A 214,210-nucleotide genomic window follows, 5' to 3' on the forward strand; every position below is an offset into this window, starting at 1 on the left:
CAGCGTCACCTTCCCTGCAGCAGCCTGGGGCTTTGTGTAAGCGTGGTGACCGCTGGTTCCCCAGGCTTTGTGCCAGCACCCGCGATCCCGCCTTACCTCGGGCCGTGGCATGTCATTTCACGGCCCCAGGGCCTCTCCTGACAGTTATTTAGCTTTAACCTGTGGGCCTGCTGCCATCTCCTACGGGCTTCCCTTCAGCAGCTGGGTTACCAGAATTGGCCTGCAGACAGATGTGTTTTGGAAGGGACCACAAAGGTTTCGAAGAAGTGGGACAGCTGCGTGCAAAGCAGAGAAAAGAGCTTATTGGAAAAGCTGACATCTTTTCATCTTTCATCAGAATTTGTGTGACAATTAATTCTGAGTTTTGCCTCCTCTTGCTGTGGGACAGAGCACAAGGGATGTGTTCTGCTGCCAGCCATGCCCCTTGGGGACTGCAGACAAGTCACATCGCCTCCCGGTGCTCCCTTCCCGTCACTGGGCTGGGAGCGGTTCCTCTGGCTGCCACATGAAGCAAAACATAACTCAGCCTCTTTCTCTGTGCCAAAGAGGATCCATTTTTGTTATCGGCGTTTCCTAATCAATCTTTTCCTTCAGGTTGATCAATTCTATGTGCAGTTCTTTCTTTGCTCGGGTTTGCAGCAATTGCAATGTCGTGTGAGAAAAGCACAATGAGAAGTTCTGCCTCCAGTTTAATCCGTGTCTGTTCTGCCATTGTCTCCACTTGCTTCTGGTTTTCTCCTCTCTGCTGTTTTTCCCACGTGCTCTTCCTCAGCAACAGACAGAGGCCGACAGGTAACGTAACTTTTACATCTTGAAATGGCCACAAGAAGGAGGGAAACACAGCTAATGCCTGAAGCAGGTCTGCCTCCTGCACTGGCTCTGTTTTGGGGGTGCTCCGTACCGAGCCTCGCTCTGTGTCCAGCATCACCTCCCTTCCCCTGGGAAGCACCCTTCCTATGTCACGTTGTCTGCCTGTAACACTGCCTAAAGCACACGGGCACTTGTTAAAATCAGCTTAATTGCAACTGTTGTGTAGATGAAGGCTTGACTATATGGGCTTTATATTATCATCTTTCTGCTGCTGAACATGCTGCAAGGCAGGAAGCGTGCAAACGGTGTTCCAGCAACTCTGACATGGAGAAACCTCTTTGAAGCAGAAGTCCTTTTCTCTAGGTAATTTCTCAGTTTTTGGAGGAAACGTATCAAATTGTAGCAGAGTCTTGATTCCAAATTTCTGGATTTGCTGCAGTTGGTGCATTAAGCTCACTGGTGGCTTTGTCTTTTTCTCAAGCCCTGAATAATTTTAAACCATCCCTTGGACCAGACTTGCCAGCACAGATTGGTGCGGTACAGTCCACCTGTGGGCTGAGAAACTCCTCTGGCATGGGAGAGCCCAGTCCCTTGCTCAGCAATTGGTCCTACCTCCTGCCAGAGCTGGGATTTCCACAGGAGACTTCACATCCAAGAATTTAATTTAGTCTAAATCGCCCTGTGAGGTGTGATGATACTGCAGCCATAGGTATCTGCTGATGAAAATGGGCATTCGAACGTGACAGATGTAGCTAAGTGTAAAACCATACTGCAGGATTTTATTCTTGGGGTGACATTACAGAGTGCAGGCTGGTTCTTTCATGGCTCCTCTCAAGGCTTCAGTGCAGCGTGGCTAATCTTTTGTATTTTTAACTCGTAAATTTTGTTGTGTGAGATTTGTTGTGTGCATACACATTATAATGCTGTTGACAAGGACAACCAAATGATGTCAAAGTCCTTCTAATTATCCTGAGCTGAAGTGTCACCTCTGCTTTCTGCCTCTGTGGATGAAAGCAATATTCAAGGAGTCCCACTTAATACTGGAGCATTTTTCAAGGCAATCAGCTGCTCCAAGCTCTTTTCCCCCTAAGCAATCTAAATGCTAAATAGATCTTTAAAATAATTACCATAGCTAAGATGAGGAGCCATTTTCCCCTGCAAACACCTGATGCTCATTAGCAATATTTAACCTGTCACAGATCACCTCAGTTTGCTCCAAACTTTCTTGACAGGAGTTTGTCAGGTGTCTGCAAGTGCTGAGTCTCTGCTGAAGCGCTTTGGAAAGCCTCTTGAGCACAAACCCTTTGCCCTAGGAGAGAAGGGGACAGAATTTCTGAGAAACACTGCCTATCTTCCCCTGCCCAGCTTCGTTCTGGTGTCATTTACAACACCTAGTCTCAGTGAGTGGCGCCAGCCTAAAATGGGCCCCCAAACCAGAGATGAACATGGCACTGAGCTCGTGAGGGGCAGAAAAGCTGGCTTTATCACATCCACGCAGCCAGGACAGAGCAGGACCCAGCTGGGTCACAGGTGGCTGCTTACAACATCAGAGAGCCCTTGAGAGCTGGTTTGTAGCCAGCCCTTTGCCCAGGAACGCGTTCAGCACACTTGGAAATGTGAGCGCCATGGGCCTGCTGCAGGGCCTCGCCATGGCTTCCCTGCTGCAAGCGCGGCCTCCTGCTGGGGACATCCCCAGGAGCCTGCTCCCTGCCCCTCATGTGGGTTTTGGGAATGAATCAGTCCCACCCCCCTACCAAGGCAATGTATAAATAAAGAAGAGGCCCTCTGGGAAATTGGACTTGCTAAAGGTCTGCCTGCTGAAGCTGTTCTATACGCCTCACGTGGTAATAAAGCTTGTTTTGGACATGGGATGTGTATTTCTGGCCTAGTGGCTCAAGAGCTTTCAGTCTCTGGAGCAGGGCCTGGAGCCCAAGGTTGCTTCAGGAATTACTTAGCATTTTTGATCTGTACCAGTTTAATTTCAAGTTCACAGCCTTTTGGAGCCATGCCTGGAATCCAGGGCCTTTCCGCCATTCTAATGCCCCAGCTGCTGCTAGAAACCTGTAATTACTTTCCCTCTGGTGCAGGTCATCCTCAGATATTTCATGCAAAGTATTTCAAAAGAGCCTCAGAAGGCGGCATTCAGTGTTTTGCCCTCTAATGCCTCCCGCCAGCCCCAGAAGAGCCTATATAACTTGGCGAAACAAGGCAGTCTCTGGGGAGGAGAGGTCTCTTTCTCATGGCAAAAGAACTGAGCCTGCTTCACCACATCGACTGCGATCCCGCAGCACGTGGTGAGGTCGGAGGGGACCAGCTGTCAGCAGTGGCGATGCTTTAACATGCGCTGAAGCAGAGCCTGAGCTGTGAGAACTGAGATGTGTGCAGCGAAGGTGAATCCACCTTTGGACGACAGCTGCGTGGAGGCTTTGCGGGTTCCCCATGTGAGCTGTAAGCGTTCAGATGTCACCCACGTCCTTTGGATCTGGGCTTCTGAACACCACGCCTCATCCACACATCATCCCGCCTGCAACAGTCTGAAGCCATCCACCTTTGAGCCCCGTTTTTAGGATGGGATGCCATACCTTCCTCATATATCTTAATGCACACTTCTTGAAAATCTTGATCAAATGTCTCATTTGAATAATGTGTGCTTCATTACCACAGGGGCTCTTTAGCCTGTAATATACTACAAATAAGGCTGAAGGTGTTGAGTTAGTGAGACCCTTTCGTGGGTGTGCTGTGCATGGTAATGCTATCATCTGTGACTTCTTTGCAGCCAGAACCTCCAGACAACATTGTCCCGTTAATAAAATGGATTAGACACTCTCAAAGGTTTTTGAGATTGCTCAGAGGAGAAGCAAATGCTGCTGTAAAAATTTCCTCTGAATTAGGCAGTAATAAAACCCATCCCAGAGGGTGGTGAGCATGTGTGAGAAGGGTTATTTGGGGGTGCTCCCTCATAGCCCGGAGCCCACACCAGCTATCTGTTCAATCACATCTTAATTTAACCATAATCCCAGCAAGCTAAAGAAAGGGAAATAGCAGGAAAGGCTCGCTGCCTGCTGTAGCAATGAGTGACCAAGCAGATTCTGAAAGCTGGGAAGTCTCTAAAAGGTTTTAAGTGGATCAATATTCTCTGTGCTCTCATTTCTAATTGGGCTTTATTGCAGGGCTCTGATTCATGTAGTTCATTAAATGGCCTCAGATGGAGTTTCTACAACTGAGTTTATACTCCTAGGGCATAGAAGTAAAATAGCAGCAGCAAGCAATTGCCAAGGCCCCGAGAACTCATCTAGAGAAGTAATTGCCAGAGTGCTGAAGTATTAGGCCTCAATGAGACATGGATGTGGCTAAATCACTGTTATTAATTGCATTTTAGTTTACAAAAAAGTTATCTGCCATGTTAACAGTCACTTTAAAAACCACTCAGTGCCATGAAGTGGATAGTTCAACTTATTTGTAGTACCACCTGCATTCTGGGGGAAGTGTTTCCCAGGTCTTCATGAAGCCCCCGAGCAAACAGCTCTTAACCAGTAACTCCACCAGCCAGAGCTACGTCGTCTCCTGTTCTCTCAGTCTCAGGATAGCCTGCACAAACCACCAAGAAGTGGAAGCAAGGAGGAAGACACTACCTATGGAAACTCCTCATCTACCTTAGATCTGCATACACGCTTTAATCTTCCCTGTAAAACATCTGTGAAAAAGATTAGTTAAGTTAAAAAAAAAAAAAAGTGGTTTTGTGTCCACCTAGTCCCTTAGCCTATTTCTGTCAGTGACCAAAACCAAGTGTCTAGGGGAAAAAATAGGAAGAGGGCAATTGAATGGCGCTAGTCTGCCAAAACACTCTCAGGGCCCTTAATAACTTCTGCTTTATTGACAGCCTGAGCCAGGGAGAGCATCCTTGAATTTAACAACCACTAATGGATTTCTCTTTACTGGGCTCGCCTAAGTAAATAGGAAGAAGGGTGTATTTCAGTCCTCATGGGATCTTCTGCTTAAATTAGCAATAGTTATTCCTAGTTACGGTGAGTCAGTGTTTGGTGGAAACTAGGGCAGGAAATATCAGCTCGGTCAATAAACGTGTGAGTGAGGGAAATGGGGGAAACTGTGTGAAGCTGGCTTGGCTGTTGGGCTGGGACCTGGATTTTATTTTTACATTACTCCAGTAGCTGGAAGAGAGATTGGACAAATCACAAAGGTAGATTTTTTTCAGTCTGAATTATATGTCAAGTACCTTTGAGGTTGGACCTTCGTTCTCTCTGCAACTAGACTTAAGTAATGTCTGACTTCTAATGACAGCATGCCTAGAGGTAGTCATGAATTTTGTACTGAAACAGTTTAAATGGAGAACTAGGAGTTGTGGAGCTTAACGTGTTTTATTTGAGGTCTGTTGTGTGGGTGTGGGTGTGGGGGGGTCTTAAATAAAATTTCTGCTGGCTGCTGTTCCACCCCAGGAGAAATCCAGGGCACCAAATGAGTAGCCTAGGCTTCCTGGCCTTGGGGGGGAATGGGGTATGAGGAATAAGATAGACAGAAGCCACCATGCTGAGTAGAGAGCTGCCCAGGTTATGCAATGTGCTAACGAGATGATTGGTTCATTAATTAAAAGACAGAGGGAGGTGCATCTTTTCCTGGGGACTTGCAGATGGGAAATACTTCCTGGAGCTATGGCTGACCTGATTTGAGTGCTTTTCTCCCAAGGCACAGCAATGCAGTTTTAGGATTAACACAGTCCCTGTTCTACCCATTTCAGAGAGGCCTCAAGTCCTCTGGAACATCCCAGGTGAGTGTCCTAATTAAGGCTAATTACTTGGTTATTCTTGCATGGCTCTTTCTTGGTCTTTCTAGCTGAAGTTTCATTTTGTATAAATAACAAGTGCTTGGAGATCACAGGGCAAAGAGATAGAGGGTGTACTGAGTTATCAAGAACAATCAGAAGTGTTGCAGACATTAAAACAGCACATGTATTGTTTGGAGGCATTAAATGATTCATTCTTGGTTAAGATTAGGGAGGTGTCATTAACAGAGTATGAAAGATTGGTAAACTTCACTTAGAGTGGTAGGTGTCCGGAATGCTGACTGTGTTCAGCTGAAGATAAACGGGTAAAGAAGCAGAGAACCACCCATCACAAGCTGCTCGTTTAGTAACACTGAGATGGGGAACGATTACTTTTCATGGGAGATGAAGGGAGAAGTACTTGGAGAAAGAATATAAAATGTTGTTACTGGCACACCGTCAGTAGAAATTGATCATAAACTCACCTGGGCCAGAATCTAGAAGGTTCTGGAGCTGCAAAGATTTCTCATTCTAGAGTTGGAATGGGCTGCAGAAGGTGTTCTGGAGTAGCCTTATGAGCTGGCAGGGAAAGCTGCATTGATTTGGCCCTGGCTGAACTTCTGGAGATGGGATGGAATAGAAACAATTCTGGTTTGAGAAATGCACTCCTTCAAAGAGGATTGGATGCTCGACTCTGCTTGCTGCATGTTGCTGATGTCTTGCTGGTTCCGCTGCATTCCAGTGTTACAGTGGAATAGGTGTAGAAGATCAAAAAAAATCCCTCAGAAATCATGTTAATATATATATTTTTTCATTTTATTTTAAAATAAATTTATTTTCTGCTCAGATCCTGAAGGTAGCCATAGCGAAAAGCAAAACGTGGCACAAGGCTTGTTTCTAGTCCTAGCGGGGTTGACTTTCTTCTTCCCCAGCATGTACCTCACTGGGTACTGCGTTAGGATGCCTCCGCCTCCTAGTGAGGCTGGCAGGGAGCATTGAGCTTCTCCTATCAAAACATCACAAATTTTTTAGGCCTTTTATACAGAAATATTTACATTTGTTGACAGCTGGAAATGTGTGTGGGTGTGTGTTTGGGGTCGGGGTGTGTCTGGGTGGAAGGTCTGATGGCCCCCCAGGACTACACCCATCTAACAAGGCATTTTACTCAGTGTCACGTGTAAACCTTCATTCCTGCACAGAAAACATTGGAACAAGATCAAATCTGACCTGTCCATACCCTATCTTTTTCGCTGGGTAGCAGTTACATACAGTACCTGCTGTAGCCCAGTGAGTGTGTCATGCAGTTGTGTCATGCAAACCCCTTTAGGAGTACTTGGTATGCTGCCACTTGCAGCAATATCCTAGGAAGGCTGGGGAACACTGAGTTCAGATGCTTCTGTGAAATCAGTCACAATAGGGATTCAGAGCTCGCGTTTCCCACTTTTCAAGATATGGGATGTCGCAGTAATGAGTCCCATGGAATGACAGGTAACTTAGGATGGAAGAAAGCTCCAGAAGTCCTCTATTCACATCCCGCTTAGAGCAGGTCTAACCAGACCAGGTTGCCCAGGGCTGTGTCCTGTCGGGTCTTGAACATCTCCAAGGACAGCTGCTCCCCAGGCTCCCTGGGCATCAGGCGTGTGTTGGAGTGTGCGAAATCACGTCCCCCAGGTAACCAGCAAGGCAGTAGCTTAAACTCAGGAGCCTGTTTCCCACGCAGTCATAGAATTAGACACTAGGTTGAAGCACTGATGCATTAGAGATCTGGGCCATGCCAGTATCTCGTTTAGCCAGTAGCTATGCCCAGAAACACAGACCTTAAGCGCACAGGCTCGTTTTCCTCCAGGTCTCATTGACTTATGTGGCACAAGCAGAAGGCATGCAGCTGCTACGTGCAGTGACAGAAGCTGTGTGCGTGTCACCGAGTGCTGATGCAAAGACAATGGTGCAAAGTAACAGTTTATTTGGAAACACTAAGAAGTTTGATACTGCAGGGGTTGTAGGAGAAAATTGACTGTTTTGTGTACAAAAATATTAGCAAAAATCTTGCCAATGCTTCACAAGCAGTGGAACTGAGTGGGGATAAGTTTTGCTTGCATGTCACTTGCAAGCTAAGCACAGAGTGGAAAGAAAAGCTATACATTGGAACTGAGCCTGAAAGTCACGCAGATAAACTGTTCGTACAGATCCATAGCTCAGATTGCAGTAATGAGAAAACATCGCCAGGATCCAATGTTTCTTCGTGACGAATCCAATCAGGGCTTGCTTTAACTTAGATGGTTTTCAGAAGAAGACGAAACATTTATTCATGGGTCAGAACAGAGAACTGTCTTGTACTGTGCAAAATCAAACCTCTCCATTCAGTGCATTTCAGTGGCAATTCATTCCCCTGCTACTTCAGTGAATGGCACATTATATTCAGCCAGCACTAAGTAACATTATAACAGACAACACTCAGTGCAGGAAAAACTCAAGAGGACTGGCTAATATAGCAGAGCTTTAAAATAATTTTCTATTTTAAACAGATTTACAGTTTTGATATGTAACTTCTGCTAGCTTAGGATAATTGAGATAAATCTGAAGCAAATGGTTCCAAGCTTCAGGCACAAGCAGTCCAGATACTCAGTGACACTGACACTCTTGGGCTCAGTTACTAGCCGCAGCCACAACCTGCCTCATGCTGGAGAGCTGCTGAAGGAAGCTCCCTGACCCCTCAAGATACTTTCCTTCCCTCCCCCACAACAAACTTACATTAATGGTAAGAGATTTAATGCATTTAATACACTCCAGAGTCAACAGACAGACAATACGAGGTTCTAGCAGACAATTAAGTTTCACAGGGGTTGAAAAGCAAGAGCTTGAAATTACTTTATACTTGTAATCCAGTGACTGTTGACTTTCACTGTTTATTATCTTTATTGATGGACTGCTTAAGTGAATTTCTTCCAACAAAGCTCTCTTTAAATACAATCGCTAAATCAATACAATTTGCAATTCAGCGGGATTGGCAAATGTATCTGTTTATGTACTCTAAAGCAGAGTAGCTGGAGCATTCCCTTCCCTCTGAGAGTAACTCCTCTTAATAAGTTTCCATGTGTTTTCAATGCATCATGAACTAGCTCACTGCTTGGTGTAGGGTAAGGAGATCACAATCAACAACTCTGTAACTTTACCTCTTTTTAATGGAAGTGAAGAAACTGGTAGTTCTTCTAACCTAAAAAATACCAGGAACGGTCAAGTGCCCTCTTGTTGTAAACATTTTTTTCTCAAGCACGTATATTAGTTACTAACAAAGGTAACAAGGTGGTCTTTGCTTCTACTCTTTTCCCACTGTGACAAAGGTGTTAAGCAGAACAAACTGATGTAACGATGGGGATGCCACTTGCCTGCTGTGCTTATGGTGTGTTGTCACAGATGTCATGATTTCAGTCTAGCTTTTAAAAGAATGTGATGAGGAAAGAAACTGTAGATGAAGACAAGTATTTTAATCACTTATTTCACACTCAAAAAAGGAATAAAAACTCGATTTTGCTCCACAAGCCCCCTCTAAAAGTCTTCAGAATTCTGAAAGATGGCTGCAGTGGGATTCTTGTAAGAGAGTGATCCTGTTACTGTTGTTATGTGAAATGTGATCAAAATTTTAATCCAAGTGGGGTTACATCAGACCTAGGTCCTTAAACTGGCTGTGAAGTTTTGGTCTGTATCCCCAAACCACACAATATAATCGTGTCAGGCATCCTCTCCCTCCATCCCAGTCCATCACAAACTGTCAGGAACATGCAATGGCAGATAAACTGGTCCTTTATGTATACAGCCGTTCAGCTACCATTTTCTGAAACAGCATTTACTTGCTTGATCTTGCTGTCAAAGCCCCAAATGAGATTTTAAGTTACCAACTGCTCTGCTTATGGCTGCTGAGCGGCAGCCCCTGTTCTGCCTTTCTCCCACGACTCCCAGTGTCTCTCCTGTGCCAGCTGTAATAACTACAAGTGTAGAAACTACACAGTGTGGAGCAGCATCGTGCCCTTACAATAGCAACGAACTGTTAGATCAACTCCGTCATCTCCTGAAACTTCACCTTATTATTTGCTTGGTGAACAGCCATGCCATGAAATGGGTTGTACTGCTCTGGTTTTGCCTCACTTGGGATCAGTAGCAGGCAGTTCAGAGTCTGCATGACGACTCGGTTAGATGAGATATAGCATGCTTCATGGCTCCATAAGCCAGGCAGCTCAGTTGCTTCACACTCCCGGCAATGGATGAGGGCTCATCTATCTCACTGAAGCGAGGCTAGGCTTGCTTGATGGACTTTTTAAAAATAAAAAAATAAAAAAAAATCAAGTACTTAGAAATACTAGGTCTCTAAATTCCATTCTTTCTCCCTTTTTTAGAAGACTTTACCATTGCCCTGCAGAAACAGCCAGTATGATTTACCTTTATCATTTACTCCCACACTGTAGCTGCTATGATCAACACTGCCGCTTACGAATGTCCTTCATGTGGGAAGTATCAGGCTGCCACAGGGCAAAGCATGCACAGGATGACGGATGACGGACTCTTTTCAGACATACCTTCTGTAATCACGTGACCTATTCACTGATTACTAGCAAAACACTGCTAACAAACCTTAATTGTAAAGCAGCTGAACTCAGGCAAATAAATGTTTGATATTGGTTAGTGGAACCGCTGTCATATGCCTTTAGGGACGGGTGCAAGTGGAGAAGGTCCTAAGAACACTGCTATCGCCCCTTAATGGAAAGGAGCTAGTGAAGAGACACCGTAAGACTCCTGGTGTCCCTGGATCCAGGAACAGTCTTTCACTCTAGGCCCAACCCTCCTGTAGCTGTGGCTTTGACCATAGGGACCACTCCAATACTTCAAGCTTGGCTAAGGGAGCGTTAGAGCACCGTCAGTGGTGCATCTTCTGGGTACAGAGTCGTACAGTCTGGCGTTTCTTTCACCTGTTTCAGACACATGCTGTAAGGTTCGGGCAGAGTTAGATGATAAAAATGTGAGCTTGAAGGGGCGCAAAACTAATGAAATACCACTGATTTTTTTCCTGCCAAGCAGCAAATTGAAAAGTAATTTTTCACTTGGCCTCCTACAGCAGACTACATTACTAGAGTGCCAACAGAATGTCTACTGGCATGTTATGTTTCCAAATGCTCACAACCCTCTTCTTTACTATATTTCTGAAAGCAAGTTAGATGGATTTCAGATTAGTTTCACGTTCTCCTTTCTCATCTGTTACACATCAGGCAGATGCTGCAGCATCTTTTTTTTTCCTTCAAGTGTTTTTGCACTCAGTTGCCCAGTTAAGCAATTGTTCTGTTGTCTCATGAATAGTTAAACAAGTAAAAGGCAAACCCAAGGTAATGTGGAGAATGGCAACTCAGGAACTAACTAGGGAATTTTAACCAGTAGCTTATTTCAGGAGGAAAGAAAAAGCAGCACCCCCCCCCCCCCCCCCCCCCCCCCCCCCAAAAAAAAACACAAACAAAAACAGCAGACAGCTGTAGTTAGGTACCAAAGGGAAACGAGATGTTTAAGTGCCTTCTCCTAAAGTGGTCTACAGGCCCTACCTTTTGTATCAGCAGAAGGCTGAGTCTGGCTCCACAGGTATAAAAGGAACTTATACTTACATTTTCCAGTTCCTTGTACTTTTCACAATCAGGAAAGTGCCCACATGCCTTTTTTTTTCTTAAAGTAAAAACAAGCTCACAAAATGAGAAAAACACTTAATCATTGTTTTTTAGTGTGCAGAAAGCGAGAAGGGATTTTTATTTGACTTCACTTAAAAGACTGCAGAATTGCATCCTGCTTAGCACCTTAAAGGAATATGCACTGGATTGGTTCACTGTGAGAATAGTGGAGTTTTAATGAAGAAATATTTACCAGTAATAAAACCCAAATATTTTGGGAAAGAACATGCTATTTCAGTACTTGCTAAACAGGAGGATAAACTATACAAGATGCTTGAATAACATTGCTTATATTAATTTGAGTGTCGCTATACGGGGCAACAGTTAGTGGGTTATTTTTGTTTTAAGTTGCATTGGGATAGAAAAGCAAGCTTCTACACAGAAATATTTCCAGATTTAAGTAACCATGTGTTGATACGCTTCAGACCTGTCCTGCTTTGAAAAATCTGTTTTAAAGGAAGCATGTTTTGAAGTTAGCAGATTGAATCGATACCTTATCGCTACAATCAAAGAACTAGTAGCTTTAACCTCCAATTTGTACTCATGTTGGAAAATGTTCTAACATTCCCCGTGGGTATGTCTAAGAATTTTTTCTCCCCAGTAATTTGACTCAAAGTCTTCAGCAGCACTTACTTATCGCTTAAGTGAAGCTATTTTCATTAAAGCTTTACTATACACAGTCCATTTGAACTCATTCTTTTAAGCCAATGCATTTGCTGTAAAGTCTATCAAACTATTAATGTGTTTCAGGGAGTTAAGCACACTGGAGACAGCTACATTCTTCCATTAACCCTAGAACTGCTCCTGGCTGGGCATACCTGGAGAGCCTGATCCCAATCTGTACCCACAGTGGAGGGACTCTAGGCTAACACAAAGGCACAAAGTACCAGTTTAGCCTTGCTCTTCTACCTGCTATTTATTTGGTCTAATATATCCTCCAGCACTATTTTTTTCAGTACAGCCAGATTACAAACACAGCAGCATCTGTATTAGGCAGGGGGGAGGGTATCGTTCTACAGAGCATGCAAGCAGATAGGTCCTTATCCCTTGTAAAGAGGGAATACAGTTTGGGCAAGATCCACGTCAGAATAATTCACTTTGCCCGTTCCTTTCTCAGGGGAAGCTTGGAAGTAGAATTATTCATGGGGTCTGTGATGCGATACATCAGCCTGCTCTTAGCCATCATCTGTCCTAGCAAGCAGACGCTTACCTGAATATAAATGCCTTCTAAGAAAGATCAAGTTTAGAGTGCAAGAACAAAGGGGTTGCAATGCTTCCCCAAGATCCCCAGGAAAGACAGCCAAGTATAGGCCAGAGAAATTAATTTGTAAGGCCAGACTTTGAGCCATCCTGTAATACAGCAAATGACCACGATGTTCAGTCCACACATGCTTTCAAACCCCATTCTTCAGCAAATGGACAAGGAAGATTTAGTTCACGGTATAGCAGGAAAAAACACAAAATTCAGCACTCGAATTTAACTAAAGGGTAGTTTTTTTATTCCCCATTAAGACCGTCTCAAGGACAAAACTAAATGTTGGAAACCCCACAGAAGGGCACATACAGTGGATGTGGTGAAGTACAATGTGAACAGCCCCAGGGGTTCAAATAAGGTAGGACCATTAGCTAACCAGCAGGAAAAAAAAAAATAACTCTGCTGAAGATGTTGCAGTTTCTTCCCCATTTACACTGAAAAAAAAAAAGGTCAATCCAACAAAATCCTTGCATCTCTAACAATACATTCAGTCCCGACTAAAGAGTTTAACAAGATGGCAACAGGATGACTATAATACAAAACTTTCACTACTACACTCTGTACACACCTGTTGTCCAAGCCCTCCCCCAGCCCCACGTAACGATGGTGAACCCATTATTTGCTTGCTTGCTGGGCCTGCCTGCGGAGGAGGACGTAGATCTTCTCCTTTATCCAGTCTTTATTGTACGGCTGGTATGTCTGAGTGTCAGCACGGTAACTAGAAAAAAAGAAAAGAACTCATGTAATATTGGTCTGTTCCACGGAACACTTACTACAAAGATTTCACAGACAATTAAGTGTCCTCAAGTGTACGAGGCAGAAAGTTGTATACAGAACATCAGTAATATCAGAAGTGAATGGGAATTGCCATTTATCAAAGATTTGTTCTGTTTCCTAAAAAAAAAAAACCTCACAAGTTACCCAGCAAGATCAGTAAGAACCTGAAACGACTAGATTCTCCAAAGACTATTAAGAGACTGCATTTTGCATTTAAATTCATGAATGTAATTACTTATGGGAGAAAGAAAACAGAGCACCTTAATATTCTGGAGCTTAGAATTAAGAAGAATAGTTCCACCAGGAAACTATACTTAATTTGTCTTAATGAGCCAAACACTCAGTTTAACTTCAAGCAAGTGTTCATGTAATTTTTCAAGTGTTCCACTTCTGCCTGAATTTTTTTTTTTAATAAAATGAATAAAAGCACAATTTTCCAGGAATAAAGGCAGGCTAATAGATGGATGACAAATGATTCTTGCCAGCTGGCAGCAAGGGCAAGCTTGCATCTAATAAACAAGGACACTTCATAATAAGCAAACTGAAAACAAGAGCCTACAGGTTAATTTTCTTTACTACTCAGTGACAGGTGATAAGAGTAGACCACTAGCAAGATTTCTTGCCAGGGCTAAAGAACTTGGTTACTCAAGACACTGTTGAACTGAAGCAGAATTAGACTGAAAAATAAAAGCAAAGCATATAAAGTTAACTGTGAAGATTCATGCCCTCCTTCCCCCTTTAGTCCTTAAAGGTGATTTTTTTTTTTTTTTTGGATAAAGATGGTATTTTCAGTGAATGTCCCAGCCAGTCCCTCAATTTCACTACAGGTATTTCTCATCAGGTAAGAACAGTAAGGCGGTCACTGGTAAGCAGTAAAGTATAAATCCAGATGTTTAACTCAATTCAGAATAATTTGCAGTTCTTACTTTAAAAAACAGAACAAAAAAAATACTGAACATACTGTTTTTAAGAAAACCTTATTTTAAACCCAGCATGAGTAATTCAAGGCCAAAGAGAGTTTTAGTGTGTATCAATATATTAACGATTTCATTACAGTATAAGAAATGTTAGTTTTGGGAATTGTTTGATTTATTCCCCTCCCTCCCACCCTATCCATTCATAACGCTACACTGCAAGACCAGATAGCAAGTTCTTCACAAATCTCCACAAGCACAAGGCATGTCTGGTATGTTATGTGCTGTGTGTGCCATCTGGTGGAAAACGCTAAGCTGAAGTAGCATGACACTAAATTTACAAGCCTTATTAAGAAATATGAAAGACTGTACAAGAAATCAGTCACTGCTTCTTAAAGCAAATAGTCTTCAGTCTGTTAAATATGCTAAAACAAAGCATGTCTTTCAAACCACATCAGCCTAGTACGATGGCAGCAGGAGATCTAACATGGCAGAACAAGGTAACCACAGAAATTGTCATAGTAATTTATTTATTCTACTGAAATCTTTGGTGAATGCCATTTGTAGCAAGTCACTATCAGTAATGTAATCTGTTTCCGTATGTACATCTAGATGCAAAGGAAAGCAATACAATTTTTTTTTTCTTTTTTTTTTTAAACTGTATTAATTGGCAAGGATTGCTTACTGTGCAGCTGCACAGAACTTGCATTGGGATTTAAGACAGAGCAGTACAGCTGCAGGAATGTCCACACTAGATACTCAGTGGCTTAAAAAGAGATCCTAGAATTTCGAGCTGAGCAAACTGAAGTGGTTTTGGTTATTTGAATGTGCTATTTGTATCCATATTCCTACAGAATTTCTGTGAAATTCAATGCCACTGTCATCTCAAACTATTGCTCTGAAATGTATGGCGCAGAAATTAGCCAGGATCTACCTGATTCAGTCACAATGTTAGCTACATTCTAAATACTGAAACTTAACACTTGATTTCAGTCCAGCCAGAATGGAAAGCACACAAGACCACCTTTGCTTGCCCACAACTTTAACACACAGACGAGAATCAGAGATTATGTATTCACAAGGGCACTCAAACCACTAGCCAGGGGGATCAACAGGATTAATAGGTTCCTCGATCACTTAACTAGGATTTACAGAAGCTTCCATCTTGCTGTATCTCAATCAAAGTAAACAGTTGCAAGTGACTTCTATAGACTACCACCAAAATGATATTAAAGACTGAATAGAGCTGAATACAATTCATTAATCATTCTGCCTCCTTAAGAATCTGACCAATTGCATAAAGGCAGATCCAGCCCCAATTTAAACAGACTAGCCAGTCTAAAACATGTAGGAGTTTATACAGAAGAGTTCTGTGAGTCACTGAAACATATTTGTACAACTGAACTTACACAAGACAGCTGAGGTCTGCCAAGTCATCAATGAAGTCAAACAACTGGCTGATATCATATGTAATGGATGGACTGTTGGGATTCATTCTCTTCAGATGCTCTTCATACATTTTACAGACTCCTACAGAGGGGAAAAAAAAGATTGATAATGCAATAATGTCAGCACTGGAGAAAAGCAAAAAAAAAATCTGTATTTGCTGCACTTTTTCTCAGGTATTGAACCAGATGCCAAGAAAGTTTAGATGTGAGTACCACGAAAACAGACATGAACTTACTCAGATTTTGTTGCTGAAATGCTTTTTGTTTTAGCTATTTGCATTGAACACAATACTATAAAACTAGGTAAGATGCATGACGAGCATCATCATCTAAAGGAAAACCATTTAGTTCTGTCATAGATTTAATGTTCTATGCAGTAAGCTCCAAGTGAAGCCTGGAACTCTGTCTAGTAACTTTTAAACAGCAATTGCAACATATATTTCTACTGTACAAGCACCTGAGAAAGACTAAGTACTGTTAAATACAGCTGGTCAAGTCTCAGAAGAGATCATTCTTCACGAAAGAGTCAAACATAGTGACTGAGATAAGAGTGCCAGAGCAAGTCTGTACATTTACATAAGTTATACTTAATCTATCCCATAAATAATTCGGATACATTTGAAAAGAATGTAATATTAAAGTGAGCATGGGGGTTTCACATTATCTCTCCTATGCTTTTGTTTGTCTTGCAAAGCTTTCTGGAATTAGATTTTAATGCTAAGAGAACTTTTACATTTAAATTATACAGCTGTAGTATTTCAATCTTTTCTCCAACTCGCTGTCTCTCTCAAAGTCACACAGAACTTTTTTTTTTCTGGCACAGAAGCCACCAGGTTGCAAACTACATTTCAATTACAAGCATGCTTTTATTTTATATATTATTTCCTGTAGCAATCTCTCCTTTACATGGTTAGCACCAAGATTTGTGAGAATTGGAATCTGATCGTGCAGTGAAATATGTTCAGACCGGTCTGTTGCATGGCCCCATGCCTACTTTCATGAACGGAACATGGTTCAATCTAGTTAAGCCAAAAGGAGACATTTACTGTCACAAGGAAGTTTTACAAAGAAAGGATAACTAAATAGTTCGCTAAAACATTAGTAAGTTAAAAACATGACACTTTTGCTTTTTTTTCCCCGAATTATCCTGGGAAAACGTCAACAGCAGCTTATTCTCTTACCAAGAAAGTATGAGAATGTCAAAACCAGGATTTTAACAATAGTTTTAGACTACAATGACTGCACCCACCTTCCATGCACTCATTCACCGATTCATAATCAGCATATGTTCTGCCTTCTGGCCTCTTGGTAGGCTGAACAAGTAGAATTGTGTGAGACTGAAAAACAAAACAAGAAAACAACATTTTTTTCAAAATCTTTTTTTTTTTTAAATTCGAAGTTATTTATCTGAATGAAAAATAAGCTGTAATTTTATTTTTGGCCACCAGATCGTTACACAAACTGGGAAGCATACCACAGCTGTTCCCAGTGTTACTTTGTGATGCTTCTACACATCTTTGGCACGTAAAGGTTAATTATGAGGACTAAGACAGCACAGTCTTCTCAAAACTAACCAGGCTAAATAACGCAAAAATTTAGTACAGTATTAAACACTGAACTACCAATCAAGGTCACGGACATTTTCCAAATAATACTTCTCATATAAGCTGTGTTATATTTTTGCTTCCAATCAGTCCTATCAATTCTCACAAACTTTTACAAATGTGTAATGTAAAATCATCAGTAAAGCAGCTATTGTGTTGAAGAAATCAAACACGAAAATTGTAGTTTCTGCTTAAACAGAAAAGCAAGGCGATGCAGTCAACGTATAGAAGCTATCCCATTGTGCATTTACTTATTGTATTCCAGAGGCAAGCTGTTAGTATGAATTAAGTACCCCAGCTAGAAAGCAAAGATGGAGTCCAAATTAGCATCCCTGTCAGTCTCACCTTAAAGATTCAAACACAAAGAGCTATTTTGAGTTATTCAGCTTCAAGGTAACAAAAATTCTTTAACAAATCTGCACTTGGTATTCAAGATTATTTCCTGCAAATCAGATGTGCTGATTATTTTTTTAACACTTCAGCAAGCCTACTGAAAGGGTAATTATGGCACAGATAACTGTTCCAAATGTCAGCCTGTAAACTTGCTCTTCTGCAGGGAAGGCTTTGATGATTGTACGGTCTGTGGCTTGCATTATTTCTGTAATATTTTTCACTTGGATGCAGCAAGTAATTTAAACAAACAAGATTTTAAGTGTACACAGCCTGTGACCTAATTAACAGGTTACACATCATAGGAAGCTTGCAAGCACCCTAGAAAACAGCATTTCCCGTGCTGCTAATTTAACCCAGCACTTTCAGTGCTAATATATAAAGTGAGCACTCAACTTGTAAAACTCATGCAGGGAACTGCAGAGTAAGACACACTGGAAACAAATACCAAAATGCATTATCAGGCTTCATTTAGGTAGCTGCTGATAACCCACGCTTTGGACAGAACAGTTAAAAGGTACCACTTCAGTGCTCAAATGCGGTGATAGAAAAATGGCAAAGAATTTATAAGAAAATGGTCCAAATTTTTATACCACGATCGACCTGGAATACGGTTTCAGCTTTTTAAATTCATAACGTGGTAGAAGGAGATTTGGAGGAGCTCAGAAGGAAAGTTCCATAAAGAAGCAGTAGCAGTAAGACTTTTCCCCTCCCAGAAATGAAGGAGGAGAACGCAGAGCTTTGTGCTATAATGAAAATCATACAAAGGAGACCACATCTGCTAAGACTGCTTCCCTGCACACCGGAGGACGCTAGATGTGAACGGGACGCCCCCAGGGCCGCTGGTATCCAGCTGCTCCTAAGTGTGCTGCACTGTCCCAGGCACGCCTCGCCAGGGAGTCAAAGGGCTGCCAAATCCATTCACAACTACTTCCAGCAGTACCCTTTGTATTTGGTTGTGACCAGGCTCGCTTCCAGGACTTGGAACTCTGATCTCCCAGGAGCATCCGAGTAAGAAACCCTTCTTAAAAAATACGGGGTCTGTCGGCCAGTTCAGTGTGTTCTATAAAAGCTTGCGTGTTTTAGCAGCAGAACGCCCTGCAAACTGCAATTGTGGTCTTTGTACTTTCAAACTCAACTTTAACGTTAGAAGAAAAAAGTTGGGTTTATTTGGCAAAACCTAAGAAAGTATAGATAAAACTGTACTGCCTAGGAGATGAGCAACTTTATCATAGTTAAGTGAATTCTGTATCCAGTCTTTCAGTGTCCTGGTGGGGAAGAACTTTAAGCTTTCCAGCCTCAAAATACCCCTCCCGGTCTTTGACTGTTAAATCAACATATTTAGTCTGACACTATCCCAATACTCAGACTACAGGAAAAAAGTATCAGTGAGCCAGACATACAAGCCAATTCTTTCAGAACTTCAGGTTAGAATTTATTTGAGCTTCTGACTGGAAACCATTTTTCTCTTTGCAAACTTTTCAATATCCATATCAGCCTGGAAATTATTCATTCCCTTGTACAAAAAAAGGGCATAATTCAGCTTTTCTAAAAGCAACACCAATAGATCGTGAGCCTCTAACAATAATTACTACAATAACATCAAAAAACAAGTCCAAATTGTTGCTAGTATTTCTTTTGATCCTGTTACTGCCACTTAAATTTCTCCTTCTAACAAGTATTAATGTCTCAGCTTCTGCTAAAAGCTCTGAAGTAAAGCAAACAATAAAAGAATCAATTCCTTCGTGTTTATATTGTACAAATTAGCTTTTAAGATCTTTGTCCACCTTAGCTGGTCTACCAAAATTACTGCCATTGGGATCAATTGTACTGCAGTATCAATGTATTACATCTTAAGTGTTTCTTTAAGAACTTCCTGTTATTTTACCTTAGGACAAAAAAAAAAAACCTAAAAAAAACTAATTTAGCTTGATTTGGTAAAATTGCTCCTCCTCTCCCACCACAGATGTGACAAGTTCATAAACCTGAGAGGTTTTTTCAAACTTTTACCTGCCCCCCCCCGAATATGTGCCTAGGGACAAAGATCAGTGTAAATAAAAACTGTTTGGTTTTTCCATGAGTATAAATCTCAGTGTTAGAAAACCAAAACAGAGGAAGATACTGAAAATGTCATGCCATAGGAATAGGTAATGTGGAAGAGTGCAGTACGGGCCCTTTATTGTGTTGCATTGTTTCGTGTTCTTGTGTTTTCTTTTAGCGGGCAGTTGTACTGGCTGTTGTTAAATAAGACCCCAAACTGGTTTATATTACTCCAATTTTCAACTGCCAGAGCGCCCTTTAGAAAGCTCTCCAAGTACAAAATTGCAGACATAACCCCGTAAAAGCGGCTGAGGCAGCACTGGCACCCCAACGAGCAGGAGCCAGGCAGCATCTGCCCGAAGAGCATTTTGCCAATTGCGAAGCCTAGACGAAAACAAACTGTGGGGAAGGAAAAAAGAGAGAAGAAGGAGGTACGGGGAGAGCAGCAAGACGCCTGGCGAAGCGAGGCAGTGCACCGCACGCTTAGGGGCCTTCCAGCTCCTCAAGCTAGGCAGGAGGAGTTGATTTCGGCGACTTTTTCCCCTCCTTCGGGCAGCAGAAGCCCAACTCCTGACCGCAGCCAGGCCGAGGCGGGCCTCTCCCCCCAGCCCCGGGGCACCGAGGGGCTCCGGCGCACCCCCCTCACGGAGGCGACCCCCGGGCCCGCACCCCCGGACCAGGCCCGAGCCCCCGCTCGCGGCCTCCCCCCGCCACGTGCTGCCGGGCCGGGTCCCACCGCGGCCTTGCCGTCCCCCCCTGCCTCCCCCCGCCCTCCCCGGTGCCGGTGCGTCCAGGCCGAGTCCCCCCCCCGGAGCCCCCCGCGCCCCCCGCTCACCATCGCGGCTCCCGCTCCTCAGCTCCGCCGCCTCCGACCGCCAGGCGCCCGCCGATCCCCCACAACCCCCCGCGGCCGACCAGCGAGAGGAAGGGCTAGAGCGCGCACGCGCGCCCTCTGAAGCCGAAGCGCTGAGGGCGGCGGGTGGAAGCCGAGCGGGACGCGTTGGAGGAGCGGGGGGGGGGGGGGGGAGGGAAGCGGGCTGCGCCGCCATCTTTGATAAGGGAGCCGCGCTTTCCCGCCTCCGGGTGGCGGGCGGCCGCCATCTTGGAGCCGGGAAGGCCCGGAAGGGGAAGCGCCGCGGTGCCGCTCGGTGAGGGGGCGGCTGAGGGGGAGCCGCTGAGGGGGCAGCCATGGGCCGGGGCCGCGCCTGGGCCCTGGGCGTCCGCACGGGCTGAGGTGAGGTGAGGCGAGGTGAGGCGGGGCTGGGGCGGGCAGCTCGCCGCCGGACCTCGCCGCCAGGCGCCATGGATGACTTCCCTGCCATCTGCCTGCTGTCCCTCGCCATGCTGGTGGCCTGCTATGTGGCGGGCATCATCCCCCTGGCCGTCAACTTCTCCGAGGTGAGGGGGCAGCGCGAGGCGCGGTCCGCTTGTGCTCGTTAGCAACCCGCACGGAGGCCGGGTGCGGGAGCCGAAGCCCGTCGGAGCGCTCCGGCCCCAGGCGGAGCAGAGGCTGAGGCGCGTAGCGGGCAGGCGCGGCGGGAGCCGGGCTTGGTGCTCCTTGCGAGTTTCTGTCAGAAATGCCCGGAGTCCCGGCTTAACTTCTACTGCGCGCCTCAAAGGAGGGCGGCTGTGCGCAGTTCTGCTGCCTCCGGCTGTGTTTCGTGTTGTTCGGAGGTGGTGTTCTTGCCCGGTGTTTGTGTAGGTTATACCCGTTTGTATGGTTGGATCAGGCAGTCCCTGCCTGTTTTGGGACTCCCGGCAGCTGCCGGAATACAGGTCGGTGGGAATCCAGAAACGTGGCACTCGGCATCAACAGCAGTCACACACTTGCCAGCCTTCTGCGTAGGCAGTGCTTTACCAGCAGCACACACGTGTACAAACGAGTTTATCGTGGGCTCATCAACTCTCGGAAATCCTCGATTCGATTTTACACTTGCCGTAAACTTGCTGTTTTAAGGATCTGTCTGCTTTGCTGGTTTAACAACAGAACTGTGTCTGTGGAAATGATTTATGTGCGAACACCGGTCCTGGAAGTGTCTGATGAGAAGTTACAATCGCTTTATTTAAAACGGTTGCTTAGGCCCCCTGCTACACGGGCAATTTAAAACCGAAATGGCTGTTTGGGCTGTGCGTTATGTGGTTTGCAAAAAGCTTCACAGGTGGTAATAGAGAAAAATGCCTCCTCCCCCTGGGTACTTATCATGGTTAAGTAGAAAGCAAATTAATGCTGTACATAATAAATACAGATGATGGAGAACAATAAAATTATTTGTTAATTAATACATTTCTTCAGATGGGTTTAATTGTGGACCTGATTGTTTGTGTTTTGATTTCTTATTTGTTTCTATTCTTTTAATTACACTTGAATATTCTTGAAAGTCTGAAGCTCCAATAAAGCCTGGTATAGCTAAACATTAGTGGTAAAAAGGTACAGATGAACAGCTCTTTGCTTTATTTCTGCAGGCAGATGCACATTTTCAGTTTAATCCCGATTTACATGAAGTACTCTAGAAGACTGACCTTGGGCCAGAAACCACACTCTACCAGTACTTGAGGCTCTCTGAAGTTGTAGCCTAAATGCTCAAAACAAAAAAAAAAGTTGTTCAGGTAGTTTGAATCTTTTCCTTGGGTAATAAAGACTCACAGTGTTGACTGGAATGGGACTGTTTACTTTTTGCTAGGTCCAAGTAAGAGCTTCAATGACGTGAAGATTTAAACGAAGAAATAACTGAGCTGTGGAACAGCTCGGTGTTTTGAGGAATTTAGGTTTTTCCCTGTACATTTTTTAACAGCATTTACTCTGCTGCTGCTCTTAAGAAGAGACACACAAGTGGGTTTTGGAACCGAAATAGTTTGATTTCCTGGATGCCTGTCTGGATAAGCTGCAGTTATTAGGTAGCTGTATTCACCGTTTTGAAGTATTTCATATTGAAAAAGAAATGCAGACTTCTCTTGAAATAGTAACTTGTTAGTGTTTATTATTTTCATGCATTTTTAAAATTCACAGATGTCCAAATTCAAGCAGTACTCTGTATTTGAAGTAGTACTTGAGATGTTTTTTGGCAAACACACACACACAGCGTAAGAGAGAATATAGTGCTGCAGTGTAAAACCATTTTGTTTTCATTCTGAAACATCATATTTTGGCAAAGCTACTTTGGGAACAGTGGGTGTGGAAGATAATCTTTTCATCTAGATTGCCACTGTTTAATGATTTATCAACTGTAATTGTCATACATGCAACCGTACCATGCATGTTGATGGAAACTTTACATCTCTTGCGTATTAGTACTCATGTTTTCCCTGGTGATGCTGTAATTGTTTCCCTATGGTCCCACTTGGCTTGTTTTCAGAAAGCCCGTTGTGCTGTCGAGAGCCTCCTATTTCTTCTATGCCAATGTCACCTGTGCAGGCGAGATAAGCGGTGCCTGTCCTTGCGGCGTGTGAGAGGGCAGGTGGCACGACGTGTCTGTGCTACGAGTGGTTTCACAATGTTTGAGCACAGACCTTTGTCTCCAGGGCTCTGGTAGCTAACATTGCTATTTGGTGGCACGCAGTCCTCTTGTGCATGGAAGGTGATGGCTCTGCCACAAAACAGGTGATACCCAGTTGTTACGAGGATCCAGTTTTGCGTGGTTACTGTATGCACTGTGTTACAGGCTAGTTCAGGAGTGACCTCTGCAAGTTGTCATATTTTGAAGTCTAGCAGACGACGCCTATATAATTGCATTTTCAGCACGTGACTTTGACTGTAGCCTGTCAGTGTTGTGGTCACAGGGAAGCAAAAAGTATAATGAACTGTTCTTATATTGGTAAAATAGAATTTAGTCAAACAGTACTGCAGTTGAGAGAGGGGCAGCATCCCTGGCTTTTTGGTTTTGTTTGGTCCAAAATTAGAATATAACTAGGAAAACAGTCGTTACTTATGGTGTCAAATGTCTACCTACCCATTGTGGTATTTTTTAAGCATGTAGAAACTTTTCCTGGAGTATAAACTAAACTACTTTTGTTTACTGTACTTTAAAAACATTAAGTTTATGTAATTTTCGTTAAGATTTAATTACAAATTTGCAAAACCAACCAACTGGCGTGTATTTTAAAAGCTCTCTTTGCAGGGGGGACAAGGGATGGCTGTGGTTTGTAATTCTGTGTTATACTTGCTGCATAAAACTTCATTTGACGCCTTTTTGAATACATAGAACACATCATCAGATCTTTCAAATACACAAAAGTACACTTCTCTTTAACTATTTTTTATTCACAACTGTGTTTTTTTTTAAATAAACTCTCTTCTTCAGTGATACCCTATTAAATACAATGCCATTAAAATATGTCAGTTTTAGGACAGACTTTTGTGCAAGGGTTGTTTTAGAGACTGAAACGTAGTTCATCTCCTGTAACAATCTTATAACAGCTTAACTTGGTTTGTTGTGTCTCTCTAAACTTGTAGGTGAAGGTAGAGCTTTTTTGCTCTAAAATCTTCCTTTTATTTTTTCTGCGGTCCTAAAACTTTTCTTAGCCTTTTTCTGTTATATAAATATAGCTGACTTTGTGGTTTGTACTCTTATTTAACCAACGTATTTGCATTTGTAGAGGCGTTTATATTTTTGTCTCTCTCATTTTTCTTTCTTTTATCTGGCAATTTACTTTATTTATATATCTTCCTTTGTTACTTAGCCTGACTTTTTCAGGAACGGGTGATTTATCCTGTGTTGTGCTGTACCTAGGAGAGGCTTTAGGGAACTTGCAGGTTTAAGTAGGTTTCTAGTGGGAAGGGTATTTGATAGCAAACCCAGAGTAGAGATAAAACGTAGAATTGTGAACATGCTCCAATTCAGACATAGTCTCCGTGATCCTTGGTCTCTGCAGGCTTTGCAATTTGAGGTCTTGGGTGCAAATTAGCCCCCAAAAAACATTAGTGTCAATTATGACAATCCTTGCTGTTCTCAAGTATGCACCACTTCACTTCTCTGATGTTGCTAGTCTAATGGGTTGTCTCCAACTTTCATTTCCTATTTCAGTTGTTTGTATTGGACACTGAGTACATTCACATTTCAGCAAGTTAGAAATATAGGACTATGCAACCAGGTCTCCTGAGTATAAATCAGCAAGAGGTTTCGTGGGTCGTTCTCTCTCCTCCACTCCACTTCTTCCCCATCCCCCATTTAACCTCTGTTAATGAGGGAAAGTAAGGGAAGCATTTTCCTTCGTAAAGGTGATACTTGTTTTGTGCTTGCTTGCAGGAGAGATTAAAGTTGGTGACTGTTCTGGGCGCCGGGCTGCTGTGCGGAACTGCCTTGGCCGTCATTGTGCCTGAAGGAGTACATGCACTTTATGAAGACATTTTGGAGGGTAAGAACCAAAACTATGTAGATAGCCATGTTCAAGATAACCTAGGCCATGATTTATTATTTAGTGGGGCCTGTTTGTAGGGCTTTTAAGGTAAGATTGGCAGGGGCTTTCACAGTATGACACAAAGCCCGCGTACAAATACAGAACTGCCGTAGATAAGATACTGCACGTTTCTGGTGGTTTGGGAGAGGAGTGTGATCAGGCTGCGGATCAGGTGATTCTTGCCGAGCGATCCGGTCGCTTGCGGGTCCAGTGTAACAGACTGCTCATGGAGCCATAGCCCGTTATGCTGGGTCATGTGTAATGTTTCTTATTGTGGGGAGAGTTAAAGTTTAACTTTCACTGGAACCTCTGATGAGGTGTAGGGATGTCTTTGGGTGAGAATGGACTCATCGACTATTTGCTGTTGCATTTCGTAATGTAGATCACTTCTCGTTTCAGCAATTGCTGGAAGTGCTTTATGTGTACGTGTTATGCTATGTGTACTTGCCATGTAAGAGTTTTCTCTTTTGAAACTGAAGAACTTACAGAAGTATGGATAGGTTCTCACAAGTGTGGAGAAAGAACGCTGGATGGCAGCTGCTGTTCCTGCTCGCAGCAAGCTGGGGGGCTGTTCCAAGCCAGTTAAAATGGTCTGAAGCTGGAACCAAGATACCTTAAGGCACCTGACTGAAAATCGTGGTTACGTGGGGCTAATTTGCAGAGTAGGAGACATTTCTGTCTTGGGTGGTATAAGCACATCTTGTACCCAGAAGTCTTGGAAAATCCTCAGTTTGAGGTTATGACCTTATTTTGAATAGTTGGGGCCCGTTACCTTTGTCTGGAGTGCCCTTTGAATCTTGCTTTAGTTTGGCGTGACGTGCTGTCATGTTACCTTCTGACAACTTTCTGATTCTGAGCACGCTGGGAAGTATCATACAGACAGTGGTAAACAGCAACAACTTAACAGTCACAGGAGTAAGGCCTATGAAGTTGAAACTAGAAAAATCAGCAATTGTCTGATGTCCCATTGTTCCTAATCTGTAATCGACAGATAATTGTAATACTCTGGTTTCTGTGTGCTATTGCATTTTTCTTATTTCAACAACCTTTTACATTTCTTTTTAGGAGTATGCTTTCATCTATTGTGCTTTAGTTTCCACTAAATTTATGTTGTTTCACTTATTATCTTCTGTTTACTTCAAATCTATAAAATCATCCATTATCAAGAAGTAAAAGAACCTCTGATTATGCTTTTATACTGTACTGTAATTTGTGCACTCTAATGTAGGATGTCTCTAATGAGCTGTAGTTGTGGGTTTGCTCTGCATTCCACTTTAATTCAAAGTAGAATAAATTTTCTTCTAATGATATGGATAGCAGTAAATACAATTACTGTGAATATTTGCATGTTTTTCACTAAATGTGGTGTACTGTTCACGAATAATATCTACATCCAGATGTTTAGAGCTGTTAATCTATATTTTTTATATTATATTATCAGGGGAAATGTCAGAAGTATTTACCTAGTAAAAAAGATTTTTTTTTCCTGTGAATGACTTCAGGCTCAATTCCGAGCTCACAGTATTATTAGTGAAGTGATTCTGTCTGTAAGGAAATGTGTAAGTGACACTAAGAGAATGATCTCTTCCAGATAATTCTGCTTTCTGTAGTCTTCTTTGTAGTTTAATTTTGCCCAACACATTGCACTTGCTAATCAAATCCTAAGTCATTGTTTTCATTTCTTGCAGGTGCAAGAGAGAATGAGATTTTATTTATTTTTATATTGCAGAGAGGCAAAAATCACAGATGTTACGGCTTTAACTACAAAAATACTTGTGATACCTTTCTTAGAGAAGTAGGATATTCAAAGTTAAGCTTAAGATTCTTAGAACTTATCGGCTTTCAGTACAGCTCTTGCAACTGCACCCATTTACGTCACTAAGTCTAGAAAGGTGCTGAAGGGAACGCCGAGGCTTAAGGCTGTATATGGTTTACACACACATGTATGTACGTATATGGGCTGTGTTTGCCCAGTTCCAAGTGTAATTTAACTCTGGTTGCCTGTTATCAGAACAAGAGTTTGCCATTGTTACAAAAGTCACTTACCGCTCTGTATTTTCCCCCAGGCTGCAGAATAAATAACTGCTCATTTTTTGACCTTTTAGGCTGCAGTGAGAGCAAACAGCATGCCATGATTCAGATTAGTATTTGCTCCTAAACCTATTTATGCACGTATGTACGGAGTGAAACCAAGTATTACCAATACATAAAATTCCTTGGTGACTGTGGTCCTTTGCTTTAACTGGTGAAACTGCCTGACTGTGGTTGCTGTGAATTACCCACAACGTCTAGCATCTTGAAATAATCTGAAGCAATGTTATCTTTTTTATAGAGATGGCAACAATATTGTTTGGTCTAAATTGATTTATTGGTTGATCTTGTGCAGCAAAGTGAGGTGTGTGAAGTCTTTCAATCAGCCAGCCTATTCTAATGCTCTTTGTCTGTAGTAATGGCGTGGTGCCAACATCTTGTGCAGGAGGGTGGTACGACTGAGGCAAATCCAAGAACGTGTGAATACTCCAGCATAAAGACGAGTTGAATCAGTCACGTTTTTACTGTTGGTGTCTAAAACTTCAGAAGTTGCCAACCAAAAACCTCTCAAAAATGACAGTTTTGCTTTTGTCACTTACACCGCAGATGTTAGAAAAGGAGTAATGTGCTGTGCTCCATTTTGTTTGTTGCTGTTTTTTTTAAAAAGGGTGATTGATATTATACTATTTTTTTAGGTAGCAGCATATCTAGAGTAAACCTTAAAAATGCAGACAGATTTTGCATTGAAGTGTAGTGATTATTCTTGTCTAAATTTGTTACATCCTTACCTTGATTCAGGCACAACAAATTGGCTCTTCGGAAGTCAGAAAGCTTTCCAGAGCTGCACGATAATTCCTTCCAAGCCTGTGCCTGTTCTCATACTGAGAAAACATTGGTTGCTTTTAGACTAGTGAAACAATCTAGTTAATATTGTACTTTCTTAAGTACTGTATGCTAATCCTGTTAGTCCTTTTTACCCTTAAATGAGATTAAAATTAGACTAAAATCAGTAACATTGTTTACGGTGAAGACTTCAGAATTTCTGATGGAAACTGATGGAAATTTCTGATGCAAGCAAGAATTTCTGATGGAAACTTGCTTAATCAGTGCTATTTCTTATTCCTGATCTTTGCTTGTACCTTTCTAACAGTGTATTTCTTTATGTCTAGGCCTTCCTTCTGCCAACAGCAAATTTTTCACTTAAGATTCTTCTGATAAGATTCTTCACTTATTAGCTGGAAACTGGTTTAACTTTGTTAAACCAGACAAATGTCTGGGGCCTACAAGAAAGCAGGAGAGGGACTCTATCAGGGGTGTAGTGATAGGACAAGAAATAATGATTTTAAACTAAAAGAGGGTAGATACAGATTGGGTATTTGAAAGAGATTCTTTACTAGGAGGGCAGTGAGGCACTGGAATAGGCTGCTCAGAGAAGCTGTGGATGCCCCATCCCTGGCAGTGTTCAAGGCCAGGCTGGATGGGGCTTGGAGCAACGTGGGCTGGTGGGAGGTGTCCCTGCCCATGGCAGGGGGTTGGAATTAGGTGATCTTTAAGGTCCCTTTCAACCCAAAGCATTGTATGATTCTATGAAATGTGTGCTATCCTAGGAAACTGGGCTAAGAAAAAACTTTAAACAATGATTTCTGTGTGTTGTCTAAGAATGTATGAGGAATGTTTTGAGAAAAGGAAGAGAAAAGTGACCACGCCATGTTTCGTCCACTGTCTCGTAATCTGTTTGTTTGGCTGCCGCAGGGAAGCATCACCCAGTGAGTGAGATGCAGCACGTGGTGGAGTCTGAGAAGGTCGCAGAAATCCCGGTTGTACACGAGTATGGCCATGACCATTCCAGGTTGCACGCCTACATTGGTGTTTCTCTTGTCCTTGGCTTTGTCTTCATGCTTCTGGTTGACCAGATAGGCAGCTCTCATGTGCACTCTACAGATGGTAAGTAAAGAGAGTTAGTCTTGCTAATTAGTTCTAATTAGCAAGGTGTGACTTTTTTCAATGCTATCGGGATTTAATTTGACCAGTCACATCCAGAATTTCAGTAGGTGCTGTACAAACATAAAGCAGGATCTGTGTGAAATGTTTGTGCTGGAAACCTGTCCTGGAATCCAGCATAATTTGAGAGCTTGCTTCATTAATGTGAAATAACTGCAGGCACGTGTAGTGTGGCGGTGGAGGGTGACTTGACACTTGAGTTATTGTCTGGTTTACAGTATCGCCTATAGGGGGTTTCTTTGGCTTTCCCCAAAACGTCAGGTTAGTCTTACCATCATTATTTTTCCTACTTAATTGTCATACATGTAGGTAAAATTTGCAAAAACCAAAAAATTATCAGAAGTAAGACTGCAGAAAGAACTACGTTTAAGCTCTGGTCCTTACTGTAACTGCACGGCTGAGCTCCTGTATTAGTCTACAGCCTCACTTGAAAATGCTTCCTGCGAAGTCCAAAGATTTCTCAACTTGTTGCAAGATTCTCAAAATGCCCACAGTTGCCCTTGTTTCTTGCTGCAGCTTCACATCCAGACTCTAGCTTAAAATGCACCAAAGGTATTTTGTCATTGAGAAAGGCATTTATTGCCTCGGGCTGCTCATTTTTTCCCCACGTAGTCTCTTCTGTTAGTAGAATTTGCCCCTCCAAAATTAAGGAACACACACACCACAGCAAAGAAGGAGCTGGGGGGGAAATGTTTTGTTTGCATCCTTAGCAGTTCATGGTGCAGCTGCACAAATGCTTGTATGGGGTCAGTGTGATGGGACAGTTATGAGGCAAGTTCAGGGGCTGTGTGTCATTTCACGCCGTTTCAGAAGCATAAGTGGAGCCACAGACATGGTAGCTCACTTCCTTGGATTTTCAAGGAAAACCTTGCTAGTAAGGATGACAAAGGGACGTGGGTGAGCCACTGCCAGGAAAATCAGTGGCTTGTACAGATTATGACCCTTTTCCATGTCTCTATTTAGAACAAATAGGACAAAATTGGCTGTGGTCTGTGTTAAGAGATGCACAGTATGAAATCGGTTATTAAGGAAAGCTTTGTCTTGTTTTTACCCCTATCACAGGAGATGTAGTAATGTTTTTGTAGTGTTTCCTAAAGCTACTGAAGAAAAATATTTCTCATTTGAACCAGTGCCTGGTAGTTTTTCCTTTTCCATGTAACTAGATTTTACTTTCTCTAAACTAGAAAAATTCTGCAGGCCGGAAAGAGGTACGAACTTAAATGCGACCGTCCCTTTGAATTCTAGTTCTGATCAATCAATGCAGTTGAAGAACTTGAGAAAACGTGTTTTGTGACTGATCTCCTGTTCTGACATGAGTATACCAGCACTGTCATCCCGTGCAATTGCTCACATAGGTTCTCCTTGATTCAGAAGACCAATCTGTTGGAAGAGAGTACGTTAATTTATTTAGCCAGCTCACTTCCGTGATGTGAGACTGCAGGAAGGGGACAGGCAGGAGAAAAGGAACACTATTTTTCTCTTCTGGCAGCAGTGCAGACTTGTTAAAATAGCTGTGTAAGCATGCTTGCAGTATAATTAAATAACTCCTGTTGAACTATTCTGGAATAAAACAGTTGAATAATATGCTCCTATATTTGCATAGGACTTATCACTGTGATAAACAGTGCAGCTTCCTCGTATCACTTTCACTGCTGCTTGCAATAACAGTGGAAATATGGGCTGGTCTGTATAATTATTTAACATGAAAGCATCCTCAGAGTAGTTGTCAAACAGCTGCAGTCAAAACACTGGGTCAGGAAAACTACTGAAATCTTTGCAACTGCCCCCACAAGAAGTAGAATTTATTGCTTACTGGGAATTCCCAGAGAATCAGTTCAACAGGGACTGTCGCAGATCTTTCACCTGAAGGAAAACTGGGCTGGGGGGTGGGGAGGGGGAAGCATCCTGACCGTTGGTGTAACTCGAGTTCGGGATCTGAAAGCTAGATTTTCTTCCCCTTGGTAGCAAAGAACTTCAAGGTTTGGTTTCAGGAGCTTAAGAAAAACAGCCAGCACTGCCTGTATCAGTGATCCTGTAAGTTGCAAAGAATAGTCTATGATTCTGTTACTTGTTGATGGAACTTAGGGTGATTTGAAGGTGTTAAGTGTCAAACTATTTTATAATAAATTTAATGCAGAAATACAAGAGCTGTTAGTTTTGAGTATAGCTGCCTGAACCGCTTATCACAGGTAAGTGATGTGCAGTGGTACTTACAATTTTTCTTCCAGCGTAATTTGTGTATTTGTTCTCATTATGTTTGCCTGCCTTATGACCATTTCAGATCCAGAAGCTGCTAGATCGGGCAACTCCAAGATCACCACAACACTGGGATTAGTGGTCCATGCTGCAGGTAATGAGGGACCTCTTGTTAGAACTTGAGGGCTTCTGTTGCTCTGTGGCGTGTCCCTAGGTGCAATAGAAACACTTGCATTTTGGTTTTGAAGGTGGCTTTTTTATAAACAAAAAAAGAGGGGAAAGAACTAAGGCTTTTTACCAGAAGTGGCTAAGAAAACATACTCCAGTACTCAGAATGTTTCAGAGAATTTTGAGTGCTGTGTTTTCCCTTCTTTATTTTTCCAATCTAAAAATTGTGTGACGCTTTCTGCCTGTCCTTTGCTGGCTGCTGTAGCTGCAGAATTTCAATACATGCTTACACATTTGATACATAGTATGAAACACCTTTGGGTTTCTTGTCAGTAGAGATGTGTTTTTAAAAAATAAAAAATAATATCATGTGGAAAAAGGAAATTTTAGGGTGGAGCTTAAAGGTTTGACTGAAACATTTATGTTGACTTGCAGGGATTGAAAAAATGAAGCATGTATTGCAGTCAGCCCATGTTCCTGTTGTAATCCTTTATTATATATCCATAGTGTAAATATGGTGCCTTTAATCTCTTCTGCTGACAGCTACTGTGTAAATGTCTTAATTTTGATCAAAAGGTATTTCACTAAACAAAGTGTCTATATAGTACGGATTAATACGGTATCTATTTCCTATTTCATTTAGACAATAAAATTGTTAAATGGTACTAAAATTATTTAAGCAGTCGTTTAAAGAGTAGTAATTAAAGTTCTTTTAATGTTAAGAATCTAAAGCAGCTTTTTAAAATTTATACAGACAGCATTTCTACAACAGAAAACTAAAATTAGTAATCTTGTTACCTGATTATAATTTGTCAGACTTAGTCAGTGCTGTATACATTCTCATTATAATTTTTATGGTCTTGGGGAAAGTGATACAGCTCCTGTTGTGGGTTGTCTGAAATCCTCAAATTGTTTTACCTGAAGAAACAAAGGGGAATGAATTATGTGTTGGGCTGGTTTATTTAATAGTATTTTGAGTAACAGGACTTCTCGAATGTTTTGTGATCCCAGCCATTATGGGGGGGCAGCTGAAATTTATGTGGAGGAATAATCCAGGAACTTTTACTTCTCTTTCAGCCGATGGTGTTGCGTTGGGTGCAGCAGCTTCTACTTCTCAAACTAGTGTCCAGTTGATAGTGTTTGTTGCAATTATGTTGCACAAGGTAAGTCAACAACCGAAAATCTGTTCTTTATTCATTAAAAGACTGTTAAAGCATACAGACATTACTAAAGATCTTAAATTTCCTTGATGGTGTAATCTGGAAGTGTTATCCCATTGAAATGAACAGGTTAGCAGGGACCAAAAAGCACTGGTATGATGTATGACAGAATAGTAAATGATGGATGTAAGTCTGAATGAGGTGCAAATGAGAAGAAATTCAGACTTCTTACTGCCTAATTTATCTGCAGTCGTTGGGAGGAGTCTCCCAAATGCAGGGACAGAAGAACAGCTCATTAAGAAATATAGCAGCTTCACCTTACTTTTTATGAAACAAGGTGTTTTGGTGTTCTTTTAGCTAGTATTTTTGGTGGGGAGGGATGGGTTTTTCTTTTTCTTTTTTTTTTTAAGGAATCTTGTTGTTATAAAAGGTGTTTTCAAACAAGTTCTGCATGGTGGACTACAGGATTATATGTTAGTATTTTCAAGGACACAAACTTTTATGCTGTTACACAGCTTTTTTTTTACACTGTTCACATCTTTTTTACCTCTGTTCTCAAAAAAATAGGAAGGATATTCATGTTATGAAGGGTTTCACAGTGTGTGGGGTTAGTCTTTCAAAACTACATAGTATTGGAGGGCTAAAAAATAACTTCTGATTACTTGTGTTATTGTAGTAGCTTCAACATCAATCATGACACTTCTGTAGGAAAAACTTTGAAACGTTTTGTTAATGATAACAGGCAAGCAGTGAAGATGGAAAGATCTTTTTTCCTTAATGTTTATGCAAAGATTGGCTATGTAAGTGTGCTGATGCACATGACTTATGGCAGTGCATACGTATATTACAATAGTTAGTCATACGTTTATGCAGGCACGATTTTGTATTATTGTATGTCCCAAATGTTAGGAAATTCAGGTTTAGTACATCTTCTGTTCAATGTTCATGCAATAAACCATTCTTTATGTAATCCTCTTTAAAGGTGGTGATAACAGTGTCACATGTTGCTGTGAAGCTTATTTCACAGCTAATGCCAAACATAATTTTTCATTTTTTATTTGTAATGTTCAAATTAACTGACTTCTTAAATTTTGCAGTTGCACAATTTTAAAAGAAAATTTCTCTCCAAAAGATTATCAAGAAATATGTGATATTGAAAGAATATATCTTTTGTGGTCATTTTTTGGATTCTTTTCTTCTGATCCAGATTGATGCTCGTCTTTCTCACTTTTTCCCCTCATTTTCTTTCTTTAAGTTTTTTTTTTTTTTTAAAGGAGAGACTGCACATAAAACCAGCTCTAATACATTTTAGTTTGTCTTGAGTAGTACTGTCAGGGTGGAGTTGTATTGTCTTTATGTGAGTAAAAATACAGTAAACTCTATGAGCAGGACAGCTGCACCTTGTGAATAAGAAACTGGATGTTAGTGGCGGGGATAGAAAAGTATTTGCTTCACAGTGGGAATAGAAATATAACTGAATGATGAACAAACCAAAGGAGCTGTTCAGTCTCTGTTCATTTGCTCTCTCTCTTTGGGAATCTTTTCCCTTCCATGTTAAATTGTAGAATTTTTCTGCTTCAGCTTTATTTAAAAAAAAAAAAAAAAAGAATAATCTAAAAATGCATAATATCAGGATGGAAAAAAAAAGAAATTACAGAAGTTAATGGAAATTTAGGGTTTATAGCAACCGCTCAAGTCAGAATGAACACCTGAGCATTTATGACTACACAAATATCTTTACTTCTGGTACCTTTCCCAGCATTGCACTAATAGAATAGCATTGCGCATCTATAACTGCAGTCCTCGTTCTAGAATCAGCATGAGAACAGTCTCAACTCTTGTTTCTATCCCTTCTTTTTGCAAAGAAATAATTGACAATATGAGTAGAGCAATCCATATCTGTGAGTCTGCAGTTGGAGATCATTCCATTAATTTCTTCTTTAGAAACTTTTAAAATGTGTTGCTACCCCAAAAAAGATGGGTCATAAAACAGGGCTAGGACTGCAGTTTGCTGAGATGGACAGGATTTTCTTAATTCACAGTTTTCTTAATTCACATTTCTTCTTCTCTGGAGACCTTCAAATATTTTTCTGTGTCTCTATTGCAACACAAATAAATAAAATAGTTTGTAGGCTGATGAAAATACGAAATGTCATTTACTTGAATGATAGGCACAACATGGCTTCCCATTAGGTAGTGTTCTTAAGGCAGAGTATTGTATAGGATTCTGTTTATCTGGGTTAACTGAAACATATAAGTGCCTTCCCTGAATTTCTTTGAAATCTGTGCATTCCAGTGAAGTAAGTCATATTTCAACTTAATCTTTATCGCGTATTTCAGGTAATTTTAGAAGGAATTGTATTACCAGTAAATATTGTTTTTTGCAGGCACCAGCTGCCTTTGGCCTGGTTTCCTTCCTGATGCATGCTGGGCTGGAACGGAATCGAATTAGAAAACACTTGCTGGTCTTTGCGTTGGCAGCACCTGTTATGTCCATGGTGACATACCTGGGGCTAAGCAAGGTAGGTCTGAGATGTTTGTCCTGCCCAAAACATAGCTTAGCGGTGGAGTTAAGGGAAATGAATATCATACAAGGTTCATAATTCTTTCTGTCTCCCATCAGCTTTATAATGTCACTATCCCCATGTGAGGTGGAAGACATTAAGCAACATACTAAACTATTGTCACTGTGAGAGAACGAGAGTTGATAGAAGTCTTACTTTGTCTGGACCTTTATAGAATTGTTTTATTATTGATTGAAGAACTTCTGCTCATCTTCAATTTTTTCTCTTTGTGCTTTTTTCCTATTTCACAGAGTAGCAAAGAAGCCCTTTCAGAAGTCAATGCCACCGGAGTTGCTATGCTTTTTTCTGCTGGGACTTTTCTTTACGTTGCCACAGTTCACGTCCTCCCAGAAGTAGGAGGAATTGCTCATAGCCACAAACCTGAATCAACTGGAGGAAAAGGACTCAGCCGTCTGGAGGTGGCAGCCCTAGTCTTAGGATGCCTTATTCCTCTAGTTTTGTCCATTGGACACCATCACTAAAAGCGCGAATTTCACCGTTCTCCTCCTTGATCTGACATGAGCAGTAAATGTCGGCTGCTCCCTTTATCACTGTCTGTCTTATCCATCATCCATCCCACCTACTTTATGGAGTTCAGAGGGAACCTTGATTGCAAAATGAGGAATACTGGGAAAATTTTTAGTGTAGCAAAATGTACTTTGGCAGCCGGACATAAATTCTGTGTAACTTCTCTGAAGACATTTGCTATTTTAATTGTTACTTCTGGCCCTATTCTCAGGGAAGATGGAATTTGGAGTTTGAGAAAGGTGAGTGGGGAAGAACATAGCGACTCATCATGAAATTGCAATCACCAAAGTATCCTGCAGTTCAGCTTTCAAAGCTGAGAGCAAAAACAAAGGATGGCTGCCTTTTGAGAGGTTGAAGTCTTCTTACTAATGAAGAAGGGGGCTCTCCCCCATTGGTTCCGTGTTGTCTTGGCAATGTGAACGGTTCTTGTAATGTTTGTCATTAATTGTATTGCGAACGCGGGCTGCTCAGAATTCTGGACAACAGTGCTGTTGTGACAGAGGTGTCATTGATAGGAAGGAAATGCTATAGAGAAAGCGTAGGATTAGAGTAGGAAATCAGCTGGTTAAGAGTGCGCAAATGAATTTTGCAGTGTATTCCATTATTTAAGGGATAGAAGCAAGGAGAGTATCGTTTTGATTATTTATGCAATTGTTAATAAGTTTTAAACAGGCAGTATTTACTGGGAGATGGTCTTCCACCAAGTAAAGCATAGGCACCAAAAATGTTAGCGGGAATTAGGTATTTGTAACTGTGATTACACTACTGCTACTCCTGAGAGAGATCTGTGTTGTCCTTTGAAATCAACGTGTTCTGGGCTCTGAGGAGTAAAAATCTGATGGAAGCACCTGTTGAGGGACCAGAGAACTTTACTAGCTCATTTTCAAGAGTCTGAACCACTGAAATCAGTGGTGTGTGTGTTTCTCATTAAATAAAATGTATTAAGGCTAACATAACAAGATCTATAGATAAATATTTATGTTACAGGTAGAGTACAAAGTGTTTCTAAAGCAGTTCTAAACAAACAAAAGAACAAGCAAGCAAGAAAAACCTGGTGGGTTTCCAGTGGACCTGTTAGGCGTTTCGCCTTTCCTTTGGGAATCCTGCTTTCACCTTTTACTGATAGTCATTAGATTCGGTGAATCTACTTGAAGACTTATGGCCAACTGCTGACGCCTCTCACTGCAGATGGGTGATAAAAGATCCATCCCTTTCCAAGCCACAGCATTTTCTTGTCAGGCACCTTTTCTCTTATGCAAATTATATTACACTTTAATAACTGTAGTGCATTGAAAAGTCAGGAATGCTTGATGTGCACAGACTCAACATAAAATTCTTTCTTTAGGGGAAAATTTTTAATGCTGTACCCTTTTTGAGCTATACTTTTTCTGCAGTTTTTAAAGCTAACATTGCCAAATAAATTTTTGTTTTTTTTTAATGGATTTTCAAAGCCTGAAATATCTTTCCTGAAGTGCTTATTGTTTCAATTTGAATGAGCGTGTCTTTCTTCATGCCATTTATTGCTTATACTACGCAGGCCGTTGTGCCTTTTAACTTCTTTGCATTTTTGTCACCATCCTGTTTGTCTAATAGCCCAGTAATGGGCATGGCCTGGCTCTCGGCCTAGTGATGCTCCGTCTGTTGGCTTTGTAACAGTGCAGGCGTATCCCAGGAGCGTACCTAGTATTGATCCCCAGGAGTGCTCGTTCATTTGTGTATTTTACAATATAATAGGTGAACTTGAAAAGTTCATTGAAAGCATTGAAAAATGACTAGAAATGATCTTCTCCCACAAGATACTATTTTCAGATAGAACTTCAGGCCTAAACAAGCATCTTTGGCATTAGAGCTTCAAAAGTTAATCCTGTTTTGAACAGCCACTGCAAAATTAGTGATGCAGATGAGATCCTCTGCTGCACGTCCTTAATCTGTTTTTACAACATACATATGCAACTAGTAACTTACTAGTTGTTACCTGTTAAAAGGTTCAGTGAACAGGTTACTGACGCGTGCAAGTGATATATAGGGGTATTTACACCAGAGCTCCCGGTGTTCTTCCTGATTTCCCTTTAATTACCTTCTTCCTTCGTAATGTCACTATTTTACCTTGATTTAACCCTTCCTTTTGTTTCCAGAATCTGAAGAGTTTGTGAGATCTGTAAAAAAAAAAAAAAAAAAAAAAAAAAAAAAAAGGCAAGCAGGAAATAACTTAGAGCAGCAACAGATGCTTACATTTTGTAGAACAGCAGTTTTGAAAGTGGAGGCTATCTGCCTAAGTATGCAAGGTGAGTCCTTCTCCCACCAGACCTGAAACAGTTTTCATATTGAGGGGTGAGGTCTGATTCTTGAAAACTGATCCAAAGAGCAAACCTTAATAAGCCTGATGAATGTACATGAGTGCTGATTCATGATGGATGATGCTGGCATGCCGCAGGCTGTAGGGAAGCTGTTCTAACTTGCAGTGTTCTGGGAGAAACTTGAGTTTCTCAAATACTGGTCCAGCAGCCCGTATGTGGAAAACATTTGGACTGGAGTCCCAGTGGCAGAAAAGTACTATGCTCTTTTATTTTTTTATTTATCTAGAGCCACATTTTATCATCTGCCATTTGCACAGGAACCCTGACTCCGCTAGTTACACTTGTATCCTGACACTGTTCCTCTTCAGCCTTCCTTATTTTGTACACAACAGTTGCAGCAGTTTGGGGGTGCAGATAGTACCTTTTTATATGGATGAGTGTTTACTTCACTGCTGGTGTAACCTCTAGCATATTAATCATAACAGGTGCGACTGGTGAGAAGTCTTGTCATCTTTGGTTTTTCCCCATCCCTTAGGCCGTGTTTCTTTTGATGGGGCAGCTACCAGGAATGGTAATACTCAATCATTCATGAACTATAGAGGGCAAGTTAGAGCAGCAGGTGAGGGATATATAAAGTCAAAACATTGACAATTTGAAATTGGTGCAAAAAAAAAGCCTGATAACACGTAGCTTTCACTTTGGCACTCAATTATGTGATATAAGACTTCTGTGAAAGTTCTTCTTATCTGTTTGGAAGTAGTGTTTCCTTTTTGCTGCCTCTGTTATCTCTGTGTTGAACTGTTATTTTCAATTACGTAGCTGAAATTGCAATGACTAAGGAAGATTCTGGATATGTCATAGGGAGGATACAAAATCTTAAATGACCAAAACTTTTCAAATCATTAGGTCCACGTGGAGGATTATTTTCTAGAAGCAGAGTATTTTAATGAGGTAAATAAAATATCACGTTTTATCATATCCCTGTTCTTACCTATCTCCCATCTGTCACAATAAATCCAAGCACTGCGTGTAGTCAAGGCCATCTGGTGTAATTTTCTGCTCCTCAGGGGACCTTGCTGCAAGCAAATTCCTCTTTACTCTCCCTGTAATAGCCATCTCTGCCCGTGTTTCTGCTGTGAGGTAGGTGGCAGTAGGAATAGCAGGTAGCACTTTAACGAAGTGCCAGGCATTTCCCTTCTTTCTTCTGTAAATCCCTCTAGGAAACCTATAATCTTCTCATCACCTTTTTTTTTCCCAGTTAATGACTTCTTAATTGGCAGTAGGAATTGGACTAAAGCTGTGTTTCTCTTCGTCCCAGTGTGTTCAGGTACTTTCCCTACTGCTCTAATTCTTCTATTATTCCTCGTGTTTAAAAAAAAAAATAATCTTTTGTTTTCAGCACCTGGTGGCAGATGCAGAAGCTGCTCTGGCATTAACTTGTGTGAGGAAGGTAGATCTGCCACACCGAGACAGGAGGTTTCAATAATTGTTCCCTGTAATTTCAGATGGGCAGGTGTTAAACACAAAAACCCGCTGCTGACTTCTGGTTTCAGAGAGCCATCTCTAGGTGGATTGTGTAAAAGTATGGCATCCAGGAGACCCAGGAATACTGTTTATTCAGGAAAAGTTCAGAGCCTTCAAGGAGCTTTTGAGAGTAGCAGATGTGTCTGTGCAGTACCAGCTCTTGGCAGAGTAACAGAGAGATGCTGTGGAATAAAGGCTGCTGCTGCTGCTCCTGTCCTGTTCTGTGCTGCTTTATGTGGGACTTGGGAGGGAGAGGAGGAAGTGTGTTCTTTTGGGGTGGGAGGAGGAGGAGTGGTGTGGTGGGGAAGTTTGAGTTTCAGATTTCTGTTCACCTCAAATTTAAAAAACAACAAAACAAACAAAAAACCCTTTTATTTCTGATTTTCTTTTTATTAAATCTCTTAGCAGCCTTGGCTTTCCAGGGAAGAACATTGCGTGGTCATTGCTGTTTACCTGACTCCTTGTATGGAACTGTAATTTTAATGTCTCTTTTTTCAAACCATTTGTACACAAAATCATTCCATGAATGGCTGCCTTATAATTTCTCCACTTTAATTGTGAATGGTTAAAATAATGTTGCAGTTTTCAATTTGTTTTATTATATTAAATTTTTACTAGGTGCAGAGCTTCAGAGTTGGCTTTTCATTTATTGCATGGGGTTTTGTGACAGCTCGAATAAAGAGAAATGACAGTCTTAAATGGGATGCAAGCACTGCAGACAGTACATCTTATTTTTGTATGATTGTGCTTGCAGCTTCCCTTCATAATGTCTGAGCACTTGGAAACGTGAAGCATGAAACTGACTGCACGTTGGGAGGCAGTCTAGCGTGTTGATTTGGACATGGCAAGAATGATTTTAGAGGTATAAATACAGACGGGATTTGACAGCTCCGCTTAAGAGGGGCGTTTGACAACTTCTGTCTCCCACCGAGTGCTTAGGAGCTGGCGTTGCTCTGAAGCTCCGCCACCCTCTGGAAAATCTCGGATGCTTACAAGGCAGAGATGTCTGGAGGGTCGTGAAGAGATGGCTGGCTCAAGATTGCTGATGAGGACCTGCTAGGTCTAAAGAAAACTGAGAGCGCAGGTTGGAATGAAAGTCTCGCCAGCCCCCAAACCAAAATGCCAACACTCACCAGAAGAACGCAGCACGAGGTACTTTGTAACAGAGCAGCCTCCCTTATTGATGTGCCTGTGTGTGGTGTGGGTGACAAGTCAACTTTAAATACTTATGCAAAAATATGAGTTCCCCTACTTTGGAGGAAACCCTGGCCTCCTTTTGCTTTTTGTGTTATGGGGGAAAACGATTTATGAAATCTTGCCCTTGTTGTGTCTTTCCTCCCCTCTTGCTGTTCTCGGGCACCTTCTCACAGCTCAGCTTTCCACGTGTCTGCCACGGGATCCTGCTGCTTACCTGTTCACAGCTCTTCGTATTGTTGTCAGTCTTCACTGTTGTCACGTTTTTTCTTGAAGGCAGCCTACCTGCTTCCTGCCACATACAATGAACTGAAAGGCAGTGTTAAACCACAGCGATGTAAGCTTTCCCTTTAGTCCCAGTGGTTGTAGTCATTGTAACTGAGAGCAGATTTTGTTCTTGCTGTGAAGGAAAATTGTCTTCTTAGGCTCCTGAATTTCTCTGGAAGGGTTTTATTTGCTTCTGACATAATTTTGAGTTTCAAAGAATAGTTGTAATTTAAATTTTAAGTGTTTTTTTTTTTTTTAAGCGATGGGTAGGCAGGGGATGTGAGGAGAGCTTTGAAAATAGATTTTGTTAGCCTCTGAGCAAAAACATGCAGGATGTGTGTTTTTTTTTCCTGTTTTCTCGCTACTGGACGCTTTAGGACATATTTTTAGGGTTTGCAGGCTTTCTTAAAAGATTTGCAGAAATCCAGGCAGCTGTGTGTTGTGTGCTGTGACTTTTTGGAAGATGGGTGCTATGGCTACTGCCAGGATTTAGTGCAAGGCTGAGAAGCAGAGTTGGGATCTTTGAAGTAAGAAAGAAACAAATAGGGATTTGGCTGCAGGTCACGAGACAGTTCATAAGGAAACACCTGCACAGGCATTTCACAACTGTGTATAGGTCCAGGGAGGAGCAGTTTTGCAAGTAAGTGGTCTGAAAATGTCATTTGACCTCTGGTGATAAAACACCAGAAACCATCAGCTGGGGCAATTCAGGAAACATTAACTGCTTAGAGCAGTCCTAGGGAGTGAGGCAACCCCTTAAGGAGCTCATGGATAGGTAACGAAGGAATCGACTTCGCCTCCCTCACGTTGTGGCTGGCAGTGCCAGGTTGGTCAGCACGTGGTGGGAAGGCGCTAACTGGATGTCGTCGAGGGCGCTGAGCAGAGTGGTGAGGCTGGCAGGGCCCCTGGAGCCCACCCGGTCCAAGCCCTGCTCAGGCAGGGCCACCCAGAGCAGGGTGCCCAGGGCCACGTCCAAGGGACTCCAGCACCTCTCTGGGCAGCCTGTGCCAGCACCTCCTCTGCGTGTTGGTGCCTGTTGCCTCTTGTCCTGCCGCAAGGCTCCACTGAGAAGAGCCTGGCTCCACCTTCTTTACGTCCTCCCTTCAGGTATTTACATACATGGCTGAGATCCCCCTGAGCTCCCTCTTCTCCAGGCTGAACAGTCCCGGCCCTCTCCTCGCAAGGAGAGGTGCTCACTTCCTTCTCCTTCTTGGTGGTTCTTTGTTGGATGCTCTCAAGTATGCCCATCTCATACTGGGGATAGCTCTCTAGTGAGAGACTTTAAAAATAAGGGTAAGATGTCGGCTTGACTTGGTTTATTGATATTCTTGCTCTCCATGCCGTCCACCTGCCCTGTAAGCAGGGTTGGCTGTCAGGCATAGCCTTTCAGAGGAAGGGGAATGTTGCCGTTAGGGAATGAGGAAGGTATTCGTTCCCAAAGCAAAGGATCTTCAGGCATCCCTTCAAGCAATCGCCTCGGAGTTGATTTTAGAAGTAATTCAGTAGAAAAAAATGATTTTTTTCTTTCTCCTGTGGTTGCTATCTATAAGCTTATCTAAGGTCCTGTAACCTTAACAGCTGAAATGCTTTAGCTCTTTTACTCGAGCAACAAGCAGTCTTCTGAGTTGTTTTTTCTGATAGCTCATAGGAGTTGTGGTTAGGAAGGTGTCATCTCTTTATGCTGCCTTAATTACAGGAGAACATGATTAACGTGAAGTCAGTGAGAGAACTGAAACAAATGGCAGTGTTGCTGTTGTAGCTGGCACAGGCAGATGAGAAGCCAGCACTTAGTCAAATAGGCTCTTGTTTTTTTTCTGCAAATAAAGCTCAGTTTTAATGCTGAAACATTATGCAGTATATTAGCATACTTTTAATGTGTTTAATAAAAATGTTTTCTGGCTATCTGGAGACTTAACTGCAGCGGTCTGGTGTCCATCCTTGTGAAGCTGTGGGGAAGGAGGAGGTGTTTTAGGTGTGTTTATGTTACAAGAGTTACCCCTGAAAGCTTAAATATGGAGGAACCGTGGTGTTGCAGGCGTTCTGATGATGGCTGTACAGTGTTCCATCATTTAAGGAAAAAAAATGTTTTTTCATAAGCATTTTTATCAGACTCATTAGGGATGAGCACTGCAGCGAGATGAGCTGTCATCTATTGTTCCAGCTTAGAAATTAAACCATTCTTCTACTGATATGTGCAAACCTCATCCAAATGTCCCTCCAGGCAGCATTGCAGAGCGTTCACCCTTTTTACCATAGCAATTTTTCTCTTGTCTAAAATGTCTGGAGACTAACAAGCCATTGCAGTAGATCTTGGATTAAGAAAAATGCCTCAATCAGAAAACATGTAGAGCTAATGAAAAGTAAGCTGCATTATGGCTGACACCAAACCATATACAGCATCAAGAAAATCTGAAATCCAAGGGAAAATTATAAAGGGAAAAGTGCTTGTTCTGTATTTGTGTGCCCATCCTGTGCCTGCAGTAATTACTTATGATATATGGTTGTAGTTTGCATTGGAGTCTGTGGATGTTAATGGTCTTTTGGACCAGACAGTACAAAGCGGGTGGAAGTCAGCAGACTGCAATCAATTTCTAATTTTCTTGCAGTTGAAAAACACCTCGTAGGAAGTAGGCCTGCACCATTGTATCCAAGCTACCACGGGTGTGTGTGTGTGCTTGTGGTGGTCTGGATGTTGGTACCGGTGTTGCAGGTGAGGCGCTGTGAGAGAAACGAGGTTACGTGCTTCAGTCAGGGAGATCCTGCCAGGGCTGGGAACTGAGCCCAGGTGTACCGAGCCCTGCTTCAGTGCCCACATCACAAACACCGTGCTTGTTCTGTGCTCGAAATTAACAGGACCGAATAAGCAATTGCCCCTTTGAAGTGCTGTGCTGTGCCCAGAACAGCTGCTCCAAATACCTGTCTTACCTCTGGTCTGTCTGTGAGATCTCTGAGTGTCCGGGCACCACGGGCTGCAAGGGGCATGGGAGTCTTAAAATTCGTGTGTCTCAGTAGCCCGTGCTACTGCTGTGGCATGTGTATGAATGTTGTGTGCAGTCCCTAGCATGACTTGCATGTTTCCTATGCAGAAAGCTTCCTATAGAGCTCACCAAGGAATTGCTGCTGAGCTGTGTAACCTCCTGAGATATTTCCTCTGCAACTTCCTACCCCTGCTGCTGCAGGGTTTGGGGTTGGGTTCAATGCTCTTAAAGGAGCTTTTTTTTTTTTGACTGATGTTGAACCAGGTGTGGGTTGGAAGCTCTTTAACTGGTTCAGTGCTAAGCATTTGCTGTTTATGCAGGCCACGTGAACGTTTCAGGAAGACTCTGGGCTGTCTTCTAGAAGGAGCTTTGTCAGAGGCACCTTACGGCTCCGATGCGTTACTCCAAAGGCCCTGGGAGTGTCTGCTTAGCAGAAACATTTCATTTAATAAACACCAGAGTGAATGAGTCTTCTCCCAGAAGAGATCTTTCAGTAGGATTAAAACAAAAACAAGCAAACAAAACCCACCACCAACAAAGCAGTCTCCTTTTAGATGATGAGAGAAATGGCCATTGACTTTGGTGTCAGTCCCTGAGCAAACTACCCCCAAAAAAGCCAGGCTGTGCATGCTTGCCATTCGCAAAGCTGTTGGACGAGCTGCTTGCTATCAAACCCCTTCACTCTTCAATAAACAGTAAACTGGCATCTTACTTTCTGTCTTCCTGTAAGCCTCCTGAAGTGGTGCTTATATCCCCAGCTAATGATTTGATTAATAAGACTCAGGGGTCACTGAAAATGGATCTGGGAGGGTTTGAATGGCAGGAGCTCAAGGAGGGCTTTGTCTGGACCACGCTACTGAGGCCATGGGGCCACGTCAGATGGGGTTATAAATCTACAAAGGCTCTTTGCTTTAATGCCCATTTGCTTTGAGCTCTGCAGGACAGCTCCGAGTTCCCATCTGATGTTAAAAATTTAATCATGTGCAAAAGAAAATCTATCAGTGGATCACGTGAAAGAGATGGATTGGTGCTGGTCGCTTCTGCTGTGTTTAAAGCTGCCCCTGCACACAGCTGTGTATCTGGGGAGCTGGAGCATCATTTTGATAGGTAAATGTGGCATTTTACCTTCGCAGGATTGTTACATCGGAAATGAAACCTGAGCTGGATTTTTTTTTTTTAAATGTCTCCTCATTGCTCCAGATGCCTGCTAATACCTCCCATAACTGCGAATGGGCCTTTGGGTGAAAACAGCCACCAAAAGCTGTAAGAGGAAAACGAATCCAAACCGGAGAGCCAGAGCTGAACCCTTCTGACTGCAGCAGCTCTTGTCCAAATCTCAATTTCCTAGCCTCAACCCGAGGACTGGTGTGTTCTTTTCTGTGTAAAGTGCTGCTGTAAGGCTGCCCAGGACATAAAGGAATAACTTCTTACCTTCCAGAAATGCAGGCCTGCTCCCTGGCTGGGGTTATCCAGCGTGTGCTTCCTTAAACTGGAAGGGGGCACCGCTAGCCGGAGGGTGGCCTGTGGCGATGGAGCATTGCTTCCCTGCTAGCTCGCGCTGCTGTTTGCCTCTGAGTTGTTTAAGCAAAATTGTATTGGCTTGATGTGTAGGAAAGCTAGGGACAGCAGCAGGGAAATAATTTGCTTGTCAGTACAACCTGTCTCCCTGCAGGAAGGTTTTCTGAGCAAAGCTCCGGTGCTTTCTCCACAGGCCGTGCAGCTGTGTTTTCCCTAGGAGCCATCGAGAATATAACATCCATGGAAAATCTTTAAATTATTACTCTGCAACAAAAATGTTTTGGAGGAAGAGGGTAGGTCTAATCCCTACCCCTGGAAGGCACGGCCGCCTCAGGTAGCTGTGCTTGTAGCATCCAGCCGAGCGATGGCTCTTCACCTCTGCTCCTCTCATCCTGTGCCCGAGCACCTCAGGCCCCCCGCCTGTGGTGGGTGCGCTTCTGCTGCTTATTCACGGCCAATTCCAGCTCGCTGGCTTTATTGCAGGCATCGACCTCTGCTAATACGTTAAGAGGGGAAAGAGCTCTTGAAACTTGAGAGCAGTCAATTTTTCCCCTTAGCTCTCACTTAAACAAGTGAAGTGCTTCCAGTCTCCTGTCATGGGTTAGCTCTACCTGCGATCATCCCTCAGGTCCTCTTCTGCATCGCTTCAGGGCCGGGGAATCCGTGTGGTCACAGCAGTGCGGAAGGGACCTGTGGGCCTGGGGTCTTCCCTTACCTCCAGTGCAGACCGTGGCCACACTTTGATTTTTGCACTTGTTGTATGATTATCCTGCTAAAGCCCAGTATGCTTGGGTTTTCCTCCTCCGCCCTTATAAACGATGGGCTCCCAGGTTAAACCCAAACTGGTCGTATAAATGTCTGTGTGCTTTGGGGCTGTTATTTTTCACCAAGATCTTACAGCAAAAAATAATCTTCTTGTTCAGTTGTGCTTCCTTGAGGATTTTTGTCTCCTGGGACTTGGAGAGGACACTTCTGCAGGACCTGGCTCTCCCTGCTTGCCTTGTGGTGGACCCTTTTTGCCTACAAGGTTTTGTGAGACTGTTCTTTTGATGTCAAATTCCTGGCCGGTGGAAGTAAGTTTGGCTCCTGGCAGAAGTAATGCCGAAGAACCTGTAGGCTGGCCCTTAGGCCCTTACCTTCTGTTTGTGAGAGAAACGTCGCTTGCCTTACTTGCAACCTGTTGGGTTGCTTTCCTACTGTTTCCTTCAAGCAGGCCCCCAATGTAACTGGATTAGCGCATGCATACTGGAAATGCTGTGTGCCAGTTTTTACAAATTGCTTTGTCCCAGGTATCAGTGCTTACAGAATTCACCCGGCTGCTAATTCCTACCCTAGCATTGCTAGCTCCTGCCCGTTTCTAGCTCTTTTGGAGACTTGACGTAAGCAAGTTGCTTTTCCCCTCCCCTGGAGCTGCCTCCTGTGATAAAGTGTGCTGTGACTGCCCTGTGCCTCGCTTGGCCCGGAGGTCTAGGGGAGACGGTATCTGCGTTTCCAGCACTGTAAGCCACAGACATCCTTTCTCTCTTAATCTCTAAAATAAAAAGAAGGAAAGCCTGTTTTTCCTCGCTGCAGGTCACTGCTATAAATCATTGTGTCGGTGCTGGTGTCCAGGGGCAGAGACATCTTTATGCAGGGGCTCTGTGGCTTTTCCCGGTGCATTTATAAGTTAAGATGGTGTTGCTGGGCCCAGAATACTATTATTATTTTTTTATTCGTGCAATATAATTCCAGGGAAACTTTCCCCTCTCCTGAAGCTCTGGTTATGAGGAATGTTTTCTTTATAGTGCAGTGGGTGGGATGGTCACTACAGCGTTAATGCTGCTTGCCTGTGACACAGCGAGGTATTCCTGAGTTGGGGCTCAGGTGAGATGAGGCAGTAAATGCTGCTGCCCCCTGCTCTCCACCCTGTCCCTCAATGCCACTTTGAGCTGTTACGCCACCTGACACATCCTGTATGGCCCAAAAAGCCAGGGTAAGTAACAAAGCACTGGGGTTGCTGGCTCTCATCAGGCCATTGACGGCGATATTTATCAGGGACCTGCATCTGTAACTTCTCCCATACCAGCTGCAGCCCGTGCGCAGCAGGCAGGCTGTGTTTCCTCAGCTTCAGAGGCTTTACGTGTGCTCTCCAAGCTCCTGCTTTCTGTCACCAGGCAAAGGTAAGCAGGCCCCTGTTCGGTGCTGTGATGTGGCACAACCCTCGCTCCTAAACTGCAAGGCTGTGGGGTGCTGCTTCTGAACAACGGCACTGCTGGTGTGTTGGCAATTACAGCATCAGCGTCAGTACAAATGGGACGGTACAGGCCAAAATGGGAGTGGCGGTCTCACAGCATGTATACATCCGTATTGATTGTGTGATACCCCAAAATGGGGTCTTTAGGAACCAGGAGCAAAATCTCGTCGTGTGAGTGCTGACTGAGAGATGAGTGGAGGCTCACCCGAGCCCTGTGCCGTATTCCTCCATCTCTGCTGTGGCTGAGGAGCAGCTGGAACCCAGGAGGCAGGGCAGGGGCTGTGCCTGCCACATGCGGACCCCGAAACGCAGGGGGAGGCATCTTTCTGATCTCTGACCTCCCAGCAGGAGCAGCCCTTTAAGGACGAGGCAGGCAGGCAGCCTGGATGCTGCCCAGCTCAGACCCAGCAGCCACGTCAATGTCCCAGGGTGGGCTGTGCCAGCCTGGCACAGAAAAATCCTCCCCAGGGCAGAGAGAAGCTGATTGAGCTCGCTGGCTCCTGCTCTGCTCCCCTTTTGTGGAGGAAAAATAAGAAGCAGCTGCCTCCAAGCGTGAGATTTTGGGGTGTGCGTCAGAGTAAGGGATGCTTGACAGCAAAACGTCTCGCCCTGGTTCCTGCCTGGGGAGCTGCAATGTCAAGTGAAATAACCTTCCAGGCTGCCTTTGGTGCAGAGGTCCTTTGGCTTATGGTATTGCTCTCTGTCTGGTGAGCTGTCTGCCTCCTGTATGCCTGATCTCAGGCTTTCTTTGCTCCTTTTATTTTTTTTTTCTCCTCGGGCTGGGATGTGCTCTGCCTTTAATGCATCGGGAAGCCATACGCAATGAGGAAACTCTCATCATCTGTGCATCAGGGCGAATTACTGACTGAGTGCTGAGCAGTCACGGTATTGATTCAGACCGTAGCCCAGTCTCTCCGCCTGCCGCTCGGCGTGGCTGGGTGCATCCTTCTGGTTCGCCGCATATAATCGGCCTCCCGGAGCCGCCAAGCAGAGGGGGGAGAGTTGGAACCAAACCCATCTACAATGTTTGCTTCAAAATCCAGCTCTGTGTCCCCTTCTCCGTCCATGGACCAGGCAGATTCGGATGCTCTGGACATCAGCACCAAAGTGCAGCTGTACGGCGTGCTCTGGAAGAGACCCTTTGGGAGGCAGTCGGCCAAGTGGTCCAGGAGGTAAGCCACGGGTGTCGAGGGGTGCTGGGGTGAAATACAAAGCTGAGGGGTGCTGGGGTGAGTTGGCTGCGTGCTCAGACTCTTTTCAAGTGCAGCCAGCCAGGCAGGGACGAGGGGTGAAGCTTCGACAGAGCTTCCCTGCTGTCCTGTGTCTGCTTCAGAGACTCGGACCCCAGTGTGCTCTCCTCTGTCTGGCCACGGGGCATCCTGAAAGGGGTCTGAAAGGTTTGCTAGCACATTGCCAAGGGCAGAAGTATGACCTATCGTGCCGAAGTGATGGGTCAGCCTGAGGTGCAAAGCTGGCACAATTTCTGTACGTGAAGCACTGAGCCTCTCGGGAGAGCAGCTATCAAATGATGAGGCAGCGTTGGTCGTGGATGGGTACGCGCACAGGAGCACGGCACGGCTCGCTCTTGTTGCTTGCTGGGGGTACACGATCCTATGGATTAAGCCGTCCGGCATTCCTGGGAGGCAGACTCATGTCACTGCTGATAGGCGTCACTGGCAAGCCGCTCAGTTACAAGGCCAGCAGCAGAGAAACTTGTGTTTTCACCTTGCTGCTGTCAGAGATTTTGTGACCCAGGAGCTGTTGTAGTGAACTTTAGAAGGAGGATAATAGTACTGGCCCTCCTTTGGCAGTTTGGTAGTACTACCTCCTCTGGTAGATATCAGCACAGGAAACTGTGCCAGAAATGCAAAGTAATACTGTTTTCCTTTTTTCCCCCCATTTCCCTTGGGAAAAGGCAGAAATGAGTTGCTAACAAAAGGCAGCCCAGGAAGCCCAAGCTACCCCTGGGGCTGAAAGGCTGCACGGCCTTTTGCTGAAGTGTAGACACAAGGAATCAAAGCGTTACTTCGGTAGTGGTTTTGTGCTTGTGGCTGCCTGGGACTCATGCAGGTTTTATTCTGTGCTCTTTTTTCTGAAAGCGTGGCCTGTTTTCACCAAGGACAGAATTTGTGTCGGTGTTCCCTGCTCAGCTCACAAGCACTGCTATTTAAATGAATGGTGTCTGGAAGCTGACGTGACTGTGCTGCTGAGAAATGGACAAAATAGCATAGGGGGAAGGTAATTTGCTATGGAGGACGCATTCTTAAAAGATTTTCTTCCTAATCAAAATTTCTTACAGGCAAATGGCCCAGCTCTGCTCTCTCTGTCATTATTTATTTAGTGCTGTTCTATTCCTAGAAGTCATCCCCATCTTCAGTGAGTTGTAAATATTTTAGTGATGGTGAGTGGGAGGAGGCGGGGAGGCAGGCGTGGGGCAGCGTGGAAGGCTGGCTGCGAGCACGGCCACTGAGGGTCCCGGGGGAACAGGGACAGGAAGGTATTTGGTAAATGGGAGATGACTCCTGGGCATTTGTAGGGCTGGGAAGGAGCGGCTTCCAGAGCAAAAAGCCTGTGGGACTGGAGGATCAATGGGAGAGCTGGTCCAAGAATGGGCTGATCCTGGCAGCAGAGCATAAGGAGGCATCAGCACAGGGAGCACACAGGAGTGGTGTGATGGTGCCCTCCTGCCTCGGGGTCAGAGGGGCCGGAGAAGGCACAGGTTTGCCTGGGGGAGCCCCAGCACATCGGGCTCTTCTGCAGCCTGGCTTTTGCTCTATCGAGCCCAGTGGGGTGGCTCCCGGGCCCTGGCAGTCCGTGGATGTATGCAGCTGGGTGCGGGCTGCAGGGCGCTGGTCCTGCGCGAGGAACCCAGAGCTTCTGGCACAGCGTATCTGGGGCCGTGCCGTGCCACAAGCTCTAAGAGTTTGCTGAAATTCCTCTGAAAGCAGAGAGAGTTCTTGGCACAGAACAGGTTCGCTCTAAACTCAAAAATCTTGCGTGTCATTATCCATCAGCCATTATGGGGGGGATGAGGAGCAGTCTCATGAATTTCCCACCCCCCATGCCCAGCAAGGCACAGCTGCTTAAGTGCATTATTATGTGAAACGAAGAAGAGATGTTTCCCTTTCTGGTTAAATTAAGTGGAAAACAAACAAACAAAACCCTACTGCTAGATACAGTTGGGGATCTGATCTCTGAGGAATGCAGATTTTGTCCTGAAATATTGGATTTTATATATTTTGTCTCATTTTATCTATTTAGTATTTACAGGCCATGCCTTAGCTGTGGAATAATTTTGCACTAGACAGAGGTAGTAGTCCCTGTCCTGAGGAAAGCCTTTCCAAGCGAAGGGAGATAAAGCAGGAAGATCGATCACGTCAGGCCATCAGTCATGCAACTCACTCTGTGTGGCTTTTAAGAGCTGCACTATGTTTACTGGCTCGATCCCATTCATTTGGCTGTAGCAACAGTGCTGCAGGAGATGCTGAGAAGAAAAGCAGGTGTTTATAGGAAGGATGGAGACTGAATGGATTACAAATCAGTGGGAAAAAAATCCAGGAAGAGTGTCCAGAGCTTTGGTGACTTAGTGATTGAAATCCCCGATTTGGAGACTTCATTAGCAGCATCCTATCTCTCAGAGTAGAGCTCTCTGGCTTTGGAAAGCCATAGTCTCTTTCCTCCTCTTCCCACAAAGCTGCACTCGCTTTTCCTTCCAACCAACGGCACGCAGTTTAGGCTGTTCCCGGGTACACAAGTTGTACCGGCAGCAGCATCAGCGGAGTCTGGAATGAAAGCCCGAGGTGTGTCCCTGCGCTGGAGCTGGCGCTGGTGGAGCACCGCAGCTCTCGGGGCTGGAAGTGACACATCCTCCTCTACCACGAGTAGCCCCAGCCCCACACAGAAGTGTCAGTCTCTAAGCTGTCTGTCACCGTTCGGCTGTGACCCTTTAAGGGCATCGGCTGAGTGGCTGTCCACAGCAAGGAGGAACACAGGGAACTGAAAAGAGTAGAGAACAAAAGGCAAAGTGTGCTGATACCTCTGAGGAGATGTGCTGATACACATCGGAGGTGCCAGGCTGCTGCTGGAAGGAGGGACAAACAGCACTTGTGTCCTTTTCCCGTAGTTTTCTCGATCTGTCCCTAAGGAGGGGGAGCGGGCCTGGGATTTGCTGTGTGTGCTCCTGGGCTGGTGCCCAGAGACCCGGAGCCAGCATGCTGCAGTGTGGTAATGTAAGTACTTAGCTTGGGCCACTGTCGCTTCAAAAACTTTCTCAAAGATTAGCTAATTAATCTCGTTAGCCCTCTGCGATACAAAGACAGCCCTCTATCCCCAGAGATCAGTATCTCTGCCTGCCATATGTGTCCGGTAGGCCTAATCCTGGCAGATCGCATCTATGCCTTCGCACCAAGTCACTGCTTGTTGCTGTCCCTCCCCTATCCCGGTTTAATTACACTGCCATTTCGGTGGTTTCCCTCATCTTTCCACTCCCTCTTCTTTCCCTGTCACACCTGTGCCGAACTCAGACATGTGCCCAGCGTCCCCAGCCCCGCAGGCCCACTCCTTGGGTGTCTCTCCCATTCCCCCTTGGTCATCTTTGGCCTTCCTGCTCACCTGGGTGCTGCTGCAGCCATCTGCCTCTGCAGTCCTGCAACTTCCCTTCTCCCAGTTATTATTAATTATTAATTATTATTATTAATTATCCCTGCATCTTTGTACAGACAGTTTGTCCTGAAAGTCAAAGCTGAAGTGGTAGTCTCGAGTTTTTAGGTGTTGCCTTTCAGGTAAGGATAGAAAAGAGAATATAAACAAATGCAGCAGTCCACCAGCTAACTGGATTTCCAGCATTCTTCCTTACTTGTTTGGTTATTTTTTCCTGCTATTTATTGTATTTTTAAAACTCTTATTTTGTCTGTTTTCATTCCAAATCCCCATGGATTCTCTCTGCATCCGTGAGGTCAGGGATCTGAAAGTTCATTAATCCGCCAGAGGCACATCAATTCTGGGAGATCAGTGCTGTGCTTTGCTCTTGTTTTTGTTTTGGCTAGTTTTTCCACTGGAGCATAACCTGTAATACGGGGATTAACAGGAACACTGAGCATCCAGAAAAGTATGTAACAAAGTAGGCACTAGAGATACGGTGACGATGCACCACTCACATGAAGACTTTCCCAGAGAGTTAATGAGAAGAGGTGGGAGGGAAAGTGAAACAAGAAGGCACAAGGCTGCTGCTGGCAGAAATGGCATGGGCAGGAGGAACAAGCCCTGGCTGCTCTGTGGGGACCTTCCTGGTGCCTGCCTTGGACGGGGCTCCAGGGCTACCATCAGTGGGCAGACGGTGACTCCCATGGGGCCATCTCCGATCCTGATGCAGGAATCACAGCTGCTTTTTCTGTTAACGCAAATGTACCAGAAAATACCAATCCTTGTTTCACACAGAGGTGGAGCCTGGGTGAATCCACGCCATCAGGCATGTCTCCTAGTGCCGAATCTGCCAAATGGCCTGTATTTGCCTGTGTCTCAGAGCTGTGTGAGTGGCTTACCCCTCCTCTGGGATGCTCCTCCGTGTCCCTGCCTGCTGTCATGAGAGAACTGTTCTGTGGTGCTGGCTAGAGATCCCGTACTAGGGCGAGTGGTACTCGTTCCTCCTCAGGGACCTTGCTGGACTGGCTGCACGGGGCACAAGCACCGTTTTGGTCCTCTGCTAACTAACTAAGCTCAGCACAGAAGAGCGCTTTTTGCACTGAGTCACGATGTGCTGTCTAGAGAGGTTTTGCAAGGCTGTGGTCGGGAACAAGCGGTGAAGGTAGGCAGTCAACCGTGATGTTCCTGGAGCATCAGGCAAGAAGACAGTGTCCTGCTGAGGCAGCAAGCTGGCTGCTTCTTCCCACCTCCGATGTTCACACAAATGGATACAAATGAGTGGGCAAGGAGAAAGAAAAAAACTGAGGGCACCTGAATTCCTGCTGGTCTTTGTGCATTGTGAATGTTCCTGGGTGTAAATGTGCTCAATGTGTTCAATGACTGCCACTCTGAAACATCTTGAAGCAGGCCTGCAGCCAGAGTTTGCTGCAGGTCCTTCTACAGAACAGTGCAAAACATATTCTTTGTCATTTACTTGTCTGAAAGCTCCCTACTAAACCATTCTCTGTCCTTCCAGCTGCTTTTCAGCATGTTTGAGTGCTGCAGATATTTAGGCTGAATTTAAGTGAAGTCAGATCTCTCTTCCCTATGCCATTGCCTGCAGGGTAAATGCAACATCAATTTTCTAAGAGAAGAGGCACTCTCCTAGGGGCATTTTGAACATCCAAATAGACTAAAAGCAGAACTCCTTTAATTACAATTTTAGGACATGCTCCAGTAAATTAGAGGCTTGATTTACAGGTGCTGTGATGTTTTGTGGCTACCGTGCAGTGCTTGTCAGAACATACCTAAGGCTAATTGTGCATAATAAGGCACATCTTAATGTGATGCATATGAGAAGAAAATTCAATTTCTTTTCTATTTACAAAGGCCAGTGTTAGGAGACTTTGCCAACATCTCTGCTTAAAAATATCTCTAAAATTTATTTCTGCTTCTGAGTGCTCTCATGACGAATACATGGCCTTGAGAGTCGCTTGAGGATGCTCCCCTGTGGCTCTCCCTGCCATATGACTCAGTGTTACAGTGGGAACACTTCCCTCTTGGCTTACATTGGCAAGGGACAATGAGAGGACAAAGGGCAGCAGGGAGGTGATTGCAAAAGTAAGCTTTTAGTTGCTTTTAGCCCACGTGAGAGCCTTTTAAAGAATGGAGCAGCTCTCTTCCAATAGGTTGAAGCCACCATGTAGGCTAGACAGAATACACACAGGTCAAGACATCAAAACACTTTGGCTGGGATCCTGTCTTGGATGCAGACTGCTGTCCCATTCCCCTGCCAGTAAATGATGCCATAGTTTGTTTTCAACACCAGCGTGTGCAGTATGGAAGCACAAGGCACTTGAACGTAGCGCTTACTGCTTAAGCACTAGCACTTGCCTTTGGATGGAAGTTGAGGCACCCCGCGTGAAGGTTGAGTGGGACTGGTCAACTTCTCTGCTCAGAAAGCAGCTATAGGTGGGCATTTTCTTGTGCTGTGAACGAAGAGCTCTGTTCTAGCAGAATTTTGTTTCTTTTCTGTCTTACAGGTTCTTCATCATTAAGGAGAGTTTCCTGCTCTACTATGCTGAGAGTGAGAAGAAGAACTTTGAAAGCAATAAATACTTCAATATCCACCCCAAGGTGAGCAGTGCTAGCAAGGGAGAAAGGGTTACTCTGTTCCTAGCTTCTCTTTTTCATTAGACTATCAAGTTAAGAAGAGGTAAGGCACAAGCTTACAGATCTGGGGAAGCGTCCAAAAAAAAGTGAGAGTTGTGTCAGTCCGCGGCATTGACCTACTGACAAGGGTAATGGATGCACAACCTTTATGTGCTATCTTACCACTCTGCAGCGTCTGCCCCTGTCAAGAGATCACATTCTCCTTGACAAAACACCTTCCCACCTCCGTGCTTTAGCCAGCAACCTCCCCTCCAAGCTGAATGCATGTTTATGTCCTTTCAGATACCACTTGGAGGTCTCCTGGTGGTGGTGGTGGGAGTCCCTCTGCTTTTCAGGAGCTGTGTATATCACCCCCCCCCAGGATGTCCAAGGCAGGGCATAGGCACAAGAGTGACCAAGGGTGGTGGTTCAGCTGATTAATTGTTAAGGGTGATACTTGACTTTGACTGATTGGAGTGCTCTGGTTCATCCCCAGGGTGTCATACCCCTGGGGGGCTGCATCGTGGAACCCAAAGAAGAGCCCAGCATGCCTTATGCCATAAGGATCTCTCATGAAGACTTCCATGTAAGTAGATTTCTTTTCCTTCTCAAGAAAAACAAAACCCAAAAGCACTTATTGCTCGTGAGCAGAGCTGGATTTCCCACTCTACCAATGTCTGTGTACCCTCTCTGGGCAAACTATTCTGGGAGAGAGAGGGTGGCTTAGCATACAAAGTCCCCTCAAGGCTTTGCTACTGCCCCTGCTTTGACAGCCAACAAGGAAATTTCCTCCTTTTGACAGTGGGTTTAGTATACTAGCAAACCAGTAGATGGAAATCTGGGAGCCCAAGAGCTCATTTCCCCTTATTCCCTCCCTATCCCTTCATTCTTTCTACGAGCTCTTGCTGTATGCATCTCCTTCCAAGCAAGAATGTGTGGTAGGCCTGGGCCGTATTCGCTCCGGCGTGATGCCTCCTGCAGAGGTGAGCCTCCTCCTGCCATAGCTGTGTGCAGCTCGTGCCCTGAGCGTAAGGCATCAGCCTCTCTAATCTGGGTTTCTTTCCCCTCCCCTTCCCTCTTCCAGGGTAACATTGTTCTAGCAGCCGAGTCAGAGTTTGAGCAGGCTCAGTGGCTGGAGATGCTGCAGGAGTCTGGAAAAGTGTAAGCTGCTTTCTGTTCCTTCTTCTCTTTGATCTGCTCTGTAGATGTATAAAGGATAAAGAGGAAAAAGCCTGACTAGAAGGACTGTGGGGAGGCAGAGAAGCTCCCCAAGACCAGTGAGACCCTCACTTGACTCCTGGGTCCACCCTTTCCTAAAATACAAACTCTGTAAAACTGACAGAAAGCTTCCTGTGTTGGTGTGCAGTGCAGTGACCCTTGGCTAACAAATCTGGGCTGTCATCTGGGACCTGCTGTCCCTTTCCCTGGTCTCAGAGATGTGGGACCTGGGGCTTAGCAGAAGCTCTGAGTCTCAGCAGGTGCGGGAAGAGGTAGCACTTAAAAAGGGATGTGAATTTCCCTGGGCAGGTAGGAACTTGCAGAGCTAGAAACTTGTAGGGCAGAGCCTACCATTCAGATAGGCAGTAATTTGGGGGCCAAATTCGTCTCCCAAGTGCATGTGGGAGGGAAGGGGTGTATATGGGGCTCTCACAAGCAACCCCTGCCCGGCTGCTTGTTTCAGAGCCACCCTCCTCTGCAGGCCTTGCCCCAATATTCCAGCACTGGAGTTTAAAACAGGCATCGGGGTGGTGGCTTCCCCTCTATGCTTCTGCAACCTGCAGTGGAGAAAGATGCAGCCCCTGTGTTGCTTGGTTAGTGCCAATGATGGCCTTTGTGTGACAAAAAGAAGTGATTGCACAATCTATGTTGGTGTGTATATGTTTCCATAAAAGCACCAAGGTGGGAATACAAAAGCCCTCCGTGCCTGCGGTGGCAGTCCCTGCACAGCCTACCAGGAGACTTGGTGGGCAATGGGAAAGAAATCACCAGCTCTTTTGTGTGGAGAAAGGCACGAGCTGGGATGCGGCCTGCTGAGGATAAGATCAAGAGCTTGCTCTGAGCAATGTGCCAACTGTTGCCATACCACATGAGAGCACGTGATGTGCTGCTGAAGCCATTTTGCATTGTGATTGGCATAAAAAAAAAAAAAAGACCTGGCATTTGAGAAAGGAGGAAAAAATTGGATTGTCCTGTTTCTCCCTCATTTTCTGGAAGACATTTGTGGCTACTTCAGGGTAAGAGCCAACTCAAACTCAGGTACCTCTACTGCTGACTTGATGTGTGTGAAATCCCTCATGATGCCATTTCTTACTTGCTTCCTATTGTCTCCTAAGCAAAGGTCCATTCCCTATTTCTGTTCATCTAAGCCAGACAAACTACACTCATGACCCTCTTGCCACCTACTGGGGCAGCTCTGCCTTCATATAGTCCGTCTCCCTGTGGGGCCATGCCTTGTGTCCCTGTCTCCTCATCCCCATATACAGATGACGATCCAGCCAGGGGTGTTAGGTAAAGGGAGCATGGTCCACGTATCCTTTGGCCCACGAAGTACTAAGTGCCTCCAGAAATTGGTTGTAGATGCTCCCAGGAAAGGTAAAATGCAGGCACAACTGCAGAGGTGTCCCCACCTCAAAAGGACTTGGAGTATGGACACCCACCTGCAAAAGGAGCATCAGCCTTTCTGATGCTGTGCTTTCCAGCACTTCAAGCAATGTGGCTTTTTCTAACAAAAGCTCACGTGGTAAGAAGAACAAAATAACAAAGCACTAGTTTGCTCCCCCCTCAGCCATAGTGAGCACCTGCACCTCCCTACAGGTGCGGTTGCACTCAGGCACTGGTTCCAGCAGATAAAAGGAATAAAAGCCTAAATACTACACAGTGCTATGGATATATCTGGCAAGTTACACAGCAGTGGGTGTTGCTACCTTTGAGCTACAGACAGGGAAACTTGTCAGGCTGGGGAGGAAGCACTGAAAAGTGAATCTAATGAATAGACCCCTTAAAAGCTGCAGCCATTTTAAAACCCTCCATGTAATTATATGATAAACTCTACCTCCCCTGCTTGAGTTGTTTGCTGTTGGGTTCTCTGGGATCACATTCTTCCTCCATCAGAGCACATTAGTGGAAAAACACACATTCACACCCACATATTCTCACTCAGGTTGAAGATGTCTACCTGTGGGCAGAACATCACCTTTTTAATTAGCATTCTAATTTCCTCTCCACTTTGGAAATATCCTGGATGCTCGTTAGCTGAACAGAAACCCAGCCGCCTGCAAAGAGCACAAGGCAGTGCCTGGGCTGTTAGAAGTGTGAGTTGCCTGGTCCCTGGGGTAACGCGTGTTTAATGTATTTGTCTGGCTTTTGCAAGAGACAAAGTACAGGTTGCCTTGAAATTGTTTTGTAAGATGTTGCCAACTTACGGTTTCCAAAAAGCTACAGTCTCAAATGGCTCACAAAGAGGCCTGATGCAGGAAGGCTTACAGGTATTTAATATTCATAGGCTCCCTTACGACTTAACAAAGATGAGAAAACTTCTGGGCAGCAGTTGCTGTTCCTGTATGTGCACCTATATAAATAGATTGGAATTGATTTTACATATGCATTTCATGTATTTTATGTGTGTAGGTGCTGTTTGCTAATGGAACGTGGATAGAAGTGAATAGCAAACTGGTTCTGTTTTGATTTGTACGTCTGTGTCCTTGGTTACTTAGTCTCTGTATTGAAGCCTACTCTGTCCGTCAACTCAGTCACTAATGGGCATCTGCTCCACAGGCCTTTTAGGCAGCTTAGTTTCATAATGTTTTCAAGAGACCTTGAGATCCTCTGGCCAGTGGTGCTGCAATAACGCAAGGTACTCTTTGAATATGCCTGCTACCTTTAACTCTCTGTACTTGCCACTTTCTCATCTGGCTTTTTTTATCTCTGGTACCTCAATGCTTTTACAGGGAGAGGCACTTACCTCAATGTAGGGCCAGGCACCAAATTCTCGTGGCGTACAAATTGAGTGGAGGAGGGATTGATTGGTTCCAGGATGGATACCAGAAAGGCTGGAGATACAAGGCTTTGGGAAGGGGACAATAAGTAGTTAATGTTTGAAGTGGAAAAGTAGCTAAACCAGCAAAATATTGGAAAAGCAGAAGACAATGCCACTAGTCTATGAGAAGTTAGGATTCATTTAGTGTGTTCCAGGTACATCCTGTTGCAGCTGGAGGCTGTGCATGTGCTGGGTTGGTCTGGAGAGCGCTCAAGACTAGGCTTAGTATAGAAATCTCCAAAGCACTGGAGAAACAATTGAGTAGCTGTGTGGTATTGATGTACAGCTCCTGTAAACTTCCTTTTACTGAACATCAGGAAAATTTCTCCAAGTCACTTGCAGAGAAAAATCTAGAGAATCACGATCACCACTGAGAGATTGTGTTTAAATTCTTTGGTAGATTGCTAGGCTGAGCCCCTTTGCCTCTCTCTGTGGGACCCTTAACTCTCTTTTACTGTCTGCTTTGGCTGCTCTCTCTAGTACCTGGAAGAATGCCCAGCTAGGAGAAGCCATGATCGAGAGCCTGGAAGCCCAGGGACTGCAGCTGGCCAAGGAGAAACAGGAATATTTAGGTAGGAGACTCTAAATGCTGTAAAACCCAAAATAGCCATTTGGCTAGAAGAAACCTCTGGAGGTTACGTAGTCCAATTCCCTACTCAGAAACCAACCTCTGGATAGCAATACTTTGGGTGCTCTGACTGCCCTGGGAGGTGCGGCCGTCACTCCCCGCATTGCCTATGGCAAGAGCCAAAGGAGAGCAGACTCTTTAACCCAGATGGCTCCTAAGTTAGGTGGAGTATTCCTCAAGAGAGGTGCAATAGCCTTTCTGGCCTGGTGACTCCACACCTTGCACAGTGATTACAGAGATAATAGGAAGTGCTGAGAGGAGGACCTGGAGAGACAGGTGGAAAGTTAGAAAATTTTGTCAAAATGTTGTTTTGCAAACACCAGAGCAGAACAAAGAGCTTAAGGCTGAAGAGGACCACAGTATGATAAAAGACAAGGTGATGGAGGAACAGAGGAAAAAGCACTCTGTGGCAAACCAAAGACACGTGGAATGTAAAATACATATTTCACTGGGTTTTTTTGGTCCTTGACAAGATTATCCTCAGCTGGTGAATTTTCACAGCTGGTTACTTTCTTTTGACAGCAATTCTATATTTATTCCTATTTAACTGATGAGGTTTCTGCCTCATTAACCTCATTGTCAGTGATCTGTGTCCATCCTGTAGTTAAGTTTCGATGTCAGGCATTCCTACTGGCACCAGGTCAAGGATCTTTGGAGAACAGAAACACTGCCCTTCATTTCTGCTCTAGGGAATTCCCTGTGTCCCCATGGGGTTACCTTCCATCTCCCCTCCTCGCCCAGCTAGGATCCAGGTTTCGCAGGGGACTGATTTCTCCAGGCTGTGCAACTATAATCTATTTGCAGTTAGGTTTGTTTAAATATATTAAGATCATCCTTCTTCATAATCGCACACAAAGCTATCCTAGATATTTATGTCCATATGGTAAAACAAAACAAAGAAACGTAACAACAAAACCCAGCTATCAATCTTCATGACTAAACCCAATGTCAGTTCTAAAAACAAGCAAGCCTCTACTCAAGGCGTGTGTAATGGGCACACGATGAACAAGAGGCTTTAAGACGTCACTGTGGGGAATAGCTCCAAAGAGTTGTTATTTAACACCTCTTTTTAGTCTCAAGCCATCTAACATCCACGTAGATTCATTCATATGATTTAGGATCACCAGAATAAACCATCAGTGCTGTTTTCTGTTGACTTAACTCCCCTTACACTCATATCACAGAACAATTGATTATACTTTTGTCTCTGTTTAACATTGCACATACACATGGTCAGGACAACTTAAACCTCCCCAGAATAATTTTTTTTCCTATTGGTTCAAAGCCTATTGTAACTCTAACAGACCACAGTGCTTTTTACCTTACAACTTAATAATAAACCTAAATACCTTCCTTATCCAAGGTAAACCGAGTAGACAGACGTGTCTACTTCATGTTTCATCATGGGCCCTGTAGGCCTTTGACTTCAGGGCAAAGTTTTTCTCTTACTGAATTAAGTAAAGTAAGATCTAGTAAATCTAGTGAGGCTTAGTACAATGAGAGGTTTGTTTGTATGGGCAGCAGCTCCCCGTGCATTCAGCAGAGTTTATTTGGAGTATGCCTTGAAGGCCCCTCTAGACTTGAGGGAGGGTGGGAGACCTCTTCTCCTAGTTTAACCTAGAGGGGTTAAAGGAGAGGGTGATGTGCTGGGAGGGTAAGGGCAGGGCACTGAGACATATGAGGAGAACAGACTGCTGCCGTGCTGTGAGTGACCCCGTGTGCCCACTTAGCCCTTCTGTACCTCCTCTCCCTTATGTGTGAAGCAGAGCTGAGGATGTTTTCCTAGCTCAGCTAGAGGGTGGCGAAGGTTAGTTTGTTAATGCACTTGGGAGGAACCCTTAGAAGGAGTACACATTAATATGATTGCTTAGTTTAAGTTATTTGGCAGGAGGGAAATTACCAAGCATCCCATTAGTGTCATCTCAGCCTTTGGAGCCTCTCAAACAGATATGCATGGAGCAATAGAAAACGCTGCGCTTACAAGCTCCCGTCAGTGCTTCATGCTTATAAACATCCCCGGGATATAAATTGCTTTTCTCTGCGTTTGGCCTTTGTGTGTGTGTATGTTTGCAGATAAGCTGATGGAAGAAACAGAAGAGCTGTGTCTGCAGAGGGAGCAGAAAGAGGTGAGTGTTCATCACAAACCAATTCCCTTCTGCTTCCACGGGGCAGGGCTGGGAGGTCGGAAGCTGCTGGCTTGAGGGCACGCCAGAGTCCAGACAGGGAAGCAGCGGAGCCAAAAGTCTCCTGCCATTCCCTGGGCCCTGTGGGTGAAAAGAGAAATAAGGGCTGTGCCACGGGATGGGCCGTGGAGCGGTATCCCTGATCCCCCGTCCCAGGCTCTTTCCACACAGCATGCTTGCTGCACCCCTCACGGGCTGATGTCTCCAGGTGAATTGAATACTTGCTCTTTGGTGGGTTCAAGAAGGCTGTGGCAATCGACTTGTCTGTCTACAGAGTTAGAAAACAGACCTGACATTGTTCTGGTGTAGGGATGCCATCGTGAGAAAGAAGGAACAACAAAAAGCAGTCAGGTTTGTTCTTTGGACTCAACAGAGACGGTGACAATAACAAACATTGCTCTAGAGAAAGACCAGGGCACCACTCCTTTAGATGTGATTATTATACCTTAACTGGTCAAGCTTATTATTGTTTTTCAAGCTATTCCTAACCTTTTTGTTTAATATAATAAACACAGTTCATTCATGTATTTACACCAAATCTATAGTAGTTTTTATACCACCATCATAAAGTTATTGTGAAGTTGCTTTGTAAATGGATTTTCCTCTTATATGGCTCTTAAGGACATAGATCACTGTATTGCAGTCTTACAAACTGCCCCGTGTTCTCTTCTCCAATTAATCCAGAACGACTGTGGCCCCTCTTTGGCAAAAGACAGCAATGCTGACCTAGAATTCTCAGGCCTGTGTTTTTCCTGCCTACATTTCTGCAGAGCTAAGGGACACTTGGTGGCTTGGACACTTCTCCAGTGCTAAGCTACTTCTGCCTTTACAAGGAGACATCCCTGTCTGGTGAGGTAGCCTGCTGCACTACCTGCAGCCACAGGGAGGGAAATGTTCTTGTCCAAGGACTCTGGAACAAATCTCTGTCCTTACAAAGCCATTCGCTGTATCTTCATTGCCCACGAAGAGCAGATGGGGCCAGTTTAGCGTGAAGGACTTTGTTATGACAGAGGACTCTATAGCTCGCTGGACTGCGGTGGTCTGACCTGCTGTGAGCCTGAAGGCTTCAGAGCAATATGTTGGGAAAGCACTTTGAACCATGTGTCTGCACGTGGAGCAGGAGTCAAGTGCATGTCCTGGAGCAAGAGTCTTCTGAATTTATCTGGCACCAGTGTTGTTTTGCGACCTTCCTGGGCCTGCGGCAGGAGATCTGCCTAGCAGCTAGGGCAGGAGGTGGACCCTTGCTGTGCTTTGTCCCCATCTCCTCTTCTGCAGATGGAGAGAAGGCTGGGAAATGCCCCTGGTAGGTCTTGGTATGACTGCTTCTCCTAGACTAGAAGAAACTGTTTCACCATATGTGGCTAGCTTGAGGTAATCAGAAATCTTTAAGCAGTGCTTTATTAGTCCAAAGTGACAGGCTGACCAAACTGCAGAGCTGTAACTGTGCAGTCTGTGTTTTTCCTGTCCCAGTGGGAATGGAAAATGAGGTTGAGCTGGTACAAGTGCCGTGTTTGAGCTGGTACAAGTACCATGCTGACATATTCCTCTCTAGGCTTTGTGCCTGCATGTGTGGGTGCCTGGAAGGAAAGGCTATGTGTATGCTGAGCCCACCTTTCCCAGGAGGCTTTGGACCTTTTGTATACATGGAGCAGAGCTGATCTGTGCAGGCAGCATGTGTGGGATTTCCAGGTGCCCGATAATTTGTCGGGGTCTTCTGAATATCTGGAAATCTTCAACCAACCTCCAGTCCCTTCTAAATGCCCCTGGACAAAAGCGTGCTGAAATCAGACACCTGATGGCTCTGCATAGTGCACAGGAAAAATGACAGGCTTTGTTAACAGGGAAGCTGCTCCTGACTTTTAAGTGTGCTGGCTGAGTACACTCCTGTCTCCTCTTTTGGTGTAGGAACTGGAACGCCTGAACCAGGTTCTGGAAGCGGAGAAGCACCGGTTTGAAGAGGTGGTACGGGAGCTGCGGCTGGAGCAGGAGCAGATCAAGAGGTAAGGGAGCAAACTGGGCAGGGCAGGAAAAGGACACCGGCTCCCTCAGTAGCAGTGCTAGAGTGGCTGTGAATCAGAACAATGGGTAAAAGCCACCAATTTTGTCTGTGTACAAAGGAGGTAAATGCAATGTTGACCACAACAGGGATGGCTGAGATCTGTGTACTTGCACTTGCTATCAGTTGTGTGACCGATAGGTTACAGCTTAATTTCATTTGTTGCTCAGGCCTCCAGCAACCTCATTTCCAAGGAGCTGGGACGTGAGCAATCCTCAGGTTAGTTGGGGCAGTATGGCAACTGGCAGGTGCTGGAGGATTTCAGCACCTGATACAACTCATTGTATTCTCACCAGCCATGTGGGCTCCAGACATCTCAGTCCGGTTTTTCATGCTCAGCTGGATGACACAGGGTGGAGGTTGAAGTTGTCTCACTAAGAATAATTTTGTCTTTCTGAGACTTACACTATGCAAAGCAGCAGTAACAAATGTGTTTAGAAAAGGAAGGATCCAAGTGTTGAAAAGGCGCTTTTTGCAATTGCTCTCTTATTTTTTTTTTTTCCCACCCCCTCCCTAAATAGCATCTAAGAAAAGCTGGTAAGGTTTTCCAAACTATTTTTCTTTTCATAGATCTGCACCTGCTGACATGACTGCCCAGTCTGGGCTCTGCCAGTTGTACCCATGGTCCTGTCCTCACTAGAGAAGCACGCTAGTGGCTGGTTTTGGTTTAACCATCAGGAGGCACAGCCAGGTTCCTGGATGCCTATAGTGTGTTCAAGGTGTGATGCTTTCAGGTCAGGCACACTCCTGTCTGAAATTCCTGACCCATACTGCCCATACCAGCCACCAGTAGCAGGTCCTGCGTTAGAAGTCCACAGCCTGCACAGTCCAAGTGTGTGGGGCTAGTGTTCCCCTGCAATAGCTGTCACAATTTCTGCTTCTTTAGGGAGCTAGAGCTCACGGCCCGCTCCCTTAAAGGAGTGGAGGAAGAAAAGAAAGAGTTGCGAAGCCTGACAGAGTCCTTACAGAAAACCCTAGAGGTGAGTGACTGCTTCTGCCCTCTGAATGACAGCGTTATGGGAACAGTCCTCGAGAACTGACCGGGACTGACGGCAATGCTGTCCAGGGAATGAATCTAACATCTGTTAGTGTCAGAGTTAAGCCCTGTGCAGATGAACCGATTCATTCAGTAGATGATATGAGGGACAAAATCCTCTTCAGAAATGACTAGAAGTGACGAGGAGCCCAGCAGAGCCAAACCTTTCTCAGCAGTGCCAGATGAAGTGATGCAGGGCAATAACCATAATATGTAGCTTGGGAAGCTCGGATTGAACACGGGGAGAGATTTTTTACCAAACAGGCAATGGGAGAGGTTGAGGGATCTCCATCCTGGAAGTTTTTTGAGACTCATCTATACAAAGCCACAGCTGATCAAATCTTGCTGTGTTGACAGGCCTGCTCTGAACAGGAGGCTGGACTAGAGCCTCCCAGAGCCCTTCTGGCCAACAAGGCTATAACCTTCTGTGGGAGCTTCCTGATTTTTGAACAGCAGCTCCTTAAGCCCTGACTTAGAGCAGCAGTGAGGCATTCCTCATTCACAGACTGGAGCATGGTTCCCAGGTAATCATATATCGTACAGCAATTTAGGAAATGGAGTGCTGATATATAAAACCCTTTATTTACTTGGTATTGCTCTGGTGGACAGGTGAAAAGTGGCTTTTCTAAATTCACATAGTTTTTGTGAAGTTTCCACACAGCTAGCCTGCTGAAGCCTCGATGTCATCCTTAATGTTCTTGTTAGATCCTCAAAGTTGGTCCAAAATCTGATGCTCTTCCTGAAGTCTTCTCCTTGACCACAGTTATGGGTAGGAAAATAGATCTGGAAAGCTAGGGAAGGAGCATTTCTACTCCAGGTGCCTCCAGGTTCTCTCCCACTTGCATAGCAAAGGCTACAGTGAAAACAGATTTAAGGGAAAAAAACAGATTTTGTTACTCTGGTTTTAATCTGAATGAGGAATGTGAATGTAAGTGTGGAAGAACTCAGTAAGGTGCCAGGCAGGAAAAGGAGCAGAAATATTAGACTTGATTGATGCTCATAGTTTCTGTCCTTCTTCAAGGAGCTTTCCCTGGAAAAGCAGCAAATGCTGGAGATGATGGAAGAAAACGAAAGCCAGTTCCCACCTCCAACCAGCCCTAGCAAGGAGCAAAGCCCCAGCTGGGGACTGCACTGCAGCCTGCGGCAGATTGAAGAGAAGATGCAACAGCTTCTGGAGGAGAAACTCCTGGCAGAGAAGAGGTGAAGTGGGGTCGGGGGCTCTTGCAGCGGTGACAGGGAGGTGGAATAAGATGCCTTCCAGTAGGAAAGGTGTTGTGGGAAAAGAGGTAGTTTTTCTTCATGGCAGATAGGAGGCAATTAGAAAGAGTATGGCTAAATATTTCCAGGCTTAAAACTAGGATCACTTCAAAACTCTTCCCGTATTTACCCTGAGACCTGCAGACAGGTGAGAGCCTTTATAATTTCAACTTTTGGCTGCTGTACAGAGAAGAGGACGCTTCTGCCTTGGTCAGGATTTGTGATGCCAAATGACGTGGCTATCTGCTGACTTACTTTGTAGCTGCCAGCATAAAACAAGGCTGGAAGCCCTTCTGGTTCCCACGTCAGGAGTTCAGGTTGTGAGCACTTCAGAGAAGATGGGCAGAGTGAGGCAGGGCCGCTGAACTCCTTGCTGCTACTTGGGCCTGCACCTTTCACATCAGGCTTGTGAATCTGGTCAGTGTTCACACGCTTGTCCATTGTATTGTCCTTGTATTTGGTGCTCGTGGGGGGGGTTGAGGACGTCCCCTTCAAGAACTGACTACCTGGCTTTCTTCAGCCAGGCCTGTTATTGAAGCAAAAGTCAGACAATGCTCCTTTAGTGCCTCTTTGCTCAGGGTAGCCAGGTAGTTAAACGCGCCCCACCGTGGCATCGAGCCCCTCCCTTTCTGTGAGTCGTGCAGGGGTGGGGATGGTGATCTTCTTTTGCTGTGCCATGCACCAGGATGAAGGAGAACGAGGAGAGGTCCCGAGCTCTGGAGGAGGAGCGGGAGTTTTACTCTTCCCAGTCACAGGCGCTGCAGAACTCGCTCTCAGAGCTGACCGCAGAGAAGCAGCAGGCAGAGAGGGACCTCAAGGTACCACCCGTGTCTGTCACGTATCCGGGTCTCGCACTTGCTTTTCAGATCATCCCCCTTCTCATCTTTTCCCTGCACCTCCAAGATGCTCTTACCCTTTAGCATTCCTCTTGGCCAAACTAAAGCTAAGATGACCTAAGCTGTATGAGTTATTCTCGTTTGCTAAACTACTACCCATATGATCCTTTATTTCTAATTTTTATTGTATTTTCTTTCTGAAACTAAGACCTATCCACCCCATTTTGGGAATTGACTACCTTTATCACAAGTTTATCTCAGATGAAAAGGTGGCCTCCTGTTCTTGCTCAGCTTCAACTACTTGCATAGGTATGAATTCATGTGTTGAAATACCATCTCTGATTCCATATGGTTCATACAATGAGAGTGCAGATGTGAAAAGAAAATTCAGAGTAAGGGAGAATTCCTAAAATAATCTGGACTTCAAATTCAGATTGTCTGAAGACAAAAGGAACAAATTTTTTGTTGTCTTATGTTATTTCTATTGGTTTTACTTATTTTTATTTTTTTTTTTTTCATCTGCTTTGTGTCCCTTGCAAGCCTCGTGAGTTACAGGGGGAGATATACAAGCTGTTTTCAGGAGTACTTATTCTCTTCATCTTCCTCAGGCTGAGGTGAAGGTGCGCATGGACCTGGAGAAGAGACTGAGGGAAGCTGAGGAAGCGTTGCAGCGCTTGGAGCAAGGTTTAAATTCTCTGGATCGCAACAAGGAGAAAGAGGAGAAGATGAAAGCAGATGTCAGTCATTTGAGAAGTAAGTCAGTCATCCATCTTCTGTACTGATGAGCAAGCTCCCAGAGAGGAAATATTTCTACCCATCTTTTCAGACCTCAAAAAGAGGTTCCCAAATTAGCAAGGCTGCACCAGGTGCTCTCTCGGCTCTTTGTACCTCAACCACACCTCCCTTTGGAGGAGTCAAAATGCACTATGCAGACACTTGGTGCTTCACCCTCAAAGGAGTGCAAAATTATTCCAGCCTTCCCTGAGTGGTGGAAGAGAAACCTAGTGGTAGAGAGAGGAGTAAATGCTTTCCAAAAGGTCAAACAGGGAAGTTGTGGCAGAGCTGGAAAGACTGACTAGGTCTGAGTTTCTGGGAGTCCTCTGGTTCCCCCAATCTCTTTTCTCAGCCCTCCTTCCTGGAACATCAGCAGCGTAAGGAGCACCGTGGCTGCTGTAGCAATGTGCTGGTAGGTCACCAAGCAGGTGAGGTTTGGATCCTGAGTCAGAGCTGAATCACTGCATCAGCCCAGCGTTGCTGTGCTGAGACAACTGCAACCCACGGGTAAGGTGTAAGCCTTAGGTTCCCTGCGGCCTATCCCTGTCTGTTTGCTTTTTGTAAGATGGGGTGCTGGCCTAGAATCTGGCTTGAGCCAGGTTTGGGAATTGATATCAACAGCTTATTCTGGGAGAAGTCTTCCTTGTTTTCCATCCTCAAGTATAGTGCAGGGGGAAGCCATTCTAGAGATGCTGTATCTATACAGTTAAGGCTTCATTGAAGTGAAACGTGGATGTATTGGGCCAAGAGAGAAAAAATCAAAAAGTCTTGTGGCATTCTGAGCACTATATGTATATATAAAACATTATTCAGTAGTTTCTCCATCAGATTCCTAAACTGAGGCAAAGGACTTGATTTTGAACTTTGTGCTAGCAGCTAGGAGCCATGGCAAGAATACAGAGCTAAAATGGCTGTGTTGAGCTCAGCTTTCAATCAGAGCTGAGCTACTTGCACAGGGCAACAGAGAGTAACCTCTGGCACTGAATGTCTCCTGACACGTTTCTAATCTTAAGTTTGGAAGCTCTTTTCTTTAAAAGAGCAATGTTTTCTTTAGTACCAGTCCCAGCACAGATTGTTCAGTCCTTGCAGGTGATTGCTGCAGCTCTCTGCTGCCCTTTGACAGCAGAGCTGGGGAGCATTAGTATTTGAGGCCTTCGAACAGCAAGGGGACCAGCCATACAGGCAGGGATCTAGGAGGGCAGCCGGAGAACAATGGCAGAGAATGATTAGACCATGGTAAGGCCCTAGGAAATGAACCTGGGCAGGAAAAAAGAAATAAAACACGAAATGAACCTGGGCGGGAAAAGCAACTGCTAGGGACAGAAAAGCATTGTCTGAGTTTGGTGGACGTGGGGCTTTGCACAGAGCCTGTAATGTGTGCATGTGTTAGTATTTGCTATGCTATTAAGAAATCCCTGGCCATGCATGGCACACCTGGGTGTGCATGACAGTGTTTCTAATTCCTCTATTTCCCCAGCTAGGCTTGTCTGGCTTTAAAATTTCTTCAAGGAAAATGCAATCAGTGAGGCTTCAGAGCTCTCTGTTTTGACAGAGTTGAGAAGTTTTATCCTAATATCAAGGAGAGTAAACTGCCTTTCAGCAATTAAATCATTAACAGCTGTGGGAAGGATTAAGGGCGAATGGATGGTTGCCATTCTTTCTCTAATTTGAGTTATGACACTGGAGGTTTCTGTTCAGAACTTGGTGATGTTCTGGAGCTTCATAGATTTTTGTCTGTGAAGATCTGGGGAAGCGTTGATCATCATCACTCGGCTCAGCCTGTCAGCGAGCTCAGTCCCTCTTGACTGGTTCTTTGCTTGCAGTGCCTTTCACTGCTCACAGTGGTGTCCTCTCCTCAGAGTTCTTTGAAGAGTGCATCCGCAACGCCGAGCTGGAGGCCAAGATGCCTGTGATCATGAAGAACTCAGTGTACATCCACAAGGCTGCCACTCGCCGCATAAAGAGCTGCCGCCTTCACCGCCGGAGAACCAGCGCTTCGTGGAATGACTGTAGGTATCGGGCAACTTCTTCCTCCGTGTCCTGCAGGAGCAGATACGTGCAGAAAGATCTGCAAATGTGGTTCATATTACATACTCCTTAGCAGTAGCATGGAGCTACGGGCAGAGAGACTTGGAGCTTCTCTATCCAGGGAGCAGGAAGTGAGTCTGTGTACTAGCTCCCTGTCTCTTCGTGTATGTGAAAAGCTGCTGGGATGCTCCCAGGCTCCTGTAAAAACATATGCTCAAAGCTGACTTCATTTGTGATTAAGCATTCAGATGGAGTTAATTTGGAAGGGATGCCTGCACAATATCTAGTCCAGTCCAGTGCTCAAAGTGGCTGCCTTTGAGGTTAGGTCAGGTTCTACACAGAACCCTAAACCTGTAAAGAAGTAAAGTAAAGCACCCGTAAAGAAGAAAAATGTGTTTTTGTGTCCCTCAGCATTTTCCTCCTCTAAAAGCAGGAAGGTGAAGCTATTAGTGCAATGGTTAGCTCATACTTTGCCAGGCTCTCTCTGTCATGATGATCGCGTAGCTTGCGTGCTCTGTTGAAACTTGGGTTTGTGTCCCTGGCTGAGCGTGCTGACCTTTCTGTGCTGCTCTTGTTTCAGTGAAGCAGTCCCAGTCCTTCATCTTCTCGCATGCAGAAGCTGAAAACATTGAGGAGCTGAAGGAGGCAGCCAAAAGACTGAGCCGGCACCAGCACTTCCGTGAGACTCTCTACCAAATCATGAGGTCACAAAAAGATTCAGCTTCAGGGGATGAAAAGTGACTCTTGCTGGGAGGGGACTTCTGATCTCAACTTGCCATTCAGCTCTGCAAAAGCTAAGCCGTCAGGCACTAGGGTCAGAAGGGAGATATGTCCTTTGGTGAGGAAGGTGAGGGGAAGTTGTGTGTAGGCAATTCCTTCAGTTAGTGGCTTTGCTTTACTTTGGATGCTCCCCGTAGCCTGGCAGACCTTCCTTGCTGAACACTGCTGATCACATCTCTTTGCTTCAGCTGCTTACGTTAAGCCACATTTTGCCAAGATACCACGGCCAGTGTGACAGTGGCCACCGACCTTAGCTTAGGAAGTGCCTCTTCTTTTCTTTCCTGCCTAGTCTGCCTGCCCGACACGAGTGCTTCTGAGAAACCTGTTGTTAGCCCGTGGTCCAGCTGGAGCAGCCACCCGAGTCGGGCAGAGCTTGCCCCGTTTTGCCTGATCTCTGCTAGGAACTGGCTCGCTGAGCACCCCTGCTCATCAGCACTTCCATGGGGCATGCTTCATGGCACACTTCCTGAAGACTGCAGCAGCCCCAGCCTCCCAGGCACAGGCAGTAATATCAAGCACGGGGCAATCTCCTGATGCAGCAACATTTCAAGCAAGCGGTAGCAGCGCAAGGTGAAGGCAACCTGGGGATGCTGTGGATTTGGCTCCAAGAAGAATCACGTGCAAAGTAGATCTTATAGGTAACACGGCAGCATTGCTGCAAGCTGGAGGGAGGGTAATGCTGTGCTGGCTGTGGTTACAACATCCTGGGGCCACCTTTGCACTTCTTGCACTGGAACAGCTGGCTGTGTTGCTGCTGGGAGGAGGAGCACAGCTGTGTACGGAAGGTGCTATCCACAGGCAAGTTCAATGTGTAGGAGTCTTTGACTCAGCTCTGGTGGCTTCCTCATCACCTCTGGAAAACAAGCTTCGGGACAGGTGGATGAGGACTGTCCAGCAATGAAACCTGCTACCACTTTGCAACTTAAACGCTGTCAGCAGCAGGATGTCAGGGCAGTGCAGCTGTGGGGAAAGCCACCTCTGTGTGGGCTGCAGTGAATGGTCTGTACCCAGGGCTTTGTACTGCTCTCTACCAGTTCTCTTAGTTGCAGCCTGGGCTATCTTGGTTCAGCCTGGGCCTCCAGCAAGTCAAGGTTGGAATGGGAGAGGCCCTGCAGGCAGCTTGTTCAGAGGTGGGCTTCTGGTTGGCCTCTGTGCGTTCCCAAGTGCTCACCACGAGGTTATTACAGGGGAGGATTTGGCCTGCAGGTGGTTATCTTCTGTGTTACAGAAGAGGGATGGCTTTGCTGTGCAAACTTTACGGCCTCTCCCACTACTCCTTTTTGCAAGTAGTTGGCTAGTAATTATCTGTGCTATAGTATCAGCACTGCTTAGTGCTTACAGAGCCTGTGACAAGCACACTCAGTCACGCTTATCCCTGTGACGTAAATCAGGAAACAAAGTCATAAAAGATACAAAGGTGATGAATCTAGCAGTAGAGGGGCTTGGGAATCTTACGTGCAGGTTTACTGGGGTTCTCAGGGCTGTAACGCTCACCAGTTCCCCTGGGTATTACACGTGCCCTCTGTGCCAAGTGACACTGGGCCGGCTGCTAGCCTGCCCTGTGTGGGCTGTGACACAGGCCAATCCCAGGCTGTGCTTCTGGCCACCAAATTCATTCCCTACCAATCCAGAGCTCTTTTTCCCCTTTGCACAGCCCTAATATCATCTCTGGCTATTTTCCAGTTACAAGTTCTTTGTTGTGTGGTGCAGGAAGGTACAGGTAAAAGTACAGCCAAAGAATGCGTCTGCAACCCAGGCAGTTAGGAAAATCACCCAGTGGCTTGTGAATGCAACACCTTTGGTCTATTACCATCAAATGCCACAATATCAGAATTTACACAATTATTGTACTCAGGAGGTGGCCACATCGGGTCTTCCTTTACCCTGCATATTGACAGCAATAAATAAATAAAAGTTATGCGGATGCTAGAGTGAATTCCTACGTGTTCTTGACACACCATTACTGAAATGACGTTAAATTGCCTCTGCAGGAGTTGAGACAAATCGCCGTGACACACATTTACTGCCAGGGTACTTGCTGTGCTTCACTGCGTTGCTGTACATGCTGAACATCACCTCCAAAAGGACTGTACGTAAAATGCTTTCGTCCTTGCCACCCGCTTCCACCTTATTTACTATGCTGAGCCTCTGCACTTTAAAATGTGTATAGCATTAAAGGCAGGATGTATCAAACCTAAAGCAGCAATCTGTTTGCTTACCCAAAGCCGGCGGGCTGGGTGCCCATTAGCACCAAGCCGTGCCCTCAGCCCCCTGTGGCGATGTGCTTGCCACCTCGCTGCAGGCAGTGGCCCTGCAGAGGAGCCCGCCAGCCCCCACCCTGTGAGCTCCCTGGCAGTCATCCCCTCTGGGAACTTCTCTTCCCTCTGGTGACTTTCCCAGCTCACCCCTTCGGATACGCATTAAAAAAAATGGTTTAATGTGCAGACACCACCAAACATGAAGCCTGATGGTTCTCTTCTGTCATCTCACCTCCTTTTTTTTTTCCACAGCATGAAGGGCAGCTCCTGCTAAGGCCACAGTAAGGGTTAATTTTGTCCTCCACACAAGCTGCAGGACACCTCCAGGCTGTTTCTCTCTGGTGTAGAAGCGGTTCCCACTTCACAGGCAGGGGTTTGGCAGATCCCTTGGCTCTCACTCCCCCAGGCCTTTGCTATCGCACAGAAGTAAATGACAGAAAGGAAGGCAGCGCCAGCCCCACTGCTGCCTGCGTTTGCTGCTTCTAAAGCAGAGAAAGTGGACAAGAAATGGAAACTGCCCTTGGGGTCAGAAGTCAGTAACAAAGGATGAATGGTGTGCTATGCGTGACTGCACATGGCACACAGGGGACGAAGGCTGGTAGCAATTTCCAGCTCCAGAGCGTGGCTCTTACCTCAAGAGGGTGGGCAGGCTTTCCGCTCAGGACATTAGCGTGGCGTTAATGCAGCTCTTTGGAGATAAGATGATAGTTTTTCACAAAAAACAGTCTGTTTCAACTGCTTTCTCATGCAGTTGTTTCCTGTGGCTACTGGAGGGACAGAAGATGGCTGGAGCTGTGCCTGGGCTCTTGTCAGTCACAGGAGAGCAGCCATGTGGGTTCGAGGAGGCCTGTCCCTCACGGTGACAGTTCTCTGAGCAGCCACGGTGTCTTTCTGCCCGCTGGGATAACATCTCTTCTTCTATATTAAGTAACTCATTTACTTCTTACTGTAGGCTTAACTCTAAAGCCGGAACGAGGAAAGATCCAACTGAGGATTCAGCCAGGTCCGTGAGTCCTTTCTGCTCCTTTTTGCACCAGCACCAGTGTAGGACGTGCTGCGGTGCTGGGAATGACACCTCCTTCAGCGTTGTCAGGTCTGGCACTTCAGAGGAAGAAAAATGACAAAGGCCATTTTGTGAGGGTAGCAAAGGCACCTTTTGCTAACTTAGAGGTGTTGCAATAAATAGCACGGCAGGGTCATGTGTTCTTCTTTTGCTGTATTATGAAAAGTGCAGGCTTTGCATTGCTTAAAATAATAAGTAAACTCTGCTTACCCTTGAGTTCCTCTTGGTTGTGTCCTGCTTCAAACCTCTCCATGGAAAAGTACCTACAAGCAGAGGGATGGGTCATTTCCTAGGACTGCCGCTCCTGTCGGTTTCTCCACTGTTGGTGCTGTGGGCAGGGGAGCTCCCACTTCCTCCGTACATCAGCGCCTGCCTGCAGGAGATGCCAGCCCCTGGCATGAGGGATACAGGTTCTGGTTTGTGCTGGTTCTGTTCTGAGCTCCAAAGCAGAGCCACAAACAGGGCAATAGTGCATTCTGTAGTGTGATGGGGTTCACAAGTGCTCAAGGACCCTGCTGGTGAAGGTAAGTTGCACAGCTGGGTGCACTGATCTCGGCAGCACGGGAGGTGGTGAGAAAAGCTAAAAGCACGTGGCAAGAAGGTGGGAATGTTGCAGCTCCTGTAGCAAGCTAGAGGAGCAGGCTTACTGCAAAGACAGTCAGAGAGAAGAGATCGCACCTTGCCTGGGAATAGCAGCTGCTTTCATTTCTCTTTTCCTTTCCTCATTCTGCCAGAGGCACAGCTCCTGCTTGCTGCAGGCGAGAAGGTGAGGAGGCTTCACCAGGAACAGTGCTGAGACGTGGGAGTGCAGCTAAAGGGCCTAAAAACCAAAACACTCCTGATAGTGGGTTGGTGTGTTTAAGGAAAAACAAAAATGTGTGTGCTATGTCCTATATCTAAATATGCAAAATGCAACTGTCCTATTTCTTGGTGAGCGAAACCCACCTCCAGTCCCAACCAGCACCCAGCCCCAGCTGCTCGGAGAAAACGGGTCTGAAGCTACGGTCCCCTTTTCCTCTCCTTGCATTGTGGTGCTGAGCAAGACCTGGTGAGAAAGCACAGCTGAGCTCACACCAGCATGGCCCCACTGGGTGATGCCATGTCTGGCATAGGCTCTCCTCTTCCTGGCCCTCCCCCTGAGATGAGCTGGGTACTCCTGCATCAGACAAAGAGCAATGAAACCGGGACCTGGCTTCCTCCTCTCCCGTCTGATTAATTTCTTTTGTTGTAGTTTCTCTCTGCACATAAATACAGAGCGGGTAGGGTTTAATGTGGAACTTATTTTAGATTAAGAGAAACAATGTAGGCTCCCTGTGCAAGCGGGGTTGGTTTTGTTCTCTCTGTAGGGGGAATGTGGGCTCCAAAATGAGGACAGAAAATTCCCAGCCATTCAAAGGTACTGTAGATGGGCAAAATAAGTGCACTTATCTCATGCACCAAGCTTGGGCGAGGAGGAATTGCAGGATATGCTGCATTCAAAGTATGAAGCCAGCCTGCAGTGAGTGAAAAAATGATTTTGTTTGAAGATGATGTTCTAGCCCTTGTTTCAGCTGATGCTGAAGAAACCAGAAGAGAATGTGCCCACTAAGAATGTGCCCCTTCTTCTTTTAGCTGGTGGCTAAAAGTGGTTAGATTTGGTAGCTGCTTATTACATAGAAGGTTTAGCATGATCCAGATCCACACCGGAGTGGAGCAAAAATCTTATTCCCAGTTTTAAGGATAAGAAAGCAATAAGGGGTGAGGGGTCTGCAGCTAATCATGCTGAGCACCAATGTGGGCATGGGGGTGTAGGTATTGACACCGGTTTTCCAGCCTGGTCCCTCCAAGGCTGCAGCAGTGTGTATGAAGGAGGAGTCGCAGTGGATTTATTTTCCCAAGGAGCATGCTGCATGTTTGCAAAGAGAAAAGTTGCTGAGAAGTGAGGATGGATGGATGCTGCCTGTTTGCTCTTACGACTGCACCAAATAACTTCAGCCTGTGACTCCCCCGTACACTGCTGGGGGGAGTCCTTCCTGCAAGCAGGTGAGGACCCTGGAAGGTGTTGTTTGCTTGGGAAGGCCAGGTACTGAGGATCCTTTTTGATCAGCGACTTCAGAGCCTCTGATTGTTTTCCCTGCTCAACCACACACTCATCTCAGCAGGGAAAGGAGGGGCACCTCCTAGCTGGAGGGGAAATAAGTTTTGTCACTCAAGATAGTGTATATAAAGATGTAATAAACATAGGGTGGGTTCCCTCTTGCATTCACTGAATGATAGCGCTGGTGCTGGATCTGCCCTTCACCGACTGCTGTGCTTGCCCGAGCCCCAGAAGTTGCTCATCCTCTGCCTCTCCCTCCGTGCTCACCCAGTGCTCCCCAGCTCCCAGAGGGACTGCAAAGGACAGCTTCTCCCCACCTCCCCCAGCCTTCTCCCTCGACTTTACTTTTGTTCTCATTTGGCTAGCGGTGAATATCTGCCCGAGGTGGGGATCAGCATCACCCTGGCATGCCGTGCTGAGCGGCAGGGCTGTGGTGCCGCTGCTGGAGGCGGGGAAGCCCACCCTGCTGAGGCTTGTGAGTGCACGGGAGGTGAGGTGTGGCCTACAGGAAGCTGCAGCTGCTCATGCGTTTTTCATAGCGCTGGATTTCTGTCTAGAAAATGTTACTCATCCAAGTCATAAAGTCTTTCAGACTTGAGCATTTCATGCAGAAAATGCATAGAATTATCCAGAGAACACCCCGGGGTGTTAACCTCTGCTAACCGCTCCGCAGCCCACCTCACGGGTGGTTTGGGCACGTCCTGTAGGTGCGGAGGTGTGACGTGGGGGCCTATTGCCCACTGCCCAGCAGCACGGGCCCGTCTGGGGTCTGTGGGACAGGCTTGGTCCCGATGTGCCTCATGGGCACAGGAGAACAGGTTGAGATCCCTCGGACTGTCCTAAGCCTCCATGCTGGCTGTGGGTTTCCCTTCCAAGCTGATAGCCAGCACCCCTCTACTCACACACTTACCTGCACACGCCTGCGTATACGTAAAGGGATGCTGTGCATTAAATGCATGTCTCAGCATGTAGATAAGCCAGGTCAGACAGCTGTCCTGACAGAAATTTCATCAACGTTTTCCTATCCCAGGCACTGATAATGGCAGAGAGGCCCTGACTTCAGCTCCCCTCCCGGAGCCTGTGTGCACAGAAACGTGAGGTATACAGAAGTGGGATGTGGAGGAGCGAGTCTTCATCTTTAGCCAAGCTAAAGACAAATCAGATTTTATATTATGGAATCTTCTCTCTCCTTAATCTTCAGAGATTTATCAAAAAGCTAAAGGTTAGGACAGAATGCTACAGCATCTAATCTTTCCTCTCGTTTGCCACAGATGAGTACATTTCACCTACTCAGCACGTGGCCAGTTCTAGTGTTACTCTAATCTTTGGCTGGAAAGATGGGAATGGGATCTCTGCCACCTCTTGGGCATTTCCCCACCTATGTTAGTGGCGCAGGACAGACGTGCACCTAAGCAAGCACTGACCTGGAAGCCTCCATGGTTCAGCAGTGTGTGGGGAGCTGGAAGGGGCAGACCGCCCAGGGGAATCCCAGTGAGCCCAGCCTCGGCCCTGGGGTGATGGGAGGGAAAGTCTGCTTGTGGGGAGAAGGTGGCACCCAGTGAAATGGGATCACCGGTCCAAGTGGAGGAGAGTGCTTGATTTCCATGTGGTTAAAAGGGTCCTTTGCACGTGCGTTTAAACCCGTGCTCTAGAGCTGAGATGTCATCTTGTGACAGGGTTGTCCAGCTTTCGTTATGGCCGAGGTGACTTGGAGGCCTGGGCTGATGGCTGCAGGGACCACGGCTGTGGGAGGGATGCGGAGGAGGCAGGGGCTGCAGGGCAGGAACCTCTTAAATGCGAGTTCCCCCATCTCTGCTCTTGAGAGCTGCTTAGTGGGGAGAAGGACCTCTTTTCTTAATTATGGACAATATAGAAATATATGTAATGTCAGATTTCCCCACAGGCTCAGAGAAATGCAGGTGGGAAAAGGAGGGAGCTGAGGAGCGGCAGCCAAGTGGAAAATCTGAAACTTTTTTTATTAGTGCTCCATTTTCCACATGGAGCACTGTGGGTTTTTGTCTCCTTTGCCTGAGATGAGAGACTGGGAAAGGACCTTTGCTTGCAGCTAGCTCTCCCAGGGTGGGCAGCTTACTTATTCTGCCTGTCACTTGTTTAAATGTCTCTGTCCCTTTGCTGCAGCAGCTGGGCTGTAGCTGTTGGGGTGCATGTGAGAGAAAAGGGCACGGTGCGACCAGCTCAAAAAGCTCCAGCTTACTGACCTGCCTTTCCACCAGCCCAGATCCCCCCCGGGGCCAGGGGAACAGAGCAGCGGCGGAAGGGAGATGTGCACTAATGGTAGCTGTGGCTGAACCTCCCCGCAGGAGAAACTTGAGAGGAAGGTCTCTGAAGGGATTGCATTTCCCTCTGCTGTCCTTCACTAACGTTGTCTCCTGGGGCCTCAGGGGGAGGCTGGGATGGTGGACACCTGATAAACACCCTCAAGCTGTAGTCAGTGGCTTTCTCCTTTAAAGAGGGGTAAAGTGACCTACACATAACCTTGGCAGCAAGAGGACAGGGCTTGTTCTGGCCAGCTTAAGAGACTGTGGTGGCCAGAAAGCCATTTTTAACATGATTTATCCAGTGTTGCTTCAGTGGGGGTTTTCTGGCTTTCTGAGAAAATCCCGTTTGCTTTCCTAAGAAAATGAAATGCTGGCAGTTGCTCTGCCTCTCCTACCTCCCCACAGTTACGACCCTGTCAACTGGGCTGAATAGAGACAGAGAGAGCTCACCTTTCATGTTTCTGCACTAGAAGTAGTAAAAACATTTTTGTTTTTATTGACAGCTGAAGGAAGGTGGAATTTGCCAAGCAGACTCTGGGCAAATCTCGCACCCTGAGGTGGGAGCTGGTTCTCCCACATCCCACAGCAGTGCTGCAGGAAGCATCTCGTGGTAGGAGGAATGAGGGGAGAATCACCTCCGGCTGCAGGGTGGCCCCTGGCCTTCACAGGTGAGGTACCTGCACTTTGCATAGGGTGGGTGTTACGGGTAAAGCGTGAGCCCCTGCCCCATGTTATTTCTTAGCGAGAATCTGGTTTTGTAGCTGTGTGTGAGGAGCTCCACTTGCTCTTTCCTAGTGGCAGCAGACCTGGATTCCTTATGCTTCAATGTCTGAAGACTTTTGTCACCGACCCCTTCGGTTTCCCTGTCAGAGCCAAGTGGGCTGCCCTTGTGCACACTGAGCACTGCCACAATAGGCTGGCTTACGGGGAGCAGGACTTTCCGCCTTCTGCATATTTCTAGATGTATGCTTTTTCCCCCAGGTCACTTGTGTCACTTCTTTTCTGGCCCAGGCCTAGAGCCTGGTTAGTCCTTCACAGCCTATTAGAAGCTCCTCCAGAATAATGCTCTCCCTGTAGTACGCTAAATGCGCTCAGCCTTCAAACCCTTTTGCCCTCTGAGATTTGGTGTCGGGGGTGTTTTATGGGAGGGGAACAAGGCTGAATTTCAATTATGTTTGCAAGAGGCATCTGAGGGCAGTTGAGGAAAGCCACGCTGCACCTTGATGGCATCTTAGGGGCATTGCTCTCCCAGAAGCAGCAGTAAAGCTGTGGGCTGGCAGTGACAGTCCGGCCACTCGTGTTGCTCCAAACCCTGGCTGCATTATCTGTCAGGGAGATAATTCCCTGACCTCGTGGTCAGGGGATGAGCACTTTGCTTAGCGATTAAGCCACTGCGCTAGATAACACTCCCTGTTTAATCCCTTCGGTAGCTGCTCCTGGGGAGGGGGCTGCAAAAACGCAGCGCCCTGCTGCGGGGGGGCTCAGAAGCGGTGGTAACAGTGCAGGAGCCGTGGCTGTATGTGCCCGTCCCCCTGTGTTAATTCGATGGCAGATTGGAAAACAACCAGCATATCTAGGGCACTACTTTATCGAGTGATGGAGCCATCTGGTGCAAAAAAAACAGAGTTGTCTGAGGGCTTAGGCTTGTCAGAAATCAGGGAGTCCCTCTGTGTATTGATCCTGTCTGCTATCTGCTGTATATAAAAAGAAGGTTTATAATTATTTTTCCTCCGCTCTGTCCTGAATTACTCACTGGTTCTGCTGACTTGGCCTGAAGAGGGGTGAACAAAGCTGTTTCTCCTGAACCTATGCCCAGGACCAGCCTGCCCTTTGTACCCCTGGCACCCAGGCAGCGTCTTGGACTGTCCGGGCCACAGAAGCATCAGTGCATGGATTCATGACCAGGTCTCAGGGTTGTACAAGTCCTTGAGGGTTGAGACCCAAATCCCCAGTGATACTTGGGGTCCTGCCTGCAAGTGAAAGCAGAGGGAGAGCTTTGACCAGGCCTGACCTAAGAGGTTTGAGCCTCCCATCCAGCCGTCTGTCTCCCACGTCCTGCTGAGTGTCCCTCTCTTCCCATGCTGGCAGTGCATATTTGAGGATTATGAATCCCCTCTAGTCTGCCTCTTCCCTTTCAGAAGGACCCTGCCCTCCTTGAACCGGCCCCAGCCTCGGGTTTCCTTTGGCTGTGGTGTCGCCTCAGCTCAGGCGCAGAAACATGCTAGTTGTCACCATGTTGGGCAGCTGACCTTACCGGGGAGGGACCCAGCCCCACGGCCTGCTGCCTGAATCAAACTGGCTGCGCACAAACAGAGCTGTGCTTGGCCCTGGCCTTGGTGAGGGGCTCAGACACCTCTTTGCCTTCCTAACCAGAGCTGGGCTGGGGGCATGCTGGGGGCTTCTGCCAGTCTGATGTTAAATTTGGTCCTTAAGCTTAGCCCAGCCAGCTCTGTGGAGCTTGCTTTTCTTTTCCTTCCTTATGCCCACCATTCATTCAGGGCACTTTTTTTTTTTCTTTTCTTTTTTTGTCTTTCTGTACTGGTGTGAGAGCCATCATCACTGGAGATCTACAGAATAGCTTTCCTGCATTGCTCCACTCACTCAGCTTTCCAGGTACTCCCAGGTGTTGGAAAACACCTCTCCTCTCCTACCTGTGGTTCTAAGTGCCCTCCGCCTCTTTCCTTCCCCAAGGGTACCCAAAACATCATATAAGAGGACCTGTGTAGCCGTGCACATTTCTGTTGCATGAGACCTATAAACCGTGTACCTATGATTTGGAGGTTATTTAAATCCCCTGCTTTGCCAGTTATTTCTTCTCTCTCACGTTCAGCAGTTCTTTCCTTTCCTCTTGGGAGATGCTTTGTTCCTTTGCATTTGTGCCAACAACCTCCTCATGGAAAAGACTTATGCTAACATTATACTCTATAGATTTGATATACTGACCCCCTGGTCAGCCTTGCCTGCTTGCAGGATGCCTTCCTCTACCCGAACGTTGCAGTGTGTTGTCACGGGGAGGATTCAGCCAGCACTGCAAGGTCAGTGAGTACTGTACAGCCTGTGAGTTTATAGAGCGTGGGCATCGGGAAGGATGCAAAGGGCTCCTGCAGATTGCAGGAGACTGCAGAAATCCCCTGGTAACTGCATTACAGATTTTTTTTAATGCATTTGGGGAAACACAGGCTGTGACTGAATCAGGTAGCATCTGCATTATAGTACAGTGTCTCTGGAGAGAGGGCTCTGCGGGTTCCTTTCCACAGGAAATCTGTGGAGTAGCACAGCACATGCTGAGCAGAGACGTGTAGAGAGGCCAGTAGCTCTAGGTATGAACATCGCTGCCTTCAGGAACCTCCTACTGCCACAATTTTTTCTTTATGGAGCCATAAAGAGAATGCATTGGAATACTTCACGGAGCAAGGAGTGGTGAGCAGGTTCTTTGCAATGTTGTAGGAATCACCGAAAACTTCTGCCTTTCTTCTCTGGGCAGTCCCTTCTGCCTAGAAAACATTAGGACTTGCCACATCCAAGAGACGTGAGTTGGAGTGACAGCTACCATGCAAAGTGCTGTGGAGTGAATACAGAGCAAATGTAGGATGTCAGGTGCTCTAACTCGAACTGCATAAAGCACTGAAGGATCCCTCAGTGCACCCACCTGCCTTGTGTTTTCTGAAAGCAGGCAGGTCAGCTCTGATCTTCCGAAACAATCCTCCCTGGCTCTACTGCATCCTGCGCAGCAGGAGGTGAGACATCACAGAGCACTAGCAGAAAAAGTGATGCCGTAACTCAGAGCTGTTAAGAGACTTCTAAAATTCCTGTCATGACAGGCCCTGCAGGCCAGTATAAGCTAACCATGCGTGTTTCAGCAGAGCTCAGGATGGGTTTCAGTGCCCATCAGGAGAAGGTGGAGAACACTGGACCGGTTAGCCCGTGCTGGGCTCTGCAGTGCTGCGGTTAAGCTAGCGGAGCCTGAGCCGCTCCATTTGAAACTAGTTTGGTTATAGCCACATCCTCAGGGGTAGTAATTGCAGTGCTGTTGGGGGGACATATCTTATACAGGAGGACAACCTCACACCAACGCCCAAATCCCTCCCGGCCCCACATGCTTGGAGAGGTGGTTCCAGCTTCAGGGTTCATATTCGTACTGGTGTTAGTACCAAAGGCCAGGATTTTGGCTTTGTGTTTTAGGGCATGGTTTCTGGTGCTGCTAGTGTTCTCCCCATCCATGTTACACTGACTGGGAAAACAATGCAAGGGAAGAAAATTAGCAGCGGTGCTGCTATTTGAAAATCCCTTTGCATCCATTTGCCATTCCACAACATCCTAGTTCTTCTGTAGGTTTTCAGTCTACGCCAGCCAAAGGTCCAAAGCCTGGATTCAGACAGCGTCTGTAATTGGTGAGGGCTGCAGCAACCCACCGGTGAGAGCAAAGTGCTGCTCCTCTGCTGGGCTGGCTGTGCTTCGTGTCAGACCTGGGCTGAGTCCTGCCAGCACAGTCGTGTAGTGATCCCTCCTCAGTGAAAATGCTGCCCTTCTGCTCATGGAGCTCGTCTTGCGCTTCTTTAATCTCACCTTTTCCTTGAAGTCTGAGGAAACAGCTGGTACTGGGAGCAGGCAGGAGACAGGTACACGGATAGCAAAGTTGTGAACAGAGCAGACCCCCTCCTGGGGTTGAACACGTGTGCTGCCTGGCACTTAAAAAAGCTCTCATAATGCTCAGGGTTTTTCAGGTTGGAGAGGAAAATGTCTTTCCGCTTTACCTGCACATTTGTGTTTTAAGCTCCCTTCCTCGTTTATGTTCCCATCTTTCATAAATCATTAGATAACCGTTAAAAATAGCACAGCTTACTTGGGAGGTGATTAAAAATGAGAAGACTTTATCCCATCACCCTCCTAAAACCCCAAACATTCCCAACAGCATCGGACAGGGAGCCAAACCTCTTATTTATTCCCCACTGTTTAGCTTGCTGTCTGACAAGGTGCCTCTGTGCCAGCTGCCCTGAGCTGCTCAAGCAAATGCTGCTTTCTGCAAACACCCAGGAACGCAGCATGCAGATGAGTATCGACGGGCTCTCCTCTGTGCCTAAAAATACCAGCGGCTGTGTGACCCTACTGTCCCATTGCCTGGGTACAATTCAGGCAGGAGGAAATTTCCAGCGGGCTCTTGGAGGCATAGCTTATCCTAACACACTGTGATTGACATAAATAATAGAAAGGATAATGTATCCAGGCTGCATTTGTTCCTGGAGTAACTCTGTTGGCTCTAGCAAAGTAACTAGCGAGGTGAACTTGTGACCTTGGTGGGCTGGAGGAAATAGTGTTACTGCATGTTGTCATATATACAGAGGTGATTCCAGTCAGCTGGCATGGTGTAAGGATTCTCAGTCACACCATTCATGTTCAGGCCCCCTGTTTGAAAGCCTAAAGAGATATTTTACAGACCCTTCAACTGCTTCAAGGTTTGAGGACAGCGGCTAGAAGTGGAGGCTGGCATCTTAAGACCTCCATCCTCGGTGAAGCTCCAGCTGGAGAGCAGCAAATGGAGGAGCTGCCGCAGCAGAGGCTCGGGGACAGCCTCCCCTTGCAGCCAGGGAGGTTAATCAGAGCGCTGCTGGGGGAGCAGGGAGCATGCGAGAGCTCCAGCTGAGTGCCAGCATGGCCCGGGGCCAGGCACATCCGTTCTTTCTGCTTCAGTTTCCCTGTACTCAGACCAGGGGCGATAACTCGTTTACCTCACAGTCAGGTCCCGGGGTTGGACGCAGGGAGCTGCGTAAAGCATGTAAGTACAAAATTGCACTGGCAGTTTGATTTTGTAATAGAGGATATTTCTTACTGCCAGTGTGATTTTGTAATGTGGGAGATTTCTTGCTGAACGGCAGGGATGTAGGTGACGAATGCAAAGTCGCAAGAGAAGGATGTGGGTCCTTTTACACTAGAATCTTACTGTAACAAAGTTGTGTTTCACAGCAAAAGCCATGCTAAAATGAGCGAGCTAAGGACAAAGGAATCAGACCCAGAACTGATTTTTTTTTTTTATGTCCTAGCATTCACAGGAGTATGGGATATGGAGCATATCCCAGTATGGAGGCTCTGAATGCTAGCTTCCCACTGAATCCTGGCTGCTGTGCATAAATGGAAAAGGTGTTTCCGGGTATCTTGTATGGCAATTTCACTTCTTTTTCTTCCCCTTCACAGTATTTTCCCATCAGAGCACCATCCAGTAATATCTCACTGCAAAGAGGGGCAGAGCTGCCTTCTGCCTAGAAGCAGAAGCATTCTGATTTTCTCACCTGGTCCCAGCATTGGCTGTTTACAGCGTGCTACTTGCTTGCAGAGGGCCTGCAGGGCTGCACTCCCCTGGTAAGTTGTACTGGGGCTCCATCGGCTCACCTCAGAACAAGGCTGGACTGTGCTGCAAAGCAAACATCATGCAGCTCATTTCCAGAGGGACTGGGACTTCCCGTTCTTTGCCCGTGACAGCCTTCTTTCTCAACTACGACAGCTAAGACCAAACCTAACAAACTTAATTCCCTGGGACCTTGACCCAGCAAGGCATTAACAAGCTTACACTCGCATGCTTTGAATGAAGGCTGTGTGATCTGAGAGCAGGCAGACCCCTCCCCAAGCACCTACGCTCTCCTAGATGTGGTGTCTGCTCTCCTGGACAACTGCACAGTCCCAGGCTTGCAAAGCAGGACTGCGTGTAGAGAACCACAGCCATCGCCTGCAGCATGCTGCATCCAACTAGTTTTGTGGCTTGTCCCTGTACCTCCCTGCACCTGTTTTAAGAAGAAATAAAAATAAAAATTAAAAAAAAAATAAATAAAAACATCATACTAACTATTATATTTTAACCACCAAAGGAAGAAGAACCAGAGATGAAAGCAAATCCTTTCTTATGGCGTAATGGCTGGTGGTGATGAGAAGCTGTTCTCAGGTAGGATGTGGTCAGCCTGGCTCTCTCTGAGGTCAGTAAAGGAGCAGAAAATGTCACTTCTCTGAAGCAGTCACCTCTGATGACGGCTACTAGTGGTGGCTCTGGGGCCTTTCTTAGAAGAACCTCTGGAACACTAGTAGTTGATGGACTTTGTATTGCAAATTCTGTGCTCCCTACATCTCCCTGTCCAGGCTTGGATTAGTAAAGACATACACACTGAAAAAGACTCCTCTCAGACCAGTGCATATTGCATATTCAGCATCAGTTTGGTAAACAAAATTTCCCTGGTATCAAGAGAAATTTTAGCACAGAATGAGTCAAGAGCTTCCTAAGCACTGTAAGAGAACCACAGTAGGTAACCAAGGTGAGAAATCTCATCCTCACATCTCTCTTATTCATGCTGTGAAAGTGTTTATGATAAACTTGGTTAAAATACTTTGTGAAATATTAACTAGTGGGGATGCAGCTGCTCCTCCTAATAGCTTTTGAATGTGTGTGCCAAGTTCAGCATTGACAGAGAGATCATGGCTTAGTGATAAATGTTGTGTGAAGAGGCAGCATGCAGAAGAGACAGACTGTTGGGGCTCTCATGGGTATTGAAGGGCTCCAGCTTTAGTCTAGGTGCTGTTAAAAAGTAGATAATTCACATAAATGACATAGTCAACAAAGACTCAAAGTGTGCCAACACACTCAAAGTGTGTGAAAGCTTCATTTGGAGTTCACGCTACAGGAACTGCCCTTCCGTCAGTGGCTCTCCTCACGTGTGAGTTCTCTGATGTCTAATACAAGCAGCTTCAGTTTCGCTGAAGCCAGTCACTGGGCACCAGCCCAAGGAAACCAGGCTGCACAGTTCTGGGACCTCTGAAATTTCTTGCCTTATTCTGTGATGATTGAGAGTGTGACACTCTCTTCTTTCCCATTATTATGTGCCTGATCATCTCGTCTCATTGTGCAAAAGGTAAAACTCCCATCATTATATAACGAAAATGAATCTCAGGCCTTGATCCTGTAATTCTTTTTTGAACATTTAAATGATAATGAAGTCTTTCTCCCTAATGTTTCAATACCTCAACTTCAGAAACCCCTCAGACAAAGTGATTTCTAGCAGGTCACATCCTAGCAGGAGGAGTTCTAGTCTAGTCTACTGGTAATTGGTACAATGCTTTTCAAGTGGGGTGCATGCATCAGTGTTTGGCTTCAGATTTAAAAGTTTAGTAGCACTTGGACCTAGATTTTGGCTTGTCCCACTAGATCCATGGGAGCCAACATGAAATCTTGGAGCTAGGCTTTCCAGGTGCTCAGGTAGTGAAACCTGGGAATTTGATACTAGCTAGATCTAAGATGTGCCACTGGTCACAGAAATTTGCCAGTAATTGGCCTTTGTTGCTTTTCAGTGCAGATATTCCAAGGTCTAGCAGTCATTCTGCAGCAGGCATGCACATGGTCTAGAAGCAAATTCTTTATTCTAACCTCATGATTATAATAGATCAATGGCTTAAAATGTGTCTTCTAATCCCAGGAGAAGCCCAACCTAAGTTATCTTTCTGCAGAACCTGACCAAATGTCATCAGCTGCTCCTGTGCTCTGTATAAGCTGTGATCTATTTCTGAGCAGTCAGATAACATGTTTCTTGCTTTCATTTTTAGTTCTCTCTGGCTTGCAGCTCAATATCAAGCCTCATTTAAAAATGCCGTTCCTTTTGTATGCATACCAGGGCTTAATTTCAATTTCCACAGAAACCCGGCAGTAAAACTCCTCAAATAAACAAAGCATAAGCAGACCCAAGAAATACCTCTCATGCCTGCACCCAACTAGCTGACTTCATTTTCCATGTCACAAGTTTAAGTAACTATAAACTCTGTTGACTTTCACAGGTTTTGGACGGGGACCGCTACAGAAATAAAGAAGTCCATACACAGATTAATGTCTTTTGAAAAAAAAAATATTTTTTTCATTAGATTGCATATTCAAAACTTGAGCTGCACACTGCACAGTATAGAAACAGCAGTTAGCCAATCCAATTACCACCATGTAGGTGGGTTTTGATTAGTTTGGCTGTAGCCCCAAGGTGTCAAACTCATTTGGAAGCATAGACCCGAGGTGTAATTACAGTCAGTGGCCAAGGCGTCTCTCCTGGGCCGTAAAAACGTTCTCAGTCTGCACTGGAAATGCCACGTCAGAGGGCAGAATGCAGTGGACTTTCAGGGAAAAAATACTGTTCTACTGTTCCAGTTAGTGGCCGTGGCTGCTCATTTGCCCATCAAATTATGCATTTGATTTACGTTATGCATTCTTTACAGTTCCCAGCTCTTCCCCTTAGCTCTCTGCTGAATGGATCAAGCAGTGAACTTCAACCACAATGCAACGAAGCAGGGAGCACAGGCCTTTGCATCAGCGCTGGCAGGCTTTCTCTGCAGCCCCGAAGGCTACAAACTAGATGAAATCTTGGCTACACAGAAGTTAGTGCAAGTTTTATCCCAATTCCAGTGCTGCTGGGGAGAGAGAGAGAGATTTTATGCAGGATGTAGTTGGGCCACTGGGCATCTCTTTTCCAGGTCTTTGATGCTCCAAGGGCATAGGTGGAGCACTGCAGTAACAACAACACAAGCACACAACTATATTTTTATGAATAACCCCGTCTGGTGTTACCACAGGACAGCAGGATTGCTTCCACTGTTCAAACTGATTGTAGTTTTGAGGACGAGGGTGCAGTGACCAGCTCCTAGCTGGAAACAGTAACGCTGCTGTCCTTCCCAGAGTTGTGCATGTTTTTAAATTTTGCTGTTAATTGGTGCTTTTTGCCAACAGACATGCTTTACTTTAATAACAGCTCAAACAAACAAACAAATAAATAAAACAGTATCTTGTGCTTTGTTAGCATCTTTCATCCAGAGTCTTTAGAAGCGTTTTGCCAAGCCAAGTGTTACAATTTCCTGCGAGTCACAGCAATCCCAAGAGCCTGACTCCGCTTCCTTTTATATCAATAGGAGCAGGGCCAGCCCTCAAGGACTTGCCTGGTGTAACACAGTGAGCCGACGACTGACTGAGCAAACATAACTCAGGTGCCCTAATTCCTACTTTTCACGCCGCCTGCCCTCAACAGCACCAGTTGCTCTGTGATTCAAAGAGAGCAAGTTCCATCACAGTGAAAGAAATCCCTACTTGCTTCATTCCCATCGCTGCTTTTATAATGTCTCCATCTTTGCAGGGCACCGGGGTGTGCTTGGCTTACTGCTGTTGTTGCTGGTCATTTAACACCTTCTCAAAGCCTTCTGAGAGGTAAGCGATCTATGCATGCAGAACTGCATGCCTGTGTCATATGTCAACCTCCTTTGGGTCTTCTCATCCCCTGCGTTGTATGTCAGAGACATCTGCAAGTAAATGAGAACCTGGCTCTTCTTGCTGCTTCTCCCCCTTGCTCTGGGTTTGATACTATCACTACAACCACCCAGCACAGCGTCACAAATGGTGGAGCACAGTGCTGGCAGTGCCCAGAGCCAGAAAAAAAGCAGCAGAAAGTGCCTGGTTTGGATGTGTGTTTGTAACTGCAACCCAGCAGAGTAAACGTGGAAAACTGGAACAGAACACTGACTTGAATGCTATCCGTGGGGTGTAGGTAGGCTTTTCACATTTCCAGCGCATTAATGTCAGAAGGACTCATTTCCCTATAAGTGGGATTGAGTTACAGTTGTAAAAATGCCATGATCCTCATCTAAGAGGATCCATAATGTACACTACTTTGTGCATCGACTCTTTCTTGTGCCCTAAAATAAGCATATAACTGTTAGCACCAGTGGACAGATAAAAGCTGCCCTGCTCAGTAGACAATGATAAGAGCTGGGTGAACGTTTTAAGCCACTCATGCAACCTTTAGGTTGGAAGAGATCTCTGGAGCACACCTTGTCCAGCCTCCTGCTCAAAGCAGACCGAACTGGATAAGGTTGCTCAGGGTCTCGTTGAGTTTTGAGAATTTTGAGTTTTTTCTCCAATCATGGAGATTCCTCAACCCCTCTATGCAACCTGTCCATAGATTTCCATTTTAAAATGATCTGCAAGGCCAGCTTCCACAGATTCGTTAATTTTTATATCTTAATGAACAAACGGGTTGTGCCTATCAAGTTGTGGATTGCCTACAAACTTCCTCCCCGAAAGAGGAAATTCTACAGACCTTTATAAGAGACACTGGGAAGTGAGGGGTGAGGATACTGGGGAGGGGCCACAGCTGCACACAGCAAAAGTGAAACTGTGGTGTTTGTGAGCACCCTTAACAGTTTCTGCCCAGCTCTGATCATAATGTCTACTTACCAGGTGTTATGAAGTCTTGACCCATGCTTTCTTCCCCCCATGTCTGATATCAGCAGCAGGTGAGGCGCATCCAGGGACACGTGGACTTCTCCAATACAGCTGTCCGTGCCTTCATAGGTGTGCAGTAGCTTTGAAAATGCAATCCCGTACCTTAAATCAGCTGAACGTCACTTGAACCAGAATCAGCTGGGCTGGTTTTGGTTCTTTGTCAGTAGGCTCTAATGGTAGCCTGTAGTCTCTATTGTCTGTTTTTCCAACTAAAAATAGTGCAGCTGTTGTCAGCTCCAGTTAAGACAATCAATCAGTAACCCGCAGGTTTCACGCAAACTTCTTCTGCAGCCCTCTGGGAAAACGTGTGCTTGTGGAGTGGAGGATGCAAAAGCTCTTTTCCCCCTCTGTACAGATGACTGAGGTTGGTCCTTAAAACATGCCCAGAACAAAAACATGTTTTAAAAAGTATGTGAAATAGCTGCCACGATTTTGTGCGGTACCCTGCTCCTCCAAAATAACAAATTAGTTTTTTTTTTAAATGTTAATGCAGAGGAGCTTTCTGATGCATTATGATGGACAACTGGTAACACATCCCTACTCATCCACGAAAAGGTCTTTCACTTCTTATCCAGGCTGGCATGCAGTTCTGCTTCAAAGGCCATCTTGTCAAAGGTGCGCGTGTTAGTCTCTTCCCGTACCTTTTCCCGAACATGGAAGGATGCCCGAGCTACAGACCTGGCATTTTCTAAGACGGTCTTCCTCTCCTTGAAGATCTGCTCGCTCCTCTCCAGTTTCCTCTCTATAGAAAGGAGGATCTCCCTGCGCCGTAAGTCCTCGTACTGTTCTACCTTTTGCTTGTTCATCTTCTGCACCTTCTCCTTCTCCAGACGGCTCAAGACCACCTTGCGGGCTTTTTCCTGGACCACCTCTTCAGCCACCTGGGCAGCATGCTGGAGCTTCCTCTCTGTCTCTTTCGCCAGGGCCTGCAAGTGCTCCTTCTGCTCTCTTTCCTTCTTCTCTGCTGCCAGCTTGGCTCTCTGGATCTGCATGTCCTCCCGCCTGGCCTTCTCCCTCAGCTCCTGGTTCCTCTTCACCATTAGCTGCTCATAGTTCTCCTGAGCCTTGGTCAAACTCATCTCCAGGGAGGCCTTCAGCATTTCCTTCTCTTCTGCCTCTTGCTTGGCCAGTTCCTTGAGCAAGGCCTCGTGCTTCAGTTTCTCTGCCTGGCTGAGCTGTTTCCTTTCCTTCTGCAGCTGCGCTTCCTTCCTCAGCCTCTTCTGTGCGGCCGTGGACAGCTTCTCCTGCAGGAGCTGCTCCTCTCGCTCCCGGTGCTCCTTCTTGCCCTCCTCCTTTGCCTTCAGATTGTGCTCTTGATGGAGCTTCTTCTGCTTGTCCTCCTGGATGGCCTTCTCCAGCTTCTCCCTCCGCAGTCGCTCCTGTTTCTCTGCTTGCTCCCGCCACCTCTCCTCACACACCTGCCGCTGCTTCTGCTTCAGCAGGGCGGCCTCCTGCTGCTCCTGGCTCAGCTTTCCCCGCCGCTTCTCCACCTGGCTCTCCCACATCCGCTGGCCCTGCAGGAGGGCCTTCTGCTTCTCCTTCTCCTCCTGCTCCTTCCGCTGCTCTGCCAGGCGCCGCTGGCTGTCCCACTGCAGGTGGGCCGCCTGCCGCTGCTCCCGCAGGAGGCTGGCCTCCTGGTGCTTGGCGATCATCAGCGCCGCGATCTTCTTGTCCCTCTCGGGCACCTCCGAGAGACCCTTCCTCCTCTTCACCTCCTTCACGATCCTCTCCACCCTCTGGGCTGTCTGCGGCGAGTGGCTGAGGTCGCCCAGGCTGAAGCTGCGCCCCAGCAGGGAGCCATCGGCCACGCGGCCCCGTCCGCGCCCCCTGCCCCCTTGTCCCCTCAGGCTCTCCCCGCTGTAGGAGGACGAGGCCCCCGACTCTGAGGAGGTCTTGCCCCAGCTGCCCTCCCGGCGCTTCTGCAGCGAGTCCAGCGAGTGGCTCTTGGCCTTGGCGCCTCCTGACGCCCCGGCCTTCCCCCCGGGACGGGGTCCGGTGGCGGTGGTGGCGGTGGTGGTGGTGGCAGCAGCGGTGGCAGCCCGGGGGGCGAGGCGGGCGGCGGGCGAGGGCGGCAGGCTGCCGAGGGGCGCGAGGATGCGCCGCTTCTCCTCACGGATGATCCTCTCCCGTTCCTCCCGGCACTGCTGCAGCTTGCGGCGGCGCTCCCGCTCGTAGGCCTCGTAGAGGCCGGCGGCCACCCGCATGGAGCGCCCGGGGGCCTCCCGCAGCAGCTCCCCCAGCGCCCGCGGCAGCAGCTCCACCGGCCGCACGGCGCAGCGGGCGCAGGCCTCCAGCGAGCGCGGGCTGGTCAGCACGTACCGGCTGCCCTCCGCCGCCGCACAGTCGAAGTTGTACAGGTCCAGGTGCAGCAGCGGGGACTGCTCCCCGGGACGGGACGCCTCCCCGGGGGCCGCTGCTGCTGCCGCCCCGCCGGGCGCCGGGCACGGCTGCGGAGGGGGCTCCGCCGGTGGCTCCACCATGGCTGGGCCTGCGAGGGAGAAAGCGGTGGCGGGTGAGCCCGCGGCCCCCTTTGTCCCCCCGCCATGGCGCCAGGGATGGAGGGGATGGGGAAGGGCGCGAGGATGGGGACGGTGACCGGAGCGGGGATGCTGCGGTGTGCGGGGGTGTTTGGGAGCTCATGCAGGGGGGTGGCCGGAGTGCATGGGCTGGGGGTGCTGGGGGTCTCAGGTGCGTGCTATGACCGGGACCCCCGCACCCCACCCCACCCCACCCGGGCTCCCGTGGGGGCGCGTGGTGATGGACGGGGGCGGTGGAGGAGAGGGGCTGGGCTGCGGGCAGGGCACTTTGTTCGGGCCGGGGGGAGGCTGAGCTGCGGGCGGGGGTGCCGGGGGGTGCCCGGACGGCTGCTGGGGGGCTTCGGGGGGTCCCCGCGGCGCAGGACGGAGCCCCTCGGGCCGGGCGCGGCACTCACCGGGCGGGCAGCCCCGCGCTTTGTCTCGGCGGCGGCGGCGGGGATCAGGTGGCCGGCGGTGGCGGTGGCGGCGGCGGCGGCTCCTCCATGGCAGCCGCGGGGCGGCGGCGGGCCCGGTGGCCGCCCGCAGGCTGCCCGCCCCGCGCTGCCCGCCCCGCGCTGCCCGCCGCAGCCCCGCCGAGCCGCGCTCCCGCACGGGGGCGGGCACCGGGGGGACCCGCCCCGAAGCCCCCGCGCTGGGGCCGGCCGGGGGGGGGGGGGTCTCCTCGCGCCTCCCCCCCCCCCCACGCCCTGCAGGGGTTTGTCCTTCGGGCGCCCTCCGGCCGTCCCCTTGGGAGCGGCGCTCCCGGGGCTGTGCCCCCCGCGTTTGCTGCCGGTGTAAGCAAGGACGAGGGGGTGCCAGAAGGAGGAGGGGGGCAGCGCGGCGGGACAGATGGCAAACGGGGCCCCGGGGGACGAAGGTGCCCGCCTTGGGGCACTTAGGGGATCTGTGTCAGAGCTGGGGCGGGGAGCGCAGCGCTCAAATTTCGGCGCAAAGCAGTTTGCAGCCACGACCCCCTGCCCTGTGGTGCGAATGCAAGCCACCGCTAGCTGCGGGGATGTGCCAGGACCGAGACGGAGGGCACCAGAGCGGTGCCGGGGGCAGCACAGCACCCGCCTGGAGCAGGCTGCTTGTGGTTACTTCACAGATCCGCTCTTCCTACAGGCATCCGGGGCTCAGCAGAGGCAGAAATACCGCTCAGCACAGAGGGCATCATCGCTGGTTGTGGAGCTGCAGAGCATCTGTGCCACACAGTGGAGCAACTGGTTTTGTCAGGCAGAGGACAGCAGTAGCAAATGCACGTTAGCCACTGTGTTACCACTTCAGTGTTTTTCAGCAATCTGTCATTTAACTGCTAAGACACAACTTAATCTGCTTTGTTTCAATAAGGAAGGATGAGGCACTCACCAAGGGGCTTCCAGGATGGCCCAGGGCAAGGATAGAGAGCGACAGAAAGAACCAGGAAAGGGCTACGGAGTCCTCGTGAGAAAGCTGAGAGCTGCAGGCCAGTGGTGGTTTCATACTGTGTGGGCAAAGACTTTGAATCGAGCTCATCCCCAGTACCGATGGACGCACACAGTGATGATGCATCTGCAGTGAGTGGGCAAACTCCAGCAATGAACCATATTGACTTACCTAATTTCATTCATTCATCATCATAGTCTGTAGGGGACGGTTATAAAGCTTGGTGATTAGCTATGTGAAAAACCCTCAGGCCAGGCAACAGCTTTCTGCTGTCTGAAGAGCCCAGCGCACTGGCCGATGGCGCTAACCATTAATAGTAGCTGCAGCACGGTAGCTGTCGAGCCATGGTTGTGTTCCCCCTTTATGGAAAATATTGAGCTGGTAAGTGTGCATGCCAGGTAAGGTGAGGGTTTCTTGGGGCTTTTGGCAGGTTGCTGTTTCAGCCTGCAGCGGGGCTGCAGCTGGGCCTTGATCTTTCAGGTTTCCTTGTGGATCTTCAGGATTCCCCTAAGTGGTCTCCTAAACGCAATGGGAAGGGAAGTTATCAGGAGGTTTGAGAAGCAGGCAGATATGACTTTAGGAGACTTTAACACACACTGTCTAAACACAGAGTCATGTCCCCATCTCATCAGGATAAGGGAGACTTGGGATGGGGCAGGAGGAGACCTCTGGAAGCTGTAGAGGATCACTACATGACTAATGAGTCGTTTTCCCCTACACACTTATAAACCCTAATTCTCTTTTGTTTGGAAATGAGAGAAATCTATGCATGCAGGCTGAGCAGTACTGTAAGGTTAGCCTCCTGCTTTAATAAACAATTTCCTCCTTTGCATTGCTGTTAATGATAGCAAGAGATGCAGGGCAGTGGAAAATCGTGACTACAGATAGTGGAGGTGGAAATATTTATATCATGCTGACAAATTCTTCTGTATGCTCTTCATTGCACATGTATTAATCTTTTCCAGTCCAGCTTTAAAACTGCCTGTACCTGGGTTTTCCCCCAATCTCCTTGGGAGAGCTATTTCACAACCTACGAGAGCTCGTTGGTAAGCTGTTATTAGCTACTTTCTGCTTCCGTTTTTCTTCTTTTTTTTCATTTTATCTTCTCTTGTAAGTATTTTGCCTTTTTTTTTGGCTAAACACCTCTCTCCTGATTGGGTTTGTGCCTTACAAATGTTTGTAAACCGTTTCCATATCCCCTCAGAGCCAAGGAAAACATATCCTCGCTGTGAACCGATTCCCCGTGGTTGTGCAACCAGCTATCGCCTTTCTTCTGAGCTCCTGCCAGCGCGTCAGGCCCTCCTGGCCACTGCTGCCAGTGGGCTCCTGTGGAGCAGCTGTGTACGCAGCCCTGGTGCCGGTGCGTTGCCTTTCTCCTTCTCACATCTCCCCTTCTCTAATTTGCTAGCTCCCCTAAGGCTTGCTCAGCACATTTGGACTGTTCCCCCCTCTGCGATAGGGATATTAGCTGGTGATTTTTTTCCTCCTTGCTAACTAGCTTTTGTTTTCCACATTGACTACTGTCTCCATCTGGTTTGCAATTTCTGCTTTCTTTCTCGTGTTGTTTAAACCGTTGCTGGGAGGACCCTGACCTAGCTATTGTGCAGCCACTCCAGCTCTCACCCTACTCTCTCCCATTCAGACTCCTCTTGGTTTTGCACCAGATCACTCCTGCTTCTTCCTTTGGTGACAGCCTTGGGGAGCAGAGTGTAAGAAGTGTAGGGGCAGCTCTTGCACCACTCCCAGAGACAGCAGAGCGTCTGCAGCACAGTCTTCCTCTGTCAGCTGGAAGCTTTACTTACCAGTTCAAGACTTTCATGAGGCACTGAGGCTAAGGTCTTACCAATCCCCATCCCGATGACACATTTGATGCCTTCCCTCTAAACAGTCCCTTGCCACTTGCCTTCACCCTTTCCTTACAGTCCTACAGCCTGCCCACCCGAGTCATTTTGCAGCCCTGCTCTGAGCTAATGCTGAGCATAAAGTCCTGCGAGACTTGTTTGGTAGCCAGGGACTGAAAGTCAACGTGCCAAAATGTTTTTGTGACAACCTGACAACAGGCAAAGTCTTCCTCCGGGAGATTTCAGTCCCATCTCCTTTTATCCTTTCCCATGCTTGGCCTCTTGTTTTCTCACTCCCTGCTTCTGCTTTGCTTGCAGACGTGCCACAAGCTGGCTTTCCTCTCCTCCGCCGGCGGCAGGATGGGTGTTTGCTTTCCTCCTGTTCCACAAACTGCCTGCCCACACGACGCAGGCAAAGCCTCCCTCCTGCCCTGGGTGGCAGGCAATTTTCTGCAGCCCCCCCGCCAGACTGTTGCAAACCAACTGCCCCAAGCAGAGGAATCATCCCAACTGCTCGTAGCCCAGAGGCTCTGCTTCATGCTGTCATCTGTGGCTGGCCCTCAGCCATTTTACTTGTCCCTAGGGAAATGGAGACTCTGGCTGGACAGATGCACAGAACAGGGACATGGAAAAGAGATGGGGCATGGAAAAGAGAGGGGGTAGCTGGAGACAGCGACATATGGTGGGACACTGTGCGGAGCCACTGCCTGCAGCAAAATGTTTGGCAGCCACTGGGGACAGACTTGTATTGCAAATACAGTGTCTTTCCCTGTAATGTAAAGCTGGAGTCTAAGGCTAGCACGTAAGCTGTGCTGATGGTGAGTTGTTAATAGCGTTCATCTTGTTGGGTAATGCTACAATGTGCTGTTTGGTGTCATCTCTGCTCCAGAAAGCGTCTAACTGAGGATCTTACTGGTGCTTTTTGGGGACGCGCCGAGCAGCTGCCTACCTGGCTTTGTGCAGGTTTGGCACACCTGCAGTCATCTTTGTATTTGGGTACAACCTATGCAGCTACCTGGGCTGCGTGAAAAAATATGGTAGGCTGGCAGACAGAATTTTGAAAATGAAGGAAAAGTCTTTGTCACTGCATATTTCCATGGAAACAAGTATAGATGTGGGAGTAGGTTTTATTTGCTTTTGGGGATATTCCACTGCCAGGGGCTATTTTTGGAGAAATTAGAATACTGGCGTGTTTTGGACCAAACCAAATTGGAGATGATGATGCTGACCCTCGTGCATCCAGTTCTCCTGGTCAGGCTCAGCTTGCTATGGAGAGCTCACAGTCATGAGGGTGTTATGGTGTGCCTGCACACAGTGAATCACGGAGGATAGATTTTCCCCAAGGTCACAGAGCAGACTGAAGATGCGGCAAACAAATAGATGAATCACTCAGAAATGAGTGTGAGGATGTCTAAAGGACTGTGTTATGCGAGAGGTCAGAGTGCACCACTGGAGTCCCTACGGAAATTCTGTGGTTTGCTTTTTTCATTAGAGAAAAGGCAAACTTTTCTGCTGAGTTTTATTAATTTTAATGTTCACCAAAATCCAGTTTGGACAGACCTCACTGTACCATGTGCAGAAATATCCGTACTGTAGGCAGGGCTGTAGTGTGGCACTTAGTTTTGGGCAGGGAATGCCTTTGTGGTGGTGGTGTTCAGCACCTAGTGCAAGGGGTTTCTGATCCCTGATTGGGGTCCTACCACTATTGTAACCCCGTTACTGCTAAGATTAGTGGCAAGCATTGACTCCAAACTGTCTCTAATAAGCATGAGCTATTGAGTATAAAATCAACAGGAATAATGCACGTTAACTCCGGTTACATTTTCAAGCTGAAGCTGAAATGCAATTACATTCCATTCATTTAATTGAAAACTGTTGTTTTTGAGCAAATGATCAGTCTTCCACGCTGTTTCAGTTTCTAAGCTGTGCTATTTATTCTAGCACAGCCTGGAAATCACAACGTGAAACTATTGAAGAACAGTGAAATATGACATTGCTGGTGACATTCTTCAGGGGGAGCAAAATGCTAAGTGTAATCAAGGAGAATAAACTGTTAGATTAAGACTGGAGATTTTAAATTGTTTTACTTTTAATTAATCTCAGGTGTTTATTAGCCCAATAGTAAAAGATTCTTTCTCTCCTTCCTGTATGATATCTACCTTGACCATGGCACGGATTTTATCGATTAGGTATATTTCTCTCATATCTCCAGGGCAACTGCAAATATATTCCTTCCCTCCTTCCTCCCCTTACAGAAGCCACCACCAAAACATAATTTTCCATGGTATAGTATTTAATGTCCCGGTCTAAATATGAGCTAATCATGCATTCCTAGATTAGTCTTGCCTAACGGTGCATTGCCAAGGAGCTCGGAGGCAGCAGGAGGAGATTTGCCACTTGCTGCTGCTCTCATCCGGGAGTGAAGGGCAGCAGAGTCAGGAGTTGGGAGCTGGCCCCTTCCTCACTTGGTTAGGTGTATAGCCACGCATACAGAGTGTACCGGGGTCACACTCAGCCTGCGTGGATGTAAATTATGGCCTGAGGAGAAAGGCAAAGAAGTGTTAAGCCTGTGATGCCTGCCTGCAGAAGTCAGGAGAAAAGAAAGAAAAATATCACACTCACAGGGGCAGAGTGATCACACATAGGCAGTCATATCACACGCCCAGAGATGCAGTCGCCCAGGGCAAAGCTGCCCCTGCTGATAAAACACTGGTTAACGAGAACCGGAGCTACCAAGTCTTCCTTGACTACAGCCAAAATAGCACTGAGGGGTAAACTCCACCAGCAGTACTTCTGGTTAATTACAGACTAATGTCCTGCCACCCGAGTCCCACGTCACCAAAACCTCCTGGGGAAAGGAAACCATTCCACCTGAAAAGTGAGAGACTGCAATGGCATACAGTGCCAAATAGATTTTTCTTTACTATTGGACTGGTACCTGGGAATAAAGCCAGCTGGAAGACCTCTGGAAGGAAATCTTCTTAACCCTGACCATGCTTGCAATCAGTTTTTATGCCAGATTTAGTCTCAGGAAATATGAGAATCAGTGGACGGTTGTTTTAACATACAGCTCTGCAGCTTAAAAAGTGCTGAGTTTTTATCGAAAGAAAATGAAGGTTTACCGCTTCCTTGAGGTATATAGAGTCACTATATGTAGCCAAATGGTGCAAGGTCATGTGGAAAGGACAGATGAGAATCCAAGAAGTTAACAAATGTCCCATAACAAAAATCTACTCTGTAACAGAAAAATATTTACAACTATACTTCATTTTGAAGAAGAATAAATCAACAGATGCTGACTTTTTAATTATGGTTTTTTGATAAAAGGAGAACCTGTGAGTAAACTGGGTGCTTTTCACAGGAGAACCTGAATGCATAGTTCTCATTGTAAAGAAGGAAGGGTTTAGGGTGATGGGTAGTAGACAGGGACAGATTCAGTCCTTTGCTTTGTCACTTTGCCTAAATAAACGCTATGACTGAATATCTTTGGGGATCTGGGCCTCCCTCTTCCATCTTTAAGTAGGAATAATAGCACCTTCCCTAAGAGGTGCATAGCCAAAGTGATAGTGAAGTCGTCTGTTACATATATTAGATACATTTGGCAGTGGGATCTCAAATGGTTGGAAGGTAATTTAAATTAATCACAGGACTTTACACTGAAGGGGATCTTGTCCTTCACCTTCTTTGAAACAGGGTCCTACAGACAAGCAGAAGGGGTTCTAGCACACAGGCAATGATAGAACTACAAAAATTAGCCTCTCTTGCTGGAAATACCAGTGCTATTGAATGAATAGTAGAGGGGGTAGAAGGGATATATTCCAAGAAGAGTTTCATAGTATTGGTATTTCACCTACATGTGTATCTAGGCCAGATTCTGCAGTTTCTCTGCTTACACCAAGTTTCAGTGGACTCACTTTTTGTTACACCATTTTTTCCTCTAACTCACATGTTTTTTAGTGCATTGTGGGGATGGGATTCATGAGATGGTGCCAAATGAGCTGGTAAAGGCCCATGAACACCGTGTGTTATTCTGGCATTAGGAAATCCTGCAATCAAACTCCGATGTCGAGAAAAATTAAATGAAGTTTGAGATGGTGGAGGTAGGTAGGATGATCAGAGAACCAATAGGCTAGCCTTAGGAAAGTGTCCTGTTAGTGTCCTAACAGAGATCTTTGAAACAAGACCTCTAAAAACGAAATCTGAGGCAGGATGTGGTAGATCTTTAAAAATCCACAGGGGAACAGACAACTTGTTCATGCAGTGCCTTTAATGCATCCCGCATTTTGCCGTGCTAACCCAGAGGCATGTCACAGCCACCCTCAGAAATGCAGGCTCTGAAGAAGCTGCTGCCCTGAAAGCTGGCGTGGTTTGGTTGTTGACTTCAATGCGAACAAGACCTACAGGAAACTCCCTTTTCCTTGCTCTGAACATTTAGCCCTTAAGTGAAGTGGAATTAATACCATTGTGCTGAGTGGCTTGAATCTAGCACAACTGGAGCAGAAGTCAATTTGCTGTATTTGAAAGAAAATTAATTAAGGCCTCGTTTGTTTCCCTCAGAGAAAAAAGCTCTGGGTAGTTTCCAGGAGAGGATTTTCTTCCAGGCTCCTTCGGTTCAGGCCTCTCCGTACATGACAAGCGTTGCATGGCTCCAAGCCCCACGTCCCTAGGGGCTCTGGGGCTGCGAGCTGGGCCTTGCTGCAGCACCCTCCTGGATGTGAGCTTCTCTCTTTTGCATCCTTTCTGAACAGCTGGAGTGCCTGCCCTGAGTATTAAGAAACAAGCGGTGCCCTGCTGAACATGAAGAGCGTCTGCAGGCTCCATCATGGGATCCAGGCCGTGCTCCCCCTTCCCGGGGCTGGGCTGGGGCTGCCAGCGGGACCGTGACCGCTGGCCCGGGCATGAGTTCCTGCTTCAATCGCTGTGACCTTCCCGTGGTGTCGGCTGCCCACGGGCTTCATGTGCTCAGCTAGTGAAAGTGGAGCGCTTTGGGAAAAGTGCCCTCCTGTGCTCCACGTGGTGCAGCTGAGAGCCCTGGGCGCTCATCGGCCGCCTGGCTGCCTGGCACTGTGCCGCCTCGGCTGGTACTGAGCCGTGGTGTGAGGGGGCTGCCGGGGGACATGGGCCTTCCCCAAGGCCAGGGGCAGGTGCTTCCTGTTGAATTCCTCTGGAGCATCAGCTGCTGGCTGAAAAAATGCCTTTACCGTGGTCAGACACTGGAACAGGCATCTTGGTGAGCTGGCTGATGCCCCGTGCCCGTCAGTGGCCAAGAGGTGTTTGGACAATGCCCTCAGTAATGTGCTTTAACTTCGGGGTAGCCCTGAGGTGATCAAGCACCTGGACTCAATGATCTTTGAAGGTCCCTTCCAAGTGAACTTCTCTGTTCTATTCTCAGCGATCTTCCTTAGTGAAATTGGCATTGTCCTTCAATGCAGCCACTGTTTACATTGCTCGCCCTACAGCAGCGCCTGTGGATTTCCGAGCACTCTGCACCTGGCTGTAATGTAATGTAATTTTGAAGGTCCCTTCCAACCAAACTATTCTATTGTTATCCTATCCTATCCTATTTCTACTCTACTCTACTCTTGTAGTCCATTCTATTCCATTCCATTCTGTTCTAATTCTATTCTATTCTATTCTATTCTATTCTATTCTATTCTTTTCTACTTCTATTTCTATATCTATTTCTATTTCTATATCTATTTCTATTTCTATTTCTATTTCTATTTCTATTTCTATTTCTATTTCTATTTCTATTTCTATTCTACGTTCCACTCCACTCCGACGCTGGGAACGGCACAGCGACCTACACGGCTGGGTGTGCCAACGCAGCGAGGCAACTCCTGCTCTAAAAGACCTTCGTTTATGAAGAAAACACAAACACAAACACAAAAAAACTCCCCGGGGGGCTCCTTTAAGTCCTCCCCCCCCCCCCCCCCTCCCGCCGCGCGTCAGGCCCCGCCCCGCGCGCCGCCGGCCGGCGGCGCGCGGGGCGGGGCCTGGCGCGCGGCGGCGCGCGGCGGCGGCGGGGCGGGGCCTGGCGGCGGCGGCGTCGTGGTCGCGGGTCGGGTTCGGTCCGGTCCGGTCGGCGCGGCCGCCCTGCTCCAGCCCCAGCCCCAGCCCCAGCCCCGCGGCCTCCGCCGGGGCCCCGCCGCCCCTCGGCAGCGCCCCGGTGAGCGGGGCCGGGAGCGGGAGCCGTGGCCGTGCTTCCTTCCCTCCTTCCCTCCGAGGCGGGAGCTGCCTGCCGCCGGGGTAAGAGGTGGGGACGCGCGGCTCGGTTTAATCACGGAGGTTTGCCTCGGGGGGACCGGGCGCGGAGGGTCTCGCGGCGCCCTGCGGGCGGTTACGTAACCGCCGGGCTGTCACCGGTCGGGAGAGCGGCGGCGGGGGGGAAAAGTTTTTGCACGGGCGGCGGCCGCCTCGTTCGTTCGGCGTGCGCTCGGCGCCTGGGTCTCCCCCAGAGCCTGTGCCCTCCGCCGGTGCGCGCCTCCTCCTCCTCCCCTCCCGGGCTGCGCCGCAGGCGGCGGGCACCGGCTCCGTCCTGCGTCAGGGGAGGACGGTGCCTCCCCTTCGGCGGCCGCTTTTGCGCTTCTCTTTTGTTCCTCCCCGTTCCCTTTCCTCTCCCCCCCCCCCGACCCCGAGCAGAAGCCGAAGCGATCTGGCGGCAGACCCCGGAGGTGGCGGGGAGAGGGGGCTCTCCCCGGCGTGCGCCTCTGGGTAGGGCTCGCCCGGCTCCATCCGAGGCACGCTGAGCGCCGGGGCTGCAGGCACCGCCGCTTTTGGCCCCCCCACCTCCTCCCCAGGTGTCTTATCGGAAGCCTCTTTGCGTGTCCGGCCCCTCCGTGCCACGCTGCGTTTGCCCCCGTTGCTGCGCGGGGACGATGAATTCTTGCCGGCGTTGCGGTCGGGCGGCCGGTTGTGGCACTGGCAGTCCTGCAGGTCCCGCTCCGGGCTTTTTTATGACTTGCGTGCTGCTGCTGGTGAGGGTTTTGTGAGCAAAGCTTCGAGAAGAAAATAAACTTCCTTCGTGTTGGGAGACTCGTCTGCCCTATGCAGTCCGCTTGCCCGGTTACATAAACGAGCGTTTTACGGACCGGTAGAGAAGGGAGCGCTGCCTGGAAGGAGGAAGGTATGTTTCTTTAAGGGGGAGCTGGAATGAAGGAAATGTGCCTGGAAGACCTGTAACGTAATCCGGCTGCCTTTTTCTGGCTGGCTTTTAAAGCCGAAGGTGGCTGTCATCGCTTCATGGCATTGCACCTCCTCGTAGAGCAAAGTAGCACATGGCAGCGAAGCCACGACCTCATCCTGGAGCGGTCCCTGTAAAAACCCGGTTGCCCTCGTGCTGCTGCTTTCAAAGGTTTTAGCATATGCAGATGCTTCAAAGCCTGGGAAAGTAATGACCTGTAAGCTGAAATTTCCCAGCTGCCTTACGGGTAGCCGGGGCTTTGGTTCTGCCACCTTCTCGCTGCTGTCATGCAAATCGGCCACCTGTGGTCTTTGGGGAGGGCCCGGTGTCCTTGAGCTGCTCACCTCGCTGCCTCTGCCGAAACAGCTCCCAGGCAGCTACCAGCAGCGTGCATTTAGCGCGGCGCGTGAAGGTGGGCTGACATGGCTGCTGGGGCTCGCAGGAGCTGCTGGGGGAACCGGCAAGCAGTGGGTACCGAAGTCACTGGAGGTTTGTCCTGCCTGCAGTGTAGTGGTTTTGACGGGATTAGTTCCGTCCTCTGATCACGCCTGCTTCCAACTGCTTTATTCCTGCCCGGAAAATTGCTTTGGCTCTCAGTAAGAGCTATCTGTAGTGGTCTTAACCTCAGCTGCTTAGCTGTGCAGCTCCTTAGCTGCTTGGGTTTCTGTCTGCGGCTGTTCCCCTTGCATCACTTCTCCTTTTTATCACCGTATTTGCTCACACCACACCTACCGGCTGCCCCGCCACCCAGATGCGTCTCTTGTTCTGCTTTTGTGAGAAAACAGATGTAAGCTGCTGGCCCCCGTCAGCGCAGGGAGGTTTCACACAGCACCCGGAGTCTGTGTCGGGCCACCGCTGTCTTTTTTATTTTTCCTCCTTTCTTCCTTTGTATTTGTTCTCGCTAATCTGAGACCTTCCCAGAGCAGCCTGCAAGGATCTGCGTGAAAGGTCAGTTTCTCGCAAGTCTCCTTCCTCCAGCGTTTTCCAGCCTGCTTCCTGCTGATCTCTCTGCCTGCTACGGGGGCTCCCCGTGGCCGCTGAGCCCCGGTGGGCTGCAGCACCAGCTGATCCCAGCTCATCGGGCTTCTACAGGCTGCCCTCCTGAAAGATTTGGGGGCAGGGGGCAGCAGGGGTGGATTTCTGCTTTAGGAGCACGTCAGTAGAGACATGCGGGTGTTTCCTAGAGCAGGAAAGGGGAAGACTTAATGCATGTGTAGCAAAGATGTTTGCCCGTAGTGTGGTATCAGTCGCAGTGGATTTCTCTTGCCAGAAATACAGTAGTCTCTAATTACGTTTATCCAACCATCGTGACAAGTGTCAGGTCTCTCGAAATGCCATCGTACGCATTTAATCTGTTTTGAAGCTGTTATGGGTGCAAATGGAATTACTCCAGGTGCAGTGATTTAACCCCCAGTATAGGGGTGGTAGCTGGGGACAGGTAGGTGACTTCAGCGAAGCGCTCTCTGTCTTTCAGTCCTTCTGTGTAATTCACCAGGCTTTGCCTGACGGTATTTTCCTTGACTCTGCTAGCAGGCTTCCTTGCTGAGCAGAGTTGCAAAAGGTGATCGTAAGCTTAACCAGTGGAGACACTTGTTGTAAATTTCAGGAATTGAGCTTCTGTGTGTAGCAAGAAATATTTGCACCAGCGTTTGTGTGCTGTTTGCTTTGGTACCAGCAGTGGAAACTGGTGCTCTCGCAGGAAGTGTAGTGTTTTTTTCACTCTGTGCTGCAGGCTGCAAGCAGGCTGCTTTCAGACAGAGCCGAGTGATGCTAATAAAGAGAATTTTTCTTGTGGTAATGCCTGAAGCATTCTTTGGGAACGTGTAGCTTCCAGGCTGACCCGTGCATTTTTTTTTTCCTTTGAAGGCTCCCAAAGACCAGTGACAGCCTGGCCTGTTGTTTGCTTCCTCATACACTTGTTTCAAACCGATGGTATTTGCGATAATTCAAGACAGTTTAATAAGGAGGATCATGCTATAGAAGAGCTGCAGGATCAGAAGTTGGAGGTATAAAACTCCTACCTCTTGCCCTTGGCTTCCGCTGCCCCCTTCCCCCAGCTTCTGGCTTTCTCTGCTGAAGCTCTGAACAATGGGCAGGCTCTGAAAGTGGAGCACGCACTGAGAACCTTCTCCTCAGCAAAAAGGATCAATGTGTCTCGTGTCACTCTGGTGATTCCCCAAGGGAAACGGCGAGCCTGGCAGCCAGCCCACCCAGCCGTAAATTCCCTTCCCTGTTGCAGGCGAGCAGTAAGTGGAAGGGGATGTTCGTCCCCGCCGCAGCCGTAACCTGCTAGGCAAGGTGAAATCCAGCCTCTGGAGGTGGTAGGAGCAGGGTAAAGGGGAGCTGCCTTCTGGAAGCCTTTGGGGGAAACACTGCATCGTATTTATGCTGTGAACTAGAACGGCTTTTGGTCCAGTAATGTAAACTCACTTGCTCTGTGAGTGACTTTTGCTCGTAGATGCTTGAACTTGCTAGGCTGAAGCGTGCTCCATTTTAACCTCCTGCTCAGAAGTGAAGTGGGTTTAATACCATCTCTGTCCTTAGCTTACACTTCTTCAAAATGGTTCTGGATTTTTTTTAAAACTTTAAAACTGTTTACGTTTTCCCTCAACTCATTTTCCCGTTGGTTTGTAGTTAAACGTTTCTGTGGTTTGCTGCTGCTCCTGGTTGTCTCTTGCATTGGTTTAATGGGGCTTTGTAATAAAGTGAGCGGGAATTGAAGCAGTCTCTGATCAAACCCAAGTTTGAGTCTTGCTTAGGGATGAAGATAGGTGAACAAAGAAAATTGCTTTGGAATATTGGATCGCTCTGCAGGACCGTAAGGGAACGTATATTTTAAGAGGGAAATCCTGTTGATATTTTGGTCTTTTAAAAAAATCTGATTTCTGTAAGTGAGCTTGAGATCTCGAGTGATGTTCTTATGCTGTAAAAAAAACAACACAGACCTTTCAATAGATGATTTGAACCTTGTCTCATTTTCAACAGTAGCTGTTAAGGTAGCTTTCTTTGAAAGGACCTGTAACTTGTATGTATAGTTCTAAATTAATTAAATGCTTGAATGTCCTTAATCCTTTTAAAATGTTCATGATTTTTTTCTTCGTAAATAACTTCTGGAAAGCTCTCAAGGAATAGATACTGAAGCACCCTGCCCTGATACAGTCACATCAAAACCCCTTTAAGTGAGGAGAGAGGGGAAAAAAAAAAAATGTAAAGTGGGTATGTGTTGCTCTCTAATGATCCCAGATGTGAAAGAAAATTGATGTGCAGTGAAGAAGACTTAACAGTAATTTATCCTGTGCTGCGTGTGGGTACATCATACTTGAAAGCTGAGGCAGAAACTGCTGCAAAAATAGCCTGTACAGGTTTTCCCTCAGTGTCGGTACGTGGCCTGAGGAGAACCCCTTCTGTACCGCGACGCTGGCCTGCGAGGGCGACTGACGTCTCTGCTTAAAAAAGAGAAGTGCAGAAAGTCCAGAGCATCACTCTGAGGGTATAAAACCTTCACTCCGGGGGTGTGAAACCTTCACTTGCCCACCTGCTGCTGCATGTGCCACTGATGGCCCGGTGGCTGCACGTGGGGGGACCACGCTTTGAACCCAGCTCCTCTCCAAGGGCCCCTCGCTCCTTTTGAAAGTGTAGAAGGGGCATCCTGCTTGCTTCAGGAGGTGAAGGCTCCTGCTTTTCCCGTAATTAAAATATAACGGTATGTCCTTATAAAACTACAGCGTCATTGCAAAAAGCTGTGTGATCCTGAAATGCTGCAAGCTGCTTCTGGGATGTGCAGTAAAAATATGCTGGAAATTTGAGAGCAAAGGCTGTAAAACCGTACAACTCTACTAATAGAGATCTGTTCTTCTTCGTGGGTATGGGGAGCTGGGCTGTGTGATCAGGGGTTGTGTGTTTTGGTAAGCTTATGGTAACTTGAGTGAGAGACACAAAGAGGAGCTCGCTAGGCTTGCTTTTAATTTCATTAGCTGTGGGACCAGCTCCAGTCAGCTTCTGGTTTGCTGCAGGACTTGCATGCTTCTGAAACTCACTAAGCTGACATTTAAATAATGTCACGTTTCATTAAATAACGGGACGTTTAACAAACAAGATCTTTAAGCAGACGAGGCAGAAATTGCTTCTTCCAGCTGCAGAGCTTTTACTTTCGCTTTTGGACACTCAGCTTGCCCAGGTCACCCTCAGATGCTGCGCTTTCCAAAGCAGAGAAAGTTTCCTGGTCACCTTATTCATAACCACCTTTTCTTTTCACCTCTTTGAAATGTTAGTATTAATCCTAAAATAAAAGGGTGGGGGGATAAGACACTGTAAGTTACGCCTGTGTTTTTCTGGTTCCACAGAAGTAAATATCCTTTCTTCTGCGCTTGTTTGAGAAGTACGTGCGATTTGTGGTCACTCCTTTTTTTCATTTGTAGAAGTGTGTGTGTGTATCTGGTAGCTGGACTTGACGCAATTCTAGTTTATGTATTTTGGGTAACCTTTCTCAGAAGTTTCAGTCCCATCAAAAAAAATTCATGAAGCTTGGATACTGCTGAAAAACTTCTTTCAGTAACTCTCTGCTGTGATCCATTCCCCTCCTGAGGTTTTTAAATGGGTTGTGTGAGGGTGGTGTTGAACGTGCTTTGTGTGTAACTTCTGCCGTAAATCTCAAACCCAGGTAAGAATTTTGTGGGTAATGCCTGAATCAAGCATATCTGCTTGCCTGTGTCCTAAAAACATAATAGAACTGCTTCTACCCACAGCTTTGTGACTCTTTTATGTGCCAGGGCCCTTCTTATCCCTGATATATATATTCATAGCTGATACTTACTTTTTTGTGCATTCCTAGGTGTGCGAATCAACCTATCATCACGGAATCATCGCTTTTATCATACTGACTTGACAACTGTTGGATGCCAGCTTGTGTCAACACCAGGTAAGATGAAAGTTAATGTGCTTACTTTTTTTTCCCCCCTTTGCTTTTTAAACTTTTGTCCAAATGCAGGTGACTTTTCCCTAGAGTAAAGTCACGCTGTGCTGCCTTCCATATTCTTCTACTGTGACGAGACATCCACGTGCTGCTAGCGTTAGTTCCTGTTTCGAAATCTAGTGTTCTGAAATGCCTTATTAGGAACTGACTCCTTTATAGCCTAGCCATGCCTCAGACTTTTTCCTGATACCTCTGTAACCTGTTTTTTATGCTGTTTGGCTATCACAACTATCACAAGATGTTTTTTTCCTGGTGTTCTTTACCCCTTACCACTCCTTGGCTTTGTTCTAGAAGCTGTTGACCTCCTTTGTCTTCTAGAGTTAACCTTGCATGATAAGCCACCTGTACTATCTGATCTTTTCCATAGAACAAAAAATGTTTTTTTTGTGTGTGTGTGTATGCCTGCTTCCAAATGCTATCCTTGAAAAGCTATCTCTGAAGGATCTTGTGTATGTGTTTTTTTTTTTTTTTTTTGTGAATCAGTGGCAAGAAACTACCTGGGTATGTCTTTCAAAGAACTAAACGTCAAGCTGTTCTTTGGACCTTACCCTTTGGACTTCTTTTTTTTAAGAGAAGGGATGTATATTGAGCCGGGGGGAGTAAATCCCTCTAATGCTTTCAACAAGGTTATTATTCAGTACTCTAGGAGAGTCCTGGTGCTGAGGGAACTAATGTGAGCCTTTGTCCTGATGCTAATAAGAATAGGGATAATTCCTCCTGTTCCCCCCTCTTCCCGCAGATCCTGCTAGCAGTGATGAGGCATTAAGTTCCTCGGCTACCCCTTGCTGTGCTGGCCTGTTGTCCTTGTTTCCTGCAACAGCTACCTTGAGTGCAAAGGCTTAACTTGAGTTTTGAGGGGTCTCGCTAGGAGCGCTCATTGAAATCTGTAGAGATTTTCTGGATGCTCCCGAGAGGTACTTGTACACTTCACTTAAAGACACATCTTGGTGGATGCGTGTGTTTATTTTTCATGTTGTTGTGTGAGAAAATAGCTTTTCGTTGATGAAAGATATATTGGGCTTGAACGTAGCGGCATCCTTTGCTACATGTTGGAACATGTGACTGAAAAAATGCAAGTAGGCACGTAGGTGAAACTTAGAAGGCATTTTTCCTTTTATCTCTTTCCTCCTTCCTTGGCAAGAGCAAACAGGTATTGTTTTTGAATACCCTTAAAGAGACTAACTTTTGATCATGACTCCAAAGGCCTCTGAGTTTTTCTAGGAGGAATGTATATGCAAGCTATATATTGTTTTATTTTACTTACGTATTTTATGTTTATGTATTTATGTTTATGACAATGATCTTCTCCCAGTCTAAAGATTACCTGCGTAGCAGTAGAGAGAAGAACTTATATGCCAGGCATATAGTGAAATACGACTGCATTTAATTTAACAGAAAAATAGTTTACTAAAAACCATGCCTTTTCACCAACTTCTGTTTGTGGCTATGGGCAGGAGGTTGTAGTGAAGACACTGGATAGGGCTGGTGTGGAAGGTCAGACAAAGGCATTAGGAAAACAGCTTGCAGATCAAGAAAGGAAGGGTTGAAGTGTACCCAGTTAGCCTCCTTAGCCTTTTCTCAGCAGTACAAAGCTGAAGGTAAGATCATCTTTGTGCTTCTAAAAGCAAGTCTCCTAGCACAGCTGCTTGGTTTGTGATAGCGGGTTCTCTGGGGATGGTTGGTGACAATCCTCAGCGGATAATCTGTCCTGAGTCCGGCTGAGCTGGCCTTCTGGTGAATTTGTAAGGGGGTTTGCTGTCTTTCACTAGGGACTCTTCTCCCTGCAGGGTGTTTTGAGACCCTCTTTAGTGTCAGTATTGAATAGCGGGACAGGAGCGATTTAGACAGGCTAAAGAGCTTCCCCGGAAGACAGAAACCGAGTGCATCCGCTCAGCTAGCAGATGCGTATCAGCCCAGTGTTTTGTTTTGATGGAGCTTTTTTCATAAATGCAGAATTGGAAAGGCATGAAGTGATGAATCTGTCTTTTCAAACTGCATGTTTTTGGGCTATGCAGATAAAGTCTAGGTAAGCTGAACTCAAAGCATGTGAAAGAGTACTGGGGGGGAGAGAGAAAAGCATCTTCTGATGGGGCCTATCTGAGGAGACTGGTTTAAACCGTTTGGGGCTGGGAGTCCAGAGCCAAAAAAAACCCTTACTTTTTGCTAGTGACTGTACACAGGTGAGGAGCCCAGTGTGGCTCCCTGAAGTGAACTTGCATGGAAGCATTAGCTGCAGGAAGAGGTTTATGAGCACTTCCAAACAGGAATTTTTCTTTGTTCGATTCTGTTGACCTTCTGATGCATATGTGTGGCTGGGCTTTATCTTCTTTTCTTTACTCTCAGTTGGCCTTTGCAGGGCGTTTCCTGTGAATGAGAGCCCTGTGCTTACAGTTATTAATCTTCTATCGCTTCTCAACGCAATGTTCGTCTTGTATGGTACAGAACAGTCATCCTGAAATGGGGTGGAGGTGTGTGAGAGAGAAAGAACTTGAGGTTGCAGTGCAGAAGACAGGATTCCTCTTTCCTGTTATTTTTACCCTGTGAAGTGAGAACAGAAGGGAGATTGCAGAAGCATTTCTGAACAGACCCTGTTCAGAGTTTCCCATAAGGCCTCGGATGCTCTCTAGCCTGCACTTACATGTCTGTTCCCCCCGTGTCTGCTCTATCAGTGTGGGACATGGAAAGCCTAACGCCCAAGTGTGTGTATCAGTGCTGTCTGCTCTGCTGTGGGCTGGTGCATACCATCCCTCCATATATACCTACAGACTCTTCTTGGTTTTAATTTTTCATCCGTATTTATCCCTTACTGGGAAGCTAGAGCTTTTAATTAGCATAGTTTAGCTATTAGCTAACACGTCGAGGGTCAAGGTGGGTGGTGATACGTGTCTCACCTCACCTCTGGGTGGGAGGTGGGACTCAGCACGACCTGAGGGTGGTATTTCCCCTCCAACTTGGGTGGGGAATCGTGCTCCTCATTTGTATGCTCCCTAAAATGAGCTGTGGTGAGGCAGCCTGGGTTCATGTGAGTTGTATAGCTTGACTTGCTTCTCCTTTACAAAGAGGGGTCCTTCACATAAAGGTGCTTGGGGGAATGGGTGTCACCCATGTCCTTGCTGTGTCTGTTCAAAGAAATCAGCAGTATGGTTGGTCTGCCATTCACTTGTCCGAATCCTCTCTTTTTTCCAACAGAAAGGGCTCTGCAGTATGATAAAAAGCAGACTTCTCTGGTTCAGCAAATCTGTCATAAAAGTAGCAAGAAAAGACAGCTGTTTGCTAATGGGCATCATAGTTATTGATGTGTAACTTATATAGAGGGGTTTTGGGAGCAGAAACTCACCTCGGTGTTGGTAGAGCAGCAGTTTTATGGCAGTGAGAGTCTGGGAGGAAGTCATCGATGTGAAATATTCATCTGAAAAACAGCTTGTTACAGAAACCTGTTGTAGTAAATCTCCTGTTTGAGAGGTATGTCACCTGAAGATAGGTCTGTTGCAGCGTAGGTTGAAATCTGTCATTGCCTCTTTTTTTATATGGATGATTTGCAGGAGGTGTTTGTTAGATTCTTCAGAAAAACTTGGGTTCTTTTGAACTAAAACGAGGCTGCCTTGTATAATGTGTGAGGTAGAACAGGAAGATGGGAAAGGAGATGTGTATACACACAAGACTTTTGAAAGGGACTGAACTCTGAAGTTGGAAGAAATTGAAGCATTTGAGCCACTGAACGTTAAACAGTTGGCACTCGTGCTTCTGGATTCTCTCAACCTGGATGCGAAGATGATGCCTGGATGTGTGCTGCCTCTTGTAAGTCCCTCTCTGTTGCCTGGCTTGATCTGCATACCTGTGCCCATTCTTCTCTGCCATGTCCAGCAGGGTGCTAGTGCATTGGTAGGCGCTGACTGAAGAGGAGGATTTGAATCAGGAATGCTGCTTTTTGCAGAATTGTGCATTTGCTACAGCCTCTCCAAGTGTTGTTCCAGACAAGCCTTGCTGAATTTAAGGCATGATTTCTCTGAGGTACTTAGTGACAAGGAACCATATTTGCTAAAGCAAGCGGGTACGTAACAGTCCTCCTCCAATGTGCATTTGACTGTGGCATAACGGGTTCCTGCTGTTTCAAGTGTACGTTGTTGGTTTTTTTTTTTATTGCAAGTGTTTAACAGGCTCCAAGTACATAGAGGAATTTTGCACCACCTTTCTATATAAAGTGGTACTTGAAGCTATTGTGAGATATTATTTGGCTTAGGCAATACAGCACCTTAACAAGGACAAGCACATATCCTGCATTCTGTGTGGGTACAGACGTAGGTGCTGTCTAGCACCTCAGAAAAGTTCAAAGCATCACCACTTCCTTCACTTTTAGAACTTCATGCAAGGCGCTCAGTTCATGTAACGCCCACAGGTGGGAGTTTTTATAGGATGGATGCAGTAAGGAGTGCAGAGTTTCTTCTTTTGTCGTTCAAGACATGAAGAACAATGTTAAATGTAAAATCATTAAGTTCTATCTAGATTTTTTTCTCTAGGACTCATGATCACCTTAGCATTCTTTCTGTGTCCTTTTTGGATACAGAGCCAAAATTGTTGTACGTGAAGGTAGTAGAATTTGCTGTAAGTGTAGCAGGCAGCCTGTTTTTCAAGTAGAGGCAACTTTTTGGAGAAGGGTGAGGCTAAGGAGGAGCTGATAAGATATTTTAAGCAGGCCTTTTGAAGCTGGCTTTACTCATTAGTTATGCTGGGATGAGCCCATGAATTCAGTAGTGTTATTTCAGACCTGCACCGTGAAGGCGATTGTTACAGTCTGTATGTGATGCGTGAAAGACTGCTGTGGAAATGTTCTCTCCTTTTCAGAGCAGAGAAATAAAATAAGAATATTGGAAATAGAGTACATGGAGTCCCTTGGTGAGTGTGCTCAGCAGTATGTGGTGCTGGGCCTGCCACCCAGGAATCGGATGCTGAGAAGGGTATTTAAATTACAGTGCCTATGAAAACAGACAGCTAAGGAGTCTCTATTAGCCTTTAAGGAAACAAACAAGGGAGGTTAAGAAAGGTGATTAGTACAGGCAGCATTAATGCAGGCTTTGCACTGTGCCATGCATGTTGTGTGGCTGTTGCCTGGGCTTCTCCGCGTGCTTCCTGCCAGTCAAAGCCTCTGGCATCTGCAGGAAATGGAGCAACGAGCTGGGTGAGCTCATTGATCACATGAATTTTTTCACAGTAGATCAATTTCCTTAGCTCTGTGTCTGTCTGTAATTGAGATGTAATCTATAGTGTGCTAGGCAGTGCTCTCAGACAGGGACACAAATGACAATTAAAGGCAAGTAGCATGCAGTGGAGGAAGGGAGGGAAAAAAGAGCATAGAAAAATGTAACTAATTATAACTAGCCTGTTTCTTCTATGTGAATAAAAGTTTCTTAAGTTCTTGTCCTGTATAATATAAAAATATGTTTGCCCAGAAAGACAAACTTTTTCCCTTCCTGTCTTCCCCTCTTCATTGTCAGATGAAAACAAGTATTGTAGTACATAACTCTGTTAGGATAGATGAAGCATTTCTATACATACAAAGATGATGTTTTCAAACACCTCTGCAGTCTCTCATGCTTTCAGTGGTAAACCCAAGGATTTAGGGGTATTATTTGTCCATAGGTTTTTCTCTTTAGCATGTGCTTTGCAAAAGATATTTTAAGTAATTCAATCCACTTTAGCTTACTGATTTTAAAAGGTTAAACCTGTTCTTTTTCTCTGATATTGCTGTGGAGAAGATGTTGCTGGGGTGAGGCTTACCCTTGGATAGCTTGGCTGTGTTATTTATAGGTAGCCCTCTGTAACCCGGGATGAACTTCTCTGATGCCTTCTGGAATAAGAAGGGCTAAAATACAGAAGCTAGAACCCATTGCATAAAAATTGTATGTGGATTTACTTCCACAATTAACGTCCATTTCCAGTGTAATGTGTGGCTGCTGCGTGCCTTTTACTGCGGTGTGCGACTTCATTATGTTGTGGTTTTTGCAGCGTGTGGCTGTAAGGCTGCCAAGCTCCCAGCTGCTCGCAAAGGGCTGTGCCAGCCACCCCTGGTGTTCCAGGGGGTGCCTGGGGAGCCCCCGACCCCGTTCGTGCACGGGAGGACGGGAGTTTGTGCACCATGTGTGTGCAGGGAGGGGTGGCAGATGTGGGCATCGCTGTAACAGGGCACAAGTCTTCATTCATCTTGTCATTCGGTCTCAGGTAAGTGCCAAACCCAGGAATACGGGGCTGCTACCTGGCCTGGAAAGGAAAACTAGGTCTTAATGTGGAAATGCTCTTCTCAGCTGGAAAACATTAAGGTAGGAAGAAGCAGAGTGGGGTCCCCGGTGCTGCCACTGAGCTGGTGATGGGCTCTGGACAGCCTGACTTTGCTTTTGGTGGTGTTGCAGACTGGAGATGCATGTTTTGCTATAGCAGCTGTTAAATAAGCCACTGAATGTATCTAGGATACAAGCATGCATGGGACAGCTATACCACAGAGTAAGATTTGCGTGAGTCTCTTGAACAAGAAGCCAGGATACTTTGCCCCTTTTTTTTTTCTTTTGTAGTTTTGTTGCCTGAATTTGAGGGTGTAGTTGTGCTTGGTCTGGGAAAAGATGGATTTCAGTACCTCTTCCCATAGTAGCACTAAGCTAGACCTCATCTGCTTTTGCATCAAACAGAATGGCTTCCTCCTTTCCAGACTTCATTTGGCAAGAAAGCTCAATTAGTGTTCAGGAAACAGAAATCCTGTTGCTCTGAGATTTCTGAATGCCTAGTGGACAGTGACTATTAAGTATACTTGATCAACTGGGAAATCCTACCTTTATCTGAAAAATTGCTTTACATCTGTTCATGTAAGACTGTGAGAGTTTGGAGGGTGAAATGCTACTTTCTCCTTTCAGATGATGATATGCCCACTGACACAGATATAGTCATTTTGGTATCCTGCAGAATGAATGTGCTTTTCCCAGGGTTGAAGGCTTTGACTGTGTGTTTTTTTCTTCTCTGCTCTGCGTGATGTGATGAGCAATCAGGAGTCAGGTGAGTTCAGACTGTGGCCAAGCAGCTTGAGGGCATCTCTAACACCTGAAGCTCCTTTTAATTTCTGGGGAGAGGGAAGAAAAACACTTTAATTACTGTATGGATGACAAATAAGAGGATCAAAGTGAGACTTTCTGAGGCAAAGCTTAACCGCTTTTAAGCGGGAAATAATGATGCCTCTTTTTGTTAATGAAGTTTAATGTTGGGACTGCAGAGCTGAGAAAGCAGGCTTGGGAAAAGAAAATGCGAAAGAATTCTGCCCTGTGAAATACCAGCCTCTCTCTCTGTCTCCTTTACTCTTTGCAGAGGGCAGGTGCCATGTGCATGCTCATTTTGACCACTGCCACTTCCTGCAGTCCTGTGTGCACGTGGTGGGGTCACCCACACAGCTGCTGGTCCGCTCTGACCTTCCTTTGTTCTCAGGTTTCCATTGCTGCTTGCAGCAGAGTGTGGTGTGAACACTACGTGCACCCATAGATTCAGGTAATACATAAGATATCCCCAGTTCCACATAGAAAAAAACAAACAGAAAAACCCCAAAGCCCTAGATTTTGTCTCCACAAAATCCTCCTTTTCTGAAAAGAGTAGCTAGGCTGCTGTGGCTTTTATCACAGTTAGCCACAAGCAGAGTTAATGATACCAGACAGAAAAGAGACTGTAAAAGTGTTTGTTATGGAAGTCTGTATTTAATCTCTCCCAGTGGCTTTTGACTTGCTTAAAGCTGTGCTAGTCTTTGTGATTTCCAAGACTATTGATTTCCATCTCCCTCCTACACCCCCTTGCTTCCCCCTCCCAGTCTGGAAATGCATTTAATTCTGTGATGGTTTTGCTGGCAGTAGGTTTTCCATTTCACATGGGAAAAAATCTAGAGTATGGATCTTGCTAGAAATTGATTGTGGGTGACTTCTGATGGCATAGCAAATCTTATACAGGGGTAATTTAAGCTGTGTGCGACACAGGCTTCCTGAGTTGCAGAAGGCCTTGAAGTCAGAAGTCTGCTTTCAGCTTTCAACTTCCTAGCTACATCCTGTAGGCTGCATATCACAGGAGTACACTGCTTCTGCTGCTTCCCAGTGCAACGGGCGTCCTTTTCCAGCGGGATCACCAGTAAAGGAAATACATGGGGGGGAAGCATGGGAGAAAACGACACTTAATGCTATAACAGTATCATCAAAACAGGGCTTTATAAGCATAATGTTGGAGTTTCTGATCCTTAGGTGAGTCCGATACCCACCTCTAAGTAAATACTTGGCAATAGGTAAAATTCAGATACTGGATCTGTTTCCTCCTGCACTTCCTGGCAGTGAGGCTGTTAACCAGACACAGTTGCTGTCCATGTCTCATCTCTGCTGCACTGCTTTTTTGTCTTGCTGCTTGGCAGGGGACTTGAAGTCCATATGAGAGCTACACACCAAGAACATAGGAGTACCTCTGAGCAAATGCTTGGCTCTGCTGAAGACACTTGTGGGTTGCTCTTTTTTTTACGAGTGTTCATCCCTGGGTTTCTTGCCAAGTTCTCTTCCATGGTCAGAGAGCCAAATACACAGCAAGATGTCAGGGCAGCCATGTACCAGGACTCAGACTGGAGTGCTTTAAAGGGATGGAGAGGGGAGACAGGGACATGTTGTGACCTGGGTGGATCTGGGAGCTAACGCTGGCGCTTGCTAATCTGGCCTGTCATTTTCCATTTTATTTACTCCTGGCACTTGGTTGTCAGAGCAGGCTTTTATACACCATTCTCTGTGGCTTAGGCTGCTCAGCACTGCTGCAAAATCCTTCTAATCCTTTTTTGCCATCCGTTTCTTGCAATGAAAACTCAATTGACAAAGCGAATACTTGAATTTCAGAGAGCAAGTACAGAGTCAAGTTTTGGGAAGAATAAAGAGCCAGCAAATATGGCAAGGCCTTATTGGGGAAAAAGGGACTCTTACAAAAAATGAATTAACATGTGTGCTGTATCTTGACAGCTCTTGAGGGACTGTTAGTACCAGGGATCTTACCTACTTGCAGAGGACTTTCACAGCCAAGTGATACCTGCCAACAGGTGATCAAATAGAAGAAAATTAAAACCGACATGTTCTTTAAAGAGATGATGAGGATGTATTGAGATTGTCCAGCTTGACTTCTGTGTCCTGTATCACAACTTTGCGGTGTGGCAGACCCCTGTGGGGTAGCACTGCTGGAGTAGAAACCTTCTCAGCTGTTGCACCTGTGTCTGGCAGGACATTAGAAAGCAATGCTGCCATGTTTGTTGAAGAAGGATATTTCTTGGGTGTTTAGGACTGAGCCATCTGTATTTGCGATTAAGGGCAGAGCTTTCAGGAGTTAGAGATGGCTCCGGGATAGCAGTTAAGATTTACTGTGCTAACCATCGGCTCTACTGCCAAAGGCATCATAGCTCCAGAGCATTGCTGTAATCTAGTGACAAAACTTAGTCATTCAGCACTGCAGCTCTGACTGGGCTGTGGATAAAGCAGGCTGTGTTAAGGCTGAACAAAACTGCTAAAGGGGCATTCTCACCCTCCTCAGTCTGGCATCTTGTAATGAAGTGCTCTGAGCTTGACTGTCCAGGCCAGAGCACTGGCAGCACCAGTTCTTCAGAAAGCCATATCTGGTTTGGAAATCTGGTTTGGGGATGATAGGGCTGGAGGAGTGGAGTTGGGAAATAGGCATTTTCCCTCTTATCTTGGAAGGAGTGACCTATTACTTTTGCTTTTAAATATGAATGAACTCATTCTCTGTACCTCAGATACAGACCATATGGTGCTCTTGGTAAACGTAGCAGATGTTCCTCTCTTGCTCTGTTTTGCTTTGTTACACAAATTCTCTGTGTTTTCTTTCTATCCTGTCTGCAGTGGGCTGTAATAGCACAGCTCCAGCGTATCAGGTTATTGCTCTGAATTTCTAAATGGGCATTGAAAAATAAAGGGCATGGGGGAACATACATAAAATGTTGCTTGAGCTGTGGAACTGAAGTGTGTGTGTATAGATGGTAACTGACCCTGAAACTCTGGTTCAGTGTGCTCAGTTGAATAGTTTCTCCTTCTGTTTTCCTGCTACTTATGGCCTCTGAACTTTGTTCTTAAGTATAAAACAATGTTCCACCCCACCTTCCTTGTGGTGGCTTATTTTAGCTTGGTTTTGCTTGTGAATGCAGTTTCTGTGCAAATCTGCCTCACTTTGTATACCAGAACACTGTTGTTTCAGTGAGAAACTGGGGATGTTTTTCCACGCGTGGTTGTTTTTTACATTTTCCCTACCGATATAATTGTTTGTACCTGTCAGTACTGTTCCACTTTAGTAAGGGAGGGTAAGGGCATGTGGTGATGTGCCGCAGCAGACAAACATCTGGGAGTGCCAAGCAGACCGCAGCGTCCCCCGCTCTGGCGTGCAGGGATTGGAAGAGTGCAGCCGTGAGGAGTTGTTCCTGGTGTCTTTGTTTGCGTGGGGTTCCTGTTTGTTTAAAGCAGTTGACACAACACAAGCGAGACTTTGGTCCTTGCTGGTGAGAGTGACTCAGCCCTTCAGAAATCGCATCTCCTGCGTTCCTGGGGAGGTTCGGGTGGGAAGAGGCACCTTTCTCCACCCCGAAGGCAGTGTCAAAGGTCTGCTGGCGTGTGTGCACGTCTGGAGCAGGCAGGGTTGTGAGCAGACGGCATCTCAACCGGGCATAGATAAAGACCATTCTTCCCCTTTTCCTGTAAATCTAGCCTTGGTCAAAAATTTTTCTTTTCCCCTTTCAGGGGATGTCACTTGCTAGTCTTCTGCATGTAAAGATAAGTGTGTGTCAGGATTGATGTATTTACTAAGAAGGGTGTCAAACAGAATATGATGGTAGATTTTTTTTTTTTTTTTAGATTTCTGTAATGTGGAGGAGGGTTTGCTGTTACTATCAAAGAAGCTGCTGTGGTTTAACAGGAAAGTTCTCCCCTAGGTTAGTGAGATGTATGCTGATGGGAATGCTTAAGGCAAAATAGAAATATTAAATAGTTTGGGTTCTCCTTTTTTGAGGGAATGTGGATACCAACTTTCTCCATATATAAAAGACCGGAACAGTTCAGTGTGTGTGTAGAGAGCAGTATTTGTTCTCAGCAGCTGATACAGTGCACAGAAAAGGCACTAGCATGGTTTTCCTGCCCAGCCTACTGACATGCTTGTCTGTTGCTTTACTGTGGAAGGCAGTGGTGTGGGTTGGGTCCCCCTGGGGGGAAGCATGGACCTCTAGAGGAGGGGTTCTTTCTGTCCTGGTGAAGGAAACTGGGGAAGGTAGATGGTTGTCTCTGGGCCTGACGGGTTTGCCCCAGATCATGTTCTGCAGGAAGATGTGGTACGGAACTGTCCTTCCCCTCTGTGCTCAGAAAATGGTAGTGCTTTCTGAGGGAACAGCTTCGGGCTGCTTTGGGGCTGGCTGCCTTCTCTTCGGGCTGTAATACACCTACAATAGGGGCTCCCCAATGATCCTTTTGTGCTGTGCTTCTTAGCACTTGAGGCCTAGTAGTAGCTACATTCATTGAGGCAAGGTGCTCTTGCAGGCAACTTCAGGTGCAAAATCGTGCAGCTTGCAGACAGCCCCAAGCGGCGTGGCCGCCTGGTCAGGCCTCTGGGCAGAGCCAGGCCATGGGCCACGCTGTGTTAAATATCCGCTTGTGTAGGAGCCCAAACCCTAGGGATCTGTTTGTCAGGAGGAAAAGTGCATCTGGGGACATCGGGATTAATGGTAGAGCGATTTAGTTACAATAGATTGCGCTAAAATTTTAATGCTTTCCTCAGTAGAAGAGAAAACCAGAGGAGCGAGACCTGCCGATAGCCGTGTTTGGGAGCAGGAGCAGGATCCTGCGAACTCCACTGGGGCCAGTTACAAAAACGCAGGGAGGCAGCTATTTCATCTCTGTCCTTAATCAGGAGAGGAACAGCCATGCTGGGAGCGGTGGAATGCAAGTAGAGGCCAGATAAATGTTAAGATATCAAAGAGAGATCTCTTAATGTTTTCCTCTATAGTACAAAGGTCTTCAAGGTGCTGCTGCCAAAATGTACAACCTCTCAAAAAAAGCTTAAACTGAGGGACAAGATTCATGTTCAGGAGGACTGGAGATGTTTAGTAGTAAACTTGGTTTCTGTCCTACTGCTCTGAGTGTTATACTTGCCACTGCTATTGCAGTAGCCTATTGTCCATGCCGCAGCCGTGCTTTGGCTTGGTATCAAGCCTTGAAAGGTATTTTCGGTAGCAGTTCTTGATCTCGGCCAAGGGTGAGGGTGTAGGATTGTGCACAGGTTCTTCCTCTTAAGGAGGCATAACTAAATTGGGGAACAGCTAAAAAAAAAATATTAAATACCATGGCACGAGGGGAAGCATCAGGCTCTCTGAAAGTACATCTGGCATTAGAGAGGAGCAGGTTTGCTCCTTTTTCCCTGGAGCAGGAGGTTTCTGTGTTCCAAGCTGTGGTTGTTTAGGGAAACCTCTGGCAGGTACCTGTGGGGTGGTGATAACCCCTCAGGTGGAGGAGTGTAGCCTCTGTTACCAGTATGCAGCACACCTCCACTCTGAGAATCGAGAGCGCAGCTCAGCCCTTGCTGAGGGGGAGCTACACGTGCACGTCTCTCGATTGCAAATGCTGCAGCCGCACGGCACCTCTGCAAAATGCACAAAGTAACTGCCCTCAAAACCTTACAAACTCATTCCAATATGCCCAGGGGCGATTTTCCAGTCGTGGGAAGTCCTGGAGACCTCGCTAATGAGTTCAGCTGAGGAAGTAGCACAAGGAACTGGGGGAGAGGGAAGGTTTGCTTGTGTGTGAAGCGTGGAGTGTGTGCAGAGAGGGTAAGGGGGTGTGGTAGTAATCTTAAGAAACAAAAGAGAAAGGAAAGCAGAGGTGAGGCTGTCTTAAGGCTTGAAGATGAGGGGAAAGAGCTGGGAACCAGAAAGGGAGAGCCAATGGCAAAGAAAGTAATGAACATGCAGTCCTAATCTTCCCTGAAATAAATCTGGTTTTATAAATTAACAAGAATCAATCTGATGTCAGTGACTGTAGCTGTAAAAATAAAAAGGGAGTTGAATGTTTACTGATAAGAATTTGAGGAAGCCTGTTTCCAAGCAGTCGTGCTCTCTGAATCTTGCATCTGAGCCAAGTTATTGGCATGTTCTGAGACAGAAATAGCTCACCTATCTGAGTGACCTTTTAATTTCCTCCTCAATCCTCTGAATTCACTGTAATGAACAAAGAGAGCATTAAGAACAGGCGTGGCTCAGATCTTTCTGCACATTTGCAGTAGACCAAATAGCTCTAGATTTCTCCAGGGGTTAAATTCTAAGAAACTGCTGTTGAGAGTAGGATCACAGGGAACCACTTGTGGCTCAGATTAACCAAGTGGTTTCTCTCTGTGATGGCAGCTCAGTGTCTTTTTTTTTTTTTTTGTTCTGGGTTTATCCAGCACCTAGCACTGTGTGGTCCGATTTGTAGTCTCAGACTTGTGCCTCCCATTGCACTGCAAATGCTAATGAGGCAAGAAGCGCTTGAGAAGGTTTTGTTATCCTACTCACATACCTGTCTGAAGCAAAGGTTTATCCTTTGGTGTGTGCCCTGAGCTTCCAGGGTGCATCTGTCCTGTTGCACATACTTTCACAGCAAGGCAGAACAATTATCTGTAATGTGTCAAAAAGATTAAAAAGCATATGTTAAAGAGAATGGGATGGGACACATCCTTGGGTGGGGGATGAGGGAGGTGCATGCAGAAGAGGAGGAAGCAGGGTGAGAGACTGGGGGGCTTTTATGCACAGCACGAAAAGATCCTGCAACTAAAATGCCATGTAACCTTTTCTTTTTATATTTGACAGCCGGTTTATCTTATAATAAATGTGGTCTGTGTAAGGCAAAGGAGATGCTGCTTTAAGTAAGTGTGTGGCTTTCATTTCTTTTGGAAAATGTTTCAGCATTCAAACGTAGAAAAACAGACCTGCTAGACCTGTGGAAGCTCCCAATTTTTTTGCCCCCATTTGTTATTTATGGGGAAATCTTCTCCAACTCTATTCTAGTCGAACAAAAGGCTTGCATAATGTCTGCTGGCTACTTGTAGGTGAGGAGAGCAAGCCAAGGGATAGACCTAACGTGTGTAGTCAGCTTTTGATGATTGGTTTGCAGGTGAACTGTGCACTCTCAGGAATGTGCAGTGGGGATCGAGCATCACCGTGCTCTGAAATGGAAAGGCCCTCACGTGGCTGATTCTCTCTCTCCCATGTTTCATCATTCTCATCACATCAAGACTTCCTTCTGTGGTATACCTTTCTGAGTCTCTAGGCTGTATGTGGGTAGAAAGTCCAACGGTCAAGCTTATTCCCCCTTCTGTTCCTCCGTAGCCCATCCACATCTACCCTCGCCCCCTAAAAAAGAGAGAAAACTTGGGATTGGACCTCTTGCAGCTGCTGACACTGTGACCTTCAACTGCTCTGCTTCTGTCCTTGCAGGATGAAGGACCTCCAGTGTTTCCAAGTAATAATTCAGTGTTCTCTAGATGCTGGTGTTATTAAGGGTGTGCCGTTCAGCTCTACAGAGGCCTCCCTCCTGAGAGCCTTTACCTGTTGAGAAGGGTAACTTTTGATGTTCTGTGATGCAGAGGTCTGAGGCTGAAACTTGCTCTTGGTCTGAAGACAGAAGCCAGCAGCTTTCCTTGGTCAGAAACCTTGATGTCACCCTGTAGCAAGGTGTATGGGAGTGCTTCTGCAAAGAGTTGAAACTCCTGCCCTATTACATCTGCATCATACCAAACACAGCCAAAATGTAATTAGCTTATTTAGAATTGGTTTGTTTACATGCAAGGAACTTGTGAAGACTATTGGTGCCCTTGGTGTAAATAAAGCATGGTCATGCTTGGCAGTGAAGGTGAAACTTAACCTTGGTCTCTTCGAAGTAAGTCGTTGGGCTTGGTCCTTGCTGGCAGTGGGTTGTCCATCTATCACTTTGACAAGGGGCAGTAATAGTGCTTCACTGGGATCTCTTTCCATTTGCAGGGGTGTTGTGAGGCACCCTCTGCAGTGACTTGCAGAGGCACTTTTTGGAGGTGGTGGGAGGGCTGTGGAGGGAGGTGAAGTCTGGCTGCAGCACTGTTGCTAAAGGCTAGGGAAGAGGATGTGGCTGCTGGGGAAGGAGGGCTCCTTATAGCTGTTGTGCTCTGCAGTGTACTGTAAGGAGAGTGGTTTCCTCAAAATGTGCCTTACAGCATCCTTTGGAGCCTTAATGGAGCTATTTATTTTCTACAATGCAGGATTCTTTTTGTCCTCCTCCCACTTCCTTCTTCCAGGCAAGCCCAGCGTGTGAAACAATGACTGCTTCATGGGGAAGGGAGACCCAGAAGTGCAAAGGCAGACAAAGAAGATAGTTTGCTGCTGAGAGGCAACTGCGTTGCTTACATCTGTTAAATGTCATGCTCAGCTCACCCAGAAAGGCAGTCTTAGGTGAACCAGAATCTGTATAAAAACACATGGAAGCTAGCCTTCTGATAAAGTGAAGCTTGTTAAGTGGCCTTTTAAGCGATGTTGAAGGCTCTGTTGGAAGCCTGGACAGTTGCAAATGACAGACCACCAGCTTCTCTTGAGTGCTGCTGTACATGACATTCGCAATACAACTTTTTAGATGGAGCTGCAGCTAACACCTTATTTTTTTTAACAGTTGTTTTTCTGTTCGTGTAGTGAAGAGAAATGAGGTTAGCTTAAAAAAAATCTTTACTGTCACTTTTGTGCACACACCATTTCTGGAAACTCTGCCCATTTTTTTTCTCTTGTGAAGAGGAATAAGAAGCTACATAAACCTGTGCATGAAAGACAGGTGCCGATATGTGGGCGTTTCTACCTTTCTGCAAGGTGCAGGTTTTTGTAGTATGTGTAAAGCACACCTTAAGTAGTTGCTCTGTTCCTCTTAAACTGTTCTAGTGCTGTTATTTTACTCTTATTCCTTCATCGGGTGACTACTGCTTTCTTTTCAGGAAATGCCAGAGGACTGCTGAGCAAGTTTCGCATGCTGCTGTCAGGCTAACTGCTTACCCCACACATACCCCTAGCATTTGTAGGTACTAACGCTTGTCTCTCTGCATGGCTTTTATTTAAAATGTTTGGCCTTAAAAGAAGTGAGAGTTGGTGATACTGAATGATGGAGCAGGTGGATTTAGCTTGTTGTTTTGCATCAAAGTCTTAGGCTGCAGAGGCAAAAGGAGAACAGTTCTGGTGAGAAGGATGCTGACTTTCTAAGACTAAACTGTGTGTCAGATTCACAAAATGGGGGAAGCAAATTTAATCTTAGGAGTACAGTAATAAAGGGATTGGGTGAATTCCCTTTGAGAAACTCGCTTGGAAATGGATTAAATGAACATGAAAATCCTCTGCCATTGAAAGGAGTTTTAAATCTTCATCTTACAGTTTGGCTGGTTTTGCATGTTAATTTCGCTGTCCTGTAAGCTTTTGTAGCTGAACTTTGTGCTTCTGCTTGGAGCAGTGTGTTACAGGTAAAAACATGAAGTGGGGACTGTTAAACCAGCTTACTATATACTAATTTTAATAACCTTTATTTAATCAATTCACTCTGGGCAAACCTTGCCTCCAGAGACAGGAAATTGCTTAAGGATTATTGGCTGTGGCAAGAGCTTCATAGCTGTTTGCAAAATGCCTGAAAAAAAATATCTTTCCCTTTAAAGGAGTTGCTGCACATTTCTGGTTAAGCTGAGTGGAGGTCACTGGGAATTTTTTTGCCAGCACGTATCTTGTGACAATAGATTGGTGGCCTGAATGTGGTCGCCCAGGGTGCCTGGAGGAGCACCAAATCCAAGTAGGCCCCTTCAGGGCACAGGTGGCAGTGGCTGGAGTGATGTGCTTGGCTGGGGATGGTGGGCAGCGTCACCTTGCAGGCAGCTGCTCAGCAGCTATCTCTGATGGGGTGCTTCGCCTCTGGCCCGTGGTCCCCCTGCGAGAGGCCTGCTGCTTTATCCAGTGTTTGTCTTTGCCCCTGTGAGTATCGGGAGGGAATCTGCTCTTTGGGAGGGTTTTCCCTGGAGGCTGGGTGAATGCTAGCTGTGTTTGTGTGGTACTGGATTGTCTGGTGAAAAAGCAGAGGTGTTAGGCAGAAGGTTAAATAACCCGTGTCCTTTAACTCTTGGGTACCTCTTCCTCTGACCTAGGGTGGCTGGCACAAGCATTGTTTTTGCCTATATGCAGCACTTTGTAGCCCTTTGCGTTGTTGCACAAAAATGTAAGTTGTACTGCCTAAGCCAGTTGCTGTTTTTTGCCGTCCTGCTTTCTGTAACTTTTTCCCTCTTTTCCTACTTTGATTTCATTTGACTACCTCTAACCAGGCAAGCCTGTGTTGCCTTTGGCTATAGTCGAGCACTCTCGCCCAGCTTTTTGTTTTTTAATCTGCATAGAAACCAGGCTACTCAGAGCCCTGATTTAGGTGGAGGGTTTTGATCTGGAGCATCTTAACACACAGTAAATTCTCTCTGCTACATTTTAATGCCTTGAAGACAGAGCACGATTTAGGAGCAAGAAGCCCGTGCGGTTTCTCGGCCCAGCAGGCAGCACAGGCTGCTCACCCGAGCCGGAGCAGCTCCGTGCACTACAGCCTTGAGCAGCAAAGCTGAGGTGGGAGTTCTGTGCCTTTCCCCTCCTGCTGCCACCAGCCTTGGTGCTGTGCTGCTGCAAGGACCCCGTTCCCCCTGCTAGTCTGTGGAACTCGGCCCCAGCCATGGCAGCACTGACGTGCAAGGGGTGGATGAGACTAGTGGTCAGTAAAGGCTTAAGGACTCATGCTGCCTTATAAACAAGGGAGAACCCTGAGGACCAAACTGGCCTTCCACTGAAATTCAGGTTACAGGATTCATGACGGGTTTAACCCTGGGGAATCGTACTTCTTTCCTTCCTGGCTCATTTCTTCTCTCCCACCCCGGCTGAATGGTGGGAATCTTTAGTGCTCAGCCTTTGAATCGTGGCTGTAGGTCACAGGAAAAACAGCGTGCTGCGCTATTACAAAGTGACCTGGGCTGGATGCTCTGCTCTGAGCGCCCGGCCTCTTTGCTCTGTGTGTGTACGCTCACCTGTGAGAAGTGGTGGGCAGTGATCCTCCTGAGAGTGCCTCTCTGGTTTGATGCGTCCAGCTTGTGCTCCTCAAATAGGAATATAATTAAAACTGATCCGCTGTTAGAAAATCAAATTAAATTAGCCTGTTGAGGGAAACCAGTTAGAGAAGGCAAAATCGGATTTTCCTTTTTAAATTGCGCATTGTCCAAAGAGAAACGTGGCTGGGTTCTGCGGAGTGAGATGTGTCCAACACCCCCGTAACCGGTCTCTGTCACAGTGAGCGTTTGGAGCAATTGCGTGTATGGCTGTGGTGTGAGAATGGTGCATCTTACATAGGAAACGTTTAATGCTTGGCTGCTACTAAGAAGAACAAGGGGACATAATGAGCTATAGGTACCACACTGAGCTGTGGTGCTGAGAACTTCCTGAAGGCCTGCTTTTTCCCCTCAATGATTAAGAGCTATTGAGACAGCTCTGTGTTAGGATCCCAAGCGCAGGATTAAATTTAGATCCAGGATTCGAAATTGACCAAACCGAGTAAGTTAAGAAGTACAGCAGTGCTAGGTTGTTGGAAGATGCGGTGTTCAGAGTACTAAAGGGACAGTCGTATTTCTCAGAGCAGTTTCTGTGTGCGTTTATCTTTGAAAACAGCTTTGCACTGACAGATGTCCGGATATCAAGGATTTGTTATCCTGGAAGGGTCTGGTGTTGGAACGTGTCTGTTGTGAAGAACTTTCTGTATAAACTGTGATACAAATAATAAGCGCTACACAGCAAGTGTCGTCATCCTTTAGAAGTGGTGAGTGGACATTCTCGTGTCTGGGATGGCAGTTCCTAAACTCCTTGAAGATGGTCTGCTTTTAGGAGTAAATATAAAGGCTAAATGCAAAACAAACAAACAAACAAAAAAACTAGTATAACTAGGTAAATGTCAAACTGACTCACTGAAGCTACATGGAGGGCTTAGGAAAAAGATTTCCCAACTGTGTGTCCTCTTGACATGGCTGTATTGCTTGGTGATACTGCAGCTGTGTGTATAGCAGACTGATGCTTTTAGCCACATCACTGGAAATGGAAGCACAACAAATGGATGGGGAGAACTACATTCTGGTAGTGAGGGTTCATAAAATAAACCTTTACTGTATACATACCTTGTGGTGTATTCCCTGATACAGATTAACACAGCTGCATAAATGAGAAAAACCTCCTGGATATAAAAGCAACCCAACCAATACAATGCCTCTTTGAGAATCCTGTTCTTACTAAACGTATCATTTCAAGCTTGTATGTGCTTATAAGAGGTTCTGGCTTTCCATGGCTTTTCTTTATTCTCCTTCCCTGAAGCCATTTCAGTTTACTGTGAGTTTTCTTTTTTAGGACTTATTATTTTTGGAAAGCTTTCTGGAACATTTTGTGCATATGGTACTCTGTAAATGTGCTGTTGTACTGATTAAAGCTGAAAATATGAAACCCAGCCTCTGTGATGCAGTGCAGCAGGGGAAAAATGCTGAAACAATAGTTTCCAAAGGGAATGCTCTTCCAAATAAAGACATATTTAAAAAAAAAAAAAATCAGCTGGGAAAGATTGCATGAGACACATTTTCCGCTATCCCCCAGTGTCTACTGTATCCCGTATTGAATAAATGCCAGTAAGCTCCCAAAAAAATCAGTGAAGTGGATACAGTTTTTTTTTAACAACCAGTTTCTCATCATTCATTGGTGACATGACCCCATCACTATAAGCATTTTTGTAACAGCACAGAACTCTGCTGTGCATTGGAGGTGTTGTGTATATTAACTTTTCTAACTCTCTCCCATATCCTTCCACGACTCTGCTTTTCCTTCCTACTGGTGCCTGGAAGTTCACAGCAACCGAGCTGCCTGAAAGTATCTTCTCCTTCCTTGGTTTGGAAGGATGATCAGATTTTGATCTCTTCTATGCATCCTCCCAAGTAAAATGGAAAGATTTTCCAGTGACAACTTGTGACTTTCAGGGAAACTTCTTAAAATTTAGGGAGCTAATGATATGTAGGACTTTCTCTCTGACTTTCCAAGGCAAAGAAAATCGGGTAGTATTTTTTGGTTCTAAAACCTAAAATTCCTGCAACTGGCAGACCTGGCATGTCAACGATAGCACTTGCAAATGGGAAAGGGTTTTCACAAGACCTATTTGTCTCTGACTCTGTTTCTAAAGGTACGAGAGTGCCATTTGCAAGTGTGAAAAAACAGGTCTTGGAGCAAGCTCTGCTGCGGTGTCCCCTTTACTCTGTCACAGGATGGCAAAACAAGTCTATTAAACAGAAAACATTGTACAGCTCAGCAGCTATGGTGTTTCAGTTACTGCGTGCTGACAGACCAGAGTACCTCGCTAATGGTCTGTCCCCCGCAGTTGGAGGTCTGATGTACTCGGTCCTCGAGTAAAGTGCGTTTTTCAGAGGCCTGCTCTGCTGCTTTCCTGTGAAGATAGAACTTGGTGCTGCAGCACACAGATCTATTTAGAAGATCAGGGTAGTGTGGCTCGCTTGGTTCTTAAATCTTTGGAATACCACACCCAGGGAATGAAATGGCAATTTAGACTGTAGGAGGTGCAAATCTGTGAACTACAACTGAGAATGAAGTAGCAATAGACTTCGAAGGTTGCCAGTGAAAATATGCTTGCTCTGGTTTTCTTCGGAGGATCAGGGGCCCCTCACTTTGCTGGCTTAACCCCAGTCAATTCCTCCTCTACATGAAGCTGCTTCAAAATGCCCAAATGTGTCTTGTGGTTCTCAACGGGATACTGCATAAAAATAATTGGGGTAAGGCAGAAGGGATCTGAGGTTTTATTCTTTCTGCTACTGCGTGGATGTGCACAAGTGTTTCTTAGAGCGGCTCTAGGCCTTCCTTCTTGTTCACTTTCACTGGCTGAATAACTGAGAACTGAGAAAGCTGGCAAGCAAGGTGCCCTGAGCAGCCACAATATATCAGGTTCTGTTGGATTTCTTTACGTTTAAAATTTCCCTCGCCCATCAAATGGGGCTGAGGAATGATAAAAACACTCGCGGTTAATCCACTACTGTCTTCAGAGCTTCTGTCACATAATGGACTGTAAAGGGTGCTCAGTGCTGCCCCTTTGTCCCCTTGGCAGTCCTATACCTTTTTTTGCACACCTTATTTTGAGAAGTCTGCCTCTTCTTCTTGCTTACTTCCAAGGGGACCGTTACAATTACAGTTTTGCAGCTTTTCTGATTCACTGAGGAATCTCTTTGAGCCTGCTCTGCGTTTCTCTGGGCCGCAGTGGGGAAGCTGCTAGCATGGCAGGAGGATCGACGGAGGAAGGAAGCGGTCCCTGCCCTTAGCCCGCAGAAGAATATGGCTGACTAACCTCGGGATGAGTTCCTGAAGAATGCTAAGTGAGATAAGGAGGCGAGCGAGGGAGTGGTGCGAAAGCGTGACCTAGGTGCCAACAGGACTTCAGACTGTGGTAGGAAGGGTAGAGAGGAGGAGGAGGTTGGGCAATAAGCCGTGGGACTGGTGAATCTTGCAGGGTTATTCACTCGGGCCAGCAGTGTTGGTGTGACTCTCCCAGCTGTAGTGGACTGGTTATCCGATAATGAAAAATCTAGTTTCCTGGCTTAAAGCGTAAGTGTGCCTTAATGGTGCTGTGGGGAGATAGATGTGTGCCTTTTATCAGAGATCTGTACCTAAACGGGGCCAACAAGAAAACTGGGGAGGGACTCTTTGTCAGGGAGTGCAGTGATAGGACAAGGGGAATGGCTTTAAACTAAAAGAGGGGAGATTTAGATTAGATATTCGGAAGAAATTCATTATTATGCAGGTGGAACAGGTTGCCCAGAGAAGCTGTGGATGCCCCATCCCTGGAGGTGCTCAAGGCCAGGCTGGATGGGGCTTTGGGCAACCTGGTCTGGTGGGAGGTGTCCCTGCCCATGGCAGGGGGTTGGGACTGGGTGATCTTTAAGGTCCCTTCCAGCACAAACCATTCTGTGACTGATTAAAATGGAGTTTCAGAATTTAGCTCTCCAACAAGTTATTGACTTTTTTCTTTTTTTTTGAGCAAACTGATGTTCCCTCTTGAAAATGGGAGTTCTGCAGTAACAATTGTGCTGGTGTTTCAGAAACCTTGGTAATAGGTTAAACAACATATTTATATGGTAAAACAAGATAAAAATATGAAGAAAACAGCTGAATTGCAGGCCATTGACCAGACCCTCTGACACAGCTGGGCAACAAAGTGTGAAACCCAACAATTAAAGTCCCTCAACGGGCTGCAGTCAGGTTGTGATTTGCAGGGGGATGAGCGCCGATTCCAGTCTCTGGCATAAGTGGCTCTGTCTGCCTTAGAGATTTGGCACTGTAGCAGGGGATAGAGGGCTGAAATGCATTTGCTTTATGCTGTGCCTGTCCTATGCAAAGATCTGCCTTTTTTATAATCCGAAGGTGAAGGTGTAAATTTAAGTTACTGAGCACCCACATTCTAAATTATCTGGTTATCGGGGAGGTGTTGACTTTACATGGGTTATTTAGTTTTTCTTCTTTTCCTCTTCCACCTTTTCCAATTGTCATGGATAACTGAGAGTTGGCTGGTCTGAAGAGACAGACAATTAAGATGGTTTCTAAACAGCCTGAAGGTAACTGTGAATGCTTTGTTCTTTCTGTGTCTAGTTAAACTTACTAGGTAATTGATCTGTTAAGTTATCCCAAGATGTTAAAAATAGGATACTGTTTCTAAAAGCTTTCAGTTAAACTGGTTTAACTATGGGAAGTAAGTAAATTAAGGATTCCTTTCTTCTGCTGTCACTTAGGCTTCTTTTCTGTAACTTTTCTCACCAGCCAGCAGAAAGGATGACTTTCTTGTTTCAAAGCTTGACTGCTTGCTGAAGACAGGCAAAATAAGGATAAAATAAAAACAGCAATTGAGGGTGAAGGTTAAACACTCTGAACCACAGTGCTCGTGTCAGGTTCCACCTGCAGTGTGGCCATGAGGCGAGAACAATCCTCGTGCTTAGCCTTTCAAAGGGTACGTCAAAGGGTACGCTGTGCATACGTGGCACTCGTCTCGCTGGCACAATCTGTGCTGTGTGCATTCAAGAAGCAGCAAACAGTTTCTAAATGTTATTCTCTACGGTGGAAGGGGAAAATGAAGTGGTTAAAATAGAGATTTTTGATGCGCGTGAGGATAACTCCTTTTCTTTTGGCGAATTTGAAGCATGGTATTTAAAAGCAAGCCAGTAGCATTCCAAACATACTTAAACATTTCCCAAACAAACTGTGGAGAATCCAGGTTAAAGACCTGTTTTCCAGCAGCAGTGACACAGAGCATAGCCTTGCCAGGCATCTCGAGCAACTGGGGTGTCTCAGACTGTCCCCACACCCCGACATCCCATGTCCTTTGTTGGTGCACCAGAACTACCCGAATCTGGTTCGTTTTCGTGTCCTGAGCGTGTGTGACCCCCAAGGATCACTTTTCCATGGCAACCCAAGAGCGCTGCTGTGACAAAATGGAGAAAAATCAGAAAATTAGTCATAATCCTGGGAAAACGTGTGCATGCTTATGAAGTGATTTTGTATTGAAGGGTCTGAATTGGCAGCTTCTGAAGGTTTAGAAGAGAAATGGCAGAGGTCTCCAAACAACTTAGCTTCTACCATATGCAAGTGCGTCACCCTTGGAAAGGGCTGGCTGTAGTTTGAGAGTGGGAAGTCTGGCCGGCGTGATTTTGGTGGAGGTTAATGCCTCCTTCGGGGCGTTCCTGCAGAAGCCAACCCGTGCGGTGTCGGAGCAGCTGGCTCCTGCTGGAGGGAGCGGGGCTGGCAGCGCTGCGAGAGGGACCGATGCTGGCGGGTCCCCGGGGAGGCTGCGTGCTGCAAAGCCTCGCCTTGCCGTAGCAGGAACCTGGGAGAGCCAGGGATGGCTGGCTGTAACCAGAAGCGAGGGGTGCTCTTTCCCTTGTTCACAGCATTCCCCGGGAGGGCGTGGGCTGTTGGCTTTGCAGCCACGGAGGACGGCTTTTCTTGTCCGGATTTAGGTGTTTTGAAAAACACGCGTTGGAAAGAAAACAACCTCTATGGCTTGAAGTAGTTAACCAAGAAAAATCTCCTCTCCTCTCCTTACTGTATTTAAGGGAATTGCTGACTATACTAAATACTATTTTGGAAAACATCTGTTTGAACTTTAATTCTCCCATAACCCTTTGGCTTAGGCTGTGGCATGTGAAACAGGTCCGAAGCGCTCCAACTCCTTATCCTCGTGCTACTGTAGGCTTCTGCCGTGTTGGTAGGACCCACTAATGAAACCAGCCTGCTCCTCAGCCCTGTGTATAAACAGGGAAATCGCTTTGATTCACAGGAACCTGTGAATTGTTACGCTATCTCCCTGAGAGTATGTTTCTGCTGATAAATGTGTGTGCTTTGCAATATATTGGCAATGCTCGAACAGGGAGAACGCTTTTTTCCTCCTGTTCGCTTTTATTTTCTCTCTGAAGCATGCCAAGCTGGGCCCTGAGATAAGGGTTGTCAGTCTAGCAAACTTGGGTTCTTTGTGGTTTGTTTATTTATTTATTTCTATCGACAGTGGTCAGACCAGATAGCAGGAGTTCCTACAAGTTGGGTGGTTCGGTTGCACTGGCGTGGAGAGGGAGGGATGAGAGAGAGGATAATTTTCTAGCTTGCAGCATGTAGTTGAAGATAGTAATTCGTATAAAATTGCAATGCTACCTTTGGGGGGGAAAGAAAAGGTTTCCACTGTGGTGCTGCAGCTCCTTAGCTTGCTGGTTTGGATGTTGCAAGTCAACTTCTGGAGGTGGAGGCCTATAAAGCTGTTGTGAAAGCTGTTCCCCCCTGAGCTGCAGGTGCAAGGAATGTGCTGAAACAATCAACTTGCAGAGAGCTGAATGTCTAAATAGCTTCCCAACCACCAGCTCCCCTCTGGGAAGAGAGGATACCTTCTTATCTAGCCAGAATCTCTTTCATCTTCTAATTTTGCCAAGGAAGAAAAAAAAAAGCTGGGAACAAGTTTTGTAACTTGGCTGAAGCCTGAGGGAGGATTCTCCCAGGCAGTACCCGTGCCCATTGTCTTTTAACAATTCCGATGGGGTTATCAATGCTATCTTCAACAAAATTGTTTTGCTGCCTTTGTCTCTTTCAATTCCCCCATTGAGCTAAGTCAACTTAGTGGCATGTTCCTGTAGGCATAGCAGCATCAATTTACCGTGTACCTCGTAGGGCAGCCCAGCATCTGACAGACAGGATTCCTGATAACCCGGGATAACTCAGGTGACTTGGAACTGAAAGGAGATGAGGAAACCCTGCCTGACTGTAGAAGACAGGAGAAGCAGCCGCGTGCTCTGCAGCAATCTGTTAGCGAATCAAGAATTGGCAATAATTGAGTCCTGCAGAAGAAATTCTTGGTTTAGGCATCTCTCACTTGGTTGTTGTTCAGAGACCAAAATTAGACTGCCGGCTTCCATGTGCAGTCTTTGGAAGAGGAAAACGCCTCCGGGACGATGCAGCACACCCCAGGTGTCTCCAGGAATTTTGCCATAATAGTATGTTGTCGTCCCTACTTCTGCCTGTTTAGTTGATATCGGTGTCACCCAGCCAGTCCTGTTCTGAGGGCGGGGAGGGCCGCCTTTGAAAGGTACGTTCGCAAGACTTGTAAAGTTTGTTATACTAATAAGGCTTCATTAAACTGGAACGGAGAGGGCAGGCCTGTCCTGATGTAATCAGGAGGGCCACTCGCAGAGGACAGCACGCTGCATTGAGGGCTGTAGTTCAGCGTACAGCAGCGGCTTGGAAGAAAGCATCCAGCTGTTGGGCTGGAGTATGGGCCAGATGCTGCCGCGATCCAGCTGGATGTGAACTTAAAATCCGCGTGGGAGACTTGACTTGCATGCAGGGGGAAAATGTACAGAGTAGCTGGCTTGGCTTTTTTCAGAGGAGTGTTTCTGATGCCACAGTCTAATAGCTGCTGAAGGAAATCTAGCAGGTAAGTGGCAGCGTCCTTAATCCTGCCTGCATGATAGGAGGGCTGAGCTTGGTGAAAAAAGCATCAGATCCTCATCCGTGGGACACGTTAGAAATCTGTTGGCAGTGTTACAAGTGTGGAGTGGGATAACTTCATTTCTCTCCCTCCCCCTCCAAATTAGGCAGGAAACCAAAGGGGCAGACACAGAGTTTATTGTAGCATCAGTTCCAGGCTTGCCATGTGGCATTTTAAATGTCATCTTGAAATGATGTTTCAGGGTGGGGGTGTGCACAGACAAAGAATTCTTCTTTGGTTGAGGCTAATTGACTTGAAAGATCAAAATTTTAAAGACAGCCCTTTTGTGAGTTAGGTATGAGCAAAGTAGTGACATGGAACTAGGGAAACCCCCCTCTTCACTAGGATGACTTCCAGTTTTAACAACAAATTTACGTATTTCCTCCCATAATACAGTTACTTCCTTTTTTGCCTAATTCAAAATGTCAGTCATGGCTGTTTGAATCATGTGCATCTCTGGTCAGTGCTGGTCTGTTGTGAATTCCTCTAAGTACTACTTAAGGATCTGAAGGTTATACTGCCTTCCCCGGGTCTCATATCTGTTTGCACAGGATATGAAAGAGTACAATACTTGCCTCAACACCTCTCAAATTTATTTGGAATTATCCAACAATTTTGAAACTTGCCCCTGAAAAAATCTTCCTTTGGCGTAAACATCCATTTAACTGAAGAAGCTGTGGCTGAAGGGGAGGTTCCTTCAAAGTTGAAAGTATTCCTGTGGTTAAGTGTAAAGAAACAGTAATTTTTGCAAAAATTAGATATTTTTTCCCCCTGAGCTTTATATGTTTATGTAAGGAACAGTATGATAGAAGTGTTGAAATGCATCTCCATCTGTTTTTTCTTTTAACCCAGTATTGACCAGTTGGCTTTATACCAGTTTTCTCCCTTCTTCATTAAAAGAAAAAAAATCTCCCTTTCTTCATTAAAAATAGGGTTCAGCTTGTGCTGGGGTTCAGCTTGTGGTTTCTCGATTTCCCAACTGTGCTGTGTGTGTTTGCGCACTGATGTGTTTTCAGTGCGACAGCGTCTGATAGGCTATGGCTGAATCTGTCAGTCCTCAGGTATGAGCAGTGTCACATCCTGCAATTTTAATTACCGTGCTGTGTACTGTCAGAACACTGTACCTGAGGTTTGCAAGCTGTTCTACATTCCTCCTCGTAAGCGTGTGTTTGCCTGCCTGCTGGCTGGCTGTCAGGTTTGCTGCGCCTCTCCAGGTGGCTGAGGAAGCATTTGATTTATTTATCCTAGCTGTCTAGTACAGTCTGCTGTGCCTTCTGAAAGGTGGGGGGTGTAGGAAGGCTGGCTTTCTTTAAACTATTTTGGAACAAATCCTCCAGATGCTATATCCTCTGGGGTTGTCTTGAAAGGAAGACCTAAAACTAATTGTAAGTTAAGGCAGCCTTCACACCTGAACTATTAGAAGGTGAGTGAAAAGAGCTGGTCTCTTTATAATACAGCTCCTTTTAATATCTCTTATGCACAAGATTGCCTCTTCTGCTCTTATTTTTCCATGTGAACTGTGGATGATACCTACTTAGTAAGATTTCTAAATGCTAGAAAATGCAAAAGGTTGCTCATGTTTGTTTCTGATTTTCCCTTCCCTCCCCTTGGACGTTGTAGATGTTTGGCTTAACACTTACTGTTTCTATGTCTTTTTTTTTTTCTAGATTGAGGTGCTCCTAATCAACCAGATCTTTTGGGAATTTTTTAAAAGAAACTTTGGTGGGTAAAAGATGTGCCATGGAATGGTAGCACCAAAGAGCAACACAGGATCGTCTCTTGCCTTGACCAGCCATGGGTTATTTCTTCTGCTAGTTATCTTTGGTACCTTTATCTTGGAAGCACAGGCCACAGGTAAGTGAAACCTTTGCTTGCCTATACTGCAGGGAGGGGGAGATGTCTAAGTATGCAGATGGCCTTATTTTTATGGGGAAGCTGGAGGTGGTTGTATTTGCATGCATCTTTGAGTACTCGCAGGAAAAATTCGACCACTACTTGTTAAACAAAGGGCAGTATCTGAAATGAAGTAGTCTTGCGTACGAGCAAAATGCGTGCTCATTCTTTACACTGCTATTTTGATTCCCCCACCTTTTTTCTCTGCATTCTCATCTCTTTACTGCAGCTGGGGGCGTCAGGAGTGTCTGAAGAGCGAGCATGGACCACATTTTAGTTGAGTGATATTCTCATGTAGACGCTTTTACTTGTATGCCCTGTAGCTACGGCTCATGTGAAGTAGTTTTGGAAGCACAGACTGTCTTTCAGCTCTTTGTACAGCTGATGAGTCTGTGCAGTGTTTACTTGAGTGGTACCTTCCAACACCTCAGCACCCACAAACTACACTCCTCTGTTAGATCATTGCAGCTTGGGTTTTTGCTCCTCCCCATGCTAACTTCCTTATCTGGTGGACAAGTACGATGATTAATGTAAATAGCAGTGCAATGGAATGATACCCTGAAAATAGGGTCTTTTCTCTCAGCCATGATGCAGTTTGTCTGTAGAGAGGTGACTGATCAGAAGTAGCATGGGGTGGAGGGAATAAGTTTGTATGTGCGCTTTAGGTGTGTGGTCTTGCACAGAGCTATAAGAGAAGTTATTCTTAAAAAGGCAGATTTGATTTCAGATGCTGACACAGTGTAGATCAACAGTTTGTCTTTAAAACCAAAATCTCAGTTCTCAATATTAGCTCTAAAAAGTCCCATTTTGTTTGAGATAGGGTACCTGAAAATATTCAGTGACCGATATGCCTTGGCTCCAGTGAATTTTGGTTTTGTCTTTGTGTGGTAGAGCAGAATAAATGTTCATGGCCAGATGCACTCAAAGCAGAGGTTATCCTGTACAGAAAAGTCTGCTGGTGCTGGAAATTTCCGGAGGAGTTGGTCTCCTTATAATATTTCTAGCTCTTCAAGTTAGAAGGGAGAGGCTGCTGAAATGAGGTATACCAGATTTCTATCTCTTCCTGGCCTAATTTTGGCTTTGTAGGTAAAGCGAGGTGTAGGAGAGAAACACAAGTGCGTGTGACTGATTGGCAAGAACAGATAGTAAAAGGGGGAAGGGGACAGGGTCTCTTTCAATCTGGTCTGTCCTTGGGTTTTTGGAGCCTTGCTGCTGTTGCTGATAATGCCACAGCCTTTTTCAGCTGTAGGCCTGCCAGATCCGCCTCGCCGCCTGGGGCTGGAACGCACCATCCCTGCCTGAAACTCCAATTACACACTGCAGCACCTCGGAGTGAGTCTGTAATCAGTATGCAAATGCCTTGCGCTGCACAGGGCTGCTGAAGAAGGGAAAGGCAGCCGCGATGCTGGCAAATGTTTTGGGGATCGTTTCTGAGGCGTCCCGTGTCATATTAACAAAGGCACTAGTTAAGCATATGGTGAGACCCTAGAGTGGTTCTGCATTGTTTCCCTTCCTGTGCTCCTTTCGCTTCAGGACCCGAAACCAGCTGTGGTAAACTGCTCAAGGCAGATCAGCGGCTAAATAGGATTAGGGTGGCTAGGCATGAAGCGTTTCCTGCAGGGGAAGTGAGAGAAGTGAGCGCGTGTGGAGGGGAAACCCAAACATACAGCGGAGGGCAAGACACAAAGGGGGAAATAAATCCTGGAGGAGGGGAAGGGCCGGCTGAGCCGTGCTTCCATCCTTCCACCCACAGGCTCGGAGGCTGTGAGGTGGGGAGGCAGTGACGCGACTGCCGGGTGCTGGGAGGGATGGGGGTGCGCAGCCGTGTGTCACAGGCCCGGGGAGCCGCACCTGCAGCGGCCCGCCAGCTGTCAGCAGCGCTAATGAGCGCCTCAGCCCGGGAGCCGGGGGCCAGATGGAGGCACAAAGAGGACTGGCGAGGCGCTTGGAAAATCATCTTTCCCTCATCTTCGTGCCCCAGCCGCCCCTCCGTCCTCGCTTTATGAGTTTACGTGGCAAAAACACGCAGAGCGAAGCGGTGTTAACGTGAAGCAAGAGATTGTATTAAATCTCCTGGTGGTAATGCTTATCTCGAACGCAGGGCCGATGTGACATGTTCACAATTGCTACAAAAGATGAAGGATGTTCTCATAAAAAGACAGACAAGCATGGAGACAATGGGCTGGCTCGGCTCTAAGTGACAAAGCAGAGCTTACGATTCATATGCTTAAAACCATATAATGCATATTGTATTGTGATCATTTTGCTGTTTGGAAATGCTATTGCTTGACTTCCAGGAGGCCTAGATACATATTCATGTTCTGGGCAGGAACGTGTTCTCTTTTACACGTGATAAACGCAGAGGGCAGACTGATTTCCAGTCAGCAAACGTTTGGTCTCTCCTCTGGTAATAAATGGGCTTTATTTATGCATGGATTTCTAACAAAAGTCTTCAGCACTTTGTCTCAAGCAATCTATCCAAATATCCCTGAGTGCCACGAGATGAGTATGATGAGTTGCTTAGTCACTAAGCACACTGCAGAGGCTGGGGAAACTGCTCCCTTTTCACGGGAATATAATCATGAATATAAAAATAACCACTGCACATATTTTGGCACAAAACAAGTGCGGCATTTGGTGATCGGCAAACAATTAAGCTGTGTCAGAAGAAATGGATTTGGGAAGACTTCAGTGCTGTTCAGAAATATTTTTTGAGCTTTATCACTGTTGTGTCTTTTTTTCCCCTCTAGCAAGTTCTCCAAGATTAGTTGAGGGAAATTAGGAAGGAATGAGCACAGGAGACCTGGGAAGCAAGGATCTGAAATGCTAAGGCTTAATTCTTGTTCTCATCTGTTTTCTTTGAGGGTTCGTCTCGAATGTAGCTGAGAGCTGGGTTACCTAATAGGTAGAGACAGGGAATTGTTCAAGTGTTGGAGAGGAGGAATAACAGCCACTTTCTCTGTTTTTCTAAACCGTAATGCTTCTCCATTCTTTCTTTGTTGCTTTATTTTTTTTTCCTGCCTCCCTTCTGAGTCCCTTAAAGGTTATTCCCAAGCTCTCAAAGGCCTTGTGTGTTTATCTCATTCACAGTGGTCCTCCTGCCTGATCAGGTTATTTCTGGAAGGGTGACAGTGGATCAGAATAAATTGCTCATTAAATTTTTAACTTGCAGTCTCTAAAATATTCTGAAAGCTTCCTATCATGTGTGTTCTAAATGGTGTAATTTTTCTTGGATTCATAACCAGCTCTGTCAAAACGTAGGCTGGGCTTTTCATTACTGATAACAACACCACCTGTCTTGAGAAATGCAAGTAAAGGTGTTAGTAAAAGTATTATACATTCTGAAATAAGCAAATATCAATACCCATAGAGAGCTTAAATATTAACCTTTAAAAATTAATAATGCGGACCTGGTGAATTGAAGTGCACTTAGATTTAAGCACAGCCTGATTTTTGTTGACCGATCACGTGTGAAATACCATAAAGCTAGCTCTTTAATTTTTAGAGTTGCCATTAAAGTGATAAATCGATCTTGAATAAACTGAAACGACTTCATTCCTGCGTGTTGTCTCTGACGCAAATGCAGCCAATCTGCTGCATGCTGTGCTAAGGTCTTTTCAGTGCCAAGGTTATTCTGCACAGAAGCTCTTGGATACCGCTGGTGTTTGTTTGCATTGCATAGAACAGCTTGTTAGAGTGCACTCCAGCCACTGAGCAGATCCAGACTTGTCCCTATTCTTTGGGAATCTGTATGAAGCAGAGGTTTCCTTTGTCTCTAATTATGCGGTTGAAAGGAAGGCATTTATACCGCTAGGGACGAATTCAGTGTTCGTGAAAACAAGGACAGTGCAGCGTTGGATAGCCACACAGAAATGTGAGGAGGTGTCATGCACGAACAGAGGACCTCAATTCCAACCTTAATGCTTTTATATAAGTGTGGGTTTGGAGAAATTACTGGGTCAGCACAAAGAAGTATGTAGTTCCCCACAGAGAGAAAAGGGCGGGGGGGAGTTTTGGGTGTGATTCTTTTTTCCAGTCCCTTTGGAGAGCTTACTAAGAGTAGAGGGGTACAGAAGAGCATGGTGAGGAGCTGCAGAATGATGTCCAGGCTGTGAAGGTGGCTAGGAAGAAGATGCAGATGGGCTCAAAACTAGTCTAGTCAAATAACACACTGTTCTTACGCTGATCTAGGCAGTGCTACTTAAGCAGCTCACTTAAAGGGTGTAGTAGGAGTCTCAGGTAGCCACACAACTTGTTCTAATGGTTGAAGGATGAATTAAAGGAAGCATAATAATAATCCTTAATTTGCCTTTTGTTTGTCCTTTTAGGTTGGCTCAGCAAGTCCAAAGGACCTACATGTGAGTAGACTCATTCACTGCCGTACTGTGAGAACCAAGTGTGGTGTTTATCCTCTTATGTTAACCAGGAATAAGCTAGGATTCACAATTTTACTTGTGTTGGATGCTGAGATGCATCTCTGTGCCCATTTCTATTTTCCTCCCTTGTATTTGGGAGGGATGGCTGCCCTCAGAGGAACTTCTTATGTTCCACTGTGCCTGAAGGCATCTCTGTGCGTCCGTATAGCATTTAACTTCACATGACTCAAGGAAAACCAAATAGAATAAATATTTCATTAAAACACAAAAAGAAGGATATGAAGCCTGTGGAAGTTTTGAGAGGTTGCCAGAGAGGATTGGGAAGGCAGGGAGGGCAAAACTGAGGCCAAAAAAAAACCACGAAACCTTTTGTTTTCTTTAATCAAAAAAGGCGAAAATCTCATCACGGAGCATGACTGGATATATTGCATTGGATACTTAGCTTTTCATTTCCTGTGCTCAGAAAAAAGTAAAACCTTTCCTGTATGCATGTTACAGAGGAATGTAATTTTGGGAGGAAGTGGGAAGCTTATTTGGCTGTCTGTATCTGTTCTAAATATATAAAAATTTGTGTAAATCTTTGTTGAACTCTGAAATGTGATCTGCTTAGTCTGAATCTTCCCCTTCTCCTCCAAGAAAAGAGAAGACAGGAACAGGGTCTGATGGGAATGGATTCACAAAGAACTATTTAAAGGTGTGGGAGGGTGATCTTACCACCTACCAAATTCTGGTCCCCACAAAGTGGGAGGGGGAGAAGAGCAGATGGAGTCTTCTGAGTCCTGAATTTTTAATCTGTCTAAATTTTACTCCTGGCAAGACTGGTATAACACATGCCTAGTATGAAGGTGCCTTCAGTTCTTGGCCATGGTTTCTAGCAGGAAAATAAGCTACTTTAGGAAATAGCTCAAGCATTGGCTGGTCCAACTAATGCGTCTTGGCTTCTTTCTTGGGCTGGAATGAGAAAGATGGAAACTGGCAGGAGTTTCACTGTAGAGGAAAGCAGGGAGAGGAGTTGAATGGCACGGTTTATTCTTCAAGAGAAAGTTACTTGTGAGTTTAGTCCAAGTTCTGACTCATCTCTGTATCGGTGTCCCCTAATGTCTGCTGCATGCTATGCTGAAGATACAGACTTGTCTGTCTTCAGACAAGCAACTTCCTCCTATCAGAGTCCTTCCTCTTTCTCTACTTGACCCCGTCATTTGGGAAGAATTTAGTTTTGTTCCTAGTCTCATAGGAAAAGTCCTTACAACGGGACAGAAGAAAGTTTCCTTGCCATTACCTTGTGCCATTTGCAATTCCTTTGCTGCTTGTGTCCCTTTTGACTCCTAAACTGGTTACCTTGGTAGTTAAAGCATGACTTTTTCAGTTATGTTGAATACTTTTCCCTTCTTGTTGGACCTATTCCCCTTCATCTGTGTAAGTGACAGGATTATATTTTATGAGTTTGTACCTGTTTATCTGTGTGTGTTGATCTGCATGTGAAAAAGCATTTTCCTTTTAATGAACAAAACCTCTGGGGAGTGTTTCTCTTCCCCTGCAAGCAGGAATTCCCCTGAGGTAATTGAGTCTCTGCTTTTGCAAAGTGTTGTATTGGAGCTGGAGGACTGGTGAATTGTTTGTTTCCAGATGTGAAGTCTTTTAAGGGATTTGAAATACTCCTGTAGGTATGTGACTGCTTAGATGGGTTGCCAGGTGGATTGGGCTAGAGGGGGTTGTTACTGAAACTGTTAAAGAATAAACTGAGCTTTCTGGCCCAGCCTAGTGCAGTGATCCTCTTATAATGGAAGGAGGACTGGAGCTTTGGGAGTTCCTGTGCTGAGGAGACTCTTGAGGCGGTGGGGATGCTCACTTACTGCTTGTTTACCTTGGCCTGCCTAGTGCTGGATAGATACGCTCATGTGTTCCTTCCAGAGAGGGCCAATGCCAGGAATGCAAGGGTGAGTGCGTTTATCTGCTTGGTGCGTGGCAAGAGAAGCATTTCAGGGGAAGCATAAGGCAAAGAACTGAACAGAAGGGTAACAAAAGAACATCTTTAAATGCTGTGGGCTCAGTGGTCTATGTCTAGCCCATCGTAATTCAGAGGGGAAAATCTGTCCTCTTTGTGAACAGAAAGACACATTGCTGCAGCTTTTTGAGATGGATTTTTTTCCTTTTGTGAGTGAAAGGAGAATTGTGTGCAATTTGAGAAATGGGGACTGCCTGTAGATTGGAGTATGCAGCTCTGTTGGAGGATGTATTGAGTTTTCTGCCCAAGGTCAGGGAAGGAACGTGGTAGGCCTGACATACGTGGAGAGGTATAACTAGAAAGCCAGAAGCTGCTTTTGCAGCTTGGAGGAACATTTTCTATGTCCTGAGAAAAGGACCAGCATGGTGTATAATGAGTTTCATGCAGGACACACCCTTATGCATCCATAAATCTGTGCATCAGAAAGAATAAAATTGTGTTTTGTGATCTTACCAGTGTTGCTGTTCAGGCAACTTTGCAGTCTGGGGAACGTCAGCTGCTGAAACAATAGGTGAAGTTTTTCTGCCTTAGGTAGCTCTATTTCCTTTAAAATATTCTAGTTCTCTCTGTAGCCTCTTTGAGCCTAGAAAGGACTACAAACAGATTGAGATTTGCAAGAAGGTGGCAGAATAGACTGAAGGTGAATGAAGCAGAAGATCCTCAGAAGTAGAGGAGGGGGACGGGAGTTCAGGAAAGCAGGAAGGTGAAGGTTTCCACAGGTGGAGTTGTGAAAAGATCCTGGTGGTTTAAAAAGCCAATTAGTGGCTTGGTGATTAAGTAGTGTAAGTTCTGAAAGAAGGTGGTGTTTTAATTTTAGTTATGCAAGCTGATTAGAGTGGTTGAGAATAGTACAGCCTTGAGAGGGAGAGCTGTAGTAGAAATATATACTTTTTTTTTTCAATGGTTAGGTAAGTGCCTTAATGCAGGAGGATGCAGGGATATGCCTTTAACGCATCAGGCTTTTTTGTATGCAGCAGCACTGACTCACTAATGAGTCTGTGGCAGAGTTTAAGAACTCAGGGTTATGAAGTGTGCATGTCCTCCAGGGACCAAAGCTCTGAGGCTGGAGTCTCCTCAAGGCAGGAGCAGAGCAGGATGATGATGGGGGTTACTGGAGCCCTGGCTGTCTGCCCATGAGGGCTCTAACATCATGGTCTGATGGAGAGGGAACTGAAAGGCGGCACAGCATCTGTGTGTGGAATGAAAGACAAAGAGGAATTTCAGGTGGAAGTTGCTGCTGTGTTCAGAGAAACATCTTTGACTTTCTGAGGAAGTTCTGCTTTTCTTAGTTTGTCTACAGTTTTGTAGCTAAAAGCAGCTTTGCTCCTCTCCCCCATCCTGCAGTTGTCTGCTACGCCCGCTGTAGAGGAATCCTTACTATAAACAAGTTAAACCTATTAAAGCTGCTGGACCCTGGATCCTTGTCAAAACCAAGTACCGCTCCCTGCTGATGGTAGTGCTCTCCAGGCAGGGTCTGTGTCACTGTGTGCATGGAATGAAGTGAATGTCAGAGTGGGGTATGGGACTTCTGGTGCTTGCTGCGTGTCTATTCTGGACCACCAGCATCATCAGAGAGCCTGGCCAGGAGACTTAATGCTGCAGAGGTCTTTTGGAAAGTAACTCTGTGTCATACCAAAATCAGAGCTGTTGATTTATCCTTGCTGGGAGGAAAGTATGCTTTTAATCTTGTTTCCTCTGGCCCATTTCACTCCTACCATCATAGTGGCCAAACTTGAAACTCAGAAACCTGGGGTTGTGCCTGCTATGTAACCTCTCTCCAGTAGTTTAACTTTTCTTCCCAACTTACCTGTTTCTTAAAAAGGACTGGTACTGTCAGAGTTGTGCTGAGCCATGTGTTGTGCTGCAGAGTAGCTTGGCTTCTCTTCAGCACAAGCCAAGGACCATATCCTTGATGTTTTGTGTTACTATAATGATGGCACTTCTATTGTATTGCTGGTTTTAGTTTCCCTACCAAAAGTAAGCCTGGGGGATACTTCTCTAGGACAACCTTCTGGTTTTGTTGTAAACACTTTCTTGGATGTAATTGGCTTATAAGATACAAAAGATAGAGGTTTTATCATCTGGGTGCTTAGATTCAGCTGCTATTTTCTCTAAACTGAAGAAATTATTAATTTTTAATACAAAAGCTGAAAAATCTTAACATAGTCATAGGCTGCCATGAGTTTGCCTTTGAGTGGAAGTCTTGATGAAACCCATGAAGATGTGAAGCTTATTTTTACTATTGTATTCTTTTAGTCCTCCACTTTGACTTTCCAGCAAGCTAGTCTTGTTGTAAATGTTATTGACAGCCCAAAGTAGAAATTAATCTTGCTGTGATGTAGATGTCCTTGAGCTAGCATGATTTTAACCTTCAGACCTTCCCACTTTCAGTCTCGTTATTTGCATTTATTTCTCAAACTCGAATGTCATCTTTAGGCTGACAGTTTCAGCTTTGATAGTGGTGTGCTGGAAGAGGTTAGCCCCTGTGAGAAGTTTTGTCTCCACTAAGCACCCTGGAGAATTGACAGTCTTGGCATGTGTCTCTAACTCAGGAGACTCCTCAGGGCTGGAGCACCTCTTCAGAGCACTGATTTTTTTTATATATGTATATTTTTTCCTGTCAGTGTTGCCTTGGTCTGGTTTGGTTCCGCTTTAACTACCTCTTTCCAGTCATGTGCTGATGCCATGCAAGACTGGTGTGCTGGAGTGGGCAGCAGTGTGACTGCTTGGAGGGAAGGGGGGGTTGCAGCCTGCGTCCAGTGAACTGAGCATCCCCGATTCTTGCCATCAGCAAAACCGGGAGAGCCTGGCAGAGGCTGCTAATTAGGGGTGTTGTGGGGAGGTCCGTTCTCTGACTACAGTCAAGATGAGCAAAGGCTTAACTACTTTACTGCATACCTCTGGCCACCTGCCACTTGTCTGAGGCAGGTCAGGAGTATTTCATGGTTGGCTGCATCAGGCACTGCGGAGCAATTTGAGAGGATGAAAATCGATGTCTGTTCTCCATCCTCTGACAGCAGGGAAGCATCTATCACTAAGTCTGTTTCCATCCGCCGAACTCTTAACTTAATTAGCAGCTTTAAATGGAGGAAATCTCTCTCCTGTCATCGGTTGGTTAGTTAGCACCAAGGGAGGGTGCCTGCAGAATTAAAGCTTTTGTGTTTTTTTCTTTTTTAAATGATTTGGGTTCGGTGCCAGCATTTCGAAGCTGCTTGACAGTGTGCACCCTGCACAAATTAATCCGAGCACATCTCCCAGAGGGGTCTGTCACCTTTTCTTCCTGTGGCGGTAGAGAGGAGATAGTAAGTTGTAGGGAACTTTTTTTTTCTTTCACAAATTCTGTACTATTTAAAACAACCATTACATGAAGCTAGTATCCTGTAGTGATCCCCTGACTGGTATCAGAGTCAATAAATTGAAAACGAGACTAAAAAGCCCTGCAGTAACCGTGTCAGTCGCTACGTATCAGGCGATGGCAGGATCAAGCTTGTGGTGCCCAGTCTGGTCTCAGATCTCCTCGCAGGAACTCACGCCAGTTACTTTTTCAGAAAAGTTGACAGCTGTCCATCCCTTTGGAGAAGCTTTCTCCATGGGTGGGATTCTTCCCTGAGGCTGAGCTGGTTCCTGAGGTGCAAGGATAGGTGTATTGATGTCGATAATGTTTCTTCAAGTCATGGTTTTCTCTACCCGTACCTGTTGTACCGAGTTTAATGACCAGCTGTGATGATTCTTACTTTTGTGAAATCATTCGGTAAGGGAGCATTTGGGAACCTCTTGTTTTGCCTCTTTTCGAGCCTTCCCCGAGCTGATCTCTAGACTCTTTAGACTACATGCTTTGGGAACACAATGCCCCGGCGCACCGCTGCTGCGCCCCAGACCCTCGCCCCACACGCATGAATTCATCGCGTTGATCTTTCCACCCCTGCTTGTCGGGAGGGTCGGACAGCAGCTGCAGCTCCTGTCAAGCATGATTCCAGGCAGGGAGCTTTAGGGGGGAGAGTTACAAAAGGCCCAGTTTAAATCATCTGTGTAAGGGCACAGCAGAGGCTCTGTCACCCAGGCCTCGCCACTTGTCTTCTGGTGCTATGGTTGTAATGACATTAGCATTTCAAAAAGGGGATTACCGCAGCCCCCAGGTTTGAGGGGAGGGTGTTCTGGCTGCTAATTGAAAAGCTGCTTTGTGGCCATCTCTGCTTTTTTATCCGCTGTGTCTGAATCCTGAAGGGTTGGTGAAGGTGGCTAGATAGTGTTAAAAGTGGATTGTTGCTGTTGCGAAGAAGCTGGTTATTTGTTGGCCTAAATGTGAACTGCTAGGTGTGAAGCTGCTGTCACTGATAGCCTTCTTTCTTGCTAATTCAAAGTGACTGAGAATTTCCTAATGGAAAAGTTAAATTAAAGGGACTTTTGGGATCATAAAGGGACTTCTGGGATCACGATGGTATGATAGAGAAGTATCCTTAAATTGTGCTTGCAAGAATAATTTAATGTAATTAAATCAGCTTGTCTGATGTACTTCAACCAGTGGAAACAGGCAGCATGTGCATCCTGTTCATTGTTTGCCTTCCAGGCCTCTTCTGGTACCAGAAACACTTTCTGTGCTCAGACACAAGGTTTCAAGGCAGTTCCTTGGACAAAATCACTGTACTTCTTGAAAGGTCTTGTTTAAAAACAAAAATTCCTGTAGTGACACTTACTTCCTGACCCCTGCAACTCTCCATTGCATTATCCTCACTTTGGTTCAATATTCAGCTGGTCTTAGCTTTTTGTTAAGTTCACTCTCCACTTTCTGATGTTGTTTGTATTAGAAGCTTGCATTAAGGCCATGGGTACACTGAATGCTAGTGGAAAATCACCACAGTCACCATTTCCTCTCCAGTTCCATTAGATGTAGAAGTGAGGAGGCCAGGCCTAGCAGGTTGGTCATCTGTTCCCTGGGGCAAGAGAACAAAGGGAATTGTCTTGCTTGCATACCAACCAGAGAGGCAAGAGTCCTTCGTGCAACCTCTTGACCATGTAGGGGCCCTAAAATTAGTAGTTGACCCTCAGTGTTCAAGATAGGAGCCCCTTGGCTTGACAACGTGAGGATGGTTGGAGAGAACATAGCAGAAAATGCTGGTGATTGCCCAGAGCTTTATCCTCAGCAGCATAATGCACTGTTGGATAGCAAGAGATAGGCGTGTTTTGAATAGACATGCTTTATTACATACACAGGTTGAAGTGTCCACAGGCCTAATCTTTGCGTGTGCCCATGAGGACTTTTCTCACCGAGTGTGTTTGCTTAGGACATAGTTCAGCAAGTGGTTTTGCAAAGCAGTGCTGGCTTGAGTCATGGCTGCCCATTGCTCTGGGGGCAGCAGCGCCGCGTGTGCCAGCTGCAGGCCGGGCCTCGTGCTGTGGGTGAATCATGGCTGATGCACGGGGACAAACAGCCGGAGACCGACTGGAAGAGCTGCTCAGCTCTTCCTGGATGAGACAGCAGGCCTGGGCCCTAGATAAGCTGTCCCTCAGGGCATCAAGGAGGAACAAAAGTGCAGTTTCCTTTGTAAACACAGCACGGGGTACTCGGTGTGCTGAGGAAGGGAGGTATTTAACTTCTGTGTATGTAAACAGGAACTGTGCAAGGCCTTCCAGGAGCGCGGTGGCTGCTGACAAGGTGTGTGCGCACGTTCGTGGGCATATTTTTAACTCTACCAATCTCCAGGCCTCTTCTAATCTGTTTATTTCTGTAGAGTACAAATCTATCTATAAAGTTAAGCAAGGCTGGAGTGCCTTGACATTAGATGCTCAGCTGAACTGCACCGAAGATGGAGCTTTTGTCTGTCCTGTGGCTCAGGTGAGCTGGACAGAAAGCACAGGGTGGCAGAGCTGCAAGTCACTGTGGTCACACCATCTTGTCCTCTTCTTTGTTCTGTTTCTGTAAGTGTGCCAGCACACACAACTGTGCAAATCTGGCTGCTGTCTCATTAGGAAGTCGGTCACTGAGTCACTGTGCAAACGGCTCTGGAGTGGGCTTTTGAATCTGCAGTTAGACTTAGCTACCATACATCTTTGTAGGACTGTTTTGGGGATGCGTGATTTTCTCCCTCGTCTTTTCTAAACACCTTTCATGGCAGTGATGATAGAAACAAAGAAACAGTCAGAGTTATGGTGGAAGTAGGCTGGAGAAAAAGTAAAACTGCAAATCTGAATGCTGTGAAATCTGAATGCAAAGAAAGTAAAGAACGCAGAAACTGCAAACCGTCTGGTTTCTGAGGGGCTGTTTTAAGTTTTGGGGGGAGGTTTTTAGGTTTATGCGGGTGAACCGTCTGTCTTTCCAATTTCAGGGCAATTATTGTTTTAAAGGCTTGCAAGAGGAAGATAAGGGCAGCAAAAATAGAATGAGTAAGTGCTCGCTATAATATTTAGTGGGATAAGAGCATTTGTAATTATGGAGTAAGAGGAGGGGAAAAAAGCATGAAGGAGAAAGTAGTTTTATGTCCCTTGCTCCTGTTTGGATTAATGAATTTAATTACTTGGAAATGGCTAGTCACAAATTTGTGGGTTTTTTCAAATGTATTTTTAACAAGACTGCGAATTTTAAAAGAGGCAATTCAGTAAAAATAATTAAAGATGTTAGAACTTAACTGCTATAACCCCCATTACTAGTGCTTTGTGTCTGTAGATGTTAAGAGAACTGAATTAACATGCCTCTGATGTACCAAGAAGGGAGAAAACAGGATTCAAGAAGATGCAATTCTAAATGCAGGAAAGTAACTGAGATACTGACTTTCAAATAAATCCTTATAACAAAGTTGCTCTTTCCTGTTCCCGTCAGCATAAAATAGAAATATGAGGAGGAAATGGCAGAACAGACTAATGTGATTCATTGTCACCAGCAGCAGGAGTTCATGAGGTGGGGGAAAGGGGATGGGGCAGAATGCCAGAACAGAGATCTTCGCACAATAAAACTGTCAGAAATTCCTTCTTCTTGATGGCCTGGTTAAATTTCCACTAAATTGTGTGCTTGTTTATCAACTTAAACTTTTAGTTTCTATAAATTGGTATGGCAGCTAAGTAAGTAACAAAGCAAAGAAAAATAGCGTTACATCTTCAAGTTAGGGAAGATAACTGCTGGAATGGCTATGATGTCAGATAAGTTTACCATTATATGAATCTTTCCAAGAAGCTTGTGTCTCACTGGTAGTCAGCTGGGGGAGAGGAGGTCTCAAGTCACACAAGCACTGCTGAAAATTTTTCCCAGTGTATTTAATCTGAAAGAGGGAGTTAGTATCCTGCAGCTTAAATTTGCAAGCAAAGCAGTGCCGAAGGAGAGCTCTATAATTCCAATCAAAATTCAGTAACATGATGCAACCTGAAGAACCAGAAGAGCAGAGATAAAATCAGATGGGATTCAGTTTGGTAAAAGCATGAGATTGTATTTTTTCTCTGAAATGGTGCTTACCAACAGGACTCACCGCAAAGGACATCCTTGAAAGAGTTGGAAGAAATGTAACGGTTTAACAGAGGGTTAGAAATGTCAATTTGCCAACTGTGATGAAGCTGTAGAAAAGGTTATAGCTGAATTAACCTAAATGTGGAAATACTGTATGATAAAAAACAGCAATGTCAGAGCAAAAAGTTTCTCAGAATACCTTCTAGACATAGGGTACTCCCCTGTTCTATTGGAATAGGTGCAATTGAGGGTTTTTGGGTAATTCCTCTTTGTTGTGAAGCTAGCTTGCTCTTACATCGGAAAGATATCCTCTCTGTGGGTTGCTACCGTCCTGGAGGTCTCCTTGGCTGCAACATAATTCTGTTTGGCACTTCAATTTTACTTCTGGGCAGGAACTCACTTCAGTCTACTGGCTTGTGATTGCTCAAGAGGATTTCCAGGTTATGTTCCCATTGTCATAAACCTTGTTATTGAAATTTGTTTAATCCTTTTTACTGTAGAGTGCCAGGTCCCTTAATATGTCCTAATTTTGTACCTGCAGTCACATGGCTTCCTCTCAGAATTGTGCATTACAGAAGACTACTTTTCTGGGAGCTTTTTGCAGTCTAGACTAGAAATCTGTTGCCAGTAACTGCTAGACTGGGAATAGTTTTCAAGCTGTGGTCTTCAGGACACACAAAAATAGTCCATGTAGTTCTGCCTACCACATGATGATAGCTTCTTACTTTCAAACTGCTTTAATTGTGTTAAAGTAGAGCTTTAAATGTATTTTTGTTTTCCAGTGCAAGCAATTTCTATAACTGGCAGACTTATGTGCACCTGAGTAAGAAGGTATATGATCATGACCGCCCCCCCACTGTGGAGTAATGCTATTGTTCTAGCAGTCTTACTGGTGAGTTTCATTTCTGATGAGGAGTTTAAAAGGAGCAGGAAAGGATAACTTCAAAAACCACAGCTGTGAAGAGAAAACATAGGTACAGATGGGTAGCTCACTCTTCCTTGTGGAGTTGCTGCAGAATGGATGGATGTTAAGCCTGGCAGTGTCGCTTTTGCAGGGAAGTGTAGGGGCAGTACTTTTCTGCAGCAGAGGAATAGTTACTGTAATTTGGTTTCTGTTTACACTGTAAGCTAAAGAGTAAATATCGACTGTCTGTCTCTTCCCTGCTGAGAATAAGAGTGACAGTGACAGCTTTGATGTACGATAACTAGGTTGCAGTGATTTGTATTTATGGCTTTAATTTCTGGTGCGATAGGAACAGGGGCACGAAAGTAGATCACGGTGCTTCATGTGAGACAGACGCCTCCACCCACCTCGTTAATGAAAAGAATTTCCCTTTTCCATACTGACTGGGAATAAAAATGGGGAGAAAATAAAAGGCCAATGTCATAATCCAGGTGACATTTCCTAGTGCTTGGGAGGCCTATGTACACTGTGTCCTCAGGGAAGATAAGAAAAAGAGTGTGAGGAAGAGCAGTGGGTTTGTTTTTTGAGGAACAGATGGGTTTGTTTGTCTGCCAGTTCTGGAAAAAGCTTAAATAAGGATTGTCTTTCTGAGAAGAGTAAGAAGTGTTTTAAGCTAGGAGATGTGTTGGGGGGAAAGAGAAGAAAAAGGAGAGAGCTCATTTGATTAAACATTCTGCTTTCTTTATCAGTTACATGGAAGAGCAGAAACTGTTCACCCCTTTCCCCGTAACCTCTCGTGGCCCAGGTGGAGGGACAATGAAAAACCAATTGATAAGGTGCTGTTGAGCTCCACAGAAAAGATATGATTTAAAATCTGTGTTTATTTGAGACCAGGCATGAGTTTCCCATTCTATGTGGTAGTAGCTGAGATAGAGTTGCCTCTGGAGGATGTTGTACATATGTTAATTCCCTAGTTTTCCAGACATTAAATTCAGTTTCTACTTCTTGGAAAGTCACCGGCACTTCTGTTGGAAGTTGACACATAATGGTGTGTTTAGCCACAAAATGGTCTTTCACACAATTGTAGCATCAGTTTAAGAGCTGAGAACCTGTTTTGAGGTTTGCCATTGAGTAACCCTTTGGGAGAATGAAAGTCCATTTATTTCTTGGTGGCACTAGGCATTGAACATGTGTTTTAGTGACAGTAACTTTGAAATCCCTAGGTACTTAGTGTAAAGATCTAATCCAGAGGTTTTGGAAAAGGGCCTCTTGTATTTATCTCTTACATAAAATCCTCTTACGGGGTTTTAAAAGGCTCTTGCATGTTTGCACAGCAGGAGTGTGATGTTAGCTTGAGGATGTATGGTCAGACTCCAGTTCGGTGCTCTAACCAGTGAGAAGTGAGTTGGGAGGAGTGGGCACAGAGAATTTAGATTAGGCTGTTCAGTATTTCCTTAATATTAAAATTTCTTGGTGAAAAATGCAAATGATTGAGGAAATCCAGTTGGGAACTAGATGACTTTAATGATTCTCTCTGCTTTCCCAAACTTGAGGGCTTTTGCTTTCTGTTAAGGCTGAGCTATCTGCTAGGGGTGTTGTCCTCTGCCCTCGGTGTTAACTGCTGGGATGTAGCTTTTCTTAAGAGTAGTATGTTAGATTCCAAATGTGGCTAAAATAACCTTTTCTAAAAAGCAAATAGGAAAGGCAGGGGTTGGACAAGGGGCAGAACAAAGGATGGAGCTGCAGGCTGTCTAATGCGATCAGCATGTGAAATTGAATGCAACAGCCTTTGGACAGTCCCTGACTATAATTGTGTTGGCAACAGGAAGAAAGTTCAAACAATTTGTGTGCTTGGTGGGATGTATCTGGTAAGAGAGAACTCCCGTGTGCTAAGCAAACTGTACTGGAGTGGAAAAGACTGGAAGAAAGGAAAATTAACATAAGTCTAAAAGAAAGAGCTGTGGAATTGCTGTACTTCCTCTTGTCCTGGTAGCGCTGCGCTACCTGCTGCAGACATGGCTCTGTAGTGCCAGCTGCCTTACTAGTAGAAGACAGTGGGTTTTCTGTCATTTACCACCCAGAAGACTTCAAATCCTCTTATGGAGGAGCCAGGAAACAAATAAAAACAAGAAGACCCTGGGTAAAGCAGATACTATGTCTGTCTTTATTATCAGAATGACTTTGCAATATCTGCTGTTGATCTGTGGGCTTCCTAGGTGGTATATGTTCAAGACACTGTGTTCCCAGTGAATTTGACCCAAGTGATGCAGTCTGGGTTCGGAGGCCTCCTATTCCTGTTTACACCCGGTGACCCCTGTAACGCTTAAATGTGTGTGCTGTTCTCTGAATCTCTGTGTTGGTGTGAAAGCTGAGTTACAGAATGGTGTCTGGTAACATTCCGCAAATGGACTCCTTTTTTCTCCTCTGGAGCTCTGCTTTACTCTCTAGATGCTGATCTGCAAGCATCAAAATAACCTCCTTCCCTGCTAGCTTTCCCAGCAGACCCCAGGGGTATCCGTACTGCTTATTTAGGTGTTCTCAAGGAATCTGCATACACAGCTGGGAGAGTTCCCAAGCGTCTCTCTCTGGGGGACCAGCGTTTCTGCTATTTTTAGTGTCTTTTCTTTGGGCCTTCCTTTCTGTCAGAAACTTCTCTGACTGGCAAGAGGCTGAACCGTACTTTTAAGCTTCCCATGTAGCTTTGAGAAACACTTTCGCTCCACTGCCAAGAAACCTGTAAGCAATGTGTGGGCATTTTCACCAAGCTCCTGGTGGGCTGAGCTCTGCAGAGCAGCTGATGAGACGACGTGGTGTTAGCCTGGCATCGTTACTACATCTCGGAGGCGGTTGGTGTGGGGGCACTGGCTGCGTGCTGTTTGTATATGCTGTTTCTGGGGACTTCGTCGGTGTCACTGATGAACGATAAGCTCTGTCTGGCCACGAAGCTTGGTGGTTTATGGGCTGTCTACCAAACTATAATGCAGAGGATGTTATGGGGGAAATTTCAACATCTGCCTCAGGGAAAAAGAAAAAAAAGCTCTAATTTGTGAATCATCTATTTGAAGAGGGAGGATAGACTTTGCAATTCGGGAATTAGTGGAGAGTAATTCCTTTAGGACGGGACATGGAAGTAAGGCTGAAAGGCAGTCTAGGAATGGCAGTGAGCATGTTGCGTTAGCGTGGGAAGTGATTTGACAGCATAAACTCTTTCTGGGGGAAGGGAGCTTATTTTTTTGGTAAAATGGGAACTCTGATACTGGTGAAGAACTGGGATTTGGATACTTGCTTCCTACAATATGAATTCACATGATGACCTGGGAGGCAGCTCTGGGTCCAGCTGTGTTTGTCTGAAGGCTCCCCTGGGTGTTCTCGGCTTTCCTCCAAGGTCCAGCCCCAGCTCTGCAGAAGCTGGGAACGCTCTTGGATTTTTCCCATTTTGTGCTCTGTGCAGGACTTCCTCTGACATTCAAGCATGCTGCAACAGCTTCCTCTACTGTATCCTTCCCTGGGGAACATCTGAAATGCTCTCTTATATGTAAGGAACTTCTTGGAACTACTTTGTTCTTGCATGGCTTGGGAAAGATTATTTTTTTTAGCTGAACTTCTACTGTCTTGATTGCTCGTGTTTAATCTTTCCCTTTCAAAGTCTGAGTCAGAAGGTAGTTGTGAAATATTTTGTCTGCTAGATCAGTGTCTATAGATATGAGATGTATTCTATGTTGACCAGGGTAGTGGAAACGATTTTTATGTTCTAGGGAATTATGAACCTCCAAAAAACTCAAAAGTTTTCCTTTAAACATGGGTAATTGTCTTTGGAATAACCTGTCCCTCCCACTTCATCCTGTTTCTCAGAATATTGTAGAAATGAGTTGTTATAATGGTATTATAAAATGTAAAATGAGGCTTTCATTCTGATAAGTCTTCTCTCTCTCCCAGTGAAGGTAAAATGGTTGTGCACCTCTTGGAACGAAGTCTGAGGTTTTGTCCTGTTTGAATTGACAACTTGGTCAAAATGGAGCAAGTAGCAAAGAGGAGCAAGTAGTAATGTAGTGCACGATGTAGCAGAGCTAGATAGTTCAAACAGGAGAAATTTACCTGATGTGAGGCAGTGCTGGAGCCGAGGAGGAGTTTTCTGATGCACATTGGCTGTGAGGAGGAACAACAGTAGGACTTGAGGAGTGGGCAAAACTGTAAGAAGCTGAAGAGGAACTTGAAATGTCTCCAGTTTGATGCTGTAAATGCTGGCTGGAAAGTACATAGGACAATAAGCAATGAAAATGGTTCCATAATGTCTTTCAGGCTTGGCCTGTCAAGGTCAAGAGTGATCCAGGTAAAATGATAACGAAACTGATTACTTCATGCGGCCAAAACTCATCAAACATTTTCACCCAGTTGTTATCCTGTTAACTATATGTTGCACTGAGAAATACTCTTGCTGTTTTTCTAAGAACGGCTCTGATATGACTGATGCTGTATAGATAAGATGTAGATGAAGGAAGCCACTGGAGAGAGCTGAGCAAAATGTGCCTGAAGTAATAGATAAAACTTAACGAAATGCCGCAAGTAACATAAAACCACAAACACATCCCCCTCCAAACAGAAACCAAACAAACGAAAAACCCAACCAACAAGCATCAACAAAAGACAGCTGGTAGAAAAGGAGCCATGTTGAGTAAAAACCAGACGGTAACACTGCAAGACAGTAATGCAGCATATGCGTCCATGTGTTAGTTCTGTTTATTGCAATAAAGGCTGGAATAAATTCCTGGCCAGAGAGACCTGTGCGAAAGAACTACTGAACTGTGAAATCCTACATCTGGCTTGGCTTTCCTCATACAGAAAGAGATGACCTGAATATTATAGCAGTCAAATTAATCACAGAATCACAGAATGGTTTGAGTTGGAAGGGACCTTAAAGATCATCTAGTTCAACCCCCCTGCCATGGACAGGGACACCTCCTGCTAGATTAAATTGCCCAGGGCCTCATCTAACCTGGCCTTGAACACGTCCAGGGATGGGGGCATCCACAACATCTCTGGGCAACCTGTGCCAGTGCCTCACCACCCTCTGAGTGAAGAATTTCTTCCTAACCTCTAAACTAAATCTCCCTTCTTTTAGTTTAAAACCATTCCCCCTTGTCCTGCCATTTTCTGATTGAACCAAGAGTCGCTCTCCAATTTGTAAATCTTTGTAATTTAAATTAATTACACTGGTGACAAGAACCCTTCAATCATCACATGGGACTCTTTAGACTACCAAAAATGATATATTCACAAAGGTGGACAGAAAAGCTCTGTGAAGAGGTGAGCCAAGGCACAGAGACACAACCTCAGGTTACCTAGCAGTGGGGTGTGCGTCTAGGCCCGTGTTCCCTGTGCCTTAGCTCCAGTCACTAAGCTCTGCAGTGACTCCCACTTGAAGATTTCAGCCCGTACTGCGAGGAAGCATTGCCTATAAATCAGCAGAGGGATGTGTTTTGGCTGGCTTTGTGGCAGGAGGTAGGAGCTGGAGTTCTGTGTCTCCGAGCCGCTTGAGCATCTGTCAGGCCAGCTGTGTTCCAGCAGTGCCAGGGAAGGAGCAAAAGCAACCCAATAATTAAGCATTAGGAGAGGGTTTGCTTTCTCTTCTTAAGCTTTAACTCGATATTTTATTTTCTACAGAACAAAGATGTTTCTTTGTGCGTGACCAAGGAATACAGATAAGGAGGAAAGAGCATCTATGTCCTTGTATTTTTTGTTCAAAAGCAAAGTGCAGAGAGGTAGGACTTAATTGTAGCAGTCCTTGAGATCTGTTCCCTCTTCTGAGGATTTTGTTTTGAAAATAGTTACACTGTGGGGTTTTTGGTTATGTCTTACAGTCTCTCTGAGGCAATTGGAAGGAATGGTATTTCTTCTCTTGTGTTTTTGTTAGACATCTAGGGCTAAAATAGGTCCCATTTCAGTAGTCACCACTCTAACCTTATGTGCTTTTTCAGCTGGGTATTTTGACTTGCCTGTGCATCGATTCCAACGGCTATAGTGAAAATAACAAAGGGCAAGTAGTATTTCAAAGGGTGAGAATTTCTTTTGCATATCTTTTCTGAACACCTTTTTTTGCCAGCTGCGAAAGGAGCTTGTTTTTGAACAGCTTCCCAACCCTGTCTTGTTTCAGTTCAGGTTTGTTTACCCTGTGGGTGTTTGTAATGAGGAACTAGAAAGACAGAAAGGAAGATTTTGTTTGCTACTAGATACATTTTTGACAATTTCCTAATTCATTTTGTTAGACAATTTGCTAATTCATATCCATTGAGTTGCTTAGAGCTGTTGGTAGGTACTGGGAAAATGGAGCTATAAAACAAACACTTTGAAGCCATTACATCTGTATAATGAGACAGTCTTCTCAAAAGAGATGGCTGAAAATATGAAGTCTTTTATACACTGCCTTTGTCAGGATTATACTAAGTTGCCATTTACTTTTTGATGTGCCTGTTGATCCCAAGCAGAATCCACGTGGGCGGAATGTGTGGGACTTGGCCTGTTCTGCCAGAACTGATGGTGTCTTCTGTGACTGGCAAATCAAAGCACCAGCAGCAGCCCACCAGACCTTGATGCCTTTTGCTAGTCACGCTTAAGTCATGAAGCAAGCTTACTGATAGCTTCACGGCGTTAGCTTCCTTCTTTCCAAAAAACACTCTCCAGCTGCTTACAGTGCTAGTAAATAGAGTAGCCCAGATATGGAGCTGTTAAGTTTCAGAGCAGGTTACGCACGGACTGACACTGCCTTTCCTACTATCGCCTTGTGAGCTCTTAAGTTGCCCAACTTTTAAAATGTTGGGCAATTTAGAAAGGTGTGTCATAGCTAGCTCTTGTCAAGAGAAGAAATTTCCTTCTTCGTTCTGTGTGCCTTAGAGCTGTTGAGTTATACCATCACAGTCCAGCGTGAGTCTCAGCTAAACAGTGCAAGAAAATCAAGCTGGAAATGGTTCAACGTGAAGCATGGCTGGGGTGCTCTAGGACATTGTGGTCTCTGGGAAAGATAAGTTTGCCATTTGGTGTACTTAAGTCACTCTGCAGTCCGAGGTGCCTCCAGCTTTGAACAGAATGACCTGGGGAGTGTCCCAGCGGGGCTATTTTTGTTTTCCTGCCAGACTGCAGAGAAGTTGCTTGTGCTATTGAGCTCCTGTAAAGCCTGTAGAAAATATGACCTAATATTTACAGCTAACCTAACCACATCTAGATTGAAAATATGAAGTGTGCTTAAGAGAGGCTTTCCAGCCAGACAGGACTAATAACTCTTTACAATTCTGCCCAGTGGTAAATGATTTGAGAGCCTGTTCTGACAAGTCCCATGACAGAGATGAGTCATTCTTGGAGGATAAACAAATCTGCCTAGATATTAGATTCTGATGTGCTCAATAGAGCCAAAGGTCAGAAGAGAGATGGCATGGCATGATGAAAAAATATTCTCCAGTGTTCGCTGACGTATCAGCTTGGAGTTTCGGGGTTGTTCTCCTTACCAACGTTTCCCTAGCAAAGCTGCCTTAGACCTATTGTAGAGAGAAACTTCGGGAACGTGGGGCTTTGGGCTTTCCGATTAGGTTTCTGTGCAGATGGAAGTAGAACAACGCTTAGCACAAAGCAGTCTCCTATGTGCATGCCACTACTAGATCTGCCTTGGCCAAACTTCCAAATTAGTACTTTTTGGATAGGCTGAGTCAGAGGCAGCAGCTGCTCCTGCTGAAAGGATGAAAAATGAATCAGCTGCAGAAGGCTTATTAGTGAACGGAGGATGCCTACCAGGACGGAGCTTTACAGTGACTTGGCTAGCTTGGGATCTTTCCATACATGCATAGGAGGACAGGACTTCTTTCTGAACTCTAAAGTTCTTGGTTCAGAACCCGTCTGAGGCTAGGACAGCCTTTGAGCAGTTTGTACAGTCCAAAGTGTCCAGTCCCAGAAGGAACCATAGCAGAACCGGGGTTAGAAGGTAGGCGTGAACTGGGCTGCTGGCTGAGGAGGAGCCGGGTGCTGTGTATTGTAGGTTAGCTGTGACTTCCAGATTTCCACCTTGCAGTGAAAGGAGAGCAAAGGAGTCCTACAGCTGCCAGTGTTAGCAGCCAGGTGATGTGTGTCATCTGGAGCTCAAGGGGCCATGCTGGAGCCCACAATGGGGATGTATTTGGGGACATTGCCATAGCAAGAGCTTATAATGCTTTATTAGCAAAAGGAACCTGTTTACTGTAGTGGACTGAAGCTCGGGGAAGGGCGGTGTTTTGTAGTCACGTGGAAATATGCAAGCAAATTATGCATCCTGTGGCACTGCTAAATTGCAGGTCTCTTGTCACTTGCTGTTAGATGAGTTTTGCTCTGCCCTATTCTGAAGGTATGTTCCCTTCAAAGGACTGTCTTCACCTAGTGTCAGTAAAGGGATTTATTTCAATCAGACCAGTCGGCACAAGTCAGTCATCTCTGTCCTCCCAAAATCTGGTGTCCTAAGTCAGCATGAGCACCTGGTAGCTATGTTTTTCCTAGGTTATCTCCTCATTGTTTTGCTGAAGAGGTAGATGGTTTTCCAGAGCCGATAGTGTTTATCAGACCTTTATCCTAAAACAAACAAAAAAACACTGTTGGGGTATTACTATGCTCAAATTGAAAACTCACCTAGGAACAGCCAGAGAAACAGCAGGGTAAATGTGCAGGTCACCTCTGAATTCAGACCAATTTTTAGGTTTGTAGGTTTCTGGAAAGCGGTGAGCAGAGACAAGATGAGAAATCAAAGCTGTGTGAAGAGCTAAGCTGAAGTTTAAAATTAGCACCAGTAATCGAGGACATGGGTGTTACGTGAGTTCAAATGCCGTGCTAATGCCTTTTCTGCTAAACTGCCTCTATGCAGTAGGTCCTGTTAGTTCCTGCGTAGCTGCCTGTTCCTTTTTTGAAAATATGTCGAACTATTTTGACAATTCTGTTATCTTCTTAAATAATCGTTTTGTTGTTGCAATGTAAAACAAGATCTAGAATTGGGTGAGTTGCCAGTGAGAGGACAGAAGGCCCCTGCTGAGTGTTAACTGCCCCTGCCCAGTGTGGTGAACGCTTTTGGGCTCATTACATTCTTACCAATTTGAAACAGAAGCCAGTGTCACTCTATTTGACTGAGAGAGTCCTCCTAACTTCTGAAAGGGAGGAAACAAAAAAATAAAAGGCTGGGTGCTGCCATTTGGGTGTGAGGGTTTGGATTTCAAGAGCAGAATCCTGGACTCTGCAGATCATATAAAGTTGTTACAGCACTTGGTAATTTTCTTCTTCTGATGTGTGGCAGTGATTGTAGGGTGGCTGGAAGAAGGCATGGGGAGGCCAGAAGTGGCCTGGGATAATAAAATGAAATTGATGCCACTTGGAAATCTCCATTGTGCCCACAGGGGAGAGCAGGTTTCTGTACTACACCGACTGTTCTGGAGCCACTGTACTGCTCACCCCACCGGCAGCCCAGGTGCAAACTGTTTTAAACTGTCCTGGCAGTGCTGGGTGCTGTGAAGTACTGCTCAGCTGCTTGGGATCTGTGCTGGACCAGGGCGAGCATCCCTAATGGTGATTATAATTTTTGTGCAACGATAAGATTGCTTTATCATAAGATCTTAGAAGCTCTTCTGCAGTTTCCCTTGTTTGTTTTCCCCCTCCTAATTAATGTTTCCAGAAATGGGTTTATCAGTCTCAGCTTTGTTTAAAAGCATCAGGTTTTGGTTTTACAGTTTGGAGTTATCCTGAGGTCTGAAATACCCAGTCCAGATGAGAGCCCTGCTGTTGTGGTGGGCTCCGTGCAAGCATAACACGAAGCCAGCTCTGAACAACTTGGCAGTGTTTGTCTCGGAGCCTGTCAGGCTGAGTCCTGTGGGAACGTGTCTGAGGGGAGCTCGTTACAGGTGGGCCTCTTATGGGGGAAACAATACCATTTCCATAGTGAAGCAGCACGCTTCCAGAGAGGCAGATGCAGTCTGGTTTGCTGCTGGAGCGCAGGTGGGCTTTGGTTGCCGCTTTTCATTGCGGGCATCTTCCCTTCGTGTATCTGGCTCTTCTGTTAGCCCTGGATCTTGTCTTGTTTTCCCCTGCACAGCGTGGGGTCAGTGAAGTCTGTACCTCTGCTTTGGAGGGGGAAAGGAATTTGAAAAAGAGAAAATAGTTCCTTTTTTCTACTAGAATTTTAATGAGGGATTTGTATAACTGAGCAGTGCTTTCTAAGGTGCAAACTTTTTTTTTTTTAAAAAAAAAAAAGCAAAACACTACACTTTATATTGAGACAGTGTGTAGCACTCCAGAAGCACCAGTGGCAGCTTCACGTAGCCCAAACATTTTGACTCTTGGAGAGCATAAATAGAATTTGCATTTAAGAGCAAGATTTGATATCAATGGTGCTCTTTTTAGGAGAGAGATAAGCCACTGGAAAAAAATTGTATTTATAATGGAAAGGAAGACAAGACCCATAATTAATGTGGCACTAGCAGGCTTCCTCCATGGTTGACTAATCACAGCTGAGTGTTAATAAGCACAGAGTTTTTTTTAAATACTGTTGTAACATGTTAATTAAGATAATTCGGCTCCATGTGTCTCTTGAGTTACCAGATGGCGACTGCATTGGTGGAAGGCTGCAATTAGTCTTTTCTTCCTTCCTTTTTTTCTCCCCCTGCCCTAAAAAAAAAAGTGTGGTGGGGGGGAGGCAGGGTGCTGGGGGAGAAAGGCAGCTTTGGCATGTATGGGATGGCTGTGTGAGGGGTGCCTGTTACTGTACACAGCGAAAGTGCTTGTCTAATATGTCTAATTATATAAATGCACAGCTATATGATTATATATACAAATCTCTCTGCTTTGGTTTCTTCTCATTTACCCGCATTACAACATTAAGAAAAATAAGCCTCCTCTTCACAATGTGTCCTTGCTAGGGAGACTGTAATTTCCCAGTGAAGGTTCCCGTCCCCCTCGGTTTGATATTCTGTCTCTGACTTCAGGGTAAGCAGCATCTGGAGCCAGCAAAGACAGAGAGCTTATTTTTCAGTGGACTTTGGCCTCTGCTCAATACACCGAACCCAAAAGAGGGTTATGTTTTGCAGTGTGTTTTTAGGAAGGCTTAAAATATTTTAGGGGCAAGGTCGACTAGAAGTGTGCGTGCTCACAATAGAAGCCTTTTATTGACTTCTGCCTCCTGTAAGTAAAATATAGAGGCTCTTTAGCCTCAGCTGTTGTGACTGGGCTCCGGCAGCAGCTGCTGTCTCGGGCTTCTCCCTCTGGGAGATGACCCATCTGCTCGTGTGCTAGAGAAAGCCAGCGTGCTGGAGAGGAGAAGGTTCAAAATCTCTTGTCCTGGTTCCAGTCCTCATCTCCACCCCAAAAATTATAGACAGGGGAAAACCTGAGCATCTGGTAATCTGTCTTTTAGTGTGAATGCTGTCTCCAGCTAGAAATGCGGAGGTCTTGCCTACTTCCAGCTGGCAGAGGCTAGCTTCAGTCTGGGTCCCTCTTCAGGTGTTGTATCTGCAGTTACTCTATTTGTATAGTTAAAATGTTAGCATGCTTGTGGGCAATGAGGAGAAAAAAAATAACATAAACCTTGAGCTACCTGAAAGGGCAGCAGAGCATGCTCTGCCTCTACCTGGAAGACCCTGTTTGTTAGGGAGGGGGCTTTCTAATGACTGCAGGAGACATTTGTGTGTTGGAAGATAATTTTATGTGGGCTAAAACACATCCCCCAGTTGCTGGATGTTGGGAAAGGGCTGCGATTTGAGTACAGTTCCCAGAGTGCAACCACAGAGCAGGTCGCTGCTGTGCTTCCCGGAGCCAGCCTGCCAAGAGAAACCCCAATCTAAAGCACGAGGCTCTTCCCCTTCAGCACGGACCTGCAGTCACAATGGCATTTATCCACGGAATACCTGATGTGCCATTTCCTAGCCTGATATTAGTATTAATCCAAATGCTTGAACTAGGGAGAACAGTGCAGGAGCAGAGGGTGCAGAGGGGGAAACAGCTGTGCTGAAAGCTTTTTCGTGCATCCAGGCAAACATCACTGGTTGGAAACCCGAAGGTATTTAGCACTCAGAAATGGAGCTGTGCTCTGACAAGCTGGAGCGTGTGGGTGGAGGTACTGCTTTTGTATCTACCATCTTGTGCTTTTCCTAAAGCACGTCCCCTCGTCACTGCTTTCTCAACAGGAAGGAAGGTGTGGGTGAGGAAGAGGCAGCAGTGTGATCAAAGCCTGTCTGGGTGCTTTTTCTCTGCAGGCCAGCTGCCTGGGTTATGGTTTTGCTTTGGCAAAAGATGATGTTTATTTGATGTAGCTAGTCTAAAAAGGGTATGAAATGATACAGGCCTGCTCCTTACTAAAATCCAACTGCTTCTGAGGCAGGGATTTCTGAAAGGGGCTTCTGCTGTTTGTATGTGTGCGCAGGGGAAGAGAAAAACAAGGACACTGTCTGGATTTCACGCAGAAAGCAAAGCTGTCTGGCCCTTCTGCCCAGCCCTCCCATCATCTCCCTCTGTGCAGAAGACTCCCGGAACAAATACCAGTCCAGATGTGTGTGTGCCTGAAGGCCCTGGTTTAAAAGGAAAAATCCTCCCCCAAAGAGGGGCTCACAGAATTGTTTTGTTCTGCAGTCATTGTGTCACGCTGCAGCAGTGCTGGTTGTGCCTTGCTGCCCCTAAGGGTGGTGCAGCAGGAGGCTTTTGGGAGAGGGGCCTGGTAGCTGCCAGTGTGCTCTTTGAATCAAATAGGTGGTGGTGTTTTTTTCCTATTTTCCTACCCAAGGTGGCAAGCCACTCATAGCCCAGGCTCTTTAGGACATAGGTGAAGTATTCATGAGAAAAGGAACTAACTTGGACTTTTTTTTTCTAGTTTTTCTCTTGGTGTATAATGGGTTTTAAGTCCATTGAGTGCTAGGTAGTGATCTGTCCCCTAGTGAATGCAGGAAGATTTGGAACAACCACTTCCACGGGGAAAAAAGCAAACAGACACCCTAAGTTTAAAAACCAAGCAGACTTTGGCTTGCATGAAAACGCGCATGGGGTGTTCTGTTAGGTATAAGCTGAAGCACCATGTCTGCGGGCCCTGGGAGGCTGATGTGCTGCCTTTGTTGTTGCTCAAGAAGCTGCTAAGAGAGCTGGGCAAATCTGGCTGGTTACCCTGCTGCTCGGCTAAGGACAGCAGTGACACTATTATCTGGTTGGGTCACATTCATGCTTCTCTGAGTACCAGTGACAGCGGTTGGGAGTATGCCCAATAAATTAAAATATCCAGGAACTGGGCTAAGGGAGGGACAAATTGTTTCCTTATTGGCTTACTAAACAACCAGGAGATTAGCAGAGAGGTCAGGTAGTGCCCTGCTGGCAATAACTGAAACTCTGAAAAGAGAGAAAACAATGTCTCTCTTTCTATTAGCAAACACATCTAGAGCCCTTGCTAGCAGAGTCGTTCAGTGACTTCCTGAGGCGAAACTAATGTTCAGTGCCACTCCTGAGCAGGATCCGTGGGCAGGAGGGAATCCTCTGCTAGAATTACCAGACCCTCCGCAAGCCAAAATCAGCATTACTGCTGGTCTCTGGCTTGCACTTCTGGACCTCCATCTGGCTGCCTGCATCAGGCTGTCACGCTTCTATTGTAAAAAAGCATTCTGTAAAAAAAAAAAAAAAAAAAAAAAAAAAGGCTTGTGTTGAATCTAAAAAACAAGTAACTGGAGGGGAAAAAACAAAAAGCTGATGGTGCAGGCCAATTCAGGGCGCTAACTTGGGAGAAACAGTGAACTTAACTGTGTTGTTTTTAGCGTGGTGTTAATTAAACCTGGACCTAAGGTCTGAGATGTGGAAAATGGGCAGTCTCTGCAGAAGGCTTCAACTGCAGCTGGTGTTTCTGATCTCACATTTAACTGTGGCAGGACCTAGGCTGAAGAGGAGTAGAAAAGGAGGATTGCCCTCAAGAGTTCCTTAGAGACCGGGGCTTTTGAAGATCCTTGCCAGAAGTTAGTAATTGCTTTTGCAGTTCCCTCTGTCTTACTGAAGTGATGCAGACATGCAAATTATCCAAGCTGAAAATCAGAGGCCTACATAGCAGCGACAAGTAATTGGAAGTTATCCCTTCTTGTGTTTATTTTGGATGCCTTTCTCGATGTGTTATGTTTCTATAGCTAGTGGCAAGTCCTGCCTGAGAGAATCAAGATGGACAAATTTCGGAGAACCAGAGACTATTGTGGAGAAGCGCTCCTTACCACTGCAGGATTTGATGTGGCAAAATTTGGAAGACAGGCAAAGGCAGAGACTTCAGACCAGGAGGGAACCCATCTCTGTGACAGGAGATAGAGACAAAAAGACACATTTTAAGGGAAGACAACCTTTCTTAAGCTGCTCAATGAAAATCCTACTTGTAGGACAGTCAAGATAGCACAGGAATGTTAGCATAAGTCTTCTAATCCCAGCATGAAGCAAATCACATATCCTCTAGTACAGGGACAATTTTAACTGGGTGCTTCTGTGTTCTCCTTGACAAAGACGTTTGCTCACCAGACTGGACACTTGGGTGCTGGTATGAATCAATCATGACAGGTTTGACCAGACTATCCAGGGGAATATTCATCTTGTTAGGTCAAGAGGGTGTTTTTTGTTTGTAGGATGACTTTGTTTGTAGGATGATTTGTACAGGTCTTACAAGGAGTGGCTGACAGAGCTGGAGGTGTTTAACTTGGAGAAGAGAAGGCTCAGGGGAGACCTTATTGTACTTTACAGTTACCTTAAAGGAGGTTGTAGTGAGGTGGGCATCGGGCTCTTCTCCCAAGCACCAAGTGATAAGATGAGGGGAAATGGCCTCAGGTTGTGCCAGGGGAGGTTTAGTTTGGATATTAGGAGAAATTTTCATTACTGAAAGGGTTGTGCAGCACAGGAGTAGGCTGCCCAGGGCAGTGGTTGAGTCACCATCCCTGGAGATCTTCAAGAAACATGTAAATGTAGAACTTAGTAGTGTGGTTTAGTGGTGGATGTTAGTACTGGGTTAAAGGTTGGACTAGAAGATCTTAGGGTTTTTTTCCAACTTTAATGGTAACATTAGTTAAGTGACATTAATCTTGAAGACGAGGAAAAAGAAGAACAGAGCTTAGTATCTTCCAGTTCTGGTTTTTGTTTGAAAGGCCCAGGGATGCTAACGTACCTGAATAGGGCACATGTTGAGGGGATCCAAGGGAGGAGTTGTCTTCTAGCCTGGGCAGCAGGGCTTCAGGCTGTTTAGTGTCAATGTGGTGGATAACTGAAACATACAGATCTGAAGGCTGGGCAGCAATCTGCCAGCCACCTGTTAAGAACAGTGCTAGCTTCTTGTTGGAGATTATTACGGAATTGGCCTGGTTTTCCCTCAAATTGCTTCCAATAAGCGTTAGCAGGCACTTGTGAGCTTCCTAGGATGCTGCTCTGAGGACTGTCAAACATGCTGGAGCACTTGTGTGGTCAGTGAGGAGTTTACCTGAGGCCTAGTCTTGCTTCCTCTTCAAATTGCTGGAATTCGGGCTTGACTCAGATAACAGCAGCTTTAACTTGTCAAAACTACTCCTATCCTAGCTTTAGTGACCTTTGTGCCTTGCTGTGGAGAAGTATAGGAAACCTACTGTACGTTCAGTGCAAAACATCCCTTTGTTACACAATGTTTTCCCAATCTGTCCACCCACGTAAGGTGAACAATGCAACGGCTTTTTCTCCCTTAGTTACAAACCTACAGTTATGTGCTCTAGCAGATGATTATTAGTATGTCTTGTTCTTTTTTTTCCTTTTCTTTTCTTTTAAGAATGTATTAAATTAAGGAGGATTTGGTTTTCATCTCTATGGGGTCAGACTACTCAGCAAAAAAAGGTGAGTGGCTGAAATACAATTCAAGTGTTTGGTGCAGAAAGAGATATGTAAGACCCCTGCTAGGATCTGAGAGACTTTGTAAAAAAAAGAAACGCAGAGTGCCAAAAAAACCCACAAGATTGTAGTGAGGTATCTGCCTTTGTTACCCTGGTACAGTACTAAATCTGCACAAAACAGGTCAGTACTCGGGAGCCTTTATATTTCTGCGGTAATTATCTGGTCAGATTTAAGAATATTGTATTTTACATTGTGTGTGTAAATGGTTAGTATTGTACTTGTTCCTTTCCACATCAGTCTGATTGTGTGTAGGCTTGGGAGATCTGCTCACCTCTGAATTTCACTCACAGAGATCAGGTGCATCCTCTGTGTTATGAGTATGTAAACCCCTCACTCTGTTATCAAACGAAGTCTTGCATCTGTGGTGTTGTCTGTGACCGTGGTTTGGTTTTGAGTAGCTTTTACATTGTTAGAAATGGTCTGTAGCTCTGCCTCAGAGGGTGCGGGTGTGGTGACACTGCCTGTGGCTACAACAAAAAAAAACCAAACAGTTCCTTGCAGTTTTGTGCTGCATATTGTCAAATTGTTAACTGTTACTCAAAGAACGTAAAAGTACTTAACCCTCCTTTCAAGGAGGGTGGTATTCTTTCGTGTGACCTAGGCACAGAAAAATGGTGCTCACAGATGATTTGGTAGGAAAATGGGTAGAGGTGCATACTGGCTTAATATTTTTTCACTTATCTATTAAAAACCTTGTCTTGCATTTTGGTGGACAATATATTAAACACCTAACATTTTGGAACTGCAGTTGCAGAAACTCCAGTGCATAATTTTATTCTGCCAGTCGGTCTGGAAATGACAGTTTCCTTACCTCTGAACAGAGTTCACCGATGCCCCAAATGTTTAGTCTTCCCATCAGTTAGCTCCTTCCTGTTTTCCAGCAGCCTGTGTTGGCAGGGAACCAGCTCCCTTGGGAGGTGTCATAAACTTCAGTACCTCTTGGAAACTGGGCCGTGGGGAGCAGCGCTCTGCCCTCTTTGCGCACAAGGCTGCAAAGTTCAAAACCACAGTTTCTTTGCATCCTCAGAGCATGATGAATCAGGAAGCTGGGAATAACTGCAAGCCTAGGATGTCAGTAACCTCCTAGGAAATCGATAATTTATGTAACTTGGCTGTATTTCTCTTCGCTGCCTGGCATGTATGTTTGTTTTAAGATGTCTCATAAGCTCTGGGGTACTTCCAAGAACATGTGTTTCAGGGAGGAAGGCGATGAAACTCCTGCATGTTTCTTAGTATTTCAAATACAAGCATATACCTTTGAGAATCTAGGCTGACGCTACTGAGAAGGAGGCATATGTGGTTACAATATCTGTTCTTAACAAAGTGTCAAAAATTCCTTAAGAGGAATTTTTATAACCTTTTGGGAAGCTTCAATGTATCCACCATGTGCCACCCACCTTTGAACACTTGTAAGGAGTAAATCTGTCTGCCCTGGTTTTGCTGTGTCCTTTGAAATCTGCCCAGCCTTAATTGGGCTGAAAAATCCTCTCCATTGTTTAGTTCATGTGCCTCAGAAAGCGTTGGACAGTGTGCCAAATACCCAAACAGTAACGCTAGCCTGGGGCTAGGCCACACAGCAGCATGCCAACATCACTGGAGGTTAAAAGCGAGCAGCCTGTTTGGGAAGCGTGAGCTGGCAGAAGGGCTGGACCGGGCTGCCTGCTCCTGAGCCCTGTACTGAGCCCTCACAGCACGGCTGTGCTCTGAACCGCTCCTCTTCCCGTCTGCCGGCATCCTCCAGCTGCAGGGCCAGGATAAGCCTGTTCTGCTGTCACAGCGAAGGTGGAAACTGTTTGTGATGTTCTTGGGTGCTGTGGTGTCAACCTAAGGGAGAAGAGGGAGGAAAAGGAGGTGACTAATTCCGCAACCTCTTCTTTTAAGAGGAGGACAAGTCAGGAATCAGCTGTTGGAATCAGCTAAAGCTCTGGTTTAGGGGCCTTGCGGAGCGTGTTGTTCCCAGCGTGACCCTCTGTGGCGCCCAAAGGGCCGAGTCTGCTGCAGAAAGGCCCAGTTAACCACATCTCCGTATCTCCTCCCCTGACTAACAAAGGCCTTAAAAGCAGAGGGGCCAGCCTGCTCGGGCTCCTCCGGAAACGGGAAGCTCGTGTGCAAGTGTGGGAAAATTCCTGCTGGAGCAAAGGCGGCGTGTGGGAGGCTCGGGTGGCTCCTGAGCGGTTCCAGATGCCTCCCGTGGCCTAAAGGTGCACGGGGCAGTTGTCCCTGGCTGCTGTGGTAGCGGGAGGGTTTCCCCACAGCTCTCTGGCATTGCCCGGAGAGGTGCTTGTTAAATGGCTGAGGGTATTTCTGGTGCTCAGACGGGTCCTTGCGATTTAGCAGGAAACACCTCTGTCTTGCAGAAGCAGCAGGGCATTTCTGCGTGCCTAAATGTGTAATGAGGCTGCGGCTTCAGCTGATCTGAAGTGTTGGACAGGCTTTAAGCTTTAGCCTCATAAGGTAAAGCGTTAAAACCGTGGTTACGAAATTGGAAATGATTGCAGAAAGAAAAAATAAACACAGAAGAGGCAACAGTTAACACTTATGAGGGACAGGACAGTGGCTTCTCTGAACCTTATTTAGGAATAAATCTCCTCAAGAACAAAGTCTTTTTGAAAGGCTACTTCTTAGACCCCTGTTAACCTTTTCTCTCAAGAAGTAAATTGAATTGCAGTTACAAAGCTGGCAGAACTCATGCCAGAGGGTTATTGGCTTCACTCAGCACTTCATCCTGGGGTTTGCTGGCATTTACAAGGCGCTACCAATGGTGCATTCACATGTGATTAGGTTCAAGGGTCACTCGCGCTGCGGCAGTGTAGCAAATTTTTCCATAGTGAGCAAGTCTCTAAAGTTTTCTTACTCTTCTTAGGTCCTGCACAAAATCCAGTTAACTGAAGTTTGCCCAGTTGGGTTTCCCACCTGCAGGCACAGCCTGCCATTGTGTGCTCCAGGGATTAATGCAGGCCTGGATGACCGTGCTGTGGTAGAACAGGGAGGGTAGGTTGCTTGGTTTTCCATGCCCCAAAATATCTCTGGAGGGATCTTTGATGTATTTTCTTCTGTGAACCTTGAGAAACTGATCTGGATTTAAAGGGAAAAAAACTGGAATTCTCACTCCTTCAGTTAGGTAAATACATAGCATGGGAGTGTATTGGGGCGGTTCTGCAGAGTCACCGAGAGCTGCCAAAGGGGATGAAATCCTAAGCAATGCAAATACCCTGTTTTCAGTGCAGTTTCCTCATTTGTGGTTTGTTGTTTTTATTTGAATGGCAACTGAAAATTCTATGAGAAGTTTTCTCACACTTACTATGTCAGTACCCATTAGGATAAGGGAGATGCAAGATGAAATGTAAAGTGTTTTCAGTACTTCAGACTTCCTGTAGGTAAGCAGAGGGTTGTTTTAGAAATATGTTTGTTAGTTGTTTTTTTTTTTTTTTTCAAATAGGCTAGAATATGTGGTCCTGCTGCAGCGAAGCTCTGTTCTCATACTGTTGTGGTATATCTGTATAAAATAGCTAAAATAAGGGATCTTATGAGTTTCCAGGGTACATTTTGGGGCAGTTCTGTATCTTGACATTGTATCCCTAGCACAATGGAGTGCTTGCATCCTTCATTCATTTCAGTAGGAGGAGGTCTTGCCCTTTTTCCCCATCAGGCTTGGAAGGCTAATTGGGAAGCCTGGCTGTTAGCTTCTCCCCTCAGTCACTAGTGAAACAGCTGTGGGGAAAAGATAGCATCAAGGATTTTCTGGGCCTCTCTTGTACAGAATCCCAGTTGTAGCAAACTCATACATCACTGTACAAAAATATCACCAGTTTGATGCCTGCCAGCTAGACTGTACAACCAGGATAACAAGCAGTACTTAGCAATCACAAAAGACATGTTGGAGGTAAAACTGAGCAGTGTTCTCTGCTGCTGTGTAACAATCCTTGGTTTTGGTAGTTTCTTCTCAATATAGAGAGCCTTCATAGGTGGAAGCTTGCCTGTGTGACACATCCGTTGTGCAGCAGATTTCTTCCTCTGAGATAACCTCTGTGATGCTTTCTCTTTTTCCAGATTGTCCCCAGCCACCACAACCTGAGAATGGAGGCTACAAATGCCACCCTAGTCCCTGCAACAACCCTCTGACTTCGGGCAGTGTCATAGAGTACCTGTGTGTTGAAGGCTACATGCTGAAAGGAGACTACAAGTACCTGACCTGTAAGAATGGAGAGTGGAACCCCGCCATGGAAGTTAGCTGCAGACTCAGCCCGGGTGAGTACTCGCTCAGTCCAGTGGGACGGTCAGAGTTGCTCTTATATTGGCTTTTCAGATTCTCCCTAGATAGTCGGTGTTGTGCTGAGGCAGTCCGTACAGCTGCACTCATTGCTCCAGCAGTTCCATGAATGTAACTCACAATTACAGCCCTTTATTGAAAATGCGCCTTCTATAACAGCCCATCAAATGCAAGCTCAGAGTCGGTCATGCAAGGAGACATCCCACGGGAAGGAGTGTAAAGGAGGCAACGTGTTACTGAGGTGGAGTCTCTTTGGCAGCTCTCATCCCAGAAGCGGGGCAGGTCCTAAAACTGAAGCATTTTCCATGCTGTCCCTCTTCGCCTCTGATGGATTTGACAGTACCCTCCTGTCCGCATATGTGAGAGTATGTAGAGCTGATGCCCTGCTTTGCAAACAAGTTAACTAACTGTTGGCCTCCTGTGGCAGAGCTTCGTGGTGCTGCTTTGCACTGTACTGGCAGGAAAGGACATTGCTGACAAATGATTTCTGCTTCTCTCCATATGGAAGTGCACAGCTTTTGTTTTGTGGGTCTCTCCCAGCTGAACAGGAATTCCTTCATCAAAGCAGGAAAGTAAAAAGATTTGCAGGAAAATGTTCATAATACAGCTCTTAGTTGCCAGCTGTTCTTCTGCTTTTAAAAGCATGTGTACTGGATAAAAGGAGAAGGCCCTCCCCTCTTCAATTTTGGCCGGCTGGTAGAGTTCTAAAGCTCATCCTGAGACAGCAAGATGTGTGCTCCGGGATTTTGTCTTGTAATCCCTAAAGCAAAATTTGTTAGCCTAATCAGGAGGAAACAAGCATCATCTTCAGGCCCCTTGTGGAGCTCACTGCATATCTGTGAACTCTGGAACATTGTGTCCTGTCCCAAACACGCTGTCATCTTGGTGTCTCTGTCACAGCCACTCCAATAGCCCCTTCCTGTGATCTACAAGGAGGGGGAACTGGGAGTTCACCTGGCAGCAACTAGATCCCAAAGAGGCTTTTTGAATTCACCATAGGCTTCCTTTCTATAGTGGTCCCCCTTCCCCTTGCTGCACCCAGGCGGCAGAAGAAAGCTTTGCAAGTCAAGCTCCCTGGATGGCATTCCTGCATAGTAGCACTTGGTTTACATCAGGGCTAAGGGAGTTGTGTTGTGATGAGCAGCAGTCCCTCAGATTTCTTTACCGTCCTGTAGGGTTGGTGGCCTTGTAAAAAAAATACAGGGCTTCAAAAGCCTGGCCAAGTGAAAAAGCTATTGTTCTGACAGCACAGTCTTTGCAACAACTGTTTGGGGTCAGAGTCAGCTGAGGTTTAACTAGCAGGTCTCTTTCACAGAGCAAAAAGGAGGAGGAGGGCAACTGTAGAGAGAAGAGTGATAGGTCTTTAAGTGATTGGTAATGGGTAACATCCCACTTGTTCTGGAAGGAGTAAATGAAATCCCAAGCAGTTATCAAATGTTTTGTGTAGCTCTGAGCACATCAGTCCCATAGCCTTTCAGCAGTTTCTTTTATGAGTTAGCGAGCATCTTGCTGGAAACTGAGAAGGTGGATGTGCTGAAGCGTACCCTGCATGGTGAGCAGTTTTACAGCATTGTGTACTGATACTGAAAATAGAGCACCCCTATCTGCTTACCCTCTTCCCTGCCAGTGTACTCAAAGTGCCCTGAGTAACCATGAAAATGGAAATCCTTACTCAGCCCTATTTACCAGAGGGAAAAATGTACATTAGACATTTTTTCCTGGGGCTGGTTCAAGCTAATTTTGAACCTGTTTTCCAGAAGTTTTTCAGAACAACTAAACCAATAAGTTTAACCCGCAAAAGAAGATGCAGAAAATGCAGACTTCTTTCAGTTTACATGCCTGTTTTGGGTACAGATTTCAGGCTGCAGGCTTAAAAACAGTGGTCCTCTAGCTTTTTCTTCTTTTGTTCGCACGTTCTTTTTCCCCTTCATCTTTACTTGCAGGTTTGTCCCTGCATCCCACTGCAGTTTGAGAGCAGCGCTCCTGGAGAATGTGATGAATGCAGCAAAAAGGAATTGAGGAATTGCGTAGATGGGAATGTCCTGAATGTGGAAAGGACAGTAGTATATGCTGATGGGGAGGTGAAGTGTGTAGAGATCTCTACCAAAGACAAAAGTTAAGGACAGAGATGACACATCCAGAGGCAGTTATGTGCTCCAGGGAGGTGAAAGGGCTAGTGTAATGTTCTAGGCATGATGCGAACACTCAGCAACACGAGCTCCAGGCCCTTCTCTGTCTGCTCCCAACTTATTCACGTCTTGCAATGGACCTCTAAAAGACAAAATGGTTCTAGTACAGTCATACAGTACAGCTGAAAAGGGGTAGGAAGAGGTAATGTGGACAGGGTATGTGTATCTAACACTGAAAACTCAGCATCCTGAAGCAACACGTCCCTTCCCTCTCAGTTTCCTGGGGTGTGTGTCTATGTGAGAAAAAAACTGTGTCTTAATGCCAGGCCAGGTGACTTCCACCCCATTCTTTCAGGGGACTGTTCCGTTAGCCAAGAAAACCCATTTTCTGGAACTTTTCCTATTGTTTGGCCTAGTAGAATAGCCTGCTTATTGTGCTAGACAATTACTTGCATCGCTGGTGACATCAGGACATTTTTTAGCTATTGCTCAGACAGATTTAAATATGACATGACCCTTAACATAACCTCCTCTCTCTCTGTCCCCATGGCCTCCTTGCATTGCTTTTCTCTGTGTTTACCCTATGTTTTTCCAGAAGACCCTTATGTTGTGCATGCTTAATGTTCCCTTTACAGCTGATGGAGAGGGGTCTGCTTAAGCTCTGAACTGTCCTTTGTAGGAGAGAACTGTTCTGCCTTGACTGCAGAGGAAACTTGGGCTCCTCACATGTGCACCCATGTGTAACTCTTGAGAGAAGGCAACACAAATGTTCCAACAACTTCCCTATGGCAATGATTTAAGGGAGTGGATCATTTTACCTTGTATTCCTCTTGCTTTTGTAGAAAAGGACTCCCCGCCAACAATCGGAGTACCCACGCTATCCATAGTAGCCTCCACAGCAAGCTCTGTCGCCCTGATTCTTCTCTTAGTTGTGCTGTTTGTTTTGCTGCAGCCGAAGCTGAAGTCGTTCCATCACAGCAGGTAAGTGTAGCTGGGCTCAGAGGCATCCTGCTTCTTTGCAGCAGAAACCCATTAAGGTACTTCGTTTAGGCCTTCAAAAAAACAAACGAAAAAACAACCTTGGGGTTGTTTTGTGGCTTTCTCAGAGCTCATATATCCTTGTATCATCGTGAGCCAAGCTCTAGTTTTATTTGCTACATCTTCCCATCTCCAAACAGCCCTGTGAGTCAGTGGGATAAGGGGCAATTCCCACAAGAGGCTATTTTTTATAGTGTCAGAAGGCTCATCAACTAAGCTAGAGTCTACATTTAGATTATAAAGGGCAGGGTGGTGAGAAGGACTGGGGACAGTACAGTTTAATTTCCAGGAAAGAGGAGGCAGTGTTCCTGTGTCATATTTAAGCCATTGGCCTAATAAACTCAGAGCTACGTGGCTATGACATCTTTCTCTTTACTTGCTGATTTGAGCTACCTGTCTGTGCATTTCCGGTTAGAAGGCAGAGGACTCTCGGTTTTACAAAGTTTGGTCTTGCTGCCTCCCTTCTGACTTGCCATAAACACAGTGCCTGTGTGCGAAGGTCCTGCCCCACACTGCTGTGTTCCTCACCTTGGTGGCACCTCTGCCCCGTGGTTCAGCAGTAGCCTGAAACAGTGGTCTGCGACACCCACCTGCGAACACTGTTCTACCATGCCACCTAATGAGTGGTTTCCTTGCTCTTGTTCCTTGGCCTTGAATGTTAAAAGTTATGAAGCCCTCTAGTTTGTCTGTAGATCCATCTCCAGCCTCTTCTGGCCTTGGATAACCACCAAAGTAAGTGCCCAGGTATATGTGCTTCTCCCCCAGTCTGTCTCTGAGATCGTCTGGTCCTGAATTCTGCCAGTATTGATGATTAGGTACACGTGCAAATCCCGTATGGTTCCCTGTTGGGGGAGGAGAATTCTCCTGGCCTAGGTTTGTGGATGAGAGAAGGGACCCCGCTGTAACATCGCTGTCAGCTGAGGTCAAAAAAGTCACTGTTGGGCTCCTCCTGAATGAACTGCTAATGCTCTTAAATAAGAGATGTGGCTGTCCAGCAGCAGGAAGGTTCAAATTCAGTCTCAGGACTCTGGCCCATCAGCCTAGGTTGATTCACACGGTGACAATTTAAGAGCTGTCAGCTCTTAAACCCTTGCCAGCAGTTATCTCACCAGCAGCATAGGTGGTAGAACAGACAGTGCTTGGTGTTTCAGAATAGAGCAGTGTAACAAACTGAAATCAACTGCGGTCAGAGTTCTCTACCTACAAGCAGAGGCTCTGAGTCAGATCTTTGTCAGATTTAGCTGTTGAGGCAGGAGGCATTATAACCTCTTCAGCTCTTGCCATTAAATCCGTCAGGCACTGTGAATTACAGTCCCTGATTGTGTTTATGGCAATTGGCAGTAGAACTTGTTTAACCTCAGTAAACCACCATTCATGTTTGTCCATTCTCCCCTAAAAAAGTCAGTGGTGAGCATTAGAGTTCTGCTGTGGCAGAGGTGGGAGGTTATTCTTGGTAACATACATATAAAATATAAATGTTCAACTTGCTTTTTTTTTTTCCCCTTTTGTCTCCTTTTATTTTTTGAGGCGAGACCAAGGAGTGTCTGGGGACCAGGTCTCTATCATGGTGGATGGTGTCCAAGTGGCTTTGCCATCGTACGAAGAAGCAGTGTATGGCAGCACAGGGAACTGCATTCCACCCTCGGACTCCCGGGTGCAGATTGTGCTGTCCGAAGGAGCTGGGCAGAACGGAGCCAGAGAGATGCAGCAGCAGGACCAAGGGGCTCGCAATGGCCTTGACAGAGAAGATGAGGCCCCCGGACACTCTGGACTGTGTGAAGCCAGTGGCTCTCAGCGCTCTGAAACTGTTCTTGTGCATCAGGCTGCTACCTCTTCCTGGGTAGCTGGCATGGCTAGCAGTAGGCCTGTACAGAAAGAACTCCAGGATTCAGAAAGCAGCGACATACAGAGCCTTTTATCACTCACTTCCTCTGAGGAATACACAGATGGTATGTGGCTTGGGCAAGGAGCGCTGTATGAGACCTTTTTAAGAGTAGGTTCTGCAACGTGACCACATAGCATGAAAACAGCAAGAAATACCCATATGTACATGTCTGGCACCAGAGGAGCTTTGGAAACAGTCTCTGTGGCATGTTTCGCAACATAAATGTGCGAGCAGTAGTTAATACCGTCTTCTGAAGTATGTGGCTTTGAGGGGAGCCCAGGGCAGTCTGAAAAGACTGTTGGTGTTCTGCTGCTCATTCTTGTCTCAGCAAAGGATTTGCAGAGAAATGCCAGCCTCCAGCATTGTGGAGGCCTTTGCATACTGTGCGAAGGCAGTAAAAGAGCTGCATTTGTGGAAAAACAAGTTGGTGAAAGTGGGAGGATATGCCTGAAATACAAACCCCTTGTGATGTTTAGGCTTCTTCATTTTTAGATTACCTTAGCAAGCAGCTTACTGCCACAGTGCAGATGGTGCTGCAGCCCTGGCATGTGAGAAAACGTAAAAGGGGTGTGCTTAGTACAGGGCAGAGGTGCTGCTCTGTTTAATGGCCTGTGTATCTTGCATTCTTGACTTTTGTTCTGCCCCAAAGGAGTTGCTTTACAATGATGTGAAGATGCAGTGTAAGATTGTTTCTGCAGAGACTGCTGTGTCTTTAGGCAAAAAAATGTAGCTGGCTTGTAGATAGCTCAGGGCAGAACTTTTTTCTGTGCTGTCAAGCCCTCCAGCCTTACTAGTGCCACCCAGAAGCCTTGCAGTAAAAATAGTTAAAGGGGATTTCCACTGAAGGGCGGAAGTGGCAACGTGTCCTGAGATGGGCATTAAACCTCCAGTAAGCAAACAGTGGAAACCCAAAAGTGGCACTTACCAAATAAAAAAAAAAAAAAACAAAAACCACAGTGTAGAAATTAGAGGGTGTTGCCTCTGCACTGTGTCATTTTTATCATGGCCTGGAAATAAATATTGCCTCTGATGTAAGTTGTACAGATAGCCCCAAGTAGCAGGAGGCCATAAGACTTGTGCTTACAGCTCAAAGATGAGGAAGCTGCAGCTGCTGGAGGAGATTGCATTTCTTCAGGTCAGATAAGGCCAGGTGTGATCCACGTATCCCCAGCCATCCCTGACACAGCAAGAAGATTCTCGTCTCAGACGTTTTGAGAAGCTAAGAGGTTGGTGAGGTGATGAGAAAGAAGAAAGGGAAGTTATTACCCTCTCCTACGCAATATCGAGGCTTTATGGGAATACTTTTTCTTCTTGTGGGACTCCCAGTTCAAGAGGAATGTGGAGAAACTGAACAGGCTCCGTTGGAGGCCTGCCAAGATAGGCAGGGGCCTGGGAGGGAGCTGGGCTTAATCTGGTGAAACACAAAGAGTAACTTGACAGATTCAGATTGGGCATTAGGAAAATATTTCCTGCTAGGAGGGTAATGCAGGACTAGACAGCCAGGCAGAGAGGTGATGGAGTGTCCCTTCTTGGAGACTTTCAAAGCTGGAGGTGGTGGTGGTCCTGCTTGCAGAGGCAGATTGGACCAGAGCCCGGCAGAGGTCCCCTCTGCTGTGCTACGGTGACAGGAGGAACACTGCATTATCACGTAGTGAAAATGGGAGCCTGTCTTGCTATCAGCGGTAGATTTTGGTGTGTGTTGAATGACAAAAGTTTGACATTTTCTTTTTTTTCTTTCCCCACCATTCAGATATTCCCTTGTTGAAGGAAGCATGAGGCCTGCTGTGTTTGCCTAGCCTTCTCCCTCTTGGATTTCTTCCTCCTCCCTTCCCCCTGCCTTCGGGACAGAAGCACTCTGTGCAGCCTTCCCCATCCTCGCGAGCTGTGCCCTGGATACCTCCAAGCAGAGACGCCCTCAGCTGAAGATCCAAAGGATGTCACCAGGTTGCCTCCTGGATGCACCAGTGGGGCTGGTGCAGTGCTGGCTTCCCCATTCCGTCTGCATCAGGGGCTCAAGGAACGTAGTGGATTTGAGCTCTCCTCTCCTTTTTCCCAGCCAGATGTTTGACAGCAGTCTCTGAAAAGAGCTGCTCTTTTCTTGTGCCTTTCTCCTCCTCACACCGGCTTGTTGCAGCTTATCAGCCTCTCTAGCCCTCCTGCTGCCCAGAGAGGGCTCAAACCGCTTGCTCACTGGGTGCAGACAGTTTATATATAGGTATATATGTTATATGCTCTTCTTCCAGCATCCTCTCTGTAATAGGGCAGGACAACATGCCTCACTGGGACTGACGCTGGGCTTGGGAGGGATTCTAGTTAAGAGGCAGCTTGTAACGCCTAGAAGTGTCTCAGATGAGATGGGCCATGAGGCAACTTGGCTGTGCAATAACAGTTGAGAATTGCTAGAGCACCGAAGGCTGAGAAGTCCAACGTGTAGGAATGCCCTCTGCCCTCTTCTCAGCAAACACCTCTGCAAGAGTCTGCTCCTGAAAATCACTTCTGTCTCTTCTACCTGTGTAGCCCACCTGGTTATGCTGTGTTTCTGGAAGCTGGGACTGGGACTGTACTGTTGAAAAAAAAAAAAAGCCCTTTCATCTTTGTCCTGTGCCAGAGTAGCTCTGATGTTAAGATTGTTGGGAGAGCCTTGGAGAAAGGACAGTGGTTAGCACGGTCCAGAAAGCTTGGAGGATCTGACTTTCTGTGAGCTGGTTGCATTCACTTAGGCATCAGGACTGGAACCAAATTTGTGGCCCCGCTCTTCTGAATAAACCCATTTCCAATTGGCTTTCCCACTTAAGGTTGTTCTGCACTAATGCTTAGGTTCCTTTGGTCGGATCTGCAGGCAGAGGTATCGCTTTCAGATGTGAGCTGGAGGCAGTTCACGTGTTTGCAGCTGCAGAGAGAAAAATGCCCATAGGTGGTGAGCGCTTTGTGCCACTGGTGCAATCCCACATTACCTTCCCAGTCACGCCAGGTACTTTGTTCCTCGAATCCTGGGTAACTGCCACCCGAGAGGCTAATGTGTCTTCCTAGCTCCATATAGCAAGAGTCTGCTGTTTTGCCCTAATGGGCTTCAGTGGGCCTACAGAGAAGGGCTTCTTTGTTGTGTGGCTGGGGCACAGCCGCATCTACAAAGTCTCTTCCGAATACAACACAGCTGCCCGTTGCTGCAAGGGAACTTTGGCTGCATTGACAGTAGTGCCCAGGGACACCACAGCTTAATCCTGAACGTAAACTTTAAAGGTTGCTCTAAGTTCTTGCAGCAGGGAAAGCAAAATACAAATATACATACACCTCTGCCCCCCACAGTTACCTGCCAGAATACCCTGGTGGCTGTTACAAGGACTTCGTTTTTGCAGGAAGCCAAGTTCATCTCGGGTGGGTGATACAATCACAAAAGCATGGAAGTTGTAGGGATCTTCAGAGGGGTGCTCAGGAAACTGGGTTCCACAGAATTGGTTTCAGCCAGAAGAGTTGGCTTCTTAAAGGCAGGTACTTTGTCATAACTGTCTCGAAGCAACCAGGAGAGTGCCCTGTGAGAAGCTGCTAAATTTTTCATTTGAGTCGAAGGAGCAAAATGTCATGGCCTTACACATCATGTGGTAACTTACAGGTAAATAGGGATGCTCCCTTTGCTGCTTTGCTTTTGTTTTGTGACCCTTACTATCCTCATCCTCGTTGCTCCACAAATATGTTGGCAGAGCACTTGGTAAAAGTGACACAACACCTTTAAAAGAAAAGAATGATCACTGCGGCTCAGCCCCAGTTCCTGGAAATGGGGACTGGCCGTAGTGTCCAGCCATGCACCTGCTGCTCCTGTTCCTGATGAGCTGTTTAATCCTAGGACAGCTGGGACAGCATGTGCGTGTGGATGGAGGACTATTTTCCCCATCCCTATTTAGAGGGATATTAATAATTTAAAAATGCAGTGTTTTAAGCTTCCTTCCCTGTTGCTCACGTTATCTTGCATTAACACAAGAATTTGGCAAATCCGGTTTGGGTATTTTTTTGTTCAGTTGGGGTGTTGAAAATCCCGTGTTGTTTTACAATGGGCTGTTGTGTTTTAACTTCAAGCACTGTGGAGGGCGAATGTTTACACATCTATTATTGGAATTTTAGAAAGCGAGCGTGGGAATGTTCCTATTTAGTTTTTAACTCCTACCTTAAAAATGTTCTGAGCTTGAGCAAATTGTCGTATTCACTGGTTTTATCAGGGCATGTGGAGAGACTGAGCGAGTGTGCAAGGCTGAGGGAAAAGAGTATGGGACTTCTTTTCCTGCTACCTAACCAGCTCCAAGTAGGACTTGCTTTTTATGTATTTAAGGTCCTGCCTCCTGAAACTGACCCTGAGCAATCAAGGTGTAAAAGTCAGGGACGTGCTGTCTGCCTGCAGGGAGCCGTCCTTTACCCCAGTGCCACGTTGGTGAAAGAATCCCTTAAGGAAGCTGGAAGCTGATCCCAGGCCTGACCTTGCCCTGGACGAGTGCCTGTTCTGCTAGCAGAAAGCATGCACTGTGTGGTCCTGCCTCCGCTCTCTGCTGTAGGAAAGTAAGCAGCTGCCAGGTGGGGAGAAAAAAATCGGTTTGGGTGGGGAAGGGAAGGCAGCTGCACAGAAGAGGGAGCACTTTAATTTTGTTTCGCTTACAGAAATTATGGGAAAATGCTTCACTAAGAGGAAAAAAAAAATGTGGAGGTGGAGGGAAGCATGCAAGCATCGGTCTTGTGATCAGGCATAAATAGTCAGCTTCTGTTGGCTTGTAAGAGGGTGAAACAGCAGCTCCCAGGCCGGGCTGCCTGCCGTGCTGGTAACCCCAGCTGGCTCTGCCAGTGCTTGCAGAAGAGCCCTGGCCTCTGCAGCCACGTCTGCAACAACGGCCCGAGAACCCCTGCAAGCCAGAGCATGGAAAGGGCTGTGAGGTTATTGCATTCAGCTTTCGAGTTTACTTCCTTACGAGATAAGGTAGAGCGGCTGGGAGGGGAAGCTAAGACTTAGTTGTCTGCCTGATACCTTTTTTCAAAGAGGAGTGAGGACTCGCTTTATTTACTGATTAACAAGTGATTGCTGCTCGGGTTTGCTTTTATTCTGCGGAGGCTGGAGGATTGGCAAGTCCTCAGGGCAGAGGCTTAGGAAGAAGAACTAAATTGCACAGTCCTGCCTTTACTTATTTATTGCGGGAGCAAGGACCTAGACTTAGAGATCCCTCACCCTGAGCTCTGCCCCCCCAGGAGCGTTCCTCGCCTCTGAGCAGCGTGAGCCCCGTGGGCAGGTGTCGTAGGTAGGTGCAGCCTGGATCTTCTTGAGGCGGATGGGGAGCGCAGGGGCTTAGCCTTGCAAGGTGTCAGCTGGTGGGTGATTTGCTTTTTGTTGTTCTTTTGTTTGTTTACTGCTGGGGCCGCAGCCCCCTTACCTGCTTTCCCACCTATGCCTGACAAAAAGAATTCCAAGTGAGGCATTTTTCTTACTTAGCACTCCCAACGTGATCATTTCATCTTCTGTCACTCGTGCGGGATCTTGTGAAATTCAAGAACATTAAAATGATTTGATTACATTGGAAGAATTAAAATAGCACTTATTTGTAAAGGTTTTTTCATTTTTGGAGTCCGATATTTTAAAAAATTAAAAGGGCATTTCAGAAGTTCAAAGTACTATGTGCAATAGAAAAACCTCCTTGCTCTTTCAGTTTAATTTTTTTTGGATAAAAAATAAAAATGCAGCCTACTGCAGTGTTTCCAGCCCAAGTACTGGACTGCTCTGAGAGAACCAGAAAGTGAAGCTGACAGTAGCCCATGGGGAAAAGCATCATGAAGCTCAGGTCAGATGATGGGCTGGCTCGGGTTGTGCCAGAGCCTCCTGCCACCTCGAAGTGGGTCAGCAGCGCTGGTGAGAGATGTTTTCATGTGCTCTGGTTTTAATTAGTTTGCAAAGTTTAAGAGAAAAAAAAAAGACACTAGGAGGAGAGACATTCTGCAGCATGCAAGCCTGTGGAGTTGTTGCTGAGTTAAAACTTGATGAATTTGGGAGGGAGAGGGGCTTAGTGCGTTTCTGTCCTTTTGTAACCACCAGGGAGCTTGCTGTGCAGAACGTTTGCTTTGCAAGCATGCTGCATGTTCACCCATAGCACATCTCTCCTGAGGTTTCCCTTTAGCCTTTCAGCACCAGCACAGTGATTTTTTTTTTAATGCTTCTGGAGCCTTTATTTGGCCTTTCAGCACGCAGAAGTCGGCTGTGGTAGGAATAATAGGCTGTTTCACTTCTCATGGGAGGGAAACATAAGTTGCTCCCAGAGGTGGGTGACATGGGACAGTACTGAGGGCTGGAGCTGTGAGGGGGTGACAGGCTCAGCCACTGGAAATAATCTGGGATGGTCAAGCAATTTGCAGTACAGAAAAGGGAACACAAGAAAAGAAGGGGTGCGGGGTGAGGAGGAGCTGTGACTACAAGGAGGGATGCTGCAGCCTAACGAGAGCCAATGCCTTCATGACCAGGTTTTAAGGAAGCTTGTGCTTTTTCTAGATGTAGGAGGTACCAGCAGGCTTGCTGTATAAAAATGTTACTGTACAGCTAGATTCAAACTGAAATCTCCTTGCTGACCTTCTTAGAGCATATTTGCAAAACCTGGTTTTACTGTTCTGGTAGCAGTTGTTTTACAAAATCTGCCTTTTTACTCTCTCCAGATTATCTAATTAAATCAATTTCACTTTCTGGTTTCTGTATATAAATGCAATAAATCCCATCTATTTTCCACATCTGCCTCACCCCAGCCTCAGCCTTTCAATCCTTCCCAGGGAACCACATATTGAACTTGTTCTTTGTGAAAACCTTTGCTTGCAGAAAACGTTTATTCTCTATGAAATGCTTTGAAAGTGCAGAGAGGTTTCCTAGAGCTGGCTTCATTTTAATGCGTATTTTTATACAGGAAATAAGCCCTCTTCCAGTCCTTCATCCCCTCCTACACCAGGACAGAGCACGACATTTCCCACACTTCAGGGCCCTGTGTTCAGCACTGCTTCCAAACTCAACCCGCTGCAGGTTATGTACGGATCTATACGCCCGCCGGAGTGGGCTCTCCTGATGCTTTTGCATTTGCTTTCTGTAGGCTGTGCTTTTGCTTCTGTCCTGGGGTAAGCAAGGACAGAGGCAACTGAGCTGTGCTGGAAAATGTTTTAGTTCTGGTTCTCAACTTTGCTTCATTCAAAAAGAAAACAAAGCTAAGTTGTCTGTGAGGCAGACATCCTGTGATGCAGTGGGTAGACTGCTGGTAGTTGCTGATGCAAATGCAAGGGGAGCTTGATTGCCTTTGGTGCATTAATCTTTTCTTCTTTCCTGTATGTGGTTTGTTTTTTTTTTTATCTGAATTGCACCACTATGGAATTATTTGCGGAATGGTACTCCATATGTATGTGGGATTTAAAATCAGAACCATAATTGATGGTGTGCAGGATGTCACTCAATCAGTTTTATTTTGCTTTATTTTATATATATTTTCTGGTATCCTGTACATTGCAGTGGGTGTGAAGATAGTATTTTAATATTTGTACAAAGTTTAATTTAATTGTTCTATGTATATAACTGCATTTCTAAATTAAAAAAAAAAGTTCTTTTGAAGTGAAGCTGTAATCTTTGTGTATTTTTTGAACTGGCCTTACGGACTGGAGATCCAGCAGCGCTCGGTCAGTGATTGAGAGGACACGGCACCATGGCTTGGCTCTCCCCTAGCAGAAATGCCTGCACCATAGGTCCCTGGGCAGGGAGGAAAGGCAACAGCACTAAAATGTGAGGGGGAAACGCCATGAGATGTGGGTTGGATGAAAGTTACGGGGAGGCCTCCCAGGGGGAGTAAGGTCGGGTGTGAATTTGGTGTCAGGAGGGACGAGGCGTTTGGGGAGTGTTTGAAGCGTGGATTTCTTGCAGCCCCTGGTGTGCCGGACCTGGAGCCTGGGCTAATGGCTCCGTACGAACAGCCGACAGTCACGGCTGTGTCTCCATCCATCAGTGGGGCCCTTGGGAGCAGTAAGCCGGGGAAGGCTGGCCAGGCCCCTAACAGAGGGGAAGGGGAGAAAGAGATGATGTATGACATGGGAGGACTTCAGAGAGGAGAAAGGGTTGAATTAAGTGGCTAATTAATCTTGGAGAGTAGGTAATGGGAAGAGTATATATAGGGAGGATGTTATTTTTAGAGGAGAGGTCTCACTGGCAAAATACTAATCCAAAGAGAGTGGCAGGACAGCAGAGGAGACACTGGAGAGACGGTCCGGCTAGTTGTGCTGCCCAGCAGGGCGGCAGAAGTGGAAACTGAAGAGGAACGGACACCTGTGAGTTTGGTGAGAGCTCAAACCTCTGCAGTCCCCTGTTGTTGCTGTGTTATTTTAAAGACTGAAGCACCCTTCGAGGCAAGTATAGTGATGAGAGTTCATTTATTTCTTTTCAGATGTATCAGCGGTGGGATAGGAGAAAGGGAAGATCATTTTGGCCAGCTCATTTAAAGCAAAGTCCAGAAAGATGCTGTAAGATTTCCATTTACTCACAAGTATATTTTTATCTGTGGAGGAACAGGCAGCCTAAACGAGGGAAGAGGTGACACCCGCCTTCCTCCCACCTCCATTTATTTTTCAGGTCATACCCACAAGCAAGTTGATCTTGCTTGGCTTCGCTGCTGTGAAGCTGGAGCTGCACGCCCTGTGCTGGCTCTCCTGCACGTGGGTGGGTGGCACGTGGGAGCTGGCGGCCTCCAGGCATGGCTTGAATTGCTGCTGGGCTGTGGTCTCCTGCTGCAGCAGTGCTGGCAGCCAGAAAGGGGCCTTCGGGTTGTTTTGCAGCTCTTACCTTACCAGCCCTGCTACAACACGGGCTCCAGCTCTTCGCCAGGACCGAGCACATCTGGAAGCGCTCTGCCTGCTGTGTGCTGCAGCGCCGCTGTGGGAAAGCTTTGTGGTGGGGCTGTGCTGTCACGTTGTCCCGTGACAGATCGCAGCCTTGCTGCTGCTGGAAACCTCCCCTGCGCTCCCGGCTCTCCCAGCCGCTGACCTGCTGTTAGGGCTGTCACAAAACACAGGTTTCCCCCTCTGAAAGCTGGAGGATGCCTGCCGGCCGTGCGTCAACCCCCGTGCTTTGCAGAGCAAGCGTGTGCGGGCCGCAGCTGGCAGGCAGCTGGCTTTGCTTCTGCTCTGGCTCCTCCACCCTCCCTTAAGGAGGCCCAGTGTGCTGCCTGTATTTCAGAGGTGTACAATGTTCATTTTTAAACCCGAGCAGAGGCTGGATTTGGGGACAGCAGGGCCAAGGGAGGAAAGCTCAGGCAGAGAAGCCCCCTCGGACGGGCCCGGTGGCAGCCAGAGGCAGAAGCCTGGCACCCCGGGGTGGTGGCGCTGGGTTTTGCACCTTGTCCTCAGGTCCCTGGTACTCCAGACAGGGCAGCAGGTTGCACGGGTGACTTCCCTCTGCCTCCACAAGCTGCCTGAGCAGGGTGGCAGAAATGTCCCTGTACCAGCTGCTTCCAAGGGTTGCACCCCTGGGTTCAAGCCTGCTGACAGAGTTGTTACCGTCCCACCATCTGCATCTCCACTCATGAGTGTAGCCTGGCTCCAAAGAGTTGCTAACTCCGGGAGGCTTTAAAGGAGCTGATTTGGTACTGAAGCTGTTTGGTATTTCTCATGTCCTCTGGTGCTTCTTCAAGAGCCTCCCAAATGACCGAATTTTTCCTCCCGGCATCTCTGTGAGTGGGCAGGACCACGCTGTGCCCATCACGGGGGAGCAAGAAGGCACAGGCAACTGAAGCAAGGTGGTACAGGAAGGCTGCACAGATGGGAAACGAGCGCTCAGTGACACCCTCGGTGTCTTCTTCAGGGCTCTGCTTCACCTGGGGGGCCACAGCTCCCCTGCAGGTAGGGTAGAGGTCCAGCTGCTGCCAGCAGGCTACACCCAAAGGCAATGACCTACGTGGTAATTTGAAGATACTGATCTTCCTTCCTCATGGAAGCACGATAACAAAGGCAACACATGCTGCGTTAATCACACTCCTGTTATTTCGCATTGTGGCTATCAAGTTTGAGGTGAACCGAGGTGGGCTGTGCCCTGCGGAATCGCCCTTCTGCTCCTGACCCAAGGCAAATCAGTGGGGGCACCGCAGAGTGGTGTAGGAGGGTCAGCTTCTTTATTTGCTGCATTTTGGCAGCGAAATTAGGAAATTTAGAACAAGGTGGTAAAAAAACAAAAAAAAACAAACAAAAAAACAACCAAGGGGAGCACAAGAGGGAGCTGAGCACAGGCACGTGAGGTGCTGCTTCTCCTGCTTGCTGGTGCAGTAAGGACCAGTGGGTTGCTCTCTGGGGTGGTTTATCAGTTGTTGGCATGGTGTGAGTCCCCACGAGTTGGGGGTGGCAACGAGGAGGTGGTGGCATTAGCATCCACTTTCATGTGGCCTTCTGACTCTCTGTCTTGCTGGTGTGCAGCTACCAAGTAGCCATTTAGCACAGGGGATGGCACCCACAGGCTCAGTATGGGTTTTCAGGGATGGATGTCTGTTCCTGTGCTTTCACAAATTTAATGTGCATCCTCTGGCAACTAAGCACTGAGTTTAGTAGGAGTTAAAATGATTAATGCGCCTCTAACCAAAGAATGTATCTGGGGAGGGAATAAAGAAAATGTTATTTGTATTTGGGATCAAAATGCTCTGAAAAAAAAATAAATCACAGTAAATCTACTTTAGCAACTGGAGTGCTGCCATAAAGAGAGCTGGGTCTACACTAGCCATGATGATGCACGTGAGGCCAGAAATCAGGCTCACCCCCATGAGTTAGATGCTAGAGCAGCCTTGTGGCAGGGTAAGGGAAGGCGACTGGTTTTAAGATGCAGCGTGATCGCTTTAGGAAACGCCAACCACTTCCCCCAGAAAAGGGCTCTAAGTGTTCTTCCTGAACTGGACTTTCTTATTGAAATAGCCCTGTGGTATCACTCCAGGATGGCTGTGATGGTCCCAGCGGTACCAGGTGAGTTGGAAAGGAGCTGTGAACATGGTGGCCAGGCCACCAGCCCAGGACAGACTCTCAAGATGACAACACTTCAACCATCCTGAGGAGATGAGCTGGAGGTAGTGTCTCTCCTCAGGCCTTCACCTGGTGTTTGCACCTGAGGGACACAAGCCCATCCTGGAACGTACTCACCTGGGTTGGTGCAGGAACTCCTTGACTTGATGGTGAAACGTGTTGTTTTTGTGTGTTGTTTTTTTTTTTTCCTTTGCTTTTTGCTGGTAAAAACCTGATTTCTCCAGTATGAGGGTGCTGAATTTATCTGTGGGAGGTTACTGCACTAATGCACCACTGGGAAACGAGCCATTGGGAAAACAAGCCTTTGCAGCAAGTCGGGGTGATCATCTGCCCCCTGCAGCACAGAGCTAGCTGCTTCCCTCTGCTGCTTCCCCAAGCAGCATTGAGTCATTTTCTTACAGGGGAGGAAACAAATTTTCCAGACACGAGGCCCTTCTGGGCAACTATTGCAGTCTCCTTTGCATTTTTCAGGAACACAAAATATGATTTTATGTCCAGAGCCCAAAGTATGTTTCTTCTTTTATTGGGCTCCATAAGCTGCAAAGTTATTTAAAACTTTTATGTGTCTCCTCTCTAGTCTGGTGAGGGAACAGGGGGATATTAATGCTTGCGGGGGATTCCCTCCCTCCCCTGCTTCGTAAAGAAAGCTTGCCTTGTTTTAAGTGTTTTCCTTCTGCCTGACTCCATAGAAAATATTAGGGATATGGGATCTGGTATTCATTATAAGTTCCCAACAGAGTAAGATCAATGAAACTTTAAATAAAACAGCTGTGGGCCAGTATGTCATTTAGCCGTTGATTTTTGTTAGAACCATTTCTAACTTCCAGTTTAACCATTTGGTGAGGGCCTTTATTCCCTTTTTCAGAAGCCTGCATGATGCTGCCTTGTTGCTGGTGCTTCGTACTCACACCAGGTAGATCTTGTGTACTTATCTACCAGGGCACGAAGCCTGCATCACGGAGCACTCACCCATTGCACAGCCACGAATACTTTTATCTTTACAGGCCAGGGTGCAGGGTTTAACCACAAAGCCACCCTCTTCATCTTGAACACGAAAACAATCAGGTAAAATATTAAAAACTTTTTTTTTTCTTAAATAGAGAGTGAAATGAAGCAAGTCCTTCTGAAACACGGAATAAGACCAAAGGGAAACCCACCACAGCTGTCAGCAGTGCCCGGCAGTGTGTTCTCCGGGTATCTTGTGTGCACGTTTGCATCCCAGCCAGATGCCGAGCGCGAGAGCAATGAAAGGGCTGGAGGCTGGAAGGACTTAGAGTGAAAAGGACTAAGCGTGTACACCTCAGCTGAGGAAGGGCGATATTGCCATCTGCAGGGAGCAGTCCCCGGGGAGAAGGGAGTGCTCAGCCTGCTTCAGTGTCTTGTAGCTGAGAGTAACAACAGGAACTTTGGAAGGCAAATGCAGGTGAGGCAGGCAGGCAGACCCTTCCTCCTGATGTCACTTGTTAAACCGGAGCGATTTCCCAGGGGGGCAGAGGCAGCCCGGGCTCTCAATTCCTCCTGCAGCAGACGGGGAAAGGCTGTGCTTTAGGGAGGGCAGGAGGTGGTGGGGAGTGATGGAGGGGCCTGCTGGGCCCTGTGGCCTCCTGCTTCCTGCCTCTCCTGTTGCTGGTAGATGTGGGGCCAGGATGCTGTGGTAGCTGGAGGCTTCGATCTAGAGTGGGGGGCTGCAACTTGTGCCTGTGAGCAGCCTGGGGTGAAGAACAAACAGGAATTGTGTCTATTCCCCAAACCATTTAATCATCCTAAAGCAAAATGCAATTTAAACAGGGGGCTTTCTGGCCATCATATTCATGAGCAGAGATCAAAAAGTATCTGAAGAAAGAGTTTGTTTATTTATTTTTTTTACCAACATGGGCATCCTCAGCTCAGTGCTGAAGAGCTGGCAGCGTCACTGATCTGAATGCTGAACTTGGGAAGGCAGCCGGTCCCCTGACATTTCCTCATGGGAGGTGACACCAATTCCTGCGGCAAGCAAGTAGGCATTTTGGAGGAAGAACCGCAGGAAGAGCCCAGATAATGCATACAGGTAATAATTTACTGGCAGGAAAGGGACACCAGCACTCCTGCCTTGTCCCTCGCAGCTTCCCCCAGGCCATGCCGCCTGGCTGTACGTGGCTTTTCCAAGCCCTGCCGCCCTCAGCTCTGCAAGGAGAAGCTGCCACCAGACAGCCGCGGTGCTGGTGGGGTGCTTCTTGCAGGACTTGCCCATGCCTGAGGGTCATAGGAGCCAAACCTGATGAATGTTAGCTTCCATTTCATCAACCCCTGTTTGTCTAATCAAACAAGTGTTTGTGGCTGCAAGGGAGATGTTCAACACACAAGTTATTGGCTTCTTCAGGGCTTTGGAGGCTATCTCTGTGGGCTGGGAGGACACTATCCCAGTGTCCTCCCCAGTTAGACCAGTTCCGTGCTGATACCTGTCACACGGGTCATGGGACAACGGCACGGTGCCTGGCAAGAGAAGAGCTTTGTCCCCCCCATGGCACTTCAGAGGTAAGTTCTCCAGTGTGGATGCAGTGAGATTTGGATCTAGCTACTGCTCCTCTGCCAGCAGAGCTGTGTCAAGGGGAGGAGCGATACTTTGGGTGCAAAATCCAAAATAATTGGTATTACTGTTATCCTGTTGAATAAGTAAAAGAGGAGGGAGAACAGCAAGTAGGAGAAGCTGGGAGCAAACCCGTCAGTTCATGCCGCTGAACAGACTGTAGCATCAAATCATGCCAGAGACAGACTGTGTTTTTCTGTATCTTGAGGGAACATGAAGAAAAAGACTTCTATACTGGTGATAGGACTTTCAAAGACTTATAATACTTAAACAGACCTTTTCAAAATAACTATAGTGGCACAAAAATTCTGTGTATGCTAGGCATAATTCTTGAACGATTGAACAGTAGATGAAATTGCAGCTTGTTCTCCAGTATGATTTATCAGAAGATTAGAGGAGCCAGGATGCTATGTGTGTGTGTGTACGTGTAAATACATATATATAAAGTTTGTCCTTTCTACTCTGTGTTTACCTGTGTAAGATGACAGCTAGGTTAAAATATCTGTTGTGATGACATCTTGATGAGTTTGCCTGCATTGTGCAACTATATGGTGTATTGTTTTAATGTTGTGTTTGCTTAGCTTAACAGTTGCCTAAAAAATAAGGACTGGAACCGCAAGTGATGGGACATGTACCGCCCTCCCCAACTGGACGAGCATGCGAAGGTAGGAGAAAAGCACTGTGGTTAATATAAACGTGCGAAGCCACTTGCTGCATTGATAACACTCCAGCATTCTGCAAGGGCTTCACTTCAATTTCATAAAACTATCTCAAAGCAATCTATACCACAGCTTTGCTATACCTTGAGTCTACTAAAAAATCCATGACTTTGAGTGATTTTTTTTTTCAATCAGCTTTTCTTCATGAGCTGCATAGCAGCCATATGTGTGTTTGAGTAGTACTGTGCCATACAAAAGTTGAGGTTATTGTTAAAGCTTACTAACCTTACTATCACCATACAGATCAGCACCTGTCCCTTAAATACCATACCTGCTGTAAGCACATCCCAGAATAGGTTATACCTGTTTCTGCAATGCCAGTATATTTATTGAGTTATTTTTAGATTGGGATCCACTTTAACTGAAGCCTTTATACACATTACTATTTCCTAAATGTTTATTTCTGATTTTATACTGGATTGTTCTTCCTAAACATAAACATTTCTGTCCTTGTCCTTGCAGATTTTCATCTTGTTGAATCATTGCTTTGGTTCATCAGGCTCATTTTGAATTCTCTTCTTGTCTTCAGAGTGTTTGAAAATCTTCCCAGGGTGATTCACCTGCATGTTTTAACACTGCATGCTCTAATCTGCTTAGCAAACTATTAATGCAGCTGTTGAAGAGTCCTGTGCTGAGAGGAGATCCCTGATTCCGCAAAGGAATTGTCCTTGTTTGTCAAGGAGCTATTTTGAATGCAAACACTGACAGAGGTATGCTTCCAGCTTACAATTAATTTTATCCTGCCATTTTCCTGTTTGCTTAAGAAAATACCGTGTGTGGCATAGCACTGAAATCTTTACTACGGTCACGTTTAACACATCTCTATTTTCCCCCTTGCCCAGTAGCTTAGTTATTCCAGGTAGGAGTATTGGATTAATTTGAAACAGCTTGTTTATTGCCTGCCTTGTTGTCATGAGCAGCTTAGCAGTTTAATGAATGGAAGTACTTATACATTGATTATTTAATCTTCTGTTCCATTGCCTCTCTGACCTTTGAAGGTAAGCTTGCCAATCGAAAAATCACTGCACCTCTGGGGAGCGTGGTATTCGGGATGGTGCTACAGATGTCTCAGCAATGGTTCATTAGCTACTTCAGTGAGTTTCTTAAGGATTACAGGTGCTGGCTACTTGAGTAATGTGAATTTCCTCCATCCTACTATTCCCCTATTATGACCTATGTTCTTCAAATTCCTTTTAAAATGAATACTGGGTCTCAATTAAGCAAGAAGTGAGGATGATGTGACATGCTCAGTCGTTGCAATCTGCTGTCTGCTGAAAACAAAAACTTCTGCTAATGTTAGTCACTGAGTCTGTGTAAACGACAAAAAAAAGATGGTTTGTCAAAACAAAGATGTGTTGTGATTTGAGCTTGGAAATTTAATGGGAGACTGTGGTCATGAGTGCAGTGGTTGCATTTAGGTGTACATCAAATGTTGGCTTAGGGGCTCAGGTGGCTTTCAGGAAAGGTCTGCGGGCTAGCCAAGGAAGGACACAATCATGCAGCAGCTCTCCTGTTACCCCCTGAAGGTTTATAGATAGCTTTGACACAGTAGGATGTTTTTGTAGTGGTCTACATCTCGTTCTCAAAGGCTTGTGGCATTTCCTCAGTAGTTCACACTTAGTGTGTAAAACTAAACACACTGATCTGGTGTACACTTGTTCTGATCATTCAAATATTAATCCAAAAAGAAAAATATCTTTTGTTTTCTTTGTACTTGCAAGGCTCCGGTTGGGCCAGGGGTCACCCCGTCCTTCTGCAGCTGGCATAAATTCAGCACGAAAACATGAAGCTAACCTAAACCTTATTGCATGTACTAGATGATGTACAAAAAAATATGATGACATGCAATGCCTATTCGGTATTAAACCTCTGCTGGGCTGTGATCTGATGTCGGGTGATTTGCTGCCAGCCTGCCTAATTGCCTTACACAGTGTCAAACTGCAGGGCGGTGGGCAGTGCCCGCTCCGTGCCATGGAGAGGAGGAGGCGGTGGGTTCGTGGTTCAGATGCGTTTTCTTGAGCTGTAGCCGCGGCCCTAAGTTACAGACTCGTCCCAACTAAAAGCTAAGGTCTGCGGCTTCAGTGATGAGCTACGGCTCCCCGCGTAAGCATAAGGCGCCTCAGGGACTGGCTGAATACTGCTGCTGAGCAGTAATTAACAGCGTATTAATTATGTTTGGCTGGAAGAGACGAGCGTGAGGACTTGTAAGGGGCGTCAGGACGAAGCAAGGCACGTTGTGCAAGCTGCAGGAGAGGAACCCTCAGTGAACCGCCGCCCCCACTGACTACTGCCCACCGCCCCCAACATGGCCGCCCGCCGCCATTACCCCGGGGAGGGGCGGGGCGGAGCCAGGGCCGCCTCCGCCAATCGGCGCGCGGGGCGGGGCCGCCTCCCGGTGGCGGCGGCGGGGCGGGGCGGGCGGCAGTCGGGAGCGAGGCGTCGCGCAGGGAGCAGGAGCCGCCCGCCAGCACCGCACCGGCCTCCTCGCCCCGCACGGCCCGGCCCGGCCCGGCACGCACCGGGACCCGCAGCCCAGGTTCGTGACCGGCCGGGGCGCGGTGCTATCTGTGTGTGGGGGGCGGGGCGGGCGGGTCCTTCAGCCGAGGGGTGGTGGCGGCGGCGCACGGGGTCCCGGCGGGGCGGCGGGCCGGTCCCGGTGCTCCGCGTGCAGCCGCCGCCGCGGCGGGCGCTGAGTGCAGGGCGCGGCCCGCGCCGCCATTTTGTGGCGGAGCGATGGCGTCGGCTTTTCTGCCCGTGCGCCTCGGGGGGCGGGGCCGGGCCGGGAGGGGCGGGACCGAGGGGGGAGCTGCGCGCTCGGATTGGCCGAGGCCGGGGCGGGCTCCAGCTGGCGGGCTGCGATTGGGCCGCAGCGGGGGCGAGGCCGGGCTGCTGCGGACTGCGGCAGGGGGCGGGGCGGGGGCGTGCTGAGTCACCGGCACGGCGCTGACGGGACGGGACGGGCCGGGACGGGCTGGGGCCGGGTCTGACGGGACGGGGCCGGGCCGGGCCGGGCCGGGCCGTGTCTCCCTCCCGCAGCGAGCTCCGCGCCCCCAGCCATGAGCGGCTGCCGCGTCTTCATCGGGAGGCTGAACCCCGCCGCCAGGGAGAAGGACGTGGAGCGCTTCTTCAAGGGCTACGGCCGCATCCGGGACATCGACCTCAAGAGGGGCTTCGGCTTCGTGGTGAGTGCGCCTCACGGGCGCTGGGAGGGCTGGAGGCCGCGGGGAGAGCTCTGGGCGCTTAACGGTGCTCTCGCTGTGTGGGTTTGCAGGAATTTGAGGATCCCAGGGATGCGGATGACGCTGTCTATGAACTGGATGGAAAAGAGCTTTGCAGTGAGAGGTGAGCTGCCGTATCTCCTGTGTTACTCAAACATAAAAAATATGTGTCGATTTTCAGTTGCGTTTTGTTATCAGCACTGTTCAAATCAGCTGTAGCTCTTTTTCACCCAATAACTATGAAAAGATGCTTAAAAATGCATGATTTCCCCTTCCTTATTTTTTTTTTCCTCTGCAGGGTTACAATTGAGCATGCGAGAGCACGCTCTAGGGGTGGTAGAGGCAGAGGGAGGTACTCTGACCGTTTCAGTAGCCGCCGTCCACGTAGTGACAGGAGGTACGTATAGCCGTGAACTGACGTGGTTTTAATAAATAACTCTGGGTCCATCTCATCGGCAAACACGAGGTACACTGAGATAGTAAAAGGTGCTATTTGCCTTTCTAGTCAATCAGATGTGGCAGTAGGATTGTGAAGATCAAAAAAATCAGATCATCTCCTTTATGTTTTTGTACCCCCAAAGTAATCGACGCTTGTCCTTGATTACTTGGGGCATTACATAGTCACAATAGTGATCAGTTGACTGCTGATTATTGGTACGGTCTTTGTTAGTATTAAAACGCGATTATGCTTGAGTTAATAAATAATTAATACTTAATGTTTATTTCCCAGCAGAAGTGCCCCACCTGTAAGAACAGAAAATCGTCTCATAGTAGAAAATCTGTCATCCCGAGTCAGCTGGCAGGTTTGTTAAAACACGATTAACTATTTTGACTTCATTTAATGGGTATGTAATGTAATTATTTTGTAAAATAATAAATTAAAAGTAATTCTATTTTTAATAAAATGTTTATGTAATTAATGTAATTTTAAATAATGTAATTTAAATATTTTGAATGAAAACTAGTTAATTTTAATTTATAATGATAAATGTATATGTTTGAGGAAATATATTTATTTATTTTCTTGTTTTCTAAATCCATTTTAACCACATATTAAACCCTTTATTTGCCAGCCTATCTGTGTCGTTGGCCTTATGACGAGGAGTGCCTGTGGGTTATCCTAATCGTTCTGTCTTGGTCACTCTTGGTTGGGCCTGGTTGACTTTCCAGTCAGCTCCTACAATGTCACTTGGCCACCTCTAGATCTGTGTTTGCCGGTCTAGATGTAATCGATGCACTCCTTAAAGTGCCACATTGCAGCGGTCCCAGAGCGTTAACGAGATCTGATTCCTAAGTTGAGAGCTGTTCTTCCTGTAACGCTTCCGAATAAGAGTTCCTGGTCGAAAAGAGTTGAAAGATACGAAATTAGGTGGTCGTTGGAATCCTGATCGCAGTAAAGTGGTCCTTGGTAACATCAAGCATAGAGAATGTCTGGATCCGTCAATAGTCTCCTAATAGGGAGGGCGGTGCGATTAATGGCTTCCATCGACTGGGTAGTGTTCGACAAGTGGGTGGCGAAGAGCCAGTCGGGCATAAATCATGACGGTATCTCCGGTCGCTTAATGCAGTTTGCTGCTTGGCTAGCCTAGGGAAATGTTAATAAAGGTAAAGTAAACTATATTTTTAATGACATATGGGGCACAAAATAATGGTGTTATGTAAATGTAATTCTGTATGCATATAAGACTCGTAATATAAATGGAAACTGAAATAATTCAAAAATATACGGGTAGTATTTTGCACTCAGTCCAGTATATATATATTTATATATAAATATTCAGATGTATTTTTTTAGATATCTCTCTCTCTCTTTCTAATCTATATAATCTCCATAGACTAATTTAATTTTCCTTAATGTTATGATACTTTATTAGCATTTTGCTTAAAGCAATATGCTTTTTTCATTTATTTCGTGCCCTGATATAGATAATTCAATTTTGATAGAATACAAGTATGGCAGTTGCCATGTTTGTAATTTATCTAACATCTTCTCTTTCAGTAGTCATAAGTTTCTTTTCTTTGCTCTTTTTAAAAAAACAAAATAAAACTTTTTATATACATAAGTATTTATTTCTACTTCTTTGCATAACATTACTGGTCTTGTGTTAGGATCTCAAAGACTTCATGAGACAAGCTGGGGAAGTAACCTTTGCAGATGCACACAGACCTAAGTTAAATGAAGGGTAAGCCTCTAAAGTTCTCTTGAAAGCTATAGGCTAATATTCGTCTATATTGTGTAGATATCTGGGGAGGGAGGCTGGCTACCTCCCGTGCTCAGCAGCTGTTCGTGGCTTAATTTAGCTACCCTTTGAACTTGCAGTCTGTGGTATTTGGGGAGGGGAATTCTTCAGTTCATGCTTGAGTTTGTCATGGTGTTACTACACACCAAGCAGTGTGGGGGTTTTTAAGCTGTTGTGTATTTTTTTTTTTACATAGTACTTTTCTTTTTTTTCCACTCTAACCATCAAAAACACAATTTGTAATAGTGAGCTGTTTTGGCTTTTTTTTTTTTTTTCCTTTTTAATTTCTGTAGGGTGGTTGAATTCGCCTCTTACAGTGACTTAAAGAATGCTATTGAAAAGCTTTCTGGTAAAGAAATTAATGGAAGGAAAATCAAACTAATTGAAGGCAGCAAAAGACACAGGTATGGATATCTGTTAAATAACGATTCAATATGCATTAAGAAAGCCTTGAAGTCAGTGACCAGACAGTGAGACTGGAGACCAGTGAACTGCATGGTTGCTGTAGTGGCCTGTGATGTTCCGTTGCTGACACCGATGCTCATTGCTTCCTCAGTAGGTCCAGAAGCAGGTCACGGTCTCGTAGCAGAAGCTCATCCAGGTCTCGTAGCCGTTCCCGTTCCCGAAGCCGCAAGTCTTACAGCAGGTCGAGGAGTAGGAGCCGTAGCAAGTCTCGATCAATTAGTAGATCTCCAATGCCAGAGAAGAGCCAGAAACGTGGCTCTTCCAGTAGGTCTAAATCCCCAGCATCTGTGGATCGGCAGAGGTCTAGGTCGAGGTCCAGATCTGTTGACAGTGGCAACTGAACTATAAGTAACTTGCCCTGGGGGCCCTTTTTTAAACCATACTTGCTAAAAGCTGTGGTAAGTATGTGACTTTCTGCGGGGAAGGGTTTGGGTGGGGAGGGCAGGGAAGGGAGGGAGGAGGGATGGGGGGTCTTTGTAGATGTGGACCATGGTGGGGAGGGTTATTGACTAATTGTATTAAATGTTTTTTGATAACCCTTTTCTTGCTCACATTTTTTGTGAATGTCTGAAGTGTATAGTTTGTGTATATTGACAGAGCTCTTTATAACTAAAGCAGACCACTTTAAATTTTTTTGTACTCCAAAAAGAGTAACCTAAACACTAAATTCCCACTATATTCAACTGTGAATAGCAATTCAGAATATTAGTTTAATATCTCAAATTAAACTAATAGCTTTAGGCATCTAAGAGCTCTACATGTGCTGTACATAAAGCTTTATTCCAGAGCGTATTTTTTTCATGCTTTAGAACCATTGTTTCAGCTAGAGGTCAGCAGATTAAGTGCTGGTCAATATTGGTAATAAAACTTTATTTTAAAAGCTTTTCATTTAATACGACTTGCACTACAGTAAGAAAATGCCCATTTCACTGCCCTGTGGTAATAGTATTCTATAAAGCACCCTAATTCTTGATACTTGAGAACTAAATAGCTCAAATAAAGTATAAAGAAACACGTCTCTGCTTCTGGTGTATTCCTGTTGGTGAAGCGTTTGTGACTGTGCCTCGTGTAGACCCATCTAGAAATATTTTAACTGTCCAACTACAGCAAAGCTGTTATTGAACATTTTGGGTGTGGGGGAGAACTTCCTTTCAAAATACGTCACGCTGTGCCCTTAGGTATCTGCGTCTTTTTGGGGACTTCGTGTTCTGAAATAAGAACCTTGATGATAAGGAGAAGCCTGCTGTGAGAGAGTGAGTTCAAAAATTGGAACGGGTGAATCATTCAGATTTTAATTTACTGTTCAGAGAGTGTGAAATGTTAGAGATGGATGCAGTCATTGAACTTCATCTGCGTGTGTGCATGTGTGTATGAGAGGACACTGAGATACGGATAAAATATTTTTATAGGAATGAGTCCTCATTCTAGAGAAAGAAGAGGGAATTTTAAATTGGCATCTGGGAGTACTGCAACAGTGGTGCCCCGCAGTTCTGCCTCCCGGTACTGTGTGTGTTTACCCACCCATTACAGAGGCAGCAAGGTGCAATCCCTGTGTTTCTCAAACCCTTACCTATGTTACAAGAGAGCTTTAGAACTGAATTTAAACACTTAAAAATGTTTTCTTTTGAAGTGCTTTACAAAGCTAATCTAGTAACACGCTGAAACCTTTTAAAAAATCCTTGGAACCTACGGTCAGGTCCTAGGAAGCTCAAGGAGGGTCTGCACAGAGCAGAGCTAGCTCTCAGATTGTGGGTAGATTTCTGGTGTCTGTGCAGGACGCTTTGCCTTTTCTCCTTTCTGTTGCTGGTTTCTTGTTTGTTAGCTTGGAACACGGTTACGTGAACGAGCTTTTGTGCCTTGTGAGCAAGCGGTGAGAGATTCAGATTGATAACGTAGCTAACGAGATTATTACTAGACAGTTCTTGGGAGTGGGAGGTTTCAGGCTTTGCATTACAGAGGGTTATACTGAGTTCTGGTCAAAAATGACCTTGCGTTTATGAAGTGTAGGTTCCTGGTTTGGTCCTGTTTATTCTTAGTTCAGCTGGTTTATTTCATGTTACAGTGTATTTTTAGCACATTACAGGTTTTAATGGCGGTCATCCCTAGTGCTAAACTTTGAAGTAGGAAGGTAGCTAGATAGCTTCCTGGAGGTTTGTTCTGCCTAGTTGAGTGACTCCTGCAAAGCAAGGCGTGTTCAGGGCTCACATGTTTTCAGCGGTACAGCTTGCTGGACCTGAGCTCCACTCACGGAGGCAGTTGGCATAGCCACGTTCAGGAATTCTGTGCTGTCTACTGCGTGAAGAGCAGCGGCACGCCGCACGGTGCTCAGGTTCATGGAAAAAGAGTGAACAGCAGCCCACGGGGTATTCAGCTGCATGCCGGGTCTTGGCTTCTACACTGGGAAACTCTCACACCCCATTTTGGGTCTTCATTAGAGAAATTACACTAATCTTCAGCGATCTCTTTGAGAACTGCTTGCAAGGTGCCAGCAGGACAGTTACAAGTAAGTGAAATTCAGGAAGGAAACTGATGTGAGTGGTGGTTTTTGCATAGGCAAAACTGGGGGCAGACACTTGGGAGCGTGGCCCTAAATTGTCCCAAAGGAAAAGCAGTGTCTGTAGGTTCCTGCAATGACTTGTTTCTGTGTGGGAGCCTGGAATTCTCCTTCATGGGCAGGCAGGGAGAAGCCGTCTGAGGAGCACGGTCTTTGGAAAGCGAGTGAGGGTGGAGATAGCTCAGTGGCACATCCTCTGGTGTAAAAGGAGCAGATTGAAGCTTTACATGGAACTGCTGGAAACCTGTAAACCAGCTGCAGAAGGCGGAGCCCTGGGGGGCTGTGATAGCGGCTGCTGCAGAATCTCTCTGTACCATTTTCCTGGTTTCCTGCTGTTTCTGCAGAGTCTCGATACTGGTTTCATTTCTTGAGCAGTGTTTGTGTCCGCAGCTGCACAGATCGCTTCTGTTGCATCTAAAGAAAAATGTGAGAGTAGGTAGTTCTGAGCCCAGGTTATAAAAAGATTGTGATGTAACTGCAATGTTGTTGCTGGGTGTTTTTTAAAAGAGAGAAGAGAAAACAAACCAAAAAAATTGACATTCTGTCAAAATATTTAAACCATCTTGTGTCCAGTGATTTCATGAATCTGGGTTTGGAAAGCTACCCTTTTACCACAGTCTGGCAACCCACCTAGGTGTCTGTTCCTACTATCATCTGCTTTGCACTGAAGGAACACCTTGGTATTCAAGTTGTGATTTTTTTTTTTCCCCTTCTCCTGTTAGCAGAGAATGGTCACTCATGTTAACAGAAGTGCCAGTCGTCCTTCAGCTGTAGCTACAAATGATGGTGAAATGCTCTTGCAGCAGCCTATGGTACTTACTGCTCAGCTGCTTCTCTGTCCCAAGGGTCTGGAGAAGAGTGAGCCAGGAGCAGCACAAGGATGGCTGGTGGAGTGTCTCGTTCAGCAGTTCATTCCCTGAACTTCACGCAGTCAGATGGGTTTGACATTATGGGCCCACTGAAGCTGGATAAGAGTCTATCACACCTCCATACCAACACCGTATGTATTTTTAATGAGCTTTACTAGAAAAAGATCCAAATGCTTCCTTCGTTCAGCTACGATATGTGGCAGGTCCGTTCTCCCCCCACTCCAGAAGTGACACCCTTCAGTGAGTCTCGCAACAGCTTGTAGTGAAGCCAAGATCTGCTGCGTTGAAGATCAATGTTCTGCTGTAGGTTTTAGGCATGTGTGAGGCTGTTCCTTGCATGTGGTCAGTGCAAAGCACAGCTGTTGCAGGACACCTGTCCTGGTTCAAGGATGCCACTCTGAAAACCTGTGAGCACTGGTAGTATAGATGGTACGTTTATTTCTGAGACATTCTGCTGATGTGAGAAGCCCTAATTCCTAGCGTCTTCAATTGCCTCTACTTTTTATTTATTTTTTATTGTGATTTCTACTTAGTACGTAGGCTATGGTAACTCTTGAGTTATATATGGCAACTATTCTGTCCCTAGAAAGCAGCAATTGTCTGGCAATTATAGGTAAATGTATATGGCTTGGGCTGGAAAGACTAGGAAATAGAGAGGCAAAGCTGTACTTGCCACATGGTTTCTTTATTCCATCATGAATCCTGAAGGCCAGGATCAGCAGAAGGCCCTCTCCAAGCTGGAACATCAAGTAGAGCTGTGGGAAGAAGTACAGGGGGCCGATGACTTCTGGGGCAAAGGCAACCTTGAGGATGGTAGAGCACAGCTGGACGTTCTGGCAGCCAGTTTCCATGCACACTGTCCGCCTGCAGCTGAAGGAGGAGGAAAAACGTTGACAAAATCTGATCCATTTTAAACAGTTTAAGACAGACTCCACCCACCTTGCTGTTGTAATGTTTCATGCATCTGCCTGTGCTAAAAGCTGCTTTATCGGGAGCAATATTGAGAAGAACCCTAGAAGGTTTTGCCTTGTGCTCCCTGTGCAATGTATGGAGACACATCATGCTATAAACGTGGACTTTGTGTTTAACGGTGCTTGGAGGACCTGTGTCCCACTCTGCTGCTTCCCACAGAGAAGAAATCTGTTTCCACGGTAAAAAGAGGAGTCCAAGTTGTGAAAGCAAAAAGTGAATAGAAAACAGTGAGGGCTAGAGGACGTCTTACCCGAATTAGATGGGATGGGAAGGGAAAGAGAAGCGTTTTGTTTGTTTTGTTCTTATGCAAGGTGTGGGAGTATGACTCGGGACCAGCTTGCAGTGTGTCTGCTCATACTCCTAAGACACATTTTGGGAAACTGCAGCCTGCGTATTTCACAAAACTGCATCCATTTTGAAGCCAGTGCTTTCCCCATTGCTCTGTATACCGTGCCTCTCTGTTTCTTCTGGTCTTAGAGTGAGGGAAGCGAGGAGCAGGGGAACATACCGGTCATTAAGCTTGAAGACTGCAGAGAGAACGTAGCCCAGAAGGAATCCGATAAAAGGCATCAAGGCAGAAGATCCGAGGAGGGATGGTGAGAAGACGACCGTGATACTGCTTCCCACGTTGGCCACAGATAGAACAATTATTGCAACAGATGACAGCAGAAGCACAACCATCCCTGTCTAAAATAAGCGTTAAAGACAGGGACAAGATAAAAACCCCCAACAAAATTTGCATCAGCTGTTGGAAGTGGCTGTGCCCAGTTCCCCATCCGGTACGTGGGTTTATAGTGAGAGATTCGCAGGGGTGCATAAGCGCCTTCCATGGATGCAAATGTTATAAAAAATGAACAAGACACCATCTTTAGGCATTACCTAGAGAGACCTTAATTTACTAAGTATCTTTCTGGCATGTATATATAGTGACTTGCTCTGCCAGCCATGTTTCTCAGGCATTGCTATGCGTTTCTGTCCACGTCCCTCTGTGAGTCTGGCATGACATGCCTGCTACCCAAAGCAGGTGGGGAGGAAGCCTCTGCTCACAGCAGCAGGCGTGGAATGCAGGTGGGGGCTGCATTTTCAGACTGTCTTACTGGTGTTCAGCAGAAGTAGTACCTGGGGGATTCTGGGAGGCAGAATACAACCCTCGTGCCTGTCTCTCCGCTTTGGAGTCCAGTTTGTGTGGAGCTCCCCAGGTGATTTTTAAAGCAACTCTCTACTGCTTCCTCTTTTGTAGAGGAAATAAATGGAAAAGCAGTGTTAGCAGAAAGGAACAAGAACTAAGGGGCAGCTGGGCCACTGTAGGTCACCTTCTCATGCTAGACTTTCAATGTTTCTTTTGAAACAGTCTGGTTATCACTGCCCTGTGCTGGCTAAAGGGACATATAAAGAGCTCTGCTCCTCCTACACCTAGCCTGGTTCCTGGGTTCCCATCTCTCTTGCAGGTTAGTGATTCCTAATGCCATTTTGTCAGGTCTTTGTTAGGCCAGGGTGCCCAAATCTTGTTGCGCTTGGTCTCAGTTTCTCTGAGATGAAGCCTTAGTGAAAGAAACTAAGAAAACCAGCTTTACAAAGTTGTTAGCAGCTCTCTGGGTACTGCTATTGAGTTAGGCAAGCAGCATGTAAGCAGCAAGTTAGTGATGTGTGTTTTGTGCTCTGCTGCAGCTCTGAGAAGTGGGAAATGTGTTTGTTTATTCTATCTGGGGTCTGCGCTGGTTGCAGCAATAGTCAGGGGCAGTGCCTATGAGGCTAATTAGTGCTGTCTGTAGCAAAAGAAATTGAAGTTAAAACTGAAACCAGCAAAGGAGAGCAAAACAGGAAGATGCCTACAAATTATTGTTTGTCTGGTAAAGGTGGAGGGCTTTACTCTGGGAAAATATTTTAATGACTGAAGCAGGGAAGTGGATGTCCTAAGTACTATCCTCAACCCTTTCATTGATTTGTGGCATGCTTTAAAGAAATGAATATTTCTGTGACTCTGTTTTTGTAAACTTCCTCAAGGTTCTTGGCTGAAAGGTGACTATCACAGGATACTTCTTACCTTGATGACAAATCCGGTGTACTGTGGTTTCTTCTCATTCAAGATGATGCCGATGGCACAAGGGATTAGCATCAGGGCCAGGGAGGTGATTATTCCTTTGTAAGGTACCTTGCCCTTCAAATCACCCTCATACAGTCCTCCCGAGTAAAGATACAGAAGCAGAGGCATGAGTCCAATTGCCAGAACCGTTGAGCATGTGGTCATTACAATGCTGAGATGGAGAAAGAAACCTTCAGTAGAATAATTACTTTTTTTTTTGGTGAAATATACTTATTTTACTAATCTGGACACATGGTTTTAATACAAAGTTTACCTTGCTCTTTCCCAGACCGTCACTGAGGCTCCCTCAACATCACTATCAGGTTGTAGGAGGATACAATATGAACAGAGTGAGGGGAAGATGGCTCAAGCTCTGTATAAGCTCTGAACAGACCCTTGTTTATGGGTACAGCCCATACTTCAGAAATTTGCATCTAACAGAGAGAGAGTAATGCCTCACACTTCTCGCAGGGACACATTGGCTTGCTGAGGAGCCTGGGTGATTTAAAACTATTCTAGGCTTAGTGCTTCAGTCATGGTCCAGCCTCTTGTGGACTGCTAATGTCAGTTCAGCCAGCTTCTGAACCAGCTGTACAACTGGATTGGCCTGGGCGACAAGCACACAGCCTCGCTTACCTGAGGTTCATGTCACCTTTCAGTGCCAGACTGAAGACGTTTGAGAGGTTTCCACCTGGGCAGCAGCCACAGATGAGGATGGCCAGGGATTCTGTAGGGCCCAGCTGGAAGAGCTTGCCCAGTACAAATGCTGTCAGGGGCATCACGCCGTACTGAGCCATTACAGCAATAGCTACGCCTTTGGGATTCCTGAGGTGAGTTGTGATCTTGGCTATCTCCATCGTACACCCCAGAGACACCATGATGACAAAGAGGACCACGATAAGGATCACATTTAGGGCTGTGTCTGTGGCCTGCTGGCCAAATGCAAACACTGGTGCTGCACTGGTCAAGGAGGTGCTCTGTGTGCAACCTGGGCTCCAAAGCTCTGGGCTCTCAGAGGCTCCCCTGGACTTGTTCATCCTGATGAAGAGTTTAGTCGTCCCTTCTTCTGTAAGCAGCTGTCAATGTGAAGAAGGGATTGATTCAGAAGTCTGAATAAAATACAATGAATGCAAGTAAAATGCGAGTTCTCCTGCTCCCTCTGGTCTGCGCCTTTTCTCTTTCAGGCCACCACTTTAATTAGCAGCCATTGAAATGGAAATCTCTTCTAAGGAGTTGTGTAAATTGTAACTTGTCTGATGTACAGAGTCCCAACAGACAACTTACGCAACTCGCACGGACAACCGACACTAGTCACAGGACTCAGCTTGTTAGATCCACAGCAGCCAAGGGGCACCCTGTTCCCTTCAGCAATACACGGGGCAGTTGGTGCAGCTTCTGCTCTGGTCTCCCTCCTCTTCCACTGTTTGTCCTCACCGTGAATATGAGGGCAGAACTGGTGAAAGCAAGAGAAAGGCTCATGCAAAACTGGTAAAGACAGGCAGAAGAGCTCTTGTCCACAAGATACTGCTGAAGCCAATGGTTAAAAACATGATGCATCCAGGGTACTTTGTTTTTAACAAGTGTTATAAAATGCTTATGCTTCTGTCCATAAGTCAATCTCTTAACAGACTAGGAAGGAAATTCCACGTCTGCTGCTGCGAGCAAAGAGGCTTCTTCCCTCTTTGCCTCAGGAGGCTGTGGGAAATTCCCCCTTGGATTAGTAGTGTCTCTAGGAAACTGCTAGGGGCTTTCATGTCCCTTTTTTGATGCAAGTTTTTCTGATCAGAGCACCATCTAGAATTTTTTTGATTGCATAAGGGAATTAATTCACCAACCTTTCTCAACATTCAAAAATATTATTCCCCCCTTAGCACTGAGCAGAGGCTCCACATGGCAGGACCCTCCATTGACCTCTGCAGTGCATGCCTGTGCTTCCAGCATAAGGCTTCCTGGCAGGGCACGGCATGCACACAGCGCCCAGGTGTGCAGGGAAAGGAGACCGGGGTGGCTGGCACCACAGTGGGAAGCGAGAGCAAAGAGGTGGCTGTCAAAGGCTGTTCTTCCAGCTGCTGCGGAGGGGACCTCTTCTGGTCCCCCACCGCTCGCCGTGCCCTGGCTGGACATGGGATGTGCCTCCCTGCATTGTCCACACTGCAGGTGCTGTGCTTCCTGACTCCTCTACACATTTTGTTTTCATTTATGGAGCAAGTTGACCTGAGCCACCCCCTGGGTCAGGCATGGGTCTCTAACAACATGCAAAGTAAAACACATTAAACCACAGTGAAGTGAATGCCATTACCTTACACACCTGTGAGCACAGCTCTCAAAGGCTTTGGTGAGGTTGCCTGCTGCTCCATCCCTTCCTGGCCACGCTCAGTGAGCAGGAGCGCTCTTCAGTCCTTCTGCATCAGGAAAATCTTCCCCCCTTGGCAAAATCTTGTCCTCTGCTTGCAGAATATAAAACCTGTGTTTAAAAGTATCTTAGATAGGGAAATTATCGGAATGTGTGTTGTTCTAGGGCAGCAGTCCTTTCCTCCGTGGTACAGGACTGGGGAAGGGATTTCAACCTGGGAGGCTCACTGTGTTATGGCCAAACTTTAATCCCTTTGCTGAAGGTCATTATAATGCTGCTCTGCACACTTCAGGGACGTCCTCGTCGTCCCTATTCATCCAGGAGCTCCACGGGCCTGACCTCTCCAGTCCCATTGCTCTGGAAACGCCACTGGCAGCAGGAAGGAATGGCAGGGCTGCCCTCCCCGTCCTCCCTGCTCGCTTTGGGTTGGGAACTTTGTTTTCTAGGCTGGGAGCCAGTCCGGAAAACAACCAACAATAGCTCTGTAGCCTAGCATGGCAACCCTGATCAGGCTGGGAGGAGGAGTGCCCACAGCGGGATGGAGCCACACCAGGAGCCACCAGCATCTCTGTGTGTCCATGGTTTCTCCTGCAGCCTTGCCATTAGTGCCTACAGTGCTGCTCTCAGAGGCCTCTGTGTCGATGGTGAGGCAAAGAGGGACACCCAGCCACCTTTCTAGGGCCCTGGCCAAGTAAGCGAGAGGAGGTGGCCTGCTACACGGCAAGCATTTCATTTTGCTTTGGGCAGCTGCAAGGTTCCTGGGATAATGTAGGTGCTGCCCAGGTAGTGTGTGTCAGCAAGGCCCTAGGAACTAACAGAAAATGCAGGAGCAAAGTGCCCAGCAATTGCCTCACTTTTTCTCCCTCCCTTCCCTTTCTTCCCCCCCCCCAGATCCCCATGCAGCCTCTCGAAATGTTTGTTTTCACAGTGTTGGCCTTTTAGCCGTACGCTGAATGTTGTCAGGAGATGCAAGAAGGGTCAAGTCAAGCAGCTAAGTGGTTTTGAAGTGTCGCTGCCTACGCAGCACCCAGACCTCCCCCTGCCAGCTCAGTGCTGCTCAACATTTTAAAATGATGATGGTGTAACACCCTCACCCTTTGTCTTTGCAGGACTGTAGAAGAATGCTTCAACTACTCCAGTAATTAAAAAAATGCCTGCTAGTTGTTTGCTCTTCAAGTGCTCCTGCTCGTTCCCAGTAGCTAAAGCACGAAACGCCACGGGAAGCAAGGGAGAGACTGGCTGAGAGAGGCAGAATAAACGATCATCATTATTTCACTCTGATTCACGCTGGAGATGTCCGGTTGTTTTACACGGGCACTGGAGCTGGGTGCTGGCAGTTGGTCCTGGCCGAAGAGCCGCATTGTGGCTCTGAAGCTGCTGCTCACTGCAGTGGGACCTGGGACCTGCTGGTGCCCAGAAGGGTGCCTGGAGACGGAGCAGAAAGGCTGGAGGAAAGATTTCCACGTTTTCTAGCGGGGCACAGAGCAGGCTTTGACCTCAGAGGAGCCAAATGGAGGGGCCGGCAGCAGCCACCCAGTGGCTTTTGACCATTTTTTTGGGCCATTTTTCTGGACTCAGCTCTTAAAGGGTAAATTTCTAAATGCTCTGTGAATGTTCTCTGTTTCCCTCACAGCTCAAATGGGCCCAAGTAGCTTTCTCTGCACGGTGAGGTCCTGCGCAGCTCAGGCCACTTGAGGGCAGTGGTTGCATGCCCAGAGCCAGCTTGCTCTCCGCGGATAAAAGCCCTCATAAAACAACAAAGTCTCACCGTAGGTGCCATCGCTTGGACCCTTTTTTTTTTTTTTTTTTTTTTTAATTGTCAGATAAGCCCAGATTCAGGGGTATGGTCTAATATACTGGGTGTCACAGGATGTTTGACAAGCCTGAGGCACTAAAGGTGATATTCAGAAAACAAACCATACAGAAGTTTGCAGGCTTCTTGTTGGAGCTCAGCATGATCTGTCTTGTAGAGTGTGTTTTTTTTTTTTTTTTTAAAGACACCGATGGTGTCAGTGCTTTATGCTTTCATAATGCAGCTTCATAAATTTACTTGACAAATATGAAGAGGCTCTCGTGCCTCTTTCACTGGTGGGGAGCCGAGGTCCAGTTTTCCAATTTGCAGCTGGGGCTGTTATTTCTTCTGTGTTTTTACAGAATTTAACATGACTTGAACTCAGCCCAGTTGTTGCCCAAAGGCCATACTTCAGCAGATGTGCCCAATAAGAGTGGTGGCGATGTGATTTGCGCCAGATTTCACACTATGTTGGCCCACAGTCTGAGATGTGACCTGGGCATCTGGGTGCCCGTACTTTACTCATGTAAGGTTTACTTGCTGTACAGTTACATGCTTAAATATTTTTTTTCTGTGGGGTTTTAAGGTGTCTGGCTCCATTTAGTGTCAGAAGCAGCCTCCTGAGCCTTTGTTATATCATTGTTTCTTCATTCTCCCCCCCAGCTGCTGAGTGTTGTCCTTTTGTTCAGGAGGATGCTGGTGGTGGGTCAGCACCCATCTGACCACAGGAATGCCAAAGGACTGGAGCAGCCTGTCCTGAGGTAGGGTTACCCTTGCAGCTGTGTCTGCCTGGTGCTGGAGTGGCCACCAGGCTTGAAGAGGATGGGTTTCTGCAGGGGCAATCGCTCCTTGCCATGATTTGTTCCAGCTGTGGCTCCCCAAGGCCACAGTTCACTTCTGTTATCATCATCTGGGTGATGCAGCCCACCTGGCTTCCCAATTAAAAGCTAGGTACCTTTAGCTCTTTAAAAACAAGAAGAGCCATCGTTTTTCTCCAGAAGCCCCTGTCATAATTAAAGCAGAAGCTGACCTGGTTTTGTGTCTCCTCCCCAGCCTTTTGGGTTGCTCAAATGCTGGTTGCCTTGGGCTTATTCATAAATGCACGCAGGGTAGGTCTCTGAGCTGTGTGACTAGCAGCTGCTGCCTGCAGTTTGGTCTGGCTCGACACAAGGAAAATTGTGTGTCTGGGGTGGTGATTAAGTCTGTTTATGTCTGATCCTACTCTGATGGATAGCGAGTAACGAGAACAAATCGATCAGGCTTGTCCTGAGATGGAAACCATTGCAGGATCACAGAACCGTTGAGGTTGGATGGAACCTCTGCAGTTTGTCTGGTCCAGCCCCATGCTCAAGTAGGGCCTCCTATAAATAGGCACAAGCCACCATGAGCTGGGGCAATTGATGCCAGGATGAGGGCCGTGCTCCCCTCTCCTCACCCCTGTGCTGGGTCCCGCCGTGTCTCTATGCTGGGGGGCCGGCAGGGTGAGGGGGGCTGGAGAGGGGCCTGGTCCGAGTGGTTGGCACCACACCATGGAGGCCTCTCCCAGCTACTGGGGCGTGCCATCAGAGACTCACTGACCAGCTGTGTCTGTGGTGGCATCCCACAGCACGTGGTCTAATACCCTGTGTCCCGTGGCGGGGTGTCCCCATGCCGTCGTGGTGGCTGCGCCACGAGTTCCAGTGCTGGGCGTTTGCTGGCTCTGCCCCACAGCACTTCTCTGAGTGCCAGCAGGAGCCAGCGTTGTTTGTGTTTGTTCAAATCCTGTTTAGCATCCATCAGGATTAAAAGAAAAAAAACCCAAACCTCTCACACAATTTTGTTTGATAGGAAAATAATTAATTTTGCAATTAGCTCTGCCCAGAACAAATGATGTAAGAGTGCTGCGTATGGGCTAAATTAGTGCCTGCTGAGACATAGCGCCAGCATCTGTCTGCTTTGGTGACACTTATTTTAAGCAGGCGGAGGAGGGTACAGTGCACCCTCCTGTGATGTTCCTGATGGCTTTGTCTCTTGTGGGGGCCCGGGGAGTGCTCAGCAGCATCAGCTCTCAGCTGGTCAGCAGTGAAAAACCAGCTAACTCCTATGCCTCTTCTCCATTTTAGGGAATTCACTGTAAATTTGAGCTCGGTGGTCAGGTGGGCATTGCTTATGCTTATGTCCTCAGAGTCCGGGGAGCTCTGGAGAAACCAATCCCAAGGCATCCACATCAGCCGTGGAGGCCTGCACTTGCGGTGGGGTGAGGAGAACACCTGGGCCACCACTGTGTCCCCACCTGTGGAGGGACATCCTGGCTGGCTGCCCCTGCCCACAGGAAGGGTGGCATTGAGCAGGCTTACCCCAAAGACAGGCCTCTGGTGGGGGGATGATTACACAGAGTGTAGGAAGTTTGTTTCCGTGATGTTTATTTTTCCCCAAGATATTGCTTATTGTCTATTGTAGTCACTTGTTAACTACGTAATTAGTGGGTCTAGTTGATCTTGACTGTTTCGTTTCCTTAGGGACCAGATGTAAAAGACAGCTTCATAAATATTTGACAGCTTAAGTTTCCTTCAGACTTTGGTAAAATGCTGTTGGCAGGCCATCAGGACCTTCCTTAAGCCTCTATCTGATCCATATAGCTTTGATTATTGCTCTTAGTTTCCTGGGAAAAACAAGCCTTTTCTGCCATTCTTCTGACCTATGCTGGGCTACGGCTTTGCAGAAAATGCTGTGTTTTCTGTAGGTCAGTTGACAAGCCATTGTAGTATGAGCTTGGGAGAGCTGATCTGGGTAATAAAAGGTTCCCTGGCCTCTTGTCTGTCTTCTAGCTGTAGATGCCTTTCACCTGTGAAGGTCAATTTTGCCTTGACCTGAAGTAAGTGTGCTTCATTTGTATCCAAGCTTACATTTTAAGTAATTTCATCAGGGTAGATTGTGCTCAAGTTCTATTTCCATAGATTTAAACTGCTCAGTTAGTAGGAGAGCACCATGTGGGAGCATGCCACGCTCCTCAGTGCCTTTGCAGGATACTTATAGGAGTTACAGGGCTAATAAGGATGAAATTGCTGGTGCCACTGCAGAGTTCATTGCTTTGTCTGATTCTTGTATGCTCCTTTGCCATCTTTGCATCACTGACAGTGGTGTCTGAAGACACCGTTTCTGTTCTTTCTTACTCTTGTGGCTACTCGCAGTCTTTGCAGCAAAGCTGTAGATTGCTTGTATTAGATCAGACTTTCCCCTCTCCCATTGGCACATTAGGTGCTTTGAGAGGAGGATGCACGAGCTTACTTCACAGCAGAGATTTCCCCACAAGTCAGAAATAACTGTTGCAGCCACACTGCACTTGCTCATAAGGCTCAGGGCTGAGAAAGTCACTGAGCAGACAGCCTGGGTCAGTCTAGAGCTTGCTCCCTGCTTTATCACTGTCCCCTGTGTGGGGTGGGGAGGGGAAAGGTCCTGAAGCAATCTGAGCTTAATAAGATGAGCATAACCCTTTCCAGTTACCGAAGAGTTTCTTCAGGTTTGGCTTCTTGATGTTGCTAAGGAATCCTGATTAAATCTACAGGCAGCAGAAACATGGCATTAAGCCATCAGGAGGGCATGCAGCGTTACTGACCATTAGCGCAGCGAGGGTGTAGCGACTTCAGATAGGGGAAAAAGCAAAGGAGGATCTGTTTGTTTACAAGGCAAGCTTTGAGAGAACTCAGTGACATAGTTATGTCACCGCTTTCTAGTTTGCATTTTGGGAGAGAGTTGCTGTTTTCCCCCACTGTTGTCATTCCCTTTGTCTTAAACTTGCACCCATTGCTACGGGACCCTGATGCAGACCAAGAAGGTAGGACAAGCAGAGGGTTATGCTGTTTGCTTGTGGGAGAAGCAAGCTGGACCTATTTCCTTGCTTGCCCTTGCTTTAGGACATTAGGAACATTAGGAAAGCAAATTTCTGCCCTTGTTCCTCCTCTACAGGCAGGGACTGAAGGCATGTTTTGCTTCCTGGTGGTGTGGTGAGGATGAAGACCCTAGAGGATGGGAGATGTGGTACTGGGCTCCACTGTGCCTTGATGTAATGCTGGGAAGGCTGGGAGCCTGGTGTGATGGTGTATCCTTTGGTCCAAGGGAAGCTCAGTGCCCCAGCCCTGATGTGCAGCTGATGTGCACCATCCTGCTAAAGCCCTGTTGCCTCCCTCCTGAACTCCTGGCCTTTCTGCACAGTGCCGATGAACCATGAACTTTTCAAAGTTCAAGCAGGCTCTTGAAAACCCCTTGCTTATTTGTGTACTTTGCCATCCATCTTCACCTTCTGCAGCTCCTTAGGCCCACGTGTGCCAAGCTTTGTCAGGAGTGCTCCAGGGAGCTGGCTCCTGTCTGCACACCAGCAAAGGTGCGTGCCTGTGGCTGACAGCCCTGCTGCTGCTTACCTCTGGGCGAGTTCAAAGACAGGCTGATCTCCACTGGGTTTGTGCCTGCTTCTTTGCATAAAAGGAAAGGAGAGCCTCATATCTTGCCTAACTGTGCTAAAGGAATAAGGTACATCCATCCTCTGACCTGTCTCTGGCCACCGTGACTTATTTTAGAAACTGAGGGAAGCGAATCCTTATCAGACAGTGATGGACTGACTGACCTGCTAATGGACAAAGTCCCTTATTGCTCCCATTAATAAATACCCAAGTTAAACGCTGGAGCCTGAGGAGTGTTTTTTCCACATCCTGTGGATACTCTGGCTATCCAAATGTATTCCTTGTCCTCCTGGATATTTTGCTGAGTTTCTGGGCTGATGGAAACCTTGTGGCTTCGAGTTCCCTAAATGAATTAGGCACTGTTGTCTTTTGGTTGTTGTTGCTCCTGTGGTCACCCCCTGTGCTAGGTCTTGTACAAGCACCCAGGCAACGGCGAGCCAAAACCAGCAGTGCAATGCTTTTGTCTTGCTTTAATTATAGCAGGACACAATTATTAGCAGCGTGTTTTTATTTCCATTAGTTCATTCTGACAGCAAACAAAGGAAGCCATTATATCTACCAGAGGATGTTTCAGGAAGTGTCGTGGTAAATAAAGCTAACGAGACCAGCGCACAAGAGAGTATCACGTTCTCTTACAGACAGCGATCGATAATCAGGTTGCTACAAGCCAGACCCTTTCAAGAGGCATAGTACTGAGTCTGCTCTCAGATTGGCCTTTAATCTTGGAGGATCACTGAGCTCCTCACTGACTGATACATTTATCACAGTTATCTAACCCCTAACACAGGTATCCCTGGAAAGACATATGGCAGGTCTTTCAGTGCTGTAGGAAATGAAAAAAGTGAGTTGGATGGCACCCACCTGCCCCTTTCTGGCAATATGTTTCTGCTCTGCAAAGGAGGTGTGGACCAGGCTAAAAATTGCATGTCAGGTCTGGGTTTGACCTTGGATAATGTTTCTGAACCTTCCCAGCTCCCTGAACAGTAGTGCATAGCATGCAACATGTTGTTGGAAACATTGTGCTTCTGTGTCCCTAATAAAATTGAGGCTGCTGCCCCTGGCTTAACTTTTCTGTGCCTCTTTGCTGCAAGCAATGCTGTTCTCAGAGGCAAAATGTTACTGAAGACCTGCTCTTAAAGTTGGCAAAAAATGCAGTTAAGCAATGCGATGTTTTTTGAGACAGCAAAATATCTTCTAAAAGCTTTTTGCGCAACAGTAGAGAAAAAATGGCAAGAGGCACGTATATTGCAGGGTTTTCATTCTTGAGATCTCTAGTATTTCCTATTCTCCTCATTTTAGCATAAGTCTTTTGATCTTGCTGTTTGCCCCAAAGCTCTGGGCATTAGGTGAGGTTCTCAACTTTATTTTATAATAAAAATGTAGAAGTTTGTAGCCCTCAGGGATTTGGAGAAAAGTTTGAAAATGTGATCATAAAGTTCAAGAAACCAGAGCGCAATTAGGAGAAGCTCAAACATTTATAATTTTCTCTAAAAACCAGAACAAAAACCCTTGTGATTCTTAAGCTGTGATTCTCTGGAGTCTGATGCATAATTTTTGAGTATGTGGGGTTGGCAGTGCTGGAAAGGATGCTTTTCTTTGCCCAGACCATGTTTTTCTTCTGCAAGTTTTATTTACCAGCAACTTTAACCGTTTCTGCATTTGCAGACTGGGCACTTTCTGCACCCACACCCCCCTGTGTGGGATGGGGCAGCACATCCCTCATGTCGGGTCCTATGGAGCCCTGGGTACCTGAGTGGGGCAGCTGTGAGTTTCCAGGCAGTTTCCCCAGGTGCAGCATCATCTCCTTCCTGCCCAAAAAGAGTGATGGAAGGAAGGATCCACCGCCTCACTACCAATTGACTCCCGGGGGCTCAGAGCAGAGCCCAGCAGTGGGATTCACTCCCTTGTGCAGCACGGGAGGCTGAGGAGCACTCTTCATCTGCCATATCTGTGGGCTTGGAAAGGGCAGCCAGTGGCAGACACCTGGCTGTCCGGTGTAGGTGCGTCTGGCCACATGCTTCAGAGCTGCCAGGTCTTCTGCAAACCCACAGCTTTGCTGGGAGAGCTATCTCCTACCTCCAAAACCTGGCAGAGGGATGTGGCTTCCCCTGCGGGCTCACAAAGAACGAGACTCTCTCCACCTGGGGCTCACTTGTATGGCACTGAGGCAGCTTGTGGGCATGCCATGCCCTCCCACAGCGTCTGTTTTTCTGAATCTCCCCCAGCCCACAGCATAAGGCTGCCCAAGGGAAGCCTGGAAAACCCTGCAAGGATGGGGCGACAGAGACAGCTTCTTCCCCCCGCTTCTCCTGCCCCGAGCTGCCCTCCCTCAGGCACCGCGCTTTTATATTTTTAGAAAGCACAGTTTGTGTTCCTCAGCGCTAGCTGTGCGCGTCAGTGGCTGCTTCACAATGAACTCTCAGGGGCCCGTCAGCTTTGTACGTGAGGGCTGTGCCCCGCCACAGTATTTTCTGCTGCGCTGTCAGGCGCACTGTGGGCTCTAGCTGCCTCAACATGGCGGCCTATTGTTCAGTGCCCGCCGTGCTGCTTGAAAGCGGGCCCGGCACTGGCAGCGTTGAAGCCTGAGGTCCCCTTGTGTGAGGGCTGCTAGAGAAGGTGGAGGAGGAGAGGGGACACTGCCACCAAGGACAGACAGCCCTCTGGAGGATAGGGCTTTGCCTTGTGGGTACAGGTTGACCATGGGGCCTGGGGGAGCCATTGAATCCTTCGTGTCAGAGAACGTGGCAGGATCAGTAGAGCAGTCTGCAGCCTGCAGCCTGGCTGGACAAGGGCAGTATCTTTCTCCTCGCTGGATGGCTCAGGGACACAGTACCAGGGGCAGACGCCTTTTCTCACACTGACTCTGACAGCCCCCCTTAGAAATGACTCTGCTCCACCTTCCACAGACCCCACTGTGCGCACCCATATTTGCATCGGGTATCCATCTTTTTCCACAAAAGTAGCTTGTTCTGGGGAGCTTGTTTCACCACCCACCCGCTGTAAGCACCTGTGAATCATGTGGCCTTTGTAAAACGACCTTGGCTAACCTGTACGATCTCAGACTAAGCTTTCAGACCTTTCAATGCTTTCACAGTTTCCGAGCTGGGCTGAGCGCCCTTCCAAATTGTCAGCCTGACGCCACCCATGCTGATTTATGTTCCCTGAGAAATGCAATTGTAACTATTTCCATTAAGAGAGCCCTCAAAACCGTAAATGGCTCCAAAGTTGTGAAGAATGCATGCCCCCGGCTCCCTACAAATTGCCCCTTATATTTCCCTGAATCTAGCTGTATCCGGTGCTTCAGCTAAAGCAGCGTTTTTATTTACAGCACGTGCACGTGTGCAAGGCACACTACCAGCTTGTGCTGGCATGCTGTCCACACTCAGACTCGTACCAG

At 46.3% G+C, this 214,210-nt stretch overlaps 7 protein-coding genes and 2 long non-coding RNA genes across 26 annotated transcripts; 5 read left to right on the plus strand and 4 right to left on the minus strand.

Moving 5' to 3' along the window:
* Positions 1 to 12,765: 12,765 nt before the first annotated feature.
* Positions 12,766 to 20,678, minus strand: ERH (ERH mRNA splicing and mitosis factor). Its single transcript, XM_080595407.1, has 4 exons — positions 20,553 to 20,678; positions 16,933 to 17,020; positions 15,645 to 15,765; positions 12,766 to 13,262 (listed from the first exon to the last, which is right to left on the minus strand). Exons 1-4 carry the CDS (start codon positions 20,553 to 20,555, stop codon positions 13,160 to 13,162), a joined length of 315 nt encoding a protein of 104 aa, XP_080451533.1. The 5' UTR covers positions 20,556 to 20,678; the 3' UTR covers positions 12,766 to 13,159.
* A 138-nt stretch (positions 20,679 to 20,816) lies between these two features.
* Positions 20,817 to 40,203, plus strand: SLC39A9 (solute carrier family 39 member 9). Its single transcript, XM_080595406.1, has 7 exons — positions 20,817 to 21,115; positions 24,961 to 25,069; positions 28,895 to 29,086; positions 31,425 to 31,493; positions 32,585 to 32,670; positions 35,055 to 35,189; positions 35,483 to 40,203. Exons 1-7 carry the CDS (start codon positions 21,020 to 21,022, stop codon positions 35,711 to 35,713), a joined length of 918 nt encoding a protein of 305 aa, XP_080451532.1. The 5' UTR covers positions 20,817 to 21,019; the 3' UTR covers positions 35,714 to 40,203.
* Positions 40,204 to 40,339: 136 nt separating this feature from the next.
* On the plus strand, positions 40,340 to 73,224 carry PLEKHD1 (pleckstrin homology and coiled-coil domain containing D1). 2 transcript variants are annotated; one of them, XR_013952200.1, is made up of 14 exons: positions 40,340 to 48,942; positions 54,934 to 55,027; positions 55,539 to 55,628; positions 56,127 to 56,203; positions 59,559 to 59,650; positions 61,780 to 61,832; positions 63,795 to 63,889; positions 64,832 to 64,925; positions 66,003 to 66,181; positions 66,924 to 67,056; positions 67,683 to 67,827; positions 69,708 to 69,857; positions 70,457 to 72,745; positions 73,167 to 73,224. XR_013952200.1 is itself a non-coding variant. In XM_080595405.1 (13 exons), exons 1-13 carry the CDS (start codon positions 48,794 to 48,796, stop codon positions 70,615 to 70,617), a joined length of 1,512 nt encoding a protein of 503 aa, XP_080451531.1. In that variant the 5' UTR covers positions 40,340 to 48,793; the 3' UTR covers positions 70,618 to 72,825. The 2 variants fall into 2 exon arrangements, 1 of the variants encoding a protein (XP_080451531.1); XM_080595405.1 differs by lacking the exon at positions 73,167 to 73,224 and having other exon boundaries at positions 70,457 to 72,825.
* Positions 71,161 to 74,327, minus strand: LOC308196443. Its single transcript, XR_013952208.1, has 2 exons — positions 74,188 to 74,327; positions 71,161 to 74,015 (listed from the first exon to the last, which is right to left on the minus strand). It is a non-coding gene; the product is annotated as an uncharacterized lncRNA (long non-coding RNA).
* A 158-nt stretch (positions 74,328 to 74,485) lies between these two features.
* Positions 74,486 to 87,275, plus strand: LOC308196441. 5 transcript variants are annotated; one of them, XR_013952203.1, is made up of 5 exons: positions 74,486 to 74,743; positions 75,790 to 75,999; positions 78,837 to 79,001; positions 84,523 to 84,687; positions 85,191 to 86,985. It is a non-coding gene; the product is annotated as an uncharacterized lncRNA (long non-coding RNA). The 5 variants fall into 5 exon arrangements; XR_013952204.1 differs by having other exon boundaries at positions 78,843 to 79,001; XR_013952205.1 differs by having other exon boundaries at positions 75,856 to 75,999.
* CCDC177 (coiled-coil domain containing 177) lies at positions 87,173 to 92,707 on the minus strand. The gene is made up of 2 exons (XM_080595399.1): positions 92,550 to 92,707; positions 87,173 to 92,105 (listed from the first exon to the last, which is right to left on the minus strand). The coding sequence occupies exon 2, from the start codon at positions 92,095 to 92,097 to the stop codon at positions 90,178 to 90,180; it is 1,920 nt and encodes a 639-aa protein (XP_080451525.1). The 5' UTR covers positions 92,098 to 92,105; positions 92,550 to 92,707; the 3' UTR covers positions 87,173 to 90,177.
* An 8,651-nt stretch (positions 92,708 to 101,358) lies between these two features.
* SUSD6 (sushi domain containing 6) lies at positions 101,359 to 183,117 on the plus strand. 9 transcript variants are annotated; one of them, XM_080595445.1, is made up of 9 exons: positions 101,397 to 101,645; positions 107,411 to 107,497; positions 114,451 to 114,589; positions 135,345 to 135,531; positions 139,899 to 139,928; positions 170,238 to 170,435; positions 173,429 to 173,567; positions 175,152 to 175,573; positions 177,260 to 183,117. In XM_080595445.1, the coding sequence occupies exons 4-9, from the start codon at positions 135,411 to 135,413 to the stop codon at positions 177,283 to 177,285; spliced, it is 936 nt and encodes a 311-aa protein (XP_080451571.1). In that variant the 5' UTR covers positions 101,397 to 101,645; positions 107,411 to 107,497; positions 114,451 to 114,589; positions 135,345 to 135,410; the 3' UTR covers positions 177,286 to 183,117. The 9 variants fall into 9 exon arrangements, with proteins under 9 accessions (XP_080451570.1, XP_080451574.1, XP_080451571.1 ...); XM_080595444.1 differs by lacking the exon at positions 114,451 to 114,589 and having other exon boundaries at positions 101,359 to 101,645; XM_080595446.1 differs by lacking the exon at positions 114,451 to 114,589 and having other exon boundaries at positions 101,397 to 101,652.
* A 9,090-nt stretch (positions 183,118 to 192,207) lies between these two features.
* Positions 192,208 to 196,769, plus strand: SRSF5 (serine and arginine rich splicing factor 5). 5 transcript variants are annotated; one of them, XM_080595451.1, is made up of 8 exons: positions 192,208 to 192,367; positions 192,868 to 193,013; positions 193,103 to 193,173; positions 193,348 to 193,446; positions 193,780 to 193,852; positions 195,159 to 195,232; positions 195,583 to 195,693; positions 195,846 to 196,769. In XM_080595451.1, the coding sequence occupies exons 2-8, from the start codon at positions 192,888 to 192,890 to the stop codon at positions 196,093 to 196,095; spliced, it is 804 nt and encodes a 267-aa protein (XP_080451577.1). In that variant the 5' UTR covers positions 192,208 to 192,367; positions 192,868 to 192,887; the 3' UTR covers positions 196,096 to 196,769. The 5 variants fall into 5 exon arrangements, with proteins under 5 accessions (XP_080451577.1, XP_080451579.1, XP_080451578.1 ...); XM_080595453.1 differs by having other exon boundaries at positions 195,849 to 196,769; XM_080595452.1 differs by having other exon boundaries at positions 193,783 to 193,852.
* A 1,013-nt stretch (positions 196,770 to 197,782) lies between these two features.
* Positions 197,783 to 204,801, minus strand: SLC10A1 (solute carrier family 10 member 1). The gene is made up of 6 exons (XM_080595439.1): positions 204,532 to 204,801; positions 202,869 to 203,308; positions 202,194 to 202,404; positions 200,658 to 200,836; positions 199,851 to 200,047; positions 197,783 to 198,722 (listed from the first exon to the last, which is right to left on the minus strand). The coding sequence occupies exons 2-6, from the start codon at positions 203,267 to 203,269 to the stop codon at positions 198,532 to 198,534; spliced, it is 1,179 nt and encodes a 392-aa protein (XP_080451565.1). The 5' UTR covers positions 203,270 to 203,308; positions 204,532 to 204,801; the 3' UTR covers positions 197,783 to 198,531.
* Between the last annotated feature and the right edge of the window lie 9,409 nt (positions 204,802 to 214,210).

This window comes from Anser brachyrhynchus (assembly GCF_964034855.1).
Source record: "Anser brachyrhynchus genome assembly, chromosome: 5".
NCBI lineage: Eukaryota > Metazoa > Chordata > Aves > Anseriformes > Anatidae > Anser > Anser brachyrhynchus.

What these genes read in the sequence shown, in the direction of transcription:
- ERH (XM_080595407.1), bottom strand. An exon ending in GGTGAATGAGTGCATGGAAG is followed by an intron (nt 15,766 to 16,932) that starts GTGGGTGCAGTC and finishes TCCCCTCTGTAG; the next exon opens with GAGTCTGTAAAATGTATGAA. An exon ending in GCAGACCTCAGCTGTCTTGT is followed by an intron (nt 13,263 to 15,644) that starts GTAAGTTCAGTT and finishes CTTTTTTTCTAG; the next exon opens with TTACCGTGCTGACACTCAGA.
- SLC39A9 (XM_080595406.1), top strand. Translation starts at nt 21,020, where the DNA reads ATGGATGACTTCCCTGCCATCTGCCTGCTGTCCCTCGCCATGCTGGTG. An exon ending in TTGCAATTATGTTGCACAAG is followed by an intron (nt 32,671 to 35,054) that starts GTAAGTCAACAA and finishes TGTTTTTTGCAG; the next exon opens with GCACCAGCTGCCTTTGGCCT. An exon ending in CATACCTGGGGCTAAGCAAG is followed by an intron (nt 35,190 to 35,482) that starts GTAGGTCTGAGA and finishes CCTATTTCACAG; the next exon opens with AGTAGCAAAGAAGCCCTTTC.
- PLEKHD1 (XM_080595405.1), top strand. Translation starts at nt 48,794, where the DNA reads ATGTTTGCTTCAAAATCCAGCTCTGTGTCCCCTTCTCCGTCCATGGAC. An exon ending in CCTTACAGAAAACCCTAGAG is followed by an intron (nt 64,926 to 66,002) that starts GTGAGTGACTGC and finishes TCCTTCTTCAAG; the next exon opens with GAGCTTTCCCTGGAAAAGCA. An exon ending in AGGCAGAGAGGGACCTCAAG is followed by an intron (nt 67,057 to 67,682) that starts GTACCACCCGTG and finishes CATCTTCCTCAG; the next exon opens with GCTGAGGTGAAGGTGCGCAT.
- CCDC177 (XM_080595399.1), bottom strand. Translation starts at nt 92,097, where the DNA reads ATGGTGGAGCCACCGGCGGAGCCCCCTCCGCAGCCGTGCCCGGCGCCC.
- SUSD6 (XM_080595444.1), top strand. Translation starts at nt 135,411, where the DNA reads ATGTGCCATGGAATGGTAGCACCAAAGAGCAACACAGGATCGTCTCTT. An exon ending in CAAGTCCAAAGGACCTACAT is followed by an intron (nt 139,929 to 170,237) that starts GTGAGTAGACTC and finishes CTCTTTTTCCAG; the next exon opens with ATTGTCCCCAGCCACCACAA. An exon ending in AAGTCGTTCCATCACAGCAG is followed by an intron (nt 173,568 to 175,151) that starts GTAAGTGTAGCT and finishes TTATTTTTTGAG; the next exon opens with GCGAGACCAAGGAGTGTCTG.
- SRSF5 (XM_080595451.1), top strand. Translation starts at nt 192,888, where the DNA reads ATGAGCGGCTGCCGCGTCTTCATCGGGAGGCTGAACCCCGCCGCCAGG. An exon ending in AGAGGGGCTTCGGCTTCGTG is followed by an intron (nt 193,014 to 193,102) that starts GTGAGTGCGCCT and finishes GTGGGTTTGCAG; the next exon opens with GAATTTGAGGATCCCAGGGA. An exon ending in AGACCTAAGTTAAATGAAGG is followed by an intron (nt 195,233 to 195,582) that starts GTAAGCCTCTAA and finishes TAATTTCTGTAG; the next exon opens with GGTGGTTGAATTCGCCTCTT.
- SLC10A1 (XM_080595439.1), bottom strand. Translation starts at nt 203,269, where the DNA reads ATGAACAAGTCCAGGGGAGCCTCTGAGAGCCCAGAGCTTTGGAGCCCA. An exon ending in AAAGGTGACATGAACCTCAG is followed by an intron (nt 202,405 to 202,868) that starts GTAAGCGAGGCT and finishes TCTCCATCTCAG; the next exon opens with CATTGTAATGACCACATGCT. An exon ending in TGGAATAAAGAAACCATGTG is followed by an intron (nt 198,723 to 199,850) that starts GCAAGTACAGCT and finishes ATTTTTCTTTAG; the next exon opens with ATGCAACAGAAGCGATCTGT.